Source organism: Xyrauchen texanus, chromosome 37 (genome assembly GCF_025860055.1).
Source record: "Xyrauchen texanus isolate HMW12.3.18 chromosome 37, RBS_HiC_50CHRs, whole genome shotgun sequence".
Taxonomy (NCBI): Eukaryota; Metazoa; Chordata; class Actinopteri; order Cypriniformes; family Catostomidae; genus Xyrauchen; species Xyrauchen texanus.
In genome coordinates, this window is record NC_068312.1 from 19420670 (window position 1) to 19709027 (window position 288358).

The 288358-nt window shown below is 39.3% G+C and overlaps 10 protein-coding genes and 1 pseudogene across 13 annotated transcripts; 2 read left to right on the forward strand and 9 right to left on the reverse strand.

Moving 5' to 3' along the window:
- The first annotated feature begins 7352 nt into the window (after positions 1 to 7352).
- Positions 7353 to 10422, forward strand: LOC127630939 (glutathione S-transferase theta-1-like). The gene is made up of 5 exons (XM_052108831.1): positions 7353 to 7536; positions 7800 to 7887; positions 7982 to 8132; positions 8410 to 8586; positions 10097 to 10422. The coding sequence occupies exons 1-5, from the start codon at positions 7425 to 7427 to the stop codon at positions 10295 to 10297; spliced, it is 729 nt and encodes a 242-aa protein (XP_051964791.1). The 5' UTR covers positions 7353 to 7424; the 3' UTR covers positions 10298 to 10422.
- A 377-nt stretch (positions 10423 to 10799) lies between these two features.
- On the reverse strand, positions 10800 to 11739 carry LOC127630550 (taste receptor type 2 member 40-like; annotated as a pseudogene).
- Positions 11740 to 19793: 8054 nt separating this feature from the next.
- p2rx4b (purinergic receptor P2X, ligand-gated ion channel, 4b) lies at positions 19794 to 34179 on the reverse strand. 2 transcript variants are annotated; one of them, XM_052107896.1, is made up of 13 exons: positions 34039 to 34179; positions 33641 to 33747; positions 22572 to 22719; positions 22332 to 22403; positions 22045 to 22117; positions 21871 to 21967; positions 21667 to 21747; positions 21376 to 21517; positions 21121 to 21257; positions 20944 to 21037; positions 20775 to 20840; positions 20575 to 20685; positions 19794 to 20494 (listed from the first exon to the last, which is right to left on the reverse strand). In XM_052107896.1, the coding sequence occupies exons 2-13, from the start codon at positions 33697 to 33699 to the stop codon at positions 20459 to 20461; spliced, it is 1116 nt and encodes a 371-aa protein (XP_051963856.1). In that variant the 5' UTR covers positions 33700 to 33747; positions 34039 to 34179; the 3' UTR covers positions 19794 to 20458. The 2 variants fall into 2 exon arrangements, with proteins under 2 accessions (XP_051963856.1, XP_051963857.1); XM_052107897.1 differs by having other exon boundaries at positions 33641 to 34161.
- A 751-nt stretch (positions 34180 to 34930) lies between these two features.
- On the forward strand, positions 34931 to 39178 carry LOC127630663 (protein GUCD1-like). Its single transcript, XM_052108301.1, is given in 7 exon segments — positions 34931 to 35249; positions 35645 to 35726; positions 35818 to 35983; positions 37012 to 37103; positions 37255 to 37379; positions 37382 to 37495; positions 37572 to 39178. Coding segments are annotated over 7 exon segments (747 nt in total). The 5' UTR covers positions 34931 to 35173; the 3' UTR covers positions 37664 to 39178.
- A 189-nt stretch (positions 39179 to 39367) lies between these two features.
- On the reverse strand, positions 39368 to 53900 carry LOC127630662 (beta-ureidopropionase-like). Its single transcript, XM_052108300.1, has 10 exons — positions 53481 to 53900; positions 52348 to 52519; positions 52070 to 52157; positions 49972 to 50066; positions 48062 to 48223; positions 45366 to 45535; positions 45199 to 45280; positions 44354 to 44396; positions 39903 to 40057; positions 39368 to 39690 (listed from the first exon to the last, which is right to left on the reverse strand). The coding sequence occupies exons 1-10, from the start codon at positions 53582 to 53584 to the stop codon at positions 39607 to 39609; spliced, it is 1155 nt and encodes a 384-aa protein (XP_051964260.1). The 5' UTR covers positions 53585 to 53900; the 3' UTR covers positions 39368 to 39606.
- A 10016-nt stretch (positions 53901 to 63916) lies between these two features.
- On the reverse strand, positions 63917 to 65918 carry LOC127630551 (uncharacterized protein C22orf15-like). Its single transcript, XM_052108190.1, has 5 exons — positions 65796 to 65918; positions 65463 to 65549; positions 65157 to 65279; positions 64874 to 64945; positions 63917 to 64038 (listed from the first exon to the last, which is right to left on the reverse strand). Exons 1-5 carry the CDS (start codon positions 65818 to 65820, stop codon positions 63917 to 63919), a joined length of 429 nt encoding a protein of 142 aa, XP_051964150.1. The 5' UTR covers positions 65821 to 65918.
- A 1698-nt stretch (positions 65919 to 67616) lies between these two features.
- LOC127630865 (adenosine receptor A2b-like) lies at positions 67617 to 80992 on the reverse strand. Its single transcript, XM_052108704.1, has 3 exons — positions 80825 to 80992; positions 75197 to 76007; positions 67617 to 72347 (listed from the first exon to the last, which is right to left on the reverse strand). Exons 2-3 carry the CDS (start codon positions 75529 to 75531, stop codon positions 71345 to 71347), a joined length of 1338 nt encoding a protein of 445 aa, XP_051964664.1. The 5' UTR covers positions 75532 to 76007; positions 80825 to 80992; the 3' UTR covers positions 67617 to 71344.
- Positions 80993 to 81958: 966 nt separating this feature from the next.
- Positions 81959 to 127723, reverse strand: LOC127631226 (cytospin-A-like). Of its 2 annotated transcripts, XM_052109289.1 has the most exons (18): positions 127523 to 127723; positions 107777 to 107942; positions 107512 to 107665; positions 106627 to 106955; positions 104037 to 105335; positions 103419 to 103626; positions 101397 to 101470; positions 101011 to 101186; positions 100351 to 100514; positions 99886 to 100022; positions 97183 to 97273; positions 94069 to 94158; positions 90431 to 90593; positions 90093 to 90195; positions 89314 to 89352; positions 86853 to 86969; positions 86621 to 86680; positions 81959 to 84129 (listed from the first exon to the last, which is right to left on the reverse strand). In XM_052109289.1, exons 2-18 carry the CDS (start codon positions 107903 to 107905, stop codon positions 84040 to 84042), a joined length of 3423 nt encoding a protein of 1140 aa, XP_051965249.1. In that variant the 5' UTR covers positions 107906 to 107942; positions 127523 to 127723; the 3' UTR covers positions 81959 to 84039. The 2 variants fall into 2 exon arrangements, with proteins under 2 accessions (XP_051965249.1, XP_051965250.1); XM_052109290.1 differs by lacking the exon at positions 89314 to 89352.
- A 1567-nt stretch (positions 127724 to 129290) lies between these two features.
- LOC127630746 (breakpoint cluster region protein-like) lies at positions 129291 to 203489 on the reverse strand. The gene is made up of 23 exons (XM_052108489.1): positions 201580 to 203489; positions 168208 to 168392; positions 163737 to 163841; positions 161882 to 162067; positions 153896 to 154003; positions 153737 to 153797; positions 153487 to 153539; positions 153110 to 153250; positions 148530 to 148651; positions 148211 to 148376; positions 147793 to 147912; positions 145529 to 145604; positions 145252 to 145356; positions 144999 to 145073; positions 142597 to 142694; positions 142292 to 142411; positions 138613 to 138672; positions 138041 to 138150; positions 135708 to 135847; positions 135479 to 135613; positions 134319 to 134424; positions 134059 to 134221; positions 129291 to 133927 (listed from the first exon to the last, which is right to left on the reverse strand). The coding sequence occupies exons 1-23, from the start codon at positions 202970 to 202972 to the stop codon at positions 133838 to 133840; spliced, it is 3918 nt and encodes a 1305-aa protein (XP_051964449.1). The 5' UTR covers positions 202973 to 203489; the 3' UTR covers positions 129291 to 133837.
- Positions 203490 to 226665: 23176 nt separating this feature from the next.
- LOC127630751 (phosphoglucomutase-like protein 5) lies at positions 226666 to 262017 on the reverse strand. 2 transcript variants are annotated; one of them, XM_052108500.1, is made up of 12 exons: positions 261810 to 262017; positions 261172 to 261720; positions 258868 to 259030; positions 257241 to 257387; positions 257012 to 257134; positions 256723 to 256913; positions 252392 to 252546; positions 245590 to 245705; positions 238806 to 238941; positions 238196 to 238379; positions 235232 to 235369; positions 226666 to 228033 (listed from the first exon to the last, which is right to left on the reverse strand). In XM_052108500.1, the coding sequence occupies exons 2-12, from the start codon at positions 261427 to 261429 to the stop codon at positions 227944 to 227946; spliced, it is 1701 nt and encodes a 566-aa protein (XP_051964460.1). In that variant the 5' UTR covers positions 261430 to 261720; positions 261810 to 262017; the 3' UTR covers positions 226666 to 227943. The 2 variants fall into 2 exon arrangements, with proteins under 2 accessions (XP_051964460.1, XP_051964459.1); XM_052108499.1 differs by having other exon boundaries at positions 261172 to 262017.
- A 2388-nt stretch (positions 262018 to 264405) lies between these two features.
- LOC127630752 (forkhead box protein D5-like) lies at positions 264406 to 265633 on the reverse strand. The gene has a single exon (XM_052108501.1). The coding sequence runs from the start codon at positions 265444 to 265446 to the stop codon at positions 264454 to 264456; it is 993 nt and encodes a 330-aa protein (XP_051964461.1). The 5' UTR covers positions 265447 to 265633; the 3' UTR covers positions 264406 to 264453.
- Positions 265634 to 288358: the final 22725 nt, after the last annotated feature.

Genomic DNA, 288358 nt, shown 5'->3' on the forward strand with positions numbered 1-288358 from the left:
TGGGGGTGTCCTGACTCCCCCGACCCCCCGCGATTTCCGCCTATGGGTCTCGCGAACCATCAACTTTGAAAACAAATGTTTATATAGGCTTGAATATGTGGGCCCCACAGCTTATAAAGGGCCCACATATTCAGAAGGGACCTGTGACTATGAGGGTCCCTAGCCCTCTTTTAGGACCCTTTTGCCTTCATGTTTCTAATTCAATTTCTGAGCAACTCTGTAACCCTATAATGCTGTGCGTATCATGTATCATTATCAATGTATCATTTGGAACATGACTTTTTAAATCCCATACATCATCATCATTCTACCTTCATATTGTGATGCACACTCTCTCGAACTGGCACCTCCGGACCGTCATTATCCCCCTCCCGGCTCATTAGCCCGATTCGAGGCCTGGCGAGTGTCCTCACGGCCCTGCTGTCCTCCTCGTCACATGTTTATATTGTTACTGAGATTTCAAAATTATTATTTATTGAATAAAGCAACATGTGCTTGCTTACAGTTTTAAATAGGTTTAAAAAAATAAATAAAAATTCTGACTATTATGTTAGGCTTTATAGGTTTGAGATTTATGTTTTGTTTGAAAACATTTATTACAAAAAAATATCTGGGCTTAGGTAGTTGGGGAAAAGTAGACTCTTTATTTTATTTTGTGTGATATAAAAGCTTAAACTAGATCCATAATATTTGTTGATACAGACTATAATGTTTGATTGGCAAAACCTCTGAAAGTTTAAAATACTTTTAAATGCTTAAAGAAAGAAATGTTTACAGGTGTTACAGTAAGGGAAAGATAGATAGAAAGAAAGAAAGAAAGAAAGTAGAGAGCATCTTACAGCAGATTAAAGGGATTGTAAATTTTGACAGCTGAAGTTTGACTTTTAGCTTATATGAACATTCTGTCAATGTAATGTAGTCTAGGGGATTTTGGCTTAAATGATGACTTCACAGAGGTTTTTGATTGGAGAATAATAATGGTAGCCAAGCTTTAAGGTCGTTCCAAAAGTAATTTACAATAAAATTACCAAATGACCACTATTTTTGAGCCCTACACCTTTCAGCCCTTTGAAGCTCTCACAATGGAGGGTAAAGTCTTTGAAGGAAATAGGGTGTAGGGATGATAACTTCTAAATGGAACACAACATAATTCAGATGAGTTAGAAAATATATGGCAGCGTGAGCCAGAACTGCCTAAACTCTTTGCAGAGTCTATTTGTTAAATTCTTCAATATTTAAAGTGTTTGATGAAGTTAAAACATTTAATAATGTATTGTTGCCCCTTTAAATATTTGCACATGTATACATTTAATACACATTTTGTCACATTCACATTTGTATTTATATTGAGTTTGAATTATGTATAACAAATGTTAAAATGGTACTGTCTCTTTAAGAACAGTTCAGTGAACGTTTCGGTTGATTGGTTTCTTTTCCAAATCATGATGTGTGTTTGAATAAATCTGTTTACAAATAACAGAATAGGTATTTAAAGAGAATTAAATCAATGAAAATTTATTTTGCGTGAATCTGAACTAGGTAATTGGACCATCGGGGCCCTAAAAGGAAATTGGCCCCGGGGCCCTTGCTAGTCACAATCCGCCCTTTTGGTGGTAAATCTGACAAAAATTTGTCCATTTTGGCACCCTACTTGAACTGAGGGCCAAACTTGACCTCCTGTTTTACTTGAAGATAATCTCTTAACCACAAGAAAGAAACTTCTTTTTAAAGATGTGTTTGAAGAAGCATGCAGCTTTGCACATTTTACATCTGGTTTTGGTCTCTGTCTGAAATTACTTACATACCACAAATTATTGTGTTAACGTCTGTGATCAAGAGGCTGCAGCACTGCTAACCACAATACAATCATAAATGGGCTGTTTTATTATCACACAAATATGAGGAATACGTTTAATCAATCTATCAAGTTTGTTACAATTGAATTTCCTTTTTAACTCAGTCTGTGGGTGTAGCACAATTGCTGGTGCAGGAGAGCACAACAAACTAATGAGGCATTACTTACTTAAAAAGCCCCACCATGAGCTTCAGATGTTGTTTTTCCCTCCCCTGGTGAGCCTCATAGCTTTGTCATTGCGTCACCTATAATGTTTATATGACTGCTCCATTGTCATCCTTTACTTAAAAAAAGAAGAAAGCTGTAAAACATATTCACTTACACATACGCACATAATGCAATTGTACACGCACATAGTATCTACAGTGTTGGAAGAGCTTGGTTGTATAGCTTTATGCTGAAAATGTTCACCAGATGGATAGATGAACTCATACTGGAGAATGTACGCAGAATAGTTTTAAAGAGGGATAAAAGGAAACTCAAAAATAACAACTTGATATGCATCACATAACCTCATCTGATCCATTATCTGACCACAAGTTAATGTTAAACCAATGGGATGAGGGGACTGAAGTTTTTACCAATTAGATAATACCATAACCACAGCTGGTTAGCCAAAATATAAACAGTGAATTAGTGAAAAATGTGACTTTCAAGAGATGTATGTTCAGCACAGCTTTATTAACAAATCTAAAGATCTAATAATGTATTGAGCATTTTGGTTTAAGAAGTCAAGGGCTACTTTACTTCTGTTATCATGATTTAACAAGTTATCCATAATGTTAATATAACTTTGTTTCCTAGAAATATACGTTTGTTCTTCCATAGGGCATTGCCCTTTGTTTACACTGCTGGTTTGATTAAAACGTGGTTAACATGTTTTGATACAATCAAATATTATGTGAACAGTAACATACCTTCTCCACTTTCTGTCATCTTCCTTGAGGTCTCTTAGGTGAAGGACATACTTATTTTGTAGCTCTCTGTACTCCGAAAGAGCCATTGCAACAATTACTTTCCTGGAGGCGTCCATCTTTTTTTCCGACTTGTCTTGTTTTGTGTAAATGGAAAGTATCCAACTTGGATTTCTTGTTTTTTTACAGATATGACATCGATCCGAGTTCCGAGCTCCAACTTCCGAGACAAATGGAACGGACAATAATGGTGTGTTCCATTTGTACTCGGAAGTCGGAAATTCCAAGTTCCCAGTGTAAACGTTTAACTGGAACGCCCACTCATGTCAGTGTTCTGACTCGGAAACTCAGAGAAACAGCATCAACCCCATTTCAGAATCCAAAATGGCTGCTCAGCGTATCAACAGTAGTAATATATTGTTTATTAGCACTTCTGTTTGTCTGTGTCTCTCAAAACTCAGTGGTGCTCACAGTACTATCCAACCTCTATCTTTGGACATGATACTCCAGCATTATCTGTGCAAAATACTGCTTTTTTATGTGTTTTTATCGACTGGTATTGCTAACAATGGCTACTTAACCCACCCATTTGTATTCCGAAAGAGCAAGCACAACAAAGGTTTGCCTGGACGAGTCCATCTTGGTTTTTCAACTTGTGTACTGAAAATCTGTCAACTCGGGTGTGATGTCATTCCCAGCTCCGACATCCGAATTCTGAGGTAAATGTAACGCACCATAATCATATCTGTTTCCTATGTGAGCAATGCATAGCGTATACGGCTGTCATGTGAGAAAAGAACGAATGACTAAAGAGCTGAAAGGTGAACTAAATTAATTCTGTTTTAACGTAACAAACAAACGGATGTTGTGCAATGTGCATGCATGGCCAACACAAAATGAACGAATCACTCTCTGAGACTACTCGTTCTTTTGAGTCACATAAAATATTTGTTCAATATGAAGGAATTGTTCATGAACGACCCATCACTAATAGTGTCTGCCTCTCATGCCTTGACCTCACAGCATATCTCTACAGATCTCTATGAATGGGACGAAGTGATGGAAGTGCAGAAGCTATTTGTTCAGAAAACAGCAAACTGACATACAGAAATCTGATATATGGTAATTAACATATATAATATTTATTTTTGGGGGGCATATATGTATACAAATTTGATGATAATAAACTGATTTAAGGAAAATACTGTATACTGCATGTTACATATAGAACAACTCCCATTTTTAGTATTTTGTTATTATGTTGTTACATTTATAAGAAAAATATGTGACTTTTTATATTATATATTTTATATTATAAAGTATATCTACTTTTTCATATCATACCATATGTTGTGATAAATCAGATTTCGGATTTGGATGGTTTTAACCTGAAAACTATTTAAATGTCAACTGGTACTGAAATAGGAATTTATATTGGAATTGTAAAAAAACAAAAACACACATAAACGCTGAGATGCCACTCTGCCTCCTCATTTCAAAAATCCACCACACACCACTGTTAAATACTGTGCCCACATTCAGAATTAGTTATGTGGGTTATTACAACACAGCATGGTTTCCATTAATTCAACAACAAATTTGGACGATTGACCTGATTTTCTCACAAAGTAAATAATTTGGGGTTTGCAAGTAAACTGACAGGATAAGGCAACCGACTGTGCATATTTCATCAAGGAGATCATTATGCAGGTGGAGGCTTGTTTATATTACATGGAATGTCTTTTCTTATATGTCAGAGACCTTTATTGCTAACAAATCTAGCTCAAACAGATCTCTTATCTCAAAGCAATATAATAGAAGTTAACTTATTAATTCAGTCTTCCAATTCATATGAAAGTACATATGAATAAACACAGACCTTTTTTAGTCTTTATCTGAGTATCTGATATAATACGGGACCACATGCCTCTTTAAATTCAAACCAGACTCTGAGTGGAGTCTTGCTTGGAGCCTCTGCAGAAAAAAACCCACTGACCTCACTAGAATCTTTAGATTGGTTTTTCCAACCCCACAACCATTCTTTTTAATATGCTGTTTTGAGTTTTATCAGGTTGTGGTGGATGATCCAACACATGAATGTAACACTTAAATAGAAATACTCACATTTTTCAAAAGGGACTTTTGAAAAACTTTTGGCAGTTGCCAAAATTGATGGTAAATACTTGTCGATGTATAATAATACAGGTATTGAGGACCTGGCAATTGCTGCAGCCTCAAAGAATCACCATCTATAAGCCTGTACTGTGTTACAATTTTGCTAAACGTTTTGCTATAAGATTTATAGAGAATTAAGACTTAATGTTGGTCTGTTTGTCACCCTATACTGATTGTTTTGCATGGATCAAACCACTCGAGTGGATTACTTTTATAGTGCCTTTTTTTTTAACCCCATTGACCTACATTGTATGCACAAAAACACATCATACCTTATAATATCACACTCCATATCCTGTAAAATATCTTAGTTTGTGTTCTGCAGATAAAGGAAAGCAAGTTTGAGACGGCATGAGGGTGAGTACATGATGAGAGAATTCCTTCACTAATCTATTGTAATCTATGCAGTGTGCGTGGTAAAGGCCTAAGGTGTTGTATTGTATCATGTATCAAGGGAGTATGATTGTATGACTGTAATCTGAACGCAATACATAAAACCAAGAAGAACCTACATGTCAAATTCACTCACATGCCAACCCTACTGAGAAGGTGAGCTCTAAACACACTTGTAAGACCTCATCATTTCTGAGAAGCTTACATAATTTAACGTGTGTCAATCCCCTGGTCCCCACATGTGCTCATGGAACATGCGTTTAGGAGCGAAGTTGAGCTGGTGAGATTATCATTACTTTCGGTATTGGTTTCTGTGTAAGTTCTCTGTATGGGAATGATGGGCTTGTTTGCTAAAGCTCTTTGTTGCAGTAACAATTCAAAATGTTTAACAATCATCTGTATTATACATGTTTACATAATTGCATATGTTAGTAACCTTTAGCTTTGCTTGAAAGTACTGATTCTTGATTCCAGAGCTTTCGCCATCAGTCTACAAGACAGAAAAGGTCTTCATGCGCCATCATGTGGTTGAATTAATTATAAATGATTAAACTTTTACCATTTTAGTTGCCTACATTATTCATTACTTTCTGACCTGCAATAGTCTATGCACATGACACTGAGCATTCTAAAACAACTGAGACACTAAACATTTTTTTAAATCATATTCCAAACTGCTCCCAGCTGTTTAGACTATCTAAACACAAATGTGTTTAATATTTCAACATTTAAAATGTACACAGAAAAATGTGTATGTTCTGTGTGTCCTACTGTTGTTGTCAAGATTGATTTCTCCCTCTTTTTTAAGCAAATTTAGATTTTTGAAAAGATGCCTCACACAAAAATCCTCACACACATATTGCAAGAGATCAAATGAATAAGCTTGAAAGAGATATGTGGATTTGGAAAGAGAATTGCATTAAAGGGGAAAAAAGATGCACACAAAAAATTGAAAACACATGGATGCATAACTGAATGCCCTTCAAATAATACAGGCATGTGAAACAAACCTAAAAAAATAAACTTTATCTTTGACAAGAATTGGTTGACAATTCAAAACAAATGGATAACAAATACTGATTGCATAGGCATATTCTCTTTCATGCATTTATGAATACACATGTACTTCAAAAATGGTACTTTAATAAGCCTATATAAATTAACAGCTGTTATTAAAAAACAATGTTACTAAATGTTTAAATATGTTTTTATTTATAATTAATTAAACTGATGAAACTGTGCAGATGTGAGGTGAAGAGAGTACAGACGGGGATAAAGTGGTTCTCTGGACTTTAGCCTATTACCGCAATCTTTGCTGACACACACACACACACACACACACACACACACACACACACACACACACACACACACACACACACATGTTGGTCTACCTATCATTATGAGGACTTTCCATAGACATAATGGTTTTTATACTGTACAAACTATAGATTAAAACCCCTAAACCTAACCTTAACAAAAAACTATCTGCATTTTTACATTATCAAAAAAACATAGTTTAGTATGTTTTTTAAGCTATATGAATTATGGGGATACTAGAAATGTCCTCATACACCACATTTACAGCATAATACCCTTGTATTAACCAGTTTGTAACCTAAAAAAAGTCCTCGAAAACCACACAAAATCTGCCCACAGATACACACACACACACACACACACACACACCCACTCCCCCCAAAAAACTAAAAAAAAGTTAACTTGATTACAGAAGTTAATAATTACATTTTGTTGAAGTGCATTTAGCAAGATTTTTGGCTTTCTCTCCAGTGTATTTAAGCATGTATTCTCTCACTCTTTTGTCTCCTCACTATATCACTATAGGCAAATTCCCTGTGACATGCACACATATGTCAGCTCTTGCCATTTGTCTTTGATCATGACATCAATTGCATTTAATTAGATAAACGAAGCGGACGAAGCCATAACATGGTAACCTAGTTTTAGGTGTCAAGAACATTGTACTATTGACCCCTGGAAGGCGGAGCAATAATGTGAAGCATTTGAAGATGTGAAGTTCTGAGAAGCAGCACTCATCTTGCCCGATCAGACTCTTCCAATCCAAAATGCCACTTGAGCTGTATCTCGACCTACATTCCCAGCCATGTCGTGCCGTCTTCCTATTTGCCAAGATAACAAAAATTCCCTTTGAATACAAAGCCGTGGACCTGTCTGCAGGTAAATAGATTTTTGCATTGATTTTGGTTTTACTATAAGTTTGAAATTGCAATTGTCAACATAATTTTCAATATACGCAATGTTGTAATACAATGTAAAAAGGTGCAATTGTCACCTTAAGGAGTTATTTCTATTTAATATAATCCCAAAAATTTGTTTTGTTGGTAGAAACAAATATATTCGGGTTGTTTCGGTGATGTTCAATAATATGCTTGACTTGGATCAAAGCAGTTCAGAAAACAAGATTTTCTTTGACTTCAAAGGTGAACATTTTGGAGAAGATTTCGGGAAGGTCAGCATTATAAGGAAGGTACCTGTCCTTAAAGATGGAGAGTTTATCCTCACAGAAAGGTATGTTGTTTGCAAGTGCAGTCCAACCCTTTTTGAATTGGGCACATATTTATATGTGCACTTTTAACACTGTGCATTGACATGTGCTGTGCAGCATAGCGATTATGCAGTACTTGGCAGCAAAACATTGCACCCCAGACCACTGGTACCCAGCTGACCTGCAGAAGCGTGCACGAGTAGATGAGTATCTATCCTGGCAGCACACAAACATAAGAGCTAATGGGTCAAAGGTCTTCTGGTTTAGGGTAAGATCTTCTGTTTAAACATTGCAGTAGTAGGTCCAATTTATATGGTGTCTGTGTGTTTGCACTATTCCATTCAAACTATTCTAAGATATACAGCATTTATTCACTCCCCCTTTTTCTTAATCTTTTGGTCTAGAGCCCTGTGTAATGCTAACATGTTGGCTACTGCTATGTACTAGTTACTAATTATGGAACAGTTTCTATCTGTTACATTTACTGTAACAAATTGCATTTCTTTATCAGGTGCTGGCCTGTAACTGATATTTCACAATTGTAGGGAGTGTTGCCTGTGGTCACAGGGGCCCCAGTGCCCAAGGAGAAGATGGATTCTGCTGTGGAGGACCTCAACATGGCTCTAAAGATCTTTGAGGAGAAGTTTCTGCAGGACAGACCCTTTATAATTGGAGCGAAAATATCACTGGCAGATCTAGCAGCCATTGTAGAGATGATGCAGGTAAAAACCCATTCTAGAACTTTGGTGTTCATCAAGTCAAAGTTTTATTTCACATCCATAATGGTGCATACTTTTGGTACAAAGGTTGTAAATGACTTTGCATTTATATATAAGAAAAAATATAAGAGTGGTCTTTGGATGAGGCATTGCATGTGCCAGAGCGATTGTGTGAAAACAGCTTTAACCCTCCTATGGTATTGGAAAATGGCACCTCCCTTTAGTATTTGCGGTCATTTCTGACTATACATTATTTATTTGGGGATTTTATGCTATTTTGATCTTAATTACATGTACATTTCTAAAATGTACCAATATTTACATGAAAATATGAGACTGTAAAATACAGTGGAGGTATATTGCTCCCATGTATGTTATATTGTATATTACTGGTGAACATGTCATGGCTGTAACAACCAGTAGATGCTGTAACCACCTACTGTGTAGTCTGATGGCTTGTTGTAACCTAATTTTATATTTTATCACAAGAAATGCATTTGGAAATTTAAAATTGATTTGAAGTGTCAGTTTTTGCAGTTAATGTAATTGTGCTTGCAATCAAACCTGGCCATGGTGTTACAAAGAGGAGACACAGAATAAGCATTTTTTCTACCAATAATTTATTTCAAACATTAAAGGTGCTATATGTAATATTGTTTCTGTACTAAATCATATAATTACCATAATATGTCAATAGAAAATTAGGAACCATGCTAAGTTGAAATACTGGCTTCTCCGTTAACAATGCTAACGCCAGTATTCTACTTTGACGTTTCCATTCCGGGCCAGAATTTCTGTTTGTGATTTGGCATGTGTGATCCCGCCCACTGCCCACTCACCAATAGTATTTTGAGTAAGTTTGCTGGCAAACAACACTGCGTACTGCAGCCATGGAAGCCAGCAAACAAACTGGATCAGAGATAACATATTCCACCCGAAATAAAAAGCCTTACCATCCATCTAAAAATGATCAAATTACAGTGTAAAGCTCGTCGATTGACATTTTTAGTTTCACTCATTCTTGTTGTGTGTACTCATTCTGGCAACAGGCATGAGCTTCGAATCTGGGGCGGGGCAGACAACTCTCCAATATTTGGACTGCAGTACCCATTTCAAACGCTTGTTGTCAATTTTACATGGGAAAAAAAACTCAATGTAAATGCATACAATGTCAAGAAAATGAACATCAAGAAACCGAAATTAACTGTAAAATTCAGAAAATTAAATTAGAGTATAAAACAGAAGAACCAGAGTAAACATTTTGCAATTTCAAACTTTCTCTAGTAAAATTTTATTTTGCAAACATTTATTTTTTATGACACTTAGACTTATCAAATCAAGATAGCAAATGTATTCTGCTCAGATAAAAGAAACAATTTTTATTAAATGAGAATAGTTGTCTATAGAAACGTTATATCTGATTTCCCAGATCATGTGCTTGTGATATTGACATTATATAACATGAGCTATTGACGTTATTGACATTCTGTTTGTATGTTTGCATGTGCTTAAGCCGGTCGGTACTGGTCTAGATGTGTTTGAAGGCAGACCTGCTCTGAGCGCATGGAGAGACAGAGTGAAGAAGGAGATTGGTGTGGAAGTCTTCGATGAGGCTCATAAGATTATCATGAATGTTGATATACTGCCACAGACATTTGAAAGCAAGGGTATACCAGAGTTTCTCAAACTTAGGATTCAGAAAATGTTTATCTGATTACTTTTAAATTCTAACTTTGATCTTTCATCAAGTTACTGTTCAGTTATGTGATGGACTAGATTTGACATAGATTAGAAACTATCACAATTGTAAAATCACTATATTCAAAATAAACAGAAGATAAAAAGTTCAAGGCTGGAGTTTTCATTGACATTTTATTCTATTCATACATTTTCAAAATTTATTAAAATAAATTAATATGCATCTGATTCAATTAATACATTTCTTACATTAAGGTCATCAAAATTAAAATGACTATTTAATTAATCCTGCAAATTAATTGTATTTACTAATCCAAATAAAAATATTTACATTTGTTATTACTTACATTTTTCTAGTTATACAGTAATTCATAACTATTAAGCAAATCATTGTATACAATCAAGCCATTAGTAAGATACACATTCATCTAAAACCAGAAACAAGTAACATAGTGCTAGTTTTTGATAAATTAAGTGCCCAGTGGTACTTGTTTTCTGTATATCAAATGTCCCCCATCTCAAGCTTGTTCCTTGACCTCCCTACAGTAGAGCAGACTTCAAAGCTTCTCTTTCAGATAACTATTTGAAGCTATCAGAAGGACAGACATCATGCCACTGTAAAATCTGTAGCCAAAGACTAAGATGAGGTAGGTCACAATTACCTCAATTATCCTTAAAATGAAGAACAAAGCAACTATAAATAGACTGGTAAGATAAACCCCCACCAGGGAGATGGTAAGCTTCCACACCAGCAGGTATGAATCTGAACTCTGCACTTGGGTTTTGTTCTTCTGGAGGGTCAGCGTATGAGCGCACAAATGGACAACCATTCTGAGAGTGGTGGGCCACATGATCATCAAAGGGATCGGGCAGAGAAAACCAAAAACCGCAACAATGTACGAAGTTATGTCAACCTCTGCAGCAAAAATGGGCATTGGGCAGGCTGTGTTTGAGATTTTGTTCAGGCTGTAATTTAGAAAGACACGTTGTAGTTGCCTTTCAGTGAATCTACAACTTTGAGTGAGAACATTGTTAAGAACAACAAGGAGAAGCCCAAGCAGCTCAGCAGCACTGCAGGACTGATAACAGTGGAGATGTTCCTTTTCAGTGAACTGAGGCACACGGAAGAGAAACTCACAACTTTCACACAGTAAGAGAGATTTAGCCATGCGATGGTCCAGAAGCTGATGCAGCTTAAATTCAACAATAGACATATAACAGTCCTTATAAATAAAGGATATGGCTTCACACCCCAGATATCAGGATGCAGGAACACAGCCACCGCCACTGAGAAAGCTTTAAGATGATGTTGCTGATGGAGATGATACATATCAGACCCACAGTCTGAATGATTCTGGTCTTCACTTGCTGTTCTATTGTCAAAATTAGGTTAAACATGTTCCCTGGAACAACACCAAATATGATAAAACAATTTCCAGCTTCGGTCACAATGGCCATGATGTGCACACATGGTCAGTCCTTCACAGCTATGAAATCTGTCGAGATGCATGCTGTTTTATACAGAAGTTAACAATGAATTAATCTCTGCATGTAAAAGTGGCTCTGTAATTAATTATTCCTGCTGAAATCAATGGCATATCATGATTAAACCTTAATCTGAAAACAAAAATGAGGTAAAATGATAGAAATGCACCATGCTACAGTTCAGTTTAACAAACAAATGCAAGATCATTTTTGAATTGTACTGGAGTTTGCAGGTGAATACATAGTGCATTCATGTTACTTGTTAAATTTTTGCCTGTTGAAATCTTTGTCCTTCAAATAAGCAAGATTATTATTATCATCATCATCATCATCAGAAGCTATTTTTTTTTTCCTCTAAATTGGCAATTTGATTGACACATCCAGTGTCATATATAAACATTTATAAAAAAAAAAAATCTAAATGTCTGGCAAATAGATTACAACATTACTTGGGTTTGGTTGTACACAAGGATCAATCATATTGCATTCCAAAGAGATCTATTATGGATAATTTGTTTTTAGTAAGAGACATTGTAGATATTTGTAATGGTTTCAATGTGAATGTTGGATTAATTGCCCTGGATCAAGAGAAGGCTTTTGATAGTTTTGATCTCAATTATCTTTTTAATGTATTGAAGGTTTTTGGTTTTGGTGAAACGTTTTTAAATTTGATACAGTTATTATATAATGGTGCATCGTGTATGGTTAATGTAGGGCGCGCTTTGAGTCGGCCAATTCCTATTCTAAGGGGCATTAGGCAAGGCTGTCCACTGTCTGGTCAACTATATAGTTTAGCAATTGAGCCGCTGCTTTTTAAATTTCGAGAAAGATTGTCCGGTTTTAATGTGCCTGATTTTTCTTTAGACTCAAGAATTTCTCTTTCTGTTTATGCTGATGATATCACAGTTTTTGTAAATCACACTGAGGATATTAAGTGTTTATCTGAGGTACTCAATCTTTATGAGAAAGCTTCATCAGCTAAAGTGAACTGAGCTAAAAGTGAAGCTTTTTGGGCAGGTAAAGGGGAGTTTGAGAGTCTCCCAATGTTACCTGGGGACCTTAAGTGGGGTAGAGAGGGACTTAATTGTTGGGAGTTTTTGGGGGTGTCAAATTAATTTCAAAAGCTATATTGGGAGGGTATAGTGGAGATAGTGTGCAGCAAGTTGTCTAAATGGAAATGGTTGCTACCTCAGTTGTCCTATAGCGGAAGGATTTTAGTGACCAATAATTTGGTTGCTTCTACTCTGTGGCACAAATAACTGTGTTACAGCCACCTGTTGGACTTATGGGGTTTCCTTATGTTTTCCCCTCTCTTAATGTAAATATTGCTGTGGGAGAATGGCAAGATGACAAGAAGTGTCTTTTGTCTTTTAAAACCCTTCAGCTTGAAGATTTTGAGGAAGTAGGGAAAAAAGCCCTCTATATTTCTTGTGTGAAGGCATATAATGCTAATCTTTTGAGTGGACTTCCTTCAGCAAAATGGTACATTGATCCTTCTGTAGGGGTGGGTTGTCCCTTTTGTACAGACGTTGAAATGGTTTTTCATTTATTTGTACAGTGTGCTCGTTTAAATGATTTGTTTTCACTTATCTCAATGGTTTACTGAAATTGGTGAAGCTTTCTCTTTTTAAATGTTTATATATGGTCCAAAGTTTACAGGAAAAAGAAAAAGTCAGTTGATTTTATTGACTATTGCTATTTGGAAATCTAGAAAAAATAAGTTGTCAGGACAGTGTTCTCTGGATGTGTTGAAGATCTTCAAAGGCTTGGTGGCGGCTCGGCTTAGAATAGAGCATGCCTATTATGGTTAAATGTGTAGAACTTTTCATGTACATTTGGGGGATAAATGAGGTACTTTGTACAGTAGAAGATGATGATGATGATTTAGTGCTTGCTTTTTAAAATGTTTTCTTGTTTTTACTTATTAATAGTATTTAGACCACAGTGTTTAAATAACTGAAAAGCACTTACACATAAATGAATATACACACATAAACTGAGGGTCACTGCAGTGAACATTAGGGTGACACATGGGGGTAAAACACATAACACATATTCAACCCACTGTCTCTCAGGCTGTGACACGTTAAAACGTATCTTGCAGCCAGTGCTGCTGTGTGTCCCTCTCCAAGTATTATATCATTTTTTTCTTCTTCTGTCCTGGTTATACAGTTGTCTATTCTGTTTATAAATGTATCTATATAGATGTCTCTTGTACCTTGAAATTTAGGTACAGCGCTTTAAAATGTAGCAACTCTGTGGGACTTGATTTTAAATCCATCCAAAATTTTAGAGATAATTTTTGTATGTTAATAATCAATGGGAATCATCCTAATTCTGCCCTGCATGCATTATTGGGTGTTTTCCTTTGTCATTTCAAAATGAGTTTGCAGAATTCTGTGTGTAGAGCTCTCTCTTTATCTATCTATCATATAAATTAAATAAAAACACATTCAGATAATTAAAATGCATTTCATTCTTGTGGCAGAAGAGATCATCATTCATAAGACAATACAAAAAGCGGTTTTAGAATACAATGTATTGTTTACTACCATATTATTGATCATAAGTCAATCACATGCAGTTCACAGCAATCCATTACACAAGTGAATTTGTAAATCAGTTCGAGATTTATTATTATGAGGGCTTGTTTAAGGATCCATCAATGAACAGCTGCGTCAGACATTCTTTTGTAGCATCTTGGATGCATAAACATAAAAATTTTAGGTCACTGTGTCAAGTTAAATATAATTTAATACTTAGAACACATATTGAGATCCCCTAGTTCGGATTTGCGCTCCATCAAGTGTTTTGAACGCAAGAACGTAACGCATGTTTGTGTTTTGCTGCTCAAGGGTGTTTTTCTTCACTATATAAACTGCGCGTTGCCGTGCAGCCGAAGTTTCACTTACTGCCCTCTGGAGCAAACAGGTGGTACTACAAACTTGCATTTCTCAGGAAGATTCCATATTATGTTCAGGGGGCAGTGCGATTAATGGATAAATTCTCTCATCGTTTACTCACCCTCATGCCATCCCAGATGTTTATAACTTTATTTCTTCAGCAGAATACAAATAAAGATGTTTAGAAGAATATCTCCACTCTGTAGGTCCTCAAAATGCTGGTGATCTAAATTCTGAAGCTCCAAAAAGCACAAAAAGATTTATTGAACTCCTGCAAACTTTCAAAATAACTAATAAAATGCTATGAATTCTTTCATATACAGGCCTATATTGTTTCTTTGTACACTTCATCCAGTTAAAGTAAAATGGGAAACATTTTTTTATATGAACATATAAACTAATGGCTAAATTAGATTTTTTACTTTACTATAAATATTGCTTCCAAATAGGTATGCTTCCTTTTTCCTCCTCAGCAATCAGGGCTGGACTCCGCAGTCTGCATAAATAATTCCTTCACCTTGTGTTGGCCAAACCACAATGCTTTGCAGTTTGCTTAATACCTGTGAATTTGACACTCAAAAAATCTAAAGCGTCAAACTTGTTTCCCTGAAATTTGACATTTAACTGAGTTATCTTGATGTTCATTTGGTAAGTGTTGCACTGAGTGTTGCTATTATGACTCCCACATGCATCACTCAACAAGAGCTCATTAATTTACATTCACTACCACTTTAATATTTACACGTGCTGTGCGTTTTAGATGCAATGATGTATGTTTTAATACTTGCAATATGTGTAAACGTTATACTCGTATGAGAGATTTGTCTGTGGTTCTATCCAGGCTGATGCAATGACAGTGTTCCAAGACGATTACATGCTTTGCTGTTCTTTGTTATTGTAAAATGTAATAAAAAATGTTAATTACAAAAAAAACATGTAATAACACTTAAAGCACTATGAAGCAAGATACAAAATTGTGTCCTTGTTTTCATTTATCAGGGTTTTTCGTTGTAACAAATGTCATTGTCACAGCTTGAAATATTTCATAAGAAAAACACATCTCAGACCAATCATATTTCCTAATGATATTAAATACTGATTTGTTTGTTTATTTGAATATAGGTATCCAGTCTATATTTAAGCAATATCACACAAGTGCAATATGGCCCGACATCAGCACTCTGCCATATAGCACGATTGCGAGTGTGATATTGCTTATATACAACAGTTCAATGAACCAAGACATTTTTTAAATTAGGAAAAACTGAGTACGGTCATAAAAACGCATTTGTGCATGGAACTACTTTCTTACTAGATGAATCAGAAAGACGTCAATCCGCACATCTTATCATGTGGCTTGTTAAGCGCGTTACCGCGGAGACCTAGCATGTGTGGTGGCTTCACGCTATTCTCTGCGGCATCCACACACAACTCGCCACGTGCCCCACTGAAAGCGAGAACCACATTATAGCAACCACGAGGAGGTTAACCCAACGTGACTCCCACCATAGCAACCGGTCCAATTGGTTGCTAAGGAGGCCTGGCTGTAAAGAGAGATAGCTCTTAACTCTTCTTCATTGCTCTTACACAGTTTAGAACGGCACGAACACAAGCGGTGTGATACACACACACACACACACAATGGAGCGTCCGAGTGATGATGGTGTGAGACCATCAGTACTCATGGAACATCTCTCGTCCAATCAGATTCGAGGACCAGAACTTACTGTTGTACTGTGTATATTAGCTTACTCAATGATCAGATGTTGAATATCTATTGAAATTATTATGACTCCATCTGATCTCATTTTTGGTGGTAACTCAGAAAACATCCACAACTACTCAATATCTGCTCTTCTTTCTCATTTATACTGTAAATATTTAGTAGCTTAATTGAACTTAGTTCCTGTATTTGCTTCTCAGGAGTTCAAACAGGAGCCTGTGTCAAGTTTGATGTGCTAAGCTAAACATGAATTTTCAGCTTGGTGTCCCATTGAGAACAAGAGAACAATTCCATGAAAGTTGCACAAAAATACATTCCTATACTTGGCTGTATGTATTAAATCTTATCCTATATACTGTTGTTTGTTGAGTAAGATTCAAACTATGACAGCAAAGATATTTGGCAATAGAGGACATCTTCAACTATGCTTCAAAGTAAAACTGTTGACACTGCAGTTCTGAGCTGCCAGTGCTGGTACTGACACAGATTTGTTTTAGGAACTTGCTTAAGGACGTTGCACTTTTTTTGACATTTTTATATACTTGAGATTTTATAAATGGAAAAGTTATCATAACAGAACAGGCTTTTGTTATTTCTGTTTCCTCAGACAAGCTATTTTGGCATCTGCAGAGAAATTCACTGTGATGATTCAGAATAACATCAGATTTCCAGCCTTTAACTACATAAGGTAGTACTTCATTTATGAACTGAACTATATGTATTTACATGTTGTACAGAAGCAAATGCTATTGTAATTAAGTTTTTATATATCGTTTCACAAACATACTTTAACCATATGTGTACCTTTAACAGAATATGAAGTAAATGCTATCCAGAAGGAAGCCTAAGGGACCGTTTGCACCAAATGCAATTTTGTGTTAAAAAGCTAGATGCAGCGCAAAGAATGGAACAGCATTCCAGCAATGGAACGCATTTTTTTAAGTTCTGTTAACTTCTTAAAAATATGCCGCTCATGCATGAGCTGCTGAAATAAAAGCAAGATGTGATGCAACATCAAAGACTTCTGTCCAGGGTATGTTTACATAAAAAAAAACAATTGTAGAAACACTGCACATAAACGCAAAAACACGTTTGGTTTGAACGGTCCCTAAGATTTATTATGTAGCCAATATTCATTATTTACTAACTCCTAATAAAGCTGTTCATTTATGTATTTGATTTAGAAGAAATGTCTTGCCTGAAATGAAGGACACCAACCTTAAAGGTTGCTTTATAGCCATTATACAAATCCATACTGTCCCATTTTCCGATATGGCAGTGGAGGTAAAGCCTGGCTTTCCATCAGTTTCCTCCAAGAAACCATGTCTTCCTGATGATGCACACTGTATCAATACACTTTATAATATACTGCCAGGATTAATGTCATATAGTAATGGCAATGCAGGCTGTTTGGATGAAAAAGAAAGCAACCGGAGCCTGTATCCTGGCCTAAACTTCAAGACTGAAATTCAAGACTTTGGGCCATAAATGGTTAAAATCATTAACATACAGTTGAATCCTAAAGTCTGAGACCACACTGAAAATCTAAATTTAAACTTGGAAATAAACAGAAACTTTAATTAGAAAGTTTTAAACAAAGAAAAATGATGTAAAATGAATAAGATTTAAGATTCTGCTCTATTTGTAGGTCACTTATCCAATAATCAATTTTGTGACATTGACCATGGTAGCTCCCTTTAATTTTTGGACCCTATTGTATTCATGAACTGTAATTATGTTGGCTTGACAAAGCAACTGTCATGTTTAAATGTGTTTTTGTTCATGTTTTGTGTTCATGTCTTTTATTTTGAAAATGTAGTTCCTTGTTCCTGTTTCCTCTTTCTTGTCATGTGATTTCCTCTTCCTGCCATGTTTCATGTCTTTTTTTCTTACTGGTTCCTTGTCATGTGACCCTCTTGTTCCACCATGTTTATTAGTCCTGTTTCTTCATTGGTCTATGTTTATGAGACTTGTTGTCAATTCTGTTTTATCATTGGTTCTTGTTTCATTGCCTTGTTATGTTTATTAGTTTAGTCTAGTCATTGGTTGTCTGTCATGTGGTTACCCTTTTTCATGTATTTAAGCCCTCATGTTTGAGTGATGGTTCAAATAATAATTGGAAAAAAAAAATAAAAAATTCTGAGTTGTGTTTAAGCAATGTAAAGTTTAAAAACATGCAAACTTAGAGTATCAGTTCTGAGTGCAATACACACAACCCTCCCCCTCTCTTCTGAAAACACTGGAAGATTTACTGATTACAGCGGTGTGCTGATTTAGAATTAAAAATGTAAAAGATTGAAAAAAGAGAATGATAAGAATGATCAATAAATTATTAACAATTTACTGACATTGCCTTGTTAATAATATGTATGGTAATCTATAAAAAAGTAATTGTAGTCCAATTATGAGTATTTTAAAATGTGATTGAATCCAATTACAAGTAATTGATTTTGCAATCTGGTTACATAATCCAAATGACATGTAATCCATTACTACCCAGCACTGTTGACAAAAATCTGAGGGTTGTCCCCCCCCTAAAATATAATTAAAATATGTGTATTGTAAATAATATAATGATATATTCTTAAATTAATTTTTTAAGAGATAAAATAATACAAATGCAAACGGGGCAACAACAAAAAAACCCTTGGTGTCCCCTTCAAAAATTGCTCTTGAGAATTGTTATGTTTATTGCCCCCCCCCCATCATTTTGATTACATTTTCGCCGTACTCAGAGAATGGTGTAGAGCAGAGAACGCTATTTAAAATGTATGGTATTAGGTTTAAATGTCATGGTGTTTCGGTAAGGTGAAAACTTTCACATGATTGCTTTACTTTGCATTGGGGCTTTTCTGATACACAGATAAATCTCTGTATTCTTTACAAGCTGTAAAGTTCCGTATTATTCATCCATCTACATTGGATCAACGCTCTCATATTATGCTCTAATACGTAACCGTTACGATCTCACATAGAGATCAAAATAAGACTTTGAAGTAATGAAGTGAGTTTGCCCCTGGGTCTTCTTTAGACAACAATCTTCCTTGAATGGCTTACAAGCACCAGCTGTTACTTCAAAGAGGCCAAACAGAACTAATTCGAGAGGAAGTTTGAGTCAGTGCAAGACAGACAAGAGTTTAACAAACGCTACACATACAGATACACATACCACTTTCATACAGTATATGTACATTGACTAGATGTGCACAGCACTTATATGGGTGAGGCATGTAAACATCTTTTGTATGGCAGCTGTTAAACACTGTCCATGCTTGTTTTATTGACAAAGAGATTGAAAAGAGATCGCTACTAACTAAAATCAATAACACAATAGGCCTATTATGATGGGGGTTTTTTTTACAATTGTAACCCGCAAACCATTTAAAGGATGTACCATATAAAAATAATAAAAAAAAGGAATACAAATAAAAATTATCAGAATAAAAGCAGGATATCAAGTCTGTTTTTTTAACACAGATGCATACGTCTTTGACGCAACTAACAAAAACAGCTAATTAATCTAGACAGGATTCCCACATATTCTGGAAAACCTGGAATTTTGCAATGCAGTTTTCCAGTCATGGAAATTTAAAAATACATAAATGTCCTGGAAAATATTTCAAGTAGAATAAAACTGGGTTTTAAATGTGTTGCTAGCCAGGTTTCCATTATATGTACAAAATGGTCGTGAACGTCTCAAAATGATTCAAAGACTCTCATTTGTCGTCACCTAGTGGCAGCTCCAGAAGGGGTCACTAAACTAGTCAATTTATGAAACTGAACATATTTGTGAAACAAAAGCAAGCCACACCAAAATACCATTTATTTTAGCAGCTAATTCTACACAATTGTGCAGAATTTTTTTTGTAGGCCCTACTTCAATAATTAATATAGCTTTTGTTGTGATTTTAGCTTATTCTTAGAAGATGTCCTGCAGAATACACACTATCTAAAACGATTTTAAACAGCAATTTTTTCTCTTTATTCTTCAATTATCATGCATGCAGTTTCTTGGTTTTAAGTGTGATGAAATTGTCCATTCCGTTGAAACATCCAATTCACAGCATCACTGAGTTCCATATGAGGTTGTCTCAACAGAGCTCTAGAGCATAATAAAAATGTTATATAATTTTGCATAACAAATTAAATGGCTTATAGATATCCTGTGTGAGTTTTACTCACCAATGGAACACCACTATCACTATTTTGATTCAGATGGATAAATTTGTTTTTGGCATAGTAGTCACTGTCCTTCATAAAAGTAAGCATGAACCAGTCACAAATAGCATTTACCTGTGAGAAGATCAGGAACTCTCTGAAAATGCTTGAATCAAAGTAATTACTGTTAAATAAGTGTTTAAAAAAACATAACCAGTACTTACCAAACTTAGAAAGGCGAGAGTGGCCCCAAGATTTACAATAGTGGCCACAATGCTGAATTTACCAGACTATAGAGAAACAAATGACATAAAACCAGAGAAGCTAAATCCTTTAAATTGAATCTTGTGTCTAAACTGAAGCTGATTATGTTCTAGAGATCAGAAGGCAAACCTTGCCGAAAACGATGACCTCGAAGTGGATTCCATAGCCCTTTATCAATGTCCGTGTTTCAATATTTTCACTGTTTTTAAAAATTTTTGCAAATCTATGGGGAAGAACAAAATTGTTAAACTCTAGGAATGATGGATTTAGATACAAAATAAGCAATCCAAAATCAACAGACTTTACCGGAAATTGTAGCCAGGGGCAACATTATTTTCAAGCTTTTTGTTGTCCAGTCTGCTGAAAGAATATTTTGGTACACAAAAGTATGCTGGAAAGTCCAAGTCACAACTCCAGTCAATGAAAATCCCTATAAAACCACCCTTTAACACGAAAACACACTATCAACTAAGAATGAATCCAGTAATATACTCATTTCAATATTAATCAGAATGGTTTCAGCAGAAAATAAAAATATAGAGCATCATGGAAAATACAGACTTTAACAGCCATGACACTGAAGATTTCTCCTGCCTCAGACACAATGTCCCCCAGACGGAAAATAGGACAGTTTGGGTCTGTTTTACGATTAAAGGTGCAGTGTTTTAAGTATGTGGAGTTGATGTGAGGCAGAATGTTTCGCCTAGAAGTAGCACAAAATACATTCACTTCAAAAATCAATATTTCAAATACCAATTTTCTCACACCAGGTGGCCATTGAAGATGATGAAATTTCATACATAGGAGCAAAGAAAAAATACAAAAAGTGAAAGTACAAATGTATTAACTTACTTTCTGAAATAGAACTTGGGATATTGTATGTTATTCTTGATGAGAACTGTTAAGTCCTCTGCAGCACCTAGCAAAGCAGGTCTGAATGATCAGAAATAATCTTTTGTTATTCACAATTTTAAATATTCATAGTGCAATCAAACTTGTGTTGTCTGTTTTGATTTTGTAATGTATGTAATGATTCGAAGAGGTAAATATACCCACTCTGGAATTATGGTGTCATTTTCAAGTGGACACCATGAAAGCACCTCGCACGTTTTGATGCTTTCAGAGTATTTTACACATCGACCAGTCTGAACACCTGCAAGGAGGATAACAGTTTTTTACTTTGTGGCATTGAGTTATGCAAATTTTGTTCTTTTTAATGTGTAAACTTACCATTGCCATGGACTTCATTGAGTCCCTCTTTGCAATCATTGTCAGACTCACAGACAGTGAAGTTGCTTGGGACCTGAAAAAAGGGATCATTTATCATGCAATGAACAAAGGTCTCTGTAGTGAATGACATTTAACTCCTGTTTTTGTTGTTAGCCACTCTGAGCTCTTGATAAAAGTTGAAAGAAGAAGGACTGCATGCTGATGTCCTGCCTTCTTATTGTGTTGTTAATTAATCAACAAGCACATCAGTATCTTCATGTGCAAAAGCAAAAGTGCAAGTGAAGTACCTCAGGACAGCTGCTCTGTGTCTGGTTAGGTGTGAAAATCATATTTGTTAACACAAAGAAAGAGTTTTCACCCTGCCAAAGTAAAAGAAATGTAATGGTGACTGAATCTGGTAGTATTAAAAGAAAGTGTCATCTCTGTCAGATAAAAAGGCAACTACACAAAAAAGAAAAAAAAAAAAACAACATTCAGAGAAACTAGAACTCCAATGGATCTCAGCTCTGGCACAGAAGTTTAGATACCTGGGGTGGGATGACATATTCCGCCACATCCCAAACATGAACCCCATCAATGGATGAATTGGTCAGAATGTTTCCTTTCACCTTCGTGCTCACTGAACTGATCACTGAGTCGGTCTCCTGGTAAGCCTGCTGCACCCAGCAAACGTACCTTCAAGGTGCAAAACACAGATAGACCTTTTTCCACAGACTGTGATGATGCGATTCTGCTTTATTTAGCAGCATAAATCTCACAATTGTTTTACATTATAATTATTTTTTTTTATATTGAGTGTAAATGTTTTATATTTTACAACAGTTATATTGCCCTGGAACTAGTTTTAAAATGAATTACCACAGCTGCGAGGAAAGGTTTTTATTACAGCTGCTGAGAGTGACAGTAGGATTTGGCATTTTTTCCCATCTGACTTGCTTAATCCACCGCTCTCTATTTTTTCTTCTTCTTCTAAGTCATTCAAATGTAATAGTGGATTTTTTCTTTTGATCTTGGAGTAAATGGGTAAGTGTAAATAATATGTGCTGTGATCTCCCATTCACCGCTGTCGAAGTTTACCCTGCAAACTTTTACTTCTGCATTCCAAAACATGGAGTGTGAAAAAGGTCTATTAGCAGTAATCCTTAAGCAAGTGTCAAGATCCCAGCTCTGTAGGTCAAAGGTCCAAATATCACATAAAGGCAACATAAAAGTTATCATATGACTCCATTGGTTTAATCCATATCTTCTGAAGGGATCCAATTGGTTTTGGGTGAGAACAAACCAAAACATAACTCCTTTTTCACTGTGCATCTTTCCATTTCAGTCTTCAATCATGATCATGATTTCAAGCTCCAAAACACTACCTTGCACTAGATGGTACTAAGTGTAATCAAGCTTGAAATCACTACCGCCAAGGAGACTGCTGTCAAGATTTATAGCTAAAAAGTTTTTTGGTCTGTTCTCATCCAGATTCGATTTGATCACTTCAGAAGACATTAATCAAACCACTGGATTTGGATGAATTACTTTATTTTGCCTTTATGTGTTATTTGAACCCTCAGAGTTCTGGTCACCATTCACTTGCATTACCCTAAATGGATCTACAGAGCTGAGATATTCTTCTAAAAATCCTTGTTTGTGTTCTGCAGAAGAAAGAAAGTCATACACATCTGGGATGACATGAGGGTGAGTTAATGATGAAAGAATTTTCTTTTTTTTGGGTGAACTATTCCTTTAAAGGTGCGCTCAGTATTTATTTCTCGTTGTTTAAATTGTTTAATTGTATTACTTCTAATGAAGATCAAGAGCAGTAACATGAGATGAAGACTGAAGACTCAAGTCATATCAGTAACCTTAAAAAAGCTGTTTCAATCTACATGGAGAGGGTCCCCCTCAAAAATGACTGAGTTCATCTTTAAATATGGGTGCTGAAGTTTCTTTATTATAAAAAGGAAAAATAAAAAATAAAAATCTGAAATATTGTAAGTTTAATTTCAGAAAATACTAAACACAACAAACTACTTTTTTTCATATGTTTATGTCCATACTGACTCTTTAAAAATTGATACAACAAAAAATGCAGCAATTTTAAAGCCTTGAGATTTCCTGTATAAAACTATAAAGAGAATTGAATCCTGATTAGCCTTGAACCAGGGAATGTAACATCACTGAATTTACAGTTGTCCCTGTTCATTGTTTCTTTACAAATCCAAAAAACCTCAAGATGGATACACGGAGAATGATGTGGTAAACAACTGTAAAATAATCTAGACATAAGGACCCAAAAGATCTTCAAGCACTAATTATGTATGTGTATATATTATATTACATACAATTATTAAATAGAAATACTTACACAACAACATAAGCGATGATCAATATCTGGATCAATCTGAAGAGGGCTCCCACTCTTTTGCTACTAATAACCAGAGTTACAGGTGTCTCGTAATCAAAAAAACAGTGGAAACAACCACTGGAGCAATCCTTGCCACAACCCATAACTGAAGAAGTGTCCACTGTGGAAACACAGTAGCTGATCGAAGTTCAGTTGGAGCCTTGTTATAGCTCATTACAGCCACTAAAATTCCCAACGGAATTCACATATACTTTGAATATAATTTTCATTTCATTTTATTGTGCAAGAATTGTGAAAGTGTTAAGATATAAACTGATACCATCTGCAGTTATATGGTTAAAGACCTGTTCGTTTCTTAGAAGTATTTGCAATCTACACACTTACAAGCCATTACATTTACATTTACATTTACATTTATTCATTTGGCAGATGCTTTTATCCAAAGCGACTTACAAAAGAGGAAGAACATCAGCGAATCATCTTAGGGAGACAGTGGTACAAAAAGTGCCATATTACAAAGTTTCACTATCATCATAATAGTATACAAAACAGATTTAAGTGCAACAAGAAATGTAAATATATATAATTTATTTATTTATTTATTTTTTATTTTTTTTATTGACCGGTTAAGTGCTTTTGGAAAAGCACTTAACCGTTAACCATTATCTCTTAACTGTGGCAATACATGTAAACCTAGTGGCTAACCCCACAGTCAAGTTTTTGTCCACCTTACAATTAAATATAACTAAAGATTCATATAAAATAATATGTCTTCTATGGTGGCTGAGGGGTGCACAACACAGTCAAATTAGCAAGTGAATAAAAGCTGAAAACACAATGAAATTGAGCCACAATGCATCAAAATTAACAGGAAAAAAACTATTTAAGTCACGTGTCAGTCTAATGCAAATCATGAAGCAGCTTAGAAGAGAACTACTCGTGCCACTGAAAGTCACTCAAAGCGAAGTTCCATGGTCAACAAGTAATGGGTTTCCATCATCGAAATCTAAACTGAAGAGACATTGAAGATGTCAGCTAATGTGTTGAATATAAATTATTTTGACACCTCTGGAAGTTCCTGGTATGCATTGTCCAAAACACACCTAACAGACAAATAAATACATAATTTTTATAAATATTTATTTTCTGATATTCTTGTTGTGCAGTAGCTTTTCTGATGTTTAGAGATTTTATTTGCTTTGCAAATTTTATTGTGCTGTGCAGCCCTGGGTCCCTGTATTCTTCATTTTTATTGAAATGAAAAGTGCCTCCGTGCAGGAAAGATCATATAGTATGACTGATCTCCACTGACACTGATGTGCCCCTCACCCCCCAAAAGAGACAAACAAAATAATTGAAAAATAGCAAAATCATCCATTTATTGAACAAGCATGAAACAAACATAATGAAATCCAAATCCAACCAAAATCCTGGTAAAATAATAATAATAAAAAATTACAGTATACTTTTTTTATATAAAAGAAAGTAATGAATATACAACAAGCGCCTCTTCTGGAACACATTCCCTCGTCCTGGTCCGCCACGCCCCTGACCTCTGGCAGCCACTGCAGAAAGATCCACAACAACTTTAGTGTGATCACAGTTTCACTATCACCTTTATAGCAGAAATCAAAAAAATCACAAATACCACACTCATGATCTTGAAAATATCCAACAAAATAAAAGTGGACTGTGCCAAGGAGACATTTACCTTGAGCTTTGAGAATTGCTGCTTTTCCTCGACCAGCACCAGCTGCCTGGTTTTTGTTCTTCATACTCTTCAACATTGGTGCATTTTTCAACATGTCTGGCAGGATGAGGAACCTAATCTTACTGCCACAAATATAGGCCTACAACTGCTCCAGCTGAGCTACATGGCCATCTCTGAATGGTACTGAATGTCCCTGATGTTCGTCTAAACTCAACCACGTCACACCAACCATTTTCAAATCATAAAAGTGTTGGTTCCACCCATTTAAAAATATATATATATATTTATTAGTTTATTAGCATATAGAACCAAACATAGATATGTTATACATATATAATTATTACAACAGGGAAATTGAAAATTATGTCATGTGTGACAGTATTAAGCAGAAGTGACATCATTCAGCTTTCTTCAACAACGTGGTGCAGAAACAGGTAAGAAACATCATAATTTTTAGGCCTATTCATATTTATAAGTGTATTATAATCAGGTATGTGTATCGTGAAGCTTAATTCAACACCATGAAATTAAGATATTAGACAATCAAAATTCAATTTTAATCCATATGTGTGTATATATATACATTTAAAAAAAATTGTCCAATCAATGCTCTCCATGATGACTAGCACTGACTAGAAGATTGCTAATCATGGTTCATGACTAAAACATAAAATAAAGTCTATTGGCTATTATTATTATTTAAAAAAAGAAAGAAAAGGGACAAGAGGAAAGTTCTCACCCCATCTCACTTTTTCAATGGGAACTATATGACAGAAAAGAAAACGACTCGGTTACTAACGTAACCTCGGTTCCCTGAGAGGAGGGAACGAGTATTGCGTAAGTAGCTTACGCTATGGGAAAACTCGAGAAATATTGAAGTCTTTATGTAAAACGCATTGCAGCTGCACAGCAGACAGCAATGAGCGAGGCAGCTCGGTCATTGGCTGTGCTGCAGCAACTTGCTCGAACCAATGACGGGGCGACTCTGAACGCGCGACCAATGGGTGCGCGCTTCGCGCTCGCGCGCTCAGAGCCCGCCAAGATGGGCGTGGCTTAGGGCTATATATTAGGCGCCCCATCATGAGAGTTCTTTAGGTTCAATCGACTGAAGCGAACTGACCAAGCACTAGCACGGCAGCTTACGCAATACTCGTTCCCTCCTCTCAGGGAACCGAGGTTACGTTAGTAACCGAGTCGTTCCCTATCGAGAGGTCTCTCCTATTGCGTAAGTAGCTTACGCTATGGGAACACCATGCAAATGCCGTGCGTGCTGACTTCGCTCTATAAAGCCAGAGGCAGATGCCTGAGCCTTAAAGCAAAGTGATTATTCCACGAGACGGCCAACGGCGAGCTACATAACGGGATAGTATAGAGCGCCTTCCAAGGTGGTCCATGGTGGGGCGCTCATAGTACAAACACAAGCACATATCTTATGTACTGAGTTTTCTATGTACTGATATGCATAAAAAATCCTTTAAGTCAGTCAGAGATGGACCTATAAGGGAGGAGATAATGCTCAGCATATACATACTCCAGTCCATTCTATAGTCAGGCTGATAGAATGTTGGAATGCAATGAGGGGACCTGTAGGTTATAAAACCTGATACATGTCGAAGGTGAGGCCCAGCCTGCCGCCGCACAAATATCTTCAATGGGTATCCCACTCGACCACGCCCACGAGGAGGCCATGCTCCTCGTAGAGTGAGCTCTGACGCCTAAGGGGCATTGAAGGCCCTTGGCTTCATAAGCCAGCGCTATAGCATCCACTATCCAGCACGATATTCTTTGCTTTGAAACTGCGAGACCTTTAGTGCGGCCGCCAAAGCATACGAATAATTGTTCCGTCTGTCTGAACAGGGCAGAACATTCCAAATATACTCTGAGTGCCCTGCCCGGGCAGAGTAAATTAGCGTCACTTTCGTCTGCTGGGGACGATAGCGCTGCCAGAGATATCACCTGTACTCTGAAGGGTGTGGAGAGCACTTTAGGAATATACCCGTGCTTTGGCCTAAGGACAACTCTGCAGTCGTTAGGTCCAAATTCCAGGCAAGCAGCGCTTGATGACAGCGCGTGCAGGTCGCCCACTCTCTTGACTGAGGCGAGCGCCAGCAAGAGCGCAGTTTTGAGCGAGAGCTGTTTAAGGTGCACGGTTCGGAGAGGTTCGAACGGGGCACTCTTGAGTGCGTCCAGGACCGTGGCCAGGTCCCAGATCGGCACCGAGGGGGGGCGAGGAGGGTTCATCCTCCTAGCGCCTCTTAGGAAACGAATGATTAGGTCGTTTTTCCCTAATGAACGTCCTTTATCAGGATTGTGTGACGCCGCTATGGCAGCCACATAGACTTTGAGCGTGGAGGGTGTGCGGCCCGCCTCCAGCAGCTCTTGCAAAAAGGCGAGTACACTTGGTATCTCGCACGATTTGGGGTTCAAGCTCTTGGTATCACACCAGTCACTGAACACTTTCCACTTTTGGGCATATAAGCGCCTCGTAGAGGGCGCTCACGCCTCAGTGATGGTTCTCAAAACTCCACTGGGGAGGTTCTTGGGAACCCGTTGAGGGGCCATGCATGGAGGGCCCACAGATCAGGGCGGGGATGAAGAATCATCCCGTTGGCCTGCCTGAGGAGGTCTAGCCTCAACGGAATTGGCCATGGGGCAGATTGCATCATCTGCATCAGTTCTGGAAACCACGTCTGGTTTTTCCAGAGTGGGGCTACCAGGAGCACTGCACATTTCACTTCCCTGATCTGACTGATGACCTGAGGTAGCATCGCGATCGGGGGAAAAGCATACAAGGGGCGGCTCGGCCAGACTTGGGCGAGCGCGTCCATGCTCTTTGAGAAGAAAAGGGGGCAGTGCGCATTTTCCCTGGAGGCGAAGAGGTCGACCTCTGCCTCGCCAAAGGTTTGCCATAACCACTGAACCGTCAGGGGGTGGAGAGACCATTCTCCAGGGAGAACCTTGTCTCTGGACAGCATGTCCGCTCCCTGGTTCAGGGCGCCTGGCACATGCACTGCTCTCAGCGAGCGCAGGTGGTGCTGTGACCATAAGATGAGCTCCCTGGCCATAGAGTGCAGGGAGCTCGACCTGAGTCCACCTTGGCGATTTATATACGAAACTACCGTCATGTTGTCCGTTCGGACCAGGACGTGTTCGTTTTTCAGGTACGGAAGCAGGGCTCTGAGAGCAAAGGCGACCGCTTTCATTTCCAGACAGTTTATATGTAGGCGCTTTTCCGGGTTTGACCAAAAGCCGGAGACAGGCCTGCCCTCGTAAAGTGCCACCCATCCTATTTTGGAGGCATCTGTCGTGATCATTTTTCTCTGCGTATTTACGCCCAGACTCACGCCGGTTTGATACCAGTTGACGGCTTTCCAGGGCGTCAGGGCTTTTATACAGCCGTGATTCGCTCTGATCAAAAAGTGGCCCGAGCGCCACGCGTGAGTGGGGACACGGCTCTTGAGCCAGCACTGGAGAGGACGCATGTGCAACAATCCTAGCTGGAGTACAGCTGATGCCGAGGCCATGAGACCGAGCATTCTTTGAAATCGTTTGACGGGGCAAGCGCGCCCGTTCTGAATGATGTTGCAAGGCGTTGAATATAGAGCGTGCGCTCTGATGAGAGGCGCGCTGTCATCTGCACTGAGTCTAGCACTATTCCCAGAAAAGAGGTATTCTGGCTGGGGGATAGCACGCTCTTTGCAAAATTGATTCTCAGACCCAGGCATTCTAGATGGCTGATAATCCAAGATCTGTGCGTCGTTAACTGACCCTCTGATTGTGCTATGATTAGCCAATCATCGAGGTAATTCAGTATTCGCACTCCCCGCTGTCTCAGGGGGGAAAGTGCCACGTCCATACATTTCGTGAATGTACGGGGGGCCAATGATAGGCCAAATGGTAGTACTGTGTACTGGTATGACTGTCCCTCGAAAGCGAATCTCAGAAAAGGCCTGTGATGAGGCGCTATCGGAATGTGAAAGTAAGCGTCTTTCAAATCCACTGATAGAAACCAATCCCCGGGGCGAACTTGCGCGAGGATATGTTTGGTTGTTAACATTCTGAATGTTAGAGCGAATCATTAAAGCTTTGTTCAGATGTCTGAGATCTAGGATGGGACGGAGGCCACCGTCCTTTTTCGGGACGAGAAAATAGCGGCTGTAAAAACCCGCCTCGCTCATAGAGGGAGGAACAGTTTCTATAGCGCCCTTCTCTATCAGTTTGAGCACCTCAGTGCGTAGAACATGTGACACATCTTTCCTCACTTTCGTCTCGACCACCGCTGAAAAGCGGGGTGGTCTGCGAGCGAATTGAAGTGAGTAACCGTGTTTTATTATGTTCAAAACCCATTTCAGCATGTCGGGGATTTTTTCCCAGGCTTTTGCTCGCACAGATATGGGCTGAATGCTGGCTGGGGGCGTGTCGCAGTGACGTATGGGCCCCAGCGGCAAATTGCCTTGTGCTAACACTGAGTTTACAGCTCTCAGAGGCGCAGGTGCGCGCTGAGCAGCCGTGTTGAGTGCCGAGTGCAGGGGTGCGTGTCAGAGTACAGGCACGCGCGCTATCTCCGAAATGCTTGCAGCATGAGTCGGAGAAATGCTTGAAACTGTATGGACAGAGTTTTCGGGTGGGGGTGCATACATCGTAATAGGCACGCGCGCCACATTCATAAAGCTTCCCGCTCTTAGCGGGGAGTCTCTTGGCTCGCGCATCACATCTGTGATGTTTGCGGCATGAGACAGAGAACTGTTTGAAACTGTATGGGCAGCGCTTATGGGTGGGGGTGCATATGTAAGGAATAATTGACGACGGGCCGTTGAATTATTAGTAATTATTTGTAATGCGGTCACGACGCGAAGCGGAGTGTTCAGATGATGTGATTCTAGACGTTTGTCAAGTTTTTGTCATTAAAACGCTCTTGTATGTAGGACTAATTTCTTACGCATCTAATCCCATGCCTCCGTTGCTAATTCCAAAACGTCATTTTAGAGTTAGTAACGGAGGTTTGAGCCACTGACAGCAGACTAATGCAGTTATTAGTGTAGTTATTAGAGAGACAGAGGTTGCAATAATGAGACAGAAAATCATGTGCGTCATATTATTTAATTTATTTATTAATTCATACGTTATAATTCATTCGTTAATTCGAAGAAATTTATTTATTAAAATTAAACTGCACGTTTCCATTGATGGTGAAGTCAGACATCGAAAATGGCAGATCAAGCGCATTGGGCTGACAGAATTCAAATCATCCAACGACGTATTGGGCTGCTGTGTCTGGTGACAAATCCTCTTGAAGTTGAAGTGGATTTGTCGCTGTCACTTCTTGTTATGAATTGTATCCTATTTTCCGTTATTACAGTTGACTACGCGAAGTGATATGGAACAGTAATGCGGTCAAGACCTGCCTGGAACTACTTTAGCCGTGCGTTTCCCTGAAAATAATTGCACACCTTAGAACGTTCTCAACCAATCAGAATCAAGCATTCAACAGCCCTGTAGTATAAACTGTAGTAGGCGGGGGTTTTTTTGGCTATGCATACAGTGTTTGTGTGTAGGGGTTCATGCATGGCAGCAGGCACGCGCGCTACTTTTATAGTATTTCCCGCTTTTACTGGGGAAGTGTTTATAACTGTGGGAACAGTGCTTGTGTGTAGTGGTGCATACATGACAATAGGCACACGATCTACATTTATGGAGCGTCCAGCTGAGCTGGGGAAGTATTCGGCACTGTTTGGACAGTATTGATATGTGGGAATGCACACTTTAGTGTGGACACGTGACCCCTTAGTGACACAGGCAGAAAATGTGCTAACACTGAGCTTACAGCTCTCAGAGGCGCGCGCGCTGAGCAGCTGTGTTGAGTGCCGAGTGCAGCGGTGCGTGTGAAATCACAGGCACGCGTGCTATCTCCGTAATGCTCGCAGCATGAGTTGGAGAAATGTTTGAAAACTATATAGACAGTGTTTACGGGTGGGGGTGCATACACTGTAATAGGCACGCGCGCCACTTTCATAAAGCTTCCCGCTCTTAGCAGGGAGTTTCTTGGCTCGCGCGTCGCATCTGTGATGCTCGTGGCATGAGCTAGAGAACTGTCTGGAACTGTATGGGCAGTGCTTATGGGTGGGGGTGCATATACTGTAGTAGGCATGCGCGCCACTTTCATAAAGCCTCCCGCACGCGGCGGGGTTTTTGGCCATGCATACAGTGTTTGTGTGTAGGGGTGCATGCATCACAGCAGGCACGCTCGCTACCTTTATAGTATTTCCCGCTTTTACTGGGGAAGTGTGTATAACTGTGGGAACAGTGCTTGTGTGTAGTGGTGCATACATGACAATAGGCACACGATCTACATTTATGGAGCGTCCAGCTGAGCTGGGGAAGTATTCGGCACTGTTTGGACAGTATTGATATGTGGGAATGCGCACTTTAGTGTGGACACGTGACCCCTTAGTGACACAGGCAGAAAATGTGATTTCTGTGTGTTGCCGTTAAAACGGCGTTTGATTGCAGGTGAGCGAGTTCTGTGACTGGCCCATTGACTGATGTACAGACATTTCCAGCAAAGCGAGCGCGCAGCTCGGTGAGGCCCAGGGAGTCACATTCGGGGCATGCGCCTCGAGTGAGAGCAGCTTCTGCGTGGTCAGGTCCCTGGCAGCGAGTGCAAATGATGTGACGATCCCCGTCAGGAAGAGTGCCTCTGCACGAGGCGCAGGCTGAAGGCATTTGCAACAACGCCTTGAAAAATTACTCTTTTACTCAATCAAAAAGCGTCGCAGAGGCGAGCGCTTGCAGTAAAAGGATATAGCGATGCGCGCCGGATGGCGTAGCAGAAGGCTTCGAAGGCGGCTGAAGGCACCGGCGTCCTCTTAGCGGTCCTGCTGTAGGCTTTTCGACGGCGGGCGAAAGACTCCAACAATCCGGAGGATCAAGCGAAGAGAAGGTCTTTGCTGAAGGAGATTAAATCTAAAGAACTATCATGACGGGGCGCCTAATATATAGCCCTAAGCCATGCCCATCTTGGCGGGCTCTGAGCGCGCGAGCGCGAAGCGCGCGCCCATTGGTCGCGCATTCAGAGTCGCCCCGTCATTGGTTCGAGCAAGTTGCTGCAGCACAGCCAATGACCGAGCTGCCTCGCTCATTGCTGTCTGCTGTGCAGCTGCAATGGGTTTTACATAAAGACTTCAATATTTCTCGAGAAACTGAGTTTTCCCATAGCGTAAGCTACTTACGCAATAGGAGAGACCTCTCGATAGGGAACTACTCATCCAGCCATTTCATGGGTTCTTCAAATAGTATAAGTAATGTGAATTATGGTATAAAAAAAAAAGACCAATGATAAATTGGTTTCAGTTTCAATTAAGTATATATATATATAATTTTTATTTTTTTAAACAACATTTGTTTAATTGTCTGAATACACCTCAACATTAGGCGCATATAACACCTCCAGCAAATAATATTTTCCATAGAAATTAAATCCATAGAGAGCACAGACTTCTTTTTAGGTATAATTAATACAAAATAATTACCTCAAACGTCCATTTGGCTGTGTCTCGTTTGTCCTCCGGAGGTCGCGTTTGTAAGTCATCGAGGCTGTCTCGATTCAGAAAGGCGAGTAGGACACTCCTAATGCGATCTACTTTAACGGGAAAAATATTACGCCAATTTGCCCGTAAATATGATGTTCAAACGCAAGTAATGTTAATTCCCAAGTTGAAGTACCTCAGTAGATTGGTGCAGAGTTTATAATATGTATAATTATTGCAACAACAAAAAAATATATGTATAATTATATTAATATATATAATTAAAATAAAGTATTATACTAAAAGAACACCCTGTAAAAATATATTTTATTTTCTCTTTACATAACTATAACTCTTCTAAATTTTACCTCATACATTCCTTTCTAAATGGACTTTGTTACCTTCTCACTCGCTCGCGCACATTAGAGAGTGGCGTGCTGTCATAGCAACCATGTTACGTTCCGTTTCGTTCGTCCTACGAATGCCGTTTTGTTTATAGGACACTCGGTATACTGCAGCCTTCAAAGGACACGACCTTCGGAGGACGCATCCTTCCAGTTAAGACACAGCCTTGTGTTTCCGGAAATGTTATGGTACGTGAGACGTGTGCTGCCACTTGCCGGACTGGGTGTTTCAAAAAGAGGGGAGAAAACACATTTTTGTACAATCTACAAGAGCATATTAAACATGTTCAAATACAGTACAATACAAAAAAAAAAAAAAAAAAAAAAACAACAACAACAAAAAACAAAACAAAAAATCCGTCATATAAAGTTATATAAATTAAACTTTTTAACTAATATTTGTGCTTTACTATTTTTACATAAATTTACCATCTTGCGACAAAATTGCAACTCAAGAAATAAAGTAAAATTTGGTTTATTGTTCTACTATTTCATCTTATGGCTAAAACAAATCTTCAAAACATATATAAGATTTAATATATATATATATATATATATATATATATATATATATATATATATATATATATATATATATATATATATATATATATATATATGATCGTATATATGATCGTATATATTTATATATACAAGAAAGGACATTTTTGAAAAAATACGTAATACATTGTTTTCTTGAAGGGACAGCGTCTAAATATTAATTGAGAGACATAATCCGTAAAACGACTTTAATTTAAACGATTTTAAATTTTGCCGATTTTATTTATTTATTTCTCAAGTGAATCAACAAGGTGTGTGAAACTGGTGTAATCCTCTTGTCTTTCCAGCAGAGAGCGCAGTTCTGCTTTTCCTCAGTTCGGAGCGCTCGGGTAGGTTTGTTCTCCTCTCGCTGACGAAGAGGAAGTAGAATATTCATCCTAGGGAATGACCAAAAGTCGTGGGCAAATCAAGACCAGTTTGTTTGTTTGTTTGAGTTGTTTCTCCACTTTTCGTCTTCAGCTCCTCGGCAGCTTTCAGAGAACTGAAGATGAACCGATTTTATAGTGTCTGATTTCGAGGACTGGAGGACATCCGCTGTCCGGCTAATCCTGCTAGCAGGCAGACAGTCTTAATGAATCAAGCCTTGATATTAAACATCATTGAAAGTTCATCAGAGAGATACACATACACCAACTGCATCATGACCGGTGAGTTTGTGTTATATTATGACATTCAAATGCATCTTAAATGGCTGGTTATTATTAGCCTAACTAGCAATATGATCAATCATGACCATTCTCTAACTTGACGACTGGACAATGTAGACAGCCCGGATCGATTCCTCGTAAATGGTCATTCCATGCATTTGTAATGGAACTGATTGTCTCTAACCCTTCTAGGTTGACATTTACATTATTATACATTAATAAGAGTGCTAATTGTGGTAGACTGGTTTGAATAAATTCTGCTGTTGTTGTGTGTTCTCAGTATTAAAACCTATTGATCAAACCCCCTTGTGATAATGGGAGGGAAAGCAAGAATGAATCATGATGCAGTTGTTTAGTTAAAACCAACCTGCTCATTGTGACTTTGTTTTTGGCAGATGATGTGATGTTAAATGTTCCAGTCATCCGGCAGCAATATCACTGGGACTGTGGGTTGGCATGTTCGAGAATGGTACTAGAGTAAGTTTGAAATGTAAAAAATGGTGTACTCCAAACTGTAATCTGCAATAGTTACTCCAATTATGAACATACACATTCTTGTTGTGGACAGATATTTACATCCAGTAAGTGAGGAGGAATTCCAGAGAGCATGTTTGGACTTGGAGTTCACAGAGAGCGTGTGGACTATTGACCTGGCTTATCTCATGTGTAAGATGGGAGTCAGGCATTGCTTCTGCACACAGACACTAGGTGTGGACAAGGGCTTCAGGAACCAGGTAAATTCATTTCCAACTCTTCTGCTGATCTTTTTTTTTTTTTTTTTTAAACATTTAGTATGATGCGTTGCTCATGGTCATGATTAGTGCTGTCTGCAAATTACTGTGATTAATTACAAGTGAAGTTTCACATGCTGCACAGGAAGTGTTGGGTGGCTTGCTCATTTTTCTGGAGAAATAAAGGAATATTTCACCCAAAAAATGATATTTTTCTCATCATTACTCACTGTCATGCAATCCCAGATGTGTATGACTTTGTTTCTTCTGCTGAACACAAATAAAGATTTTGAGAAGAATATCTCTACTCTCTACAATGCAAGTTAATGGTGACCAGAACTTTAAAGCTCCAAAAAGCACATAAAGACAGTATAAAAGTACTCCATATGCCTCCAGAGGTTAAGTCCCTGTCTTTAGAAGCGATAAGACAAGTGTGGGTGAGAACCCGATGAACATTTAAGTCCTTTTTAATACTATAAATTCTCCTCCCTGCCCAATAGGTGGCGATATGCACGAAGAATGTGAATCCCAAAAACAAAAGAATATCTCTTTAGAGAGAAGAGCAACATAGAGGGCTGTCTGAAAGTGGAAATTAATAGTAAAAAAAGGACTTCAATATTGATTTGTTTCTCAACCACACCTATCATATATCTTCTGAAGACATGGATTAAACTGCTGGAGTCGTATGGAATACTTTTATGCTGCCTTTATGTGCTTTTTGAGCTTCAGAGTTTTGATCACCATTCACTTGCATTGCTTGAACCTACATAGCTGAAATATTCTTCTAAAACTCTTAATTTGTGTTCTACAGAAGAAAGTCGTACACATCTGTGATGGCATGAGGTTGAGTAAATTATGAAATATTTTTTTTATTTTTGGTGTTGTTTTTTTATTGTTAAATGTGTTTAAAAAAAAAAAATCATTGATGAGCTGCAGTTTTAGTTTTTTGTTTCAAAGTATCATCCCTGACTCAAATTGTATGACTGACCACTTCGGCATCTGATTAATTTTTTCCTCTCCCCCTTCCTTAGTCCTTTTACAAAAAGCATTTTGACACGGAGGAGGACAGAGTGAATGAACTCTTTCTGAAGGCTGAAAGGAAAGGAGTCGTTGTGGAAAAAAGGTGAGGGCTTTTCCACATTTGTCACAAATTCTGTTCTGTGGAATATGCAGACACATTTTTAATTTCCAATTCCAGCATTTCCGACCTTTCATTACAAGGTTGTACCAAATCAAAAACCAGCAAGAAATGTGATCAGATGCCTCTCTTGTAGCTCTGTTACTGTTCAGGAGATCCAGAGCCACCTGGAGCAGGGTAATGTGGCCATCGTGCTTGTCAATGCAGTGGTGTTGGTGTGCGAGCTGTGCTCCACGCCTGTCAAATACTGCTGTTTCCTCCCGTGGGTCAGAAGTGTTTCTGCAGGAAGCCAGATTACCAGGGCCACTTCGTGGTGGTGTGTGGATTTAACCGCAAGACCGGCAGCATCTTCTACAACAATCCGGCTTACTCAGATCGTATGTATTTTGACGTTGACATATGGCAGTAACATTATAGCTATTTGTCTCACGTTGTCGTCTCTTTGATTGATAGGTGTGTGCTGCACAAGCTTTAGTAATTTTGAAGAGGCAAGACAGAGCTATGGAACGGATGAGGACATTTTATTCATCTACAAAGATGGCTGAGGCTTTCACAATGACTTCTTCTGAACAAACATAAATTCGAAACGCACCCCTTGTATCCACTGTGGTTGGCTGGGTAGCATTCGCCAGCAGGTACAAGCACTGCTGGTCAATAGCAGGTAGTATGTGTCAACTCTGCTATGGTCCTCATCAGAGCTATAGCATCGCACAAAACATTACTATGGTGCTAAATCGGTCACAGAATGATAGGTTATGAAATGTTAACACAGAAAGGAAAGGGAGATGAAATAATTATTTAGCTAAGCTAAGTATATGTAACTAAATGTGGACATATATTTTTTAGCTACACCTTGTATGATTTATGTAGTATCAGCTACTGTCACACAGTTAGAGGTAAAGGAATGTATAAAATGTTGATGTAACGACTTTCTCAAATGTTTGTCTAGGGTAGCAGTAAAAATGAATGGGATTATATATATTTTTTGTATGTAATTTGCCTCTAGTAAGACAGAGTCTTACTAGAGTAACTGTGTTACTGTGTAAGAATAGTTCACCTTACTCACCTCATGCCATCCATGATGTGTATTTCTTCTGCAGAACAGAAATTAAGATTTTAGAATATACATATATATATTTTAGCTCTGTAGGTCCATACAATGTAAGTGAATGGTGAACAAAACTTTGAAACTCCTAAAAGCACATAAAGGCAGCATAAAAGTAATCAATGCCTTCTGAAGCCATCCAGTCTGTTTTGGGTGAGAACCAGACCAAAATAAGACCAAAATACACTTCCTAATGCTTGATGTCTTATTGATTACTTTTTCTTTTTCTTCCTTTGTGGTTTTTGGAGCTTCAAAGTTCAGACCACTGTTCACTTGCCTTGTATGGACCTGCAGAGTTGAGATATTCTTCTAAAAATATTTATGTTGGCAGAAGAAAGTCAGTCATACACATTTAGGATGGCATAAAATGTTTGGGTGAACTATCCATTTAAGGGTGTGTAATTAAACATGAATGATTTAAATTATTGTGAAAGAGAGAAACAATTTTAAAAACTCAGGTAACATGTTAAATTCAGAATGCTAAATTGTGTCCCACTATTGGGAAAGAAACATTTCATAGGTGCAATACATTGTCTTGATTCACTTCTCCGGGGATTTCCTCAAGAACAAAATCACCTGGATGCCACTCATAACCTCATGTAATGTAGCAAGTGTGAATGTGGCTGCTTAGTGTTTGACTCTGGCTGAATTGTAAACCTTGATCATAAAGTACACATAAAGCTTGCACAACTATCTTAAACTCGCACCATTATACGACTGAGAAATTCTCTGTGTAAAATTACATTATTACGTTTTAAAATTCTAGTAATTATACTGTGTTGGTGTAATTCATAGTAGCCACACTATATGTTAATGCCGCCAGAAGAGAAAAGGAACACCTCATTCTGCTTAATCTCAAGAGATATACTGTCCAGTGTTTTGTAGAATAGAGTTGTGTGCCATTTGATATAGTCAGTGGTGTGAAGGCTTTGCTGTTTGCTATCTTGTAAACACAATATGACCACTTAGTGGTCTTTGATGATGGTTAGTTGAAAATGTCTGATGAATAAAAAACTTGCTCTATAGTGCTCGAACAGCCATAATTATGTATTATTTAATCTTTGATCATTCAGGTTAAAATTTTTAAGGTATTCCATCAGCGTGTGCTTTTTTTTTTTAAATAACAAGGAATGTTGATATGGCAAACTTTATTTTTTATGAAATACATAGTTGCGTTTATGAAAATAAAATAAAAGTCGGATTTGTATTTTAATCATAAATGCCTACTTTCATTATTGACCTGAGAATAAAATTATAAAATACATAAATCATGCAGTTATTTTGCTAAATTCAAGTACAGAGACAAGATCATCCACTGGTCTTATCCCTTGTGAAGATGTGTGGATCTCCAGCTTCCAGACTGGACTTTCAGGAGAAAGTTTGTCACTCCTTAATAATGCTGGGTTTGAAGTCATGCCGGACAGCTTTGGTCAGCTCCTCTGCATACATTTCATACCTTCCTGTCATCTATGGAGAGATCCATGTTTCATATATGAGAATTGCACACAGACACTACAAAGAGACAGTCAAGATCCAGTATTCATAGGACATGGACAGCTGTGCCAAGACTCTTGTATTGAGAGTCAAGAGATTCAACGGAAATGGAAGGGAGAAAACCTCCCTCTGCTTGATCAATGATAGATCTCTCAGATATGAATTATGAAGTGCTTGCATCCCACCTTGAAGGACCATTTGTCTGCGATCTGGCGATTTAGGTTCAAGTCCATCTCTGTCACCAACAGACCATCACGGGTTCGGGACAGTCCTGGGGATCTGCTGCCGTCGGGTGCAGCTACATAGCTGGAGCCATAAAAGTGACCAAAGTCATGATGCGCTACAGACAGGGTACAATGGAAACCAAAGACAAAATATACCACTGATGTTATTGGTCACTGGCAAAAACTGTAGAGATTGACAAATATCATGTTTTTACTTACAATACCGATACTGATTATTTTAACGTTTGTGTCTGATAACTGATATGCAGGATACATTTTGATTTGATTGATCTGCTATTTGACACAAAATAATTATTAGACTACAGCAATAAAAGCATAATAGACTTTATGAATGCATCAATAATATTAACAGCACCATTTACCTTTAGATCCAAAATGAGAGAACCAATAACTAATTTAAAGGGGTCATAACATGCCATTTTTTTTATTTTAATATGTTCCTTGAGGTTCACTCATAATATTAATGTGCACAAAAAAGTAATATATTTGTAAAACATGACCATTTTCCATCCTCATTCTGACTCTCTGTCAGAAACGCTGATGTGGAGGAAATAGAAAAGTCATTTTGGCAACTTGGTTTCAACAAATGCTCTTTTTGCAGTGAGGAGGAAGTTTTTAGTTCTGAAACTTACAGTATGTTTCATTAGTTCAATTACCTCTTAAATGTTAAAAGATCAAGGATTGTTTTTCCTCATGTTTTGACCCCTTTTAAGAAGAAATGTGTGAATATCGATGTAAAATATCAGTCAAACCCATCAGTCTTTCTCCAGACTGTGACAGGGTGGAGGGTGGGTCCGTGTCGTCGTTCTACACACCCGGTCCCTTATCAGGCTAATTAAGCCTCTGAGAGGGATAAAGGCTGACTGCGGATGGTGATGCGACAGAGAGAGAGATCATTTACGGGCAGCTGTCTGTCATATGTATGTGTTTGTGTCCTTTTGGTTTAAGTTCTTAAATATAATTTATATTGTCAAGCCAGTTCTCGCCGCCTCCTTCCCATTAAATCCTTTACACTGGTGCCGAAACTCTGGAAGGAGGAGGAATATGCCGTAGTGGAGTTCTCGCCGCTAACATCCACCCCAACGGAGCAGCCGTGGCCATCTGCTGGGGGGACGGAGGAGCCCGGCCGCCTGGAAGCGGAGGAACGGCCGCCGACCGCGAGGGGAGAAGGGGCTCCTAGCCGACCGCCTGGAGCCTGCATAAATGACACTGCAATGTGTTGGATCACATACACTACCCACCAGGCCTCAACTCCAACATACTTTGCGACAGAAAAATAGGCTTTTAGTTTAAACTCCAATGAATGTGGAAAAACATTTCCCAAAATGTTGTTTTAAATATATGAAATCTGTGGAGCGGCAAGTACATTAACGACGAGCACGTACTGTAGCTCCCCTCTTATTCTCATTTTGACGACTCTACAAACAGTATATGTTTGTGGCTTGCATCTGTGTGAACCAGATAATGTTACAGACTGGTTGCACATGTAAAACAGGAGAGGTGGGAGCGTTGTGTTCAGGTTGAAGGCTAATGCAACAGTAATAAGGGCTGAAAGGTAGAACTGAGCCCTGACAGTCCTGAGCTTTAGGAACACGACACCTCCGAACATGGTCCCGTCTTCACCCTGTCAATGATACACATGGTAGATTGACAGAGAGATACTGCAATCCTTATATATGCTGACACAAGGATACACTAAGCTCTGGGAAAGAGCCAGGGAAATTAACGTATGTATACATGAGGGAATTAAGTCTAGGTTTTGTCTTAAGGTCAAGAGTGGCATCTATGAGTGACTCGAGTGAAATGCATATAAGCTGATATGCTTATTACATGGCCCTCTTAAATACTAGATTCACTAATCTGTATATTGTAAATTCCTACATGGCTACCTACCTAGTATTATGCATTTTGTATCACTTTCTTCGTACATAATACATTTGATTCAAATGAATAGTTCATGCCCATTTACTTAGTTATTTGATAAGTAGCCATGTAATAAGAGATATGTATAAATAATATAAATATAAATATATATATATTCAGTTGAAGTCAAAAGTTTACATACACTTGGGTTGAAGTCATTAAAACTAATTATTTTGACTCCACAGATTTAATATTAGCAAACTATAGTTTTGGCAAGTAATTTAAGTTTAATTTAGGCAAGTAATGTAGTAATTTTTTAACTACTTTGTGCATGACATGAGTAATTTTTCCAACGATTGTTTACAAACAGATTGTTTCACTTTTAATTGACTACTGTATATCACAATTCCAGTGGATCAGTAGTTTACAGAAATGATGTCAAGCTTTTAGCAAATTAGCTTCTGAAAGGTGGTGTACTGAATTGGAGGTGTACCTGTGGATGTATTTTAAGGCCTATCTTCAAACTCTGTGACTCTTAGCTTGACATCATGAGAAAATCAAAAGACCAATACCTCAGAAAACAAATTGTGGTCCTCCACAAGTCTGGTTCATCTGTACAAACAATAGTACACAAGTATCAACACCATGGGACCATGCATCCATGATACCGCTCAGGAAGGAGACACATTCTGTCTACAAGAGATGAACGTAGTTTGGTGCGGAAAGTGCAAATCAATCCCAGAACAACAGCAAAGGACCTTGTGAAGATGCTGGAGGAAACAGGTACACAAGTATCTATACCCACAGTAAAACGAGTCATATATCGACATAACCTGAAAAGCTGCTCAGGAAGGAAGAAGCCACTGCTCCAAAACTGCCATTAAAAAAGCCAGACTACAGTTTGCAAGATCTTACTTTTTGGAGAAATGTCCGCTGGCCTAATTACTTTTTTTTAATTTATTTTTTACTGTTTGGCCATAATGACCATCGCTATGTTTGGAGGAAAAAGGATGAGGATTGCAAGCCGAAGATCACCATCCCTACCGTGAAGCATGGGGGTGGCAGCATCATGTTGTGGGGGTGCTTTGCTGCAGGAGGGACAGGTGTACTTCACAAATCATATGGCATCATGAGAAAGGTAAATTATGTGAATATATTGAAGCAAGACATCAGCCAGGACAACAAAATCAAGGTACTGGAGTGGCCATCACAAAGCAATGACCTCAATTCAATAGAAAATTTGTGGGCAGAACTGAAAAAGCGTGTGCGAGCAATGACGCCTACAAACCTGACTCCAGTTACACCAGTTCTGTCTGGAGGAATGGGACAAAATTTCAGCAACTTATTGTGAGAAGCTTGTGGAAGGCTACCCACAAAGATTGACCCAAGGTAAACTATTTAAAGGCACCAAATACTTACAAAGTGTATGTACATTTCTGACCCACTGGGAATGTGATGAAAGAAATAAAAGCTGAAATAAATAATTATCTCTACAATTATGCTGACAGTGACAGCATAATTGTAGAGATAATTATTTATTTCAGCTTTCAGGGTGCAAGGCCGGTGCTGAATCAGCTGATCAGCGGGAGAGCGAGACAAAGGGGAGCCAGAGATGCCAGTTCAAGAGAGAGAGAGAGAGAGAGAGAGAGAGAGAGTGAGAGAGATGCACGCAGCCGCTCTGCATGTGTGTCTGTCCTTGTTTTATGCTGTTTTAAGTTCATTTATATCATTAAAGTTTGTTGACAGTTCAGCCGGTTCCCGCCTGCTGCTTGCCCACGTTTACCTGTTACACTGACATTTCACATTCTTAAAATAAAGTAGTGATCCTAACTGACAGTAAATGTTTTCTATGAATAAATGTCAGGAATTATGAAAAACTGAGTTTAAATGTAAACTTTTGACTTCAGCTGATATGTATTTATATATATATATATATTTATTTATTTTATTTTTTTTGCACAAGTCTTAGGTGCATTATATTTTTCACAAAAACCTTTGTCTTAAAACTGTTATTTTATATATTCTGCCTTAAGTGTATCAGTAGGATATAACAATTTTAAATTTCAACATTCCCTTTGCTAATAGAATTGAATAGAAAATCAAGCCCGGATCTCTACATCGAGTCAGTCTGTGATTACATCAAGTGACAGAAGCAACTGAGACAGAATAAATATATAGAAGAACTGTGGCAAATTCTTCTAGAAGCTTGGAACATCCTATCTGCCAACAACCAAGAACAACTGTGTCCAGGAGTACCTAGGAGAATTGGGGCTTTTTTAAAGGCAAAGGTGTTCACACTGAATATTGATTTAGCTTTTTTAAGTTTACTGGACTTTGTATGACATTAATTGATAAAGAAAAACTATTTATAAGACTATCTTGGAAGACATCCTCACTATGCAACATTATTCACAAGTGCCTAAAACTTTTGCACAGTACTTGAGTGTGTGTACGTATGTATGAACATATACACATACATATTAGATAACAAATACCTACACACATGTTCAAAATAGGTTAATAATTACCTTTCTTTCCATCCCCAGATGTGAACTCATTCTTGTAATACTCCTGGAAAAGACAAATCAATATCAGGAACTAAATGAAACCACACTTGCCCAGAGAAACACCAGTAGAGGGCAGCATAAAACACAGATCTGGACCTCTGACAATTTCCCATGTGAGGTATGTGAAAACTGTATGATTATAGAAATAAAGTTCCCTTTAAACCAATTTAAAGATAATTGGTTTACTGTGTCTACTTTTGAAAGTCATTGAGAAGTCATTCTTCTAAGATACTAAAGAGCACTAACAGAGTCCAGACTCAACTGAGCCAGGAAAAAGCAGGGCACTTGTGTGATCAACTTGTTGTTTCATCTGCTTAACATTATTTGCAGCTTGGCATTTAATCCTTTTGGAATTATTTTCATGTGCGTCTCTAATCATATTAGTTGATTTATCTTATATATACAGTTTACTTAAGTTGTGGTTGTGATGTTATCGAAGTATAAACACTGCACATTTGGGGCCAATGGGACATTTTCTAGGAAATTCTGTGCAAGTTTTAGTAAGTATGAAATGCAGTCGTTTATGTAAGTTCTTAGTGGAATCTTAAACACTCACCTCATTTTCATGATTTTATACACAATTATTCTGCCTTGCAAAGGCAAAATGCAGTAACTACACATTTTTGTCAAAACTGATGTATAATCAAAATTGAGTCTCTGACAAATGGGGTGGAATTAACTATGCACAGATTTAGAGAAAACAGATTGAGACTATTTTATTATCACATTTAACTAGACTTTCAGTGGTGGTGTAATTAATGTGTTTTGTCTTTATAGGGCAGTATTAGACAATGCATTGCACGTACCGTGCCCACGCGGTTGATGGCACAGGTGAAGCAGTGGTTTGCGATAGCAGCGTTTCTGGCCTCAATTGGCCACATTGGTTCACTGTAATGCAAAACCAGCATCAGTATGAGGGAATACAGGCCCAGTGTTATTCCTGTGAAAAGAGTTCAACGGAACAACCTTATACCTGAGCGCTCCAACTGTGGCTGCTGGGTTAAAGATGATCTCGGCCCCATGCATGCTGTACATTAACCAGTTGAGAGGGTGGTGCCGGCCGTAGCAGATATTAATGGCAATCTTTCCAAACTGTGTCTGGAAGACCGGGTGACCCGTGTTGCCTTCCATGTAATATGTCGACTAATCAGAGAAATTAAAACAAGGTCAGTTTAACAGACACTTTATGTAAACATAGCATCATAATAATGCAAGAAAGCAACACTTAAAACATGCAGACTTTTGCAGGGTTTTTCCTGCATAGAGAATTATGAGGCGACCGCCTCTAACAAAATTTGTGCCGCCTCCGAATGTCGAGCGAAATTCAGGCAGGCAGTCAAGTGCACAGATAGACCCCAAGTGGTGCTCAATCACCTGCCCTATTTCACTAGATAAGTCATTTCTTTTTTAAATATATATATATTTAAGTTTTTATTTAAAATTGGCCCTTGGCATCAATTCTCAATTAAACGTGTGCCCGACATCTGCATTTAAGTTGTAATTCTGCGAATATAAAAAATGTCCATAGAGTCAGCAGAACTTAGGCAATAGCCCTCTATTAAGCTTAACAACTAGCAAGCTAATCAGGCATTGGCTCTAAATAGTGTCGTGCAGGGTTGGAAATGCCCCCAAAACTCAATATTTGAATTGCTTCTGTTTGAATAGTTTTTTAATATTGATAACATAGTTAATCCTCTGTGGTCACCGGAGGCGCCGGCACGATCACCTGACTTTTTCCCTGATAACAGCAGAAAGTAATACTTCGTAATTTTTGGTCATACAGATAAGACATCATTCGAAACAATAAATGGTTTACTTTAGTTTGTGTACACTCACAATAACATCAAAACGTTGTGGTTTTGTAAAATAAAGAAATCATACAGGATGTGCTTTCTGCCGTCTCGGTCTCTGTGAACTTCTGTCTGGAGCGCGTCACAAAAATGAACCGAAACTCAGCGTATACTTGCCTTGCAGACATGAGAAATATGTCTGTAGAAAGCTTGTACTGTCTACTTTTAAATGAACCAATTTAAATCGAAAACAAATATTCTCTGATTGTGTAATCTGTATGAAACCAACAAGAGGTACAATCTTTCCCGTTTGAGCTCATTATGGTTTTTGGAAGAAGACACGCTGTGAATTTACCTCAGAAGAAGAGAGTGATTCAATACGGCCTTTCTAAAACAAAAAGTGTCTCACAAAAGTAAATTTTGTGAGCAAAAATTTGAGTCTACAAAATCTATTATGTGTTTCATGGCCTTATTTCAGTGACTTAAAAATGACTAACCATGCATAATCTTGATTTTCTCAAAAATGCAAACATGAACATCTCGTGTTTGGAGGCTCTTATGTTACAACACTGCTGAGAAAGTGATGCAGTTTATTTATTAAATTTGTTTCTTATTCATGCTTGACACGATGACTAAAATCATGTCAACTGTATCTGGGCAAAATGTTGTATTGTTATCTCAAAGCAAGTTATGGCATTTGGAACAAAGGTAGCCTTTTTTTATCAAAAGTCCAAAAAACTCTCTTAAATAGTTTTTTACTATAAATTCTCCTCCCTGTTTAGTAGGTGGTGATATGCACAAAGAATGTGAATCACCAAAAACTAAATAAGAACTCTTAGGAAACTCTTTGGTTTGAAAGTGGAAATTCATAGTAAAAAGTACTTAAGTATTGCTTTTCTCACACACACCTATCATATAACTTCTGAAGGCATGGATTTAACCATTGGAGTCTTATGGATTACCTTTATGCTGCCTTTATGTGCTTTTTGGGGTTTCAAATTTTGGTCACATTCACTTGGACCTACAGAGCTGAAATATTCTTTTAAAAATCTTTGTTTGTGTTCAGCAGAAGAAAGATAGTCACACATCTGGGATGGCATGAGGGTGAGTAAATGATAAGAGAATTTTCATTTTTGGGTGAACTGTCCATCCCTTTATCTAACTAAGCCAGAAAGTCTATTCGGGTTGACCAGCTGGACCAGCACCAAGTCAACACTTGTGTAAACCAGCTATAATAATCTTAAAATGGTCCTTTCATTAAGGCTCCAATGGTATTCTTTAGAAATAGCACCTTTTCATAATCTTTTGATATTGATCAACATAGATGCGATCAAAATGTTCTGTTATTTTCCTGAAAGCAACTCAATAAAACTGTTTCTTTGATCTGACTCTTATGGGCACATTTCCTTTATTATAGGTTATTGGGAAGAACATTGTCACAGTGTGGAATGGATTGAAGGAACAATTTGTTACTGGGAAAACTGCCCAGCAGGGGAGCAATCAAGGACTCTCAACCACTGTGACCATGAAGGGCAGATACATACAAAGACACAAATACAAGCACAAACTTGTTTTACCTGGAGGTGGGCAAAAACACCCAACATGCTAGAAAAAATCTCTGAAATGAAGACTTTCTGAGTCAGACATACTGAACAGGAACTATACCAACTTTTCGCTGGTGCAAGTATCAAATAAGATTTAGACATTCACATGTGAAGTCCTACAAACACAACAAATGGCAGTGCAAAATACAGATAAATTCAACTTAGGTTTAATAAAATTAGGAAAATGTGATATATACTGTAATCAGAGATGGAACTTTAGCTGTGTTTTGTCACACAGAGTGTTGTTTGACTGTTAATCAGAGTGTGAAACTGACCTCGTTGAAGTCTCCCACACGGGGAATGTGATTCTTCCGTGATTTGCCCAGAATATTGCCATTATTGGACACCACTACTGCAGTGTTCCACACCGTTCCACCATGGATCTCATCACGCTCCAGGATGGGAGACACCACCACCATGTTGTATTTTTTGGCCAGCTACAAAATTAAAATTAAGCACAAATGTTTGGGCTATACCAGTAATGGCTGCTGTAAGAAGAAAAAGGCAGTAAGCTGTATATCATGGAGTATTTATGAATTTAAAACAAAAATGACCAACTAATAGGTGATTTTTTTTATTTGAATCAAACCTGTTAATTTAGATGTTAGCACAAAAAGCAAATTTTTACAGCATTTGTGGCATAATATTGATTACCACAAAAAATCTTTTCAAATCATCCCTCCTTTTCTTTAAAAAATTTTTTTTAAATCGAGGTTATAGTGAGACACTTACAATGGGAGTGAATGGGGCCAATTTTTTCATTTTATAAAAGCACTTACATTAATTCTTCTGTTACAACTCATGTATTATTTGAGCTGTAAAGTTTTAAAATGGTCTTTTTTTTTACATTAGTTTTAGGGGTTGTTGATATTACATCGTCATGGCAACGAAGTTGTAAAATGTAACTTTATATAGAACTTTACGCAGAAAAAGGTTAGTAAGCAGTTTTATCACACTTACGTCATGTTAACATGCATATTGTCAATGTCTTGTGGCTATACTTTTGAGTGTATTTTAATGTTAAAAAATTGGCCCCCATTCACTGTAAGTGCCTCACTGGAACACAGATTCTGCTTTTTGTAAAGGACGGGCAAGTCAAAAATTATATTTGGTGGTAGTCAACATTATGCCACAAACACTGTCAATTGAGCTTAACTTTTATTGACCCAGGAATATTCCTTAAGTTATTTTATTATTTTTTTGTGCAGGGCAAAACATTTTTTTATTTATTTTTATTTTTAACGTCTGATATAGTTGTTATTGTTCATGTCTATGCCAATGTATACATAATATTGCATAAAATATGAAGTATGTAATTATTTAGATTGAGAATTTATTTGAATTACAAAAATGCCCTTAAATCAATTTCAGGGGGAAAATATTAATGGAATATGAATGAAAAAGTTCATTTTTGATACTGGGAAAGACCAAAACAAAACTTGTATTAGAACTATAATATAAAACAAATATAATATTGGCATTATAATATTATTACTAATTTAGTGTTAGAAATTGCATCTGAGGGCATTTTTGTGAAAAGATAGACAAAGTCTCTCTGTAAATAGACAGAGAACATCTAATTCCTCAGAGTTCAATGTCAGAAGATTCCACAGTTACGTGCTGCAGAGCTCATCGGTCTGTGGCTCTTGCTGTGGTCAGTATGTCCCATTCCCCTCTCTGGGCTTAACCTCCTGCTACTTCCATAAACAAATCACCAGCCTCAAAGCAGCTGCACAGCACTACACCAGTTACGACAAACATGTACGATTTCAAAATTAACTCCCTTAACAATTGCACAATGGAATAAAACAATCCAATCCATGCTAATGGGAAAAACTTCCTCTACTTGAATTTGTGGGGTGAAGACATACATAAATTAATTAATTATCTGGGGACAAAGGTATTTTTTTTTTTTTACTATATATCCAAAAGTCACAACAACAGACTAAGCAATAAGCTACAAGAGACTGTCTTACGTTCAGTGATTATACCATGGCTAAGGGGCGTTCATAATGTCAGTTGTTTTATACACAACCTTACAACATTTTTGATATTTCATTTCAAAGGGCAATTGTCTTTTAACTAGATACTCTACCAGATGTTGATCTGTTGCTTATTGTCATATAAATGTTAGAGAAAGACAAATGACATGATCACTTTTGACACCCACCTATTCAAACCCTACCTGAACACAAAAGCGTGTGGTGAGTCCATCTTCAGCCGATTCGGCAAACTCTGTCCAGGGCTGCTTCTCTCTTGTACAGAGAGCAAAAGGCATCGCTATGGGTGGAGGACACAGAGGAAATGATCAGTGTTGGATAATCCACTACAAATGACTAATTACCTCTGTAAATTGTAATCAGATTACTTTACTGATTACTTAATGGAAAAAGTAGCTACATTATTATTTCATATACTTTTGAGTTACTTTCTAAAACACTTAATTGAAAGCATTTGTTTTTCTGCTCAATTAATTTGAAATAATGTCTTTATTTCCTACTTTGTTATTGTTGTTTATCCCTTCGCCTGTCACAGAAACACAGACGTACATATGAACATAATACATGTTTTAGATCTATTCTAAATAATAAGCTATTATTTTAGAAACGTGTAACCCAAGTAATGTACTTAAAGGGATGTTCTAAGCTAAATCGACAGCATTTGTGACAATGTTGAGTACCACAAAAATTTAAAATGTATACATTGAAAGTGAATGTGGCCAATTTTTGGGGGGTTAAAACCGAAATGTGAAGTTTATAATTTTATAAAAGCACTTGCATTAATTCTTCTGTTAAAACTCATGTATTGTTTGAGCTGTAAAGTTGTTTAAATCGTAATTTTTACAGCTATTTTCTCATCCAACACAGGAAATGATACTCAGTGTTTTCCCCAATAGATGTCATTATTACGAGCTCAAAGTTTTATTTATTAGTACAAGTTCAATCTCTCTAAATGGACTCTCTGGGTGTCCAATAAAACTTTGTTTGTTTGCTAAGAGAGAGGATAAGGAGTACCGTGGATACATTTATGGTCTTATCTTTCATTAACATTTGTTTTGTTTAGAGCAGGGCAAAATTATTATTGTTTACATGGCATGAAAAAATTACTATCAAAGCAAACACACATCATAGACTTGCATGGAAACACAGGAAACCAGTGGACAAAAGGGTGTGCTGACATTCCAAGGGGTCAGGGGTTTACGAGAGGTGGTGGTTAAGGGGGTTCAAGCTTGGGCAACGGGACCCAATGGGACCCAGTGGGCCTCGACTGACATTTGAGATGCCTAGAGAGATTATAATTGGAGTATGTGATTCCCATTCCTCCGCATGCATCCCCACAGCACGTCACAGCCAACACAAACAGAGGTTCTGCGACCCAGCTTAAAACTTCGTCACTACAGTCATGCTGCACTCCGCTGATGTAAACCAGATTCTGCTGATGTCTTCGTGGGCATGTAACATCACTGAAGGCCAAGAGGTCTTCTGATCATATATGCACTGCTCATAAATAAGCAGAGTAATTAGATTGTAGACAACAGAAACAGTTTACAGATAGATGTGGAGTAAAAAATTAAATGCTTGACTTGAATGTGGGTAAATGGTTAAGTGTTGAGCAATGGCAGCAATGTACTGGAGTGTGACATGCTATATTAATCTAAATCTAATTAGAACAACATTTCATTTAGAATTATTTATGGGTTCGTATTAATTGAGATACTACATGGAATATTAATACTTTTTTAATTATTTTGTCGTACCAAAGTTATACAAGTCCCCTTGAAGTTCAAAATGTGGGGGCAAAAAATGCCCCAGTTTCTGATTTTTTTTATACCATATGATAAAGTTCTTAAAAATCTACTCTAAGAGTAGCAATTTAAATTTGAATAACATAATGACAGTACATTTTTATATGTTCAGAAACAAATGCCATCACCAACATAAAAAATGACCACTTTTTGTAAAAGTTCATCTGTCGCAAGCCCATTTATTATTTTTATTTTTTTTATAAATTGTTTTATAATGTGAAATATTTGCTGTGTGCTTATATTGCACAATGTGTAGTTTGGCTGACCAATTAAAGACAACAAACTGCAACCACAATTTCAACAACTATTAATGTTGCATTTAACACAAGAAGATTGTATACACTTCATATTACACCTGAGAGCTACTGTATAAACTCCAGATGTATCTTTGAGACAGTCCTGATTTCAGTAGAAAGAGAGCCTTTTGGTCATGTGTGTATGTGTGTGTGTGTGTGTGTGTGTGTGTGTGTGTGCTCACTCCAGGCTTCTTGGAAGCACACTATGTTGACCCCACACATAGCCGCCACTTCTACCATCTCACCCACTCGCTTGTGCAGAGCTGTGATCTATAAAGGCAAAATAGGAATATGAAGCCAAGAGAGAGAATAGTGTGATAGCTTCAAACCAGTCAAACACAACACATTTGTTTTATCAGTTTATAATGTTACCTGGCCATTATGAGTAGCTTTTGTGTATGCCAAGATCTCCACCGAAATAATGTTGAGACTACTCCTGCGTGTTATGTCTTTGTCTCACCTGTTCAAGCACAGGGGCATCGGTGGGTAGCACTATCTTGTTCTGAATTAGTCCCACACGGACACTCCTGGGTGGTCTGAGCTGCTCTGGCGCTGCTTCAAACACATAACCCTTCAGATCGAAATCTTGCTCTGCTGCAGCATCTATTGCCCTCTTGGGAAGGCTCAGCATCCTGAAATTTATTTACAAAAGGTAACAAGACATTTCCCATGGTAAATTATTTTGAGACAGAAGTTGATTAATTGTAATCAATCATAATAAAAATGTAAACAAATAAATAAAGTGAATTTGTTGAATTATTTTCTTGAACTTCAAGTTGTTGTTATGAACAACATTCCATTGTTTGATCAACATTAAGCAATAACAGCTTCCTGGACTTCAAAAATTATGCTTTACTTAAAAATGTAAGAATTATGAAAATTAAAACCATGGAACAGGTTATAAAATACTGGGAGCTATATTGTCGAATAAAATTAATGAATGTTAATTACGTAAATTGTGATAAAATGTCAACCCAGTGAACCCGTTAGTTGAAGAGAGTGACGTCATTGATATGCCCAGAGACCCCTTATGGTCAAAGTCCACCATAAATCGTTTACTTAAATTAAACATTTACAATTTACGGTTACAATTGTTACGAACGACACAAGGGGTCTGGAAAAATAGAATTCCAGGAAAATAAAATAGCTTCGATCCTCACTGTACCGTTTGTAAACAGACTGAAATGTCAAGGGCCGTTCAACACCGAACGCATTTTGTGTCAGTCAACGTTGTTTTAAAATAGTTTTCCCATGTAAACATATACTTAGCCCGCGTCTCGCTTTTTTTCTTCTTCTTCGTCAGCGTCTCGTTTTTTAGACGCCGTGTCATGTAAAGTGCATCTCTAGCACCTGCAATCTGACTTCTTTATTTGCGTTGCACTGCATCTAGCATTTTTAGCGCAAGAACGTGTTCGGTATGAACGGCCCCATAATCCTGTTAGTCTCTAAAATTTTGAAAAGTTTAGCTTGTTTTGCTTTAGTGTTAATAAGAGTACATCAAGTTCAGCTGTCGCATACAACTGTACCAAGCGTTATTATTGACCTCTGGGATTTGTAGTTTTTGACTATCTTTGGAGTCTGTCTCTGACTTACTTCAACTCTTGTCCGAACAACAGTCTCCTGACCTCTTTGAGCTCTACTTCTGGTAGATGTGCTTCCAGTATCTTCTCCATGGATTCAAACTCATTTGCAGACATTTTGAACAGAAGTGCTCTCTCTTGCGCTCAATTTGCAGAAAGAGTGAATCCTGTTATGATTCAGATGCACCTCCTCTCAAATTACTGTTTAACCATTGCATTTTTCAGCTCTTTCGCAATCTGACCATGACAGAGTGTCCAAGTGGTACCTGCACGTGGGTACTATTCACAAGTCAATTTTTCTGTAGACATTGTGGACATTACCGTTTTAGTTTCAAGTATACCTTACTAGGTAACAGGAAAAACAGGCTTCTCTTCAGAAAACAAAACATTTTACAGCACAGTAGCCCATAAACCATTTCACCAATGTAAACAAAACAAAGGAATTAGAACGGTCCTGTGGCCTGTCACAGAGCAGGATTATTTACTTTCATCCAAAGCGAAATACAAAATAGGAAAACACATCTTAAGACAATGGCACAAAAAGTGCTATATTACAATGTTTCACTAGCATCAGAAAAGTAGTATTCAAAACAGATTAAAGAATATTTTTTTTTGTGTGACTGGTTAAGTGCTCATGGAAAAGATGTGTTTTTATCCGGTTTTTAAGGGAGAAAGTGAGTCAGCTTCACGGATGGAGTTGCGAAGTTCATTCCACCAACGTGGTATGTTGAAGCCGAAAGTGCGCAAAATTATTTTGGTGCCTTTTTGTGTTGTACAACAAGGCGATGTTCCTTAGCCGACCGCACTCTTGAAGGGGCATCGGTCCTATAACTGTCCTATAACTGTTTAACTCCTATAACTGATCATAATTTTCATAAACATCTTCAGCAGAAAAGTACATCTCGCGAGATGTGACTAGAGCTGTCTCGCACGCGATTGGCTGTTCGCTTCATTCACGTGAAAGCGCACGTGAACTAATCATAACCTCGGGATCAAACTCTCGGGCGCCTTGATACCACTTAACCCTAATGCGTTCTGAGTGGATTTGAAAAATCCCAATTTTACTAAAACCTACATTTTGTAAAACATGGCACAGACATATTTCCGGATCCTTTCAACAATGTCTCTTTTTTTCAAGGTACAGAGCAGAGCTGTTTGGCTTTTTGTGCCAGGAGTAGCATAAAGTCACCCAACAGCAAAGTGAAATACTGGTGGAGAGTATGTCAAAATGCATGAAAGCTGTGATTGAAAATCAGGGTAATTCCACCAAATATTGATTTCTGAAATCTTCCTAAGTTAAATGTTGTACTGTGTTGTTTAAAAATTAATAAGATCTTGTTTTTATATATATAAAACTTGTTTTTATATAGAACTTGTTTTTATTTATACAATTTTCTGCAAATAAATGCTGTAGATGACAATATTTCTATTTGGAATTTGGGAGAAATGTTGTCAGTAAATAAAACAAAAATGTTCATTTTGTACAAACACATACCTATAAATAATAAACCCAGAGAAACTGATAATTTTCCAGAGCTGTATATTTACAACGTGCATGATCATTTTTTACTTCGTAACTGCTCAATCTGTAGAAGTAGCAGTCGTTCAGAATAAAGCTTAGGACAAAAACCGTCAGTGTTTCTCACTTTGTGTTCATAACGACTCGGTTACTAACGTAACCTCGGTTCCCTGAGAGAGGGAACGACTATTGCGTAAGTAGCTTACGCTATGGGAAAACTCCGTTTCTCGAGAAATATTGAAGTCTTTATGTAAAACGCATTGCAGCTGCACAGCAGACAGTGATGAGCCGAAGCAGCTTGGTCATTGGCTGTGCTGCGCAACTGCTCGAACCAATGACGGGCGATTTAGAACAGCGCCACCAATGGGGGCGCCCGCTTCAGCGCTCATAGCCTGCTGAAATTAGCATATGAAGGCTATATAATGAGCATCCCGTCATTCCGGTTCTTTAGGTTCAATCGACTGAAGCGACTGACCAAGCACAGGCACGGCAGCTTACGCAATAGTCGTTCCCTCTCTCAGGGAACCGAGGTTACGTTAGTAACCGAGTCGTTCCCTTATCGAGAGGTCTCTCCTATTGCGTAAGTAGCTTACCCCATGTAAAACGCCGTGCGTGCTGACTTCGCTGTATAAAGCCAGAGGCAGGTGCCTGAGCCTTAAAGCAAAGTGATGTTCCACGAGCCGGCCAGAGGCGAGCTATTTAGTGGGGTATGACAGGGCGCCCTTACTTACAAGGTGGGGTGCTCCTTGTACAAACACATATCTTATGTACTGAGTTTTTTGTGTACTGGTACGCATAATAAACCCTCTAAGCCGGTCAGAGACGGACCTTATAAGGGAGGAGATAATGCCCAGCATGTACATACTCCAGTTCATTCCACAGTCAGACTGATAGAATGTTGGAATATAGTGAGGGGACCTGTAGGTTATAAAACCTGATAAATTGTGAAGGCGAGGCCCAGCCTGCCGCCGCACAAATATCTTCAATGGGTATCCCACTCGACCATGCCCACGAGGAGGCCATGCTCCTCGTAGAGTGAGCTCTGACGCCTAAGGGGCATTGAAGGCCCTTGGCTTCATAAGCTAGCGCTATAGCATCCACTATCCAGCGTGATATTCCTTGCTTTGAGACAGCGAGACCCTTATTTCGGCCGCCAAAGCATACGAATAATTGTTCCGTCTGTCTGAACAGGGCAGAACGTTCCAAATATACTCTGAGCGCCCTGACCGGGCAGAGTAAATTTGCGTCGCCTTCGTCTGCTGAAGACGATAGCGCTGCCAGAGATATCACCTGTGCTCTGAAGGGTGTAGAGAGCACCTTAGGAATGTATCCGTGCTTTGGCCTAAGGACAACTCTGCAGTCGTTAGGTCCAAATTCCAGGCAAGCAGCGCTTGATGACAGCACGTGCAGGTCGCCCACTCTTTTAACTGAAGCGAGTGCCAGCAAGAGCGTGGTTTTGAGCGAGAGCTGCTTGAGGTGCACGGTTCGGAGAGGTTCGAACGGGGCACCTTTGAGTGCGTCCAGGACCGTGGCCAGGTCCCAGATCGGCACCGAAGGTGGGCGAGGAGGGTTCATCCTCCTAGCGCCTCTTAGGAAACGAACGATCAGATCGTTTTTTCCTAATGAATGTCCTTTAAGGCTGAATGTCCTGAATGTCCTCAGGATTGTGTGACGGCGCTATGGCAGCCACATAGACTTTGAGCGTGGAGGGTGTGCGGCCCGCCTCCAGCAGCTCCTGCAAAAAAGTGAGTACACTCGGTATCTCACACGTTTTGGGGTTCAAGCTCTTGGTATCACACCAGTCACTGAACACTTTCCACTTTTGGGCATACAAAGCCTCGTGAGGGGCTCGTGCCTCAGCAATGGTTTTCAGAACTCCACTGGGGAGGTTCTCGGGAACCCATTGAGGGGCCATGCATGGAGGGCCCACAGATCGGGGCGGGGATGAAGAATCATCCCGCTGGCCTGTCCGAGGAGGTCTTGCCTCAGCGGAATCGGCCATGGGGCAGATTGTATCATCTGTACCAGCTCTGGAAACCATGTCTGGTTTTTCCAGAGTGGGGCTACCAGGAGCAATGCACATTTCACCTCCCTGATCCGACTGATGACCTGAGGCAGCATCGTGATCGGGGGAAAAGCATACAAGGGGCGGCTCGGCCAGATTTGGGCGAGCGTCCGTGCTTTTGAGAAGAAGAGAGGGCAGTGCTGGCGTTTTCCTTGGAGGCGAAGAGGTCGACCTCTGCCTCGCCAAAGGTTCGCCATAACCACTGAACCGTCCGAGGGTGGAGAGACAATTCTCCTGGGAGAACTTTGTCTCTGGATAGCATGTCCGCTCCTTGGTTCAGGACGCCTGGCACGTGCGCTGCTCTTAGCGAGCGCAGGTGGTGTTGTGACCATAGGATGAGCTCCCTGGCCATAGAGTGCAGGGAGCTCGACCTGAGTCCACCTTGGCGATTTATATACGAAACTACCATCATGTTGTCCGTTCGGACCAGGATGTGTTCGTTTTGCAGGTACGGAAGCAGGGCTCTGAGAGCCAAGGTGACCGCTTTCATTTCCAGACAGTTTATGTGTAGGTGCTTTTCCGGGTTTGACCAAAAACCGGAAACAGGCCTGCCCTCGTAAAGGGCCCCCCATCCTATTTTGGAGGCATCTGTCGTGATCATTTTTCTCCGCGTATTCACGCCCAGACTCACTCCGGTTTGATACCATTTTATGGCTTTCCAGGGCGTCAGGGCTTTTATACAGCCGTGATTCGCTCTGATCAAAAAGTGGCCTGAGCGCCACCGTGAGTGGGGACACGGCTCTTGAGCCAGCGCTGGAGAGGACGCATGTGCAACAATCCTAGCTGGAGTACAGCTGATGCCGAGGCCATGAGGCCGAGCATTCTCTGAAATCGTTTGACGGGGGCGTGCGCGCCCGTTCTGAACGATGTTGCAAGGTGTCGAATAGCGAGCGTGCGCTCTGATGAGAGGCGCGCTGTCATCTGCACTGAGTCTAGCACTATTCCCAGAAAAGAAATATTCTGGCTGGGGGGATAGCACGCTCTTTGCAAAATTTATTCTCAGACCTAGGCATTGTAAATGGCTGATAGTCCAAGATCTGTGTGTCATTAACTGAACCTCTGATTGTGCTATGATTAGCCAATCGTCGAGGTAATTCAGTATCCGCACTCCCCGCTGTCTCAGGGGGGGAAAGTGCTGCATCCATACATTTCGTGAATGTACGGGGGGGGCCAATGATAGGCCGAATGGTAGTACTGTGTACTGGTATGACTGTCCCTCGAAAGCGAATCTCAGAAAAGGCCTGTGATGAGGCGCTATCGGGATGTGAAAGTAAGCGTCTTTCAAATCCACTGATAGAAACCAATCCCCGGGGCGAACTTGCGCGAGGATATGTTTGGTTGTTAACATTCAGAACGAGCGGATCATTAATGCTTTGTTCAGATGTCTGAGATCCAGGATGGGGCGAAGGCCTCCGTCCTTTTTCGGGACGAGAAAATAGCGGCTGTAGAAACCCGCCTCGCTCAAAGAGGGAGGAACAGTTTCTATAGAGCCCTTCTCTATCAGTTTGAGCACCTCGGTGCGTAGAACATGTGACACATCTTTCCTCACTTTCGTCTCGACCACCGCTGAAAAGCGGGGTGGTCTGCGAGCGAATTGAAGTGAGTATCCATGTTTTATTATGTTCAAAACCCATTTCGGCATGTCGGGGATTTTTTTTTCTGCTCGCACAGATATGGGCTGAATGCCGGCTGGGGGTGTGTCGCAGTGACGTATGGGCCTCGCCGGCAAATCGCTTTGTGCTAACACAGAATCTACGGCTCTCAGAGGCGCAGGTGCGCGCTGAGCAGCTGTATTGAATGCCGAGTGCAGAGGTGCTTGTGAGAGTACAGGCACATGCGCTATTTCCGAAATGCTGACAGCATGAGTGCTTGAAACTGTATGAACAGTGTTTTGAAGTGGGGGTGCATTCATCATTATGGGCACGTGCGCCACGTTCATAAAGCTTTCCGCATTTAGCGGGGAGTTTCTTAGCTCGCGCATTACATCTGTGATGTTTGCAGCATAGCTGTTTGAAACTGTGTGGGTAGCTGTGTGTAGGGGTGCGTGCAATACAGCAGGCACACGCGCTACACTTATAGCACTTCCCGTTTTCACTGGGGAAGTGTTTATAACTGTGGGAACAGTGCTTGTGTGTAGCGGTGCATACATGACAATAGGCACACGATCTACATGTTTGAGACATCCAGCCTGAGCTGGGGAGGTGTTTGGCACTGTTTGGACAGTATTGATATGTGGGAATGCGCACTTTAGTGTGGACATGTGAACCCTTAGTGACACAGGCAGAAAATGACTCTTTTGGTGATTTCTGTGTGTCGCCGTAAAAACGGCATTTGATTGCAGGTGAGCGAGTTTTATGACTGGCCCATTGACTGCTGTATAGACATTTCCAGCCGCCTGTAAGGGGACTGGGTAATGTTTTGAATGTTTGAGAGGAAGCAGTCCGGCATCTGCGAGACACGTACTTCCTCTTTTTCTTCCTGCTGCTAGGAAGACTTACGAGGCTCCGTATTCAGGGTGATTCTGGGTCGAGGGCCTCGTTGCTCCTGCGGCTTTCTTCGGCCAGCGGAACGCGAGCGGCGTTGAGCGTCTGCTCTTCGGCTGGGAGACGGGTGGCTCTGCCCTGGCTCGCTGCTGCTGCTGGGGCGGTTTTTGAGATGAGCTGGAGCGCTTAGGCAGGAAGTGATGCATAGCTTGCGAATCTTTCCGTGCCGCAGTGAAGCGCTCCGTGAAATCTCTCACCGTAGGTCCGAACAGGCCGCTCGGAGTGACAGGTGCGTCAAGGGTGCTTTATCTGCGTCCTTCATCTCCGTTAGCGTTAGCCACAGATGGCGCTCAAGGACGATCAAGTTAGCCATGGCCCGGCCAATGGATTGGGCGGTGGCCTTTGTGGCTCGCAGAGCTACGTCCGTAGCACTGCGCAGGTCCTTAAAAGCATCAGGTTCAGGTCCAGACTCGTCCATAGAGCGGAGAAGTTTGGCTTGAAACACTTGTAGAACCGCCATCGAATGCAGCGTTGACGCAGCTTGACCGGCGGCGGCGGCGTATGCGCGACCGGTGAGAGCTGATGTGGTTCTGCATGGCTTCGATGGGTGAGAAGCTCTGGCCTTCCATCCAGCTGTGGACGGTGGGCATAAATGATTGGCCACAGTCTCTTCTAGGGGCGGAGTTGCCTCATAGCCTCTTTCTCTCGCGCCGTCCACTGAGGAGAGCGAAGAAGAGAAAGAAGGCTTTAGGCGAGCCGAGTGCGGGGCTTTCCACGACCTTGTGAGCTCATTGTGCACCTCAGGGAAGAAAGGAGAGGGTCTCTGTCGGGGGGCCTGCCGGCGCCCCTGCAGGAACCACTCATCCAGCCGGCTGCGGGCGGGTTCTTCCGGAGAAGACCAGTCGAGCCCGAGGTCTTCCACGGCCTTAGACAGGATCACGGACGATCTCGAGTCCATACTGGTGCTGGCCTTCGTGTCCGCTGTTGTAGATTGCGCGGGGTCAAACGAGCCTGGCCAGTCGTCAGATGCAGCGTCAAGAGAGAGGCTGTCATCCTTTCCATCGTCGTTCCCCTGATCGCCCGAGCGGGACCGAGACCCACCGCCGTTGGAGGGGTGCAGGTCCTCTCGTGAAATGGACCGACTGCGGGGAGAGGTCTGGTAGCGGCGATGCACGGGGACTGAGCCGGCGTGACATCACCGGTCGGGTGCTCTGGCAGCCTCTGTGAGCGGCGCTTTTCTTGCTGCGGCTCGAACAGAGGTGGCAGCACGGGGCAGCCGGCTGCGCTTGCGGTGAAAGCGGCAAAGCGAAGCGCCTTCGGCGAGGCCCAAGGAGTCGCATTCAGGGCATCCGCCCTGAATGAGTGCAGCTTCTGCATGGTCCAGACCCAGGCAGCGAGTGCAGAGGACGTGCCGATCTCCGTCGTGAAGAGGGCCTCTGCATGAGGCGCAGGCTGAAGGCATTTGAAACAACGCCTTGGAAAATTACTCTTTTAATTCTAAAAAGCGTCGCGGGGGCAAACGTTTGCAGAAGAAAAAGGATATGCGATGCGCGCCGGATGGTGTAGCAGAAGGCTTCGAAGGCAGCTGAAGGTGCCGGCGTCCTCTCAGCAGTCCCGCTGTAAGCGTGTCAACGGCGGCGAAAGACTCCAACAATCCGGAGGATCCAGCGAAGAGAAGGTCTTCGCTGAAGGAGATTAAATCTAAAGAACCGGAATGACGGGATGCTCATTATATAGCCCTCATATGCTAATTTCAGCAGGCTATGGCGCTGCGAAGCGGCGCCCCATTGGCGGCGCGTTCTAAATCGCCCCGTCATTGGTTCGAGCAGTTGCCGCAGCACAGCCAATGACCGAGCTGCTTCGCTCATCACTGTCTGCTGTGCAGCTGCAATGCGTTTTACATAAAGACTTCAATATTTCTCGAGAAACGGAGTTTTCCCATAGCGTAAGCTACTTACGCAATAGGAGAGACCTCTCGATAAGGGAACATTCAGTCGGCCGGTCACATGTAGTCGTCAACAAATATTTCAACCTATCCGAAGCTCAAATCAAATGAGAAATTCCACCTCTGAAGATGGTCAGAACTCGACACAGCTGCTGTGCAACACCTCTGCTCTGTCATATGTCATTTGTCGATGCAATCGAAAGGTGGCATCAGTCGAGTAAGACGAAAGAAAATGATCAGCAAAAATTTTATGAGTACTCTTCAATTTTAATTAAAATTGTAAGGAGTAAAAAGTAATATTTTTTTCTTTGGAAATGCAATTAAGTAAAAGTATTCTGTTTAAATCACACTCGAGTAAAGTACAAATCCCCAAAAATAATACATAAGTATTTTTACTTAATTACTTTACTCCTCTGGTTGGGCATTCATTACAATGACATGTCACGCATTCAAGTGGGAAACAAAATACAGAAGAAGCCAAACTTAATAAATTAAAAAACTAAATTAGTTGACTGTCATATAAAACAAATTAATATTAAAATAAATTACAGAAGTTTAAATAATTATGAAAATCATTACTTCCTATCATCTTTCATGTTGACACATCCCTTCCAACATCCCAACTCGGAAACAAGTGTATCATCTAGAATTCAGAGTTTCCCACTCGTTAATACAGCTTTGCGGGGTCATTCATGTGCTCGGAACTTGTAATTATGATATTTCCAACTTCACTTGGAGGGCACAACATCTCTTAATTCAGTCCTCCCCTGACTGCACCCACCTCTCACCTACTTTCTAGGCGAGGCATTTGGCATCTCAAGCCTTTTATCTTTGGAGAGCGGGGTTTTGGAATGAGGAGCCGTGGCTGATTCAATGGCTCAGACACGTGAAAGCTTCAGAATGCTAAAATCGTTTACAGCACCTTTAAATAAGACTCGTAGTCAACTAATTCTCTTAAAGATCATAAAACGTTTACCTGAAGTGACTGATCCAGATGTGTTGTTGATACTGAGCACATTTATGTGAGAGGTGATGAAAGTGAATTGCAGTTTAGATGCTCACGATTATTTAATCAGTGGAAAGGTCTGGAATATTGTATCACTCTTATTATGATCAATGAAGCTGCAAGCATGTGATTTGCAGACAAGGGTTTTTCTTTTAATTATAAAAAAATGATCCTTGTGTGTCTCGTCTGTGGTAGCTTTTACTCTACTCTTAGAACAGCAGTTCAAAACTGCAGACATTGTTGACTTTTGTGTGACCAATTGCTTATAATCTTGCTCTTTGTACTTCTCTTTGTATAAAAGCAACTGCTAAATTACTAAATATAAATGACTTGCGCAGCTTTATTATTATAATGGGAGGGATTTCAAGGACTATTCATCAGTTTAAGGAAGTGACATCTTTGTTCCTTGAACATTTCATGCTAGTTGTCAAACTAATTAAAAACAATAGGAGGCACTTCATTCATATTGACTTTAACATGATTAAGGTTACTAATGTTAAAATGGTTTTCATGAAATGCTTTTTTTTCCCTCCCCAATTTGGAATACCCAATCCCCAGTGCATCATTGTGGTGGCGTAGTGACACACCTCAATCCAGGTGGCAAAGGACGAATCTCAGTTGCCTCCGCGTCCGAGAACATCAACCCACGCATCTCATCACGTAGCTGGTTGACCGCATTACCGCAGAGAAAAGTGTGAAGCCTCCACATGCGCTGTGTCCGCAGTAATGCACTCAACAAGCTAGGTGATAAGATGTGTGGGTTGACGGTCTCAGAGGCAACTGAGATTCGCTACGTTCCCCACCGAGAGCGAGAACCACATTATAGCCACCAATTTGGTTGCTTAGGTGACCTGACTGGAGTCACTCAGCATGCCCTGGATTCTGACTCGTGACTCCAGGGGTGGTAGTGTAGTGCAGCGTCTTTACTTGCTGAGCTACCCAGGCCTAAATCTCTGAAGAACATGTTTTAGAAAAATTATTTTGGTATGAACTATATGTGGAGCTACGATAAAATTGCTGTTTTATTAGAGAACACACAGAACATTTTGTGACAGGTAGGTGTCAGTTTACTGCTCCCCCATTCACTTGTATGGTATCCACAAATGGTGACTTCTTACTGTTGTAACACAGTAGTTGACCGTTACGCTCTCTCCAATCTTAAAAAATATAGAGGTTGTTATCTCAGTATAGAAGATCATAGAAAAACACCGGAAAAAGAGTGCAGATGGAAAACAAAAATACATTTGGTGTGAAGGGCCCTTCATGATAAAGTTTCTAAATTAAAACCTATCATTTATATTTTAGTCTTGTGGTGTAGCCTTAATTGTAAATGACCACATTAACAAAGGAATCATAAAACACATTTTATAAATCAAATGTTTATAATGTTTAAAACAATACAGTTTAAATAGAATTTATGTTTTTATATTTTTAGCTCCGAGGTATCTTCTTGACAGCAGCTTTGATACGGTTTTGACTAACTCCGCCTTTTTTTGATGTGCCGCCCTTTTTGTCTCTGTCCTTTGAGTGATTTGTCAACTTTCTTAGGACCTCTAAAATGAAAAGAAACAAAGATTGTATCTCAGAGTAAGATCAACTAAAAATAAAAGGCATTTTGCGAAATATCTCTAACGTAAATGTAACATGGTAACCACAGTTTGAAACTCTTTGAAACTTTTGTCTGTAATCAAAAATAAAGTAGGCTAAAGTAGCTATATAAAGTAATATAGAATTGTGGCATGGGGGGCGTGGTCATGTGATGGCGGAGGGAGATTTAAGAGCCATGCCACAGCATCAGTGGGAGAGAGAGAGACCTGAGAGCACAGCAGCCAGAGTGTGCTACATTTTTTATTTAAACTGTTTGATAACGACAGTTACCTTCGTTGCTGAGGAAAATAAATTAATAATAAAAGAACTGACCTTGTTCGTTGTCTCCTGACTCCTCCATATCTCAGGTTTCAGCACCGCTGTAACAAAGTCTTTAGTTCGGGCAATGGAGGAGTCAGGAGACAACGAAGCAAGTTCCCAGGTGACAAGCCTTACCACTCTCTCTCTCTCTCTCTCTCTCTCTCTCTCTCTCTCTCTCTCTCTCTCCTATCTCTGAGACCGACACATGATCACACCCCCCATGCCACTAGAATAAATCATACAAAACGACAGAAAGATTTTGAAAGATTCTTACACTGTCTGAATGAGTTTCCATATTAAGTTATGATTTTATAGCAGTAACAATGGCATGAGCAACAATGGTATTTTGGTGGAATCAATGGTTACTGTGATAATTTTTGTATAATATCTGCTTACTGACATTTCAATAATGGGAACATCCTTCAAAGAACAACTCAAAAGAGGAATGATGCCCTTTATTATAAATGATAGATGCATTACCTGCTAGCTCAGGGTAACTTGTCCCAAAACCACTAACTGCTGAATATTTAGGACCTTCAGTGCCTTCACCTCCTGCAAAAATAAATAATTAAATAAATATATAATGTGTAAAATAAATCTGTATAAACTGTGTGTGTGTGTGTGTGTATCTATATATATATATATATATATATATATATATATATATATATATATATATATTATACAGTATTATTTTGACTTGCAGTCCTTGACTTGTGGTAGCTGATGTGGGCTTATTGAACAGGGGTGAGGGCAAACTTACGTGACACACGTACTGGAATATAGCTCGCTCTCTCCTTCAGCAAACTGCTGATGAGGTCAGTGCTCTGTGCTTTCTCATTCAAGTTCATCAGCTCTCCCATCCTGTCCATCAAGTCCACATCATCTGCAGAATACAGTTTTCGTAATCTACACTGTGTCTTTTTGGCTCACAGTTAACATTTAGTAACTTCAGGAGTGTTTTAAGATCTCCATTTATCTTAAGTAATTTAATTAATAAAGAAATAATTAAGATCAACCTTCCACAACAATCCATATTTAAACTTAAAGTGTGATAGCTATGGTTTACCTTGGACACCCAGATTGCATTTCTCTTTTATGCAGTGGATGAAGTTTATAATCTTGCAGTTTATGTTCAATAGCTCCTCTCTTCCTTCTGATAGCAAAGTGTATGTTAAAAAAAAAATCCAAACATGCAACCAAAGGAACTTTTGGAATGTGAATCTTAAAAATAACTTTTTTTACTACATTTACAATGTTTCAAATGAATAACAATACTTAAAGTAAAAAACAAACATATAAAAACATGTTAACCTTTAAAGTGTTTTCAACATAGACATTTTTATAAAACTTATACTGAACTACACTAAACTGCAAAATGAGAAAATTGTCTTGTACTTACCACCAAATATCACAGTAACAAACATCTTAGTCCTGAATAAGATGTGAAGAACATTTACCTCTTCCGATTAAATTACGATTAAATCACTCTGTTCTCTCAGCAGCTTTCAGTAATGAGCAAGGGCTGTTCACACAATACCAAAATAAAAGGCAGTTAAATGTTGTTGACTACAGCCATACCTAGAGACAAAGGCCTGGTTTATGAGGAATGCTGAAGAGTTTCACAGTAGTGAATGTAATTGGCGGACTATTGAGAGACTCCATTTTATGCCATTTTATCCTCTTGTGCTACCACTGAACTATGGATGAACTCCCCTCCTGCCTTAGAATTTGTATTTCATAAACATCACCGTCTTGCCTGGGCAGATTTTTCACTCTCTTCTCAATCTCTTTTTTGTCTCTCTTTCTGTCACCCCCCTTAAACGAAGAGGTGAGAAGGCTCTTTTTTTATGAAGCAGACAAGTCTTATTTGTCTCCATGGATTCAGTACACAGACAGACAGCTTCTTTGATTTGAACAGGTTCTGGTATACCTCTTCTTGAGCAGGGAGTAAATCTATGGTCTTTTTACCTTTAACACATATACCTGTAACAGAACCGTATAAGCCTTTTCCACTATAGGGGTTGTACTAACTTGGGGAACAATGTCTGTTGTCACAGGAAACTGAAAAGCTTAATAAACCCCAATTAATTGTATTGTCTATTACAATTTATCCTTTAAACTACACAAAACATTCCTACTGTTGGATGTGAGATGACCCATAAAACAAGCTCAGCTGAATGGCTTCTATTCTTGACTTGTTCTCAATTATCTCTGCTGAAAGAAGTACAAGTGCAGTACTGTTTGTCTCAAACAAAATGGCATGGACTAATAGGCAGATAGTGGTCTTGATTCATATCCAAACATGGGATCGGTCCCCTGTTGATGATATAGTTACTTCATGTCCAAACAAAGGAACAGAGTTCAGACAAGGTAATGAATTATGAGGGAATGAGGAATTTTGAGTTAAAGCATTCCCATAGACTGTATATATAAATGGTTTTAGGACTGAATTTTTAAATAATGCTATGCGTGACTGACATTATTCTTTTTGACAGATGTGCTCCTAAAAATATAATTGTTTCTATTGACTTAGAGCAGAGAAGGTACTTTGAAGCCTCCTCTAAAACTAAGACCTACACATATCTTACCTATTGTCTACAGCCATACCTACACTGTAGGCTACACAAACATTAAATGTTAAAGATTCAGTATTTAAAATCAGACAACTTGTTGTTTCATAACAACAATCTGTATCTTTTGTGATCTGATGAACTGAGTTTGCAATAGCATATTCCTTTGTATGTCAGTTTTATGGCATTATTGCTGCTACACAATCCCGTAAATCTGGAGAGAGTATAGCCCTTAAAAAGCCACCAACAACACCATGACAACACAGGCTTGGTCAGCCATAAGATTCTGATTTCAGCTATCAGTTTATATGCTGTCCTCAGAACCCAACGCTACTTTAGTGCCTTTCTAGCGGTGTGTAAACATCATCAGCTTCATCAACAGATATTTTCCCCAACTTTAGATGTGATATGAAGCCCTCTCTGACCTTTATGTCAAAGATTAGGACAATCAGCTTGTTTACTTTCTTTTTCACCCTCAATAAAAGCTAAATGTGGGGCGTAACATGTTTTAAAATGTACAGTATATATCCCATTCACCATGAAACAAACGTCACTCACGCAGAATCATCATGGTTAGTTATAGAGCAGGTATTCATTCATTCATTCATTAAAAAAACAAAACACAATTAATTTCATCAGTTCAATAAGTTCAATATTTTTTATTTATTTATAAAGCACTTTCCAACTACACTTGTAGACCAAAGTGCTGAACAATCAGCATAAAATAACATAACACAATAAAACAAAACAAAATACACTTTAAACACCACCACACCCTGCTACTTAAAAGCTTTAGAAATCGTCATTTTGAATTAAGCTTTAAAATAGTGATAGTGGTGGTTCATTGGGAAGATGGGTGTGAATACTGCATTATCAGAGAAGCAACATTGGGTAGTAATTTAACTTTCTTTTGTGTTTGAACAAAATGAGCTTTAGCTATCTCAGGAGTGACAGCACTATTTAAAGGGATAGTTCATCCAAAAATGAATTGAAGTTGAAATGAAGAAATGAAATGAAATTAAGTTGATTTGGTGTGGGTCTTGCTGGCCTTGCTATAAAGGGATAGTTCATCCAAAATTTAAATTCTCTTATCATTTACTCACCCTCATGCCATCCCAAATATGTATGTCTTTCTTCTGCTGAACACAAAGATTCTTAGAAGGATTTTTCAGCTCTGTAGGTCCATTCAATGAAGATGAATGTGTACAAAAATGTTGAAGCACCCAAAAGCACATAAAGGTGCATGAAAGTACTCCTGATAACTCCAGTGGTTTAATCCATGTCTTCAGAAGCGATATGAAAGATGTGGGTGAGAAAAGGATCCATTTTCAAGTCCTTTTTTACTATAAATTCTCCTCCCTGCCCAGTAGGTGGTGATATGCATGATGAAAGTCACCAAAACACAAGAAGAATGTGGAAGTGAAAATGAAGATTTATATTAAAAAGGGACTTAAATATCCCTTTAGAGGAATGGTTAATAAAAAAAATAAAATAAAAAAAATCTTGTCATAATTTACTCAACCTCATGAGGTTTCATACCCATTTCATTGACTTCTGTAGAACACAAAAAGAGATGTTAGGCAGTATGTTATACTCCGTGACCATTCACGTTCTTTGCATCTTTTTTTCCCCACATGACAATGAATGGTGACTAAAACTAACACACAGCATGACATCTATTTTTGTGTTCCACTGAAAGAAAAAAGACAGTCATATTGGTTTGGAACAACACAAGTGTGAGTAAATGTTGACAGCATTTTCAATTGTGGGTGAACTGTCCCTTCAAGGTTGTAACGAACAGTGCAAAATATATTTTAATTTAAAATCCAAATAAAATCAAAGACAAAATTATTTAAAGACATGGCATAATATGAAACAATGTTTAATTTCACCTTTAAAAATGTAATACCAAGCCTGAATAATATTAACTGATCAAATGTGTTTAAAACCACCTTTAAATCTATACAAATATTTTAGTCTGCTTTTAGTTTGTCACACTGGTATCTACATATACTGTACAGTATATACTATCTCTATATGCTGAGCTCAGTTCAGAAGAATGCTCATCTAAAATGCTAAAAAAATCTCAAAAGATCTCTTGAGAAACACTAGTGCACCCTTTTTAACCTGGAATCATTTGGGATTTAGGAAAAAGGCTGGGAAAAATACAATGTTAGGATTCATAAGTGCCTTCAGCATGTGATAGAGCCCAAGAGGAACATTCTCTCTCGGGAAGGACACTTCATGTCTGCAAGTCTCCATCTTTGGAAGAAAAGTCGTAATCATTTTGCAGCCATTCTTTTTACAGTAGTCATTCTTTAAGCTATATCTCACTTGTTACAATATGAATCCGTCAAATGCTGGCCATGTTTTTCTTCTAAGCAGTGCAGTACAGGTTTAGCAATTTTTACACTAAATGTTGTGTTCAGTTTAAAGATGAATGCTTTATGTATTTTTCTCTCCCAGAAATGTAATCTCATTTAAAACACTGACGTTTCATTTCCTTTTGCTGTAGTGAAGAGTTATCATTTACATAAGTTCTGTCCAAGCACGAATAGGGGAGGCTGAGTTTAGTTGTCACATGTTTTATATTTTATGATATATTTAGCATATTTTTCTCAGTCTACTTCTCAGTGACGAAAACGAACATACAAAACCACTGCTAGAGAAAACATCTATTTGTATTTGGACTATTGTTACTATCCAGTGTTGTGTAAATTACTCAAAAGAAGTAATCCACTACAAATTACTAATTGCTTCTCTAAAATTGTAATCAGATTACTTTTCAATGAACATGTTTTGTTTTTCCACTCAACGATTTCAAAATGTCCATATGTTCTCCTTCTTCATTGTCACATGCAAGTCATATACTCAGCCCTACACGTTTACATTAATATGTAAGTGACTTTTCTGCTGTCACAGAAACACAAACAGAAGCAATATATTGTACATAAATACTATTATTCATTGAAATTCTAATTGTAATCACTTTGACTAAAAGTAATTAGATTACAGTAATTCATTTGTAATCAGATTCCCTCCAACAGTGTTACTGAGGAATCGCATTTCTGACAACCTCCCCATGTGACTACTAGCCCCGATCTCTACCTGTCTGTTTGCTCCTGAGACCCAGTAGATACTCCCACATGACTATACTTAAAATAACTGACTAGGCCATAATCGGATGTTACAGAATCTTTTCTAACATTTAGACCACAAACTCTGTTATCTCCAAATACTTATCATAATCAGAGATGTGTGTGTTCACTCATGTTATTTGAGCAGCTGATTAATTGTCATTTATTCATGTGTTAGAGGAAAATGTGTTCACATTGCTGTTTCTGTGCTCCAGTACTGGATGACCTGATCTCTTGTAAAGACAGAATTAGCACAAAATACAAGCAGTAGATTTAAAAAGAAAACTCATGATTCATCAGCATTGTCAGGGTAGAACAATATCTGACTTGTGCAACATAAGGACATTCACATGAGATAATATTTGAAACTTCCATTGAAAACAACAGAGAAAAAGAGCAACACTGCTTAAAACTCATCAAAGAGTTTTCATAACACTTCTAGCCATACCACATGTACTGCGAAGGGTTGCAATGCTTCTGCCAACCCTATGGAATACAGTTTTGCACCATACTGAACACTAAACAGATTAAACCAGATTACTTGTACCACCAGTACTGGTTTCCACCAGCTAACTCACACAAGCTGTTGATAACACCAATGAAAACTGTTTTAACTGTCCTGTGATCATATGTATTGGTACAGTGGTGGTTTAATACTCTCCCAATTCCTATTAGCCACCTAGCAGTGCTCTATGGGCATTGGTTCATATGCATATTATTTCATAACAATATTGGTACACACAATTTTGTGCTCATGTTTATGTTTTATTACTGATGTTCCAGTAAATGCAATAGTTTGTTCATGTACACTGGATGTAAAGTTGGGCTAGATTTCTTTCTGAATCAACCACCACTAGACTGACCAAAATAAACAAGACCAAATAAAACAGAATTTTGGAGATAGAGAGTAGAAATTAATCAGTGTCAGAAATGAACATCTTTATTAAGGGGCCATTCTTGCCCTTGATGGATTTTAGGGGCATTTTTGTGTAATTTATGTCAAATCAATTAATTTAAATAAATTCTCAATCTACACAAACTGTTACCTATTAAATCAAATCAACATTTGATTAAACGCGTAATACACTATGAGGAAATTCTGACCCAATATCGGGAGTACTTTCATCACTTTTGGTAGCATTAACAAGCTCTGTACACTGTGTTACAGTGTATGGCAAGTCCTAAAGAAGCAAATAATAAATAAGACCGAGCAGAATCCATCATTCAGAGAGTACCAGCTATCAAGAAACCTCTGTGAGCTCAGAGCAGTGATCTGTTTGCTGGCACAGGAATGATTTAATGTGAAGAGGCGAGGACAGATCCTTTCCATTCTTAATTTCAAACACAGCATGCTCCCTGCAGGTATTTACTTGATCATTCCATGTGAGCGGTGACTCTGGAAGCCTTAGAGTGGAGTCTGATCGATGCCTGTGAGAACTAGTGAGTTCTACAGGCTTGTTGTCTAATATTGAGTTTTCTGTAGCAATATTCCTATGTGTGTGCCCAGGCTCTGCACTTTCACAGCTGCTGGTGGTGCTACTCTGTTCAGTGTAGGGGTCACGAATTAGGCCGTTGACTTTAATTCTAAGTGAGTCTGCCATGCTTGCTCGAGCAGAAGTATGGGTGCTCCCATTGCTAGATAGCAGCTCCCGTCTACCCAAGATATGATAGCGCACGATTTTTCGAAATGTATATCTGAATTCGCGAATACGGTAGGCGTAGATTAAAGGGTTCACGACCGAGTTGGCATGGGAGAGGATTATAGCCAGATACATGATGATAACTGGCGGTCGTTGACACTCCGGACAAAACAGAGTGAAACAGTTGATGATGTGCAACGGCAGCCAGCACACCGCAAACAATCCGACGATGATGGCCAGCGACTTTGCTGCCTGGACCTCTTTCTGCAGGATAGAGCGGGACTTTAGCTCACACGGCATGGCCTTGGATTCTATGCATTTGAGTTGGTGGCGTGTAGCCATGAAGATTCGCAAGTATATGGCCAGCATGATAAGCAAAGGCAATAGAACACAGGCAAAGAAGTTGAAGTAAACCATGTAGTCCATGACGACAACCTCCTCGAACAAACACTTCATCATGCCAGGTGGGCAGGTGCTATTTAGGGGCTCCCCAGAGCGGGCATTGTGCCAGCCTAGCATGGGCGTGAGACCAATGATCACCGATAGAACCCAGCAGAATGCAATGACGCCTTTTGCACGCTGCCCTGTAACTAGGCTGTTATATCTGAAAGAGAGAGAAAATTATGTTTTTCACATTCCCCAACCATAAATCTTTGTTGCATTTGGTCTAGATTGTACTGTAGATCTAACAGTTCCAAAGTACTTTCAAGACAAAGCTAATGGCAGCATGGCTGTAAACCTGAAAACCTCTTATACGTAGTGTTCACGTAATTTCAGATTTACCATAATTATGAGTTTCTGATAAAGAAAAATAGTAAAAACCATTCACGTCTTTGTCGAACTCGTAATTACAAGTTGGAAGATCTGAATTTTATTTGTGACATCATGTAAAAAAAACAAAAAAAACTATATTGAAGGTACAAATGTATCTAATATACTGTACATACAGTGCCCCCCCGAAAAACACTTAAGCCACATCCACACTAATAATACATTTTAGTCTGAAAACTCTGTTATCTGTTTCCTAACATAATCGTTTTCCAAATAATGCTGTAATGGAGAGTTTTTTTTAAATGTAGGAGGAAACACAGTTAGTGTGGATGAGAGGCATATACTTAGCAAAATCATTGTATTTCCAAATGAAAACTTATTAGTGTAGATGTGGCCTTTTAAGCCACAAAATCTTTGCATTATATACAGTAATGAAATATCAAACCAAGTGGCATTTAAGCTAAACACTTTTAAAAAATGTGTTTGTTAGGCTTCAAATACTAAAACACTAGATGTTCAATATTAAGAAAAGATTAAGGCCTTTGGCTGACAAAATTAAGTATTTGGACACCTGTGTGAAAAGGGTTAAAAGGGTCAAATGATTATTAAAAATTAATTTTTACACCAGCTGTTTAAAAGAAATTGCAGAAATGACTCTGAAAATTAAAGTTAGTTTTGAAAAGAGGCCTAGCATGATTTGTTTGACATGTCAGTTTGTATTAAAGGAAATTACATTTACACATTTCACAAGTATGACCAAAGCGTCCAAATACTTTTTGTGGAAACTGTATTTCTTTCATTTTATTAAAGCGAATGTTACTTGGTGCACTTTCTTTGTTCTTCAAGATTTTGCATGAGAATAATGAGGAAAATAAGATAGTTATTAAGGTAGTTATTACCATCAACTGGTAATTTCTGAATCAGTGAATATGAAAAGCTCAGTGTAAAATCTCAGAATTGTCACATAAATAACTACAGTAATTCCGACATGACGTGAACACAGCATTAGAACAACCCTGTCACAACCACAGTGCCAAAGATCTTTGCATTCAAACACGCTCACTGGGGCAATTTAGAAGAAAGAATTTGCTCTGAAATGTCACAGTTTGGAACAGAAGTCTAGTTTCAGAGTGTCTCTTTGGCCAGTGTGGGAGAACAGCTGAGTTCGTTGGCCTCTATCAGTCTTATTCTCCAGATGTGAAAGTTCTATGAGCAACATAGTGAAAACAACCCCAAATCCCTCCCAATTAACCTAAAAAAAAACCTGCCTCAGGGACAGACCGGCAGGACGTGAATGCACACACAGTCTTCTGACTTTCACACATTCCTTTAAAACCAGTAGAACTGACTGATCCAAAGTAGAATGAAATAATATTATACCAACATTATCTCAAACTCCATTAACATGCAAGCTGCTCCTCATGAATAGGTCTAATTGGGTATTTATGGGGTGCAGAGTGCTGAAGTGTTTATAAAAAAAACTGGCATGTGATAAATGACTTGCAGTATAATTGAAAAAAAAAAACAGAAGAGGATAGTTGCTGGAGATATCTTGTGGTCTGGAAAATGATATTAGCAAAAACATTCTGGTGATTTATGAGAGGTTATAGTCAAACACAGAATCAAAATCAGAGTTCGGATCTGGCTAGAATGTTGGTACTAAAATCATATTCAGCCTAGAATAGCATTTATTGGAAAGGCACACTGTCTCCCATGGCTAGGATCCGGTTCTACTCATGTTATAGTAAGCTGGCTGTGTTTCAGGATGGCTTTCCCTGACAAATGGGAAAATTTGATTTCAAATTGAAGAAATGGTGGAAAAGTAGTCAAAAGTAGTGTGTCATTTCTGTGCCTTTTGTGGCACCAAATGGAATTGCAAAAAAAAACCAAATGGTTGTTTTCAAACAGGTTTCCAGAAAACTCCCTTGTCTTCCATTGGTTGAGCCAATGTTGCACTTTCAGACTGGTTGGATGCTCAAACAAACAGAGCAATATTTTGATAGAGTCCCACGTTTCGAGGGAATCAACCTCTGAATGTCTGACCTATAGTTGTCTCTGCATATTAAACTGGGATAGGAGATGGTAATTTAACCTGGAAAAAAATACTCACTTTAGAAAAGGACTGTTTTCTCTTAAAGGCCAAAACAATTTCACAGAGGTGATATGAAACATATGGTCGATAAAATCTAATAATAACAAACAGATTCAACAGACATGGTCCCATTAGCGATCATCAGAGAAACTACAACCTCCCTGATATATGACAAATGTGCAAAGATTCTGACAGCACACTCCCATAACCCTCAGTTCCACTCAAAGCGACAGTTCACCCAAAATTGAGAATGCTATCATCAATCAGTCACCCTCATGTTGTTCCAAACCTATATGGATTTCTTTATTCAATGAAACATTAAAGAGGATGTTAAAAAAAGTACAATGTTAGGGACTGACAGCCTTTGTCACCATTTACTTAAATTGCATCTTTTTTTCCATTCAATTAAGTTAATGGTGATTGAGACTAACATACTGACATCTCCTATTGTGCTCCACAGAAGAAAGAAAGTCATACAGGTTTTGAACAACATGAGTATGCGTAAATGATGATGGAATTTTCAGTTTTGGTGAACTATCCCTTTAACGCTTTTCCCCACCATCCCCCAGTAATAAACACACTTCACTCACCTCAGTGGGATCTTTATGGCAATGTAGCGGTCAATGGCAATGGCTAAAAGGCTAAATATGGAGCTTTGAGTCAGCACTAACACAAAGCAGGCGATGAAGAGACAACCGTAGAAATTGGCGCAGAAACCAGTGCTGATCACGATGGAGAAAGGGATGGCCAGTACACCCACTGCAATATCTGCCACAGCCAGTGAAACAACAAAGAAGTTGGTGATGGTCCGGAGGTTGCTGTTGAGGCCCACTGCCCAGCAGACCAGCACATTGCCCAGGACAGAGAACAGGGCAATCAGCAGCTCCAGAATCATGTACACCACATCGAAGGCATTGCTCAGCATGGTGAGGTTGCTGGGAATAAGGGATGATGCCTCGCCTTAATGTCCATAGCTGCAACTCGAGGCAACAGCCAGAGTCAGCCTTAGTAGAAGACTTAAATTCCTTTGGTTCAATAACCAAGTCTCATTTTGTAACTTTTAAACTATTGAAGAGACTCCAGATTGTTGTGTTGTTATTAAAATAAGTAATAACAAAGATTACATCTCTTGAGAGACACTGCCACTCATTATAAAGTATCCATATTGGGAAAAGCTTTCAAAAATGATCATGAAAAAAAACAAACAGTTTTTTTTAGATATAGGAAGTTCTCCTCAAATGACTTTTGAAATGATTTGGTATCCACTAAATCACCAGTCACAAAAAATATTTTTCTTAAAAAAATCCATGATCACATGTGATGGTGTTAGAACTGATGGTCCATTATTCCATGTATTGTTTGTCCTTCTTCATATCACGATTTAGTATTTAGCTGTGTTCCCTGGAAAATGGAGACAGGAAATTATGATATCAACCGGAAAACAGACGTTTGCAGAGAAAGATAAAACACTTTAAGACTTGAGTGTCATTACAATCATGTTTTTGAAGGCTTTATGTTAAATAACATATTAATAATTGTGATGCATTACAATTACATGATTGATGAAAATAAGGCTGAAAGCAGATTTGGAAAGAGTAGATTACTTAAATTGGACATATGGGTCTACAAGCAGACAACATAGAATTGAAAGAACTTGAACACATATTATGCATATGCAGTGTATATTCCACAATATCAGAGTAAGACTGATGAACCAAGATATACAAAAAAACCCTGAAATTTCACCACTGTCATTTTTACTCAGTCCTTCCATGTTCATATTACTCAAAAAACTAACTGTTACAAGTGGAACATAAATTAACTAAATTGATTCAACAAAAAAGGTCTTGTCAGCTTTACGTTTGCATTGGGACAACATGAATATTTTTTGTTAAGGTAACTGAAACAAGGCAGATGATTTCTATTTCCCAGCATGCTTTACATGGGACTCGACAGGGAGAGTAAAATTAAGTGTTATTTTAGTCTTTGTGCAAGATAAATATAAAACTTGTTAGTTTATAATGTTTTATGTTGAAATTTAGAAGAATTTCTGTTATGTTTTAGTTTTGGGGGTTACCATGGCTAAGAGTGGAGTTTGAGCCTAGGTTGAGGACTAATTAATGATGGGCGGATCAATACTGATGTGATATCAAGAATCCTCTCATAAAAGTATAGATTCTGAAGTTTTTTTTTTATTTTAACAAGTGATCATATCATTTAAATCACATGAATATTAATGCGTCTCATAAGCTTCGAAGTGTAAAAAGTATTATAGGAGCTAATTGTTGTATGGCACCGGAACTATTTATTCTTCCTAAAAATACTAAAATACACCAGCAGACAGAGCACACCCTTTCAGTCATCGTGCTCTTCACACTAAGTAATGACAAACCTAGATGTGACATGTATTTTAATGGGCTTGTGTGACAATTTGTACAGGTTTATTTAAATTCAGAGTTGTTAAAACATTGATAATGATCTTTAATCCTTGTTAATAAATGATACCCTTATGAAAAATGTACCATTTACTGTAGTAATATTGTATTAACCATGACTGTAGTAATCATGTTTTTTCTTTCTTTCTTTTTGGCAGTAACCAAGGTTTTGATAAAATGAACCATGGTTTTACTGCAGCATTACTGTAGTATCCATATGGTAACTTAGTTTTATTAACAGTAGCCATATAATAATATCTATGGTTAATTTTGTGGTTTTATTTGTTGCTTATACCAACTAATTATTGAAAGGTAAACAAAGCAGCCTAATAATTTTCTGTTTAGGCCAATAAATATATATATAATTTTTTTTTATTAATAATAAAGTTACTCATTTTATCCAAAGAATTCGTAAATATTCAGTTTAATAGAGATATCAGCATCAATATCATATGATATTGGTATAGATATCAGTGATATTGGCCTAAAAGTACTTGGTATCAGATGGTATTGCCCATCCCTAGGACTAATACATTTTGGGTATTCTATCTAGTGCTTTGTCCATTAGGCAATTGCTGTGCCTACCATAGCGTTGTTACCAAGCTGCACTCAGAAGTGTTTCCCACCAGAAAGTATTTAGCATGCAAACATTTCCTGTAACTAGCAATTTACTAAAAAACTTTCATGTGAATTATTTTGGCATGCTACATTTTAGCTAGGTTTGCTCTACAAGGTCATTTAAATGTTTGAAAACTACTTTCAAACACGTTGAACCACTGTCCATGATTGAATCAAGTTATTATTTTGAGTGTTGAAATAAAGTGATTACTATCTCCTATCTAACATTGAAATTTTGATTCTTCTATCATGATTCATCTCTGTAATAGGGAATGGCCGAAATATGCTTCCTTGCAGACACATGTGGCAAACATATATATATATATATCATCCTTTATTGAAACCAATTTATCATTGGTCTTTTTTATTTCACAATTCACATTACTTATGCTATTTAAAGACCCCATAAAATGACTTGATGAGTAGTTTTCTTTTCTGTCATATATTTCCCATTGAAAAAGTAAGTTGGGGTGAGAACTTTCGTCTTGTTTCTTTTCTTTCATTTAAAAAAAAATAAAAATAATAATAATAATAATAATAGCCAAAAGACTTTAGTTTATGTCTTAGTCATGAACCATGATTAGCTAATTGCTAGTCAGTGCAAGTCATCCTGGAGAGCATTTGATTGGACAAAAAAAATTGTATTTGCATAAAAGATTAGTTATTCAGATTTTTGGTCCTCCTCTGAAACAAATGCTGTACATTTTACCTATGTTTATCAACTGACAATTAATTTGGACAACTTTTACATGGACTAAAAGCCACAAAACTCCAGTTTTCAAGGGTCAACCAGCAAAAAGACTCAACCACAGCTGATTTCTTAAAGCAAGATTCTGCCTGCAAAGGTGTTAAGACAAGACCATGAATCTTAGAAACTGGCACTAAAGTGACAGAATCTGACTGAAAGACAAATTAGGAAACAGGAACTAAATAAGAAATGTTAAGAATGTGAATAGGTGAGTGCCATTGACAAGAATTGAAAGTGGGGGGAGATCCTTGTAGAAAATCCTTGTAGTATGAGTTGAAAAACATAATAAACAATCAAAGCTTGAAGCCTCAGAGCCGTTGATATGGATCTGTGAAAGGTTAAGAGCTGACAATAGGACAACAAATAGCCTAAACGGATCTCTACAACACTTGGTTTAGCCCTTTGATCAATGGCCTTTTTGACCCTATTCTGGTTTCAGTGCTTTGTGTTTACAGAAAGAGAAGGTTTATGGCAATAAACAGGCTTTAGGGCTACATCTGTGCCAACCACAGACTCAACAGTGGATACTTGTGGAAGGATGATGGAAAAGAGCATCTGTATCAGCTGGACTATTTTTGTAATTGTATGATAATTCATCATGTACCACAGTCACCACAAACTACTACATCCGCTCAGAATCAGATCATTACTTTTCTGCACCTTTTACTCCCCACACCGCTGACATCCTTAGGAAAATCAACCCCCAAAATATTAAGGTTTGATACCAAACCCATTACAAATGCTGCAGGTGAAATAGCAGGCTCTATAAACAAACAGATGTAGCTCAGCTGTGTGTGAGTGATGGGTTTACAGTTGTTTAACTCTCAGCTGATGGATAGGATTATAAAATAAGAAATGGCCACATTCTAAGTTGAAAATCAGCTACTTTAATTCTTACATTTAATAATTGATTTACTTGAACAGACATAATGTGGGTTAAGCGCTCTCTCTCTCTCATCTATCTATATATATAAAATACACACACTACCGGTCAAAAGTTTTGAAACACTTGACTGAAATATTTCTCATGATCTTAAAAATCTTTTGATCTGAAGGTGTATGCTTAAATGTTTGAAATGAGTTTTGTTGACAAAAAATATTATTGTGTCACCATATTAATTTATTTAATTACAAAACTAAAATTTCATTAAAAAATTTTTTTTAATTGATGACATGGACCAAATAATAAACAAAAGCAGCCAATAAGTGCCAAACATAGATGGGAACTCCTTCAATACTGTTTAAAAAGCATCCCAGGGTGATACCTCAAGAAGATGGTTGAGAAAATGTCTGCAAATTCTAGGCAACGGGTGACTACTTTGAAGATGCTAAAATATAACACACGTTTGATTTATTTTGGATTTTGTTTAGTCACAACAAAATTCACATAGTTCCATTTATGTTATTCCATAGATTTGATGACTTTACTATTATTCTAAAATGTGAAAAAAAAAACCATATAAAGAATGAGAAAGTGTGTGTGTGTGTGTGTGTATATATATATATATATATATAAGATTGTAACTATACCTAGCCATTACCATTCTATGTATGACCTGTCACATATGTCTCATCATAACAGTAACCTTTAATATCTTAAAAGCTACATATTTTTTTCCACTCCAGTTCTCCAGAAAAAGAATGAATAGTAAACCACTTAAGGCATATCAGGAGAGGCAAAAGTTAATCTAGACCAATGATAACCCAGTGAGCTAAATTATGAAGCATACTATTCTTTACTAAGTCACAGTGCTGTTTCATATAGCCTTTATTTTGTTTACGCTGTAAACGTAAAGAGGATTTCTTAAATATAATAATTTTTTTTAGTCGGACAGTGGTTGTAAACAGAGTAAAAACTTTTTTCTTTTATTTATTTATTTAATTCATTTTTACTTGGCCTACAGAGCTCTTTGGATTGTCCGTGTGGCTCAATTATGCACATGCTCATAAAATTTGACTTCACGTTCTCATCTTAAGACGTGACTGAACCTGAAAGACAAACGCAGGAGGCAAACACAGCATATGCGTTATGATGACAGATAATAACAGTGCACAAAACACAACAACTAGGCTTATTAGATCAAATTTCTCTAACGTGACTCACATAAATATATAAAAAAATGCTTGAAATATTTTTTTTTAAATATCCAAGATACAGATAAAAAAATATATTTAATTAATGTTCGACTTGCACGGTCGATGTCTATTTAATTTCAGTTGATCTGTTGAAACAACGTTGTTCAACGCGTTTAAACGTATATGCCACTGTGTAGGTTCCTATTTGTTAGGGGGCGTTCAAAGCAAGACACATCACATCAAATAGAACAGAACGCAAGTGTTAAAAGGCGCAACGGCCAATGACGTCCAAAAACAATTCAAAAACAGCGCAGACGAACAATTTGTTAAATTAAACTTACCTTGATATTCGATAACTCCAGAAACCACAGAAGACAGAGAAATAATAATAAATAATAAATAAACTGAGAATAAAGCGTAAAGGTTATTTCCTCATAAAGACAAAGAAAGTCACTGAGTGATCCTCGCTCAAAAAATGCTTTTTACATGTCAGCTGTTAGATCCGGAGCGCATCAGTCCTCACATCATCACTGAGATGACAAACTCTAGGGCCCCTTTAAGAGTCTGTGCTTGACCAATCCAGAGCCAGGATTTACGCTCGAGACCGTTTCTTCCTGTGCTCATGTATCAGCGAAACAACTGTGCTACGTTTGCCAGTTGTTTTTTGAGTGATTAAACTGAAAGCAGTGATTTTAAGATGGTCTGTTGTTAGTGATTTCTGTTAGTCATTAATGACGGGAAAACATGAATCATTTTGATATGTCTTACAAGGACACTTATAGCCTCTAAGTTTCCCAATATAAAGATTTCATCAAGACTTTGTGGACAACTTGCTGCTAAATTCTATTGACTACACCAGACTCAAAATACAGTCTTTGACACAGGAAAGTTTAGTTGATAATCCATATTTTTCCCAATCACTTGAATTAAATGTAATATTAACTATGACAAATTAAGTTACAGATGTTAATTCTCATTTCAATCAGTTTCATTTCCATGACCTGTTTTCGGGACAATTGTTGAAAGCTTGTCCAAAGTTAGCCCACATATATTCAGGTTAATCTGGGTTCATTCACACTTGCAACAGTGCAAAATAAATCGGGGACACAGACAATAGGGCTCTGTACAGTGAAGCATGCTAATTAATTGGTCTCATACAGTATAAAATGCAACTTTTCTTTCCCTTCTAATGACTGACGTCATGTCCAACACCTAACCAACAATACAGAGCTAGAGCCAAATTCACAAATAACCTTCATCTCCTTTCCCCAGCCAGTTTTAAATGACCAGTTCAATGTGTTTAAGACAAAGATTAGACAAGCCTTGCAGCCAGTTGGGAGGGTAACCAGGATGTATTACAATGTTACTTGAATTTCCATTCTGGATGTGAAACTTAAAGGGCTGGGAATTAATTAACGAAAAATAAAATCATTTTTAGTAACAAATCATGTGACCGTTCAATAGGAACACAATATTGATTGCACTTTATTTATAAAAAAAATTAATACATTTACTTTTTTTGTATTAACATAGTGCTCTCACAATACAAATAAAATAAGGAAATGATAAGACAAATTGGTAGCAAATGAAAGAATATATCTGGCATAACGTAACAATAACAATAGACAACAGACCCGAAGATGCCTTCTGCTGTATTACATTCATATTTATGTGATGAAAGCTGGACAAAGCACATTGAAAAGATGCTAATTTAATACAGGTCTAACTTCACTCATTTCTTTTTACAAAACCGAGCTGAATTAGATATGAGGTTCAAACTGAAAAAAAAAAACTAAAAAAATGTGGCTGGACACTGCATTTTGGGACAAATATAAAGAAAATATCTTTCATTGCTGTTTAATGAATACATGATGCGGGTAAGTAAGGACACCCGAGGAACGGTCAAACTCAAGGAGCTCGGAACATTTACAGGACAGTATTTCAGAAAAATATAACGCAATAATAATAATAATATAACTCTAGAGCTAAAAATGGCTGCTTAGTTATATACCATGGAATCCAAGTAGGACTTATTTCATACAATGTGAAACAATCCTGAGGAATTAAAAAATGTATATTCTGTTAAAAGAATCAAAGCATTAAGGGTCAAATATCCAGCACATTAAAAAAATTATATTTTATCATTTTTATTTGGACTTTCTCCTTGTTGCATCCATTCAGAACTTTGAGCAACTTTTAATGTTATTTGCAGATGGTTGGAGTGGAGTGTGCTCTTTCATATGTGTGAATTCAGCACAGCTGCACCGCAGGGTATAAGCGATAGCTTTTCAATTTCTTGTGATATCTCTCTCAAACAAACAAGCAGAAACCAATCTCCATCTATAATTCCTGTTTATACTGTACATACTCATGCGCTGGAATGTAGTTTCATTTACAGCTTGAATTAGTGCATTTGAATGTTTCAAATAGTTCAAAGATTAATATTGTGCTTTGCAAAACATAAAACTGTGAGGGGACTTGGTAGAGCTCTGCAGTATCCATATCACTGCACATAGCATATTATGAATCATAATTATTCATCTGTATAAATATTGATACGATTTTCTTATCCCAAGATAGAACAAACCATTTGATAAGTTTAAGTACAGAAGAAAGAGTAGCTTAACTGAGTCACAAACAAAAAGGGATCTTGAAAGCTTTCATTTTTGGTGTACTATATCAGGCATTGGTTTACAGAGCTAAATTCTGTGAAAACACAGGACAATTACATGAGGATGGGCTGCATATCTGAATATAGTGTTAACTACAGTATCTTATGGTTTAATGGTGAGCAGCAATAATGTCATATGAATTGGCTCAACAAGTTACATAAGCTTATTGCTGATCTCTCTATTTAATATGTAGTATTTCAAGCCAAGATCCGTCACAGTCATACATAAAGGTGCCCCCAATAAGCTTTTAAAACAATCCTCTATAAAGGTAGACTACTGAATGTGTGCTATAGTGACTGAACAATTCATATTACCGTACAATTCTTCTCTGAAGTGCTTCTCCAACAAAGTGTTTCACTGAGCAATCCACACATCTTGGTTTTTTAAAACAAGTCCTTTTTTTACAATGGTGAATTAAGAGGAAGAACATGCTCCAAACACGTCATCACACAGGAAGCAAGTACTCAGGGTGGCGAAAGGCACAAGTTGCAAACAGGTCCCCAGAGGTTCCTTAAAAGTGAACTGATTTAAAATACACAGGCACAGGCAGCAGTACAGTTCGGATGATCCACACCAGGAATTAGTGGTAGTGACTACATAGTCTACAGTGTTCATCTCCCAGCACACAATAGAACTGTCAAGGCATACTACTGATGCTGCATTAGCATCTGTATCCCACTTTAGAGGATTTCAATGGTGCTGTAGATCAATATATCCTACGTCATATCAACGTATCCTAACGGAGCTGTTCTTTGCTATCTGTTTAACTTGATTTGACATGCTTTGTGCTAGGGTTAGGCCTGGGTGATGTGGTTGGAGGTTGCATTTGGGTTAGTTAATGATTTGTTGTGCTGAGGCGTGACACTTAATTTAGATATATGTGCTCAGGTTTCAAAATACTTGTAGATAGCTGTGACATAAGTCATAACACTCTGCCAGTCTGGCCTTTCTGTATGGACCATTTCATTGATGTCCTGAAAGAGAGAGAGAGATCCTTGTTATTGTTATTGTTATTTTTATAGTCCTCCCTTAAATCTTTCTTTGTAAATGACAGCACACTTTGTCTTCTATTTCTTTATCAATTCATCTATGGGTGTTTTTTCAACTTCAGGCACTTTTAACACAGTGTAAAGTCGTGTTAAACCATTTCTCACTAATAATTTGTCTACTAACAATGTCCAGCACTGTATGTACATGCAGCACACGAGATTTCTCTCATGAAAATGTCCACTATCACAGCGTCATTTCCACCACATACCAAATTTTGTATTGTGTTTAAAGAGATCATGAAATTGCTTTATTTATTATTTTAATATGTTCTTTGAGGTTCATTTATAATATTAGTAAAAACATTTAGCAAAAAAAAACAAAAAACATATTTTAGTAAAACATGATAATTTAACTGTCAGAAACTGTCAGTTTTGATGGTGCTTCCCCTTTAAGAGTTGACAGTAAATGGCCACTGTTATGATTGGCTCTCTGCTCGTGACTGACATGTTCTCTACTTGCCATCTCACTGCTTGCCTCTACTGGGCGTGGTTACAGAGATGAAAATGTAAAGTAGATATTGATGTGTTGTTGTGAAAGTGGTCAGATGCAAATGTTTTTCAAAGTGTGTAATCACAATGTGGAGGAAGTAGAGAACAAGTTGTTTTCTCACCTTGGTTTCAACAAATGCTCTTTTTGCTGAGAAGAGGAAGCGTTGAGTTCTGAAACTTACAGTGTGTTTTTAGCTTAGTAGGGGGTTGTTAAGGATTGAAGGGTTACCTGGTTTATGCACCATATACCACTGTTTTTTAGAGTACAATTAACTCTTACATGTGAAAAGATCATGTCATAACCACTTCAATGGAATATTCCGGGTTAAAAACAAGTTAAGCTCAATCGACAACATGTGTGGCATAATATTGATTAACATAAAAATGAATTTCCACTCGTCCCTGCTTTTCTTAAAAAAGCAAAAATCGATGTTTCAGTGAGACACTTACAATGGGAGTGAATTGGGCCAATTTTTGGAGAGTTTAAAAAAAGGCAGAAATATGAAGCTTTTAATTTTATAAAAGCACTTGCATTAATTCTTCTCTTAAAAATCATGTATTATTTGAGCTGTAAAGTTGTTTAAATGGAAATTTTTTACAGTCATTTTAGGGTTTGTTGACATTACATCGTCATGGCAACAAAGTTGTAAAATTGGCTATAACTTTACACAGAAAAGGTTAGTAAGTGATTTCATCACACTAAAATTGTTTAAGTCTTGTGGCTATACTTTAGAAAAAGTGTTGAAAGTGTCTCACTGTAATCTAGATTTGTACTTTTTGTAAAGAAAAGGAGTGGCAAGTCAAAATAAATGTATGCAGTAATCAACATTATGCAAAAAATGCTGTCGATTGAGCTTAACTTGTATTGAACCTGGAATATTCCTTTAATAGAATTCCATGTTGGAAATTAATTTTTTTATGCTTTTGAAACAAAATGGCCACCTCCTTTGTCTTGCTTAGGGTAATTTCATGAATAACATTTTACGCATCCTAAATACACTGAATTCAATAATATATTCACTATCTTTGCATAATTTGGCAAAATTACAGCTTGATTTTAAATGAAGCCCAATAAAAATACTCTGCTCACAAGTGATATTTACCTGGATTGTTTTGTTTTCTTGTTTAGATTATTATAGCTTTAAACAATAATAATTTGTAATAAAGTGTATTTTTTTATGTATTTTCATAATTCTATATTAAAAGTGTGGGACAAGGCATAAACAATAAAATCCAAAAATAAGAAAAGTTCCAAAAATAAATGTGATCTTCATGTTACAAAAAGAATTTGAATTAGATTTGAATAAAAATCAACCCGTGACATAAAATTGCCGAAGTTGAAGAAACACCAGTTTGTTGGTTTGCACTATATTCTTTATGTGCAGTTGTACTGTAAATGCTTCGGCAATTCAAATATTTATCATGCCAATAAAGCACCTTAAAACTGAAAAAACAATTCTGAAAGAAAGTGTGTGTATATCCACAGAAGCAAGCACTAGAGACAGCAAAATGCTCATGAAAAAACCCAATCAACATTTTCTGTCCCCAGCTTCAGGTTCAAAGGTGCTTTTAGTACTGTGCACAAGAAACATATTGTTTAAGTAGATAAAAATACGGAAACAATTCTATACTGTGTTCTATAAATCAACAGTGCTGGCTGATAATAAAGGGTTTCCAGCTTTTCACCTGTTCTCAGCATACAGGGTGGGAGTGGAGGACAAATATTCCACCCTAATGATTAATATTGCCCCACTGTGTGCCTTATATCTCCATTAGGCATCCTTAGTGCATGTCACTGTTGTGTAACCCTTTGGCCACTGGACATGTTAATTTATGTGCAACCTACTGTACAGACATAATTCATCAACTGTCCTGTATGAGCATTTGTGATCCAGCTAATGCAAGCTAGCAAGTCACAGTCTCTTACCAGAGTGGATTTAATGCCCACGCTTTCTGCTGCTTGGAAGGCCAGGGTGAAATTTCGTCTCTGAAAGCACAAATAAAACTTCAGTTAACCACATAACAAAAACCAAGATTAAACTCTGTTAAAGAGCCCTTTTCTGGTAGGGCTTCATCATATTTTTCCTTCTCCTGAATGCATCCACATTTGAATTCTCCAGTTAGAGTCGTATATGGCATGGACACTATGTAGTACTTGCCTTGTCCTGACTGTTGAGCTCCTGATAGGGAATATGAGCTGGCAGGTACGTGTGCAGGACAGCACAGAATGCCATCCCATCATTCCAGCTACTGCTGAAGTTGGTTATGTCGATGTTCTGCAGAACAAACAAACATGAAGGAACATATTCAGCTTGCTATCTTCCTACTGATAGTTAGCTATATTTCCATCTAGCTAACTATCACTAAAAAAATCAGTTGCGACCACTGCTCATAGTTTCACATGTGGATACAGAGGTCACTTTGCATGTCCTGCACAGAGTAGAAACTCATGTTTACTTTAAGCCTCTGAAATATGTGGATCCAAGCGAAATAACAGTAACAAACCTCCATTTGTTTATGATGCATTGATTTGTTTTCAAACTTTTCATGAGGATTAAAAAGCGACTAACAATAATGTAATTTCAAAGCTAAAAATGTAAAACATCTATTCAAACCTCTATTCACTATTCACCCAAAAACAAAAATTATCTCATAATTTTCTCACGCTCATGTCATCCCAGATGTGTATGACTTTCTTTCTTTGCAGAACACAAGCAAGGATGTTTAGAATAATATCTCCGCTCTGTTGGTCCTCACAAAGCAAGTGAATGGTGACCAGAACTCTCAAGGTCTAAGCAGCCCACAAAGGCAGTTCAAGTAATCCATATGACCCCAGTGGTTAATCCATGTCTTCAGAAGCGATATGATGGGTGTGGGTGAGAAACAGATCTTATTTAATACATAAATAATTAATACAAAAAATACATAAATATTGATCTGTTTCTCACCCACACCAATCATATCACTTCTCAATACGTGGAATTAACCACTAAAGTCACATTAATTACTTTATTTAATTAATTTATGCTGCCTTCTGGAGTTCTGGTCACCATTAATTTGCATTGTGAGGACCTACAGAACTCAGATATTCTTTTTTCTTTTTTGGTAACACTTTACAATAAGGTTCATTAACATTAGTTAATGCATTAGCTGTCATGAACTAACAACGAACAATATTTTACAGCTTTTCTCAATCTTAGTTAATGTTAGTTACTAAAAAAAGTTAGTTCATAGTGCAGTTTTTTTATTATTATTAAATAGGTTTTTATTAGTTTTCACATTTACAACAAATAAAACAAGGATCCACCATGAAATACATTTAAGAAAACAAATCAACATACCAACACACTACAAACAAATAAACCAAAAACAACACTGACTCAGTTACGTACATACAACCAAAAGTTATACAGATAATGGGAAATCAGCTCTCTCAGGGAATCCCTGTAGCAAGATGGCAGAAACATCAGGCTCCAGATAATTCAAATAAGGCTCCCAAACTTTGAAAAATTGATTTGACTTTGAATGTAACATGCATGTCAAGTACTCCAGTGGTACTAACCCAAACAGCACTCTATGCCAACCTTTAATCCACTGCAGTAAAATGTTCTTCCTTGCAGCATATGTGAGAATACAGTACAATCTCTTATTTGCCGACAGTACATATCTGGCTGGGAGGCCTAGAATGAGAGACATTGGGTCCATCTGCAGCTTCAAGCCTAGTATCTTTTCCATTTCTGCTAAATATTAAGCTAGTATCTTTGTAGTTTGTGGCAAGACCAAAGACAATGAGATAAAGTGCCAACCTCTATTTTACATTTAAGGCACATGGGTGAAAGAGTAGTGTTGAAATAATGTCTGTGGTTTGGGGATATATGCATTCTGTGTATAATCTTAAATTGTATTGCTTTGGCACGATTGCAAACTGAACTTAAGTTAGTATATCTCCATATATCTTCCCATTCATTATCACTGATAGTAACATAAAGGTCCCTCTCCCATTTATCTCTAAGCACTTGCAAAGCCCGAGGTGGCTCAGCACACATAGCTACATAGAACAGGCTGACAGACCTTTTCCCAACTGTTTGAAACAGGCATTTTTCAAGAGGGGATACTTCAAGATTACCAATTAAGGTTGTGCTATGCAATATATAATGCCTAATCTGTAAATATCGGAAGAAGTCTTGTCTGGGGATACCATATTTCTCAACCATTTGTTGAAATGACAGTAACATATTATCAGCAAATAAATCTTTCAATGTGTTTATGCCATTATTACCCCATTGTCTAAAGCCAGCATCAATTAACCCCGGCTGGAAGTCAGGATTGTTACCAATAGGAGTGAAAACAGATGTTAATTTAGACCTCCTTTCAAGTCTATGCATTAGCCGCCATGACTTAATTGTATTAAGTGTAACAGGGTTGCCACAGCTCAACCTGATCTTTTAAAATGTCTTAATAAACAGCAGGTCCCTCAATGGATATCCTGAAAGTGAAGTTTCAATATCCAGCCAAACCGAAGTTGACTTATTTGAGACCCAAACATAAATATATTTCATATAGAGCTCAGATATTCTTATAAAATGTTTTATAAAATTGTTGTCAATGTAATTTACTCACCCTCATGTTGTTCAAAACCCTTATGACTTTCTTTCTTATCTGGAACACAAAAGGATAAATGGTATTGAATATTCAGTCTTTTCAATACAAAGGTAACTGATAAGAGACTCACCTTAAAGCTTGAAATGACTCAAATGTATCTTTCTGAAGGCTTAAGATATATTTTGGTAAGAAACATGGTTGATACTATGATACTTTTGGGGTCATTTTTAAGCTTTGAAGCGGGCACTATCTACTGCCTTTGTAACGAATAGACAGACTGGGATATTCATTAAAACATCTCCTCTTGTGTTCTGCAAAAGGAAGAAAGCATACAGGTTTGAAACGACATAAGGGGATGTAAATTATGACAGATTTTTAAATTTTAGGTGAACTATTCCTTTAATTATTTATTTATTTTGTATGTTGCTGGTCCAAAAATGCAAAAGACAATATCAGTATTTCTTCTGACATTTACTTTTTAGTCACTTATAGTCATGTAGTCCTCATAACCACAGACGTGAGAGCGACAGGTAGTCAATGACACACTTTATGCTTTGACACTAATATTATTAAACAAGAGAGGTTGTTCTCAGAAGTGATGGTCATGAGCCTTTTGGGTCAGGTGCCATATAGAATGACACAGAAATCAGAAAGACGTGAATGACATGAAAAGATAGGATGTGAAATGTAATAGTAGGACCATAGGTAGGCGGGGGACAGCGAATGAGCTAATAGCTGAACAGAAATATAGCAAGCATTTTGTGAGTCTGTTTTAATATACCATTCAGGACACCCACCTGATAACCCTCAGTTTTCTTTTGACACCACCTCAGTAGTGCATTTCTCTTTGAACCGCCATACTCACGAGCCAAAGCCGACAGAGGGTCTTTTCGCTCCTCTCTACATGGATAAACAGAACAGAAATGACTCTTTTTGTCTTTTTAAACCATCTCTGAAGAAACATAGCTGCATAACACATTCATGTCACCGATTTATTTGGAATAAGGAAACGTGATATTCACTGAGGAATGTTACAAACATGTGCATGATAAGCAAAACTGAAGTATACATTTTAATTAAAACACAGCACATGGCAGTTAAAATAAGTCAGAGTAAGACTATAATGGGTGCGTACCGTAGCCGACTGCGTGCAGTGGGGTTCACAGAGGCTGTGGGGGAGGAGGAAGAGGACAGCGAAAGAGGAGGTGCAGCAGAGCCCATGGTTATCAGAGAGGAAGCTGGAACTCCATCAGGAACACTGATATCCCTCTTTGCCTCCTCACTGCTTCTCCGTGGGACTAAGATAAACCAGCATTGGAGAGAGACCGAAATGCGATAAACATTTCATACAGAAGTCCCTGTACTTTTAGTGTAGGGGGTTGTTTTAGTGTAAGGCTGTCCGAAGTGATAAAAAGGAGAAATCTTTTTTTTTATTTTGTTTAAATGGGTCAAGTTTGTACAAATTTAATCTTAGTGTCCATGTTGGTTTCATATATTTTTGAAAATTAAGTATCAATAAGTTTTCTAAAGGTTACTCCATTTGACTTGAACAAATTTGCTAATTCATAAAAATGTAAATCATTTCAGATTTGTTTTTTGTTTTTTTACTTCACACATAGTTATTATGAGGGTCTAAGGGGTAATAATACATTTATTTTCGTCAGGGTACACGGTTATGCTGCATTCCATTCAAGTTGGATGTGGGATATTCCTACTTGATATCTCCGACCGTAAATGTATTCCATTCCCCGATATTCGGAAGATGATGTTTAAGGAAACAAAACTGCAATCTGTTCGCTTAGCAGGGGTTTTACTCTCATTAGTGATGTCTCCTAGTAACCCAACTGATAAACAATGATGCAGTGCTAGCATTTGTGCTTCAGGTGTATGATTATCAAAAGAGATTATAATATTTTATATACCCGTTTCTGCACGCATTTGTTAAACAAGCTTTAATATCATGTATTCGTGTGGAAACTAACAAATTTATCGATATTTCTAAATAAAGTGAATGTTATCACTTACTTTTTATATCTCCCTGAGTGTCGACATGTTTGTGTGACATCATGCACCTGCATCTCGGCAAAATCGGACTTGAGAAAGTTGTAATTCTGACTTAAAGATGCATTCCATTGCACTTTTCCAAGTAGGAAGTTGTAAAATCTGACTAATTTACACTTCAAAAACTCCTGATGTTGCTATTACAATGCAAAAACCACTGATCAATTACTTGAAGTGAAAATCAGAACTCCTTTCTGTTTAATAAATGAAGCAATCACACGGTCATTCAGAACATCTCCTGTTTTTAAATACATAAGGATCTCTTTCTCAGTAGTGATGACAGCCGACTCCTCAGACAGCTTGATCTTATGCTTTTCGCTCTTGAATTATTTACATCACTTAAAGCGTGATTGTGTCACTCAAGGCCAGCTAAAAGGCCTCGAACGGGGCATATCCTAAAGATCACACCCACCAAGAACAAATAAATGAATCTGATTAGTTGATGAATCTGACAACCTGACTTTAGTTGCCCATTCATTTGCACTGTTGAGGGATTCTGAAGAAATTCTGAAGGCCTGACAGGGTGGAGCTCAGACTCACGCGCTGCTTCTGGCATGTGATTTGTGAAACAGTTGACACTTTGCTTATAAGCATCAATAAATAAATTCTGACTGGATAAACTTTTAGTTTTTCTCTATTTGTTTGTAGTTTAATTAAGAGTGGAAAGCGATTAAAAATACATAAGCAAAAAGGTGATTGGAGAATGAAAGGATGAAAAATGTTTATTTATTTGGCATGTTAGGCCAGCAGAGAAGGCTTTCCTGGCCCTGAGAAATCGCCACTGGTGATAACGCATGATGTGGCCAAGTGTAAAAAGGCCCTGATAGAAAGGAAGAAGTGTTTGGTTGGTCATATGATCTCAACATGGTGGCTCCCTTGAGGAAACCTGCTCCATGTAAAATAAAACAGCTTTTATTATGCCACTGATATGACTATGATTCTTAATCTCATGCGAGTGGGTATCATTTTAAACATTTTTAAAAAAGGTATTCTTTATTTTTTATGCATTCAAATTTTTAATTAGAAAAAATAAATAAAAAATAAAACATGTGCACCTTTAAGTATGGTGTATGGCATCTCTATACAGTGCATCCGGAAAGTATTCACAGAGCTTCACTTTTTCCACATTTTGTTACATTACAGCCTTATTCCAAAATGCATTAAATTCATTATTTTCCTCAAAATTCTACAAACAATACCCCATAATGACAACCTGAAAGAAGTTTGTTTGAAATCTTTGCAAATATATTAAAAAATGAAAAACATTTATAAATCACAATTAGGCCCAACATAAGTATTCACATACTTTGCTCAATACTTTGTTGAAGCACCTTTGGCACCAATTACAGCCTCAAGTCTTTTGTGTAGGATGCTACAAGCTTGGCACACCTATTTTTTGGCAGTTTCTCCCATTCTTCTTTGCAGGACCTCTCAAGCTCCATCAGGTTGGATGGGGAGCGTTGGTGCACAGACATTTTCAGATCTCTCCAGAGATGTTCAATCGGGTTCAAATCTGGGCTCTGGCTGGGCCACACAAGAACATTCACAGAGTTGTCCCGTAGCCACTCCTTTGTTATCTTGGCTGTGTGCTTAGGGTCGTTGTCCTGTAGGAAGATGAACCTTTGCCCCAGTCTGAGGTCCAGAGCACTCTGGGGCAGGTTTTCATCAAGGATGTCTCTGTACAGTGCTGCATTCATCTTTCCCTCGATCCTGACTAGTCTCCCAGTTCCTGCTGCTGAAAAACATCCCCACAGCATGATGCTGCCACCACCATGCTTCACTGTAGTGATGGTATTGGCCAGTTGATGAGAGGTGCCTGGTTTCCTCCAGACATGATGCTTGCCATTCAGGCCAAATATTTCAATCTTTGTTTCATCAGACCAGAGAATTTTGTTTCTCATGGTCTGAGAGTCCTTCAGGTGCCTTTTGGCAAACACCAGGCGGGAGGTCATGTGCCTTTTACTGAGGAGTGGCTTCCGTCTGGCCACTCTACCATACAGGCCTGATTGGTGGAGTGCTACAGAGATGGTTGTTCTTCTGGAAGGTTCTCCTCTCTCCACAGAGAAATGCTGGAGCTCTGTCAGAGTGACCATCGGGTTCTTGGTCACCTCCATGACTAAGGCCTTTCTCCCCGATTTCTCAGTTTGGATGGGCGGCCAGATCTAGGAAGAGTCCTGGTGGTTACAAACTTCTTCCATTTATGGATGATAGAGGCCACTGTGCTCATTGGGACCTTCAATGCTGCAGAACATTTTCTGTACCCTTCCCCAGATCTGTGCCTTGATACAATACTGTCTCAGAGGTCTACAGCCAATTCCTTGGACTTCATGGCTTGGTTTGTGCTCTGACATGCACTGTTAACTGTGGGATCTTATATAGACAGGTGTGTGCCTTTCCAAATCATGTCCAATCAACTGAATTTACCACAGGTGGACTCCAATCAAGTTGTAGAAACATCTCAAGGATGATCAATGGAAACAGGTTGGACCTGAACTCAATTTTGAGTGTCATGGCAAAGACGGTGAATACTTATTCAGTATTTTTTATTTTTAATAAATTTGCAAAGATTTCAAACAAACTTCTTTCACATTGTCATTATGGGGTATTGTTTGTAGAATTTTGGAATAAGGCTGTAAATGTGGAAAAAGTGAAGCTCTGTGAATATATTCCGGATGCACTGTATATCAGATTTTGAATAAGCCTGAGCTTTACCTGTGATGGCCTTTGATGCTTCCATGTTAGAGACTCTTTGGAGAGCTGAAGCAGGACGACTGCCATTGGCCGCTCTGAGTAGATGCTCTGCTGCGGAGACACAGAGCGATATATGATGCAATAATCTGGATTTAAGTATTTCTCTGCATTAAATATGACTCAAGCAAGCTCATTTAAAAACAAAAACAAAGAAAAGAATGAATGGTTCAATCAGTCCACAATTACGCAATACACAATGTGAACTTAAAACATAATGAATCAGAATGAGCTTTATTGCCAAGTATTAACACGCACAAAAAAGTAATTTGTTTGGTGATAGGAGAAACAAGTGCACACAGAACATGACAGTGAGACACACAAATATAGGACATATAACACAATGGCGTATGTACATGTGCAAGTGGTAATGTATGTGCAAGGTAGAGGTATGTACAGTTATTGAATTAAATACGTGAATTTACTTATGTACATGATATATGTATTTACATTATTGGACTATGGGGGAGTCCTGAGGCAGTTTAACTGTTCATGTGAAAAATGATCTGAGGATAAAAACTGTTCTTTCTCCTGAATTCCACTATCATCTCCACTGTTTTGAGTATGTTCAGCTCAAGGTTTTTGTGACTGCACCAGCCAGCCAGCTGTTCAGCCTCCCATCTGTATGCAGACTCGTCACCATCCTGGATGAGGCAGATGACCATGGCACTATCTGCAAACTTCAGGAGCTTGACAGTGGGATCTTTTGCAGTGCAGTCATTTGTGTACAGGGAGAAGAGCAGTGGAGAGAGTAAGCATCCCTGAGGAGCACCAGTGTTAACAGTGAGGATACCAGATGTGAGTTCACCCAGTCTTACTAGCTGCTGCCTATCTGTCAGAAGTTTCCAGGAGTTTATGTTGTGAATTGGCACTTTTCTACTGCACGTTATGGTTTGACTCACCTCAACTCTCCTCGCTTTACTTTTCAGAGCGTGCATTTCCATTGCAGTTTAGTGCCACCTCAACGTGGGTGGGATTATAGGCTGATCGTCATAGTTGCGCCACCTCTACTGCTGTGACAGCATTTAAACATGACACAAACTGACGAAAACAATAACACAACCGCTAGCTGTTAGCTACTAGCTCATTGTGCTGGATAAAGCAGTTGTTGCATGGTGATTTTACACAAGTGTAACAGTTAAATTGGCCTGGTTGTTTTAGAAGCAAGCTTCCAGTAGCTGGTAAACTAAATAAAGTGAAGCTTTCAAGCAGAATATAGAGTTAACATAAAAAACATACCATCCTCCATTGTGGATCAATGCCAGTCCAGGGCACTCTCCCTCCCATTGCTTGCCGATCTAGATAGAGTACATTTGGTAGAACCACTTCCACTTTTCCTTGATGGTTCTGTAGTCACTTTTACGTTTTTTTTTTACTTTTCCCTACACTGTTGGTAGGTCCGGTGGTAGCAGTGTGCAACCAACAGCTGATACACTTCCTGAGAGACATTATCGTTTCGCTCATCGCTAACGAGTGGACCGTCTGTACCTCGTTTATTGACCACGGCGTGGTTTTGCACACAGCCATTTCTTTTTACACAATTTGAAAGTTGCGTGAACAAATTATACTGTTATCGCTGTTGCTAACTTTAAAACTAGCGGGTTGATGTCGCGTGTCGGAAATCCAGTGACGCTGGTAGTGACGATTCTCTCTGTCCAATCGGTGATCTGCAGGATTTTGACATCACATTTAGTATCGGCTCGGCTCGCTTGGAACCTCGATTGAGGTGGTACTAAAAAAGTATCTGGTACCAGGAACAATCCACATTGGAAAACCCCCAAAAAGCAAGCAGAGTCGAGTTGAATCGAGTTGTACCATGCAGTGGAAATCTCCATATGTGAAGATCAGAGTGGGTGAGGGGTATGAAACTGGGCATTTCAAACCTGCAGTAAAACACATTCACTTCATCAGCCATTAGTTGACTCTCTACAGAGTGAGGGGGAGGTGTCTTGTACTTGCTGATGCAATGGCAATACATTTGTTATTGCAAGTTCCATGAAATCTATCTCTGAAAATGAAATAAACATTAGTGAAAATAAAAGGTATTATAATGTTGACAGCCAATGAGTCTCAATAGCTGTAAGGGTTGTGCAGGGCAGCCAATCATCCACACTAAACTCATCCAGCCAATCATAACACTGTGATTTTAATGGAAGTTGATAAGAGTTCCAGTAAGGCAGTCAATCAGCTCAAAAACAAGCGTGACAGAGGGGTACGATGACCTTTCTCGCACATTCACACAGAGCACCTCCCCCTTGTTTCATAATAATTACCGGCAACAATGGGTAATAGAAGAGGGAATGGAGTATTTGTTCATACTGTTATGAGTTATCACAACTAAGGTCACCATAAGTTCATGGGATGGGATGGGATGGGATGGGATGGGATGGGATGGGGGGGGGTCAGTCATGGGGATTTCATGGACTTCCTGTGTCTGGAAAGTGGCTGCCTCATCATCATAATGAAACAACCTCCTGTAGCTCTCTCATCATGCCATTTACCCCTTTATTATAACTCATTATCTATGTGATTTACAAACTACGTAGGAAATTATTTTTATTTTTCATTCGACATAAACCAGACAAGCAGGCATAAATAGTTTATAAATCCATATTTACACCCATTCATTAAAAAGCCCTGTTGCGCACGGTCGTAGTGCGTAGCACTGCACTTTGCACACTCATTAAAATAGAGCCCAAAAGGGAATTCAATGGTTTTACTGTTCATAACACACACACATTTCTTCTTCTCATATTTTATTAATAAGCCCCAATGAGCTTAAACATTTAAAGTGGCTTTTTATGAAAAGGTCGCTCTTGGTTTTCTTAAAAAAAATAGAAAAAAGCTAGCATAACATAAAAAAAGAAAAAGAAAAAAAGATAAATTACAAATAATAAGGTACTAAATCAATACATCAACCAGTGTTTTGAAAGAAGTTAATATAAACTACAAAACATTATCAGTAAGAAGCATTTGTAAGGACAGAAGGACATATCTTTTCTGCACATGGTCCATTAATGTAACTGACAACAATGTATGTGCAGTGTAAAAGAATGTGTATTAAGCAATGTCAGTTACCTGGCATGCTGATATCCGTGTAGCTGGATCTTTTGTCTGTAAGTGAGGAGAGGGGCTTGGCGGCAGCCATAGAGCCAGTGACTGAGTGTCTCTGAAGGTAATTAACACAAACACAATATTGGAAAAAGGTAATATCTCAATAACACAAGTATTTTTTATCAACGGATCTGAATTAGTGTTTCTGTAGCTCAACTGGCAAAGCATGAAGCAAACAACACCAAGGTCATGGTATTGCTTACCAGGGAAGATGTATACTGATAAAATGTAAGCTATACCTTGAATACTCCTTGTGTAACACTGTCTGCCGCATTTAAAAAAAAGTACAAAATACATCTAAAGTAGTCTGATATGAAATAACGAAATAAAAAATAAAAAAAAGAAATAAAAAAAAAAAAGAGTATGACTGTCTCAGAGTCTACCACATGCAGAGTTAAATCAGGTGAGATGGGATTATAAAATGAAGTCATAAAAAGAAATGTATCACATATCATCTACATTACAACAGAGATGGGTTCATTTTTGCAGTTAAGAGCTCCACTCCACATGCTTTTTTCTGTCCCTGAAGAAACTGGAAGTTGTAATAACTAGTCAAAGCCCCAGCGGTTATTCATATTTATTTGTATGATGTATTCATGTATTGTTGCGAGGCTCTAGTTAAAGCCCTTTGCTCTTTCGCCCTGGAACGCTATAATATTTCTACATCAATCAAAAGTAGCTGCAGACTGCACCTAACCTCTCAGGAGAATAGAACTTGAGATCTTTTTCCCTCTCCCATCATCTCACCTCCTCAACAATACACTGTTACATAAACTCACTGCTGACTATTTTTAAGGTCAGGCTTCACTTCTATACAGAGTCAGTTTCAAATACCGTTTGAGTCCACTAAACATTACTTTGAGATAGGCACAGATGTCTGAGTCGAGATAATTACATCCATGTCTCTGCTTGTTAAACACAAGAAATAGAAGAATATTGTTTATTTTATCTGCTGTGACATAAACAATACAGCTGATTTTATTTATTTTATTTTATGTTATGGTTTCCATGTCTGATAACCAATATACAGAATTGATTTTTACTAATCGTTTTATTTCTGTTAATGAAACTTTTAAAAACATTAAATAATAGTTTCTTAATTGTTTTATTTATGCTTAGTAGACTAAATAAATGTAATAATGTAAATAAAGTATACGTAATATGCATTATGCATGTTTAATTTTTTGTGACGAAACCCATTTTTTTATGTTTTCTGTGACTTATAACCAATATGCAGAATCAATTTGTAATAATTGTTTAGTTTCTGCTCATTAAACAAATAAATCCATAAAAATTAAAAAAAATCTATTTTTAATTGTTGTATTTATGCTTAGTAGACAAAAAAAAGAATAATTAAAATGTCAATAAAAATATAATATTTGCATGTTTTATTTTTTGGTGACAGAAACCGGTACAGATGATTTTTGTTTCTGTGTCCAACAACCAATGTCAATAAAAATATAAAAATAAAATATATAATATATAATATAAATATAATATGCACAAGTAATAAATAGAGTAACTAGTGAGGATTATTATTATTACTATTAAATATGCCATTACATTTATTCAAAGTTTTATTTTAATTTTTGTCTTGGTCTAATTGTTAAGCTCAAAATACCACGCGTTCCTTGAATGGCTGTAAAAAGTAATTATGTAATTATACAAACTATGCATTTAATAAGTAAGTTACACCACTGTTTCCTGTTGTACGCACAGTGGTTTAATCCCGTTGTTGGGCGCTATCCCCTTTTCTCCTCAATTTGGAATGCCCAATTCCCACTACTTAGTAGGTCCTTGTGGTGGCACGGTTACTCACCTCAATCTGGGTGCCGAAGGACCAGTCTCAATTGCCTCCGCTTCTGAGACAGTCAATCCGCACATCTGATCACATGACTCATTGTGCATGACACCGCAGAGACTCCCAGCATGTGGAGGCTCATGCTACTCTCCGAGATCCATGCACAACTTGCCACGTGCCCCACTGAGAACCACTAATTGCGACCATGAGGAGGTTACCCCATGTGACTCTACCCTCCCTAGCAACCGGGCCAATTTGGTGGCTTAGGAGACCTGGCTGGAGTCTCTCAAAACACCCGAACTCACAACTCCAGGGGTGGTAGACAGCATCAATACTCACCGAGATACCCAGGCCTATGTTGGGCGCTATCATTAAGAGACACAGTAAATGTTGCCATCTATTGGTAGACGTAATATTAAAGAACTGATAATGTAGAAAAGTGTGAAGATCTTTAAAACATTTTCTTAGTCAAAGCTATTATTTGTCTATGTCTATGCATGGTTTCCAACATGAGCTTTGGTTGCTTTGACAGTGTAGTGACCGGAACCAAAGAACTCTGTTTCACATCCAAACTTGATCAGAAGTTACAGCCGTTAAAAAAAACAAACAAACAAAAAAAAACATGTGAAGGAAAGAAAACTAGCCCACAATCAAAACCACCTAGTTCCCATGAATGAACTGGTGCTGTGAGAACTGTCAAAAGTGCCAGAGGACAATGGGGAAGAGAAAGTGTTGCTATCTTAAAGGTTAACAAGCAGGAAAAGAGGCAGAATGCTACTATTTGCGCTTCAAAGTGATAATAACTCTCTCTTCAGCTGTGCATAGCTGCGGAATCCATCCAATGACATTGTGTAAATGTGAGATACCTGTATTGGCGAGACAGCGGCAGCAGGTGGAGTCTTCATCGGACTGGGGCTAAAAGGTGTGCGGGGTAAGGTGGTGGTTGTGGCTGTGCTCACGGCGACAGTTGGTGTGCCAACAGCAGTAGCATTAGCTCCAGGACCTGTGACCAGAACAAACTAAATTAACCTTTTGAGAACATTAAATATAGTTTCAGAGCTCATAGGAATAGATTCAATTCAGTCTAGTCAGGACAGAATTAGACCTTCAACCGAAACAAGAGTTTATTAAGTCAGAAGCTTAGAAATGTGTTGCTACTTTCAGGCTTCCCACCCTTTTTGATCAGTGAATATCCATTACTATTCTATAACCTTTCCAGCTATTTGAAACCATGAAATTTCTAGATTTTCACTGACAGTGTGAAACCTGTATTGTTGTATTTGAGCTACATGAAAGACTTGCTGATGTGAAGTGGATGTGGTGTGCAGTACCCTGTGAGGCACTGTCAAAGCTTTTGATGAGGGTTTTGACGGTAGGTGATGGCTCGGAGGATGTGGAGGGGCGTCGACTCAGTCCCATCCCCTGCCTGAGAGCAGCCAGGTCCCTCTCCACTGCATTCATGTAGTTATACACACGGCCACGCTCCTCATCCTGCCTTTGATACAGCACAGTCACACAAGTTAACATGCTCACTCTGTCTCAATATAGAAAGGAAACTCTTTATTACATTTAAATTAGGTTTTCTCATATGGTCCATTAATAACGTATAAGCCTAAGAATAATTATACTCATATACATGCACTTACAGATAATTCCAGTCAAGATGCCTTCATGTTGCATATGTTCAGGATGAATACATAAACTTAATTCCATCAGAGCACTATTTCACTAATTTGTGTGTGCACTATGAATCTTTTGGGCTTAACTGCATCATTAGCTTAGCAATATATGCTTGTGCCAGACTACTGGAATTAACAATGTGCATTGGGTCTCTCAGTCACCTCACGTAAGGTGCGCTATTTTTGTTGCGCACAGAGTTGCAGCTTATGTAAAGTGTTTTAATTCAGTTAGGACAGTATCGGAGCTCACTAGGTTTTGGAACAAAGCCATAGTTTATAATAGACAGCTATTTCTTTGCTTTTAGCACTTACTTGCGGTTTTTAACTTCATCTAGTTCTTTGCCCAGCTTCTCGTTCTTCTCCTGGGCTTCATGTAGGCGCCTCCGCAGGTCACCAATCTCCTCCTGAGCTTCTGACTTGATGTCATTTGCAATGACCACAGCAGTCTGCAGATCCGCCTGGAACTGACGCCACTCTGCTGACTCTTCCTGAACATACACAATCATTAATGTGAATCATAAAAGTCAAACATTAAGTGGTACATAAGTATGGCATGTTTATATGTAAATCCTTCAATAAGAAAGAAATTACTGTGCAGTGACAAACCAAATATGAAACTAAAAGTGTAAGGACACCCTTTAGAAGGATGGCTGTCTGAAATGACCCCCTCATGAACTACTGCCCCTGGCCTCACCCACCCTGAGTCTGCGGTGGAGGATCTTTATCTCTCGCTCCATGTCATGCTTCTGATCCTGAAGCTTTTTCATGGAATCTGACAAGAAACAAAAAGAATGAGTGAGTCAATGAACGTAGGTTATGCAGGGTTCAAATTTGGGGGTGGAGGGTGGGAGAAACAGGAAGAGAAATATTCTGTTCCGACAGTGATTGTGTAAGAAAAACATACTGCATGTCATTGAATTTCAAAAGTAACCTCATTATGAAAGTCAGGACTACATAGTATTAGCACGTAGGATGACTATCAATACTAAAGATAAAAGGCCTGAGACTGCCTAACATAATATGGAGCGAATTATCTTTCCTTACCATTTCCACTGTCATGTGTGATCTTATATGCAGCAGTCAAGTGTTTTTAAAAAAGCATTATTGAGAGTACTGCTTACACAATAAGTAAGCCATGTTGTTAAATGACTGGCTCCACCGTGTGGTAAGATGAGGAAAATACACTAATCACAAGGCCTCTCCAAATTTAGTCTCTTATAGTTTCAGATGTTCATCTTAGCTTCAATCAAATTCCTGGACTGCAATGCAACTTCCGAGAATCCACCTGGAAACAAAATCATGCTTAAAAAGTAGCAATCGTGTTTTAGTAGCAAGCAAAATAAATATTAACAAGCAGAACTGTATATTCTGCTTTGTTGTCTGCCAGTAAAATAAGCAGTACTTGTTACTTTTGGATAGACAGAAATTCTAATCACACAGTCTACACATTTCTACTAATTACTTATGTGTTTTGAATAAATGAATGAAATACATATCTATAGCATTTTTCTGACGCTACACTCAAAGTGCTTTACATTGTGACCAGGGGACTCTCCTAAACCACCACCAGTGCGCAGCATCCATCTGGATGATGCGATGGTAGCCATTTTGCGCCAGTATGCTCACAAAACACCAGCTGTTGGTGGAGAGGAGAGAGTGGTGTGATAGAGCCAATTGAAGGATGGGGACTATTAGGAGAATATGATTGAGAAGGGCCAATGGGGGGAATTTGGCCAGGACACTGGGCTTATACCCCTATTCTTCACGGGAAGTGCCCTGGGATTTTTAATGACCACAGAGTGTCAGGACCTCAGTTTAATGTCTCAACTGAAAGACGGTGCTTCTTTATAGTAAAGTTCTTTATAGCTTCTTTATAGTGTCCCCCGTCACTATGCAGGGGCATTAGGACCCACATTGATCACAGGGTGAACAACCCCTGCTGGCCTCACTAACACCTCTTCCCTTAGCTTAGCTTCCACCAGGGAACAGGTCTCCCATCCATGTAATGACCATGCTCAACCCTGCTTAGCAACCAGTCTAAAGCTGCAGGGTGATATGGCTGCGGACAGCTGACCATTTCTGTTTTCTGTACAATAGATCAGAGACTAGCACACCATAGTTCGAATGCATTTTTTGTACACTGGTCTATTCCAGATTTACCTGCCCCTAAACAGGACATATGAAAAACCCTGTGGTTGGCCACTTCACATGTCAGTCAGACAGTCTCTTCTGGCCTAAGTGGGTGGTTAGAATAGAACAGACCTTCTTCAAAGCAGCGCCATCATTTATTTTTGATTTGAATGAAAGAAAAGAAAGAAACTTAGTGTCTCTTCAGTGGCATGCACCTAGATCACATCTAATTTTACATAGGTCATGTCTTCTGGATTTTGTTTTTGTGTACTAAAATTTTGTAAAATGTTTTTTTTTTCTATATATTTCATCAGCAGAACAATCCAAAACACTATATACAACAATACAAACCATTGAAGATACCTTAAGTCTATCTCTAACAGCCTTGTTGTCATTCCAGTAAAAATTAAAGATGGCACTGCTGTTTATGAGATCAATAAGCTGCAAAGTGTACCAGATCTTATGCCACATGTCAAAAGCCTGGTAACATGAGACTTTGTTGAACAGTTCTGTATGAGATACATTTTCCCTAATGTATCAGGTCTTACAGCATTATATTATATTATATTTTTTTCAATTCTTTGACTCACTTTCTAGGTCGCTGATGATGAGGTTGTCGTGAAGTTTGACGGCTCTGTGTTGCTCTACTTCGTCCTCCAGCTCAAAGATGGTCTCCTTCATGTCTCCGATCTCAGTCTCTTTCTCCTGCATATCCTCACGCTGCTTCTCTAGCGCCCTCTTCTGCTCAGCTAACTCCTTCTGAACCTCACTCTGGAAGTCCCTGTACTCAGCATCCAGCTACACCAACAGAAGGAGAGAAGGAACAAGCTTTTAATTTAAAGGTGAAGTGTGTCATTTCTGTGCCACTTGTGGCATCAAGTGGAGTTAAAAAAAATAATAGCTGTTTGGAGAAAGGTTTCTCCGTATACTCCTCTCATCTTCCATCAGTCAGAAAACAGGTAGGCCTGCCACATACTAGAGCAATTTGTTGAGCCAATGTTGATGTGTTGACTGGCTTGGATTCTCAAACAAACAGAGCAATGTTTGATGGCATCACATGGCCACAATGTTTACACCTTTTTGGGGAATCAACCTTTAAATGGCTTACTTATATTTATCTCTGCATATTAAACTGAGAAAGTATAATGTATTAAAACAATGAAAAAATTACAGGCTTCATCTTTAAATGAACCAGTGCTTGTGCTCACCTTATTGAGGGTATCTTGCAGACATGCCACCTCAGTGCGAGCATGCCCCAGATCATCCTGTAGTTTGGCGGCCTTGGCCTCAGCTTCCTCCTTGTCCAGCCTAACCCCCTCTAGGAGCTGGTGGATATCGCTCTTGTCTCCAGCATTGTGAATGGAGTAGAGCTCTGCTACCTTTTGCCTCTCCTGCTCCAGAAAGGCCCGACAGCGGCTCAGCTCAACCTGATCGTTGCTCACAGCAGATTTACACTCCTCCAGCACTGCGGCCATGCCGACTCGCTCCTGCCTTTCCACCTCTAACAGACGCTCCATGTGATGGTTGCGCTCCTTTAGAGCTGCGATCACACTTTGAGCTTCAGCATTGTCCTGCTCTGCCATCTTCAGAGTATTGCTCAGATGTTGCTGCACACCCAAGAGCTGCTCACGCTCAAATCGAGCGTTTTCCGCAAGCTCAACGTAACGCTGCTCTAGCTCCAAGTATCGGCCACTCTTGATGTCTTCATCCACTGAATACACCACGTCGTGCTCATCCAAAAGTGACCGGAAGTATTCGATCTGACGGCCACAGTGCTCCAGTTTGTCACTCTGTTGGCAAAGAGAGTCCATAAGCAGTACTTTCTCTTCTCCAAGCCGTTCATTCTCACCATTTAGCTCCTGCGATATCTGCTGCAAGTCTGCCAGTTCTTGCAGAGTGGCCTGGAGCTCCTCGGCTGTGCTGTGTTGATTCTCCTCCATCTGGTGTATGCGCTCTGTCAGGCACGCCACAGAGACCTCACTGGTGTTGCTACTGCTTCCCTTACGAGAAGAACTGCGACATGCCGGAGCTCCACCTTCAGACTCGGAGGAGGACAAGGAACCACAGCCTGAGGGAGCATCCAAGGCATCATCGCTGGAGGTGACAGCCTGGTAGACCTCACTGGACTCGCTGTCCAGGTTATCTGTTGAGCCACTTTGCTGGCCCCCAGTAAGGAGGTCCTCCATGGAGCCTAGTGCTGATCCCTCTGCAGAGGAGGCCACAGTTGCACAGTCTCCATGACCTCCAATGCCCGCAGAGGAGGAAGGGTCAGGACTGATAGGGGGATAGCTGAAGGTTTTCTCAGCCCCATCCAGTCTCTGTTCCAGGGAGAAGCCCAGGGCATTGAGACGGTCCTTCAGCATGCGGTTTTCATTCTTAAGCAGGTTGAGCTCACCACGGATGGCCTGGTTCTGCTCCTGTAGGAGAAGCAATGTTGACTCCACATCTGCAGCGGAGATCACTGCCGCGACCTCCCGCTCTGGTGGCATCTCTTCTTCCTCTTCTTCCTAGGAGTATCATAACGTCAATAATGAGGATTTTTTGCATCAACTCACAAACTAAATTTTTTAGTCAGTTTTACACAACTAAACATGACTATACTTTCATTTCAATCTGTCATTATGTTACAATTGATTCATAAAGGCACCAAGTGGTGATTTTTGTGCGTCACGTACAGTCTGTCAGAAACATGTTACATTTAATTACAGATGCACCAACACCAATACTGGTACTTGTATCACCATGTAAATACCTATTACCCACTATTTACATGCTAATTTAATTATTATATAGCTGAGCAAAGACTTGCCATATTTGTTAAAAATAAAAAGTTTTATTCAGCAAGCCCTATGCATCCAATTGCTTCATTAAATAATGAATATGGCCATTCCTCTGACCTGTGCAGTAAGATATGTGCCTGTTATTAGAGCAATTCAAGCTTTATGTACCACCTTGCTGCAGTAGGGTGCTCCAGCTGTACAGGCAACACACCTCATCAAACCATATCTGCTTCTGTGAGAGTGCAGATGTCAGCTTCTTCTTTCCTCACCACAGGTGATAAAGCGGCACAAATAGCAGGATGATTATCTAAAAAATCTATCAAGCATCTTGTATGCGCTGTTCCATCTGTTTGCTCTGAGAGTAGAAGTCTCCCATGCTTAACATTTCTCTAATGCCATCAGGTGTGCGCACTCTTCCCGATGAGCGAGAGACTGGCAATGTGCAACAGCAAATTAAAAACCGCAAGAGAAGTAAAAGACATTGAGAAACCTCAGACAAAAATAATTTGAAAATAAAAACATCACCCATGTCTCCCGAACCGCTGTTTCATCATTATTTTCAGGTGGGTTTTTTCCCCTCGTTGTGCAAATTAGTACAATAATGGTCACAAGCTAGTATTTCATATTCTTTGTTGACATGTCATCAAGAAATCAACTCTCCTGTTGCCATGTGCATGGGTTTGTGAATTAATTTCAGGATCATAGTTTCATTAGGAGAAAAATGGTGTGTGGTTGATAAATCCAGTCTGCGATCAGTTTTGAAGGATGCGCTTGGCTTTAGGATATGCGCGTGTTTCTAAAATCTGTCTCAGGTGTGCGCATAAGCGCCACTGTGCTGCCGCATTCTCAGAATTGATTCAGAGTAAAGATTTTTTCTTTCACACCTACTTCAACTAGGTCACTCACACCGGTGTACCTAAATATTTTTTCAGTCACACACAGTAATTTTCAGTCACATTTGGCGATGTAGAGCCCTGTATTGGTGTATACAATATCGTAATGAGCATGTGAATCTAACCTCAGGCAGTCCCAGCTGAACTCTCATGTCCCTTAGCTCACTACGTAGCTGCAGGATTTCCACGTCTTTGCTCTTGGCCAGACCTAACAGATCTTTCACTTTGGTCTCCAGGACCACTTTATCACTCAGCTGTCCTTCAGACTTTGATTTGTTCATACGTCTCTCCGAGTTTGATGCTTGAGCCTGTCCACGGGAATGCCTGGGCTGGGCTCTATCAGAGCCAGTGGATGACTGCTTCTTACTGCTTGAGTTTCTGGAGTTCCTTAAATGCTCTCTTGATGAGTTTGACTCCTTGGCGGCCGTGGATGATGTTCGTTTGCCAGATGGGCCTTTAAAGATGACAAAAGTACTTAACAAAACTACATCTCACAATGCTGAAACTTAGAACCAAATGTCTAGTTAACATATAGGGAACACTTGTTTATTTATGCCTATACCTATGCTTATATTGAAAATGAAACCGCATTAGTAAACCTTCACCGAATGTGATGCATTTCTGAGTGAAACAGGAAACACTGACACAAAAAAAAAAAAGGGGGGCGGTACTTAAATATATCCATTGTGAACTGACTGAATCATGAAAAGTGGGCATTCCAGGGACATGGAGGCTAAATGTGTTCTTATGGTAGTGCTTCATTTTCAAAACGATTGGTATCGTTTTGAAATATCTATAACTGTATAAACAAGCTCCAATATCTATAACTGTATAAACAATGCCTAATTATATAGTTGGTTAGATTAATGAAAATAAATCTGAGAAAAGCATTTAAATACAGTATAAGAATGAATATCTATGTGTATAATGGAAATTCAAATAAAAAAAATCTGTATTGGCCATTTAAAAAAACAAGAGGGGGCGGGGCGTTCAAGGGCTACTGCTGGTACCTGAGCTGGTCTTGGTCTTGTTCTCAGTGTTATTAGTGTTTGTAGCAGAGGATATTGAGTAAGCAGAGGTTGACTTCTTGCCCTTGGCAATACTGCTGTTTGTCCCTGCACTGCTCCCAGCCATAGCAGCTAAAAGATCATCATTGCTTTTGATCTGTTGATCAAAGATTAACAAATAAAAAAATCTTACAGTTCAATTAATATGTTAACCAGTGATGTGATGTTAGATTAGTTGGTGATCTGAGAGAAAGTGCAGAGATGTTACCTTGGAGAGTGGAGCTGTGGTAGGGCTCTTAACAGCAGTTTTGCCAGCAGAGCTTCCAGCTGCCACTGTGTCACCTTTACCTCCTCCACTTGCTGCCTTATTCCCCACTGGCCTGCCTGCTTTCTTCATACTGCACTCGCTCCTGGTGATACATCTACCCCTCAGTCTGTGCAGAGAGAGAAAGCAAGTTACAGTTTATTTTGGTCACTTCTGTTGCTCATTTAGTAAAGTTGTCAAGGTGGTGTAATTATCCTGAAATCATAAAGAAAAAGCTATTATTAAAAGACAGTAAAGCATTTTTTCCTCCAAATCAATTTCCTTAAAGTGCTAGTTCACCCAAAAATGAAAACATTCTCATCATTCACTTACCCTGATGCCATTCCAGATGTGTCTTTCTTCAGCAGAACACACATTAAGATTTTTGGAAAAATGTTGAAGCTCTGTAGGCGCTTCAACAATGAAAGTAACGGGTGCCATCAGGCTGCTGGCTATTTGATGGTCCAAAAGGAATATTTAGGCAACATAATTAATCCACACGACTCTATCGATTTTCTTCAGAAGATATTAATTGATCAACTAGAATTGTGTGAATTACTTGTATGTTGCCTAAATATGCCTTTTGGACTGTCAAATAACCAGCAGCCTGATGGTACCCGTTTACTTACATTATAAGGACCTATAGAGCTTCAACAGTTTTCTAAAAATCTTAATATGTGTTCTGCTCAGTCAAACACATCTTGAATGTTATCAGGGTAAGTGAATAATGAGAGAACTATTCCTTTAAAAGTCTGTGTGGTATAACCATGCAGGAAGCCATTGATTTATAAAACAGGAAATTAGAAGACGCATGTAGTCTGTGAGTCTATTAAAAATATCAGATCATGTCAGATGTGTGTATACTGAATATTAATTTTACTTAACAGTTGCACAACATGATGTACATTTCTAAAAATATATATCTATTGTTTATCAATAAAACAATTGATACAACTTCTTTCGGCTGATCCCTTTAGGGGTCACCACAACAGACCATCCGTGATCCTCATATTTGACTTGGCACAGGTTTTACGCTGGATGCCCTTCCAGATGCAACACCCAGTGGCTGGGGTACTCACTAAAAAATTTGATACAACTATGAATACAAAAATAAATAAATAAATAAAGATGACTTATTTTAAAGTCATTTTGAAACTATATATTTCATGTTGAAAATACTTTTTTGTCATTGACCAATAACTGCATCACAAAACATAATCCCAGAGGCCTAAATGGATTTTACACAGTATAGTTTATAAGTTATCTAGTTTAGATCAGGGGTAGGACAGTAAACATTATTAAGTGACACAGGGGACGAGGACTCTATTTCTGTGGATGCAGTGCAATGCAATGCAATGCATTACAATACAATACGATACAATACAATATAATAAATATTCAGGTTGGTTGGCTTCCAAAAATAACAGTGTAAATGTAAAATGGACCAAGAATAATTTGCAAATATTTTGATATTTAAAATATTAGTATTCATGTCATTATGTTTTTAAAGCCTAAAAAGGACATCATTATCATACATCCTTATTTTATTAAATAATTAAATATAAATATGTTAAACAAGTTAAATATGACTAAATTACTTGAGGTGTATAAAGCAAACATACACCTTAAGAAGTATGCCAATTATCGTCATAACATTGAAAGCCCTAAAACAGACAATTCATCATCATAATCACAATTATTTGTTTGACAAATATCATAATTGTTGCAGAACTTAGCAGGGCTTTTCAAACACAGGGCCACAAGGGGGTGCTAGGTGGGTCTGTGGAAAATTTCAGAGAATAATAAAAAAAAAAAAAAGAACAAAAAGATTTGAATTGAAATGAAAATTGTTGGTTTATACCTGTAACATTACTCTAATTGTGGGTAGAAAAAATATAAGTGGTCAACGTAATACAAAGTAAATATTTTCAAGATACTATTTTATTCAATTCTTTTAGCATTAGTACAAGGGCAATATAAAATCCAATTATTTGTTTTAAAATTTTATATTAAATGTAATTATTTATTTTATAAATATTATAGAGTGTTGTGAAAAAGTATTAGCCCGCTTCTTGATTTCTTTTATTTTTGTGTATTTTTCATACTAAATTGTTTTAGATCTTCAAACGAGATATAACAAAACAAAAGCAACCTGAGAAAACACAAAATACAGTTTTCAAATATATATATGTATTTTTTTTATTGAAGCATAAAAGTTACCCAACACCTATTTCAACCATATGAAAAACTAACTGCCCCCTTAAACTTAATAGCTTGGTGTGCCTCTTTAGCAGCAACCAAATGCTTCCGATAACCAGAGACCAGTCATTCACAATGCTGTGGTGGAATTTTGGCCCATTATTCTTTTTTTTTTTTTTTTTTTTTTTATGTCTGCAACTTTGTTATTTGTGCTGCTGCCTGTCTTGGCCAGGACACTCTTGGAAAAGAGATTTTTAATCTCAACGAGTTTTCTTCTGGTTAAATAAAGGTATATATAGAACTGCTTTAGTTCAGCCACATTGGAGGGTTTTCGAGCAAGAACTGCCCATTTAAGGTCCTGCCACTGCATCTTAATCGGTTTCAAATCAGGACTTTGACTAGGCCACTGCAAAACCTTTGCTTGTTTTGAGCCATTCAGAGGTTGACTTACTCCAATGCTTTGGATCATTGTCTTGCTGCATAATCCAGTTGCGCTTGAGCTTCAACTCACGGACTGTTGACCGGACGTTCTCCTATGATGTTCTTTTTGTGGAATTCTGTGTTTGATTTACGCTAGATGTAACGGGACCCCTTTTAAACAGTTCCACTTCTGACTCATCAGTCCACAGACCATTCTCCCAAAAGGTTTGAGGATTATCAAGGTGTGTTTTGTCAAAATTCAGACAAGCCTTAATGTTCTTCTGGGTTTGCAGTGGTTTTTGCTTCGCCACTCTTCCATTGATGGCATTTTTGACCAGTATCTTTCTGATAGTGGAGTCATGAACAGTGACCTTTATTGACACAAGAGAGACCTGCAGTTCCTTGGATGTTGTCCTTGGCTTTTTTGTAAATTCCTCGATGAGTTGTCGCCATGCTCTTGGAGGAATTCTGAAAGGTCGGTCACTTCTGGGAAGGTTCACTACTGTGTTTCTCCATTTTGAGATAACAGCTCTCAGTGTGGTTCTTTGGAGTCCCAGAGACACTTTGTAATCCTTCCCAGACTGATGTATTTCAATCACCTTTTTCCTCATCATTTTTGGAATTTCTTACCATGGCATAGTGTACTACTGGGTGAGACCTTTTAGCCCACTTCATCCTGGGCTGGGTGCTATATTGACTTTTTAAGGTATATCCATATATTTTCAAAGGAGATATAGGATAAGACAATACCGTTTATATCAATATAGTTTGATGTTGCATTATATAACCCATTTCTTCCATTAAGCCGTGCCATGTTTGCATCTCTCCTCTCTCACACTATCCATGCAACCCTGCCCCCCACTCTCTCACAAGTTCCCCTGCAACATGGAGGGAGACACAGCGCCAGTTCACACTGCTGAAGAAGACCTGGTTAGTAAAAAGAAAAACAATGGTTAAAATATTTTGAGATGGTTTGGATTTAAAAGATCAGATGAGCTGCGTGCTGTTTGATTGAGATGCGGCTTGTGTGTGTGCAGCGCACATCACATGCACGTGTGCTCCGAAAACTCCTGCACCTAATCGGTCAAATTCTTTTCAAAATTCCACCAAAATGCCCGTCTTTGTGAGGTGTTCATGTAAACACAGAGAGTTATGTCACTGCTCTTGGCTGGATAACTTTACTCGTCCAACTCTAGTAAAAGTATTAAAATATTATTCATACAGGGAAGACCAGTTGTAGTTTTATGTCTAGTTCATTCTAAATGCTTAATTGAATACTTGATACTGTTAATGTCTTTTACATTTTTAAAGCTGTTAAACATCTTTTTCTTTTCTATAGTGTTTATATTTTGTTTTCTATTCATTGCTTTTGTTATTTTTTACTGACTGTTTACTACTCTGGAATAATAACTTGAGAACTTTTATAATAACAAATTAGATTTAGGCTATTTGTTGTGGTAGTGAAGCTGGTATCAGAAATCATCACATTTCACTAAAGAATACAGACATTTTGGTATTGTGATAAATGTAAATATTGTGTATGGTAGATCTTGCTGCAATATCATGATGGAAAATGTGATCTTATTCCATAGAAGTGTGAGCACCCCTGCTGTAAATTACGGTGATGGTGGCTGTCCTTGACTGTGTGTACATGTAACATAAACCTTTGCCCAGAGCAATTTACATTTCTGTCCCAGAGGCTCTAGTTGATTGCATAGGTATAATACTATTAGGTTAGCCATGTTGTAATTTTAGAAAACATACAACAGAAACTTGAGCATGTATCCAATACATGCCCTTTTTTCTCTCTGGTAGGGTTGCTCTGATACCAAACTTTTGGCTTCAGTTTGATACCAGCCCTGGTAAATCGGTATTAATCAATACTAACTCGATACTCGAAAAAAAAACTACGATTTTTGTATTAAATTAGAACAGAAAATTACTTGTCTAAAAGAACTGCAAAAAGTCTTATAGATACAAATTATGTTAAATGATTTAATTAAAATGCTACGATCAAATTGTGTTTAATCAAATACATACTGTACAGCTTTAATCAAATGAAAATATAATACTTTTCAACTATAACTATATAATATAATATAATATATATATATATATATATATATATATATATATATATATATATATATATATATATATATATATATATATATATATATATATATAAGGGCTGTCAATTTAACGCGTTAATTCAGTGCGATTAATTTTATTAAAAATAACGTGTTAAAAAATGTACGCAATTAATCGCAATGACCCCGGATTGTAATCAAGAGGCTCTGGAAATGTTCTTCCAGATTTTATATTGACTGCTGTAATTAAACGAAACACATGAACACCATGATTTCTTTAAGTGTTTGTGTCAGTGTCCGTTAGACTTAAAGGCCAGTTTAAAGAGATGAGATTTCAACGATTCAAAATAAAATCTAGATGCCTGAAATTGAATTAATAATTTATCAAAATATCACAAGCAAGACATCTATTGAATAAATGTTTGGCAAAAAAATGTTTATAAAAAAGGAATGACATTAGTTTTATGTTCACTTGTTCAAAGTTTTAATAATTTATTGATTAGACACCATATTGATGATGAAATTAAATTAAACTTTTAAAAAAATGTCTGGAAATTTCTGGAAAATAATAACAATTATTAAATTCATTTAAAATAACTAAACTGGTGTGTTCAATAGCAGATTATCATATTAGCATATTTTTGCTGTGGTATCGAAATTGGAATCGAGAACCATGAAATTTAACTGACTACTGTCAGTATATCAATACCGACTACTGAAATGTTGGCACCGTGACAACACCACTACACCATACGGCATCAAAGACCTGTACAATTGTGCAGCTAAAAACCTACATATTGGATGACTGGGGGAAATTCCACTTTCTAAACTTAACAAACTTGTGTCTTCAGGTGCCCAAATGGTGATGTTTCACATTGGTAAACACTCGACTGTCCCAACTTTTTTGGAGTGTGTTGCAATCGTCTAATTTTAAATTACTGTAAAAACAATTAAATGCACAAGGAAAAACAAAAAAATGTGTAGTTGTAGCGTTTTAAATTTAGCAACGGGTTTTGGAATTGGGGTTGTAGCCTATTACTGGCTTGATAATGATTACTTATGTTTCAAGTGCTTAACTACATACTTTTTTGTTCTAAACGTGAATGAAATGAAAATCAGTGTTAATAATCAGTCTGTTCAGTTCATTATTTGTCCAGCTGGAGTCACCAATTCACACACACCAGTAAAAGAGTGTGTTCGCACTGTCAAGAGTGACCGGATGGTGCACACATATTTACGGCAAGTTTATTTTTTATAAATAAACTTTGTGGGAAATTGCTTACACACATTTCAATGCCCATTTTGTGCATATGCAATGTTTATACATCAGGCCCCAGGTCTACAAAGCAAGAGTCAATGCCTGTTCACTTCCAGCATGGGGCAGAAATCACTAAGACAGAACCCAAGTTTATGAGAAACAGCCTTCTGGCAAACTACATATGATGCTGACTGCTGCTGAAATCCTCATTGGCTCTAATGACAAGGATCCTGAACACATGTGCTCTTAGTGTAGCAAGCCATTAACAATCTAGGCTTGTCATCATCTGGGCTTGAGGCTTTATCTTGAGTTAACAGAAGAGACTGATGTCTGTCTACTGTGGAGTTGCTTTCTATATGCTGCACAATATCGAGCCTTAAAAGGCAAAATCCTGGATGTGCTCAGGATAGGATTGCCATAACAATACAAGAGCTATCCATCAACACAAATGGAAAACCCACCTTTTCTTTTCACACTTTTACAGTATGTTTATAGAAAAACTCAAACTTAAAGTGAAAGCATAATTTCAGAATAATGCATTTCACAGAAATTGAACACACAATATGCTTATTATCCTGGGTTTTGCATTTGCTTTACACAATAACAATGCCTGAAGATGTAAACAGTGCTGTTTAAATTATATCGTGGAAGGAGAGAACATCTGAAGAACATTAATGCAGTCTCTTTACACCATTCCTCAGCTTTAAAGCAAACCATGCCAAACATAAACTGCTCAAACGGGTCAGAGCAAAACAAAGGGCACAAAATTAGCAATAATTTAGACAAATCAGGTGCAAATTACCCAAAATCTTTGACATTATGACAGAGACCACTGAAAAGCAAAAATTGCTTTGCAACTTGGACTGTAGTTTCTTTGCTCAGCAAATGGCAAGGTGTTTTGGAAAGACTGCATGGATTTTCCAACCCCAATAAGACTCTCCTATGCACTTGTTTTTGGACTATGCTGATCTTTCCAGATCTTTCATTTAATGACTCCCCGTTGTCCTCTCTATTTAGATCATAGCGAGGCAGAGAGCCAATTTCTCCTCTCAATGCGATGGAAAATAAGGTCTAATATCTTACAGCTGTTGCAAGGCAGGGGGTGGGTATGTGAGAGTGCATTTGCTCATTTCAAATGTACAGACCCCCCTGAAAAAGGCTGCAGTACACATTCCCTTAAAGGGAAATGCTTTGGAACAGAACATTACATGATTATTTTTAAAATCTGTCTCAGGAGTCATTATTTCAGTCTTCTAGAAATTAAAAATGAACCACCCCACAAAATAAATCACTTATTTAAATAATGTATCTAGTAAATAGACTATACATTTAAAAATCTAATTATGAGTAGTTCAATGTTTATTGATATATTCCATTTATTTATTATTACTTTTTAGTAGCGGTCGACCGATAGTGGATAATGCCGATACCGGTAACTAGTGAAAAAGGCTGATAACCAATGAATCGGCTGATATTTAAAATACAAATAAAAAAGTCAATTTAAAAGATGGTATTAACATGATGGGCACAGACAAAGAGGCTACGAAAGTTTATTATTAGGATTCAATTTATTGTTCAACCAAAATATAAATAAGTAATTCACATTAATGTTAATATCCATAGGTAAAAATAAGTAAAATAGTAGAGAAAATTAAGATTTGGTGCATAATGTGAGACATTTAACTTTAAACAAGCCCAAAACACACAAAGGACTTTTATTTTAAAATGACAGGGCCTTGGCTACATTACAGTGATCTATATGCACTGTTAACTGTGGGACCTTATATAGACAGGTGAGTGCCTTTCCGAATCATGTCCAATCAACTGAATTTACCACAGGTGAACTCCAATCAAGTTGTAGAAACATCTCAAGGATGATCAGTAGAAACAGGATGCACCTGAGCTCAATTTTGTGTGTCATGGCAAAGGCTGTGAATACTTATATACATGTGATTTTTTTTTGAATTTCAAACAAACTTCTTTCATGTTGTCATTATGGGGTATTGTTTGTAGAATTTTGAGGAAAATAATGAATTTAATAAATTTTGGAATACGGCTGTAACATAACAAAATGTGGAAAAAGTGAAGCGCTGTGAATATATTCCGGATGCACTGTATATAAATATTATACATACATAACCTCACAAAAGTGAGTACACCCCTCACATTTTTGTAAATATTTGATTATATTTTTTCATGTGACGACACTGAAGAAATGACACTTTTCTACAATGTAAAGTAGTGAGTGTGCAGCTTATATAACAGTGTCACACAGCCATTCATGTCTAAACCGCTAGCAACAAAAGTGAGTACACCCCTAAGTGAAAATGTCCAAATTGGGCCCAAAGTGTCAATATTTTGTGTGGCCACCATTATTTTCCAGCACTGCTTTAACCCTCTTGGGCATGGAGTTCACAAGAGCTTCACAGGTTGCCACTGGAGTCCTCTTCCACTCCTCCATGACAACATCACAGAACTGGTGGATGTTAGAGACCTTGTGCTCCTCCACCTTCCATTTGAGGATGCCCCACAGATGCTCAATAGGGTTTAGGTCTGGAGACATGCTTGGCCAGTCCATCACCTTCACCCTCAGCTTCTTTAGCAAGGCAGTGACATCTTGGAGGTGTGTTTGGGGTCGTTATCATGCTGGAATACTGCCCTGCGGCCCAGTCTCCGAAGGGAGGGGATCATGCTCTGCTTCAATATGTCACAGTACATGCTGGCATTCATGGTTCCCTCAATGAACTGTAGCTCCCCAGTGCCGGCAGCACTCTTGCAGCCCCAGACCATGACACTCCCACCACCATGCTTGACTGTAGGCAAGACACACTTTGTCTTTGTACTCCTCACCTGGTTTCTGCCACACACGCTTGACACCATCTGAACCAAATAAGTTTATCTTGGTCTCATCAGACCACAGGACATGGTTCCCGTAATCCATGTCCTTAGTCTGCTTGTCGTCAGCAAACTGTTTGCGGGCTTTCTTGTGCATCATCTTTAGAAGAGGCTTCCTTCTGGGACGACAGCCATGCAGACCAATTTAATGCAGTGTGCGGCGTATGGTCTGAGCACTGACAGGCTGACCCCCCACCCCTTCAACCTCTGCAGCAATGCTGGCAGCACTCATACGTCTATTTCCCAAAGACAACATCTGGATATGACACTGAGCATGTGCACTCAACTTCTTTGGTCGACCATGGTGAGGCCTGTTCTGAGTGGAGCCTGTCCTGTTAAACCGCTGTATGGTCTTGGCCACCATGCTGCAGCTCAGTGTCAGGGTCTTGGTAATCTTCTTATAGCCTATGCCATCTTTATGTAGAGCAACAATTATTTTTTTTCAGATCCTTAGAGAGTTCTTTGCCATGACGTGCCATGTTGAACTTCCGGTGACCAGTATGAGGGAGTGTGAGAGCGATGATACCAAATTTAACACACCTGCTCCCCATTCACACCAGATACCTTGTAACACTAACGAGTCACAAGACTCGGAGGGAAAATGGCTAATTGGACCCAATTTGGACATTTTCACTTAGGGGTGTACTCGCTTTTGTTGCCAGTGGTTTAGACATTAATGGCTGTGTGTTGAGTTATTTTGAGGGGACAGCAAATTTACACTGTTATATAAGCTGTACACTCACTACATTACATTGTAGCAAAGTGGCATTTCTTCAGTGTTGTCACATGAAAAGATATAATCAAATATTTACAAAAATGTGAGGGGTGTACTCACTTTTGTGAGATACTGTATATACAGTTGAAGTCAGAAGTTACATACACCTTAGCCAAATTCCTGACATTTAATCATAGAAAGCATTCCCTGTTTAGGTCAGTTGGGATCACTACTTTATTTTAATAATGTGAAATGTCACAATAATAGTAGAGAAAATGATTTATTTCAGCTTTTATTTCTCAGTGGGTCAGAAGTTTGTTAGTATTTGGTAGCATTGCCTTTAAATTGTTTAATTTGGGTCAAACCTTTTGGGAAGCCTTCCACAAGCTTCTCACAATAAGTTGCTGGAATTTTGGCCCATTCCTCCAGACAGAACTGGTGAAACTGAGTCAGGTTTGTAGGCCTCCTTGCTTGCACATGCGTTTTCAGTTCTGCCCACAAATTTCGGATTCAAATAATTGGATTAAGGACAGGGCTTCGTGATAGTCACTCCAATACCTGAATTTTTGTCCTTACGCCATTTTGCCACAAATTTGGAGGTATGCTTGTGATCATTGTCCATTTGGAAGACCAATTTGCGACTGAGCTGAGATGTTGCTTCAATATAATTTTCATTCCACATGATTCCATCTATTCTGTGAAGTGCACCAGTCCCTCCTGCAGAAAAGTACCCATACAACATGATGCTGCCACCCCCATGCTTCACAGTTGGGATGCTGTTCTTCGGCTTGCAAGCCTCACCCTTTTTCCTCCAAACATAACAATGATCATTATGACCAAACAGTTCACTTTTTGTTTCATTAGACCAGAGGACATTCCATGTGCACTTGCAAATGGTATTCTGGCTTTTTTTTATGGCGGATTTGAAGCAGTGGTTTCTTCCTTGCTGAGCAGCCTTTCATTTTATGCTGATATATGACAAATTTTACTGTGGATACAGATACTTGTCTACCTGTTTCCTCCAGCATATTCACAAGGTCCTTTACTGTTGTTTTGGGATTGATTTGCACTTTTCGCACCAAACCACGTTCATCTCTATTTGACAGAATGCATCTCCTTCCTGAATGGTATGATGTATGTGTGGTCCCATGGTGTTTATACTTGCATACTATTGTTTATACAGATGGTACATTCAGGCATTTGGGAAAAGCTCCCAATGATGAACCAGACTTGTGGAGGTCCACAATTGTTTTCTGAGGTCTTCGCTGATTTCTTTTGATTTTCCCATGATGTCAAGCAAAGAGGCACAGAGTTTGAAGGTAGGCCTTAAAATAAAACTATAGTTTGCCAATATGAAATCTGTGGAGTGGTTAAAAAAAATTAGGTTTAATGACTTCAACCTAAGTGTATGTAAACTTCTGACTTCAAATGTGTGTGTGTGTGTGTGTGTGTGTGTGTGTGTGTGTGTGTGTGTGTGTGTGTGTGTGTGTGAGAAATACATATATATATTTCACCAAGCTATAAAGTTGGGAGACATGATGTACACTATGTGCTGAACAAGCACGTTTCTATATAGTTGTTCCATATTCCTTTTCTATGAATGCCCCTGCTTCAATTTAGAATCTTGATGATCTAATTTAAATAATCCATACTATGCATTGAAGTGAGGATACAAATATTTATGAATATTGACAATGATGAAAGATTTAGATAGTGATGATTGTTTTTATTTTACACCTAGAGGCCACTGTTATACTGTAGAAACAAGCCATTCTAATGGTATAAACCTCCACAGGATTCTACCAGATAAAATGAAAAAATATTGGAAACTATCGACCTAGATTTTTGCTGATAACCGATAGTTATATCGGTCTACTTCTACTTTTTAGCCATTTCCCATATTCAAAGAAAACACTGATCTTGAATCAGGTTTCATTCCCAGTCATTTACTAATTTCTCCCAGAGACCAGCAAATGTGTTCCAAAGGGCATAATGATGCAGTGTCATTCCAAACAGAATTTCTAATAACAGTGACTTAAAAAGTACATTTTGAGTGACCATTATTTTTGAGCACCACAACTTTCAGTCCTCCGAAGTCTATGGAGAGAATAAGGCATAGGAATGATCACTTCTGAATGGAATGCACCCCAGGTCTACAAACTATGTCACTGCAAACCTCTTTTTCACCCCATCAAATCACCCCTGCTCATCTCCAATTCACATGATCTCCTCCCCATCATCATCATCATTATTATCATCACCACCACCACCATCATCAATGCCTCTTTAACTTCTGTTAATGTCCCATTAGAATACATGACAGCAATCACACCTTCTGAATAAACAATAATGTCCAATAATCTACTCATAGATTAATCTACTCAGAAGTCCAATATTACAGACTAGGGGAACTTTTCTCAATTCCAGTATAGTTCAGATGGAACCAGGGTCAGAAATCAACTTTTCCATTAAGGAGCCATATTTGCCCCTGGAATTGATTTTAAGGGGCATATTTTACCGTTACAAGGGCAAGTTATTTCCAAACATTATAAAATGAATCTGTCATCCTTTTATGTAAAATACTTAAATAGAAACAATTAATTGAATTATATTAATAATTACAAAATTGCATGATCTCTACATTGCATAATGTGTAATATTACTGAAGCAAAATTGTATTCTCATTCATATATTTCCAAATATTTTGGCTATTAAATTAACATAGCCAACAAAACAAATGCACTGATACAGAGGAGGAGATGACAGCATGAAAAAACAATACAAACATTTACATTTCACAACGAACATTAGCCAGAGATATGATTCAAACACTTACGTGGTTAATGTTCTGTAAAATAATTATTGTATCATTTATAACATCAAGGCTTTTTAACACATCCATATATATATATATTTATTTTATATTATTATTAACTACATTATAGCACATGGTTACATTTTAATTTGTGATTTCTCAGACCAAATTAGCTTACTTAAAAACTTCCACCCCAAATGCAATTTTGTGAATGTTGGGTTCCTGATGGGACACAAGCAAAAAAACAGGCAACGGATCATTTATAAATATATATTTTTATGCATTTATTAAATTAATTATAAATTACCTACATGTACATATGCTATATTTATTTCAATATAAGTATTTCTGAAGTATTCTGAAGCATTTCATTTGTGTTCCACGGAGGAAAGAAAGTCATGCGAGTTTAGAACAATATGAGGGTGAATGAGTGATGACAACATTTTCATTTTTGGGTGAAATAACCCTTTAAAGTGTGTCATTAAGGAAGTACAGTAGCTTCCGGAGTTGATCTCAGTCTGACCAGTGCTATAGAGTGAGCTTTAAAAGGTGCTGACAGGGACTCAATAATAAGACACAACCCAGCAAGCCCTCAAATATGTGTCACGGGAGAAACGTTCACAAATGTACAGAAAAACAGATGCACAGTTTAACTCTTTTTCACTCCCACATACTCCCCTGCAGTATACTGATAACAAAACCCATCTATTACATAGTAAGGAAAGGTTCAGGACCTGAGCAGAATAAAAGGAAGCATATGTGAGGCTAGAGTTTGTGAAGCTCATCTGTTTTTTCCCTATGCTTTCTTTCCCCCTGACCATGAAATCATTTGCTGTCAGGATTGTATAGGATGAGGTCACATTATGAGTGCACTACATATGTAACATTAACACATGATTTATAACTACAATGAGGTCATCATAAGACTGTGGACCCTGCCTATTAAAAAGACACGTGACATAAGCCGAGACAACTCTGTGGTGTAGTGCTATGAAAAGTGGGGTTTTAACCTACAGACCTTGTGTAATTTAAGCAGCATTGAATCTTTCCTTCCAAACTTGTGTGCTGTTGTTTATTCCACTGAACACAAAAGGAGAATTTTGAAGAATTTTCACACAGGTCTTTTGATGACATACATATTGACTAAGTCTGTTATGGTCCAAAAAGAACAAAAACACCACAAAATACCATAAAAGTACTCCATATGACTTATAATGGCCAACCTGCACCAAAGATGTCACATTTGATTTAAGAGTTACAGCGCAGGAGAAGATTATCAGTGAATATTGACTTCAATTACAGTCTGTTCATCACACAAAGCTATTGTATTGCTTCAGAACTCGTGGATATACAGCACACAAGTAATATGACACAACCCTCTATATTGCAGGTAAATCAATTGCATATGCACCAAATTTCATGTTAGTTAACTAAAAATGTCTGTCTAGCCACAGGCTTATTAATTTACAGATTTCACTTGCCAGTGATTCATTCAGTTGTAACTAGGGATGTTAATGCTTAATCGATATTGCATTAATTGTCGTTATCAATTTGATCGATTAAGCTTATTGATCATTGATTAATTAATTTCAGAACAAATGCTTTTAGTAATCATGGCAGAAGATGATGATAAGGCGTAAAGGCTATACAGTCATCAACCTCTAGAGGGCGCTTCCACACTTCATGTCTTGATTTGTCCACATCAAAGAATACTTTTTTAACTTAATTTCAAATAAAAAAATAAGCCCAAATGTCTGAAATATCCCAAGAGACACAACCTTAAGTTTTGATGAGCTCAAATATGTATCTTCTAAACAAGTTATTATTAATAGTAATCGTTAACAATTTACAAATTTGTACTAAACAGTCCAAAGCCCTATTTAGACAGGATCAGTTTTCTATGGGGACGTTGCGAAATGTAATAATTACCAGAGCATTTCAGTAATTTTGATCCCGGAGAAGTATTACGGAGAAGTATTCCTGCGTCGGTAAAAGTTACCCAGTTACTAAAAAAAGTTACCTTCTATAAAACACTGTAATAATAACCCCTGGTAATAATTATCCTGTGTGAATTTAAATATTGGTAAAAAACAGGTAAATCTGACTTTGATGTTGGTAAAGTGGAGACTCCACAACTTCAGATGATTGCACTTGACTGAACATGTTTTACTCAAGCATTTTATTTTACTCAAGAATGTTTATTTACTCATGTACAAGAGAAATAAATGAGCATGTTTTCTTTTGGTTAGAATAATTTGAAAGGCAACCAAGTATGTGTTTTTTTTTTTTATGATTTGAGCAGAGTGAGTGCGGGAAATTGTCTCAAGCCCCACTTCTTGGAACATCTATTCTGAAGGGACAAATAAAATAATGTTAAGGGACTGCCTATATTTTTAATACAAGAGGGTATATGCTTACAAGCTTGTTAATGTTTCAAGTTCTGTTGTATTTAGCCAGATATTCCAATACATTTCTTCTAATAATAACAGATATATGATCATGTTGAATATTTGTTGAATAATATAGTTGAATAATAGTTGAATATAGTGTTGAATATTTCATGCATAATTTATCAGCACAGTATACATTTGTAATAGGTCAGTTATATATAACAGCATTTTGTAAATGCACTCTGTTTTTTATAGAGTTGATATATGTCCTAAATAACACTGAACTGAGAATATATTTAGAGGAAAATGCCAATACATGCATTTCTTAACATTACGCTACATGCACATATTATGCAGAGTTCTCAAACTACATTTTGCGGTATTAATGTTAATGAATAATAGATTGATTGTTAATTTCCACGACAATGATTGTGAAAATATGAATGCAAATTTACATTTATAGATGTAATGTGCCAAAGAAGGCTAGCACCAAGAAATTTTGATTAAAATGATGAAATGCTAAAAAAAAAAAACACTTAATAACATACTGTATACAGCCTATATTGTGTAAAGCCATAACTGAATGGCTGCAAGAGTAATTAAGAAAGGTACATTTTGCTTAATATCTTTATCAGTTTTTAGTTACATGTCATATCAAAAGTCTGGCAGGTAAAAAAATAAATAATAATTTAGCCAATTGCGATTCTTTCTCCAATATATACAGAAGGGTTGTATCATGGATTCCCTTTATCCTTTTTGTAGGTTGAGAGACATGGTCACTAACTGACTCATTGTATGGATAACAGCTGTGTGAAGATTCTTCAAAATTCTCATTTTGTGTTCCACAGTATCCAAGTTTGGAAGGAAGTACAGAGGATTAATAAAATAATGACTGACAAAAATTGCTCATAAAACTATTTTTTTCAACTTTTCAGTAACAAAGCTAAAAAAACTAAAATAATAAAAGGCCTCATTGCGCTTTGAATTGACTCCTGTGTCTATCTTTTTTGGATTTTTGTTCCTTCTATTTGGTAGTGTGTGTCTCAGTGGAGTTAGTGACGGGAGCACTGGGATTGAAGTATTTGTTCAGTCCTCTTCATCAGAGCGTGATGGGGGTCTTGGAGTTCTGCCCAGTGTAGTCGGCTGTTTGAGTAGCCTTGTGGATAGAGAGAGGTGCATTGTGGTGCTGCTTACTGTGGTGAAGATTTGAAATAATAAACAATATTTGTTTCTGTGTGTCAGTAAGGCTACCTTAGAGTAGAACCCAGCACAACCACTTTTCAAATTTTAAAAGAAATTGTTCGAAAAATTAGCAGCAGGCAGGGGCATCACCAGCCTGTCTTAAGCATGTTGAGTATCCCATCTCATTCTACAGTGCCCCCCAAAATGAAGAGCAATCACAATGGTAAAATGCAGCTCCTAAAATCACTTTGTTTTGCACTTCGTATGTTCTCTAAAATGCAACTCAAACTCATAAAACCTTCAAACACTTCAAAACAGCATCTTGCGCCATCAAAACAACATCTGTTGCCAATCTCCAAACTCAATAAAATTAGGCTAGTTTGGCTTTGTCTTAGCATCCTCCTTGCAATCACACCACATCTTTCCAAAAATCATCAAAAATATTCACTTCGTTCATTCTACAACATAAAGATATTTTTTAAAGGTGCTGGATATATCTTTGGGGAAAAGTTAGTCAATTTCTTTGCAACTAAGATTGCGTTCAGGCTGAACACGTTCCTGTGTTAAAAACTTGTTGCAACTCACTTAACAGAATGCTAGGTGTCTCGAGACATGTTTTTAAAAGTTCATTTTAAGCAGCCTAGTCTCATGAAATTTACGTGAACGTGACATAATTTTGCAATTCAAAATTGACATGGTGTATATCAGGTTTGGCGGCAGGTTTCAAGTGAAATGTCCAGCTGGGAGAACCAAAAGCACGTAAAATTGTGTCCTATTCAGACACGGTTTAAAGGTTAATTTTTGATTTTTTTTTTTTTTTTAAATACACCTCCCTAAAATAAAACTTTTGCCTGAACCTAACCATTAATATTTTAAAATATAAATGAGACACTTAAAATACATCCTTACCAAACTAATGCCTAAATTTAACCATTAGTTTTTTTAAATATATGTGAAGTTAAAAAAGACATCCTTACCTTGTCAATGCTTAAACCTAACCATTAGTGTTTTAAATGCAGAAGCGAAATGAAAAAGCAAATTTTCTGAAGCAATCACCACATTTCGTGCTGCTTTTATGACTGTCTCCGTTAAACAAGTGCGCGCATCCGCGTCAATCCAACCGATTGCAATGGAGACATGGAGTGCCATAATTTTGATTAAACTGTGCAACATCATACCGCGCTTTCAGTTTCAATGTAATCAATTGTGCAGCTTTCATAGATGTCTCAATGATGTCTCAGAAGTCAAAGTATGCTGGTTTTTAAAGTATTTTAGATGGTTTCACCTCATCATGTAAGCGCATGTAATATGAGCACAAGGATGAGACTTTTCAGCACGAGAGTGAATCTTTACTGCTTTTTCTGATGATTTAACTATATTAAAATGTATATAATTATGGAAATAATGTATAATAATGCTAAGGTTCCGGATATTTGATAGTCCTCCTGATGATAATGCCAAATGTATGATTTCACTAGTACATTTATGCTATGGCAAACATTAATTTACTGAATAAGTGTACACATATTTTTTTAAAGAATAGTTTATAACATCTAATTAGTGACAATACTATTTTTTAACTTACTGCATATGTATCTAACATAGTTATGTATTTTTCAGCTGGGCAAAATTATTAATATTTATATTCTGGTTTTACCATTGCCCCCTGCTGGGCTGATTTTTAGTCTCACTCCATCCCCAATGGATCATTTGACTCTTTAATGAACAGTAATTTATGTAAAAGTTTACAAGTAAACACAATGAACTGTTTTGCATATATCATGAAATTAATAATAATTAAAACTTAACTTTTCATGATTCAGGCTTTGTATTAAGTTTTGTATTTAAGTTTGATGCAGGGATTTATTTATTTTTTTATCCAATTAAAGATATAAAGATTAACCGATTATAAAAATAAGCGTTAGTTGCAGCCCTAGTTAGAATGCATATTTGGAAAGAGGCATATCCCCCAGGTGGGTGAGCAGAGCCATTTTTTATGAGTGAAGAAATCAGAGGCCCAAATAATTTGAATTTCATTATTAGGCACTTAGCTGATATAAGTTTGTGTTTTTATATTTTTTTAGATGTTTGCCTTCATGGATTTCAGTTATTCCGTTTTAGTGTTCAATAAAACTCCTAAATATTTGCTTGGAGATGTTTTTAGAGGTTTTTAGACACTTTGAGTAAAGAAGGGACAAAAGCTGTAACTTTTGCTTCCTTTGTAGGATCAACACAAAAACTTTGCCAGGTACTCTCGACATATTGGAGACAACAACAAAAAAGGTTTTTCTGACCTTCTTTTTTGCATCCTAAAACATGTTAAAGAAAATAATAAAAAACCTACTCGGACCTTGGCTGGATTGGTAATCTGGCATACCGGGCATTTTCCCGGTGGGCCGACATACTTTGGGGCCGATCAGGGGCGGAATGGCCATCAGGAGAACCGGGACTAAGCTGAAATGAGCCACAGTGTTACGCAGAATGGGCCACAAAATGGGACAGCGATATGCAGAAGGGGGCAAAGATATGCAGAAAAGGACAGCGTATTTCCATGTATGATTGATTACAATACTCAAGCAGCATCATCACAACATCCCTTCTCGTATGCATTCTAATAGCAAGGTTATTCCTTTTATAGTGATGTACAGCTTCTGAATATTGAATATGTTGAGATGAGTTTGAAGTGAATTTTATGTCGATGCATGTAACGTATCTAGCAATTGGAGATATTATTTTTTAATTTTTTTTTAAGTTAAGGACCCTGACAAAAATTAACCATGGTTTTACTATAGTAAAATTGTAGTAACCATGACTGTGGTCACCATGGTTTTCGGAGCAGAAATCATGGTTTTGGTACAATTAACCATGGTTTAATAACAGTAATACTGTAGTTTATATATATTGTAACAATGACAGTAACCACAAAAGTGTTTTCTATAAAATGAATTCATGCAATTAACCAAACTTGTTTTTTTCTTCCAAAGTTAAGAGCATTTATTCTGTTTAGCTTTTAGAAGGTAATTAAGTAAATAAACAACACACCTGTCTAAAAGCACTGCAGGAGACTTTAAAAAAAAGAGCAAGACCCAACACAACCGAAAAGCCTGTTAAGCGTATGTTTACATAGGAAAACAACTGAAAAACATCGAAGGACGTTTTGAACGGTCCTTTATCACACACTGCAAAAAAAAAAAAAAAAAAAAAAAAAGACACAATAATTTGTTAATAGTTTAAGCTTAAGACTTGGCAGTGTGCATGGCCTAGGCAGGCAGCGTTTTGGGCATCATACAGTACAGTGAAGCCCAACAAGTGCTGTCTATGTAGACAGCTCACTAGGTTTTGAAACACAGTCCGTGTATGTTTATCAGGTAAATTGAATGAGTACGTTATAGCTGTCTTAATTCAGACTGAAAACTGCCAACGGTAATGTGTTTCTCAGATCATTCTAATAGATCAAATATACCGATTAAAAACAATTTCACGAACATGATTCAGCAGGGGTTGACTGACTAGTTTTGTTTCTTAGCTAGCAAACATCTACTCTTGCAAATGTGACAGGTCTCTCACAGTCGTCTGAACAGTTTACTATTTAGCCAAACACAAAAGAAATGTACACTTCTTATATTCGTGGCATGCCCTATCAACAATGTTGTCCAGTCTTTTTCACAGCATGGGTGTAAGTTTACAGGCTAACCGCTAATGCTAACAGGATGGATGGGAGGTATAATAAACGTCTTATTAATTACCTCGGCTCCCTCCTTTGGGTCTGTATAAGCGTCTGTCAGGACAGATGGTCTTTTTGGTAGCGTTCAATGGTCGAAAACAGCGGGTATTCCGGAATTCAGGCATATGTTGCATCGTTTCTAAGGTGCAGATGGCCGTCTCATGCTACACGGATGGTTGGCCACTACAAACGCAGAGCGTCTGACAGACCACAGACATGCACACATTAGATCAGACCCCCTCACTCACTAACTAATTCAGCCCGCCTACCAGATGTTTCTTCTGTATTTTCCAACCCCTTATTTCGGTTTGAACATTACAACATGACATATTAATTGTGAAGCTTTGAACACACTGCCAACATGTAACTTAAATTTAGGGCTGCGCCGATGTAGAATTTTTTGCAGATACCGATAACTGACACAATCCACACATTTGTCCTGATCAACCTCTGGGCGGCGCCATGATGATTCTAATTGCCTGTTCTCTGTTTCTGATCTCGAAACACAATGTAAAAACCTACCGATGTGTTTATTTGGACTAAAAATGAATTTCAGGCTCAACTTGTGCAGAGTCATATCAACTCAAAGTAGCTAGTCAATGTTACTAACCTTAGACCATATTATTACTTTTCAATAATTACATTAATGATTTTATATTGAGTTAAAAACACATTTTTAAAAGTGTCAATTATATCAGCCTATCATTAACTACTGTATTTAATTCTGAAGCAATTCATTGTAAAATGAGTTATTTACACATAAACACAGATAAGCCATGCTTTAAAACCACCAACCTAATATTGTGTAGGGTCCCCTTGTGCGGGCAAAACAGTGCTAACTCACATCTCAGAATAGCATTCTGAGATTATATTCTTCTCACCACAATTGTACAGAGCGGTTATCTGATTTACCGTAAACTTGGTCAGTTTGAACCAATCTGGCCATTCTCTGTTGACCTCTCTCATTTCCGTCCACAGAACTGCCATTCACTGGATTTATTTTTTATTTTTGTGTGTGTGTGTGTGTGTGTGTGTGTGTGTTTTTGGCACCATTCGGAGTAAATTGTAGAGACTGTTGTGTATGAAAATCCCAGGAGATCAGCAGTTACAGAAATACTCAAACCAGCCCATCTGGCGCCAACAATCATCCATGCGAATATCTAATCAGCCAATTGTGTGGCAGAAGTGCAATGCATGAAATCATGCAGATGTGGGTCAGGAGCTTCTGTTAATGTTCACATCAACCATCAGAATGGGTAAAAATGTGATCCACTTGAATGACATCATTAACAACTACCGGTAAACATAGGCCTATTGTAAGGCAAAAAAACACTCTTTTTTAAAACACACTCTCTTAAAAATATCTTATAAGACAAATGACCAGTACTAATAGTATAGTAATTATAAGTGGTGAAAGTGAACCAAATCATAGAAAACTACTCTTCAAATAATCTAAATAGTAAAGACACAGTTAAATATTGGCCCACAAGTCAGAATGTCAACTAACTTCAACTTTATTAATCTACTTTGTACAGAATCATATTATTGCCATAATTGATGTAGCATGTCTACCATACAAGTTTAAGATTGTGCAGTATCAATATTGTCCAGTAAAAGTAATAAATTAAGATTATTATGTCAGCAATTGTGCTCCTATGAGGGGAAAGACAGCTGAACACAAACCATTGTGTCATAATGTCTTCTGGGGAATAATGCCTTCTTTTTGAGGCAAGTTGAATGTACGGCTTTGGGTCATATAAACAGACAGAACACTCAGTGGCTCTATGGAAACAAATGTTATTTATTGTGATCCATCTCCTTAACCCACACTGTGCAATACAGAATTTTTCCTCATCATGGAGGCTCATTTTTTAAATTGCAGCCAGGACTATTATCATCTGTACAGCAAGTAACAGACCAATCAAAAGAGAGAAAAACAGAGAAATGGCTCTATAGTAGCTGAGACACATTGATAGAAAGGAATAGCAGTTTCCAGAACATATTAAAATATCTGCATTTGAATTTACTGCATCTGCAAGTTTTTGAAAACAATTACTTTGAAGGGATAGTTCAACCATTCTGTCTAGCATCTCCTTTTGTTATCCACAGAATAAAGAAAGTCATATGGGGTTGGAATGAATGAGTAAGGTGAGTAAATGATGACAGAGGTTTCATTTTTGGGTGAACTAACCCTTTAAAAGGCAATAATCAACAAAATAAAAGGTTTGTTTCAGTTTCCTAACTGTAAAAGAAATACACAACCTTAAAGAATCAGTGATACAATGTGAACTTTTAGACAGTAACAAAAGAGATCTCTGAGAAAAATCTAAAAGAAAAATAACAAGTCATAAATCAACATGCCTGCATGTTACTTGACATATAATGATATACAACTTCTCATATGTTCTGAACATAAAACTGATAGCTGTACACACACACACACACACTTGGAATAATGTACAGATTTTGCTCTTATATGGAAAGAAATTGTTACTTTTATTCACTTGGCATTCAAGTGATCACAATATATAGTCAGGACATTGATAATGAAATTGATAAAAAAATTCAGAACTTAAACTACTAAAAAGATTTCTCATCAAAATTCCTCCACATACAGCAATTACATCTTTGCAGATCCTTGCCATTCTAGCTGTCAGTTTGTCCAGATACTCAGGTGACATTTCACCCCACACTTCCTGTAGCACTTGCCATAGATGTGGCTATCATGTCGGGCACTTCTCATGCACCTTACAGTCTAGCTGATCCCACAAAAGTTCAATGGGGTTAAGATCCATAAAACTCTTTTCCAATTATCTGTTGTCCAATGTCTGTGTTTCTTTGCCCACTCTAACATTTTTGTTTCTCCGTTTCAAAAGTGGCCTTTTCTTTGCGGTTCTTCCCGTAAGGCCTGCACCCCTGAGTCTTCTCTTTACTGTTGTACATGAAACTGGTGTTGAGCAGGTATAATTCAATGAAGCTGACAGTTGAGGACATGTGAGGCATCTATTTCTCAAACTAGAGACTCTGATGTACTTATCCTCTTGTTTAGTTTTACGTCTGGCCTTCCACATCTCTTTCTGCCCTTGTTAGAAACAGTTTTCTTTGTCTTTTAAGACTGTAGTGTACACCTTAGTGAACGAAATCTTCAGTTTTTTGGCAATTTCAAGCATTGTAAAGCCTTCATTCCTCAAAACAATTATTAACTGACGAGTCTCTAGAGAAAGATGTTTCTTTTTTGCCATTTAAGACCTAATATTGCCATAAGACATGCCAGTCTATTGCATACTGTGGCAACTCAAAAACTAAAGACAAAGACAATGTTAAGCTTCATTTAAAGAAACAAATAGCTTTCAGCAGTGTTTGATATAATGGCAAGTGATTTTCTAGGACCAAATTAGCAATTTAGAATGTAGTATAAGGTTTTGGAGTGATGGCTTTTGGAAATGGGGCCTGTCTAGATTTGATCAAAAATTACCTTTTTCAAATAGTGATGGTGCTGTTTTTTACATCACCATCACTCATTTTACATGACTATACTTTGTGATCAGTTGAATGCCACTTTGGTGAATTAAAACCCCAATTCCCTCCGAAACAGCAAAATCTGTACATTATTCCAAACTTTTGGCCGCCTGTGTTTGATATATATATATATATATATATATATATATATATATATATATCCCTCAAACAAATACGTTATTTTTTTCTCTCACTCACTCACTCACTCACACTCTCTCTCTCTCTCTCTCTCTCTCTCTCTCACACACACACACACACACACACACTCGAAGTCAGAAATTTACATACACTTACATACTGAGGTCATTAAAAAAATTTTTTAACCACTCTACAGATTTCATTTTAGCAAACTATATCTACTTTGTGCAGGATACAAGTTATTTTTCCAACAATTGTTTACAGACAGATTGTTTTGTTTTTAATCGACTATATCACAATTCCAGTGGGACAGAAGTTTACATACACTAAGTTTACTGTGCCTTTAAGCAGCTTGGAAAACTCTTTGCTTGACATCATGGGAAAATCAAAAGAAATCAGTCAAGACCTCCACAAGTCTGGTTCATTCTTGGGAGCAATTTCCACATGCCTGAATGTACCACGTTCATCTGTACAAACAATAGTATGCAACTATAAGCACCATGGGACCACGCAGCCATCATACCGCTCAGGATGGAGACGCAGTCTGTCTCGTAGAGATGCACGTAGATTGGTGTGAAAAGTGAAAATCAATCCTAAAACAACAGCAAAGGACCTTGAGAAGATGCTGGATAAAACAAGTAGTCAAGTATCTATATCCTCAGTAAAAATGAGTCCTATATCGACATAACATGAAAGGCTGCCCAGCAAGGAAGACACTGCTCCAAACCATTGACTTGAACTGTTTGGTCATAATGATCATTGTTATGTTTGGAGGAAAAATGGTGAGGCTTGTAAGCCGAAGAACACCATCCCAACCGTGAAGCATGGGGGTGGCAGCATCATGTTGTGGGGTTGCTTTGCAGCAGGAGGGACAGGTGCACTTCATAAAATAGATGGCATCATGAGGAAGGAAATGTATGTGGATATATTGAAGCAACATCTCAAGACATCAGCCAAGAAGTTGAAGCTCGGTCGCAAATTGGTCTTCCAAATGGACAATGACCCCAAGCATACCTCCAAAGTTGTGGCAAAATGGCTTAAGGACAACAAAGTCAAGGTATTGGAGCAGGCATCACAAAGCCCTGACATCAATCCGATAGAAAATTTGTGGGCATAACTGAAAAAGTGTGTGCAAGCAAGGAGGCCTACAAACCTGACTCAGTTTCACCAGTTCTGTCTGGAGGAATGGGCCAAAATTCCAGCAACTTATTGTGAGAAGCTTGTGGAAGGCTACCCAAAACATTTAACCCAAGTTAAACAATTTAAAGGTAATGCTACCAATTACTAACAAATTGTACATAAACTTCTTACCCACTGGGAATGGGATGAAAGAAATAAAAGCTGAAATAAATAATTCTCTCAACGAATAGAAGTAGTGATCCTAACTGACTTAGACAGGGAATGTTTTCTAAGGGGCATATAAACTTCTGACTTCAACTGTGTATATATTTCAGGGTCTAAAATAGATACTTTAACATCACAAATTGGTTGAATTATTAAGTTGCTTTTTTTCTCAATAAGTCGGTGTATACTGAGCACAGTCAAAGAGAGCACATACATTTTTGTAGCATTGCCATATGGCACAAACCTATGTAACATCTTGCTTGAACAGTACATAGTTTAGCAGAAATATTACTCTGATGGAGAACTCCTATGTCCATTTTAATATATTATTCTTTAATATATTATGATAGAGAACTCTTCAATTTAATATATTAAGTCCAACAGTTACAGTCAAGCATGTACAGATAATCAGTGACACCTTCATAGGCAAATTGTATAAAGGTGTTAAAACTATGACTATTTTTATGGTATGTGAATTTTAAACAAGTTTTCAAATTTGGAACGTTCTGAAAATAATGTGTTATTGTCCTATAATATCATGCGATGTAACCCTCAAAAATACACTGTATAATTTTGTAGCTTGTTTTAATATAGGCTGATTGATCCAAAATAAATTGGATTTATGTGGCATAAAACCATGAGGAACGGTAGAACTGTAATTGTGCTGTATATATTCTCTGTTTGTTTATAACACACTGCTAGCTACATGCATGGGTCTCTTTGATAAATTACTGGCATTGAACATCATTACAATATTGGTTAAAGAATCTCACATTTGAATTCTCTGCATTGTGTTTTTTATTCATCAGAGAAGGTTGTTTAAATTTTGTCCTCCTTGCCATTTGTGTGTGTCAGATGTTCCGTAGCCCTCACCAAAGGAAGACATAAATCATAGGTGAGGAAAATGTCAGATCAAATAAAATGGTCATGGAAACCTGGAATGTGGAATTCTTTATAAATCCACAGAGCATGAAAGGAACAAGATATATATAAAAAAAATGCAAGGGTAACATTCACTAGATACAGTGAAAATAAACCATATCAACTGCACATTGACTGTAACTTTTAAGTGCTTGAAACAGAGAGTCCATGAGAAGATATCTGGCTTGTCATCCTCCATTATCTATTACTCCACCTTAATCATATCAATTAAACGGAAAGCTACAAACTCAATTGGGAATTCGCTGGGAACAGTTCTGAGATAAGAAAGGTGCGCTTGAAATATCTCAGTAAGTTGTTGGCGCTCTCTACTGGTCACATGATGAATCACTTCGGTCCCAGGCCATTCAAAATCCTAATGCACCGGAGCAGACCACTCACAAATAATGCCCTTCCCTTACACCTCAGTAGAGAAGAGCATACTCTGCCGTTTACTGTCTGGAGTAGGGATTGCCTCCAACTGAAGGAAATACAGTAATACCTGGACCTACAGGAATGGAGAAAAACAAACTGACTAGCAGAAACACATTCTGATAGCATTTCAGATCCAACACAGTAACTCTAGAATCGTAACTCTGGTATTCTAGAACTATAATTTATTTGCTTCATGGGCTTTACCTGAGACATAACCTCAAGAGACCAGCTGTCACTCATAGAAATGGGCTGTGTGGGATTGGCTGGGATTTTACTGTCCTTCTCAGAGGGTCGAAGGAGGGTGGGACCAAACACTGTGGCGAGATTGTGGAAGGACATTTTGTTGACGATCTCATTCTCAGCCACCCTGAGGCGGAACAAGGAAGAGCATTCCAGTCAATGTGAAGGTGGAACAAAGTCTATTTGACTCTTAGAAAGTTATTAAAAGAATAGAAGTAAAACACCTCTTCAGATGGTCCAGCAAAAACAGGAAAGTCAGCAGGTTGGGTTCAGGAAGTGAGAGCAGCAAGTTGAGCATACAGCTTTCCTTTGCCACACTGTCAGACAAAGCTGGAGAGAAGAAAAAAAGGAGCTGATTAGTGTGAGCTTAAAAGGAATAGAAAAATGAAAATTATGTCATAGTTTACACACACACACACACACACACACACACACACACACACACACACACACACACACACACACACACGTTTGGTTTCCATGTTTTATGGGGACTTTCCATAGACATAATGGTTTTTATACTGTACAAACTTTATATTCTATCCCCTAAACCTAACCCTACCCCTAAACCTAAACCTCACAGAAAATTTTCTGCATTTTTACATTTTCAAAAAACATAATTTAGTATGATTTATAAGCTGTTTTCCTCATGGGGACCGACAAAATGTCCCCACAAGGTCAAACATTTCGGGTTTTACTATCCTTATGGGGACATTTGGTCCCCACAAAGTGATAAATACACGCTCACACATACACACACACACACATTATTTCAAACTGTTATGACTTTCTTTTTTTCTTATGTGGAGTGAATATCTGTCTTTTCAATACAACGGCAGAGTAAAGTGCCTCACTTTAAAGCTTAAAAAAGGACACTAAATTGTAAAAGTAGTTCACGCAACTCATGTCATATTTCAAGTCTTATGAAGGCATACGATGGGTTTTAGTGATAAATGATGCGAAATGGAAGTCATTTTCCAGTGAAAATCTTGACGTGCATTGTACTAAACAACCACTGCGAATGAGTTTCTCTTATAGCGTTCGTAAACACATCAAGATTTTTCACAACAAAAATAACTTTTGATTTTGACTGAATTGTGAAAACCTATTGCATGCATTTAGATGATAAGGCATGCAATAACATTTAGCAATATGAATCGTATGGTCTACATTTATGATACTTTGCAGTCCTTTTTAAGTTTTAAATTGAGGCAATATTCACTGCCATTGTATTGAATAAACGGACCGTATTCCACGTAAGAAAGTCATACAGGTTCGGAACGGCATGGGGTTGAATAAATGATGACAGAATTTTCATATTTAGGTTTATTCATCAACTTGTGAAAAAAACAACAACATGATTGCTGAAAAACACTCAACAGACCGATGCCTTCAGAGAAATTTGCGTAGAGTTCATCTGTAAAAAGGGGCTCAGGAAGCTCTCTGAAGTAGAGCTTTAGTGTTCCAGCAATGGCATTCACGTCCATTTCGCTCATCATAACTGATACATCTTTGTTATCTGTGGATCACAAAAAAAGAATACCAATTTCTAGCCATATCTCTACAAATTATGGACTGGTTACAGTCCATAGGTAGTGTGTTGGAATACTCACTGGCATCAAAGGCAGCTTTCAGGGCCTGGATGTCAGTGGCAACCCCAGAGACTCGATAGATGCCAACTTCCTCCATCCCTCTGCGCTCAATCTCCTCTACACACTGTCTCACAATAAGAGGCACTTTAGAGTGCTCCCGTCTAAAAGTAACAAACACACAGAAAAAGACGAGTGAACAACCAGTGTCTGGAAAATAAACTTTTCTGTATTAAAAATTACAATTCTGTCATCATTCACTCACTCTCATGTTGTTGCAAACCCATATGTCTTTCTTCAACGGGAAACAAAAGATGTTTGGCATAATGTTGGTCTCAGTCACCATTCACTTTCAATGCATTTTTTCCCCATACAATGATAGTGAATGATGACTGAGCCTGAACATTCTTCCTAATATTTCCTTTTGTGTTCTATTAAAGTCACATAATTTATTCAGATTTGCAACAACATAAGGGTGAGTAAATAATGAAAGAATTTTCATTTGAGCGTGAAATATCCCTTTAAAGCTGTAAATTCTATTACCACTGAACATTATAGGAAATTTTGTATAACCACATTGTGAATTCAGAAGCTTTTTTAAAATGCATTTCCAATAATAATAATAATAATAATAACAATAACACAAATCTAATTGATGCCTACTATTATTTAAAGAAATCTTTTTTGGAAAACTTTGGAAAAAAAAACCATTCTTACAACCAATATTTAAACCTACATCTGCATTATCCCGACACAGCATTCTAATATCCAAATATAAACATTATAAATGATACCACCTGAGAAAAAGAACATTCTGTCGAGCTTAACACCCTCCCAAAAACCAGCTGCGAAGTTTAAATCAAACATTACAAGTGGGAAATATTTCACCCATATGTATTGCTGTTATAATATAAAAAATGCATATCTGAGAGTTAAATTCCAAAATCCACACTCCTGATTTAAACGCATACGAGGGAATCTCTTAGCAAATCTTGCCCTTAATAAACATTTTTTTTCTCTTTCCTCAGAAAGTCCATGATGGAGTTAGTTTCTGCTTTGCTTTCTGCTTTATGACATGTGAAAGCCTTCTGGAGTAGGGCCCTTTTCCTTCCCATTGTGGGCCTATAAAAACACTCTCAAAGAAGGGTCCCTGTGTCCTGTGAGTTATGAGAAATATGGCTGACATGTGACTGCTGTAGCTCTTGGAGTGATAGATGTGTTGCATGACTGATTTCCAGATGATATATTGAATCACACCTGACTTTTTGACAGCAAGCACAATTAAAATGGGCATTGACCAAAGAGAAGAGATAAAAAAATGGAAGGCATATGCTCATGAAACATTTAACAATGTCCCTGTGGTGAAGAATTTGTCTGTCCTATCAACAGTGCAGTAAGTTCATTCTTAAGGGGAAATTTAGTTTTGGGCATGATACATAAAATATAACAAGAATGAAATATACAAAATAAAACCTGGAATAAAAATCAGACCATGGCTTGACAACTTTACAACAAGTACATTTTGTGTGTGGTGGTAATGTCTTTAGATGGGACTTTCAAACACAAATTACATTCCTTATTATATGGCTCTCTGGAAATACTAGATTCTGATAGGTCAATGGTGCCATACAGTGGTCAAATATTGCTCTGTACCAACCTAACATCTGGGGATTTATAGGTATCGGACCGCACATCTGGTTCTGCCATATCTCCTGCTTCTTTGCTCACTGTGTGATCTCTACAAGTAAGCTAATAAAATAATTTAAACTCAAATCAATGTTTCATGTGCATTTATTCATTTATTTATTTGTCAAATAATCTCAGTCATAAATCAGAAGTCATTTTTACAAAGTAAACACCTACAGAACTCAAACAGATGCAAACCTGAGGTTGATTTCAGCTGTTCAGAGATTTGTTTTCTTCTCAAATTACAATTTAAACACAAATCAATGTTTTATGTCCATGTATTCATTTATTTGGTTAGTAGCCATGTAATAAGCAGGATAATGTGCAGTCAGTCGGTTGTTATCACAAAATAAACCCATGCAGGTTGATACAAGTCCTGATAACCCTGTTGGAGATTATTGTGCCATAACAACCAGCTGACAGTTCATTATCCCTTACTTAATTTAATGTGGATCATTTAGTAATCAGACCTAATAAACAAACTCTATGATGATGACATAAAAAGTGGCTTAAAAATTTGTCAAAAGAAATTAAGGAGAAACTATTCAAATACATCCTTTGAAATTAGGAGTGATTAAATAAAATCTTTAAAATCATCCTAGAGGACAGAACAGTTCCCCTAATTGAAGATTCACCCATATATAGATAGACTGATCTATAGTTTGACTCACTTTGTGACTGCCCCGATTTTAACCCCAAACACCCCGGACTGCTTCCTGGAGGGCATTCTCTTCAGACTGAACTCTCTGCTTGTAAACCGCATAGACAGCTTGACCTCAGTCTGGACAGAGTGAAGAAGTTTCATCTTACTAAAACATCTCACTGATATGAACAAAACATAAAATAATCAAGAATGAAATCACTGTTTGCCATCAGCTTAATATTAAGCCACATGACTCTGATAATCCATTATTGTTTTTAACTTTGGTAAATCATGATGGCAGGCAAATTATTGCCATCAGAAATATTGATTAGAGGATGTTGGTGGATTTAATCTATAATGTTTTTCTATTCATGACATACAGTGTATTGTATGTGCTTTGCATGCGGCTTTGTCAATATAGCATATCTTACAATGTTCTGAAAAGACAAAGCATCATTAGTTCTTATCCATATCCTAGAGATGAATACAAATCGAAATCCATTTTCCTGCCCTATTCAAATGCAGATGACTTTATGAACACATAAAACTGTTTCTTTATTAGTAATGTTATTATAATATTTAAGGATGAGCCACACTGACCCCATTCATGCTGATTACTGTCTTCTGCCAGTCTTTACCCTGCAGCGATTGAGGATCCAGCTGTGAAAATAGAAACAAATGTCAATCAAGAGGATAATCCTTATCTGACCATGACCTAAACTCACCGTCACCTGCTAAAAATGGAAACTCTATGAAAACAGCACTGGAAAGCATTACATTTCCAAAATAATTAACAAATGAGCGGTTCCAGGTCTAATGAAGATAGATGCCCAGACAAAAAGTACATGGATAATACTGATGCATGAATAAATTCTTAACTGTGATGCAGAGGAAATGCTCACTTTTATAAATATCAAAACGTCTACAGAATCCAAAAACTGTAAGATTGAATCCTGTCCATCTTCCAGTCTTATGCTCAGTTTTACATAATGTCCATATGGTAAGTTGTTTGTTCCAGTCCAATGACAGAATCTATTTAAATCATCTTGTTAATACCAGGCTGTCAGTGTGTATTATTGTGGTCAGCTATGAGTGTTGTGACAACATAATTTTTAAGCTTGCAGCCAAATCAAAGTCCTGTATTGTTTTGGCTTTCCATTCAAAATGTATAAAATGCTTATAAATTGGACTTATTCTACAATATTTTAATAAAAAAAGATGTTGACCACTACACCAGCATTTGGTGAAAAGACAGTTTGTGAATTTTCTGGGAATCAAACAGCAGTTGTACCATAGTAAACTCCACACATAGTAAATTCAAAAAGTGTTGTTTAGCATAAAACATGTTGAAGTTCAGTGGACAGGTGGTCAATTTATTAAGTGATGAGCTGTATCCTCAAACAGCAGTTTATTCACATCCAAGTCTCCTCCATAGACATCCATTAAAAAAACAAAAGGCCTCGTGTCCTCGCCAATGTACCGCCCACATTTATTGGTTTAAATCTAGCCGATGATCAGAGGCAATTATTTCATGTCAAAAGAGGAAAATGCATCTGACAATTAGCCTAAAAGATGTGCGGTGTGTGAAAGAAAATGTTTCGTGTGAAATTACTTTGAAGTGGGTGACAATGATGAAAGAAATGCAGTTTGTAAGCTTTGGACTACTAGAATTTAATGAGGTAGAACTAATTTGATAACTCACCTTACAGGTCAATCTTTACCATTTTAAAGGAATATTGTAGGATCAATACAAGTTAAGCTCAATTGACAGCATTTGTGACACTGTTGATTACCACAAACATGTATTCCAACTTGTCCCTCCTTTTCTTTAAAAAAATAAAAAACAACAATTGAGTTTACAGTGAGACACTTTCAATGGAAGTGAATGGGGCCAATTTTTGGAGGGTTTAACAAGGCAGAAATTTGAAGCTTATAATTTTATAAAAGTACTTACATTAATTCTTCTGTTAAAACGCATGTATTATTAACTCGATAAGTTTACATTTTCATTTTTACAGTCATTTTCGGGTTTGTTGACATTACATCATCATGGCAACAAAGTTGTAAAATTGGCTATAACTTCACACAGAAAAGGTTAGTGCGTGATTTCATCACACTAAAATTATATTTACACACATACTGTTTATGTATTGTGGCTATACTTTTGAAACAGTGACTATTTTAACGTTTAGAAATGGTCTCTCCTTCACTTCCATTGTAAGTGCCTAACTGGAACCCAGATTTCTGCTTTTTGTAAAGAAAAGGAGGCGCAAGTCAAAATAAATCTTTGTGGTAATCAACATTATGCCATAAATGCTATCGATTGAGCTTAACTTGTATTGAACCCGCAATATTCCTTTAAAGTGAGCCTAACAAGAGTCTGTTCAGAATTCATTCAAGGTGACTTAAGCTTGTTAATGTGACTGATTTGTTTACAACTGAGACCAGTTACTCTGAAATATGGGAAAACATGTTGAGACAGAGAGAATACAGTTATTATTTACATTTCTTTCGAAGCGGTTTAATTAATTATCAGTGTTTTGATTATTAATCCAAAAATAAATGCCAAACTATTGGTATCGACATGTTATTCTAAATAATGAGATATTATATCAGCACACACATTTTGTATTGATGCATTGCTAATGCATATGTGAGTATTGACCAATCATACAATTAACCATATGCATCCTACAATGTCAATCAAACCACAATCTTCAGATCAAAGAAACTGATTCTTGAAGTACTGTGATGGGTGTAAACACATCACCATAACATCTAAATCCCTCCCTGGCTACTTAATGTTAATCTCAAATAAAATTTTCCCGTTAAGATTCACCTTCTGTCTTAGGAGAGTATTGCGAACTCTACCCCAGAGTCGAGCCCCAGTGCTGGCACGCCTCCCTGTGTCCACCTCCTCTTCATCTTCCTCCTGCTTGTCTTCCTCTTCCACTGCACAGCTGCCACTGAACTCTTCCTTCATCAGTTTATTGCTCACAGCCTTATTCACTGCACTATAGCGGTGATCACAATTCTGATTTTGGATCAAGTCTTTATTGCCTGTCTCGGTCATGATCTTCAGAAGGTGGTCAACTGCCACTCTCACACTTATTGGATGCAAAGCAGGAACAGCACAGGTATAGTAAACCCTCTCTTCTCACAGAACCACAGTCAAATTCAGATCTTCAAGCACAATGGTCAGCTGACTTTCCATGTTATTTTGAAAGTGTCGGTATCTGCTGGTACATCCGTGCTCACGTTTGTCCTCTCTTGCTCAGATGGTTTGGTTAAAACCTTGTTGTATCTACCACCTTCCCTGATCTATTCTTGAGCACACAAACACACACACACACACACACACACACACACACAGATCCCTTGACAGCGCTTTCCCACAGATGGGAGCTCTGGGATTAACTCCTGAGAATCTCCACCCACCTGATTACAGTGCAGTGTGGCAGCAGAACTACTGAAAATGTATTGAAGACAAAGAGTTTTGCTTGTATTTTTCCTTGAAATCTTCACTGAAGGGCAAAGGTGATGGTGGCACTTCCAAAGTTTAGAACAAATTATGTTGTTCTAATCATCATCATTTGCGTCATGTTGACTTTGAAATAGCCAGCTGAATAGTTGAAGCTTGTTCACTCTGTAAACACTTGTTTAATTTGGCCCTTTGCCATGTTTTGCATTTATTAACAGCTCCTGAATTGATCCTCTATACAACCTGTTGCCAACGCAGAATTGTGCATGGTTGCCATGGCAACACAGGGTCATGTGACCATGAGAAAAGCTTTTGCATGCTCATCCAAACTCTCACTCCTCCCCTCTGCAGAATCACACCTGCCCCTCTGAGACTCTGTCAGCATGTCATGTCCCACTTTCAATCATTTGGAGCTCTTCCAAGCCGTCCACAACTCTGATGACAATCCTTATAGTACAGTCCCTGTAATCCCTCTCAACAACAAACTCCTTGGCTGACCCACCATTTTATTTCTCTGGGGACACCACATATGGTTTAAGCAACATGATAGCTTTGACCTGTTCATTGCATTTGACTTTGAAGAATTTAAATGTTGCTTGGTTTATCCTATGTTCTGTTAGTAACCACTGGTGAAATTCTGCAAGCTGTTTACCCTCTCAAAGCTCTTTGGCAATTTTGAATATCATATAGTTAAGATACACCTGCATTTCCAGGGAAGGTACTTGGCCTTCATACCAAAGGAAGAGAAGCTGATGATCATAATGATGGGTGGATTCATGACTAAATGAGAAGTCATACCTGGATCTGTCCCTTGGCCATGAGGCGATCCATGTTCTCCCCATCATCCCTGTTCTGTTTGAGCTTACTGTAGCACAGGAGCCTGAGGGTCTGAGAGCCCTCCAGCTCAATTTCAAACTCCTGTGAAGAGACACAATTCACACTTGCATAATAACCTCTTTCCATACTTACAGCTGCAGTATGTTTTGGAACCAATTTCATTTGCATGCATGTATTATGTAATACTACATCTGCCTGAATAAATGTGTTAAAATTAAGGTTCTTCTGCAGGCAACTATGTGCTGAGGATTGGCTGCAGTTCTAACCTCATTCCAATTCGGCTCTGTGGTGTCTCTGTACACACGAGTCTTGGCTTTGTTCACAAAGTAGCCGAAAGAATCAACTTCTAAGGTACAATACAGATCTGAGGAGAGAAAGAACAGACAGTGTATTGGTTTCATAGGAAGCCATTATTGATATTCATCAAGTCAGTTTAACATCATGTGTGGCATCATGATTACAAGAAGTCATACATGGAGTTATACTCCATACATGGAATAAGTTTCTGGAGGATAGTAGTTACATATCAAATAAGGCAGGTTTTAGCCAGAAAGCTTTTTAAACTTCTGCATTTCAAATCAAATCAAATCACTTTATTGTCACACTACCATGTACACAAGTGCAACAGTAGGTGAAAGTCTTGTGTGCAGTTCTGAGCAACATAGCGGTCATGACAGTGACGAGACATATACCAATTTCAATAAACAACATATTTACACAACACAATTTACATATCAAATGTACACATACTTGCACAACACAATAATAATATACAATGTACAGTAAACAATACACACAAAATAGAATACACATACAATAAAAAAATAAGAGTATATAAAAATATATATATTTACAGTAGTTATATTGTGGAGAATATATTTGACAGTCCAGGGTGAGATAATAAAATTAATAAAGTGCAGTGCTGATTATTGATCGTGAGAGATCAAGTAGTAGTCTGATTGCTTGGGGGAAGAAGCTGTCATGTAGTCGGCTGGTGTGGGTCCATTTAAAGGATAGTTCATTCAAAATTAAACTTTATATCATTTGCCACCACCATGAAGTTGTTCTTAACATGCATTACTTCTCTCTTAATTGAACGCAAAAAGATATGTAAGGCAGACTTTTTGGGAGTTACAACCTCAAGATCCATTCACACTGCCAGCGACAGAGTGACAAAGAGACACATTCCCATTCATTTTCATTAAAAGCAGAGTGACTTCCAGTGATATGACAAAACTGAGAAAAGTTTAACTTTATACAAATGACGAGCGACGTTCTGGAGCGACAGCTAATGAGAGAGAAGGCAGTGGAGCTCACGTCACCCATCTGCAGGGAGTATGAGATACTGGAGGCAAATGCAGGCAAGACAGAGGAGAGGTTAAAAGTTGCTGTGAGCGATTTCAATGTTCTATATAATATGTCAGTGACCACATACATGGATATGGGCTCGTAAAAATTATGCGTGGAAAACTGTGTCGCCATTCTGAATGATTTTGTTCATAAAATGATGCATTGAGCACTGCTGCAGGTTATATTAAATGGTCTCCCCTGCAGAATGTTCATTTTTAGAGGCAAGAGAACAGATACATTTTGCCAATAGTATCACCTCTAATCAGCATTTCAAAAGCTACTATGGCCAGATGTGCAGTCCTCCATTAACTTAAGAGCATTAACCTAATCACACTGCAATGTTATGATATCGAAACACTTTTACTCTAATTCATCATTTGACAAACAATATATTTTAATGCTTGTATTACAGACTCGCCTACATTTACACAATTATTCCAGCATGATTATCTTGTGCGGTAGCTCGCCTAAAAAGTGTTGGACTTGAACTTCGTAAGACCGTGGTTTGAGCCCAGCCAAGCACAAAAGCTGATGTGTGTGACAAAAGTGTCATAAGAGCGACTCAAAATTATGTGTTGCTTCAGAAAATGTGCTTTTCATATAAAATTTCTTTTTAGGACACTATCTGTTAGGTTTAGGTTAAATATGTCCATGTTGTTTACCTCTTATTTGCTTTAAGGGCACTTTTGGTTGGGTTTAGGTTAAAGTTTCAGAAGGGTATATTAAAGGTCAGGAAGGTATATTTTACACTTCAAAACTGGCATCTTACAATTACATATAAACCCTCTTCTGATTATAACACCATTTCACCATTTTTTTAGCACTCCCAGCTGGACATTTCACTGGCAATTTGCAGCAAAATGTGTAATTTCGTTTTGCAAAAATGTTGCCACAGTAACATAATTTTCAAAGATAAGGCTGGTCCCTAACATTCAGCCATATATCCTAATTTCATTTTTGGGTGAACTATTTTTACAAGAAAGTTTGTATTGGAGAAAGGGGGTGCTAGAGGATGAAAAAGATAGACAGAATGAGTGAGAATAATGGGAGAGTTCAGAAAGAAGGTACACAGTGTTTTCAGTTAATCCAAGCCATCCTACAGCTGCTCACAGACAGAGAGAACTCCTGCTGTCTGTCTGCCCAACAACAGCAGTGAGCAGGTCAGGAGTTTTTATGCATGAGTGCACATATTAGGGAGGCATTCAATAATTTAATGATTACTGTGAGCCGGATTTCATCCCATCTAATTGCAACTGGTGAAAAACACTGTGCTACATTTTCATTAACTAGGTGATATGTCCTGTGCCAGACAACTTACTCAAGCTTTGTTTCAGGCCTGATCCAGAATGAACAATCACATTCAGAAAGCCGTAAAGCCCTGTGGATTCATCATCTATAAAGAAAGTAAACAATATCCAAATTGAGAGACAAAAACCACAAATTTCAGATACAGCAGACAGAAGTAAATGCAAAATAGAACACAAATCACAGCAGAACAATGAGTAAAGAAAATGAACATGTTCTGACATATTTATTTGGTCATAAAGTATCAAAGTATCATGTGCACTTACCTTCTTTATTGATTGTCAGTGGAATAGAATGAACTGTCTGGAGCTTCACGCAGGAGTTGGTGAGCATTTGCAACTCCAATGAAGTCAAAGAGAAACTCTTGTAACCTGGAAGAGTAAATCCATCAACTGAGTGAAAAGAACATGATCTTCTAGAAACTCATATAAACTGAGAACATCAAACATCTGTTTTCGCACTAAAGGAAAAGAGTGGTTTACGGAGTCAGTTTTTTTTTTTTCGTGGAATGGTCGAAGGTTTTAGTGAGGAATAGTGGTTTACACTTTTTCTGCTGCTCCCGAAAGGTCTCCCTCCATTCTTCTCGCTCATAATCGGATGAGATCAGGAATGTGTAGCCCTGAACAAACATAAGAAATAAGAATGTTTGCCAAAAGTTTTGTTTTTTCTCAAATTCATCATTTTCAAAATATGTGCATCAAAACAAGGAGGGCACTGTATGCTTTCATTGTATGGAAAAGAGCAGCTCATAGATTCTTCAAAGCTTCTCCTTGTGTGTTCCACAGAGGAAAGAAAGTCATATGGGTTTGGAACATCAGGAGGGTTAATAAATTACATTAACTCATGATTTTTAATTTGGGTGAATTTTCATTGTTCAGAACATTAACACATTTATAATCATCTTTGCAATGGTATCAGTGTCATAATAAATTACAATAACAGTGTAACTGGCTCATATTATGGCCGTGTGTAGCATGTTAGTGCATTAGCATCATGAATTCATAATGCAAACAATAAAAATTACACATTTCTACTGCATTTATATTACTTTAAATCATCATCAAATTGTTAAAACATCTTCTTTTACTGACCTCATATGAATTCTACTCAGAATGATGCATAGTCATTCTGAGTAGGTTTTACATGTAGCATCCTCATATTTAAATGTACTTCTAAAAGGCTTCCACATTGGTGTGGTGGCTGTCTGAATATTCGGAAACAGTATACCATTGTTCGGCTGTTTAGAACTTCTTTTTAAGTCTGAACGAAGGATGAAGAACTTCTACAGAAGTATATAGAGGCCTTAAAGTGTCCTCCACCAATTTTGTTTACATTTTCATTGATTTTCCAAGCTGTTTGAATATTGGTACATCTTTAGCCTAAAGAATTATTTCACCACAGAACTGTTAAGCACAAACTGTCTGACATGGAATGAGTATCCATATTTAGGAATGAAAATAACTGAATACAGAACAGGTAACACAAAACTCTCATGGGGGAGAGAAAAAGAAAAAAGAATCATTACTAAGACCGACCGGGAACAAGACAGGAACAGACTGAATAGTCACAAAACAATCTGACAAATACAAGAGGGAACAATATATAGGCAAGGCACATGAGGAACAGGTGAAGGCTATTAACATAATGATTAAACAAGGGAGAGTGACAAGGGTAACGAGTAGGCGGGGACAGGATAGCACACGGCTAACAGAAATGCAGACATTGCCAATTACACATACACACGACAAACAAACAGAAAACAGAGGCTGAAGGGCAGACAGAACAGGATCATGACACATGAACAGGAACAGTTCCCCCCCTCCTAACGGATGCCTCTTGTCTGCCGCTGGACAGGGATCTGACTGGATGTGGATGGCCACGAGATAGGGTTCAGACTGGAAGAGGGTGGCCGATGGACTGGGTTCAGACAGGGCGGCCACAGGCAAAGGGTCAAGCTGGGCGGCAGCTGCAGTGGCCTTCTCCGCCTCCTGGTGGTCATCCGCTGCCAGTGAGGAAGTACCGTTGACCTCGGGCTGGGATGAAGGAAGGTAGTCTCCCAAGGCACAGGCTGAGATAAACTCATCCGATTTCAAGGCAAACTTAATTGTAGCAGCAAGACTTCCCTCTTCACTCCTCTGAGACACGAGACCTGATGGGCTCATTTAGACCAGCCCTAAACAATCTCATAAAGCTGGCCCGATCGTGACCCGAGGACAGCACCAAAAACTCCAACGCATTCCCCCTCATGACTTGTCCTCCTGTCGGAGTCGGATGAGTTTCCTGGCCTGCTTGGCACTGTGTCATGTGGGAAGTAGTGAACAAAAAGAATAACTGATTCCTGCTGGGTCCATGTTGGTCAGATCGTTATGTCATGGAATGTCATGGAGTCAGGAACGAGGACCCAAATGCAGGAATGAGTGAAAATACAAATAATTTTATTAAAACTAGAAAAACTATAGTAAAACTATAAACAAGAAAAAGTACAATAACTAAGACCGACCGGGAACAAGACAGGACAGACTTACTAGTAAAAAAAACCTCAAAATGATCTGACAAATACCAGAGTGAAGACAGCACAATATATAGGTAAGGCACATGAGGAACAGGTGAAGTTAATTAACATAACAAGGACTAAAGGAGGGAGAGTGACATGGGTAACGAGGAGGCAGGGACAGGGAAGCACACACAAACAGAAACACAGACACAGCCAAGTAAACATACACATGACACAAACAGAAAACAGACAGAGACCAAAGAGGAATGCAATTATGCAGCTTTAGGAGATTTTTTTTCTTGTATTGATTCACCTTGCCGTTCCTGTTATTGACTCTAAAGGCCATACATGGAGACATGAGGAGCAGCAGCGATTCTTGTTCACACAGTTTCTTCCTGAGACGATCGAAGACTTTACCACCTTTACACACTCTCTGAGCACACAAGGGGGAAGGGGCGAAAGAGAGATGCATGGAATATCAACATATGGGACATTCTGGAAACAGATAATTAATACAAAAGTTTTAGGGGATATTTAGAGTCTTTGTATTTTTTGTAAAGATCTAGAGTACAGAGTTCCCACACTTTCCCCACAAATTAATATGAACTATGGAGGGGAGTTGTTTACTTTCCCTGACTTTTCCAGTTCTGGAAAACACAATTTACCCAAACCCTGACAGTAATTATTCATGTAGAAGAAGAGCATATTGTAGAATCATTCATCTGATCTACCTTTTCTCTCTGAATCTCATTCTTGATCTGGGAGATCTTGACTTTCATGGCGTCTATCTCTTCTTCTGGTATCTGGGGGACTGGTGAGGACTCCGATTCATCAATGGTTTGAAAGGTGATGTCAGCTAGTGGGATATACCACTTACAGTCATACTGCTGGCCCTTCCTGAACAGACACAGAAACCATGGGTCACATGCAGAACACGGCAGTGAAGATGAGGATTGCTTAGGACTTAATATAAATAAATTAATAATGAAACACTTTGAACTTAGAATATTTCTAGGGAGAAAATAAAAAGGTTATGAGAAATTGACTTACCCTCCAGTTTGTTTCTTCAATTTGGCACAAAGCAGCAGGTCAGTAAAGAGGAAGACATGACGCAGTTTTCGTGTCCCTTCCACTAACTCCACCATAAACTGGTCTCTGAGAAGCTGTCGATTCTTTAAAGACATTAAAGTTGACTTTAAATAACAGTTAACATTCAACATTTCAATGACAATCACTTATCAAATATGCTAGTCTCTTCTGTTCGAAAGCCCAATTTTCTTGCGCCTATTTAAGCACACAAGATGCCTGTTTGGAAAATTCTAAAATCATGCTAGATGACATAGATCATCAGATTTTGTACAAACTTGTGGAGCCCATGCCAGCTCGAGCATATGGTCATTAAAGTAAAAGGAGGACATACTATATACACCAAGACATTCTGATATTAACTTCAGTTTTCAACCAAACCTTTCACTTATGATGGTCTTATATTTTTTTAATGAAGAGAGTAATTTTTTAAAGAGAACTCTTGAACTCTACGGTGTCTACAGTGTATTAATAAGGATTTTGGACTGGAAACCAAAAATTACTTTGACACGCTTGGTTTCAAATATATTCCAATAGGGGGCGCTGATGTATTGTTTACAGCTCCATTAATCACTCACAGTACCTACTTTGCCTGAGGCACAATGTAATTTAAAGTAGGTGAGGAAGTAAGTAAAGCAGCCAATGACAGGCTCAGATTCATTCACTCAGATAGAGGCACAACACACTTAAGAAATCGGCTACTGTGGGTGAGTCACTGGCGCTATTTTCATGATAATGATGGCACCCTCAGGGGGTTTCATCCTCAGACAAGCATGGCTAGATGGAATAAAAAGTGTACAAGATGATTCACAAAAAGCAGCTATGATGGTAATTATCTACTGTGAGTCAAATTATAAAATATAAAGCACCTCATTTTTATTAAACAAACTCACTCAAAATAACAGAGCAATATTGAACTGAAAATGTTGCATGTAGAGAAGCTCTGACTTGTTTCTTTGTTAAAGGGATAGTTCACCCAAAAAGGAAAACTCTGTTATCATTTACTCATCCTCATGTATGACTTACATTATTTGATCATTATGTTATGATTTTTTATTATGCATGACACCCTCTGGTCCCCATCTACTTTTCTTGCATGGAAGAGAGTAGCACAGACATTTTGATAAATTCTCCTTTCTGAGTTCCACGGAAGAAAAAAAGCCCAGGTTTTGAACAACATGTGGGTGAGTAAATTCTGACATGAATTGCATTTTTCATAACTGAATTATGTATGAAAAAAAAAACTAAATTAATTTTTGGATGAACTTTTATTCAAAATGCAAATGGCCCATTAAACCGTAATTGAAAATGCAAATGTATCCAAGGACTATCTCAGGTCATCCTTTACAACTGGTTGTACATTTGAGCCCAAGTGACCAGTTCCTCCCTAATTGAAAGGCGTGTGACATATATGAAGACATCTGCTTTTTTTTATTTATATATTTTTTTTTGCCAGAATTGTCTATGTGTGTGTATATAAGTTGGCATGCACACATTCAAAACATTCACTCTGAACTATGATCCTGGTTTCATTGAGTCTGTGTTTATCCCTTCCATTTTAATTTGTATTTTCCCCTGAAAGCATAGATGTGTAGGCCAAGCCTCTGCCCACATTATATACGGGTGCAGTATTGACTTTGGCCACATTCAGCGTGCATTAAGAGACATCTTCTAAAACAGCCTGAGATGAGAAGCAACACAAGGTCATGAACTAGACATCCATCATCTTTCTGTAAGAATAATTACACAGGACATAGACTAAGGCGACCTGACATAAAGACATTGTAATTCTGGAAAAAAAGCTATTATCTTTCTGTATTGACATTAGCATTCATAAATGGATTGGTTCTGTCAATTCAAGTCATTTAGTTGTTTATTGTGTAAATAGAGTAAGATTCTTTTCTGACTTTTTAATTTTTTATATGTTTATGTATTATTGACATGTTTTCCTAAAAATTTTAATTCTGTCATCATTAGCCTCATGTTGTTCCAAACCTGTATAAACGTTCTTCCATGGCATACAAAAGGAGATTATAGACAGGAGCTTAGGTCTCAGTCACCATTCACTTTCATTCTTTTTTCCATCCAAAAATATGTGAATGGTGACTGAGGCTGTCAGTCCATAACATTGTGCTTAAGCCTAACATCTACGTTTGTGGTCCATGAAATAAAAAAGTCACACAGGTTTGGAACAGGAGTTGTTGCATAAATTATGACAGAATTAATATTTCTGGTAAACTGTCACTTTACGGAACACAAAAGGAGAAGTTAATGTTTTATTATTAAATCAATTATCACATAGAGATAAGAAATGTTTCATTCAAGAACAAATAAACAAAGTACATGTAAACTTGTCTGGAAGGATATGAGTAATTAAGTTACCGGTATATTATTCGTCAGCTTACATGTCTGACATTCTTTTATAATTCAAATAATAAATAAATCTCTTTATTTTCTCTAAAAAATATCCCAGGTATGTCCAGAAGCCTCCAGCCAGAGAGGCTCTTCCCACACCGTTTTCCAGTAATCTCTGAGGAAGTCTAGGACCAGGTCAACTGACTTACAGCTCAGAGGGGTAGCAAGAGTGGCAAGTATGTGTTTACTGTTAAGCAGGGAAGTGTGTTGGGACACTTCTTGTGGCTGATTCACAAAAATCACCCGTGATAGAGAAGAAAGGGGGAAGGGGAAGGTGGGCGGCGATTGTGTTGCATTGAGTGATCCCTTGTAAAATTACGCAACACGAGTGTACTAGTGGTCATTTGTTCACTTGTCTTTTTAAAACATTACAGAGAAATACAGTATTCACACCTTTTTAACATGCCAAGTAAGATTGTTGACTTTAGGTAAACATGAAATCAAAACTGATGCAATTTACTGACTCAATACATGTTCAGAGTATTATTGTGAATGATTTATCATTTTAACAATTGCATGTTATTCCAAAGAATAAAAAGTTTGTCTTTGTAATCTTTCATAAAAACATAATAACTTGAACCACCTCGGAATCAATGGCTAAAATCCCTGCCCTACATTTATTCCCTCATTGGAAATACATCATATCTGCCAAATGCATAAATGTAATAAAAGTAAAATGGGTTGCAAATGGCATTTCATGTTGACGTAAGAGCAAACACACAAAATAAACAGAGGGGTACTTGGAGCATAGAAGCTGTCATTTAAGCAAAAAAAGACACTATGGGCTCTATTTTCGTGAGTGCGCAAAGCGCAGTGCTACACGTAAAAAGTGTGCCCTACATCTTATCCAGTTTCTGTGAGAGCCCTAATACTAAGTGCAATGTTTGTGCCAATGCAAAGACCAAGTGGGTGTGGGTGGGAGTGTTTGCTCTATCAGTGGGTGTATTTGCACAAACTGGGTGTATTGTAGGTTAATGTAGTGGCACAAAACGCAATTCGCTATTTTCCTGAGAAATAGGTCAATGCGATTAGATGTTTCAGCACCAAGTCTGTTTTCAACGCAAAGCCTAAAATCAGTTCTTATATTTGCGGTTTATTACCAGCAGGTGGTAATAAAGTTCATGTCCAACCTCTGAAAATATAGTGGAACATCAAATTATTTCACTGACAATCACAGTTGTAGCCTTTTAATTAAACAAAAATGTATGATATTTGTGTAAACTATCTATAGGTCATGGTTTATTTTTCAGTTATTATTATTTTGTTTATATTTACAATTGCATTTATAATATATTTGTATTTTTTCCAACTGTTGTCACTGCAAAAGGGGACAGTGGAAGCTGGAGCAGGTAAAATGTTTGGATTTAGTATTTTTTTTAACCAATTTGTTATTTTAAGTATATTTTGTTCTGTTTGGAGTGTAATTAAAATGTAGAAATATTTTTGGTTGAATTTTTTTGTATTTCATTAAATGAATTAAAATGTTAAATCAAAACCAACCGTGTAATGCGTTCCGAAACAATCACTCTTAAAACTAGCCACAATGTGGTGTCAGTAGATGAAAATTATTAATAATACTTACATTCTATATAATTTAACAGAGCGTACATCCAAACCCTGATGAGAATCACATTTTCCATGTGTATGAAAGCAGCGTGTCACTAGACATTCAGCAAGAATGCAGTTAATTCAAAAAATAATGTAAGTCTATATTTCGATTCTTCTAATTCACTGCATACAGTCCATTTACACTACCAACTTCTTATGAATGTATTGTTTTTATATCACTGGTGCTTGACAGGCAATAAACTATATAATAGGATGCCGATATATATGCTGATATAGGAAAAGAACCTCAGAATTAAATTGCATTGGACCCAGCTCATTAGCAATTTGCATCCGCAATTATGCCAACTTGCGCCTAGACTTAGAGCATGCTTGCACAAAAATACCAAAACTTCATGGCCATGCCCACTGACTTTGCACTTTGCTCTTAAAATATGGCCCTATGAAAAAAATAACAATGTTTACAGCATATTTGTTGCCAAAAATTAAGGTTTTTAGCAGAAAAAAATCTATTTAGAAGTAAGAGCAATTGAGCTGGAGCATTACACATTTGGGGGACTGACCTCTCCTTTCTTCACTGTCATAGACTGACGGCGGGGTGTGATCTCCTCATTAATGCTGGACAAGAAGTTCTGAGAGATACGGAGGGCGTCCTGCAGCAGAGGGTGATCTGGGTGACTGGATGGGGTGTGTTTCAACAGGTCCTACATTAAATGAATCACATTTAACTTTTAGAGATGTTCAGTAAAGCACAAAAGAAACCCCTGTTGCAAAGTTATAATTAGAGTGTTCAAATCAATATATCCCATGGCCATCCAAAAGAACCACGTGGACTGTTGTGGAACTAATCTATAAACATTCTCCCCATAACACATGGGAAAAAACCTTCATGATTAAAACAATGAACAAACATGGCCTTTCACTGCACTGTTTCACTCACATGGAGGACTAGAGTACTGCGAGTGACTCGATCCACTGGTTTATACAGTAAGGCTGAGAATCAGAGAGACAAAATATCAGTGACAAGAACATAAAAACATGAAAGATATATAATCTTCAGTCATACAGTATTCAAAATGCAATAATGCACAATTTCATTCAAAACCCCTATTTATAAACCTCATATTTATAATTTATGTAGTGCATAATTGCAAGAATATTTGAAAAACTGGGAAAACATGATCACTTACTTTCCAAAGAGTTCTTGGCATTTTGATCTTTAACCTCCTTAGTGCTCTTGACTTTCAGATTCTGATGGTGAAATGGAAAATAAATAAATCAATGTACAAAAGCCAATGATACCACATCCCTGTTTTGACAGTATAATAAGTAAGTGCCTTAAAACTGACCTCTGAAATCTCTGCAAACTGTGAATTCGCCTGACAACACTTTTCCGCCATTTCCACAGCAACCTTATAGTTGTCTACAAAAGCCCTATACACCCCGAGCTGGCTGGCCTGTGTAGGAAGAGAGAGAGAGAGAGGGGGGTTTTGATGAAGACTGTTTCAAGATAAAAGACAGTCCTGAAGGCAGATTACTCATGCATACTACATTGGCTTAAATCTGCTTACTAAGGTAGAGCAAGCAGGTTTTCATGGGCTATTTTACCATTGCTGACATGGTTCTGATATTCAAAGACAAGCAAATAGCAGCCTGACCCAGTGTAAGGACAACAGCACTCAAACTGATTAGAACAACAGACAAGGTTGTAATTGGTTGCCATCTTTCTGAAAAGTCTCTGTGTCATCAACAGGCATGTCCAAAAAACATTAACTCTTTCTTCCATTTCACTCTTAAGCAGGGTCCTATTATATATATATATATATATATATATATATATATATATATATATATATATATATATATATATATATATATATATATATATATATTTATTTATTTATTTATTTGCCACACCTGCCATTGGAGGGTGAATTGAGAACATATTTCTTACCATCTCCAAAACATCCGTTTTGGGTCTGTTCTCACCCAAAACCATTGATTAAACCACTTAATATGGATTTCCTTTATGCTGACTTTCAGTAGTGGTTTTAACCACCATGTGTGGGGCCCCGGACGTCTGCTCAAAAAAAGCACAAACAAATGCTTGTGGGTGACATGATGTTCTGGGTACATGCGCAAATACGCTATTGTCAGCGCTCTTCAAATTAGAAGCCGCCAGGGTCGGGACAGATGAGATTTTAAGTAGGGTTCGGGTTTGTAACTTACTTAAATAAATAAATAAATAAATAAATCTAAATAAATCTAAATAAATATATATATATATATATATATAGGCCATCCAAACTTGTTTCGCGCACGTACTTTCACTCCCAGATACGTGCAAACGAATGAGTTTTTGTGAGTTTTTGCCTGCGTCTGCTCTGTTCCATTGTTTTATTAAGTTAAAAATTGCACCTGCTGCATCTATGTCCTTTTTGGCAATTGGAACTGTTGGTCTGAATTGATTTGCACTGCATGGACATCACACTTCAAATCTCCATTAAAATGTTTGTGTTCTGCAGAAGAAAATCATACAAGTTTGAGACAGCATAATGGTGAGTATATGATGATAGAATTATTATTTTTGAGTGAACTATTCCTTTAATTTGAATCACACATGACATTAATATCAATGATGGTCAGACTATCTGAAAATAATACTTAAGCCATGCATAGCCCTGTTGCGATTATTAAATTAAACTGTCTGGTCTCAGTTATTTGATCTAAATGTGGTTACTTGATCTAACCAAGATTATTGTAAACTTTAAATTCCAATCACATTTTAATTCCCAAATAATAATGGTAATTTTACCAAGTCTGTGTACACGATGGAAGGAAATCTGGTCAGCAGTTTCTTTTTGAAGTTTAAGCTTCGATGTCATAAAGTTTCTGATCAGAGCTGCTGGGTTGTCTGCATAGGAGTTTTTGGGGATTCCTGAAAAAAAATCTGATTGTCGCGCATACTTCTGATTTGTATATCGAGTAAAGTTTAATTGAATCTTTTGTTTTCGGAGGAGAGTGTCAACTTGTTTATTTTCTGTTTGAAGATGCTCTATTTGGTCATTTTAATGTATTATTTCTTTTTTTTTTTCTCTGAATATAATAACTTGAGAAAGTCAAATTTTTTATTGTTCAGAATCAGTAGAATCAGAATGAGCTTTATTGCCAAGTATGCTTCCATATACAAGAAATGTGTCTTGGTGACAGAAGCTTCCATTGCACAAACAATACAACAAGACAGAGAAAATAATAAACAACAGAATAAAAATAAAAAGTAAATAGAAATATAAGTATATACAGAAATACACAATAATACAAAAATATATACACTCACCTAAAGGATTATTAGGAACACCATACTAATACTGTGTTTGACCCCCTTTCGCCTTCAGAACTGCCTTAATTCTACATGGCATTGATTCAACAAGGTGCTGAAAGCATTCTTTAGAAATGTTGGCCCATATTGATAGGATAGCATCTTGCAGTTGATGGAGATTTGTGGGATGCACATCCAGGGCACAAAGCTCCCGTTCCACCACATCCCAAAGATGCTCTATTGGGTTGAGATCTGGTGACTGTGGGGGCCATTTTAGTACAGTGAACTCATTGTCATGTTCAAGAAACCAATTTGAAATGATTCGAGCTTTGTGACATGGTGCATTATCCTGCTGGAATTAGCCATCAGAGGAGGGGTACATGGTGGCCATAAAGGGATGGACATGGTCAGAAACAATGCTCAGGTAGGCCGTGGCATTTAAACGATGCCCAATTGGCACTAAGGGGCCTAAAGTGTGCCAAGAAAACATCCCCCACACCATTACACCACCACCACCAGCCTGCACAGTGGTAACAAGGCATGATGGATCCATGTTCTCATTCTGTTTACACCAAATTCTGACTCTACCATCTGAATGTCTCAACAGAAATCGAGACTCATCAGACCAGGCAACATTTTTCCAGTCTTCAACTGTCCAATTTTGGTGAGCTCTTGCAAATTGTAGCCTCTTTTTCCTATTTGTAGTGGAGATGAGTGGTACCCGGTGGGGTCTTCTGCTGTTGTAGCCCATCCGCCTCAAGGTTGTGCGTGTTGTGGCTTCACAAATGCTTTGCTGCATACCTCGGTTGTAACAAGTGGTTATTTCAGGCAAAGTTGCTCTTCTATCAGCTTGAATCAGTCGGCCCATTCTCCTCTGACCTCTAGCATCAACAAGGCATTTTCGCCCACAGCACTGCGGTATACTGGATGTTTTTCCCTTTTCACACCATTCTTTGTAAACCCTAGAAATGGTTGTGCGTGAAAATCCCAGTAACTGAGCAGATTGTGAAATACTCAGACCGGCCCGTCTGGCACCAACAACCATGCCACGCTCAAAATGGCTTAAATCACCTTTCTTTCCCATTCTGACATTCAGTTTGGAGTTCAGGAGACTGTCTTGACCAGGACCACACCCCTAAATGCATTGAAGCAACTGCCATGTGATTGGTTGATTAGATAATTGCATTAATGAGAAATTGAACAGGTGTTCCTAATAATCCTTTAGGTGAGTGTATATGGTACAGTCTGTACAAATACAAATCTGTTATATACAGTGCAAGGGGGTGTAATGCAGAAGAGGAAGGATATGTTAAATAATATAATTGACTAGGCTGTGTATTGGACTTAATTATAGTACAGTTTTTAACTGTTCATGAGATGGATAACCTGAGGGGAAATTGTTTTTTTTGCCTGACGGTTCTGGTGCTCAGAAATCTGTAGCGTCGGCCAGAAGGCAACAGTTAAAAACGGTAGTTCTTATATCAATATAATCCACTTTGAGTGTTTTTTTATATCAATATAATCCACTTTGAGTGTTTTTTTTATATAAAGTATGAAAGCAGAGATAATCCAAAGTATCTTGAATTGTTTAACTGTATAAAGATAGTTTTGTTTGTTCTACCTAGTAGACGCGGCATTGCCATGATTAGTCTTGCCTCTGTGGCCCGTATCGCGATTGTTATGTCATCACCTACAGTTCCCAGTATTTTCTTAATGGCCCATCTATAATCTATTTTTTTTTTTTTACCAAATCATCCATTTTATTTATTGATTTATATATTTGAAGTTAAATATGAAAAAATTACTTGGTGTATGAAGCACACATACTGTACCCCTGACAATTTGTATGCCAATTAATTGTGAAAGCCCTAAAAGAGACAAATTCACAATTAGTCATAATAGTCATAATCCCAATCATTTGTAAAATTAATCGCCAACCAAATTTCATAATCGTGACAACCCTAGCCATGCAATGCTGCTGTTCTTAGCAAAGTTACCAGCCAACTGGGGAGTAACTCGTGATGTGAGGAACTTGGACCAGATTCTCAACCTTATAGAAAAGTAAAGCAATTCCCCTCCCCACACAACACTTTTTCCCAAAGAGCTTCTAAAAAGGCTGTATTAAGAGGATGAATGCAGGCGGAGAAATGAATTAAATTGGGGTAAGCGAAGCCAAAACGCCACTGTGAATGAACTTTTGTGTCAAGAAAAAATATCATTGAAAAGACAGCAACTGTGAAATGGCCGCAGATAACAAGCATTTTCCATGGCAACATCTCGAGAGCTGCCAACACTGGGGTAAATAAGAGAATGAATTGTGATGGCGCTTGTCATGAGACAGAGAGGTTAAGCACTTCCTTTAACACTGCCATTATACTGCAACTGGGGAAATGTGTGAGCATTCCAGAATATGAACATTATTACCCAAAGACACTGTCAAAAAAGATGGATTAAATTGTTCCTTTACCCCAAACTCTGTTATGTGCACTAACTTATTAAAGTTGAATAATCATTAAAGGAGTGAAAATAACACATTTCTGAAGACCTCTACTGAAGTGTGGAGGGCATACAGAGAATTCAATTCAATAATGATGATGATGAAGAAATCTGGAAAACAAATTGAGAATTTTTTTATTTTGTGGCTTTTCTTTGTCAGCTATTGTGGAGAGTGAAACTAAATTATTGTTAGCTAGAGAAGGGGAAAGGGATTGGGAAACGTTGCAGGCTGGACTCAAACCAGTGTCTCCCATATGAATGCCACAGCTCAACACGTTTGGGGCATGTAAATGTGAATGCTAATCACAAGTGGCTTCAATCCAATACACAGTCAACCCTGCAGAGATTCATCAAGGTCATATTAATATTCCTGATCAACAAAACTGCTCAGATGAGCATTCAGTCAAATAATCTGAAAGACAGGTTAGTATGCAAACAACAACAAGTCAATTTCTGGACTCCTATGTATCCTAGGAGTCAAGGTGAGTAGTAGAGGTCGACCGATAGTGGATTATGTTGATACCGATAACAAAGGTGTTGGAAAAAAAGATAACCATTTAATCGGTCGATATTTTTTATCTATATAATAATAAAGAAATCACATTCTTTCCTTACTATAAAGGGCGCAGACATTGAGGCTGTAAAATAAAAATAAAAAATAAAAAATCCCAAAAGCAGTTTATTGTGCAACCCAAATCCTAATAATAACCCGAGAAATTAAGATTTGGTGCATAACACAGGACTTTGTACTTTAAACAACCCCCGAATACATCCGGGACAATTATTTTGAAATTACAGATATTTGGCTCCGTTACAGAGCTCTATATGTCAGTATTTACCAGCTGAAGCCTTTTATAGCTTATAGATTCACCAGATGAAGAGTTTTTTGTGAATATATTTCACCAGATTTAGTGAAAAGGAATAAAAAAATTAAAATGTATAAAATATAAATAAATAAGAAAATAAAACATTTCAGATAACCAATAGTTCCAAAAAGCAACTATTGGTACCAATTAATCGGTAAAACCGATATATTGTCTACCTCTATTGAGTAGATCCATGTCGTGAGAGCTGGCACAAAAACAGAAAGAGAGGAAGCAAGGGATTGCCCAGCAATGAGTGGATTTCCAGGGCAGACACATGCACCCCTGCATGACATCATGTTTTCTGGGAAACAGAGGAGACACTGGTCTCTCTGTCCACTGAAAACTCTGTGCAACCATGCCTTCCTTGTGGGATTTCCTGTTTATTTACCCCACTGTGTGTAAAACACGCACACCCTGGAAGATAACTATGCTGCTGCAAATGCACACACGCACACATCGGGATAGAATTATGCTACTGTGAACACTTAGACACATAAAGACTAGAAGTATACACTTACCAAGCACTTTATTATACAGAAAGACCTGTGCAGCTACTTATTCATGCGATTATCTAATTAGCCTATCAAGAGGCAGCAGTGCAATGCATAAAATCATGCAGAAACGGGTCAGGAGCTTCAGTTAATGTTTACATCAGAATGGGGAAAAAATGTGATCTCAGCGATTTCGACCGTGGCATGATTTTTGGCGCCAAACAGGTTGGTTTGAGTATTTCTGTAATGGCTGATCTCCTGGGATTTTCATGCACAACAGTCTCAAGAATTTACTCAGAATGGTGCCAAAAACAAAAAACATTCAATGAGCAGCAGTTCTGTGAATGGAAATGCCTTGTTGATGAGAGAGGTCAACAGAGAATGGCCAGACAGGTTCAAGCCTGCAGAATGGCTACGGTAACTCAGATAACCACTCTGTACAATTGTAGTGAGCAGAATAGCATCTTAGAATGCACAACACATTGAACTTTGAGGCGGATGTGTTACAACAGTAGAAGACCACATTGGGCACTTTACTAGGACCATGGTGTACCAAATAATTTGCTCGGTGAGTGTAGTTTACCTCATAACATCGGTATTCTAAGGGCAAGATCAATGTTTATACTTATTAATATTTTTGGGGAAAAAAAAGAGATTGACCACCACTCAGGCTAAGTGATGGGCCTATACTCTATGGCTGCTTCTATGACTCCATGATGAATAAAAAAGGAGTCCCGAAGTCCAATGAAGATGGAATACACAAAACAAAGAATCACAATCATATCGCTATTCGCAATCCTGATATCAGTTAAATACTGCTGTATCACTAGGTCCCTTCTGATTCCCACCCCAAATAAAGATTCCCTGGGTAATAAACAAGCAGGGCAAATTCCCTTTAAAGTTTTTTGCTTCATGTTCACAAATACATCTTCATACAAACACATGCAAATGCACGTGGACAAAGAAAAGGAACAAGCAACAAAATGCTTAACGTCACTAATGCCTCAAATAATAACCAAAGGTATTTTCAGCTAACAATGTAATCCCTGTGGGATTAACAATGCAAATAAGCCTAGAATTGACACAGCCTCTAGTCACACTAACTCAACTCAAGAACACATTAATGGCTAGTGGCCTCTTAATTTCACAGCAACAACAATAGACATAGGGGGATGCAATATGTCTGTATCAAAACCTGGTGAGCTGCCAGTGTATCAAATGCCTACATAGAAAGCTGCATTCTAATATCTTGTTTGTAGTCATCCTAAATTGAAATGAGATCTATGTCAAAAGCCACAACACCCTAATACCTTCAACCCCAGCATTTTTGACTAAAACCCCACTAATATACGAGCAAGACCCCCTTACTGCTTTTCTTGCAGTCATGGGGCTGTGAAAAGCTTTCATCTTTGCAAGCGGCAGGTCCTGTGGGCGTCTTTAAAGACAGGGGTAAAGTTTCAGTTTCCACACTAATTGTGATGAATGGAATGATGTGGCTGTTGCTGGTACAGCTCACTAAACCAGTTATCAAAGGAAAATGTCCTTAGGGAGCTGGAGAGAAAGGATTTGATGATGACTACTTTAACAGACTGTCTCAAAAACATGTCACTCGGGAGGTCTGACAGAAACATCATGTATGGATTACCCAAATTGGACATGGGCATGTGGCATCGAGTGACTGTTCAATAAGTCATTATGATAAGTAATAGTTACAATGGTATGTTATTAGATTCACGTTTATAATGAAGCAGCAAAATCAATTCAAGAGCATGAGGGTGGGTGGTATGACCATGACTGTAATGCAATATGTCATGATGATATGCCTATTTTTGCCTAAAATACAAATGTTAATATTTTGTGCAGTAATTAACCATGTGGTGGTATTGATAATTGTTGGATAATCCAGTGTATTTAAGACTTTACAAATGATTTGATTATTTTTCTCTTTTGTGCCCTGAATTTTGACATTACTCCATATTTCTTCATCATTCTTACTTTTAAATATAATAAGGCGATCCTGCCTAATGGTAGCCACACGAATATATCTACCGCAATATTAACGCATATAAAATCTCTACGCATTTCTAATTTCATGGGATTTATATAGTCATATCGCCCAGTCGTAATAGATAATAAACTGGTGTATATCAAAGCGCTGCTCACCAGTTTCTGGAAGAGGTCGCCCACACATTGACGGTGGCTCCACTGTTGCACCCTAGGTAACAGGCCATCATAAAAGTCTTTGTGGATCTCATGGAGCTCAGGCACTTTGAAGAAAATGGTCTCTATCTGCTGCAGGGTTAACACAGGCTGGGAGGTGGTTGCAGCAGCTTTCAGGGGCTTCATAGGCTGTGATAAATAACAGTGGGTTAAAAGAAGTCAGTGTACACTCATTTGTAGGCTGCTTGGTGCACTGTAACGTGCAAAGCTCAGTACCTCTGTAAATGGCAAACTTTCCTCCTCTTAAGTGAGAGTGTGTGTGATAGTACAGACACAGCCAGGGTCAGAAAGTAATCAGGGCTCAGGATAAAATGCCACTTAAAGTGACATAAATGCCCCAGATATATATATATATATATATATATATATATATATATATATATATATATATAAAAAATTATTTCCATATTTGTAACGTGATATATTTCTGTATATTTTATCACATAAAATATGTGTTTATGTTAATTTGATTTTGTTGGAAACAGCCTAATTGTTCATATTAACAATGTATTTTAATGTATAAAAAACTTTTTGGAGAAATGTCCTCTGGTCTAATGAACTGTTAAATTTTATAAACTGAAGTATTTGACATAAAATGGAAGACACACTGTGGGGCAGATTCACCAAGAATTAATTGCAGCCGATAAAAGTGGCATTTGTTCGCATGTGCTCTCTGCGCTGGTTTAGCGGCCCATTCATTAATGAAATTATGCAGATAAGGCAACAGTGTAAACCAACCACAAAATCGCTGCTGAGTACAATTTGCACGTGCAATTCTGATCTTTCGATCTGATTCTGAGAGCTCTATAGTGGAGGATGCTGAGGACCACTGTATTTGACACACCCTGCCTGGACTGTACAGCATCATTTTGATCCAGACATCTGGATCATCTCTTAAACATGCATAACGTGTGCTTGATGACACAGCACATCTGGATATATGCCCATTTATAACACTCTTCTCCATCTTTTGATGATTATTTGATTAATTACTGCTGATATAATCAATTGAAAATGTTCACAAACACCTCTTTTAAATAAAAAGTAGTACTTTCATTTGGTGGCAACAACACATCTAAATTGCACCAGGTAATTTTTGTGAATGAAGAGCAATCTCCAATGAGTCTAATTTACATAGAAAGGAGGCGTGTTTGCATAGAAAAGAATGACATTGACTGAATATTTCAGTGCTGATGGTGATTGCTAAAATAGATTGCTTGAGGTGCGGGAATAAAATGCAGGTTTTTGCGCTAAAATACCACACGCAATAGTGCTGCAACTGTTTAGTGAATCTGTCCCTGTGTTTTATATGGTTAAAAAACTAAATATGTCCTCATAAAATCAACACCAGGGCAAAAATATTGCCCCTTAATGCTTTAAAGGTGCACTCAGTAATTTTTTGAAGAGAATCAAAGAACATTACATTGGCTTACAGTGACACCTAGTGGCCTGGAAGCTGCATAATTTAAACAAAGTAGTTTTCAGTTACCGATGCCATTGTATATGTTCACTATGCACAGTAAACCAGGATTAATTTAATCCATGAAAGAAAGTGTCTAATAACAGGGCAGTTACTGAGATTAAGTTAGTATTCAGCTGGTCATGTGATCCTAACATGGCTGCCCCCGTGAGGGCACCCCTGCCCCATGTAGAATAAAAGAGCTTTTATAAGGTTACTGATATTTTACAAAAACTTTTTAAATGAAGAAAAATATTTTTATGAGTGCACCTTTAATAAATCTATTATAAAAAATAACTTAATTTCTAACACTGCACTGGATCAGAATATATTACTCACTAGTAAGAGCGCCTCCAAGTGGCTGAGATAGGTCTCCTCACAGGCAAGGATCCCTGATAGAACCCATTTCCTCATCTCCAGCCCTTTCTTTACTTCCAGCTCCATCTGGGAATGTCCAAAGGGATGAGTAGGGAGGATGAAGAAAGTCAACGTTACACAGACATATTTAGGCCAGAAACATATTTTATGCAATCACACGAATGTAGACACGACTGAACACAGTCCGTTTGTCCACACTTAAAGGAATAGTTCACACAAAAATGAAAATGTTCTGATAATTTACTTACCCTCAGTCCATCCCAGATGTATCCAAGTTTCCTTCTTCATCAAAACAGAATTTAAGATTTTTAGGATTTAATTTAAGGCCTTTAAACAATTCACATGAATGTCCTCCATTTTTTTGATGGTCCAAAATGCATATTTAGGGTGCATAAAAATAATCCACATTATAGTTATAAAGTTCTTCTGAACCCAAATGATTGATTACTTCTAGAAACAAAACAATACTTATATACTTTTTAACTACAAATGTTCACTTCCATACATCTCTGTGATGCACGCTCATGAGAGGGATGGTAAGCTCATTGGTAAGGTCACGCGTCACGTGGAGGAGGAGGCAGGAAGCGCGTTATTGTTTACAAGAGAATGAGCACGGTACAAAAGTTTAATTGTCTTTGCTGTAGATTTGTATTTGTAGAAGTGTATTGTTCAAAATGGTCATTGGTGTGTGTATCCTGGATGCTTCAACCTTCAGAAACCCCAAAGAAAAATATTAACTTTTGATAATTTGCCTACACATAATAAATACATTGATCAATTGTCACACATTATACATACAGGTGCTGGTCATATAATTAGAATATCATCAAAAAGTTGATTTATTTCAGTAATTCCATTCAAAAAGTGAAACTTGGATAATGTATACATTAATTCCACACAGACTGATATATTTCAAGTATTCATTCCTTTTAATTGATGATTATAACCCCAAAATCAGTATCTCAGAAAATTTGAATATTGTGAAAAGGTTCAATATTGAAGACACAGAGTGCCACACTCTAATCAGCTAATTAACTAAAAACACCTGCAAAGGCCTTTAAATGGTCTCTCAGTCTAGTTCTGTAGGCTACACAATCATGGGGAAGACTGCTGACTTGACAGCTGTCCAAAAGACGACCATTGACACCTTGCACAAGGAGGGCAAGACACAAAAGGTCATTGCTAAAGAGGCTGGCTGTTCACAGAGCTCTGTGTCCAAGCACATAAATAGAGAGGCGAAGGGAAGGAAAAAATGTGGTAGAAAAAAAGTGTACAAGCAATAGGGATAACCGCACCCTGGAGAGGATTGTGAAACAAAACCCATTAAAAAAATGTTGGGGAGATTCACAAAGAGTGGACTTCAGCTGTCGCATTCCTTGTGTCAAGCCACTCAGAGTCAGAACACAAAAAGGACTGGACTGCTGTTGAGTGGTCCAAAGTTATGTTCTCTGATGAAAGTAAATTTTGCATTTCCTTTGGAAATCAAGGTCCCAGAGTCTGGAGGAAGAGAGGAGAGGCACAGAATCCATGTTGCTTGAAGTCCAGTGTAAAGTTTCCACAGTCAGTGATGGTTTGGGGTACCATGTCATCTGCTGGTGTTGGTCCACTGTGTTTTCTGAGGTCAAAGGTCAACGCAGCCATCTACCAGGAAGTTTTAGAACACTTCATGCTTCCTGCTGCTGACCAACTTTATGGAGATGCAGATTTCATTTTCCAACAGGACTTGGCACCTGCACACAGTGCCAAAGCTACCAGTACCTGGTTTAAGGACCATGGTATCCCTGTTCTTAATTGGCCAGCAAACTCGCCTGACCTTAACCCTATAGAAAATCTATGGGGTATTGTGAAGAGGAAGATGCGATACGCCAGACCCAACAATGCAGAAGAGCTGAAGGCCACTATCAGAGCAACCTGGGCTCTCATAACACCCAAGCAGTGCCACAGACTGATCGACTCCATGCCACGCCGCATTGCTGCATTTATTCAGGCAAAAGGAGCCCCAACTAAGTATTGAGTGCTGTACATGGTCATACTTTTCATGTTCATACTTTTCAGTTGGCCAACATTTCTAAAAATCCTTTTTTTGGTCTTAAGTAATATTCTAACTTTCGGAGATACTGAATTTGGGATTTTCATTAGTTGTCAGTTTTAATCATCACAATTTAATGAAATAAACATTTGAAATATATCAGCCTGTGTGTAAAGAATGAATATAATATCCAAGTTTCACTTTTTGTATGGAATTACTGAAATAAATCAACATTTTGATGATATTCTAATTATATGACCAGCACCTGTACATTTCTGCATATACATGGTGAAATGTTTTTATTTTTCACATATCATTATGATCATGAGTGATTGAAGCTCTGGCTTATCGCGCTGAACCTGGATATCAGTACACCCCTACATTCTCTCAAATATTGGAGGGAGTGCAGTGAACAATTTTCCCCTGAGGATTTCAGACCATCGAAAGAAACAAAGGGTCGATATCTGAATTCATTCGCTGTGCCCGTGCTGTTTTGCAAACTCAGGTTTGTGTGAAAACGTTGTCATTGTCACGCCTCCTTCAGGCTCTGCACCTCTCTCAGCGCTCGCTCCTCATTACCCAATTTCTAATTCATCGCACCTCTACTCAATTCTCTCACTCATCACTGCCTGCATAAATACGTTTGTGAAGCTTCTCTTCTGTGTGATATCACCTGTACCATTGATCTCACTTGTGTAAACCCTGTAAATCCTGTGAATCTCAGTAAAAGCTCTCGTACTTGGCTTCTCTAACTACAGCTTGTGTGGTTTGAATTCCTGACAGTCATATAGCCTGTATATTTCTGCAACAAAAAAAAAGCACAAGTAGAATACGCAATGGCATTGCTCCGAAATAAAGGATGGTTATTACAGCAGTAATGTTTTTTTATTATTATTTGGAAATTATTATTATTTTTCTTTCTATTATTTAAAAAAAATAGTTTTGGACCGTTTTTGTTTGTGAACGTCACTCGGTCTGTGCAAGTTTCTCCTGTAAACAATGACGCGCTTCCTGCCTCCTCCTCCATGACGTGACCTTACAAACAAGCTTACATCATCCCTCTCATAAGCGTGTGTCACAGCGCATCACGGAAGCAAACATTTGTAGTTAAAAAGTATATAAGTATTGTTTTGTTTCTAGAAATAATCAATCGTTTGGGTTCAGAAGAACTTTATTTGTCATGTGGATTATTTTGATGCACCCTAAATATGCATTTTGATCCGTCAAAAAATGGAGGACATTCACTTGCATTGTTTAAAGGATGAGGCCTGAAATGAAATCCTAAAAATCCTAAATTCTGTTTTGATGAAAAAGAAACTCAGATACATCTTGGATGGCCTGAGGGTGAGAAAATTATAAGCAAATTGACATTTTTGGGTGAACAATTCTTTTAACGTGTGTTCTTGTTCTTGCATTACTGTGGCAGTAACAAGCCTCAGTACTCATGAGGGCTATAGAGTTTCCTTCAAAAGTCTGTGCCATTAAACAGGGTATTATTATTTTCAGATAAATTGCTATGAATCCTGTACATTAGCTTTAACTTCATTACTCAGCAATATTCTCTTTAAACTGTTGTTCTGCCAGTACAGTAGTTGACTTGAAAGAAAAAACTAATTGAAGATGTCGACAGTTTACACCAGTCTCGGCTATAGCTCCCCTTGTGGTAACGTTGATACTGCAACGTGTACTTGTGCAGTGTTATGATTTGCGGTTTGAAACATTTCAGAACGCAAAAATGCATGAAATTAAGTTTACATAGCTAGAAGCATATGCGTTCTGTACTGTATTTGTGTAGAATATTTTATGGGCCTTGCAGTTCAGCCAAAACCATACATTCCAGTCTACAGGCCATATAAATTCTTCTGTGGGGTAATCCACATAAAAATAATCCCAAAGCCATACAGATTTACAGAGGTGAACTAAAGGTCAGATAATCCCATATACTGATATGGAGGTCAAAAGTTCAGAGAATACAAAAATTTGAATTAGCATGAATATTACCGGTAGATGATTTTGAGGATGATATTATGAAATACATTGATGCTAAACATAACATGAATAAAAAGCAGCCATAATTTTAAACCAATCAGCTACATTGGTTTGAAATTTACATTTTTACATTTTCTGAAGCAATCATGGTGCTTGATTGGTGCAAACCACGGGGACATGATGGTGGGTGTTATGGGTGTTTGCTAGGTGGTTGCTTACTGGTCAAAAAAGCATAGATATGGCTCGGGTTCCTCTATTAATATAAGTGCATGGAAATTTTTCGCCCCCTTTTTCATCCACTAAAGTCGAATCACTTCAAAAGTAATAGCACACATGATTTGATGTATCATTCATGTCTGTAGCACACATAACAACAAGATTAAAGCTAGGCCTTTATGTCTGAATGTCCCTTACTAATTTATTGGACTCCAGGGATCCTGAGGAGGGGGTCTGTCTAATGCTCCGACCCTTCGGGTGAAGGCGCGGGGAGGAGAGGGAGTCATCTGTGTGGGACGCAAGGTCAGTTTGCGCACGCTGGTCCTCCCCTCGGTCACCATCAAAAGTGTATACTGGAGGTGGGGTTCCACCAAATGGGATGTCTGCAAATGGAAACAGCAGAGAGGTCAGGTCAAAAGTAACAATAAAGGATTTCATTTAATTTTAAAGATACCTGACATCAAAAGGAGTTTTGTGATGTTTAGTTAATGTATATGTACTTTGAAGCCATTTATATGTACTCCTAAAAGTTGACAAAAATACCTATATGCAGATATTTATGTTAACACAGGAAACAAAACTGCACTTGTCAAGTGATTTCATTGGATCTTTAAATCATTAAATAAATAAAGCAAAATGCATTTAATATAGACCATCAATATAATATCAGTATAATACAATTTCCATTAACAATACAGTGTCAAACACCCACCGATGGGTTCTCAATTCAATCTTTTCATCCTAATTTGGAGTGCTTGATATAATCAATACGTCCTTCAGCAGAGAAATATCTCATACATCTCTAATCTCTTAATCTAATCCACAGAGAGGACTGCAACCCTTGACAAATGAGCATTTATTACCGCCAGAGATTCGCCCTATTCAGCATTAAGACCTTGACATATAATTGAAAGCAACAGATAAAGTCTGACTAGCGAAGACAACTAAAGCCATTCGGAATGTATCGCCTATTTTAAATTTTTTATTGAAAACATTATATGCCATCTCTCTAAATCACAGCCTCAATTAAACCTCCTGTTCATCATTAATACATGACACAGCAACTAAATTATTATAAATGTTTGTTGTAAAACACAATGAATGAATTGTATTTTTTTTCCTTGGATAAATGAAGATAGATTTGGAGGAATATTGTGTAGAACTGTTTTGTAAAACATAATAAAACACAAAGTAAAACCAGAACACAAAATGCAGCATTTGTTGAGGACAGTGCAAACAAAACATAAGAGGCATTTCTAATGCAATTTTTTTTGCTAAACTTGAGCCAACATTTTCGGTTGTTGTTGTGTGACACAGATTTGTTACAGAATTCCAGGGAATACCGATGATACTTACCAAGAAAAATCGAGTCAAGTCAGTTCTTTATAATTCCTCAAGCCTCACACAACAAATGAACAATGAAAGACTAGAGGAGTCCAACTCATGCCTCCGTCCTGACTGAGACACACTTTTACTGGCAGTGAAAGGACAATATGAAACATAGAACCACGACAGCCCATTGGCGGAAATATGAAACCAAAGTCAAAGCACTTCATTTAGGAGAAGACTGGCAAGGCCATATTGAGCGGAAACTAAAACCTCTTAATCACTATGATAGTAATGAATAATTCAACACCATTGTTCTTGTTTTAATTACCATTGATGAGGATTAAGGGCTGCATGGATGAAAAGCTGCATTAGTAATGCCATTTTAATACTGGCATGCTCAGATTTTAAAATTGAGGAACAGCTGCTAAGCTACAGCCAAATAAATGAACTTCAAATAAATTAAATATTCAACACAACTGTGCTTAAAGGAATAATTCACCAAAAATAAAACATTAAATCTCTCATCGCTGCTCTTTTCCATCCAAAAGCTTTTAATGACCAAGTGCTGTGAAACTTCAAAAAGGACAAATAAGCAACGTGAATATTGCAAAAGTAGTCCATACGACATTTGCTACATTCCAAGTCTTCTAAAGACATAGGATAGTTTTGTGTGAGGAACACAGCTAAATGTAAGCTGTTATTCAATGAACATCTTGCTCTCTTAGCTCTCATTCGCACTTCTGCATATTGAAACAGCATGTTGCAATCAGTTTTGAGACACAGAAGAACAAGTGACATTTGGCATCCACGTTTGAATATGCACAAGCGCAGATGAGATTTGGTCACAACGTGTTTTCGTTTCGGAAAAGAGTAACATGAAAATGTGAAATGTCTCCTTTTGTCTTCCACAGAAGAGAGGAAGTCAAATGGTTTGCAATGACAAGAGGATATACAGTATTATAATATGTAATGATTCTGAAATATTACCTTTGATCAAGGCAGGCACTGTAAAAGTGAACAAAGTGGATAAAACTCATTAACATTTTAGGAAGACAGATTTGATGTGCCCATAAATGTACTATAAATTAAGACTATCCTTCACATCAAGTGTGATTCATTGCAGCACTGGCTAGGGAAATTATGAATCCCCAAAGACTAAGTTGTGAGCAACAGTGACATTCGTGAGTTATTCCTCTGTCTGTTTTTGTAGAGTAACTTGTCTACAAACAGTCATTCATTTCCCCCAGTCTGAACAGCTCAGCACTGGCAAGACATCCAGACGTAAGCATATCAACTAGGTGTCTTTCTTATCTGGTGTCCTGATCAGCTCAGTCAACACTGGAAGTCTGATGCTACTGTCTAGATATTTTTCATCCAATTTTTGATTTGCTGCGGTATATTTTACCTTTGAGGGCATATTTCCCTGAATCACATAAATAAAAATTGTGTCGTCCATTTGACAAATACTGAAAAATACGTTCTCAGTCTGAACAATTATGGCTTGACCTATAAAATCAAATCAAATGCAAAAGCAGCTGCAATTAAAGCACAGGATATAATAAACAAACACACTTATACAGGTTATGCAGCTCTCTAATGTCGGTCATAGGAGATTTTTGATGCATTTACAGTTCTGTTTCAAATTTTGGAGTGGTTAAGAAATGTCAGGGTTTTTTTCCCCACATCAAAAATACATTTTTATTAGCCACACATCCAACAACATTCACTTCTGCGACAATATGTACAGATATTTGATCGCCACGTCACTTGTCTGCAGAAGCACTAAACTCATTACTAGATATAGAATAGAAATCATGAATTATATCAAAGGCTAGATAAAAATTGGAATTGGAACATTAATTAACCACAAGGGGCATTTTTGTCACTTACAGTGGCATTTTTGCCCCAAGCACTGATCATTTTGAAACTCTGATTTAAGCACTATCCGGTTTTGTATACACACACCCACACTCAGCCAGTCAGTCAGGGTCATCAATGGTGAAACCCACACTTATTGATCACTAACAGCTCTTGCTTTACAGACAATGCAAAGTGTGAACTTTACACTTGTTTTTAAGATAATAAACTATCACGTTCCTCTACACATTTATGGCTATGTTCACAAGGGCAGAAAAAATACGATTGATTATACCAAGCCTGCTCGAAACCACTTTGGTTAGTGGTTTGGAATCCGATAAAAAACATTTTGTTAATGTGTCTTAGTCAGAACAGTCAGATCGGATTCATGCAGGTTTTTTGTCATTCGTTGTGTGTGATGGTTTGTTTTGTCAGGTGATGTGACAAGGAGACATAGGGTTTGTTCCAAAACCTAGTAAGCGTCCTCCGGAGGCAGCATTTTAAGACATCATAGGCACACTCCCGATGTGAAGGCTGTTCCAAAAGGTAGGTATCTTAATCATACTGCCTCTTAGGGGGGCCTGGGTAGCTCAGTGAGTAAAGACACTGACTACCACCCCTGGAGTCGTGAGTTCGAATGTGCTGAGTGACTCCAGCCAGGTCTCCTAAGCAATCAAATTGGCCTGATTGCTAGTTAGGGTAGAGTCAAATGGGGTAACCACCTTGTGGTTGCTATAATGTGGTTCTCGCTCTCGGTGAGGCACGTGGTGAGTTGTGCTGGAAGCTGCGGAGAATAGCGTGAAGCCTCCACACGAACTATGTATCTGGGGTAACGTGCTCAACAAGCTACATGTTAATATGCGAGGATTGACGTCTCAGACGTGGAGGCAACTGAGATTCATCCTCCGCCACCCGGATTGAGGTAAGTCACTATGCCACCACAAGGACATAGAGCGCATTGGGAATTGGGCATTCCAAACTGGGGAGAAAAATGGGAGAACATAAAAAAAAAAATCAGGCTGCCTCTTAAGATATCTCATTTTAGCCAATTTCTAAGGTAGGATGTATCCTTCCCCGAGCAGGCGATCCCAGAATGCACCATAATGAGATTGGCGGACAAATAAAGCCAATAAGGCGAATGAAGCAAGAGAAATTAAGATTATAAATATACTGATAAACCAATTGTGGCAGCGGGGGCGTGGTCAAGCGCCCGTCCGGGAGAGAAAAGCGGTAAGGGCGCTCACACCTGAGCCAAATTATGTCTAACACCTGTCTCTAATTGCAGTAGAGCGAGGAGAGCGGATAAAAGGCCAGCAGCCACAGAGCATGGAGAGAGAGACCGACAGCAAACCCAGCGTTTGAGTCCTCATTGTATTGTGTGTGTGTGTATGTTACTACTGCTGTCACCAAAAGGGAATTAAAAGGCTTACCGTGTGCTGAAGACCTGTTTCCTGTCCTCCATCCTTTAACTGTTCTACACCAATCAATACTGAAAAGTAAATAACAGTTTAATATGACACAAAACTGAATCTTTTAGTCACAATGTGTGATGTGCGTATTTAGACTTATTAGAGGATCGCGTCGTATCTCTTGCATGACCTGAATTTAAATCAGTTGCAAATCGGGTGCCCCGTGGACTGCACGTGATTTGCACATATTAGAATGTTGCGAGGAGCTGCCACCTATATGTAGAGATTTCTGAATCCCTCTCTTATTATTAGGCATAATTTCAGTAAGGATGCAGCCATAGAAGACAGCTACCTATGTAGGCAGAAAACAGCGGGGCAGCTCACTAAGTTTTGGAACATATACTGTGTTCAGTATGGCATAAATGATGGCACTTCAAAAGGGAAAAACAATAATGACAGGATTGTTCCAAGCAGGGGTGTAGATTCCAGGGGGTGGGGGAGGTATAATCAAAATGATCAAAACAAGCAAGTACTACTCCTCCATTATTTATACCATGATCAATGGAAACATGTAAATGCTTCACACTGCAACCCCCCCAATTTTCAAGCCAAATCTACGCCCTTGGTTCCAAGAGAATTTTAAATAATAAATTACTTAAAAAGTGAGTTCAGTATGAACATTTTATTACGCCCACCAACAGTAGAACCATGTATGCTTTTTTTAAGGGAACAGGGAATAGGGATGATCACTTCTGAATGTTATGCAGCCATATGTCATGCGTATTTTGGCAGCCAAAGCAGTGCAAACCTCTTTTACATTAATACAGACGTTGTCTTTACCTACCCAAAGAGATGCCGCCCCAACACAATAAGGTATTGAATGTCCCATGTGAAGTTGTCCCGTATGGGACTTTGTAATTTCAGTGAATATATGGGACTTCCCGGCTACAACGAGACAGTTGTAAACCCTAGCAACAACAAACATTTCATATGCAACATCTCCTGTTTTTTAAGCCGTTGTCTGCGATGAATGTGGTAATATTTAGATAGCGACTTGCAATGTGATAAGATCATGTGACAATGATATTTCATTCTTTTTTTAAAGTTTATTGTGGAATAATTTCAGTTACTCTTTAAAAAATATTTAACTTTTTATATATTTACACTTGCAGTCAATTATATAAAGTCAAGAATTTTATCATGTATTGCCATTGCTGATTTTGGCTTTCTGTGATATTTTTGTTCTCACGAACCATGTTTAATAAATGGATGACTCCTCAAACCATTAGCAATCAGTGTTTGTTCAAAGACTGAAGCATGACTGTCACCTACTGAAAATGTCTCTCCTGCACTCTCTTGTTGTTTTCTGGTCAGAGATCTACAGCAACAAGTGTTTTGCAACAGACTCAAATCATTCAGCAGTCTACAGGCTAAAGAGTAAATTAAGATGTTTAGAGTGGTCAATGATGGGAGGAACTGGGAATTAAATCACCTCACAGAGAAACAGGAAAGAGAGGACTCCGGAAACACGGAGGCAGACCTGTTGAGTGGCCTGTTAAAAAGAGAGAATAATAGACAAGAGCCTGAACAAATAGAGATCAGGTCAAAAAGAGAGAAAGCAAAAGAAAATTACACAGATAAAGAGAGGTCTATGTTTGAGAGGAATGCTGTTTGAATGTAGAAGGAAGAGCCATGCCAAAGGGCAGTATGTGTTCTTTTGTGATTAGCCACTAGCATTGGGATTATGAGAAAAACAATTCCTGTCCCCAATATCCCCAAGGCTTTCTGCAAAAAAGTCGTACAACAAAGTTTCTAAAAAACCATACAAAAATACAAATACAGCAAAAATGTATGTATTTATTACATAGCTCTCTGAAACACGTTTTCAATTTTATTTTGGTCAATTACGGCATTGCACGTTAAAATATAAAAAATGTGTATGATGACCAGTCATTTTTTTCTTTTTTCTTTCTTTGGTAAGTAGCCATCATGTATTAAGTAAAACAACGACAAGCTTTAGATAGAAATAGCTGGTGTGGAACAGAGCCACTGGTCACCGTGACCATGAATCAGCCACTGAGGAAGTGTGTGGGGATGTGTGACCAAGACACTCAACTTTCCACAGGAAACACACATGCATGTGGGCAAGGTCATCTTTCTAACAAAAACACATATTTACATATAAACCCACAACTCACACACTCATACATATGCTCCCACACACTTTTAGCCAGTTAAGAGGTCTGTGAAACAATCATAAAAAGGCCAATACAGGTAGTACCATATGTGTAATATGTTCTCAGATGAAGTTACAGAATCCGAGCCAGAACCCTTTGATAAAAATGAATAGGCTAATTGAAGATCTGCTACTTTCAGTGTTCTATGGAATTGCTAATTTCTCCTCTGTCCTGTTGAGCCACTATCCCTATAACTGAAAAACATCTAAATTCATTAGCCTTAATCTTCTTTCAACATTTAAGAGCCACAGATCACCAGTATAATGCTAAACAAGACAAGAATTCCTTTAGGCAATTTCATGTCTGCACTTGTCCAACCAAAGAATCTCTCATGCAGCTCTGTCATACAATTTCACAGATGTAAACAAGTTTTAAAAAGGCTTCAGAAGAAACAAAGCAGTACAAATGTCCTCCGTTTCCCTGATACATTCATTATTAAGAAATTGTGTCTGAAATGCAACAATAGTATATAATAATATAAAGCTAGTATGCTATATATGCCTCAGAGACCAGCCATAACAAAACTGCATTAATTGCTTATAGCAATTAAACAATACAGAATAAAGTTTTTTTTTTCTTTCTAAATCTGGGTTAAAACTACAGCAGCTCACGCTCTGAAATAAATCAAAGCAACAAGGTACAACAAGCACAATTCTCCACACGCCCCATGGAGAGTGAGAACCACACATTATAGAGACCATGAGGAGGTTACCCCATGTGACTCTACCCTACCTAGCAACTGGGCCAATTTGGTTGCTTAGGAGACCTGGCTGGAGTCACTCAGCATGGATACGAACTCGCGGCTCCAATGGTGGTAGTCAGCGTCTTTACTTGCTGAGCTACCTAGGCCAGCCTGACTTGCAGTATCTTATCTTAATTGCCAACATGTTTAGTTACAGAATTTATTTTATATTAAAAATATATACCGTATAAACTTGGGTAAATACTTGGGTGGGCTTTAGTGGTGAAAAGTCTTGAATTATTTCACACAAAAGGGCCAATTCAGTACATAAAAGATAAACAATAAACTACATACAAATGTAGACATTCAACGCTGTCTAATAAAACTTTACAGATGGTTATAGACTGCTCCGAGATGAACATATCCACATTTTAGCTTCCTAGCTTGCTGTAGAAAATCCAAGCATTTGTTCCTGCATGCCTAAAAATTAACATTTTAATTATTATAACAGTATAATTGTGCAACCTTTAAAAATGCACACAAATATCGAATTTTACATAATTTCTCCAAAATGCACTATCAAGAGAAAGTATGCAAACTCATCACATAGCTCAACAAGAGGCAGGATTCACAGTCATGATGCAATAGTAACATTTCTATCCTGTGAAAAAAATAAAAATTAAAGACAATCTTCAGCACTGCTCCTGAAAGTCACCAAATAATCCAGCAATTAAAAATTATGACACATCTCCATGTTGTTAAGTTTATAAAATTCTTTATTAAGATAATTAGGATGTCAGAATAACTGAGCAAAAAGACCACTGTATACAGGTCTAAATGGGGTCTAAATGTTTTGTGATTGGATCACAAAAACCACATACAGAGGTAGTCAAAAATTGTCAACGCTTATCTTTCTGTATGCGTCCCAGACAGCATCGAAGCACCATCCCTCACCTGTCAACAGGTTTGGTGAGTAACAAAATACATGTAACGGGTTATTGTTTTCCTGTAATAATATCTAAAAATCCTTAAAACAAGATCAGTTTGATTGATCTTGTTTTAGAAACAACACTGCATAAGATATTTAGGTTTTTCAGAGAATGTATTTTTAACATGTGTATTTTGTCTTACTGCACTGACAGATTTTATAGCCAAAACAAGTGAAAAACTCTGAAGAAGTGCTGAAGAAGTAATCCAAAGTATTTACAATACATTACTGACATTGAGTAATCTAACAGAATACATTACAAATTACATTTTACAGCATGAATTCTGTAATCTGTAGTGGAAAACATTTCCAAAGTAACCTTCCCAACCCTGCCTGTCAATCAACCTCAGCTCTAAAACAAGAGTTTAAACTTTGCCGGTCGTGAGTGGTTTAAAAGGAAATAACAGTCTGACCATAAAAATTGGAAAAAAACTAACACATGCACAACCACAAGAACTTCACAGATCTTCTTCTGTGTATCTGATATCAAAATTCAAGTGACAGATGGGAAGAACACACATCTGAAGCTCATGTTAACGCAGGTCCTCCACTGAAACAACTGATCATTTTGCTCTAAGTGTTGTGTTTGTGCTTAGATTGAATTTCAAATGCACCTGGGAGAAAAAGCATGCCGAATGTATTCATGCTTTCCTTGTCTTTTCTGAATTTTTGCTGTTTATTATCATGCAGTAACATACTGACATAGTTTTTGATGTATGTCGTCATGAAATCAGAGACCCTCCTCTCAAAAATCTGAATGCAAGTGGTCACAGGAGACGCATTTAATTGACCAGGTGTAAACAGCAATGTGTCTCACCTGACCACATGTGATCGGATCAAAACTTTAGCAAGCGGTCAAAAGCTCTAAACTCATACATAAAGGCCTCTAAGGCAAAATAAGATCAACAGGACATACATGACTGTGAAAATATAATTGTGGCACTCTATTATGGTTGTTTTAGCTGTAACATGTGGTTATTGTCTCTCAAATTACCGTAACACCTCAAAGACCAACCGGTGGACATTTTTTTCCCTGCAGAAGGGGGATGATGTAAATATAACAGGCAGGAAAAATGCTCTTCAGTGGACTTAAAGCCATTCAACTGTTACTATTTTGGATTAAGCAACTTCCTGTTCATGACACACCGTCTACAACCTATTAACAATACTGAAGCAACATCACAAAAAGATAGCACATAAACTCAAATCTAGTGTTGTGTGATGGCTATTCATTCCTTTTATTTAAATCCCTTAAGTCAATAAAACATGCTGACATCCTATCTCTCCCAACAGCATTCAAGCAGTTGATTCAATTATCATTTTTAAAAAGCTTAATTATATTCTTTCCTTGCTAATTAAAAAAAAATTTCCCCAATTATTTTATTTTTATTTATGTATCTTCATTTGTCATGTTTCTGTGTATTTTATTTCTGCTCTATCAATATTATATTCTTGCATCTCTTTGCATATGTGTGTAATGTATTTGTCTTTCTGTAAAGCAGAAAAGTGTAAAAACATTGTTCTATAAGGTGCTATTTCCTTGTTTACTGTAAAAGTAACAATAGAAAAGGAACAAGCATATATACACAGAGGAAACAGGTCAAGTATCACTGTCATGTCTGTATGTTACTTATCTTCATGCCTTTTCAAATATTTAAACGAGTCACACAATTCCAAAATCTGAATTGTGAAGTTCCCCTAAAAACATAAATAATTATCAATGAGCTATGATTAAATTTATACTTGCTTGTTTTTATTATATTGATTATACCTCGCCCCCACCCCAGAATCTATGCCCCTGCTTGGAATGATCCTTGGGGACCTCTAGTTGAGTTTACACAGAATTGCCCACTGAAATTTCAAAGTATTTTTCAAGCCTTTTTAAGATTTTACAAACTTCAATTACTTTTCCAGGCCTGAAAATCCTAATTTTAATTTCTAGTTTATCCATGAACAAGGGAACCTTGACTTTATAAATCAAACAAACAAAATCACAAGTAAGCACTGATGAAACTTCACCATTAACATATCTAGTCCTTGATTCTTAAGCTCAATTTTTCTCAACAGCCTGAACTCATAATATGAAACCATTACATCTCATCTTCACATTTATAGCCAGCCTAATCTTTCCAAACACAAACTGGGTATTAAAATAAACACATATGTGGTCTCTGCTTCCCACTTGAATAATCACTTTGGCCTTTGTCAGGCAAAGATAAAGTAATTGTGACACCTAAATTCAGAGGTACAGCACCCGATCGGGACCCGTTAATGACAGGGCTCTTGCCATGCACTCCACATGCATCGATTTCAGCAGATGCGTCTGAGAGTAAGGAGAAAAGTGGTTTGGTGTTAAAAGGATTTGCTCCTTTAGTAAATCAATTGAGCTCTCGTCAGCATGGTCACCTGGGAGGCTTGTGGTCACACGGGTGAGAGTGGAAATGGATTTTACCAGAAAATCATGCAGACATGTCTATCCTTTGCTTGGCTACAAGAGGCAACTAAAAAATAGCCTCCATCAATGGCAATTCACTTAGGACAGCCAATTGAGATGTCAAGACAAGATTTGTTTAGATGTATTCTGAGGGAAAAGAGCAGCTACTCAATAGATGGTATACTTAACATACTTTATATCGTTCCTATATAAAACTATGACCAATGCTGTCTAAAGACTATATTTTCATAGCATAAAATGGTATTAGTAATTCTGTGACAGCCTAATGTCTTGCTTGAGCCAATTTAGGAAGTGGAAAAGCATAGCTGAGCCTAATACTCACAAAAGGCATGAAAATAGCAATGTTTTTTCAGGAGTTTTAATATGCTTTATCTCACGGTGGAAAAGAAAATCACATGGTCCTTGTGTAGCATTGTGTAGCTTTCATTCCACAAAACAATGATTAACTGAAAAGTTTCTAGAGAAAGATGTTTCTTTTTTGCCATTTTTTACCTATTATTGACCTTAAGACATGCCAGTCTATTGCATACTGTGGCAACTCAAAAACAAACACAAATACAATATTAAGTTTCATTTAATGAACCAGATAGCTTTCAGCGGTGTTTGATGTAATGGCAAGTGATTTTCTAGCATGATTAATCAAGGATAAGGTGTTGGAGTGATGGCTGCTGGAAATGGGGCCTGTCTAGATTTAATAAACAATTACTTTTTTCAAATAGTGATGGTGCTATTTTTTACATCAGTAATGTCCTGACTATACTTTGTGATCAGTTGAATGCAACTTTGTTGAATTAAAGTACCAATCTCCTTCCAAAAGAGCTAAATCTTTTCATTAATCCAAAAATGTGGCCACCAGTTTATATATATATATATATATTATATATTTTAGTGGTGGATCGATATGTTTTTTTTTGCCGATATCAAGAGAGCAGTGTGGCCACACAATTTAATAATAGTAAATAAACATAAAATTGCTAAATAATAATAATAATAATAAACTCTTATTTATCACTATATTTACTCAATTTCACACAAAACTAAAACATAATATTGGATTTTAAATGTTAGATAGGAGTTTCTTCATATATATGCACATTAAAAAAACTTTATATATTAGGAAGGAAATAACAGTACACACCATAGTCCAGCAACCATGGATGGCATGTTCAAATTAGCAATTGCATTTTCTCAAAAAATAATCAAACCAATTGTACATACAGTGCACAGTGAATAAGACATTTACTTATAGCACAAGTGATGTACATTTACCTTGGGCTGCATCTGAAAATGTAGGCAGCTGACTTGCTACATTGCGGTCTAATCAGTTAATGGCTTAACTGACATCTGTTTTGAATGAATGGCACTCTTAAGGAAAAGAAAAGAAAAGCTCCTTATTTTCATCATACCTCTGTATACAGCCTCCGGAGGCAGCATTTTCCTGGTTTCAGACGCAGCCTTGAAGTTGCACTCACGTGGATCTAGCCCAAGCCTCAATTTCCTGATAATTTAAATGGCCTGGATAACCAGCTTGGATTGTTATGGAGTGACCATCATGATTTGTGAATCAGAGGAACTTTTGATCCTGAAGTTTCTGGCTGATAGAATTCGAGCTTCAGAGGAAGATATTAGATGAGTGCTCAACGAGAAGATAATGCTGGATTTTCGTGAGGTTTGTGAATGATATCTGTATATTTGCAAATGGTATATAATACAAGTTTTATTGATATTTGCCTTTTATCATTAGAAAAGTTACAGGGAACTGCTGAGGAGAGCCTGATAGAATACGTGCTTTAGAGGTAAATAAATGAGCACTCCACAGGATTCTTGATCTGTTCAAGTTGTGTGAGGTTGGTTTATTATTTATATTCTGTTTAAATGAGATATGCGCATATTTGCAGATGGTATATGAAATTAGTTTTATCGATATTTGTATTTTTATCATTAGACAAGTCAGTTAAATGTTACAGGGAACTGTTGAGGAGAGAGAGGGAGAATGAAACAGTTGAGCACTTTAACATTATGAGCTCAAATGCATCTGCCGTGGGTCTGACATGTGGACCGTTTAACTGAGACTTTGTTGCACACTAGACTATTATTGTAGTAACATGATGGCACGTAACAACAAAACGAATCGTGACTGGTCATTTACATGTCTCAGTTGCTTCACATGCAAGTAGGTGGTTTTCTGCACCCTCAGGAAAATATCTGCCAAATGGGAAAATGTATCGCTGGATGCGGATAATTTAAAAAAGTCAGAATATCGGGATCGGTGATATATCGTTGACCACTAATACATATAATATATATATATTATATGTATTAGTGGTCAACGAAGCCACTGCTCTAAAACTACCATAAAAAAGCCAGACTACAGTTTGCAAGTATACATAGGGACAAAGATCATACTTTTTGGTCTGATGAAACAAAATTTTAATTGTTTGGCCATAATGATCATTGTTATGTTTGGAGGAAAAAGGGTGAGGCTTGCAAGCTGAAGAACACCATCCCAACTGTGAAGCATGGGGGTGGCAACATCATGTTGTGGGGGTGCTTTGCTGCAGGAGGGACTGGTGCACTTCACTAACTGACTCTGTTATACCAGTGTTGTCTGGAGGAATAGGCCAAACCAACCATCTAAGCAATTAAGCATTGGCAAGATAATAAAACCAGCGGTCGACATGGCAACAAAAAACCTGTGGGATTTAAAAGCTTAAACCTTCAATAAATCTGCAGTGTGAAATGTTTCTGCTTATTTTGCATTTTGAAAAGGAATAGTGTACTGGCCAAATATCCTCAATTGTTTGGAGTTTCCAAACAGACTTTACAAGCAGACCCCATCTACATACTGAAAAAAATAAAACCTCTGGGCCTGGGAAAGTGTTGCACTGCTGCTGGATCTGAGGAGTTCAACCACACACCGCCTGCTGGTTTGGCTGATGGCCAGATCCCTCATGCTCCATCTAAACACATCCATCGTCCACTGTCTGGTTTCATTATGAAGGGGATGCATCAAGGGTGGACCATAACAGTCATTAAATCTCTTGATGATCAGGCAGGTCAAGGAGAGCTAATGAGAATTGAAGGTGTGGCAACCAAACATACTCATTAAACAAAGATAAAATAGCTTTAAGTGGGCACAGGGGAGAAATATCAAAGCTTATAAATACCCAAGTCTGTTGTACAGTGTAGGACTGTTGTAAAGTCTTAAGTAATATTTGTTGTAATATACTTTTATTTTCTCATCTGATTCTTTTGAAGTGCCATTGCCTCCCTTGCCTCCATGGAAAAAAACACTCCTGATACACACAGTGGATCACATGATGTGCATTAACTTTAGGAACTTTATCAACACCAGTTCCACTCAGACATATCCTAAATCTTACAAGAGACATACAGTATCTGACTTATAGGCTACTCTAAACCAACCACTTTACACACACGACTGCACACCAGCCCTTGAAGCTCAGCACCTAGGCTCGTAGGCCACTTTACATTTCATTAGCCATGTATTTACCACACTTCTCAAGCAGCTAAGACATTCCATAAACACTTTAGGGAACGAGCACAGAAGGCACTTTCAGTCCCACCAGGGAAGCACTGTAATCCCTAGAGGGGGATCAGGGCACACAGTAGACGAACAGTAGAAAAAGCTTTGGAACTTTGTTTCTATACAGTCTCATTTGCTTGACATTATGAGGTACAAGAGGACTGCAAGACATATCTGATAGATCAAGGGCGATGTGTTAAGTTGAAGGGTGCCGTAATAGGCCGAGGGGGCCACAATATACAGAAGGGGACAGTGGAAACACAATTCCCCTCCCACCCCGTTTGTCACTTGCTCAACTTTTTTTCAACAGAGTCGATTTTAGTTCCCAGTCCACTCCTGGATATACTATTAAAAAGTATTTGGACACTTGACTGGTTGTCAAACTTAGTTGAATATGTCCATTGTTAATATGGACATTGTGAATAACAAAGGTTAGAATACCTCTGTGAACTTGAGGGTCACTGACTTCACACAATCATTAAAAGTGTAATAGTTTTGTTAATTTTATAGGCACTGTCAGGTTAAAAAAGTATAAAAGTGCATCTCAAAGACACCTGTGCTCTGTTATATCCATTGCGTCAAGTCAACACTGTAGGTTTCTTTACCACAAGAACGTACTCGGTCTAAATGGCTCCAAAGAAAAGTAAAGTTAATTCTCAGTAAAGGTCTAAAATCAGTTTGCAGATGCCATTAGGTTTGATATTTTGTTGTCTAATGCAATGACATCATGCATTTCGAAGTGTGACTTGGCATCTGTATAAGAACCTGCACGTGTGTCTGTGAGATAAAATGAATGGGTACGGCTGAGATTGGTGAAATATATCAACAAATCTGAAGAGAGGCAAAAGGACAAGACAGTTGTGGAAAATGGGTAGCATGTGTTATGATGTTACAATGAATTACTAGGGATCAAAGCCTTGTAGACAGCAAAAAAATTAGGTTGGATAGGTTTCCCTGCAAGGGGGTAATTTAGGGGAGGGGGTGGTATTGTTGCAGGCAAAGGGGTTGGTGCAGAATAAGGACAGGGGGGTGACACGGGTGAGTAAATCTAAGGAGAAGCACAGAGTGCACGTACAATAACAAGACTGCACTGTACTGAAGACCTTAGGGAAATGCATGACATTGTCACTTTTTATTCACTGAATGAAGAAAAGAAAACAGTGGAAGCTGAAATGGAAAATCATCAAGAAAACTGAAATCGCTTGCAAGCAGTTTACATTCATGTGTTGACAGATTTCATATCGAAATGATAAGTTTGACCAAAACATATCTATTGGCTATTTTAATATAGCCAATAGGCTTTAGTTAAATTACAGCTATGAACCATGATTTGCTACTTGCTAGTTGGTTGCAGGATGCTTAAAGGGGGAGGGACATTCTCATTCTAGAGAGCATTTGATTCAACAAAAATGTGTGTAGTTCAAGATTTTTAGTCATCAAACATCAATATTTTGGTCATTTTCCTAGAAGAAAAATGTAAAATTAAATAAATATAAAAAGGTTAAAAAAAAATTACATTCATAAATGTGTTAAACATTAATTTGGTGAACTTTTTAGGAGCATATAGATGGCTTAAATCTAAAAATAGACAAAAAAAAATGCACTAAAAGCTACCAATCTCAAATCTGTATTTCATGGGGACATTAAAAGGGGGTTATTTTTGTGAATCAGATCACTGCAGAAAAATGTATTTAAAACCCATTAAAAACATCAACAGATGTCATAGGAAGCAATAAAAACGAATCGGTTACCTAACGTAACCTCGGTTCTCTCTAGACGAGGGAACGAGTATTGCGTAAGCTAGCTTACGCTACGGGAAAGATTAATCTTTTCTGAGATATTGAAGCCAAAAAATTATCCTTAATTTTGTATCATTTGTCAACGCAGTGCAGCAACTGCAGACCTTGAGCGGGCTAGCTAGCGAGCTCATTGGTTGCTCTGCGGCAACTGCTGCAGCCTATAGACGAACTTGGGCTGAACTCGCGTCCAATGAGAGGCGTCCGGCGCTTACTGCATCAAAGCCCGCCAAAATGGGCGTGGCTAGAGTGCATATAAGCGTATTTCGTAGGCTGGAACCCTGGTTTTCATTGAATGAAGCGAAAGTCGCTCGTGGCGTGAGCACGGCCGGCTACGCAATACTCGTTCCCTCGTCTAGAGAGAATCGAGGTTACGTTAGGTAACCGATTCGTTCTCTTACGAGAGATTCTCTCGTATTGCGTAAGCTAGCTTACGCTACGGGAACCCATTGTCAATGCTGTGCGGGCCAAGCATCCACTGCATGAGCCCCGGGGGTGGGGGGACCCGGGGGAGCCCTTGTGAGTGGGGAAATAATATTTGGCCGGCAAGAGTGCGGGCCAGTGTGTGTGTGTGTAATACATAAGCACATTGTGGGAAGGGAACGACACAGCGGCAGTGCCGGTCTGTGTGGAATGAGTCCCATCAGTGCAGCTCACCAGGGGAGCTGTAGCGTATTAAACCGCTAGTAGTTTTGCCTGCAGGGTGGGCACTTCCAGATTGTAAAATCTGACAAAGGTGGAGGGGGAAGCCCAGCCCGCTGCCACACATATGTCGTGAATGGAAATCCCACTGGACCATGCTCACGATGAGGCCATGCCTCTAGTGGAGTGAGCCCTAATGCCCAACGGGCATGGCAGGTCTTTTGACGCGTATGCGGCAGCAATAGCATCCACTATCCATCTAGACAGTGTCTGTTTCGAGGCGGCGAGACCTTTGGTGCGCCCTCCGAATGAAACGAAAAGCTGCTCAGAGCGTCTGAAAGAGGCGGAGCGCACAGTATACAATCTCAGTGCTCTGACTGGGCAAAGGAGATTGGCGTCGCGTTTGCTATCGGATGCTGGCAGCGCCGATAGGGAAATGACCTGTGCTCTGAAAGGAGTACCGATCACCTTGGGAACATAGCCGTGTCTAGGCTTTAAAATTACCTTGGAGTCACTTGGTCCAAACTCAAGACACGCAGCGCTAGAAGGATCACCCACGCGTGCAGCGCCCAGCACTCTGGGTGGGGATGCCAGATCGTGCCGCAAGCTTGAGAGAGGAGATCTGCTCTCACTGGGATGGGCCACGGCGCTGTCAGTGACAGCTGCGTAAGCTCCGGGAACCATGTCTGATTCTCCCAACGCGGGGCTATGAGGAGCACCGAGTGACGCTGCTTCCTGATCCTCTGCATTACCTGTGGCAATAGCGAGATGGGAGGGAAGGCGAAAGCGGGCGGTTGGGCCAGTCCTGGGCCAGCTGCCCTCGCTCGAGAAAAATATTGGGCAGTGAGAGTTCTCTTCTGATGCAAAGAGGTCTATCTCTGCTCTGCCGAATATGCGCCATAACTTCTGGACTGTTTGAGCGTGCAGGGACCATTCCCCTGGGGAATATTGTCTCTGGACAGTCTGTCTGGGCCGTCGCTCAGGTGGCCTGGCACGTGCGTCGCCCTCAGCGAGCGCAGGTGGCACTGGGACCAACTCAGTATGCATTTCGTCAGATGGAAGAGGTTCCTGGATCTGACACCGCCCTGACAGTTTAGGTAGGATACCACAGATCTGTTGTCCGATCGGACCAGGACGTGGTGACCCTGAATGACCGGGAGAAAGCGCACAAGCGCGTACTCGACCGCTATCATTTCCAGACAATTTATGTGAAGGAGCTTTTCCTGAACTGACCATAGGCCAAAAAAAACGGAGAGCCCTCAGAGACCACGCCCCAACCCGTGTTGGACTTTTTGGCGAGATACAGCTCCCATCGTCACTCCCCGCTGATACCATTCGGCCACTGTCCAGGGCTGCAGAGCTGAAATACAGGTCTGAGTCACCTTGATCGGCTGGCGGCCTGTGGCCCAAGCCCGGCGAGACGCGCGGGTGTTTAGCCAATGCTGAAGCGGGCGCATGCGCAGTAAACCCAGCTGAAGTACTGCTGCGGCTGAGGCCATGTAACCTAGCACTCTCTGAAATTTTTTCAGAGGCGTGAGGCTGTTCATCTGAAAGGACACGGCTAGTCGCTGAACACGGCGCCGCTGTGTAGATAAGTGAGCCGCCATTGCCACGGAGTCTAGTTCTATTCCAAGGAAGGAAATTGCCTGACTGGGCTGTAGTGAGCTCTTGGTCCAATTGACTGCAAGACCCAAACTGTTCAGATGGCTGAGGAGAACTGTTCTGTGAGACAGAAGCTCCGTATGTGACTGTGCCATAATCAGCCAGTCATCCAAATAGTTCAGAATTCGCAAGCCCTGACTCCGCGAGGCGTGCGAGCGCCGCATCCATGCACTTCGTGAAAGTACGGGTGCTAAAGACAGGCCGAACGGAAGGACGGTGTATTGATAAACCTGGCCGTCGAGGCGAATCTCAAGAATGGCCTGTGATGGGATTTATCTGAATCTGAAAATAGGCATCTTTCAGATCGAGAGAGATAAACCAGTCCCCCTGGCGCGTATGTGCAAGGAGTTTCCTGATTGTAAGCATTTTGAACGGTCTTTTTGCAAGAACCTTGTTCAAAACCCTGAGATCTAATATTGGTCTGAGGCCGCCGTCTTTCTTGGGAACAAGAAAATAACGGCTGTAAAACCCCGACTCGCACAGCGAAGGCGGCACTTTCTCTATGGCCCTTTTGCACAGAAGGTTTGCTATTTCTGAACGAAGCATGCAGGCTGCTTCCGTGTTCACAACAGTTTCGAGCTGGGCTCTGAAGCAGGGAGGGCGGCGATCGAACTGTAGCAAATAGCCCTGTTTTATTGTGCTTAACACCCATTTGGATATCCTGGGATAGCTTCCCACGCTTTGAAGCGTAACGCTAGAGGGTGAATGGGCAAATTGCCCTGATTGCCGCACACAGCAGCTGAACAGAATGTGTGAGCCGCTTACTGTGCTTATGCATGACTGCTCGCAGACAGCAGGGACAGGCTGTTCTGTGAGTGACTTCCGATTGAGGTGAATGGGGAAAGAGTCACATCTGTTAAGTGATGCGCGAGCATAGTCACAGGCACGGGACTTACATACAGAGAAGTGTTTGCTGGCCGTGTGACAGTGCGGGCAGAGAATGGGCACGCCGCACGTATTCGTGAGCGCGCTTATTGACTCTAACACTCGAGCGGGCTGTGTCCGCTTTATGTGAGTGGGCTCTGATCGGACACGGAAGTGTAATGCTTGTGTGTAGAGGTGAACACTGGATTGTGGGCACATTTTCTACACAAGGCTGGTCGTGTGACAGAGCGGCCAGAGAAGGGGCGCGCGACGGATTCGCGGGCGCGTTTATTGACTCTAACACTCGAGCGGGCTGTGTCCGCTTTATGTGAGTGGGCTCTGATAGGAACACGGGAAGTGTAATGCTTGTGTGTAGGGGTGAACACTGGATTGTGGGCACATTTTCTACACATAAGGCATGTTTGCTCATTACAAGATTTCTTTGGGTCGCCGTGAAAACGCAAGTGAGTGCAGGCAAGCGGGCAGTATCACCGGCTTGTTGGCTGCTGAATCCACCACTGCAGTAGCCTGAGAGAAGGGGACTGACAGAGGGCGAAGCTTTGACGGCTGTCCGGCTGCGGCGGGACTGAGCCGCCGCTTTCTCAACAAAGCTAGGAGGACTTCGGTTGCTCAGGTTTCAACGCAATCTTAGGCCGAGGCCCGCGGGGCGGCGGTCTCGCGGCGGCTGTCTGAGCGCGACCTAGGGCGGCCGCCCTGTCGACGCTGAAAAGTCTGGCTTTGCTGAGCTGGGTGCTGTGAAGAGGCTCGTGCAGGAGGCTGGTCACATGGGCGGCCTGCAGAGGAGCTAGCGCGACGAGGCAGGAAGAGATTCATGGCTTGGGTGGCTTTCTGGACTTCCGTGAAACGGTCAACAATGCCACTCACCGCGGAACCGAAGAGACCGGACGGAGAGAGCGGCGCGTTGTCCGTCGCGCTCCTTAGATCTGAAACAGCCTCTGGGTGTCCGCCTTTCTCATCCCATTCTCGAAGGAGGTCCGCTTGGAGGATCTGTAAGACGGCCATGGAATGCAGAGCAGATGCGGCTTGTCCGGCGGCGGCATAGGCGCAGCCAACACAGGCGGAAGTAGTTCTGCAGGCCTAGATGGGAGCACCGGTTTAGACCGCCATCTCGCGGAGGGCGGGCAAAGGTGTGCTGCTACCGAATCCTCTGGATTCTTGGGCCGAGGAGGAGGCTTGGGAGCCTGACCACTCCTCGCTGTCCGAAGCCATGATGGAACAGCAACCCTTATCCTCCGCCTCGTCATCCCAGATGGCAGCAGTGCGGCCGCTCGGCGGCAACTGCGTGTCCCGGGGGCGGGAGGGTGAAAGCGAGACTCGAGGGAGAGGCTCCGGCGAGGCAGTCGCTTCTAACACCGGTTCCGCAGCCTTTGGGAGCGGCGCTTCTTATTGCGTGGCGAACGAAGCGGCGCTGGGCGGCTTCGGTTTTGCATGCTTCGAGTCGAGCCCGCAGGGTCGACATCGAAGCTCCTCGCAGAGGTCGCATCCGCCGTCAGCGAGGGCGAGCTCTGCATGTTCCCGCCCCAGGCAGAGAGCACAGATGAGGTGGCGGTCTCCGGTGCTGAGAGGAGCGCGGCATGAGCCGCAGGAAGTGCGAGGCATCTTTAAAAAGACGCTCGATGCTCTTTTGTGAAGTTCGCTGAGGAACTTAGCTTGCTCTAAAAAGGATACGTCGCCGGATGGCGAGCTTCGCAGGATGGCTGAAGGTGGCGAAGACGGCCGGCTTCTTCGAGCGCTGTCCAAGCTTGCTAGATGCCCCTCGAAGGGCGACGCGGCTTCCAGTTCAGAGATGCGAAGAGCTTCGCTGAAGAGATGAAAATCAGGGTTCCAGCCTACGAAATACGCTTATATGCACTCTAGCCACGCCCATTTTGGCGGGCTTTGATGCAGTAAGCGCGCGGACGCCTCTCATTGGACGCGAGTTCGCCCAAGTTCGTCTGTAGGCTGCAGCAGTTGCCGCAGAGAAACCAATGAGCTCGCTAGCTAGCCCGCTCAAGGTCTGCAGTTGCTGCACTGCGTTGACAAATGATACAAAATTAAGGATAATTTTTTGGCTTCAATATCTCAGAAAAGATGAATCTTTCCCGTAGCGTAAGCTAGCTTACGCAATACGAGAGAACCTCTCGTAAGAGAACACTATGATTGCAAACACCAGAAAAGCCAGTTTTTAAGTGTACATTTGAAGTGACAAAACCACCAGAATTTTTGCATGATGCCATTGTTCACTTTCCATCATTTGACATTCTCCTCTGTAATTACAGTAAGAGACCTTTCTATCTTTGTGATAAAATGTTTGCAAACACAGTGAAGAGGACAGGCTTTTTCTGGTAGCTTATTACTACATCCACTTGTGAAAATGTTTCTATTTATCTTTTTTCTAATTTAATTTAATTATTTTCATTATAAATGATATTATCAGCATAACAGTTTGAGAGAAATATTTGTGCAAAACCCGATGATTATGATATAATTATGATCCTGCATGTGAAGTTTCACAGAGCATCTTGTGAAAGCGCTTTAATGAAAGAAAACCTGTCCTTTTGTACAAAGTGAGTTAACAGTTACTGTCACAAATTTGCTTATTTGATTACTGATCACGACATTGTGTGGAATCTTAAATATTTCTTAAATTGTGTAATTGTAATAATGTAATCACTAGCACGCAAGCAACAGCGAGAGTCTTTCGCACCTGCGTTCCAATCTACATCTTGTAATCCTTCCTCATAATCGCGTAGCATGTTTTCATCAGCAGAATGGAGAGACTAAACACGTTTAAAGTGTGACGAGACTCACGCTGCATGTTCAAGCCACAATCTGTTTACTATTTGGCCACTATTTAGCCCTTTTCAGTGAATTACACCTGTAAAATCCTAAAACTTTATTTCCAGGTTTAATTTATATTTTGAATAAACTCAGATTTTTTAATGACACGATGTGGGTTTTATGTTTTCTCTTTTAATCACTTATTTGTAATTTTGAGTGTGACCATGGTTTAAGGAGGGTGTACCTGTATTCTGGTTTGGAAACCTCAAGGAAAAATAGTGGCGTTTTCCTTAATACATCCAAGGGTTTAACCAGGAAATTACTTTTGGGTGGGCCTCAATAAAAATGGATGGGCCAAATGTTTGCCACAATTTTTTTTCCTCTCCAAAATGTCCTTAACAATTAAAACATTGCATTAAAACAATACTATCACACTTTCAGAAATCTGAATTTATCCTGTGATGTGCAAATGGTTTGCATGCACTGGATGAGTCTGTTGGGTATACTGCAGTCTCATCACATTTGAACTTTTTGCTTAGCTTCCCATTCAGCTCATGAAAATGCACTGCGTGATCATGAGGAAGGATTGCATCAAGATGTAGATTGGAATGCAGGTGCTGAATTTATATAAATAAAATAGTCTACTTCTCTCTCGCCATTGCTGGTGTGCAAGTGATTATTACCCCTATAGGTTCCAGACCCTGTTCTAAACAGTGCAAAACAAAGTAATTTTACCAAAGTGGAAAAAAATCATGAAATGGCAAAGGCTGAATGATGTTAAGGGATAGTTCACCCAAAAATGGAAATTCTGACATTATTTACTTAAAGTCATATCGTTCCAACCCTGTAAGACTTTCTTTATTTCATAGAAAAACAAATAAGAAGTTAAGCAAAATGGACAAACTGCTCTTTTCCATATAATGAAAATAAATGGGGGCCAGACGCTATCAAGCTAAAAGTAACCCACGCAACCTGTGCACTATACTGCAATGCTTCTAATGTCATATGATAGCTTTGTCTAAAGAACAGAATTACATTTATTTCATCATTCAACGAAAATCTTGCTTGACAACCGTGGTCAGCATTCACAACATTCACTAGTGTATGGAAAAGAGCACCTTTGACATTCTGCTACAAATAACTCCATTTGAGTTCCACAAAATATAAAGTCATTTTTTGGTTTCAAAAGACATATGGGTGAGCAAATGATGAGTGAATTTTAAATTTGGGTGAACTATCCCTTTAAAACTTGGTCTTAAAAACTACCAATTCAGGGGGACCTGGGTAGCTCAGCAAGTAAAGATGCTGACTACCACCCATGGAGTTCAGGAGTTAGAATCCCAGGGAGTGACTCCAGCCAGGTCTCCTAAGAAAACAAATTGGCCTGGTTGCTAGGGAGGGTAGTGTCACATGGGGTAAACTCCTCGTGGTCGCTATAACGTGGTTCGCTCTCGTGGGGTGCGTGGCGAGTTGTGCGTGGATGCCGCGGTGGATGGTACTAAGCCTCCACACGCGATATGTCTCCGCAGTAATGTGCACAACAAGCTATGTGAGAAGATGCATGTGTTGACGGTCTCAGACACGGAGGCCAATGAGATTCATCCTCCGCCACCCAGATTGAGGTGAGTCACTTTGCCACCACGTGGACTTAGACTGCATTGGGAATTGGGCATTCCAAATTGGAGAGAAAACAAAAACACAAATATCCTAAAAACCTAACTGTGTTGCATGGACAGTAACTAAAAGCTTATTTTCCTATTTATTTCTTTACATGTGTGCTAGCAGACTGCAGTATAAAATAACACATGATTGTGTTTATGTGACTCAAATTGAGAAGCTCCTCCCATTAAGATATGCTCTTTCTCTTCAGCTGCTGATGGTGCTGCTGGGCTCTCCAGCATGCCACCCTGCCCTCGTCACGGCATCATTTACACAGTCTGACCCCAAGGATAACAGGTGACTCAAACACTCATAGATTCAAAAAGGGGTAGTTGGCATGTCTTTAGGCATCTGTAGTGTGAAATTACAGCTCAACAGACCACATAAGTCGACTGTTTGAAAAAAGAAAATTACATGCAGTGGTTTGCTGCTGTTGTCAGGCTTTATGTGCACGTGTTGTCCGTTTGATGTTGTATGAGTGGTATTTCTGATGTCTAAGTTTTCATTGGTTTTATGTGCTCTGGCAGATGATAAAAAGGAAAAACAACAAGAAGGATGAGTGCCAGCAAATACCTCTCTCCATTCCCAACGCCTTAGTGAACTCCACAGATTCTGGCAAAGCGTCAGAATACTAAAGATACTATATTTGAATGCAATAATATATAATGGAAATCAATGATATGGTAGGACCAAAAACTACCAATGAAACTCAACTACCACCTATACAACTCAAAAGGACTTCCAAGCAGAACCCACAAGTGCAGTAACCTAAATGTTGCATTCTCTAGCAAAACTTGCATGCCAACATGAATAGTGTAATTTAAAGGTGAAGTATGTAATTTCAAGATTGATGTCACAGTGAATTCGACAACCGCAGTTTGAAATTTCTGCTGCTTAAATGTATCTGTGTTTACCGTAATTCAAATCACTGCCCTAAGTGGCCGAATCTAGAAATGTGGTTAAAGGTATATATGTATATATGTGCATATGTTGTTAACTCTACTCCCAACTCTAAATGGAATCTCTGAATCGTGCTCGTCAATTAATATGCGAATGCAATTACTTTTGGTTTCAACATGGGAGGTGAACCCAGGTCTCCCACGCTGCTGACGCAATGTACTTCCAGTAGGGATGTGCACGAGTAATAGAGTACTTGTTCTGCACCAGCAACTCAAGTATTGAAAACACTACTTGAATATCCCAAGTTCATTTTCCTTTCCGCATTTGCATGCCGTGAGCAGCGCTGAATTATACTACTTTCTGAATCTCCCTGAATCTCTGATCAAATCTCGCAGTTACAATTGAGTCCACTGGGGGTGCTGTGGCTACGTGTTGTGGAGGTGTTGGGTGAGAGAAGAAGATAGGGAAGAAGTCATCTCTGCAGCCAAGTTATATTACAAGGCAATCTTTGTAATATTTTGGTTCTTATTGAATTCTACTCTATTTGTATTAGGTTTTTATTGGAGTCAAGCATTGCAAGCCAACAAGGATCTGCTTTTATGTTTGAAAAAATGTGACGCAAACTCAGAAGCTGATCAGACCAGTATGTGTGTATGAGCATCAAATCTCTTAACACAGGCAAAAGCATATTTTATAAAAAGCAAACTTTCAACACTTCACCACTTATAATGTGAAATTATAAAAATGTTATAGCCTTTATGTAGACTTTTTGTTTTCCATTTTTATAAAAGCATATTGGTTATTTACCATTTTTCCCAAAAGAAAAACATAGTTTGTTGAAGTCAGTGGTGGACAGTAACGAAGTAAATGTAATTCGTTACTGTACTTAAGTAGCTTTTTTGCATATCTGTACTTTACTGAAGTATTTAAATTTGAGGAGACTTTTACTTTAACTCCACTACATTTCAAAGTCAAATATCTTACTTTTTACTCTACTACATTTTCAAAATCAGTCGTTCCTTTTTATTTATGAGTGGATAAAAACGTAACTGGTCAAAGGAGCCACCAATCACAGTACAGCGCGCACGCTTTGTTTTGAACTTGCCTTGGCGGCATCTACTAAGCACGAACCAGGGGTGCGTTTCCCAAAAGCATCGTTCAACGAGTCGGTGTTTCCCGAAACCATCGTTCCAACGAACATTCGCAAACAGCATTGCAGAGTTGTGTGGTTGGAACGACAGCTCTCGACCTGTGGTTAGAAGCAGAGTTTCTTGTTATTATAACATGTGGGCTTAATAAATTATTATCTTTTATTTAGAAGACATACAAATGTCCTTTATGTCTTTTAGTTTGTCAGTAGATTTAAAGCACCATTTTTGAATGCGCATGTGTGAACGTGCTCTAGTGCGTAAGAACGAGCCTATGATTGAATCTGGAAATAAAGCAAATAACTGAGAAAAATATGAGATAGTCCTCAGATGATATGTCCGTAATTTATAGCAAAACATCTAGCATTAATTCGATCGCAAACAGATTAATTAAAGGGTAACTAAACCCTAAACCAACTTTTTTTAGTTAATGATCTGTAAGCATGGGGCTTTATTAGTACTGGTCATTGATTCAAGTAATTTTTTTGACATTTGTGTATAAAGTGTTTTAATTCTACAATATATGGTGTAAAAACGTCTGAGTGCTGCCCTCTTCAGGTTGAACGGTGGCTACTGCAGTTGAATTTTCCTATTGGATGTTGCGGTACTTCGTGACGTAAGCGGTGACAGCTGACGTAAGCAGGTTCCAGCTCACCACGCCAGATTCATGTACATGTCGTCTTGCGACCGTGTGAGGAATAATAATAACATAGAGTCTGACAGCAGCTGTCAATTAATCCGTCACTACGAGTCTCAGGTGCCCCCCCCGCTCTCGGTTCGTTCCCTCTATCTCCGCCGGGGTCTGCCCACTTTTCCAGCATTTTCAAATATTTCTAGTGGGTGGAGTCAGACTCTGAGCAGGTGTTTAGTTACCCTTTAAAAGTAGTTTTTACTCCACCACATGTGTGACATCATTAACCGACGTGGTTGAACAACCAATTTGCGACAATACGGTTTCGGGAAACAGTCGTGACTAGCAAGTTGATTTCTTCAACACTGCATCGTACTACGGTAGTGGAGCAGCAAGTTACGTCGTTGTACAGGAAACGCACCCCAGAGCCGTTAAATATGAGCGTTGCGAACATAGACGGTTGCGACAGTGATCTCGCCACCGCAAGGTCACGTGATTCGTGTAGCTCTCAATAGTTCTAAACAAATCGCGTTGCCAATGATTTTAAGCGGGGCAGAGAGCAGCAGCTATTATTGCAGCAATTATCGGTAAATATTGACGCATAATGTACATTGCTTATTATGTTGACACTAAAATGACTTGCATATAATAGCATTTTCTTTTCTGGGGAGTAGCAGAAACACTGCATTAATACGTTTTTGTGTTTAATTTTGGAGGGAAATTGGCTGCTCCCATAACATAGAATATATATATATATATATATATATATTTATATATATTCTATGTATGTGTGTGCGCGCGTGTGTGTGTGTGTGTGTATATATATATATATATATATATATATATATATATATATATATATATATATATATATATATATATATGTGAATGTATCATAACATTAGGATGTTAATAATTATGACCATAGACACTCGAGAAAAATATATACAGTAAATACTGTAAATGTATTATACCTTATGGGAACAGTCCACTTCCCTCCAAAATTAAACACACAAAAAATGTATTCAATTCAAATATATATATATATATATATATATATATATATATATATATATATATATATATACACACTCACCTAAAGGATTATTAGGAACACCTGTTCAATTTCTCATTAATGCAATTATCTAATCAACCAATCACATGGCAGTTGCTTCAATGCATTTAGGGGTGTGGTCCTGGTCAAGACAATCTCCTGAACTCCAAACTGAATGTCAGAATGGGAAAGAAAGGTGATTTAAGCAATTTTGAGTGTGGCATGGTTGTTGGTGCCAGACGGGCCGGTCTGAGTATTTCACAATCTGCTCAGTTACTGGGATTTTCACGTACAACCATTTCTAGGGTTTACAAAGAATGGTGTGAAAAGGGAAAAACATCCAGTGTGCGGCAGTCCTGTGGGCGAAAATGCCTTGTTGATGCTAGAGGTCAGAGGAGAATGGGCCGACTGATTCAAGCTGATAGAAGAGCAACTTTGCCTGAAATAACCGCTCTTTACAACCGAGGTATGCAGCAAAGCATTTGTGAAGCCACAACACGCACAAACTTGAGGTGGATGGGCTACAACAGCAGAAGACCCCACCGGGTACCACTCATCTCCACTACAAATAGGAAAAAGAGGCTACAATTTGCAAGAGCTCACCAAAATTGGACAGTTGAAGACTGGAAAAATGTTGCCTGGTCTGATGAGTCTCGATTTCTGTTGAGACATTTAGATGCTAGAGTCAGAATTTGGCGTAAACAGAATGAGAACATGGATCCATCATGACTTGTTACCACTGTGCAGGCTGGTGGTGGTGGTGTAATGGTGTGGGGGATGTTTTCTTGGCACACTTTAGGCCCCTTAGTGCCAATTGGGCATCGTTTAAATGCCACGGCCTACCTTAGCATTGTTTCTGACCATGTCCATCCCTTTATGGCCACCATGTACCCATCCTCTGATGGCTACTTCCAGCAGGATAATGCACCATGTCACAAAGCTTGAATCATTTCAAATTGGTTTCGTGAACATGACAATGAGTTCACTGTACTAAAATGGCCCCCACAGTCACCAGATCTCAACCCAATAGAGCATCTTTGGGATGTGGTGGAACGGGAGCTTCGTGCCCTGGATGTGCATCCCACAAATCTCCATCAATTGCAAGATGCTATCCTATCAATATGGGCCAACATTTCTAAAGAATGCTTTCAGCACCTTGTTGAATCAATGCCACGTAGAATTAAGGCAGTTCTGAAGGCGAAAGGGGTCAAACACAGTATTAGTATGGTGTTCCTAATAATCCTTTAGGTGAGTGTATATATATATATATATATATATATAAAATCTGACTAATTAATGTCATTTTATTAATAGATTGGTGTGCCAAGAGTGACATTAGTCTTCATGTAGACTGAGTTAAGCAAGAGTCTTGTGACAAATTATAATAGGACATTATGGCCATAAAAAATCATAGTACTTGGATACTTAAGTACATTTGAAGGCAAATACTTTTGTACTTTTACTCAAGTGAATGTTTAAAGGCAGCACTTCTACTTTTACTTGAGTATCTTTACTTTAACTCAAGTACATGGTATGTGTACTTCGTCCACCACTGGTTGAAGTTATCTTTGAAACCATTCTTGGTAACGTTTGTGAATAAAACTGAATATAAAATTCATGTATGTGTTCAAAAAAAAAAAAAAAAAAAAACTGTATTATGGCTGACCCTGCACTCTGACCCCAGCTTAGCTGGGATATGTGAAAACTAATCAATCTCGCTGCATACATGCAAAAAACTGTGTGTATAATGTGTGACCAAAATAAAGGATTCTATTCTACTTCTTATTTTTTATGTGTTTTAAACATTTTGTGTAATCGTGTACTCATTCTTTGTGGGTTAGATTGCTCGACTACAAAATTACACGAAAATTCCCATCCCCATCTTCCAGTCGCGCCACTGGAGAAGGTAAACACACTTGAACCGATAAAAATATGACTGATGGGAGATGCCGCTTGTCATCAACTCAAGCCAATGTCAGGGTACTGGAACATTAAAAAAAACATTGTGACTTTTCGTGTGATCATGTATGCTTGGGATGCAACAGATCAATGTTTAGATAAAGTCACAGTGTTTACACTTTTGGTGGATCAATCTACGAATGGCTTACTTACAGTTGTTATTGCATATTAAGCTTGCACAGAAGCAAGTATTTTAACATACATTTTTATTTTTTTTTAACAATATCAGGATCACCATGAATTTGAAAACACGTATGCATTTCCACATAGAACACACAAGAGCCTGTTAAAGTGCCATGAATTTGAATTTGCATCCTCCAAGCAAAACTTTAAATTGCTGGCAATCTTGGGCCAGCAGGTATGGTGGAATTTAAGAGTATGTAGAAACTGTAACAAAGGTCTGTTTATTCCAATAATACAGGCAGGATTAGCATGTTCATGGAAGGAAAACCCTATAAAGAAAAATATCACACAGTAAAACTGTAAATATCACCTGGTCTCCTTCACTGGCCATTTTTGTCAACATTATGCCCACAAAGTCAAACTAAACACATTCAGAGTCCAGCAAGCACAACACCTTTGAATGCTCATGACAGTATTAGCATTCTCTCTCTTTAGCAAGTACTTTTTGTAAAACAAGGCAGATTCCTAAACATGTGCAAATAGTTACTTTTTAACCACAGAAGTGGTCTGATGAAACATTTTTATTGTGGGTGTTACTACTAGGGGTAAAAGCACATGGCATGAATCTGTCACTTTGGTGACTGCAACTAAATTAACAATAAAAATGTATACAGTGTAATACTATTTGGACACTTAAGTTACAATTAAAAGTGTCTGAATATCATTGCATTTTGAGACCTTTTCTCACAACTAAACTGACATATCTGAGGCATTTTTGTGACTACCTTTTTTATTTATTTTTCTATCCCCATTTCTCCCCTATCTGGAATTCCAAATTCCCACTACTTAGTAGGTCCTTGTGGTGGCGCAGTTACTCACCTCAATCTGGGTGGCGGAGGACATGTCTCAGTTGCTTTCACTTCTGAGACAGTCAATCCACGCATCTTATCATGTGGTTTGTTGTGCATGACACCGCAGAGATTCCCAGCATGTGGAGGTTCATGCTACTCTCCGCGATCCACACACCCCATTAAGAGCGAGAACCACTAATCGCGACCACGAGGAGGTTACCCCATGTGACTCTACCTTCTCTAGCTTAGGAGACGTGACTGGTATAGTTCATCACATTAACTATGGACATTTTCCACCAAGTTTGACAACCAGTGTCACTATTATATTTGTACTTAATTTGGAACAATATATCTTTTGTTTTATCATTTGAAACCCAACAGACTTATACTTTGTGAAATGTTGTGCTTTAAAATTGTGTTGTAAAAAATAAATAAAAAATTGGTTAGATATTTTGTAATATAATGCATAAGCATTCAAGCATTTTTAATTGTGGCTTAAGTGTCTAAATACTTTTTAAGGCCATCATATTTAGTGAGCTTACATATTTTCTCAGCACACTCATCATAAAAGGCTGCCTTGAGTAAAATTCTGAATGAATATATATTTTCAAAAATGTCAGGGCAGTTACCACAGACTGTAGCACGGTATGTCCTTGTTTGACAAACACACATGGCTGCACAGACGTTTACATAAGGGAGGGGCACTAGGTGAGCATGACTGAGATTTTAGAGGACTAAAATCTGTGCATCACGCTCTCACTGTGCATCAGTGTAACGGAAACGATGCAGCCTTTTTAAACTAATCTGCAAGACTCGACTGTGCTTGTTTGAGAGCACCTTCAGGGCATTAGATTCCAAAGAAAACTTAGAGCTTAAAGCTTAGAGACAGCCTGAGGTTTGTTCTACGTCTATACTCCAGGCAGAGTTCCCACTGGTGTAAATCACAATCCATCAACACACTGTCACTGAAATACTGCTCTCCGCTCTTTATACTGATCATCCACAATTTGTTTGTGGCGTGCTGACTTTGCAGCACCATGCTTTCTGACTGCTTACATAACTAAAGCTTGGAATGAGATGATGTCGAGTGAATTGCTGCTCTTTTCTGCTTAAGAGGAGCGAGATCTGATTTTGTCTCTTGATTTCTCTGGTTTAAGTAAAATTGGTCAAATTACACTTGTGCAACTGAAAAGGTAACTTGAAGAGCAAATCACAACTACAGAATATAACAAGACATTTAGGCAGTTTCTAATAGTATGTTATAAAGAAAAGTGGGGGAAGTGAAAGACAAGACTTAAGCATGACAATGTAGCAATAATGTCGGTGTAATCTGCTTAATAAGGAAACAATGGATATATCGTTACCGTGGAATTGCTTAAGTCAGGGGTTCCAAACCTTTTTGTCAGCCGAAGCCCAATAACCTCAATTACGCTGCAAAAAATGTTATCCGATAGTTGTGATAATTTTTTTTATTTATAAGCTTTTGTCTTTATTCTTCCATGTTCCTCTGTGGCTGTGAGGTAAGAAAAAATAAAACTATGCTAATGAGGTAAGAAAAATAAACTTGTTTTCCCTTTTAATTAAGTTCATTTTTCTTACCCCACTGTCTAATAGCTGATTCTGTTTTATTTTGTTCGATTTCTCAGAAAACAAGCCATAATATATCATTACATTTTGCTTTGAAAAAGTACATTTATGTAGTTTTAAGAATGTTTAGATACATTTATATTTAAACAAGACCAAAATTAAGAAAGATTATTTTTTGTAGAGTATCTGTATTTTCTTGAAGCACTCCCAAAGGTTTTAGAAATGTTAACCTATGAATGAATATAATTAATTTCACATGTTGGTATTTGGAAATAATTAATACAATATATTTATTTAATCATTTTGAAAAGATCATGCAATTGTACTATTTTGATGGTTTTCATTTTATGCATTTAATTGTTTTTTTAAATTATCATTTAATTTGGCAACTGGCATTCTGCATTTCTATCACAATCTCATATGAAACCATTGCAGTTCTTTTACAATCCTTTGAAACCCTGTCATTTGTCTTTCACCCCACCCCCAACAAAAAAAGCCCTGCTAAATTAATTATCTTAGATGACCCCTTTAGGTTAATTAGCCCTCGGCAGGACAACAACACTGATGTGAACTAATGCATAAACACTCTGGGTGGACAGAGAGCGAGTGACTGCGCTGCCTAAAGCCATTCTGGGCCTCGAACGCAGCAGATCAAACTAGTTTCATCATCAGACTTAGACTAAAGAAAGGGGAAGAAACCGCACTGACAACTTTGCACAAAGAGGAAAGATAGTAGACGGGTGGTACTGTTGTTAGAAATCTAAATTGACTTAGGAATGTCAATCTCAATCAATCAGTTTGATGTTTGAAGTGTTGCACAACTGCAAAGAACTAAACCACAAAAATAGTAAATAATAATAATAAAAATAAGTGTCAAGAAATTTCTTTAGAATTGATCTTTGTTACTGGTTCTTGGCTTTTGTTTCCCACTGTCCAGAGTAAGAAATTAAGGAGATCTCAAGAAATCAATGTCACAGAAATTCAAAAAGTGGGTGTAAACATTTTTATATTTGATATCCTTAAATTATATTCTACGTTTAGTATTTTCATGAATTTATTTGATTAAATTATTTTATATAAAAATTATGACAGTGTGATTTTATGTTTTTAAAAAACATTTAAAAAAAAAACATTTCGCTTCTTAAAATTAACACTAAATATTGCCCCATTAAGTGATAATTCACCCAAAAATGAAGAAAGAAAGTCATACAGGTTTGGGAAAACATGATGGTGAGTAAATGATCACAGAATTTTCATTTCTATGTAAACTATCCCTTTTTTAAAGGTTAATTTCAGAAACTGTCACCGTCATCTGTTTTCCTGTGGAAGGAAGTGTGAAATCTGACCTAATGGAAGGCCCAAACAGACACTGTTGTACAAAAGTAAACACTGAAAGAATGTTGTCTTACCCAGATCTCCATGGAAACTGTTGTTGAAGTTGTTGGAGCTTCCATCAGAAGGCCAGATCTTGCGGACACCAACAACATTGCCCTCAGAGAGCACTAGTTGTTGCCTGAGACGTTTCTGGGAGTGTGGTGTAGGAGGACTGCCACTCTCAAACGACTGCTGAGAGTGCTGGGATGGGGAGCGACTCTTCTCTCGGTACATATGGTAGGCGGTGGGGCTTGGGGACACGTGGCTGGACTGACCTGAGGAAAAGTCCTCTTCGCTGGAGGTCAGATTTTCATTGGAGCTGCAATCGGGTGTGTAGCCATCCTCAAAACTCCCAGGTGAGTATGATCGCCTGGGCCAAGTCAGATGCAAATCCTCCCCGTCTCCCATAATGCCCCCCACATAAACGGTTGTATAGGGCTGACAGTCAGACTGTTGCCAGTTCGGTTGAGGAGCTCTGTGAGACTCAGTCTTCCCTCCGTTGAGTCGTATAGAACCATCTTTGAGTAACTGAGGATTCAGATCTGCATCTTCAAACTCACAGTTGTCATGGTGTGTAGATCTCTCTGGTTTACAGACATCCCCAAAAGCAGTGGAGAGATTACCCGGTACAGAGTGTAAGGACCTTTTCCGCTCCATCTCCATAGCCTGACTACCCAAACTACTTATCTTTTCAGAGACTTCTCTATTATTGACTCTAACAAGGCCTTTGTCATGGTGGTATTCCATATTCACATAGTAAGGCCTCTCACTCTTGCCCTCCCCTGATGTTTGAGAATTGGCACGCCTAATACGTTCAAAGTTTGACCTAAGAGCTGCAACTCCCAACCCCATGCTTGCTTTCTCCTTTGGTGGAGACTCAGGAACACCATCCACCTCATGGTGTCCAGAACCACGGCCAGCAATGGGCCGTTGGGGAGTGTCAACACTCCTTTTTTTGGACGGAGACATGCCATCCGTTTCTCCATCTCTGTTTTTCTGTCTGTCCCGGTCTGAGATATCCCCTTCCTCCACCTCAACAGACAGCTGAGACTCACGGTTCTCCTCTGGGGACAAACCTGTGGTTGTTGTGTGCCTCGGTTTAGCAGGAAGACACCTGCTGCCATCCACTTTCCCAGGCAGCTGATGTTGGGAGTTTGTGGATGCTGGTTGGTTCCGGTCACCTTGCGAGACCTTACTGAAGCCCCATCTTTGAGAATCGTGGCTTCTTCTCTCCTTGGCCAGAAATGTTTGCAGGTAGATCATTCGAAAGCGCTCTTTGTTCACTTCCATCTCCAGTCTCCTGATAGAGTTTCTGCATTTCTCCAGCTCCTGCTCAATGTCTCCCACAGAGTTCAAAGCCATTTCAGGAGGATCTGAATCAGGAAACTGAGCTTTCCATGCTTCCACAAAACCAACCGGTTCTACCATGGTTGTTTAATGCTGGATCACTTATTTAGTTAGAAAATAATGAACGTACTCGACATATTGCTTTTAGTTCACACACAACGCAAACGGTGATCACGTCACATCTTAACATTTCATTTGAAATTGTTCTGCATGCATCTTCACTTTCATGTCTGACAAATATTTGATAGTTGATGTTGGACAGATGCTTACCTCTCTCATTTAACGATAACAAGCAGAGCAGAAAAATCCATGTGCACTTTAAATATTTACATCCGCTTTTCGTCCCATTTAAATGGCAGATTTGCAATTGAGAATCGCTCCTTGCAGACTCTGGTTCGCTCACGACATGCACTTTTCATTCATGTTATCAGCGCAAGATAATGAAATCTGTTTATTCTGCTCATTTGAATGGTGTATCCACAGAAGTATCCAGAAGATAATCGCGTTAGTCTCTCAAATGTCCATATTTCGTAAAACGGTCTGTACTCTTTGAGTAAGATGCAACATTGCACTGTTGACATCGCCGCTGTCCGTATGATCGTACTCTCTCTCTCTCTCTCTCTCTCTCTCTCTCTCTCTCTCTCTCTCTCTCTCTCTCTCTCTCTCTCTCTCTCGTATTGCTGCAGGAAGAGGTGGGACCACACCGAGTACACAATACTGACTACGCAGACAATCTCAGTTTAAAGATACAGGGTCGATTGAGAAATTGAGATTGACATGTTATTTTTTGTTATTTTTATTAAAGAGTGATTAACCACACTATAATAATCAGATACATTTAAAAAATTTAATTTTTTAAAGGGATAGTTCAAAAGGGATATTTTCTCACCCTCATCCATACAATGCAAGTGAATGGTGGCCAGAACTCAGGAGATCCAAAAAGGACATAAAGGCTGCATACAAGTAATCCATATGACTCCAGTGGTTATATCTTCTGAAGCAATATGATCGGTGTGGGTGAGATACAGATACAAATATAAGTCCTTTTTTTTCCTATAAATATACTTTCACACAGCCTTCCTTTTATACTGCCTATATGTGCCTTTTTGGACCTTTAAAGTTCTGGCCACTATTTGTTTGCATTGAATGGACCTATAGAGCCAAAAATATTCTTCCAAAAATATTTTTGTATTTTACGCAGAAGAAAGAAAGTGATGAGAGAATTTTCATTTCTTGGTGAGCAATCCCTTTAAGTTGACATCCTTGAACACCTGACAGTGTAACCAACTTGCAAAGTGCAGCGGCACTTCTCATCACCTTATAGTCTGCCAAATGAACATGTCTCCATCTAGCGTTACTAAATGGAACAGCAGTTCGACCATTCAAGAGATAGTTCACACAACAATGAAAATTCTGTGATCATTCACTCACCCTCATATTGTTCCAAGCCTGCATGATTTTTTTTCTTCCATGTAACACAAAAGGCAAAACTTTAGGGAATGTCAACCACAATCGCCATTTACTTTCATTGTATTTATTTCCCATGTACAGTGTTGACTTTGGCTAATGTTATGCCTTACATCTCCTTTTGTGTTCCATGGAAGAAAGAAAGTCAAATGGTTTTAAAGCAACATGAGGCTGACTTATTGATGACAGAATTTTCCTTTTTCAGTAGACACTACCTTTAAATATTATTGCTAATAAAATTTTCTATGGTATTTCCTCCGAATCAAAACATTTTAGAAAAGAAAGATTTCGGTGGCAGACAGTATTATTTTTGCTGTACCCACATACTTAATTATTTTGATATTTCCTTTTGGTCTCATTCCTGTTACCCTCACCTTAGAAAAGCTTATAGATAAACCAACACATTCATTTGTATCATATACAGGGGCGTAGCAACCAATATAACTTTTAGAAATAACTAAATTTGCCATGTGTGTTGCAACAATAAACATATCTAAAATATGCTATTGTCCTTTGACTTCTCCATGTTTTTTTGTTTGGTGATGTTTGTGGCATATCTATTTTAGAATAAATAAATAAATAAATAAAGATAAGTGACCAGTTCAACATTGTAGACAGAGAAGTGACACAAGCTTCTGAAATTGTTCAGGTAAGATTGTCACTGACATTAAGGAATATTTTTAAGCTTTGAATCTTTGGTTGTGGTTGACTGGACCAATGTTTGAAATGTTTGACAGCAGTCATTAAATTACATGATAATTCTTTAGCTTAATATTAAAATGTTCATTCATACCTGTTGACTATATTTTAGTTCTAATTATTAAAGTTATATCAAATATATATATATATATATATATATATATATATATATATATATATATATATATATATATATATATATATATATATATATATATGTATATATATATATATATATCTATGATATAACTTTAATATATATATACATACACGACAGTTAGTTCCGGTCCTCGAATCTGATTGGACGAGAGCCGTTCCATGAGTACTGATGGTCTGACAGCATCAGTACTTGGACGCTTCACTGGTGTGTGTATCAATCCACGTGCTGTTCTAAACTAAAGTGTAAGAGTTGTGCATATGTGTTAAGAGTACAGGTGAACACATGCTCCATCTCTCTCTCTCTCTCTCTCTCTCGCTCTCTCTCTCTCTCTCGTGTGTGTGTATGCATGTGTTGAGTGAGTGTGGATGCAGAGTGTTTGACTGCAGCATATAAGGTACGAGTGTTTGAAATCTTTTTTTCTTCCTTTTTCTATCTCTATTTATTGTGTTTAGTAGTCGTTTTGTTTTGTTTTGTTTTGTTTTTTGGTAGTATCAGTAAGTGAAGAGTGGTTGTTTAAGGGAGGGTTGTTTTTAACTCCCAGTCTGTGTACTGGGAGTATGACTGCTCCAGGTGCGGAGAGTTTAGAGTTTCTGAGAAGACACCATGGGGTGTGTTTTAGCGGTAAGTGCAGTTGTTGGACACAAACATTTTCTGTCAGCGTCGCAGATTATTAGCGCTAATGATTAGCGCTGTTTGTCAAGACGATTGCTTTAGTGAATTTGTTAGTTGAGAGTGGTGTTGAGATTGGTGGTATTTTTACATCAGTACTCCCTCTTTCCACTCCTTCCAAAAGAGTAACATTGTTCAATGTGCCGCCGTTTATTAAGAATGATGTTCTTGTCGGAATGCTCGCTAGGTATGGGAAAATGGTCTCTTCAATAAATATTATTCCAATAGAAAGAAAGTCATCTTTATTAAAACATATGGTGTCTTTCAGACGATTTGTATATATGGTCTTGAAAGAAAATGTAGACGAACTTGATCTGACCCTTAATTTCAGTCAAGAAGGTTTCAATTACCGTAATTTCCGGACTATTGAGCGCACCTGAATATAAGCCGCACCCACTGAATTTTAAAAAAATTATTATTTTGAACATAAATAAGCCGCTCCTGTCTATAAGCCGCAGGTGCCTACCGGTACATTGAAACAAATGTACTTTACACAGGCTTTAACGAAACACGGCTTGTAACAAAAATAAATAGGCTTTAACGAAACACGGTGTGGCAGCGGGGGAGTGGTCAAGCGCCCGTCCGGGAGAGAAAAGCGGTAAGGGCACTTACATCAAGTGCTGAAAACAGTGTGACAGTTTTCCCAAGAAGGACACATGAAGCAGGGCACTTGATGTTCCAGGTAAGGCTTTTAATGGGCACAGCAATGTTTACAATCAATTTTATTAAGTTTCTCAATTCTTGGACTTCTATGCGCCAACACTAGACTGACGTGTGTCTGTCACTCACTCACTCACTCACTCTTTATGCCGCTCTCCCACGCTTACTGAAATTAGACACAGGTGTTAGACATTAGCTCAGGTGTAAGCGCCCTTACCGCTTTTCTCTCCGGGACGGGCGCTTGACCACGCCCCCGCTGCCACACACGGCTTGTAACAAAAAATAAAAAATTAGCAGTAAACAGTAGCCGAGCAAGAAAGTCATTGGTCACTATCTTCCTCCTCTTGTGCACATGAAACCACTGAAGTCATCTCCTTCGGTGTCGGAGTTGAATAGCCTCAGCTTTAGTTGTCTTTTTGCACTGAGTCAATTCATCACGCTGCTGTTTCCAACGTCTCCCGTGCAGCAGCTCTATTTCCTTTTCCAACAGCCAGATCAATCGCCTTCAACTTGAAAGCTGCATCATATGCGTTTCTCCGTGTCTTGAGGGTGACAAAATTACTACCGTAATCAGAATGATGGGAAGTTTGAGCGCGCTCGATTTAATCTAAACGGTAAACAAAAAAGTTGTTGACCTTAACCCGTTCGGCAATTTCATTGGTCTAATGAAAGCTTCATGCCGCCAAAAAACTGAGCACGTCACAGAATGTTGTTTTTTTTTTTTTAAATAAAATTTGAAAGCGGGAAAAATCCATATATTAGCCGTGTCATTGTTTAAGCCGCGAGGTTCAAAGCGTGGGAAAAAAGTTGCGGCTTATAGTCCAGAAATTACGGTATGTGATCTACGCTACAACAAACACAATGAAAAGTTTTGGTTGTGGTGAAAATGGACATTTTGTTTGTGCTTGTCCAATAAGTGCAAACAATCAAAATGAAACTGCAATAAATGTAACTTCTAAAAATGTAGCTGAAGTGTGGAATGACATTGCCGCAAATGATGAAGCGATTCCAGGCCCAAGCAGGGCGCCAGTTGTTTCAAAAAATGTGTTGTGGCGTTGAGAATATATTAAAGATTAATGGTGACTTATGCTCTCTGTTTAGGGTGTATAGGGGTGTAAGACAAAGCTGTGCACTCTCAGGCATATTGTATATCTTCGCCATAGAACCCATGTTAAACAAACTAAGAGCTAATGTGCATGGACTGTTGTGGCAGATCGGAGGGCGGGGCCAGGTCGTGATCCTATGCACCCGGTCCCGTATTAGGCTAATCAAGCCTCCGAGGTATAAAGGTCGACTGCAGGGTGTCGTGCAGGAGAGAGAGAGATTGTTAGCGGACATGTCCGTCATGTGTGTGTTTATCCTTTCCATTGAATACCTTTACACTGGTGCCGAAACCCGGGAAGGAGGAGGGATACGCCGTAGTAGAGTTCTCGCCACTACCGTCCACCCCAACGGAGCAGCCGCGGCCATCTGCCGGGGGACGAGGAGCCCAGCCGCCTGAACGAGGACGATGGCCGCCGACCGCGAAGGGGCTCCTAGCCGACCGCCTGGAGAGGTCAGGTCCGCTGCCAGGGGCGCAGGAGTCACCTACCAGCTGCTGAAACGGGGCGGGGTTTAAGACCGCCGACCGCGAGCGGGGAGGGGCTCACTGGCGACCGCCTGGAGCAAGAGGACCGCTTCTCGCCTCCTCCTTTCCATTGAATACCTTTACAACTGTGTATGCCAAATTGTAATAATACATTTAAAATATCATCTTATACTGATAATGTTATTGTTTTGATCAGTGAATCTGTTTTTTTAAGTGATGAAAATCAGCCCTCACTGGAGAAGAAACAGAACTGTTGGATCAATACTCAAAGGGGTCTATTTATCCCTATTGCAAAGACGCTTTTCCGAAGTCCCAGTTTAGGTGAGTGCAGTAGCATGTTGTTAGATTGTAAAGATTTAATAAATGTGGGTCCAAACTTTGCACTTGGTAAAGATATATATAAGTGTTGTGTAAAAGCATTTAACAAAAAATCTTTGAATAACAAGTGTGATACACCATGGCGAAATGTACTTGACCTTGATGTAAATTAAAAATCTGAATGGAGAGCGTTATATAAATCAATATTAGTCAAAAAAACTGGAGATTTACAGTGGATAGTGTTGCATGGTGCCATTGCAGTCAATTCTGACATTACTAAAGGTTGTCCATTTTGTTCACAAAAAGAGACTATTTTTCATACGTTTATGCATTGTGATAGGTTAAAAACTTTATTTAATATCTTGAATACGTTTTTTTATTTCTTTCGATGTAATTTTTTCAATGAAAGTGTTTATTTGGGGTTTTAAATATGTTAAAAAAAACATTGTCAGAAGTCTATTTTGTTGAACTTCCTGTTAGGTCAAGCAAAAATGGCAATATATACCACAAGGAAAGAGAAAATTGAACAAAATGTTTTTTGTAGTATAGAAGTTGTTTTTGTAAAATTAGTAAAATCTAGAATTTTGCATGTCCTTTTATCATTTGAAGCAATTTGGTGCTTAAATTTCTTCACCAAGATTCTTGGTGCTTGAATCTGAAGTTCATTGTTAATTTACTGTGAAGCTGACGTTTTAAGAAGCTGGTGTATTGTTGCGCCCCAATCAAGCCAAGCATTATAATAAAAGCCTACTCACCTGAGTGAAGGAACCTGATTCCCCATGTCCTCCTTTAAGTATCTCCACACTGGTCCTGAAACCTGGGACCTCTATGTACCTATGATGCAAGGAAGTCACCCCTGTATAGGTGGTGCCCATATTACTCCCAACATCGACCTCTAAATTACTCGCCAAGTGGCAAGGACCCTTTGAGGTCACATGACGAGTGGGGGATCTCGATTATGAGGTTAAACGAACCAATAGAGTGGGCAGATGTCAAATATACCACCTCAACCTCCTGAAATTGTTGAGGGAGGAGGTCCCTGTGACGTTGGCTATGGTAGTTCTGGAGAGGGCAGAGCTCTCGCAAGTGGTGGACGGGGAGGAGCACCTGGTGCTGTACATCAGCCGCAAGCTCTCATTAAGGGAAACTAAGTACAGCACCATATTGCACCAATTGGCATCAATTGCTTGAAATAAGAGAGGGGGACATTTATAGGTAGAGACAGGTAATGTACCAGGTAATTCATTTTTGGAATACAATTCATTTTAATAACATTGACCTTCCCAATCATAGATAAATGTAATGAAACCCACCTACCCACATCGCTCAAAAACATTTTTATTAAGGAGTCAAAATTAATTCTAACTAAATCAGACAAATTTGCTGGGAATAAAATGCCCAAATACTTAATGCCCTGTTTGGGCCACTGGAAGGCACCTGGCTGGAAAGCCATTACTGGGCAGTATGCTGTCAGAGCCAAAGTTTCAGATTTAGACCAATTGACTCTGTATTGAGAATTTAGAAAATTATTTAATAATTATATTGAGGCAATGCATAGATCTAATGGGGTCAGAGATGAATAATAAAATATCATCTGCAAAAAAAAGCAAAAGTTTATGCGCCACACCTCCCGCCACCACCCTTTCCCTTCTTATCGCGGCTACCAATGGTTCCAGGACAAGAACAATAAAGGGGAAAGAGGGCATCACTGCCTGGTGCCCCTATCCAGGGCGGCGGGTTGATAAACACACACATGACGGTCAGCTGCGGTAAACGTTCTCTCTCTCTGCCGCATTACCATTTGCAGTTGGCCTTTATCCCTCTCGGAGACTTAATTAGCCTGATAAGGGACCGGGTGTTATAGAATAAATCTTATGGACTGATGAAAAAAAATTATAGTCCCTACCAGATGGGTTCAAAAGTCTACAAATATCTGTAAGACCAAGGTTTTTAAACATCCTGTGAGGCATTAATGTTGCTCTAGGGGGAAAACACACTATTGCTTCACTATGATCAAGGACTGAGTCCATCAAAAGATTAGACTTCTTCCAATATCCTATCATTCCTTCAAGATCTATATAAAAATCCCTGATCATCAGCGTTAAGTGCGTAAATATTAGCCAGAATCAACCTTTTCCCCTGAATTCTGTTAAAACAATAATGATTCTTCCTAATTTATCTTTAATCTGTTTGAGACATTTAAATTGTATATGTTTACTTATCAATGTAATGACTCCCGTGATCTTACGTGAACCAGCACTAAAGTAAACATGTCCACCCCATATCTTTCTAAATTTTGCAGCTTCCTGCAGGGAAAGATGCATTTCTTGAAGAAACACTATATCATATTTCTTATGTTTAAGAAAATAAATAACCTTCCTTCTATTTATGGGGTGCTTCAACCCATTCGCATTTCAAGTGGAGAGAGACAATCCACACATATTAACATTTGACATTTTGACATATTAGAAAACATAGATTGTGTGTCAAAAACGAAATTATTAAGACCACATTCCAACATTAGAACAACAAACAAACCCCGAACTTCCCCAGAACATAAAAAATGTGCGTATTAACCAACTGCTGTCCATCCGTCTAAACTCAAACAGTCCATGTACGCTTACAAGACCATTCAGTTTCCTTGGGAAGTCATTCGGCCATTACATGAGTGGAACAGATGCCCTTATCACTCTAATGATTTGCAAGAAATATTCCACAAAACAAACTCCATCCAAGAGGAGGCATAAGCACAAAGAACATGCATGTTCATCCACAAACTGGTACCAACTGGCTAGGCGGTACCAACACAAAAAGAAACAAAGAAGGTGCTCAGTTTCCTCAGACGATCAAGTGAATGTTCAATGAGTCAGGTCCACTCGGCTGCATCGAGAGCATCAGACAATGACTTACTCATTCCATTGACTTTATGAAGGACATCGCTTACTGTGGGCATGTAAATATTTTGCGGCCATCCTTAGTATATTTTCTCAATTTGGCTGGGAAAAACAGTGCAAAAGTGACCTTTCATTGACATAAGAGATTCTTGCATTTCTTGAATCGATCACGTTTCTCTCTTGTTGAATTCACAATGTCTGGGAACAAGAAAATGCTGTGGTTCTTCCAAGAAAACCTTCTATTACTCCTCATGTAACACAAGAACTTTATCGTTTGATCTCAGAAATTTGTCCAAAATTGATCGGGCATGTCTCCCTCAGTGGATCTCCAAGCCAGAACCCTGTGAGCTTGCTCGATTTCCTGCTTATGGCCTGTTATGTTGAGCAGACTCTGGAAGAGCTCATCTAGGAATTTCACCATATCTCTGCCTTCTTTGTTCTCAGAAATTTCAACAATTCTGACCTTTTTTTGGCTCTTATGATTCTCAAGCTCTTCCAACTTTTCCCAAATGCATTCCAATTCCACCTTGGTCGCTAGCGGAAACTAGTTGCCTCTGCGATGACTCCAGATAATCGATAAATCTTTCGACGTCCCCCACTCTTGTAACCAACTCGTCTCCATGGCAGTGATCAAGCGACGTATTACAGCAAGATCCTACAAGTCAGCAACGACCTTCGCCATAATTGCCGACATGCTCGATAGTTGACGCTGAGTCTTTCCCACTGTACCATCCAAACTGAGTACCCAGTCTGCGGCCCTGTCAGCGGTATCAGCTTGAGCACGTAAGTGTCTTTTAATGTCTCCAGAGCCTGAGGATTTTTAATTCTTTGACGTATTGTCTTCATAGAATAGTTATGAAACATATTGTATTGAACCTCACCAGTTTATGACACAAAAAGTATTAAAAACGTATCGGTTACCTAACGTAACCTCGGTTCTCTCTAGATGAGGGAACGAGTATTGCGTAAGCTAGCTTACACTACGGGAAAGATTCATCTTTTCTGAGATATTGAAGCCAAAAAATTATCCTTAATTTTTGTATCCATTGTCAACGCAGTGCGGCAGCTGCAGACCTTGAGCGGGCTATCTAGCGAGCTCATAGGTTGCTCTGCGGCAACTGCTGCAGCCTATAGACGAGCTTGGGCGAACTCGCATCCAATGAGAGGCGTCCACGCGCTCACTGCATCAAAGCCCGCCAAAATTGGCGTGACTAGAGTGCATATAAGCGTAGTTCGTAGGCTGGAACCCTGGTTTTCATTGACTGAAGCGAAAAGTCGCTCGTGGCGCGAGCACGGCCGGCTACGCAATACTCGTTCCCTCATCTAGAGAGAACCGAGGTTACGTTAGGTAACCGACACGTTCTCTTACGAGAGGTTCTCTCGTATTACGTAAGCTAGCTTACGCTACGGGAACCCATTGTCAACGCCATGCACGCCAAGCATCCACTGTATGAGCCCCAGGGAATTAAGGGGGACCCGGGAAGCCCTTATGAGTGGGGAAATAATATTTGGCCGGCAAGAATGCGGGTCATTGATTGTGTAATACATAAGCACATAGTGGGAAGGGAACGACAGAGCGGCGGTGCCGGTCTGTGTGGAATGTGACCCATCAGTGCAGCTCACCAGGGGAGCTGTAGCGTATTAAACCGCTAGTAGTTTTGCCTGCAGAGCGGGCACTTCCATATTGTAAAATCTGACAAAGTTGGAGGGGGAAGTCCATCCCGCTGCCACACATATGTCATGAATGGAAATCCCGCTGGACCATGCCCACGAGGATGCCATGCCTCTAGTGGAGTGAGCCCTAATGCCCAATGGGCATGGCAGTTCTTTTGACGCGTATGCAGCAGCAATAGCGTCCACTATCCATCTAGATAGTGTCTGTTTCGAGGCGGCGAGACCTTTGGTGCGCCCTCCAAACGAAACAAAAGCTGCTCAGAGCGTCTGAAAGCGGCGGAGCGCGCAGTATACAATCTCAGTGCTCTGACCGGGCAAAGGAGATTGGCGTTGCGTTCACTATCGGGTGCTGGCAGCGCCGATAGGGAAATGACCTGTGCTCTGAAAGGAGTACCGATCACCTTGGGAACATAGCCGTGTCTAGGCTTTAAAATGACCTTGGAGTCACTTGGTCCAAACTCAAGACACACAGCGCTGACAGACAGCGCGTGAAGGTCTCCCACACGTTTGACTGATGACAGGGCAGTCAGAAAAACGGTTTTGAGTGAAAGGTATTTCAAATCCACGGATTGAAGTGGTTCGAAAGGGGGGCTTTCATAGTATAGGAAGCGGATGACCAGCTCGTTTTTACCCCATGAATGACCGTGCAGGGGTTCAGCGAACGCGGCAACGGCCGCCACATACACTTTGAGCGTGGATGGGGATCTGCCCTTATCCAGCAGCTCTTGTAGGAATACGAGCAGCGACGACACCCCACATGTCCGCGGGTCCAGGTCTCTGTCGGTGCACCATTTTGAGAACACAGACCATTTTGACGCATAGAGTCTTCTCGTGGAAGGGGCTCTAGCGTGTATGATGGTGTTTATTACTCCTTCTGGCAGAGCGACGGGTAGTCGTTGATCACCCACGCATGCAGCGCCCAGCGCTCTGGGTGGGGATGCCAGATTGTGCCGCGAGCTTGAGAGAGGAGATCTGCTCTCACTGGGTTGGGCCACGGCACTGTCAGTGACAGCTGCGTAAGCTCCGGGAACCATGTCTGATTCTCCCAACGCGGGGCTATGAGGAGCACCGAGTGACGCGTTTCCTGATCCTCTGCATTACCTGTGGCAATAGCGAGACGGGAGGGAAGGCGTAAGCGGGCGTCTGGGCCAGTCCTGGGCCAGCGCGTCCTCGCTTTCGAGAAAAATATTGGGCAGTGAGAGTTCTCTTTGGACGCTAAAGAGGTCTATCTCTGCTCTGCCGAATAGGTGCCATAACGTCTGGACTGTTTGAGCGTGCAGGGACCATTCCCTGGGGGAATATTGTCTCTGGACAGTCTGTCCGGGCCGTCGTTCAGGTGGCCTGGCACGTGCGTCGCCCTCAGCGAGCGCAGGTGGCACTGGGACCAACTCAGTATGCGTTTCGTCAGATGGAAGAGGTTCCTGGATCTGACACCGCCCTGACGGTTTAGGTAGGATACCACAGATCTGTTGTCCGAACGGACCAGGACGTGGTGACCCTGAATGACCGGGAGAAAGCACACGAGCGTGCATCGACCGCTATCATTTCCAGACAATTTATGTGAAGGAGCTTTTCCTGAACTGACCATAGGCCGAAAACCGGAGAGCCCTCGCGAGACCGCGCCCCAACCCGTGTTGGACGCGTCTGTCGAGATGACTTTTCGGCGAGATACAGCTCCCATTGTCACTCCCTGCTGATACCATTCGGCCACTGTCCAGGGCTGCAGAGCTGATATACAGGTCTGAGTCACCTTGATGGGCTGGCGGCCTGTGGCCCAAGCCCGGCGAGACGCTGGGTGTTTTAGCCAATGCTGAAGCGGGCGATGTGCAGTAAACCCAGCTGAAGTACTGCTGCGGCTGAGGCCATGTAACCTAGCACTCTCTGGAATTTCTTCAGAGGCGTGAGGCTGTTCATCTGAAAAAATGCGGCTAGTCGCTGAACACGGCGCGCTGTGTAGATAAGCGAGCCGTCATTGCCACGGAGTCTAGTTCTATTCCAAGGAAGGAAATGGTCTGACTGGGCTGTAGTGAGCTCTTGGTCCAATTGACTGCAAGGCCCAAACTGTTCAGATGACTGAGGAGAACTGCTCTGTGAGACAGAAGCTCCATATGTGACTGTGCCATAATCAGCCAGTCGTCCAAATAGTTCAAAATTCGCAAACCCTGACTCCGCAGGGGTGCGAGCGCCGCATCCATGCACTTCGTGAAAGTACGGGGTGCTAAGGACAGGCCGAACAGGAGGACGGTGTATTGATAAACCTGGCCGTCGAAGGCGAATCTCAAGAATGGCCTGTGACGGGGATTTATCTGAATCTGAAAGTATGCATCTTTCAGATCGAGAGAAATAAACCAGTCCCCCTGGCGCACATGCGCGAGGAGTTTCCTGATTGTAAGCATTTTGAACGGTCTTTTTGCAAGCACCTTGTTAAAAAACCCTGAGATCTAATGTGGGTCTGAGGCCGCCGTCTTTCTTGGGAACAAGAAAATAACGGCTGTAAAGCCCCGACTCGCTCAGAGAGGGTGGCACTTTCTCTATGGCCCTTTTGCACAGAAGGCTTGCTATTTCTGAACGAAGCATGCACGCTGCTTCCATGTTCACAGTGGTTTCGAGCCGCGCTCTGAAGCGAGGAGGACGGCGATCGAACTGTAGCAAATAGCCCTGTTGTATTGTGCTTAACACCCACTTGGATATCCCTGGAATAGCTTCCCACGCTTTGAAGCGTAACGCTAGAGGGTGAATGGCCAATTCGCTCTGATTGCCGCACACAGAGCACTGAACAAAATGTGTGAGCGCGTTTAGTGTGTTTATGCATGATTGCTCGCAGACAGCATGAACAGGCTGTTTTGTGAGTGACTTCCGATTGGAATGAATGGGGAAAGAGTCACATCTGTTACGTGATGCGTAAGCATAGTCATGGGCACGGGACTTACACACAGAGGAATGTTTGCTGGCCGTGTAACAGAGCGGGCAGAGAATGGGCGCCGCGACGTATTCGTGGGCGCATTTATTGACTCTAGCGCTCGAGCGGTTCGTAACCGCTTTATGTGAGCGTGCTCTGGTGGGGACACGAGACATGCAGTGCTTGTGTGTAGAGGTGAACACTGGATTGTGGGCACATTTTCTACACATAGGGCTGGTCGTGTGACAGAGCGGCCAGAGAATGGGCGCGCGCACGCATTTGTGGGCGCCTTCATTGACTCTGACGCTCGAGCGGTTCGTAACGCTCGAGCGGTTCGAGCGTGCTCTGATAGGGGCACGGGATGTGTTATGCTTGTGTGTAGGGGCGAACACTGGGTTGTGGGCACATTTTCTACACATAAGACATGTTTGCTCTTTACAAGATTTATTTGGGTCGCCGTGAAAACGGCGTTTGAGTGCAGGCAAGCGGGCAGTGTCACCGGCATGTTGGCTGCTAAATTCACCACTGTAGTAGCCTGAGAGAAGGGGACTGACAGAGGGCAAAGCTTTGACGGTGGTCCGGCCGCGGCGGGACTGAGCCGTCGTTTGTTCAACAAAGTTAGGAAGACTTCGGCTGCTCGGGTTTCAGCGTTACCTGAAATCGAGGCCCGCGGGGGGCGGCGGTCTGCGGCGGCTGTCTGAGCGCGATCGAGGGCGGCCACCCTGTCGACGCTGAGAAGTCTGAGATCGTTGAGCTGGGCGCTGTGAAGAGGCTCGTGCAGGAGGCTGATCACGTGAGCGGCCTGCAGAGGAGCTAGCGCGATGAGGCAGAAAGAGATTCATGGCTTGTGTGGCTTTTTGGACCTCTGAAAACCGGTCAATGATACCACTCACCGCGGAGCCGAAGAGACCGGATGGAGAGAGCGGTGCGTTGAGGAACGTAGAGCGCTCTGCTTCTCCCATGTCGGCTAGCATTAACCACAGATGTCTCTCGGTCACAGTCAGCGCGGCCATGCACTTCCTTATAGGTTGGGCTGCAGCTTTGGTAGCGCGGAGGGCGAGGTCCGTAGCACTCCGTATGTCTGCAACCGCCTCTGGATGCCTACTTTCCTCATCCCACTCCCGCAGAAGGTCCGCTTGGAGGATCTGTAGGACGGCCATAGAGTGCAGAGCAGATGCAACTTGGCCGGCGGCGGAATAGGCACGGCCAACACAGGCGGAAGTTGTTCTGCAGGCCTTAGACGGGAGCACTGGATTAGACCGCCATCTCGCGGAGGGCGGGCAAAAGGTGTGCTGCTACCGCATCCTCGACCGGAGGGATGGAAGCGTAGCCCTTCTCAGTGGCGCCGTCCACCGAGCAAGAGAGGTGGAGACGTGGGATCGGACCCTGGCCGAGAAAGGCGCGTTCCATAATTTGGAAAGCTCGTCGTGGAGTTCCGGCAGGAAGGGAGCGGCCCGGGTAGCGGGTGCTGCGCTGCGGCGGCTCTGTAGAAAGCAGCCGTCAAGTCTGTTGGGTGCCTGCTCAAGGGCGGTGACCACTCGAGCCCGAGGCGGTCGACGGCCTGTGTGAGGAGGCGTGTTAATTCCCGTCGACTCGGCGCGGGTCCTGCTGGATTCCTGGGCCGAGGAGGAGGCGTGTGAGCCTGACCACTCCTCGCTGTCCGAAGCCATGATGGAACAGCCCTTATCCTCCGCTACTTCGTCCGAGATGGCAGCAGAGCAGCCGCTCGGCGGCAACTGCGTGTCCCGGGTGGGCGGGGAGGGTGAAGGCGATGCTCGAGGGATGGGCTCTGGCGAGGCAATCGCTTCTACCATTGTTTCCGGCAGCCTTTGAGAGCGGCGCTTTTTACTGCACGGCTGAACGGAAGGCGCGTGGCGGCTTCGGTCCTGAGCGCTTCGAGTCGAGCCCGCAGGGTGGACATCGGCAGCTCCTCGCAGAAATCGCATCCGCCTTCGGCGAGGGCGAGCTCTGCATGCCCCAGTCCCAGGCAGAGGGCGCAGATGATGTGGCAGTCTCCGGTGCTGAGAGGAGCGCGGCATGAGGCGCAAGTGGAGCGAGGCATCTTAAAAAAGACGCTCGTACTCTTTTGTGAAGTTCTTAAGAACTAGCTTGCTTTTAAAAAGGATACGTCGCCGGATGGCGTAGCTCGCAGGACAGCTGAAGGTGGCGAAGACGGCCGGCTTCTTCGAGCGCTGTCCACGCTTGCTTGATGCCCCTCTAACGGCGACGCGGCTTCCAGTTCAGTGATGCGAAGAGCTTCGCTGAAGAGATGAAAATCAGGGTTCCAGCCTACGAACTACGCTTATATGCACTCTAGTCACGCCCATTTTGGCGGGCTTTGATGCAGTGAGCGTGCGGACGCCTCTCATTGGATGCGAGTTCGCCCAAGCTCGTCTATAGGCTGCAGCAGTTGCCGCAGAGCAACCTATGAGCTCGCTAGATAGCCCGCTCAAGGTCTGCAGCTGCCGCACTGCGTTGACAATGGATACAAAAATTAAGGATAATTTTTTGGCTTCAATATCTCAGAAAAGATGAATCTTTCCCGTAGCGTAAGCTAGCTTACGCAATACGAGAGAACCTCTCGTAAGAGAACTAAGTGTTCAGAGCTGGCCATTCACACTCCCAACCCTCACATGGTGCCATGAGACTCTCCTTATCACATATTTTTTTAAATGATTTAAAACTGTCATATTGTGAAGAGGCTGATGAGATTTAGAATGTGTCCTCCCACTTTTCAGAATGTTCCTGCCCCTGATCATATATGTATTTATTTACGTATTTTTCTATTTTTAATCAACTGTTCAAAGGCTCATGACAGTTCTCTAAAATATACCTCAGTCTGACAATGTTATTGAATCCAGGTCGTAAAGTTCAGCTGCACTTTCCCCCCACCAAACATTTGAAAAGTAGAAGTAACATTTCTAGGTTGTTGGTTAATAAAGGTGGCAGAAGTCAAATCTTCAGTTGCGCTCTGCCTCCCTCTTATCCATGTGTGTTTACAGAGGATCTCTGTACAAAAAACAAACAAACGGTGCTGCTGCATCACTGCAGTAGATTGTAAATTTATGGGTCAATACTCTGTTCTGGCTGCCATAAATCGTATCATTACTCATTTTAGGTGAGTATGCATGAAATCCTTAGAAAGATAGGTAAGCATGTGTGCCCTAGACTACACTACTGTATCTTACTAAATTATAGCTACAGTAGTAATGTGATCACTTTAATATGTGTGATGAATATTTAATTGTTTCAGCAGGTATGTAGGCCTATAAATGGTGTGATTTCTTATATTAAAAGATGAAGTGTACTTATCTGTGTGTTATGGAGGGAAATTTTTGAAATTGTAACATTTAATTCTTGTTTATCTAGAACTAAAGTAAGCGCTTTTCATCACAAATATTTCCACTCAACCCAGAAAAACATTACACCAACACATTATTTATGTAGGCTGGCTACATGTTGAATCCAAAACAAACTGAAAACTGTGTTCCTGAATTTCTTTATTTCTGTTTTACACATAAGTAAATCAACAGACATATCTTTGATTGGTTATAAAACTGCTGGAGAAAAAAGAAAAAGAAACAATTCATTTTAATTGCTGTAAATATTTATAATATTGTAATTACTGTAACAAATGATAAAAAGCAGATAACTTGGTGTTTCTGACCTTGAATTGATTAGACAAACACATTTAATGATCTGCATTCAAAACAACCTGGAGCTGAACACCCTCAAAACGGTGGAGCTGATTGTGGACTTTAGGAGGAACACCCCAACATTGACCCGCTCACCATTCTAAACAGCACTGTGGCAGCAGTAGAGTCATTCAGGTTCCTGGGCACTACCATCTCACAGGACCTGAAGTGGGAGATACACATTGACTCCATTGTGAAAAAGGCCCAGCAGAGGTTGTACTTCCTTCGCCAGCTGAGGAAGTTCAACCTGCCACAGGTGCTGCTGATACAGTTCTACTCAGCAGTCATTGAGTCTGTCCTCTGCACTTCAATAACTGTCTGGTTTGGTGCAGCTAGAAAATCAGACATCAGAAGACTACAAAGGACAGTTTGGTCTGCTGAGAAGATTATTGGTTGCCCCCTGCCCCCCCTTCAAGAACTATACACTTCCAGAGTGAGGAAAAAGGCTGGTAAAATCACTCTGGACACCACTCACCCTGCCCACTACCTTTTTGAACTGTTACCTTCTGGCCGGCGCTTCAGAGCTCTGAACACCAGAACTGTCAGACACAGGAACAGTTTTTTCCCTCAGGCCATCCATCTAATGAACAATTAAATTGCCCCATTGACCAATAATGAGCACAGTTTAATTTTTAATTTTAATTTATATTATCCAACATATCCACTTCTGCCATTACTTACATTGCTCTGTACATAATATACTGTTTTTTGTTCTTTATATAACAGATTGTATTAGATTTGCACTACGTGTGTGTATGTGGGTATGTATGAAGGTGAGTGTATGTACGTATATGTATAATTATTTATATTGTATTCTTTTTTGTTTTTTAATTTCATTTATTAAATTATAATTTACCTATGTCTTGCTGCTGTTTTTGGTATTGTTTGTATTGTTGTACACTGGAAGCTTCTGTCACAAGATAAATTCCTTGTATGTGTAAGCATACTTGGCAATAAAGTTGATTCTGATTCTGATTCTGATTAAACTGTGCAAACACAATGATATAATTTTACAAATGCCATCAACTTTAACAATGCTCATTCTCCCTTATCACATCCAGTCACATCCACATGCACTGTATATTGTGCTTTGTCAGTGTGACGGACTCGAAAATATTACAGGTTTGTAAAATGTTTTGTATGGATCAATATCGATCAGTAGTGATACTTGAGACATTCATAAATGCTTTTAGACTCTGTTTGTTCAGTTTTACTGATTGTAAGTGTTCAGATGATTATTTTATGTGTGATTCCATCGATGCAATCTCCAGCTGAGTAAACAGTCCAAATTCACGATGCTCGTAGAAAATGTGATGTGCAAGTGAGAGAATTGAAGCAATTATTCAACAACAACTCTATTTCCTGTGTAATCTTGATAGATTTTCCAGGTTGAGCTGTATAATGTGCTATATTGAGTTAGTCACACCATTTTGTTTATGTGGAAAAGTGAAATTCAAAATGATGTTTTTCTTTAAAAGCGAACACTAGTAAGTGAAGAAAACATATTTACATCAAGTGAGACTGTTAATCATTATTGATTGGTTATTCCATCGAAGTCATTCTGTTTGTTTCATAGAATGTATCCTGATTTCTCTTTGTTCAGAACTTCAATATATCTATAAAATAGATAAAGCAAAACTTGAAAGTGTTGAGTGGAAACACAGTGTGATGGTACAAGACAAAAAAAACATGTAAAGTTGTATCCAGATGTTATTGAAGTTGCGTAAAAGTATAATATAGAATAGAAATGGTCAAATATATTACATTAGCTGACTTGATTGACACATTTAAATGCTGTGAGTTGAATTATGTATGCATGACCTGTTTTGAATGAGTTATACTAACCTGTTACCTGAAAAGGTTAAAAAAAAGGGCAAAGTCATTAAAAGAAAGCGCCAGAACGCTGCAGACACTAATGTGTGTTTCTCATAATTTTCTACAGTTACTACATCTCATCCTTCCCTGTTTGAGACCGGTAACATTTGCAGAGAAAAGGAACTATTTTATACCTAATTTTCATGCAAAACATGCAATTTGTTTTTTTTAATAATCAGTTCCAAACAATAGATGATGAGTAGAGCTTCTCATATTTTTGAGTTTTTTTATGTTTTTTTTGGGAGGAGTTTCTTCAAACCACCCAAATAATAATAAAAATAACAACTGACTCAATTGATTGAGTAAACTTGTTCTCTCAATTAAATTAATTTATGTCGTCTTCAAAACTTGTGGAAGTAAATTCACTTAACTTGGTGTTCCAGTAATGTTTCCAGTAAAATGTAATTAAGAAAACTTGATTTTTCCAGAAATACCATTAATCGTAAGTGTAAAAGCAGATGTGTTTTCCACCCTGATCATTCATAAACTTTCGTCAAGGGCCATTCAACTTATCCAGCAATAAAATCAGGAAGAGTGCAGTCTACATAATGTGCATGTCTGGTACTTTTGCATTATATAGGACAGAGAAATACAGACATTCTTATATAATCTGGTGTATTTCAACCAAAGAGTAAGAGTGTTTTTAATCTAACACATTGTGCATTTCCATCAGTCTATTAAATTCAGTGTCTCGCATGGAGAATAACATATAGTACATTAAGTATGTTGAGTTTTTTTTTTTACTTACAACATATTCCTAGTATTTTCAAATGTTCATGAAACACTCTCAAAATGATCACTGCTTGAAAGTGACAATTGTCAGTTCATTATGCAATCTTCAGCAAATGGTAAAGAAAGTAATGTGTGTAATCTTGACACCCTTCAGAATAAATCCTTTTACAGCTACTGTAAAATAAATGTGCTGTATGTGTGTCTCCAAGTATGATCTGAACATCTCTTATTACCCATTCAAAATTCATTGAAGCCAATAAAACTGCTTATATGGGACAACGATGAGAGTTATGGGACAAAGTTTCAGTTCCTTTTGATTTATATTATACTTTGTTGTTGAACAGACATGCAATCGCTTGTGTTTTCCCCAGTACTTTTTAAATGCATTTATGTGTCAGCGCTGAATTTGAAAGATTTTTGTTCATGAAGCATTGCATGCTTCATTTTCATTTATAATTGACAATACAAATGATGGTAAAATATGTGTGAGCTGTTTTTGTTTTGCTTTGGAAATTGAATAATGATAAAAGGGAGGGAGCAATTGAGACAAGCAAAATGTTGCATAACATGATGGGACTACATAAAATTGTTGTTGGTATGTATATGACTAGTTATCTTTGAAACAATGTGCGTATTGCTCTAGCACAGAGTTGAGGAAGAGTTTACCAAACAACACCATCACCTTTTAACACAAAGCTAATCATAATAAAAATCTAAACCCAAGGAAGTTTCAATATACTTATATTGCTTAATTCATCACTATCCTAAACTGATGGGCTTGCAATCATGATTTTGTTAATGTGCAACACACCGTGTCCATTTCCCGCCCTCATATAAAGTGTCACACACTAAATGTCAAGTTTAGATGTTAATTACTGTTGCGATCAGTCAAGAGTTCATGAGCTACAGTGTGCAATAGATTAACAAAGATTTTGCTGGACCCATAGATTCTCCTCAACTATATTGTGAGCAAAATGAACAAAAACAAACAACTGTGGTCTGTTATCCGGCTGAGTCTGCCTTTGGCTGGGATTTTTTTTATCTGTGGAGGCGTGTACATCAGCTCCATCCAAGGTTGTATTTACACTTTGAGGGTCTTCTTTGCATATTTCTTCATTACCTTGGGATTCCTTTCCCTCTTAACTGGAATCACCTGGACCATTTGTCATGGAATGAAGTGCAGAATGTATACAGAACAGAGGAGACAACAAGACAATAGGGTCCTTGTTTCTACTGTGGACAGGTAAGAATGATTTGCATCTACAAAAAACTTATGTGTTGGATTTACTTAAAATATATATGTAGTGTTTTTACATCACGCTTTTTAAGTAAATTCAACTTATAGCCATTTTATGTCAGCAGGGCTTGAAAACCCTTTGTAGAAATACACAACTTTATCGGTTCATTCATCTTCATTTACTTTAGATTTTAGACATTCTAACTTCCACGAGACAGATCCGTTGAATTAACCACGCTCCCTCTTTCCAAAACCCTGCACATAAAAGAGAGTGTTGAGACTGACACCAAGCAGAGCAGCAGCATAAGCGCGTGTTCCCACGGTTGTCAAACACAACAGTAGAAAAACAGCGTCCTCATCTGAATGCCATTATAAATCTGAATATGACATTGAACCTCAGAAATGATCCTCTTCATCATAAACAGTTCTTTTTGATCAAACAAATATGCTTAAATTATTCAAGCACAAAGGCTTATGGGAATTCCCCACAACCTCAGTTCCGCACTTGATTGTTTAAGTTAGTAGTTTATGGATTCTTTTCAATGAACTCTTTGAACAAATGTTAATTTACTTTATATATCACTCTAAATTTACCTTAAAATTGATATGTTGTGTTGTAAAAATATAATGCATGTATATTTCTGAATGGAAGCTATTTATTTTCATACCTTCAAATGAGACTTCATGCCATGGAATATGTACTTTTGTACTTTTAATTCATTAATTCATTTGTCCAAGGTAGTACCAGTTAGAATGAACAAGCAAAGTCAAAAAAGTTATTTTTTTCAAAAGTTCAGAAGGTAATGGAGGATCCAGTATGTATAAATTACCCAAACATAGAATCGGTAATATTTATTTGAGGATAATTTTTGCAGCCAATCCTTTTAGATAAGATTCAGAGGGCATGTGAGCAATCAGCAGAGAACAAAATATTTGCAAACCACAGAAATACACGCCTGCTGTAATTATATGACCCTCAAAATGTAATTTTCCCCTCAGGCCAGACTTCTACCCTCCCTCTTATGAGGAATCGCAGTGCACAAGTGATGCTCACATTGAAACCTCACATGCATGTGAGGTCCAGCTATGTGCAGCACCACCGCTGTATACACAGAGCAGCTCTGACACAGTGAATGTGGACTTCAGCCATGAAGAGCCTCCAACCTACCAGCAAGCAGTCCTTTAGAGTCCACAAGTGCCCTTGTCAGATTTCTCTGGATTAGAATGAGACAGTGGTGTAGTCCTACCAAAAATAAATAAATAAATATATATATAACCCAGTCCGTGTTCCTCTGACTGGCGGGGTTGGGGGGGTTTGGTCTGTTATACGCTGCAGTATGTGAACGTCACATATGCCAGTATGATTCTGGTCAAGACATGGGGTTGAGGATCAGACATGTGCAGTCCACACCCGTCCCCATTTTAGGGGAGGTAAGCACTTCCTGTCTTTGTTTAGAGAAAAAGCAGAAACCAATGTGATGTGGCCAGCAGTAATAGACATCAGAGGTGTAGCTTGAACAATGAATGGGAAGTTTTTCAAGGAACTGTGAGAAACAGTTCAGCTTGAATTGTCATAGTCACCTTAAACCAATAACTGTTGTGAAGGAGCGATATTGAGGTGTTAGGTGGGATTTTGGACATGAGCTTGTGCCACATTGGTGGAAGATTTGAAACATGTAGTACTTAAGCATCATAAAATGACTAAAAGACTAGAAATCAGAGAGGTAGTGTGTGATATCTGAGATGGTACAGTATAGGTAGAAAGTGGTGATGACGTTATTTATGGTGCAGATATATATCCTGTATATTTAGCAGGTTTCTAATCTTGTGTTATCTAAATTTCAAATGCAAAGATTGAACATATGCATCTAAGATACTGTTTTGCATGACTTATTATATATGATAAAATGACAGATTTTATATCGTTACTTGCTAATATCAAATGCCATTTACAAAAATAAAGTTTTTGAAAATGTTGGCCTATTTATTGACTGAAATATATAAAGTCCCTTTCAAGGCAAGTCAGTCTACTCGGCAGACATCTTTGGAATGCAGCTAAGCAGCTATTGTGTATGGATACAACCGGCATAAAAGTGCAGCTCCTATCTACTTGAATGGGAAAAGACTGACATCTCCAAAGAAGTTAGTCATGATTACGATCAAAGAACATATTTCAAATCAGCAGTAGGCTAAATTCTGACAACAATGGTACCATAAATTGTGCCTCTTTGGCTCAGTTTATACACACACACACACACACACACACACACACACACACACACACACACACACACACACACACACACACACACACACACACACACATGTTGTGTTTCCATGTTTTATGGGGACTTTCCATAGACATAATGGTTTTTATACTGTACAAACTTTATATTCTATCCCTTAAACCTAACCCTACCCCTAAACCTAACCCTCACAGAAAACTTTCTGCATTTTTACATTTACAAAAAACATAATTTAGTATGATTTATAAGCTGTTTTCCTCATGGGGACCGACAAAATGTCCCCACAAGGTCAAACATTTGGGGTTTTACTATCCTTATGGGGACATTTGGTCCCCACAAAGTGATAAATACACGCTCACACACACACACACACACACACACTTTTATTCAGGCTGGTCCAGCTAATGCGCATGTGTGTTCTTGAATTGACTGACAGGCGATGTCTGTATCTAAAAGGTGATTTTACTTATAAGGCAGCCAGGACTTCATTTTCTACATTCAGCATATTGGCCATTCCCATTTCTCTAATTCATTTTAATACAAGTGGTCCTTATTAGGCTAAACAGTCTTTCATATAATACAGAAGTGAATGCCATATATGGTATCCATTGATATCCATATGTGGGCACTCAAAATACAGAAATGCAATAAAACCATAAGAAGTAGCCTAATTCTTAAGACTAACAGGCAGAATAAAGCAATTAGGGTACTTGTGTTTATATGAATAGATTTAAATCTATAACAAGTAATGATAGTAGTTTTGTATTTTGCTTAAAGCCAGTATAATTATAATGTTATATCTAATAAATGGTTAATGAATAAATGGTTGATTTATACTGACTGAATTATTTGATCTAAAATAAGTAGGATGATAAATTGACAGCAATAACAAATATGGGTGTCTGACCTCATATGGAATTAAAAAAAAAAAAAACAAGCCAGGACACACAAATGAAAAAGTTTATTTATGCAAGATTTAGGATACAAAATTAATTACAGCTGAGGCAAAAAATAAGTTTTTTAACTTTCTTTTTATCTAAGTAGTAGTTTTTTTTCACCTTTGAGTCCTTAGAATCAGTACAGGGTGATTGTGCAGATCAAAATGGATCAATTTTAGAAGGCAAACCTCGTATTTTAAGGATCTGCAAAATAAAAATAAAACTTTGTTAAATGTTAAATGCACTCAAACACTTGTAATACATTAAACGCTGACAATAAATACTTAATGTATTTATGCAATACAGTAGACACAAGTGTCATATGATTATTACTATAATAATAATAGTGTACTTTAAACTAAACAGTCAAAACTGATCTCTCATCTCAATGGAATGCACATAATCCAATTTATACGCAAACAATTGATTCATGCAGGATTGTAAAATTACACCAAACATTGTATTAAATAATCATTACTTGTAAAGAATCATTACTGTTAAATGAATCTAATTGGGAATCTTACTCTTTATGTTATCCTAAATGTAAATGTTCAAGCTTACTTAAAAGTATCGCTACATGCCAGAGAAGTCCCAAAAGTGAAAATATTTTATGTACTCATTTTGAATGACGTCACAAATTCGTTTGGAGAATGGTTCAGGACTTCACATTTCAGAAAGTGGCCAGAAGATTGCAAATCAAACCCAGAGTTAACAGATTAAAAGCAACAAAACCAAGACCATGTTCATAAATATTATATGAGTGTTGTGGGTTACTGTTGTCTATAATCTATAGCAGTCACATCATATGGATTATTATTTGTGTTTCTAAAGTGAAATCCAGAAAAGTAAATACTGAACAGCATTGCTCCCTCATTTCATTGATTGTCATACATTTCTTTGTAACAGCTTACTGTAAACAAAAGCACACATGTTACACCAAATCCACATTTGAATTTAAACCACAGCTGATTCAAATCAACATATTGAAAACAATAGTTGATCAACACATGCTCTGTTACTAACCTCTTTGCCAAAAAGGACCTTTTGTGTGAGCACAGAATTTGTTTTTTACTCCCATTCAATTTTTTTTTATAGTGGTTTACACAAGTGCATAAATGTGCAAAATAAGTGATAACTTAACGAGGGCCCTTGAACAGACAAAATAACATAAAATAGGAAAAATAGAGAAGAACTGATAACGGAAATATATTGGTAAATTTATTTGTGGTGTTGCAGTAACAGGAAAGCATGGAGATGAAGTCTCATGATTTTGGCCCCTGGTGTGCAATGCTGGATTGGTCTTAGGTGATGACATTGGGGCCTCTGCATCCAGTTCGTTCGTGGATGTTTGAGATCTTTAGAGCAATGGCAATCAGTGGACCCAGCACAACCTAAAACAATCAGAGGAAAAAGTGAGCAATTCCCCCAAATTAGCCTTTACCTAACTCCTCCCCCCTTGGTCACTGTTGCTGGCTCAGACAACCTTTACAGAACGTCCCATAGAAATCAGAATGAGCTTTATTGCTAAGTGTGCTTACACATACAAGGAATTTATCTTGGTGTCAGAAGCTGGATGTTCCCAAGAAGAGTGCGATTTTCAGTCAAATGTCCTTATAAAGTGGTACAAATCGAATGGATAATATTTGAATGAGGCCTGGAATGAAGCATGACATTGCAAAGCATTTTTATCAGCCATTTTAATTTTTCTTTAAAACAAATTTAATAAAAAATTGAGACAGACCTGTGGTGAATGCTTATCATAAACAAATAAAAACTGATTTTGATAGTGAATACATCTAGTAACATGTGATATCTGTTCCTCATACACATACTCATTTAGGTTCTGTGGCCTGAATCAATATATAAATAAACTAACATTAATTTACAATGAAAGAATGGCAACTTGCAATTGTTCAATATATTTCTACTTAATCTAACCCATAAAAATCACATTCGTTGATGTAACCTAATTTGTCAGGTAAATTTAGTCGGTTTAAAACAACATTTTCATATTTAATAGAACCAGTTCATTTAGAAATTCACAAATTTTTTAGGTTACCACAAAGCATTTTTATAGTGTACCTTGGAGCATATGTGCCTGTTTTGATGTTCATTTAGGAATGGCGGCTGACATACAGTTTAATCCACAGCATGCACTTCTCAAGATTTATTTAAAGGTGCACTCAGGTATTTTAAAAGTTTTACTTCTAAAGAAATGAATAGTAATATTGAAACATATGTATGAAATCATGACTACACATGAAGAGATGAAGAGTTCAGTCATATCAGTAACCTTATAAAAGCTCTTTTAATCGACATGGGGCAGGGGTGCCCTCATGGGGGCAGCCATATTTGGATCACATGACCAGCTGAATACTAAGATAATCTCAGTAACCACCCTGTTATTGGACACTTTCATTCATGGATTAATTTAATCATGACTTACTGTAAATAGTGAATTTCTACAATGGCATTACTGAAACTACTGTGTTTGAATGATGCAGCTTCTCGGCCACTAAGTGTCACTCTAAGCCAATGTAAGCCACTTCGACATACTTTAAATCTTACTTAGCGCACCTTTAAAGACTTGGAAAAGGGGTAAAAATACACACTGAAAGAAATTTACTTCAACATATAAATGAACTGCTTTTGTTCAAATAAAAAATATTAAACATGACTGAATCAACCTGAATACATTATGTTACACCAACAAAACTATTTTAAGGGTTAGATCAGGTGAAAATACATCCATATGTAAAAAAATTGCAGGTTACCACTTTTTACAGTTCAGCATGTGTTCTTTTTGGGTTCCTTGTTTCGCTATTATAAATGCCCCACAACAATGTTTTTACATATTTTTGGATGCTTTCTTTAAAATTCTGAAGGATTTTATTAACTAAGAAAAGAGCTAAGTCTGATAATATAGCAGATACAACAGTTGCTAAAATGGGATTTGTCAGTATCATTTTGTGTGTCAAACTGCACCTATTATGATAGTATGATGTATACCTTGTTTAGTGCTAAACAGCTAAAGGCATGGATTACCTATTAGTGCTGTAATTCCCAATGCCTGCCAAACAGGCTGCCAGTATCATGAGAGTGGACTATGATTGAGTATTGTTGCTCGCATTAGACCTTTGGAAAATATCTAGCTCAAAATCAGATAGCAGCAGGAACTTATTGTTTTAAGAGAATTGTGAACTCTGTCACTATTCATCTGCATCAGTCTCCAGATCTTACATTTGAGTGTTGATCAAGTGTTTAGAATTTAAAAATTAATGAAGAATGTATGGCGAATTACATTAACATGAATGATACATATCACGTATCGACATGGCCTTGACATATTTGTTTGAGAGTGGCAGGATATAATACAGAAGCTGGAGACAAGCCAAGAGTGGAGATGAATATTACTACTAATAAATTCATAAATAAATGTTTCCACCTTTCACAGAATAAAATGTAACTATGTGTCAAAACATATAAATAACACATTTTGTTTATGGTGCTATTGTGACAGGTAATATGAGTTACACTATAGCCACAACAAAGCAGCATAGTTACCTATTACTGATTAATAAATATGACTACATACATTATGTGTTATTTTTTATACTTACAAATTAAGACAGTAACTACAACAAGTGGTGTTCAATTAAAGGTTTCATCGTCATTAAATCGCTAAACTGTAACTAAGCAGATATATTTCTTGCAAAGCACATGGGCAGTGCAGTCATTAATAATGTAACGAACTCCAGTTCCCAAGTCCACTCCGCCCCTTCCAGCTCTCACACTCGTTCCCAATCACCCGAATATTAGTTTCACCTGCACTGTTTATTTTCTCTATTTATACCCTGCCCTTTCTCCTTACCGTTGTTGGTTATTGTTTTGTCACCTCGCTGCTTTGCCAACTCTAGTGTTTCGCTTGTCTTCCCCAGTTTGTTCGTTCTCATGTTTTGTTTATTTGATCTGATCTCCTGGCTTCGACTTCACGCTCTCCTATTACTACGCTCCTTCGGATTTGCCCCTTTGTACTTTTGCTTGTCTGCAAATAAAGCTTTGATGCAGTGCAGTTTTTACTTGAAATATCACCCCCATTTGCACTCCGACAGTGAGAGGGTTCACTTTTTGATTTCGCTACTTACCGGCAGAGCACGACAATGGGCCACCGCATTGTGGACAGCAAATAGCTCCCTTCTAGCTTCCTATGATCAATTTTGTCACCAGATAGCGGTTGTATTTGATCATCCTGCAGCTGGAAGAGATGTGGGCAGCCGCCTCGTATTCCTGAAGCAGGGGTCACGCACTGCAGCCGATTATGCCCTTGATTTCCGCACCCTTGTCGCGGGTAGCGGGTGGAGCGACCCCGCTCTTCTGACTGTCTATCGTCTGGGTTTGAGTCCTCAATTGCAGATGGAGCTGGCCTGCCGGGGAGAATCATTGTCTTTGGAGGATTATATCCAACTCTCCATTACAGTGGATAATCTCCTACGAGATCGCGCTTTCAGAAGTTCTTCCGTTAACCAGGAACGTACTGTGGTTTCCGACTTATCAAACCCCCCACCCCTCGAAAGCTCCCCCAGTCCTGAACCCATGCAGCTTGATCGCGCTCCGTTAACCCCTGCAGAGCGAGCCAGATGTTTGACACAGCGTCTCTGTCTATACTGTGGCAAGCCGGGTCACCGCATCGCTTCATGCCCAGTCTGTCCTCAGCCTTCCTCCTCCAGAAGCCAGGTTAGAACATCAGTCATTCTTAGCATTACCCAGAAACAAGTCTGCCTCCCTGTGGTTTTGACCCGTAATGATATCTCCTTTTCTGCCCCAGCCCTAGTTGATTCCGGGGCAGCAGGGAATTTCTTGGACGATAGCTTGGCCCAAAGACTTGGGATCCCTCTTAGTCCGGTTGAACCGCCCCTCAAGGTCAATTCTTTGGATGGAGCACCTCTCGGCTCTGGATTTATTACCCACAGAACTGTGCCGTTGTCCCTTCAAGTAGGCTTGATCCACAAGGAAATCATTCAGTTTTTCGTTGTTCGTTCACCCAGAGACCCAGTAGTTTTGGGTCACCCCTGGCTATCTCTTCATGACCCCCATATTTCCTGGCACACGGGGGAGCTGTTGTGCTGGAATAATCACTGTCTGTCTCATTGTATTCACCTACCTGTATTCTTAACCTCTGTAGAGAGCCCCAAAATGAAGTCTTCTGTCTCCATTTCCTCCGAGTATATTGCTTATGCTGATGTGTTTGAAAAGACCAAGGTTAACCTCCCTCCACACCGCAGTGTGGATTGCACCATCGATCTTCTTCCGGGGTCCCCGCTCCCCAAGAGCAGAGTATACCCCTTAATGCTGCCTGAAACTAAGGCCATGGAAGACTACATCGACGAGGCGCTCAACCTTGGCATAATCCGACCATCTGTCTCCCCAGTAGCGTCGGGCTTCTTCTTCATGGACAAGAAAGATGGCGGACTTCGTCCTTGTATCGATTACCGTGCCTTGAATAATGTAACTGTCAAGTTCGCCTATGCCTTGCCTCTTATCCAGCCAGCCCTTGAACAAGTCAGCAAAGCCCAAATATTTACCAAACTTGACCTCAGGAGTGCATACAACCTTGTGCGCATTAGAAAGGGAGACGAGTGGAAGACTGCGTTCATCACCACTAGGGGGCACTACGAATACTTGGTTATGCCTTACGGCCTCGCTAACTCTCCTTCAGTGTTCCAGTCCTTCATGAACGAGATCTTTCGAGACATGTTAGACCAATTCCTCATCATTTACATTGATGATTTGCTGATCTACTCCTCTACACTTTCTAAACACACAGACCACGTCTCCAGGGTGTTATAGAGACTCAGAGAACACGATTTGTTCGTGAAAGCAGAGAAGTGTGCCTTTCATCGATCCTTTGTCTCCTTTTTGGGGTATGTCTTGTCCGCAGGAACGATAAGGATGGAAACCAACAAGGTAGCTGCAGTCCAGTCCTGGCCAGAACCTAAGACGTTGAAGGAGCTCCAGCGGTTTCTAGGTTTCGCCAACTACTACAGGCGCTTCATTCGAAACTTCGGGAGGATTGCTGCACCTCTCACTGCTCTGACACGAGGCAAACCCAAGTCCCTAGCATGGAACACTCCTATTCAACAAGCCTTCCAAGCTCTGAAGGACACCTTTACCAGTTCCCCAGTTCTCAAACAGCCCGATCCTACCCTCCCTTTCGTCATGGAAGTGGACGCCTCTGAGGTAGGCGTGGAAGCGGTACTCTCACAGCGGCACGGGGCTCCCGCTAAACTGTACCCTTGTGCCTTCTACTCCCATAAACTGTCCTCCCCTAAGTAAAACTATGATGTCGGGAACAGAGAGTTGCTAGCTATTAAACTAGCCTTGGAGGAATGGTGTCACTGGTTGGAGGGTTCGAAGTTTCATTTCCTTGTCTTCACCGACCACAAGAACCTTGAGTACATTCGTTCAGCCAAGCGGTTAAACCCCAGACAAGCCAGATGGGCTATGTTCTTCACTCGTTTTAACTTTTCAGTAACCTTTCGCCCAGGCTCTAAGAACACCAAGGCTGACGCTCTCTCAAGACTCTTCAGCTATGGGTCTAAACCTTCGGAGCCAGATACTATTCTCCCTGCTTCGTGCCTAGTAGCCCCCGTGAGGTGGGAATTGACAGAGGCTATCTTACGGGCTCAAGGTAATGAACCCGCGCCTCCTCAAACGCCCCCCAACAGGATGTATGTGCCTACCGTAATTCGCCCTCAGCTTATGCAGTGGGTACATACTTCCCTTTGTTCCGGCCATCCTGGTATCACCCGTTCTACAGAGCTGCTCTTGAAGAAGTTTTGGTGGCCCTCCCTGAAGGACGACATCCACGACTATGTCCTTTCCTGTCCCGTCTGTGCGCAGTCCAAAACTCCTCGTAACCTTCCCGCTGGACTCCTCCAACCGTTGCCCATACCCGATCGGCCGTGGTCCCATATCGCCATGGACTTCATAACCGACTTATCTCCTTCAGATGGTCGGACGGAAATCCTGGTGGTCATAGACAGGTTCTCCAAGATGTGCCACTTGATCTCCCTGCCTGGACTACCCAATGCTACCCAGCTTGCCGACCTCATGATCAGTCACGTGTTCCGTAATTTTGGCATCCCCAAGGAGATTACATCTGACAGAGGGACCCAATTTACGTCTCGATTCTGGCGAGCCTTTAGTGACAGACTAAGCATTCAGCTAAACTTCTCCTCTGGATACCACCCCCAAACGAATGGTCAGACTGAGCGCCCCAAACAGGAGATAGTTAAATATCTGAGCGCCTACTGTGCTCAGAACCAGGGTAACTGGCACACCTAACTTCCCTGGGCCGAATACGCCCAAAATAGCCTGGTCAGCTCTTCGACCCATCTCACCCCATTCCAATGCATCCTGGGTTATCAGCCGCCCCTTTTCCCTTGGGAGGCAACTACTAGTGATGTTCCTGCGGTGGACACCTGGGCCCAGAAGTGCACCCAAGTCTGGACAGCCACCCATGACCGTCTACAACACTCTACTCAGACCCAGAAATCTAAGGCAGACTGCCGACGGAGACCCACACCTACACTCCATCCAGGCCAGCGAGTGTGGTTAGCGACCCGGGATATCCGTCTTCGTCTCCCGTCCAGAAAGCTGAGCCCCAGGTACATCGGACCTTTTAAGATTTTAAAGAGAATTAACCCTGCCACTTATAAGTTGTTACTGCCACCCCGCTACAAAATCTGCCGTTTTTCATGTCTCCCGACTTAAGACAGTCTTCTACAGCCCCATGTTTCCACCCACTGCCTCTCAGACACCCCCTCCACCACTCGACGTTGGGGGTCAGGCCGCGTATGCGGTCCGGGCCTTGTTGGACTCCAGACGTCGTGGTGGTCATTTGCAGTACCTGGTAGACTGGGAGGGCTACGGACTAGAGGAGCAGTCGTGGGTACCTTCGAAGGATGTCTTGGACCAAGCACTCAAAACGGATTACCATCTCCAGCATCCTGATCGTCCCGCGCCACTTCCCAGAGGTCGCGCTCCTCGTGACCGAGCGCGGCCGTCCGGAGCCGTCCGCAGTAGAGGGGGAAGTACTGTAACGAACCCCAGTTCCCAAGTCCACTCCGCCCCTTCCAGCTCTCACACTCGTTCCCAATCACCTGAATATTAGTTTCACCTGCACTGTTTATTTTCTCTATTTATACCCTGCCCTTTCTCCTTACCGTTGTTGGTTATTGTTTTGTCACCTCGCTGCTTTGCCAACTCTAGTGTTTCGCTTGTCTTCCCCAGTTTGTTCGTTCTCGTGTTTTGTTTATTTGATCTGATCTCCTGGCTTCGACTTCACGCTCTCCTATTACTATGCTCCTTTGGATTTGCCCCTTTGTACTTTTGCTTGTCTGCAAATAAAGCTGTTTCCTGCATTTGAATCCATCTCGTTTCAGTATTCGTCACAAATAAACACATATTTGCTCCAATGATCCTGCAACAAATCGTTATGCTGTTGTTGGCAAAACCAGTTAAAATAGATTATTGTAATATTTTTTGTGGCATTTGTTCTGAAAGAGGAGATCAGAGAGAAGACTGTACCTGTGGTTCTCTGCTATGTCTCTCGGGGTCTCTCTCGTAGCTCTCGGCATAGATGCGGACGGTGGCCCCGGCACCAGACCCAGAACCACTGAGCCGGAAGATGATCCGGGAAGAGTCAGTGAAAATTATTCTCAGGCCCTGCATGGCAAAAGCAGAAATGGAAATTCAGTTAATGTCAGCACTTACAATACCAGTTAACTAACTTCTAATTTGTCATTTAGCAGATGCTTTTATCCACAGCAATTTACAGAGCCACAGGGGGAATCAGACTATAAATGGCTTACTTTGAAAATTAAACTGGGGTTGGAGAAAATATATAAACACACTAAAATAACACACTTCATCTTTAATATTACTCCTTTTAAAAGGGATAGTTTAGCCAAAATGTAAATTTGCTCACCATTAACTCACACTCATGCTATCCCAGATGTGTATGACTTTACTTCTTCATAAAAACACAGAGCTGATATATTCTTCTGAAAATCTTCATTTGAGCAGAAGAAAGTCATACATATCTGTGATGGCATGAGGGTAAATAAACGATGAGAGAATTTTCATTTTTGGGTGAACTATTCCTTTAAGTTATTTCCTCTTTGCTTTAACTTGTTAATTGCTACTTTTTTAGTTTAATCTCCACTGTTGTTTTATGTAATCTCCTTTAATTTGTTTTATTTTCCACCACTGATGTTTTATTTCATTTCTTAATATTAATATTACTTACATTCGCTATTGTTATAGAATATACTATTTTGAACAATTTCTTATTGTATATATCTATGTTGAAAACATAATACATAGATTTATAGACAGACACAGACAGGGCAAATATGCAAATTCAGGCCAGGTAAAGCATCTATTGGAGCTTCTTTCCCCTCCAACTACTCCCATTACTATTAACCACATGCATCCAATTCCCATTGAGTAACCTGAAGTTAAGTGTTTGCTCAAGGCCACGTTCTTGCAGAACCTTGTTTGAACCTACAGCCTTTGAGTTATCTGCCCAGATCATTAACTACTAACCTATACCACAATGATTTATCATTTCACAAATGAGAGATGTGAACAACCAATAAAACTGGGTCTACATCAAACACAGTAGTATTTTGTGAAACCATGGCTTTACCTACATTCTCATCATCATTGTAGTTAATAACAATCTCCACAAGATGTCAACAAAGACCCTGTGCCAACTCAAACATGAGCAAAAATATCTATCAACAGTTAAGAATTAAAATAATTATTGCACAGAGTCAGCAAGAGTGATCAAGAGACTGAGGACATCATCACAGGTAAAGATTAATCATAAATTAAGCAAAACATTTTTTTCATTTTTTGTTTTGTTTTTAATTCTAAAAATGCAAACTATTTTCTTTTGCAACAGGGTTAGGATTTGGGTTAAGGTTGGTCTGTAGCATTCCATACAGAATTCTGATATATTGCAGTACATGCAAAACACATATACTATGTATACTTATGTATGGTTTTCAAAACAGACACCATAGACCGCTTTTTCATTTGTTATAATAAGCTTTATATAAAAACAGCAGAAGTCTACCGTATGCCCTTATTTATATAACTAGGTAAACGTGTGTGTGTGTGTGTGTGTGTGTGTGTGTGTGTGTGTATATTTGTATATGTGTATTTGTGGGTGTGTGTATGTGTCATCGACTCCGACAGCTGAGTGTCTCTTCAGTGGCCCCCTACAGACCTGCAGAGAGGAGGACCAGGACAGCTGACACAATCTGGCGCTGTGTGGAATGTCTATTGTAATAATACACAGTCAGCTGTGGAGACGCCAGCCAGATGACTGGAGTGACTGTGCCGCCACGATCAGCAGGGTGACCACTGAGGGTCTGACTGAACAACAGGCCAAGACCTGATGTCGGCAGTCACTCTGTCACAGTGTGATATCACACCAAATGATGAGGGCAGGTTATATGTGTCAGTCATTAAGAGAGAGATGACTCTCATTTAGAGAGAATAATGAAGGTTATTATAAAGCAGACATAACTGAATTGAGAAAGATATAAATTAGAAGTATGTATGTGTACCAATTTCAAAGGCAGTGTATATACATAATTGTTTGATTTTCAGGTAAAAGAGCCAATCACTTTTTAAATACAGTCATCACCTGTCAGTTAAAGCTAGACCAGCCTGATAAATATCACTTTTAAGAAGCACAGTTTATGATCCCATTGTTGTCAGATTTTGCTGTTGATTTTTAAATATTCTTGACCAACTGTTTTGGAGATTTTGGTTTTTCCCCATTTAAGATGATACAAGCTGAACTTTTATGCTGCTTGAAAATGGTCTCCACTTATATAGCACCTTTTGTTAACCTTAAAGGTTACCTAAGCGCCCCATTCACCCATTCACACACACACACACATTCACATTCACAATCATACACCAGTGGCGGCAGAGCTGCCATGCAAGGCGCTAGCCTGCCATTGGGAGCAACTTGGGGTTCAGTGTCTTGCCCAAGGACACTTTGTGTGTGGGTCGTGTGGGCCGGGAATCAAACCGCTAACCATGCAATTTGCGGCCGATCCGCTCTACCACCTGAGCCACAGCCGCCCATCTTGTGTCCATAGAAAAAGCAGCCTGACAGCCCAAAGAGAGCGCCACAGTTGCAAAATCTGACATTTCCCCATTTTCTCAAATGAATAATGTGCACTATGGGACCAATGTGCATATCTGGTTTCTCCTAAAAATCAAAACCATTTACAGTGGATCATTTAATGCACATGCTGCAGATATACATTTTACTGTTCTTCACATAGTTTGAAGCTTGAGAGTTGCAGTTTGGATCTTGCAGTGCGGTTTGACTCTTATTTCCATAATACAAGATATTATCAATGCATGTGATATAGCTGCTTGAGTATTTAGTTAATATAGGTAAGGATATGTTAAAGACTGCAACAACAGCTCATACAGTATTTGTTCATACTGCATTAAACTTACCTGTTTCCTGGAAACACTGCCATCCACTGGGTCGATGTATTCAAAATTATCGGCTTTCTCCACACTGTAGACACTGTTGCCCACTGCAAACTTCTGACTTGTGAAGGCTTTATCAGTGATCACAGCCTCCAAATCTCGCATAAGGTAATATGCTGCCCTGCCATCCACACCTTCATAATCAAACCTGAGAGGTACAAACTAAATAAATCCAAAAACACTACAGTGCATCACATTACAAGAATAAATACAAAAATAAACTGATAAAACTGTATGACTAATTGTTTTTCTTGAAAATTTGTAGAGCTCTCTGGAGGAAATGCACAGGAAGTCTACAAGTACAGCTAAATATGGTAAATGTGGGAAACATGTATGGGAATAGGGAAACAATCCACACAAACATTAAAGGAATACTGCCTACTTTGTCTCAAGGGGATACGCCACATACAAATTAGGCAGGGTAAAATCTATGAGACTGTGGGTACACAAAGAGATACCCTGAACTGTCCTGAGAGACCTGAAGATTAATAGATACTTCAAATGAGGCTTGGGAAGGATTTGTCAGTTGGCAGGCACTAAAAGCCTTTATTTTATGTTGAAGAGGTGCTCTCACCTGCAAATGTAGTTGCGTCCCATTTTGGCCCAGTGATCTCTTACTATTTCCTCCACCCCCAGCTTTCGCACAGCCATGATGGACAACCATACCAGAACTGACCACAGGCCATCTTTATCCCGAATGTGGTCTGAGCCTGAGAGAGAGAGAGAGAGAGAGAGAGAGAGAGAGAGAGAGGAGAGAGAGAGAGAGAGAGAGATTGAATCAACTTTATTTAAAACATATAGGTAAACCCAGTCTGTGTTACCACTGAAGATCTACATTCCACAATCTCAAATACAAAGGGAAAAATAATCAAATAAAAATAACAACAAAAAAACAACAATATAACTTAAAAAGTCGACAGTAAATCATAATTTTCATTAACTGTACATAACACCCCATTTATGGCCCAAGTATTCACAAACATTGGTAAGCACCCTACCAGTTTGTTATATGCATATTCTATCCTAAACCTTGATGCTACCAAACCCATGACAAACAATAAAGGATCTTAAGTATCTTTACCAAGTATCTTATTTTTCCTTGTTTTCTAAATGGCGAGTTTGGCAGTTCCAAACACAAAATTTTATAAAACCAAACATTCTTACGACTAACAGAATATTTTGGCCCAAAAATTAACAATTGATGAGATAAATCTTCACCTAAAGATGATACCCATTGAAGTAAAAAAGAAAACAAATTACCCAAACGTACACATTGCACAAAAAGATGATTTCATTTTGTTTCATTTTCAGAACAAAAAGGGCAACCCACCCCTACATTTGGATTTAGGTGCGCCAGATGTCTGTTTGTAGCTAGTACAGTGACCGCCAGCTACTTGGGGGAGATGTTCACTTCAAATTCAGTCCACCTAGATGACATTACTCCAGATAAAAGATGTGCATTGCTCACTTTCACACAAGTCACATACAGAGCTTTTTTCCAGCAGTCTCAAAACTATCCAGCTGAGGGGTTTTAAAAGACAATATAAGACTTTCCTCCTTATGCCATTCCCTTACTTCAGCAGTTATCTTCAAGGATAGAAAATATAGTCACACCCAGCTATCCATTCTTTAATATGGTTAGAGTTGTTGATAAAGAGTCATTGATCAAAATGCAGCTCTCCAACCACTTCATCAGTAAGCTGTTTCAAAAATAAAATAGATTTGATCCCAGTTCTCTCTCCCAGGGTATCAAAACTGATACTTAAAATGTGGTTTTACACATCCAGCAGCTATCAGCCGTAATGACAAATTGGAAGAGCATAAGCGTCTAGAAGGTAAAAAAGGGTTCTGGAACAATGGCTCTTCCATCAGCCAAAAACCTGCATGTATTCCAGCAGGTCTTGAGACAGAAAAAACTTTCCAGGCTTCCATCACAGATCTATAGAAGGAAGTCAAGTCTGTTAAAATTGTTTCATTCAAGTTCATTAAAAATAAGTGTTTATCAAGTCCCATGTTGCCTGTCTTTCTCAGGAGTGCAACTGCAATATTAGACCAAGCAATATCATTGTTATACAGCAGTCTCTGAGCAGCTTGTAGATGAAAAGTCATAAGTCTAGATCTGATATCTACCAGACCTTGTCCCCCTTCTTGCACTGGCAAAAAAAGGACAGCTGATCGGACCCAGTGCTGTCCTGACCAAAAAAGTTCACCAACATCCTTTGAATGTCTTGAACTAATCCAGTGTAAGGCTGTAACACAATAAATTTATGTCACAGAGCAGAAGCGACCAAATTGTTTGCAACTAAAACTCTCCCCCTGTAGGATAACTGGGGTAGAAACCAGTTCCATCTAGACAATCGGGTGCACACTCTCTTCAAAACTCCCTCCCAATTTTTATTTTGAAACTCCTTGTCTAATGCCCCTTGAAACCAGAATAGGCCGACTTTACGAACCGTGCAAGGAAAAAATACATAGAAAAATTTGTATTATGGCAAGGTGAATTCACATAGCTCAGATCTCACCCCACTCCCAGCAAACAACACAGAGGGAGTGTGGGGTCCACTTGTAAAATTTGACTATTTAAATTGGGAAACACATCCGATTGAAACTCTGCATCTGAAATTTTGTAAAAGAATCATATATGTCCAAAGAAAAGCCCCAAATAATGGATGCAGGGCAGAATTGGGCCAATCCCCTCTCTTTTTGAACATTCAAAAAAGAGCCATTAAGTTCTGGAAGCACTTAAAAACAAGTGACCCCAACACGTACCATTATAAAGCCATTAAGTACCAAGAGCTGAGCTCAGTGAAGAGTCCCCTATGCCAGCTTGTCCTGAGACTGACTGAGGTCACACCTGAGGAGATCGGCCAGTCTCAGGATAACTGCACACTCACAAACATTCGGCCTAACCAAATTATACACAAAGAAAAAGAAAAATACCTAGCGCATTGGACAAACACCATTAATCAGCACTAAATCGGAGTACACGGTGGCAAACTATCTGACCACAGTGACTGACAGAAAATTAAGAAAAGCACTGATGACGTAGAGACTCAGCAAGCACAGTCTGGCTATAGAGACGGGCCGCCGCAGACAGACCTGGCTGCCCCGCGAGGACAGACTGTGCTCCCAATGCCACCTGGGATTGATTGAGACAGAACTGCACTTCCTCACAGAATGCCCAATATACCAACCAATTATAAACAATTATTACCACAAAATTAACAGCATATGCCCAGATTTCAATGAATGTACCCCGACACAATTTTTTTTTTATTCTGGGTGAAAAGAAGAATGTGCAAACATAGCTGCAAGATTTGTAGTATCCTGTAGAAACCTGAGGGACAACCAGAACTAAAATAAATAACAATACATGATGTATTGTTGACCCCTGACCTCGATCCCCTACCTCTGTTTCCAACCCTATATAATGTTGCATTAATGCTGAATATAATTTCTTTATAGTTATATTGTTCTCATGTCATAGTTCAGTTCCTGTTCTGTTTTTCTATGTAATTGCTTTGGCAATACAAAATGTCTTTTTCATGCCAATAAAGCTCATTGAATTGAATTGAGAGAGAGGGAGAGAGAGAGAGAGAGAGAGAGAGAGAGAGAGAGAGAGAGAGATTGCCTTACACAGAGATGGAAACTCAAATCTAAGACTTGAATTCAAGTCGCAAAATAAATAAATAAATAAACGTAAATTTAACTTTATATCTTTGGGTCAACAAGGTGAACTATTTTCTCAGAATATCACAACACAAAAGAGTCTTGTGTGCATTCACTGTTGCATTTTTTCTCCCCTGTGGAAATGTGCACTCAGTTACTCACTTTTTCAAAGAAATCCTTAGAAATATTACCATATATATATATATATATATATATATATATATATATATATATATATATATATGAATTTGTTGTATTTTTTAAACACTTTGTTTGGCAGTTTAACATTGCTGAGGACAGATTAAGTTACATGTACTTCCAAGTATAGAGCATGCATTTAAAACATTATAATGTAATCATTAAAAATATATATAAGTAATAAATGCCCTGATTATACACATTTATATTAGCTTGAACATTTCCAGTATTTAAATTTTTATGAATTTCTTAATTTTTTAAATAAAGATAACTTTTGTAATACATGTTTTATCCCTTAAAGCTATTTGGGCTGAAAGTGAAATCATGATGCACGTTGAACTCGGCATTAGAGAATTACACTCTTCGTTAAAATACTTATGTTTCTTGAACACAGTTCAAAAGTTGTAAGCAGAAACATCTATGCAACTTTGACATAGAGACAGTGTTTTTACCACCAGTGGAAACACTCCTATTTCAGTGTGCCACAAGACTGAACCTTTTATTGTAAGGTTCTATGGGCTGCCGATGGGAGGAATAATATGAATACTAACAGATACAATACGTGCCTATGCACCACCTAATTAATTGTCCTGCAACAGAATTTATTAAACTAACATACAGCATGTTATAACCAAAAGGCATTTTAAGACCCTGCACACAAACTAAAAGACTCAGATGGCCCAGATGATTAATCTTTCAAGATGACGGATCTAAATCAAGAGATTAAAGCAAAATGAAACCCGAATTTCTCTGGTCTAGCATTCATCTGCTTGATCATATCTATGTTCAATGTCTCTTTGACTTATTCTTTGATCTGGTTCATTTCATGCAATCATATCCGGAGAGACAGATAATTCATTCAGACAGCTGGTCTCAATGCTGAAACATGCACAGACCTACCGCATATCATATTATTGGCCAAACACTATTCTAAGCCAACATAATAATGCAGTTTTATTGTTTATGTGCATAATAGTTGCTATGGTTCAATTAAAAAAGCAGTGACAGAACACTGCATTTTGCATTTTTGCTCTGAAATTACATTGTTAGTCCACTGATGGTTAGATTTAGGATTGGGGTTTGGGTTAGGGAGAATGGTTGATATGCATTCCTGTTGACTGTAGCATTTACAACAAAAAATACTTCCTTCTTCGGCCACCTTGGGGGCAGTGACTAAAATTTTGGTTAGTACAGACCGATGGCAGTCTGGATAGCATAACGCGACAGAGACATTACTACATATGCTGTATCGGAAACAGCTTACTCGTTCTCTATTTGCTACACTGTGAATGTCACATAGTTCATTAAATGAGAATAGAGTAAACGATAATTTGTGCATTTGGACAGAGCTCCAGACAATATCACTGATAATTGATGTTACATTCACATCGGATCCACTGTCCCTACAACTACTTTGAACTGCTTTAACTGCAAACCATATCTATCTGCTTGTTTGTAAATGACGATTAGCTTAACATCTGTTGTGGAAGGGTTGAACATTCCCTCAGCTCAAAAAACATCAAGCATGACGCAGAAGTGTCTTGGTTCACAGCCAAAAAGGAAACAATCTTAACTCCATAAACAAGATCAACACTCCATAAACGTAACATATTAACATAATCAATCTGTTACAGATACTCAATTTAACAGATAACACCATGTGATGATTGCAATTATGTTTACCAAGGAATGGGATTTATCAAGTCACAAAAGGGTGGTTAGCGCAGTAACCTTTAGTAATGAAAATTACACAGACAAAAAAGGTAAAGAAAACACTATAGACCAAAGATCTGTAACAACTCTATAATCCTGCAGCAAAGTCAGGACATGGTGAATAATGACTGGACTCTTCTTTTGACACCTAAAGAATGCCTCGCGTCTCCCTCAAGGTCTTAGTGAAGGTGTGAAATCCCAGAGGCTTTACAGAGAGTCAAGCGTGTGTCTACCCAGCAACATCATTCAGCGCCAGCTGGCTATTCCACATTCAGCTGCCAACCACAACACAACCATTCAACTGCAGAGAGGGGTCACACGCAACATATGTAGCAGAAACATGCCTAATTACGCATGCATTCACTGTAAAGTGGGGGCCACAAGTCTGAGACCACAAGTGAAAATGCTTCTATTTAGCATTTTTATAATTTAATAGCATTTCTCAAGAGCAGAGAGCCAATCATAACAGTGGGCATTTACTTTAAGTCTTAAAGGAGAGGCAGCACCAAAAAAAGCATTTCTGACAGAAAGTCAGAATGAGAGTGGAAAATGATCATGTTTTACAAATATATGACTTTTTTGGTGCAAAAATTTTCTAATATAATAAGCAAACTTCAAGGAACATATTAAAATAATAATAAAAGGCATTACCCCTTTAAAGTGATGATGGTTCTCCCATAAATTAATATTATGGCATCATTTAGACTCACTCTAGTTGTTCCAGACCTGTATGACTTTCTATCTTCTCTGGATCCCAAAACTAGGTGTTAGGCAGAATGTTAGGGGATCATTCACTTTCAAAACACAAGAAAAAAGAAGCAATGAAAGTGAATGGTGACTGAGACTAACATTTTGTCTAACATCTTAATTGTGCTCCATAAAAGAAAGTCATAGGTGTTTAGGACATAAGGATGAATAAAGGCTAAAATAATTTTCATTCTTGAACGTTCACTGTATCATATGGTATAAAGGATGACATAAGCTTATGATCCATGCACACAAGGTGACCATTATAATAATCAGAGTAACTTGTAAATAAATAGAAGTAACTAGTAACTTGCTACTTGAGTATTTTCATTGGATACTATCTCTTACTTAAGTAATTATTAAAATCATTACGTTTGCTTCTACTTGAGTATTTTTTTAAGTATTAGTACTTTTACTTGAGTACAGTTTTTGGCTACTCTACCCACCTCTGGTCACCATTCACTGTCATTGCATATTTTTAACTAACATACTTAGGCTAACATACTGCCTAACATTTCAACTTTTGTATTCCATAGAAAAAAGAAAGCCATTTGGATTTAAAACAACAAGAAGTTAAGTAAATAATGAAAGAACTTAAATTTTTGGGTGAACCATCCCCCACCCTGTGTGCTTTTGTGACTCATTAGAAAAGAAGAGGAGTGGTAGTTTGCTTTTGCCAGTAGAAATCACTCTCACTTTTTCCATGTTTCAGATGATTCACCAGACTGTCTTCCTTTTATAGCAAAAGAGTGGTCAAGATTTACAGTTCATCGGAGACTGAAAAGTCATGCATGACAGAAAGACCCAACTAGGGTACTGATAAATGAGCTAATGATTGTGCAGCAGTCAATATTAGGACAAATCCGATTTCACAATTAATGCAATGCTACATGGAATCAGTTTCAATTTAGATTACATGCTCTTAAATTCAATTAATTACAAATCTATCTGCCTAGATCCATAGGCTATTTTACTGAATTGTAAACTCTAAAATGCTTGAGTACAAGTGCTAGGACTCTGATGGCACCAACCTGTTCCAAAGCTCTCCTCTCCACAGAATGAACACCTCCCGGAGTCCATCAGGTTGCCAAAGAATCTCCAGCCGGTGGGAGTTTCGTAAAGAGCTACTTTCATAGCCTTAGCAACCCTGTAAACAAACAGGAAGCATGAGTACTCCAATTTAATCCCACTTTTATTAGCACAAGATTAAATCTGAAAGAAAGTCTTGCGATATCTCATCACTATCACATTGGCTATCAATGTTTATACATTGCATAAAGTGAAATCGGGCAGTTGGACCTGATTTGACCTGATCAGCTTGATTCAGTCATACCTGAGTAAAACCACCTTTACAATAAAATATTGAATAAAACCCACAGACTTTTAAAAAAAGGTACATGGTACAGTGATGTATTAGATGGTAATTCCATGGTACTTTGATTTATGCCATGAGTGATTACCAAATATCATGTACCTCTGGAGGTATTTCAAAGAATAGCATGGTACTAAAAAATATGGAAATACCATGGTACTTTTAGGAACTTTTTTGCTTGTGATTAAAGCAGATGGGGAAAAAAGAGGTAGGACAACAACCATGGAGAAGCAGATCATGGACATCCTGTTACTTTCTGCAGTAGAAAATAAATGTCTAATCCATGTTAATCTCGCAATGCAAGACTGCAATAAATGTTAGAACACCATGAAATAAGATGGATCTGGTGATAATGATCATTTAATCTGCTCTGACCAAGAAATGATTCTTCTACTTTCTAAAATGTGTTTGGTAGTACATCTAGTATTTCTCCTTTGGACTAATACATTAATCAAACTACATATTTTGTCTTCCTGACACAGTGTCTTTATAAGGCAAATTGCAGAACCAAACAATGCTGACATTTTGGCTGACATTTGCTTTCAGATGAAGCCATGTGCCTGGAGGAGCAAAGAGCACTTTAATCTTCTGTGTGTAGTCTACACCTGTTTAACTACCTCATACTGTCAAATCCCTGTGAGCTCAAACAGATTAGGAAAATATATGGCTAGTTGACATTAAATAATTTTAGGAAGTTGACATGTCTCACCCTCATTCCATCCCAGATGTGTACGACTTTCTTCTACTGAACACAACAGAAGAAAGAATATTTAAGATCTGTAGGTTCATACAATGAAAGTAAATGGGTGCCAACATTTTGAAGCTCCAAAATCCACATAAGGGCAAAATAAAAGTATTCCAGATGACTCTGGTGGTTAAATCGATTTGATATATGTGGGTGAGAAACAGATCAATCTTTTTACTATAAGTTCTCCTCCCTGTCAAGTCAAGTCATTTTATTTGTATAGCGCCTTTCACAACACACATTGTTTCAAAGCAGCTTAACAGAAGACCAGGTATTAACAGAAGATTCAACTGTAATATCTATAATGTCTATGAGTCATCATTGTGTAGTTTGATTAAATAAAATTGTGAATTGTGTTTCACATCCTTGCTTCACATTCTTTTTGTATATCGCCCCCTAATGGACTGGGAGGAGAATTTGTGACAAAAAATGACTTAATTATTTTTCTGTTTCTCACCCACACATATCAAATCATGTCTGAACACACTGGAGTCGTCTGGATTACTTTTATGCTCCCTTTACATGGATTTTGGAATTTCAAACATTTGGCACCCATTCACTTGCATTGTGAGGACCTACAGAGCTGAAATATTATTCTAAATATCTTAATTTGTGATCTTCAGAAAAAAGAATGTCAAACACATGTGGGATGGCATGAGGGTGAATAAATACATTTTCATTTTTGGGTGAATTATCCCTTTAAAGTAAGGCACTATTCACTGCCACTTTATTGAAAAGACAGACAGAGATATTCAGTAAAACATTAAGCATAAGAAGGAAGGTCAAATGCTTATAGAACAACTTGTGGGTAAGTAAATTATGACATAATTTTACTTTTTGTGTGAACTATTCCTTAAAGTGTAAAGAATTGTGTCCAGTTGTGGCTATGAAAATGAAAGACATTGGTGTCAAAGTGAAAAGAATTTAGAAAACAAGTGAAAGAAAGCAATTACACGTCTCCTCTGTGTGTTGATTTTGGATACTTAAGCAAAACTATTTTCAGAGAATGCCATTTGGTATTATGGGTAATGAGCTACTAAGATCACATAAGATGAAGGGACAGATGAGAGGGAACCAAAGTAAACGAGGAAAGCTGGGATGCAGCTGTTTACTTATGGGTGGAATTACTAAATATGGGTAAACAAGTGTTATTTACTCAAGGGAAACAGATTAGAATGGAAGGCCTGGCACAGGGACAGAAAACTGACCCCTTAACTTGTTTTCAGTGATTTATTCACATATGTGTGGCCAACAAAAACAGTACTAGGCCTAACCTAGCATCTGAAATATGAAGTGTGTACATAGTACATGCATTCACGTGTTTGCGATGCCATTTTAACTAACAATTCTGTCTGTTTCTAACATAAAGCTTTTGGAAAATGATGCAACTTTATGGATTTTAAAGGAGACACCAACTGTTCTTACCCACAACTGGCAATTGAACCCAATTATCAGCTGGCAGCATGTTGGAGTTGACAGGTTTGGTATACTACCCAAATTGCACTCATATGGTTTCCATTTACATTCCACCACTGATTTAAAATGTTTTTTAAAGTGAACCTTTGAATACAGAGCTTGAAATTGCTTAATTACAATATAAATAAACAATTTAAGTACATGACTACCCTAAAGTCTAAACTAGAGAGTAGCATTACACACAGATGAGTCTCACCAAAATTAACAGGCCTAGATTTTAACAACCAGAAGAACAAAATAGTAACTTTAAGAATTAAACAAACAAGCCACACTTGTCCCTTTCAGTTCTAAGATGCATTTATTGTAATATGTGAAAACTATCATTAAATTATAGAAAAGCTCTCGAGAACACTGATTGGGCAATGATCACTAAACCAATATCCTACACGGTGCTAGCTTTGTGGTCTCTTTCTTCTCACAAAATAAAATAATTACAACTAAAATCAATATTTAATGTCCATTTAATCATTTATTTTAGGAAGTAGCCACAATAAATAGGATAATGTACAATCAGTCGGTCATTATACATTTGCAAAATAAATTCCTTATCACCCTGTTAGGGTTTATTTTGTGATTATTACTGGTTGACTGTATATTATCCGTTAGTAAGAAACATTACATGGGAAACCATGTAGCTCCAGAGTGTTAGTGTACCCTAAACTTGACCACATTTTGCATTTCCAATTAGACAATTTTTTAGGTTAGGTTTAGGACTGGGGTTTGGTTAGGGGGTAGGTTTACTAAATATGTATTTCCATTGACTTTATTACATCATGCACAACTAAAAATAAAATGTACTTTTGGCGCCACTCTGTGGACATTTTACCTGGAAACTGGTCAACAACACTTCCAGCTTCAGCCACTGGGGGCAGAGGTTTGAGTATCGGGAAACACAGATCGATTTCAAACTACTGTTGCCAAATTCACAGTGTGATCCGTCTGTTGTTTAATAGGTTTAACAGTTACAAATGTGTTTCTACACAGACTGAATTGTCTTGCCAATATTTCAGCAGTTCAACTTCAGTATATTGTCACATTGATGGCACAAACTCTATTTCCCTTCCTACGTGTAGAGTGTAAAGCAGATGTTTCCTCTATCTTTCCATTCTTACATCCCTAAACACCCTCACACATTTAAAGTCACAGCACCTCTCCATGAAAACAAAGCTTAACATAGACACACAGTATCAGACCTACAGCACACACATGCTCCAACAGGTTTATCTCCAGCTCTGCTACTTAACAAACACACACATCTGAGAGGCCCATAGTATAAACACAGCCACAATCAAGAGCTCGGTCATCGCCTAAAAAGGTTTACAGCAGAGACGCCTTGCTCCAAAAACTCAAAACCCAGACGCATTCACGCTTCAGGAAAACATGAGTTTAGTTTGACATGAGACAGATTCATGAATAAGTGCCACTCATGAACAAATGGATACATTTCTATCCGACACACTGTAAAAATTGGTAACCTACATTTGTTACTAACTATTTGTTAAGTTTATAGATGTAACCTAATATATTCAGGTTGATTCATTGAATAAAACCAGTTAATTAAGATGTTTCCACATGAAGCAAATTTTTTGTTAACATTTTCTTTCTTTTTTTTTTTTTTTGCAGCTAAAGCAATTTTCAAGTTGATATATAAGGACATATCTTACCAAGTGCCCATGGAAATGATCAACTAGAAGACAATAGCTCAAAGTCGAAATAGGAGGTAAATTCAGAGTAGTGGTGTAGGTTTCATTTCAACGGCATTAGCCAAGTAACATTTTTGTTAAACTGAGTTTATATTGTTGCTACAACATCTTAGTGCTTTGATTTTGTGTGTAATAACAAAATGTTAATCGCATTAACAATGACATTTGCTTGCAACATAATTTACAGAGTGTTATGTTAATGCAATGCATATTTGGGTAATGACTCTGGTGCAGCTTCTTTCCTGTCAAACAAGGTGCATGGAGAGAGGAAAGTACAAATGGAAAAGATAAATTCAGCAACAGGTGTTAAAGGGAGAAATGTGTTTAATTTAATTTAATTTACTTTAATTGGATTAATAAAGCCAGGCACAATATGCTGAAAGCAATTGAAATGTGTCTAGGCTGGGAGGGCCATGGTCACCTTTACTTCTCTCTCATTAACACAATGGAAAACAGGAGACTGTGCTTAGCTATGACATCATATATACATTATAAGGCCCAACTCCAGTCCAGCCCCAATCTATCTCAGAGTCAATCTCTGTCTGTTTATCTTAGCCCCACTAGTAGTTTAGGTCTTGTTAGTAGTGTGTTTCTGACATTACATTATCCTTGCAAAACTTCAGGAAGCTAAATAATTCATCTTCAAACAAAAAACAACATTGATGGGAGGAAAACAGGTTATATAATTGAGTTAACAATATTCTGGCAGTTTTTAATGATTATCATTACCTCCCATTTGACTGCCAGCATTAAAAAAGTGTATTTCAGGGCAGTCAATCAATAGTCTATGGAGGCACCAAACTTAAGAACACATTAGAAAAGTGGGTCAGTGGATTTACTTGGCAGTTACAATAGGAACAGATTAAGCTGTCAGTGTATAATGTGCCTTGTGCCAAAATGTGCAATGTTGTACAATTCTCAAGAGCAATTTCAAGTTTTTTGTTGTTGCCCCGTTTGCATTTGTATTATTTTATACAAATGCAAACCCCCCCCACCCCCGCGATTTCCGCCTATGTCCACAAACTGCAAATATTAACTTTTTTCTACAGGCAAAGTTAAACCTATTTTTTTTTTTTAAGTTTAAAGGGATAGTTCATCCAGAAATGAAGATCTATCATCATTTACTCAACTTCAAGTTGTTCCCAACCCATTTGGCCCATAAGGGTGAACAATACCATTAATTTTGTTAGTAGAAAAACAAATCTATTTTCACAGTTTTTCTGCATAAATTGATCTTAAAAATCATCCCGTGGTATGAAAACACCATTAATCTCTTACAGCACAAGATGATGTCTCACACCAGGCAGACCTTTACTATCATGCATCCTGCAGGTTATTTTTAGTGGGGTGAATGCTGTGTACAAGAGTGCTGGGTTAAGCTAACACTGTTATTCTTAGGGAGTGAGTCTCTTCTCTGTAACCTCTGGCCCCGACGTTAATGCTTTTACAGCTTAGTGTCTTGCACCGGACAGAACGAGGGGCAGGAAACTGACTGAGATAATGGAACTGTTCTGAGGAATGATTTCCTCCCTGATCATCAGCTTATCAATTTTGTTGAGAGTCGACACAGGTCACTTTAAAAAGCTCTGGAGTCTTGCAGAAAGAGCATGCCCATAGACACAGGAACTTCTTCATGCAACAAATAAACAGTCTTGTTAATACAGCAATACTATTTTACTGTAAAATTCAGGATTGAATACAACTATGCTCTATTAACAGCATCTGTGCTATCAAATACTGTAATTACAACTTGTCCAGTTTGTTAAAAGAATGGAAAGCATGTTCACAGTACTGCACTTAAAATGGAAGTCTACTGTATGGGACGATTGTACAGTACCAGAATCAATATAAAAAAAAGGATTTATCACATAAATGAAAAACTCTTTAACACTTAAAAAATACATGTTGATATGAGACGTGAATGATAGAAATTCCTACCATCCTCTGAGCAAAGTTATATATACAATTTTCAACTCCTATCATGACCATGTAAACTCGGTAAAGACGGTGTGATGAACTTTGGGCATGCAACAAAAGAGGTTTAACAACATTACTTATCAAATCATGTTTTTTCTTTTAATAATTCATGTAGCCTAAATGCCATACCAAAACTATAAGCTTCACATTTCTACTTTTAAAGCCACATATACCCCATGGACTTCATGTTAAGTGCATAACTGTGCATTTTCTTTGTTTTTACAAACTGTGGTGAAATGAGTCAAAATTATTTTCTGTGGTAATTCTGTGGTAACAGGCCATAAATGCTGTCGGTCAATCACAACTTGTATTTAAGCCTGAAAAAGTCTTTAAAAATCAATCAAATAGTTAGTGCTCAAAATGTGGTAATTCTGGGGGAGGTTTGGTTGCTCATTCTTATCAGTCTTTTAGTGATGTTTTGATACATTTCAGCAGGGTCTTCATTCATTTCAACAGAGTCCTATCAATAAAGTTAAACTCCTTTAATTACAATTAATTTTATTTTGACAAAATCATCAAGTTTCTTTTTCCAATGCCATTAATTAGAATAGATTTCTTACCTGTCAATGGCTGTGCTGGTTGGCATACTGCGGGCAAAGCCTCGGATTCCACTTTGACTAAAGTAAGGAATGGTGGAGAGGTTTGCAGCCATCACTGCCAGTGAATCTGACGGATTCACAAAGAATCCATTCTGACCCATAATCATATAACGATCCTGTGATCATATAAAGACACATTTTGCCAATATTATTTCGGTTATATACAGTAGACTGTTTAACTATGGAAGCATGGCATGAAATAAGTTCATTCTAACCATATACATTTCAAATATACATATACAGTGCCTTGCAGTATTCGGCCCCCTTGAACTTTTCGACCTTTTGCCACATTTCAGGCTTCAAACATAAAGATATAAAACTGTAATTTTTTGTGAAGAATCAACAACAAGTGGGACACAATCATGAAGTGGAATGAAATTTATTGGATATTTCAAACTTTTTTAACAAATAAAAAACTTAAACATTGGGCGTGCAAAATTATTCAGCCCCTTTACTTTCAGTGCAGCAAACTCTCTCCAGAAGTTCAGTGAGGATCTCTGAATGATCTAATGTTGACCTAAATGACTAATGATGATAAATAGAATCCACCTGTGTGTAATCAAGTCTCCGTATAAATGCACCTGCTCTGTGATAGTCTCAGAGGTCCGTTTAAAGCACAGAGAGCATCATGAAGAACAAGGAACACACTAGGCAGGTCCGAGATACTGTTGTGGAGAAGTTTAAAGCCGGATTTGGATACAGAAAGATTTCCCAAGCTTTAAACATCCCAAGGAGCATTGTGCAAGCGATAATATTGAAATGGAAGGAGTATCAGACCACTGCAAATCTACCAAGACCCGGCCGTCCCTCTAAACTTTCAGCTCATACAAGGAGAAGACTGATCAGTGATGCAGCCAAGAGGCCCATGATCACTCTGGATGAACTGCAGAGATCTACAGCTGAGGTGGGAGACTCTGTCCATAGGACAACAATCAGTCGTATACTGCACAAATCTGGCCTTTATGGAAGAGTGGCAAGAAGAAAGCCATTTCTTAAAGATATCCATAAAAAGTGTCGTTTAAAGTTTGCCACAAGCCACCTGGGAGACACACCAAACATGTGGAAGAAGGTGCTCTGGTCAGATGAAACCAAAATTGAACTTTTTGGCAACAATGCAAAACGTTATGTTTGGCGTAAAGCAACACAGCTCATCACCCTGAACACACCATCCCCACTGTCAAACATGGTGGTGGCAGCATCATGGTTTGGGCCTGCTTTTCTTCAGCAGGGACAGGGAAGATTGTTAAAATTGATGGGAAGATGGATGGAGCCAAATACAGGACCATTCTGGAAGAAAACCTGATGGAGTCTGCAAAAGACCTGAGACTGGGACGGAGATTTGTCTTCCAACAAGACAATGATCCAAAACATAAAGCAAAATCTACAATGGAATGGTTCACAAATAAACATATCCAGGTGTTAGAATGGCCAAGTCAAAGTCCAGACCTGAATCCAATCGAGAATCTGTGGAAAGAACTGAAAACTGCTGTTTTCACAAACGCTCTCCATCCAACCTCACTGAGCTCGAGCTGTTTTGCAAGGAGGAATGGGCAAAAATTTCAGTCTCTCGATGTGCAAAACTGATAGAGACATACCCCAAGCGACTTACAGCTGTAATCGCAGCAAAAGGTGGCGCTACAAAGTATTAACTTAAGGGGGCTGAATAATTTTGCACGCCCAATTTTTCATTTTTTATTTGTTAAAAAAGTTTGTAATATCCAATACATTTCGTTCCACTTCATGATTGTGTCCCACTTGTTGTTGATTCTTCACAAAAAATTACAGTTTTATATCTTTATGTTTGAAGCCTGAAATGTGGCAAAAGGTCAAAAAGTTCAAGGGGGCTGAATACTTTCGCAAGGTACTGTACAGTACATTCATAAAGTTCACATCTGGTTATGTATCAGCCTTGTGATAAAATGCTTTAAATTATTATTATTATTATTTTCGACATTAATCTACACTCTATACCCCATAATGACAAAGCAAAAAACTGATTTTTGATAACTTTGCAAATGTATTAAAAAGAAAAAACTGAAATATCACACTGACATAAGTATTCAGACCTTTTGCTATGAAACTTGACATTTAGCTCAGTTGCATCCCATTTCTCTGGATCATCTACGAGATGTTTCTACACTTTGATTGGAGTCCATCTGTGGCAAATTCAATTGATTGGACATTATTTGGAAAACACAAACCTGTCTATTTTCACCTGTCTCACAGCTAAAAATGCAAATCAGAGCAAAAACCAAGCCATGACGTCAAAGGAACTACCTGCAGAGCTTATTGTGTTGAGACAGGATTGTGTTGAAGCACAGATCTGGGGAAGGCTATAAATCTTTTTTGGCTGCACTGAAGGTTCCCAAGAGCACAGTGGCCAGTTTGGAACAACCAAAGTTTCCTTGAGCTTGCCGCCCGGCTAAACTGAGCAATCGGAGTAGAAGGGCCTTGGTAAGAGAGTTGAGCAAGAACTCGATGGTCACTCTGGTTGAGTTCCAGAAATTATGTGTGGAGATGGGAGAAACTTGCAGAAGGACAACCATCACTGCAACACTTCACCAATCTGGGCTACGGTAGAGTGGCCAGATGGAAGCCTCTCCTCAGTGCAAGACACATGAAAGCCTTCTTAGAATTTGCAAAAAAGCACCTAAAGGACTCTCAGACTATGAAAAACAAGATTCTCTGGTCTGATGAAAAGAAGATGGAACTGTATGGCCTCAATTTCAAGTTCCTCCATGTCTGGAGGAAACCAGGCACTGCTCATCACCTGCACAATACCATCCCAACGGTGAAGCATGGTGGTGATAGCATCAAGCTGTGGGGGTGTTATACAGTGGCAGGGACTGGGGAACTGGTCAGGGTTGCCTCTGTGATAGAGTGCTCAGGACCTCAGACAGGGCCAAAGGTTCACCTTCCAACAGGACAATGACCCTAAGCACACAGCCAAGACAATGCAAGAGTGGCTTAGGGACAACTCTATGAATGTAGCCCAGCCAGATTTGAACCCAATCGAACTTTATGAATGCACTGTATATATATATATATATATATATATGAGAGAGAGAGAGAGAGAGAGAGAGAGAGAGAGAGAGAGAGAGAGAGAGAGAGAGAGAGAGAGAGAGAGACTGTATATATTTGATAAAGTTCAGATTGTGATATATGTGATTAAAGTAACAGATTATATACAGCATATTACCAATTCTACTGATTTGTTGTAAGTATACATACATTGACAGTTAATATAGGTATTATTTGGCATACGAAGAAGTTGTTTACTTTTAGAATGATGGATGTCATTTATTAAGAAGTAATATGAAAATTACTTCTAAAGAGCAGATATTAAATCTTGGCCCAGTGTCCTCACCACAGTATGAACAGTATTTACTGTTTTTTTATTTCCACTTGTATGAAATATTAAAGAACAGAGAGATAACAGAAAAATTATGTGAAAGCTTCATAATCAAAACAACACTCAGACCAAGTCAGCGCTGGCACTGATCCATATTAATTTGGTTAAACGCCCTTGGCTAAGCTTCTTATGCTCTCTTGTACGAAATATAAAATCGTAAAAAGTGTACACCGATCAGCCAAAAAATTGAAACATTAAAACTGCTTAATATTGTGTAGGTCCCCCTCGTGCCGCTAAAACAGCGGCAACCTACATTTCTGAAAATCCCAGGAGATCAGCAGTTACAGAAATACTCAAACCAGCCCATCTGGCACCAACAATCATCCATGCGATTATCTAATCAGCCAATCATGTGGCAGCAGTGCAGTGCATAAAATAATGCAGATATAGGACAGGAGCTTCAGTTAATGTTCACATCAACCATCAGAATGTGGGAAACAAATTTATCTCAAAAATAAATTTGGCAAATCTCTTGCCAAATGGGCTGGTTTGAGTATTTCTGTAACTGCTGATCTCCTGGGATTTTCACACACAGCATTCTCTACAATTTTCTCAGAATGGTGCCAAAAACAAAAAACATCCAGTGAGCGGCAGTTCTGTGGACGGAAATGCCTTGTTGATGAGAGAGATTGACAGAGAATGGCCAGACTGGTTCGAACTGACAAAGTCAACGGTAACTCAGATATCCGCTTTGTACAAATGTGGTGAGAAGAATATAATCTCAGAATGCTATTCTAAGATGCGGGTTGGTGCTTTTTGGTGGCACTAGGGCGACCTACACAATATTAGGCAGGTGGTTTTAATGTTGTGGCTGATAGGTGTATGTGTGTCATTACAGAGTGATTTTTTATATGAAAATAAGATGATAAGAGATAAGCACCCCATCAGCATCAAAAGCAGCCCCAAAGCCAAACTCTCCCCCCTTCATAGAATCCACCAGTGATGCAGCAAACGCAGGGTTAGGGTTGGGGTGTTGGCCTCCAAAGTCCTCCAGTGGGACACAGTTAACAGCAGAGTTGGCTGGGGCCCCGAGCTCATCACACAGGATTCTTCTGACATAAGGTCCCATAACTGAAACAGAAGATATGAAGATAAGACTGAATGCTAAATCTACTTAAAGAAAGTTGCAATGGTCTACAATGGAAAATTATGGTGGAACAGAGATTTACCTCCATTTATGGCATCTACTCTGATCTTCAACTGTTGTCCTGTCAGTAAGCTCTTAATGGCACCAAAGTCAAAAATACCCCGCAGCATGTTCAGATAGATCTCAACAGAATCTACAATCTCAACTGGAGGAAGAACATTTCATGCCCAGGTGAACCAGAGTTAATGTATGGTAGAAGCACAGGATCAAACTAGAGTAAATTGTGCACTGAATAAGTTCATACTGAACACCTCTGAAGGGCTTGAACTTGTTCTCCAAATCAAAGTCATGTCGGCCGAGGCAGGACAGGTCGATGTGTAGGTCAGGGCAAATAGCGTATTCCTCTAGTGTGCGACTCACCTGATGGATCCTCTCCATCACTGTGTCTGGAGACGGGCCTGCAAACAGAGCAAACATTGAGCAATTTCAACAAAATCTCAAAGGCTTTTATCTAAAAAAATTGGTAGTGACATGTTGGCAGGTAATGAAAAAATATAGCCAATATGTTCACCTTCTATGTTCTAAATAAATTTTCCAGGTTCAACACAAGTTAAACTTAATCAACAGCATTTGAGGTATAATGTTGATTACCAAAAACTCGTCCCACCTTTTCAACTCATCCCACATAAATCTGGGTTACAATGATGCACTTACAGTGAGTATTTTAACACCATTCACATCTATTGTTTCAAAAGTATAGCCACAAGATGTAAACAATATGTGTGTTAACATAATTTAAGTGTGAGGGTCGAGTCTGAAATAATTTTTTTGTGGTAATCAATATTAAGTCACAAAAACTGTAAATTGAGCTTAACTTGTATTGAACCTAGAATATTCCTTTAATATCAAGTAATTTACATCGAAGATAGCTCACGCACATTACCATGACCTCTAAGTGATGTGCGTGTTTTTATCTGGAAGACAACTTTTTTATATTGATGAGTGTTTGTTCATCTGCAATACATCAATAAGACGTTTCCTCACAAATGTCAAAAAGACATTAAGCATATGTCTTTGAGAGGTTTATGGTTAAGTATGTACTGTATGTAAACCTGGTCTTTTTGAGAAGTTTATCAGATTCTTGTACATAAAAAATGTAATTTGATCATTTCCAGATCTTCAACAGACACCATGGAGATGTGCATGTTCTTTCTGGGATTTTAAACACAATATAGGCAGTTATTTTGATTATTTTTGCACCACCAATTAAAATAGTACAAAACAGTTTTAAAAAACAGTAAAAACTTGTATTGCTGTTATATATGCTGTATATCTGTACTCTTGGAACTCTGTCAGTCCAAAAAAATTAAAGCAGCAACCCAGCCAGCAAGCCAGTATACATATACCAGGGGTGGCTGTGGCTAAGGTGGTAGAGCTGGTTGTCCACTAATCACAGGTTTGGTGGTTCGATTCCCGGGCCCACTTGGCTCCGCATGCCGAAGTGTCCTTGGGCAAGATGCTGAACCCCAAGTTGCTCCCAACGGCAGGCTAGCAGCACCTTGCATGGCAGTTCAGCTGTCATTGTTGTGTGAATGGGTGAATGAGACGCAGAGTAAAGCGCTTTGAATCCCGCTAATGTTAAAAAGGTGCTATATAAGACCATTTATACCGCACAGTATATAAAGGCCTATATGTCTTAAACACATCAAAAACAAGATCCTGTTACAGGATGTGCAACATGGCTGCACCTGGGGCTTCATTGTGTATTTTATCCTCTGTAAACAGTTCTTTATGAAGGTGACACTACGCTAAGAGGTCATGTGTTCATTGGTATGACTGTTCGCTTAAAGGCTGATGTGATTGATTGCATTATCATTCTGAAGGGGATTGCCGTGGGTGCATGCAGGGTGTTTGAGTGCTTTGTAACAAAGTTCTCACCTCCATTAGCGACATTGAATTTGATCCCAAAGTCTCCTCCTGGACCTCCTGGACTGTGGCTTGCAGTGAGGATTATCCCACCTATGGCTTTTATCTTCCTGATGATGCACGACACAGCTGGTGTGGACAGGATCCCATTGTGTCCTATGACCAGCCGTCCGATCTGAAATGAATGTTTTATGCACTTCATGTGTTGATTACGAATCAGAAGAATCCATTTGATTTCCATTTAAAAAAAAAAATAAAAAATTTAAATGGAGGCTAGTGTGTTCCAAGTCATATTCAATACTTTGGCTCACTGTTACTTACAGATGTTAACAATTTATGTAATTATGAGGCTAAATCTCTTGGAAATTAATACCTGAATCACAAACTGAACATAAAATGAAAATTTGAGCAACCAGACCATGTGGCACAGTTGATAATATTATTAAGCATAACCTGAAATTAAAATGACGTCATTATTTACTCACCCTTATGTCACTGCAAACCTGCGTGAATTTGAGGAACTAATTGAATACTTGGAGCTTGACAGCCCCTAGTCACTTTCTGAGGGCATATAATGGAAAAGAGCAGCTTAGAAATTCTGCAAAATATCTCCTTTTGTGTTCCATGGAAGAAAGTGATATGTTTTTGAATGACTTAAGGGTGAATAAATTATGGTGTGTGGAGTATTCCTTTAAATTCAAAAGACAAAAGGCAATGTACTAAATCACTGCTTTAAAATTAAGACAAAAAACATTTCAGTTATAGCATTAGCAGCAATAAAAGTGTCCATTTATAATCCAGATTCAGATTTTAGTTTGCAGACTTTGGCCTGTCATGCCAGGGTTATCACAGCACTGTTGCACCTAAGGTGGGCTTTAGACCCGCAACCTTCAGAGGCACCAATCACAACTACTGCCACATACTAGATCAACTACATCTGCCTGCTTAGTCATTCTGTCAAAAGTGACAAGCTGACTCACTCAAGAATAAAAAAATTAAAAACAGACTAGTACAGGTTATTCACTTGGAGCCTGATCTATCAAGGGTTACAGTTCAGCGTCAAACTGACATCCCATTTTACATATGTTGGAAGCCTCTATTTCCAAGTGTATCTAATTGTTGATCATTTCAAGATTTCAAATTATAGACAGATGCTACTTGTTCTTGCATTTTGGCTCACTCTGAGCACAGCAGTCTGGCCATCTCAGCAACTTTGTGACTCATTAAGCTTTACAAGTACAGCCACTTTCTAATAATAGTGAGTTATTTGGCATCTCTCACTCAAGCATTTATAATGATGACCAAGTGCACTATCCCTCAAGGTGTTTGCCATCACTGTTATGTTAGACTAATTCTCTAATTAACGATTAAATAGCTTGTTCAATTGATGCATTGCTTAGTTTGCAGCTTGCAGCCCCTATGTCTTAACTTGCATTTCTCAGACGAAGCCCAATGAGTCTGAACTGTATTTCCAGCAAACTTTGAGCAGCTTATCCATATAAGGTGCTGGTTTTGGATCCACACACAGCTGTGGAGATCACAGCCTCAGTATATCATGACTCTGTAGGCTACTGAGTTTGTATGGAAGAGTGTGTCACAGATAATGAAAGAGAGAATGAGAGAAAGAGAAGACATTGTTGAGGAATAATGTGGCTGTAAAGTACTAAAATTCTTACAACCAAGGAATTTACAATGAATTAAGGCTGAAAACTCAATATACTAAGGTTATATGTGTATCCTTATTTAAAGATCAATAAAACATGATATAAAGGTTGATGAGAGACAGTTTTGATGAACGGTAGCTGGCTTATGGCCAATTGCCCTGGGATTCCCCATGGTCTGTCATGAACAGGAGAGGTCAAAAAAAGTGAAACATAGGCTATGCAGGAAGAGGATGGAATGGAGGTATGACACAACAGATAAGATATGATACATTTGGTTGGACTGGGAAAGAAATTTAGTTAACTTCGTCTGATTATGCATTCAGCTTGAAGCTTGCCAGGTTTTCCAACAATAAATAAATTATAAATAATTTGTGTTTCAATCTTCACCAACCCTGTAATTAAATGCTTAACACTGAGCTATAAACCCATGTACTATTATACTGAGCCTGAACAAACTCTACCAGACATTCAGCAAATTATGGCATAGGGTTGTGGCTAATATTTACACACATCATTTTAGTGTCTACCTATTGCATTTGTTTGTTACTAATAGTAATAATAACAATTATAATTATAATAATATGCTATATTATTATTAATTATTATAATTAATATTAATAATACAAATTAGTATTACACCATAAACCCTTACCCCATTGGCAGCTGCCATTTGTACGATAACTTCTGTTGCTGCCCAGCTGAAGTATCTTCCATCGCTGCCCACTACCATCGTGCATCCCTGACGGTCCCTCAAGTCGATGGAGGACAAGACACTTTGGATGTAATTTTGAAGATAATTCTTTTTACTTTCAAAAACAGCTGTCTTCTTTCTCAGGCCGTTTGTCCCTGGTCTTTGGTCATCGAAAGGGGATGTTTGGATGGTCAATATGGGTATAGGGTTAGTCTCCATTGTCTCCTTGAACGCTCCGGGACGCGCCTTGTTTTAATTATGTAAATAATTAAAATATCACCTCTTGTCGGAACAAAGAATAAGATGCTATTCAATGTGTTCAAAATATCTTCAAAAACAACTCAGCGTTGGAGTCTCCAACTTTTAACAGTGGAACAGAGGCAGCAGCGACGAGGGTGCGCCACGGCGCGGTGTGCTTCTGTCCAAGAGTGTATTATTTGAGACGCGTCCAGTGACGCTTCTTTGGAAAACGAGTGTGCGACAGCTGTCTTATCATCCCACCGGTACAGACTGTGTTATACAAACACAAAATATAAAATATAAAAAACTAAAAGTCTGATGAAGACCAATAATTATTTCAAGATGAGTGTTATGCTCACCAACACCCTTTTCCCGAGCTGTCATCCACACAGTTGCTTGCCAAAAAGACAGGGAGGGAACACAACTTTAAATAATCAGCTAACGCTGTGGCCAAAAATAGCCCATGATTTTGGGGAGCGAGTAGCGCCAGTGAGCGGAGGAGTAATCGGAAGCATCTACTGTCAGTGGCGCACTGCTCTCCATGTTGCGCAAAAGTGCACGAGGGTGCAGCTACTCTCACCTGGTAACCATTGGATACATTCTCTCACAGCTAATGTAGCTGTTTTTGTGTCTATAAGAAACAGCATCAAACATGTGGGATGGCCCAAGGGTGACATAAATGGAAAAATGGTAGCCTTTTAACTCCAGCATGATGCAATATTTCACATAATAGCCTACACATTTATGTTCCAAAAATACAATACTGTACTGATATTATAACCCTATAAATTGATACGGTGACTATATTTTAAGTGGGCTAAAACATGATTATGCATCGCAGACCAACATGTGACACTGATTTCACGAGCACTAGTCGCCCTCTTGTGGACATACAGTAAAGAAAATAGAAGATGTCTGATACAAGCAGTGGGTAAGTTCAAAATATTTAAGACAGAAATCTTCTTTTGCGCCTCTTATACATCGCGCTTATTTATGCGCGCGCAACAGGGTTTTGCTCGAGTATTGAAATACAATTGGACAAGAAATGTCGCATTCAACTTCTAAAATGTCATTAGGAAATTCTAATAATAACCTTTCAAATCTGTTTCCTTTAAATATAATATGTATAAATAAATAAAAAACCTGCACAACACCGTGTTTAAATCAGACTTCAAGTTCAAATTCATTCAAAGCACAGGCTTTAATGGATTAGATATGGTAAATGTATACATTCAAAATTATGCAAAATAAGTACATTGCAATAGTCTTAGGCACATTAGGGGGTCAGGACCATGACAATACACATATTTTAATGATATTTTAGGGGGACCTCCCCCATCTGAGGGTTGTCCCCCCCTAAAATATCAATAAAAAATGTGTATTGTAAATAATATAATGATATGTTCTTAAAATAATTGTTTAAGAAACACAGTAATACAAATGCAAACGGGGCAACAACAAAAAAACGTTTTAAACATTTTGAGTCCCCCCTCCCTTGCCTCACAGTGCTCTGGTCCACTGCCTGCCAAGTTTTTGGGTAGTTGTGGAACTCCAGTAAGTCAATGTTATTTTATTCACTTTAAACATCGGATGAAGTGATTATTTTCTCTTTAATATAGATGATGCTGAGTCATTAATAAATCATGTCAAAAAACAAATATATGATTGTGTACTTGTGTACCAATGTAGGCCTACTTTTGTCACTGATGCAGTCTGCTATGTTAGCGATTATAACGTTTAACGTTACCTTGCAAGTACAATTTTGCCTGTATTATTGGTGTCCCCTTCAAAAATTGCTCTTGAGAATTGCTGTTTATTATCCCCCAACATTTTGATGAAATTTTTCACCCCTGGGCACATAATATGTTTCACAAAATAATTTGTCTTAAGATGGTTATTTTTATCTTCAGTTTTAGATTGTCAATGGGACATTCCTTTTGCAAATGGATTAGAATATCATAGAAGAACAGGGAACTCTGCAACAGCCCACATAGAGCCCACCACTGAACTTCCAGTCATCTGGGATTATATGAAGAGACAGAAGCAACTGAGACAGCCTAAATAGATTGAAGAACAGTGGCATATTGTCCAAAGAAGCTTGGAACATCCCATCTGCCAAAAAAAACAAAACAAGAAACACTGTGTCCAGGTGTACCTAGGAGAATTGGTGCTATGTTGAATGCAAAGGTGGTCAAACCTAATATTAATTTAGCTTTTTTTTTTTTTTTTTTTTTTACTGGACATTGTATACCATTAATTGATCAATGAAAGCTATTTATGTCATTATTTTTGAAGAAATCCTCACTATGCAACATTTTTCACAAATTCCTAAAACGTTTGCACAGTACTTTATACAAATGGTTCAATAAGATTTGGGCTTCATAACTTTGCTATAAAAATAGTTCAATAAAAGTCAAAATAATTCTTTGCCATTTACCAACTGTAGACATAATGTTAAACATTTAAGAATGTTGTTTTAAAAGTTCATACTGCTCATTATTCTTAATTAAACACTTAATTCAGCATTCACAACATGCTGACCATTTAAAGCAGCCCTTTAAAGATCGCTCAGTTCATGTTGATGGAAATTCGTCATGCAACTTAAATGTATAAATCTTAAAAACAAGCTGAAATGTTTGTATTTTGCCTGTATAAATTGCACACATTTCAATAATTAACAGGCCAACTTGGAGAACCTTGACTATACACGAAATTAACCTAAATTATTAAGATATTAATTCTAAGAGCAAAGAACGAAAAGACATCATTACAACTTGACAATGATACTTTATTTCAAACAGACATTTTAAACAGACATTCATTTCAGAAGATGGTTTCAGACAGCTTCTTGGACAAATATATTATCATTTATTTATTTACACTAGTCTACAACTATAAGAGCAATTTGCAATGACTGAAACGTTTTGTTCAAAATACAATGTGATATGTTATAAAGCTACTTGACACAAGAACTGCGTTTTAAATTTTTTTCCAGACAGCAGTTCAACAATGAGGATACACCATTCGTAGTGTGTCAGTGAAAGGAACCGTATTTAGTAATGCAGTCCACGGCACTGGTAACAAACTTGGAGCAACACAAGATGTTGGCTTTGGAAATACATAATTGTAGTCACTTGTGGTGAGTTGAGGGGGAGAGTTTTTGTTTGGAGAGACTGTTGATTTGGACATGATACTGTCGATGCTGAAAGAACATCTCTGGGTCTTAGGCTGGGACATTTGCGGAATGTCTGCATGTTCGTGGGCCTTGATATTGAGAGTCTGATATTGAAAATATGGAGGCGGCACCATTATGCCATCCGGCATTGGCAAATATCCAACAGGATTAGCCTGCGCTGGCACCGGCCCAGGAACGCAGTAAGGTCTTCCATATGGTCCATAACTTAACGTTGGGTGGTAAAGCACCAGGCCATCTTTGGTGAACTCCGGCTGGTTCCTTTTGAATCTTTTTCTCCTGCGCAGAAAACTGCCGTTGTCAAACATGTCCTCGGATGCGGGGTCCAGGGACCAGTAGTTCCCTTTCCCCGGGTTACCGGGCTGTCTCGGGATCTTGATGAAACAGTCGTTCAGTGACAAGTTGTGTCTGATGGAGTTCTGCCAAGCGGGGAACTTCTCCTTGTAGTACGGAAACTTGTTACTGATGAAGTCGCAGATGCCGCTCAGGGTCAATTTCTTCGTGGGGCTCTGCAGGATGGCCATGGTTATGAGAGCGATGTAGGAATACGGGGGTTTGATCGCAGAGTTTTGCTTTGGGCCAGATGCTGTGGAGGCCTCCGCGCAAAAGCTGCTCTCGCTCTCTCCAGAAGACTCGGACTCTGAATGGTCCATGTCCGATGAGACCACCTCCGCTGTGTCACTGCAAGGCATAAAATATTCTCTGTCACTTTCACTGTGGTCCTCTCCGACGATGTCTATTTCATCTTCCTCCGAAGAGACGGGGACTTGTTGCACTCCTTCGTAATCCTTGGAAAGGGTCATGTCTGTGGACCCCAAACGTGGAAGTTGGTAGGCTGTAGTTGCAGGACTAATGGAAATGAGGGCTATTTATGAGGGGCCACGCACTCTGTGTTGGGTCGGACCAATAGGAATGAAGTGTCACCACAGGGATTCGGGACAGTCAGGCAGGTGGGGGGCTTTGACCTGCTTTAAACGATATGAGATGCACTCGAGCATCGCATACTGTACTGTGTTGATATGCCAAAGATGGCGTTAATTGAACAATTGTGATACTTGGCAAAGTTAAGCATATTCTTTAACTAATTAACTTAAATTGTTTTCTGTACCCACCCCCCAAAAAAAAAAAAGCTTGTGGTGCAATAAAAACTATATTATTAAATTCAAATAAATGTTATTTTATTTTAATTGTTAGGCTATTATAAATTATTACTGAATAAGTATACAAATTGAGACATTAATACGTTTACTTTGGGTAGCCTGTATAACATTAGCATACAAAAACAAAACAACAACGTAAAAACTCATTGTATAATTATTTTAATAATGTAACAGGCCTAATAACCTAATTCAAATACAATTCTGCAATTATTATCACAACCTTGGTGGTAGATAGTAGACTATAATAGCCAAAATAGCATACATCTTAACACACACACACACACACACACACACACACACACACACACACACACACACACACACACACACACACACACACACACACACACACACACACACACACACACACACACATATACTATCTTTTATCAATGATAGATTTAAATTGTGACAAGCCATAACGTGGAAGTTGAATTGACCTCTTTTACAGACCTTCTTCAGAGTAGCGCCATGCTTAATGTTTGACGTGAATGAAAACGAGGCTGTGTGGTTTTTAAAGACGTTTTTCCATTATTTCACCAGCAGGACGATCAACACTCATTTCAGCGACTGGTAACCCCTTTGAAAATCCTCGTTTTCATTCACGTTAAAAAAAATAAATATGGTGCTACTTATTGGCATTTAGCCTGGTTTTTTTTATTTTTAATTTTTATTTTTATATTTTTTTACATCATCTAGTGTTGTGTGAACAAGGAACATTAGGCAAGATATTAAAAAAATTTTTTTTAAAAATATATAATTTTACAAAATTAGCCTATATTAAACATAAATATTAGATTCAATGTAGGCTATTGCCAACAAAAAGACAGTACATCAGTATGCTACTTTAAATCCACGCATCATAATGGAATACATTACTAAATGTATAGGTTATTCTTTTAAGATAGGATTAATTTAAAGTAAACTAGAGAATCATGTTGGATTACTCGCTAATTCAGAAGCAGGTTAGCGCAGTGGGAGCTGGGATGTGCTACGGTGAATTTTCACACCACGCCTAACTGCCGGTTTAAAAGAGTGATTTACCCCCTATACCCCCTGGGTTTCGTTTGGTTTGTCACCTCAAGATACCCGCAGGTGTTGTGACCATGAAAATGGCCATGGCCCGGCTCCCCGCGTGGAATGAAGAATGACGGTAAACGAGCCTATCAACATCAGAATCAAATAGGAAACGGCGCGGCTTTAGGCTTCAGGCCAGGAGCGAGTTTTATTGGAGGGCATGAATGAGCACAGCGATCCTCAAAGCAAACCTTCTTGTGCGCGGATATGTGTTAAAACTCTTCACAGTCATCTCAATTGCAAATGAAAGGGTCGGAGCCCACCGTCCACTTCCTCAGCTATGGATAGTGTGGAAGTCCATGCATGTAAATGTATGAGAGTAGTTAAAGTTGTGTAAACTAACAGAACAATCGGGATACATCTCTACAGCAGTCGTCTTTGTCAGTTTAAAGAAATGCCAAAAAAAAGCGGATTTTATATTGTTAACCTCAATACGCAGTATTAATGATTCTTCACAATAGATGCCTTGAAATAATTGTTCAGTAAATAATCATTTTCACTGCTGTGATACATTGTTTTAAAATGTAAATTGGTTTTATTTCCTGAAATATAGAAGAGACCTGGGTTGGGGTTAAACAATATTTATATTTAGTGTTGCATTAATGAAATTCAGTAAAGATCTAATTTTGTGCTTTATTTTATTTTTGCTTCAACTACAGTAAGTTATTCTAACATAAGTTTACATTTTCTCTTAGCAGGGTTATATTAATGTAGGCTATATATTAATCCATAGGCCTATTCAACAAAAAAATGTTAACTTTGCTAATCAAACCTAGTCCCACTTAATCCTCAAAACAGTTTGTTTATTTATTTATTCATTTTTATTTAACTGTGTATGTTAAATTGCTGCATTTTCACAGAAATGTGATTCTCACATTGCATAGAAGACCAAATTTAACATATTAGAAAAGCAGAATAATAACTTGAATTATTTAAAATGTATTTGACTAGTTACTGGTAATTCACACTTTATAGTGTGAAATCAGTGCATTTTGTCCTACTGATTAAATAAATGATTGATAATTGTAAGCCCAAACAAAGTCTATAAATAATTAAATAATATTAAAATAAAGATTATGGTATTCATAAAATATGAAACTGTATAGAAAAATATTGGGAGAAAAATTACAGCTAATTTGGCCTAACAAGTGGAAATGTGGAAAAAGACAATTCGTGCTTGAGAAATGTTGGCAAATTTCAGTTTTACTGATTCAAACTGAGGTTTAAAGATTTCAGGAAGGGTTCAATGGGGCTAAAGGCACCCCTTAAGGAAATTTGGCTTTTTTCTGGTCACAAAATGTATCAAGAAAAATGTATTTATTTGTATGAAATATTGATGGAGCAACATCATTTGTGTAAAAATAAATAATAACGGAAGGTTGTTTAGACTGAAATTCAGTTTTTTTAAAAAAGGTGGTGAGGGAGACTTTCACCCCACACCTGGGGTAAAAGGCTCCCTCACTTGGGGTAAAAGGCTCCCTCACTTGGGGTAAAAGGCCCCTAGGGGGTTTAAAGTGATATCATGTAGATATAGTACTTGGTCAATTGTTATAGGGCACAATTTGTCAACTAATGCAGATCATTTTGAGACACCAAAATAATATTTTGAGTGACAAATTAAGATGATGTTGACTCAAAATAACTAATTCTGAAAAAGTAAACAATTTCTTGTTCATTTCAAACACATTTGGCAATTTATTACATCTTGTAACCCGGACACACACACACAAGATGAGACAGTCACAATGTAAGTCAAAAAACTGCTTTTATTGTAACAATAAAAGCAGGCAAAAGTACAAACGGGCAAATCCAGTGAAGAGTTGTCGAGGGAAGCATAGGGTCAAAAGCCGGGGAATCAAAGAGAGTAAAGGGGGCAAATCCGGGAGAGTAGTCGAGGGGTTGCGAGGAAGTGGTGCTGGACGAACCCAACAAACAAAAAACCCTGAACAGACAACCCACAAAACACACAAACAAAATTGAGGGCAGTCCAAGGGGCACAGAGGGAAATGAGACAGGGTCAGGGGGTCTGGAAGGCGACTGGAGGACAGGGACTGGGTCCGGGGGTCTGGAAGGTGACCACCGGACAGGAATAGGGTCCGGAGGCCAGGGAAGAGGCCACAGGACAGGGAGAGGGTCAGGAAGTCCGGGCTGAGCCGTGAAAGGCGGTGCCGTCAGAGGCGGCACTGTAGGCGGCTCTGGAGGTGGGGTTCTGGAAGGCTCTGGAGGTGGAGCCGAAGGAGGCTTTAGGGGCGAAGGCCTGAAAGGCTCTGGAGGTGGAGCCGAAGGAGGCTTTAGGGGGGAAGGCCTGGAAGGCTCAGGAGGTGGAGCCAATGGAGGTGGCGCCGTGGGAGGTCCCCGAGGCGATGACCTGGCAGGCTCTGTAGTCTCGGGGGGTAGAGCCATAGGAGGCCCGAGAGGCGGAGCCATAGAAAGCTCTGGAGTCTTTGGGAGCAGAGCCGTGAGGGGCTCGGGAGGTGGAGCCGTGGAGGCTCTGGAGGGGGAGCCGTAGGAGGCTCGGGAGGTGGAGCCGTAGGAGGCTCGGGAGGCAGAGCCGTAGGAGGCTCGAGGGGCCCTGAGAGGCTCGAGGGGAGGAGGAGCCCTGAAAGACTCGAAAGGAGAAGCCCTGAGAGGCTTGGAAGGAGGTGGAGCCCTGAAAGACTCGAGAGGAGAAGCCCTGAGAGGCTTGAGGGGAGGAGGAGCCCTGAGAGACTCGAAAGGGGAAGCCCTGAGAGGCTTGAGAGGGGGAGGAGCCCTGAGAGACTCGAGAGGCGAAGCCGTGAGAGGCTTGAGGGATGGAGCCATGAAAGACTCGAGAGGAGAAGCCCTGAGAGGCTTGGGAGGGGGAGCCCTGAAAGACTCGAGAGGAGAAGCCCTGAGAGGCTCGAGAGGAGGAGCCCTGGGAGGCTTGGGAGGAGGAGCCCTGGGAGGCTTGGGAGGAGGAGCCTTGGAAGGCTCGAGAAGAGGAGCCCTGGGAGGCTTGGGAGGAGGAGCCTTGAAAGACTCGGGAGGAGAAGCCCTGAGAGGCGGCGCTCTGGGAGGCTCGAGAGACTTGAAAGGCAGAACCCTGGGGGGCTTGGGAGGTAGAGCTCTGGGAGGCTCGAGAGGAGGAGCCTTAGGAGGCTCGAGAGGAAGAGCCCTGGGAGGCTTGAGAGGAAGAGCCCTGGGAGGCTTGGGAGAAGGAGCCTTGGGAGACTCGAGAGGCGGAGGCCGCGAGGGCTCTGAGGGGCGAGCAGAGGCTGGCAGAGCCGTGGAAGACTCTGAGAGTGGAGCAGGGGCTGGCAGAGCCGTGGAAGACTCTGAGAGCGGAGCAGAACCCGGCAGAGCCGTGGCAGACTCTGAGGGCAGAGCAGAACCCGGCAGAGCCGTGGAAGACTCTGGGGCGGAGCAGAACCCGGCAGAGCCGTGGAAGACTCTGGGGGCGGAGCAGAACCCGGCAGAGCCGTGGAAGACTCTGGGGGCGGAGCAGAACCCGGCAGAGCCGTGGAAGACTCTGGGGGCGGAGCAGAACCCGGCAGAGCCGTGGAAGACTCTGGGGCGGAGCAGAACCCGGCAGAGCCGTGGAAGACTCTGGGGCGGAGCAGAACCCGGCAGAGCCGTGGAAGACTCTGGGGCGGAGCAGAACCCGGCAGAGCCGTGGAAGACTCTGGGGCGGAGCAGAACCCGGCAGAGCCGTGGAAGACCCAGGGGGCGGAGCAGAACCCGGCAGAGCCGTGGAAGACCCTGGGGGCGGAGCAGAACCCGGCAGAGCCGTGGAAGACCCTGGGGAGCAGAACCCGGCAGAGCCGTGGAAGACCCTGGGGGCGGAGCATAACCCGGCAGAGCCGTGGAAGACTCTGGGGGCGGAGCAGAACCCGGCAGAGCCGTGGAAGACTCTGGGGGCGGAGCAGAACCCGGCAGAGCCGTGGAAGACTCTGGGGGTGGAGCAGAGGTCGGTAGAGCTGTGGAAGACTCTGAGGGAACCTCTGCGGTCTTGAGCACAAGACGAGACTGGGGAGAAGGGGCCCTCTTCCTTCTCTTGCGTCCTCGGCCAACAGGGGACGTGGCCATGGGGACAGTCGAGGCTACAGGCGCTGGCTCGCCGACCGTGGCGGGCATGGGCGCTGGCTCGTTGGCCGTGGCGGGCATGGGCGCTGGCTCGTTGGCCGTGGCGGGCATGGGTGCTGGCTCTTTGGCCGTGGCGGGCATGGGCGCTGGCTCGTTGGCCGTGGCGGGCATGGGCGCTGACTCTCTGGCCGTGGCAGGCATGGGCGTTGACTCGCTGGCCGTGCCAGGCTTCGAGACTGGGGCCATGACAGGCTTCGGGACTGGGGCCGTGACAGGCCTCGGGACTGGGGCCGTGTCAGGCTTCGGGGCTAGGGCCGTGTCAGGCTTTGGGACTGGGGCCGTGACAGGCCTCGGGACTGGGGCCGTGTCAGGCTTCAGGATTAGGGCCGTGACAGGCGTCGGAACTGGGGCCGTGACATGCCTCGGGACTGGGGCCGTGTCAGGCTTCAGGGCTAGGGCCGTGTAAGGCTTCGGGGCTAGGGCCGTGTAAGGCTTCGGGACTAGGGCCGTGGTAGGCTTCAAGACGGGGGCCGTGGTATGGAATGCTGGTTCAGTTTCTGCCTCCCCCACAGTAAACGAGGAACCAGCGTACAGTAGGGCGAGGTCAATAAACTGAGCCAGGGTGAGAGAGCAGCGACCACCTGGCATGAATGATGAGGTTGGCTCATTCAGTCCACATTGAAAAATGTTGTAGCACCGTTCTGGTGAAGGAGGACAGGAAACAGGTCTTCCTCTCAAGGTAAGTCTTTTTAATTATATTTTTCTCACACTATTTGCACACACAATACAAATGACAAACACTGGGTCTGCTTGTGGTCTCTCTCTCCGTCTGGAGGCTCTGTGTCTGTTTTTATGCCGCTCTCCTCGTGCTCACTGGAATTAGAGACAGGTGTTTAGGCATAATTTAGCTCAGGTGTAAGCACCCTTACCGCTTTCCTCTCCCGGACGGGCGCTTGACCACGCCCCCGCTGCCACATACTCCCACCGCCCGACTCAGGCCGGGGCACCATCTGGCCTGTCTACCACTCCCCCCCCATTCCTGGAGAGAAAGTCGGCGACAGCCATCTGCACCCCCGGTCTGTGGACCACCTTGAATTTAAAGGGCTGGAGAGCCAGATACCAACGGGTGATCCGGGCGTTAGTATCCTTCATGCGGTGGAGCCACTGGAGTGGGGCGTGATCCGAGCAGAGGGTGAAGGCCCGCCCCAGCAGGTAATACCAGAGGGTGAGGACCGCCCACTTGATGGCCAAACACTCCTTCTCCACAGTGCTGTACTTAGTCTCCCTTAAGGAGAGCTTACGGCTAATGTACAGCACCGGGCTCCTCCCCTCCACCACCTGCGTGAGTACGGCCCCCAGCCCTCTGTCTGAAGCGTCCGTCTGCAAAATAAAAGGGAGAGAGAAGTCAGGTGCATGAAGAAGCGGCCCCCCACAAAGTGCGGCTTTAACCTGCATAAATGCCTGTTGACACTGCTCCGACCATTGAACCGGATCTGGAGCCCCCTTTTTAGTAAGGTCAGTCAGCGGGCTGGTGACGTCCGAATAATTAGGCACAAACCTTCTATAATAGCCAGCCAGCCCCAGGAACTGCCTCACCCCCTTTTTGGTCTTCGGTCTAGGGCAAGTCGCAATCGCCGCGGTCTTATCAATTTGGGGCCGCACCTGGCCATGACCCAAGTGGAACCCCAGATACCGTACCTCCACACGCCCAATCGCGCTTTTCTTAGGGTTTGCCGTGAGCCCGCCGCCGCAGCGATCTCAGGACGGCCCTCAGATGTTGCATGTGCCGCTGCCAATCATTGCTATAAATGATAATATCATCTAAATAGGCAGCGGCGTGCGTGGTGTGCGGTCTGAGGATCCGATCCATGAGTCGCTGAAACGTGGCTGGTGCCCCAAACAAACCGAAAGGAAGCGTCACAAATTGGTGTAACCCAAGCGGCGTAGTGAAGGCTGTTTTCTCACGGGACATTGGTGTCAAGGGGATCTGCCAATAACCCTTTGTTAAATCCAAGGTCGAATAAAATCGAGCAGTGCCTAACCGATCGAGCAGTTCATCAACCCGGGGCATTGGGTACGCGTCAAATTTAGACACCGCGTTGACTTTTCTGTAATCCACACAGAATCGAACAGACCCATCACTCTTGGGAACAAGAACAACCGGGCTGGACCAATCACTGTGGGATTCCTCTATTACGCCCATATCAAGCATCGCATCTAATTCTTCCCGTACTATTTTCTTTTTATGTTCGGGTAAGCGATAGGGGCGGCAACGCACCACCACGCCCGGCTCGGTCTCGATGTGGTGCTGTATGATGTTTGTACGGCCCGGTAGAGGGGAAAACACATCGCAAATTCCTTTTGTAATTCAGAAACCTCTGTGAGCTGCCGCGGTGAGAGTTGGTCTCCACAAGTAACCGGAGTGTTGAGATTGTAGTTTTTGTTTACCTCCGGCCCGAGCTCCGCCCTCTCCGGAACTACCGTGGCCAACGTCACAGAGGCCGCCTCCTCCCTCCATAATTTCAGGAGGTTGAGGTGATAAATTTGACGTGCGCCCCCTCTATTGGTACGTTTAACTTCATAATCGAGATCCCCAACTCGTCGTGTGACCTCAAAGGGTCCTTGCCACTTGGCGAGTAATTTAGAGCTCGATGTTGGGAGTAATACAAGTACCTTATCTCCCGGTGCAAATTCCCGTAGCCGAGCACCCCTGTCATACAGCCGGCGTTGGCGTTCTTGAGCTTGGAGCAAATTCTCCTGTGTTAATCGCCCCAGTGTGTGGAGTTTTGCTCTAAGATCGAGAACAAACTGAATTTCATTTTTACTATTAGAAGGTCCCTCCTCCCACCCTTCGCGGATGACGTCAAGGACACCGCGCGGGCGTCGCCCGTACAGCAGCTCAAACGGGGAGAACCCGGTGGAGGCTTGTGGGACCTCTCGTACTGCAAACAACAGGGGGTCTAGCCACTTATCCCAATTTCTAGCGTCCTCGTGTATGCAATTTACTGAATCATGTTCTTGAGCGTTTTATTAAATCGTTCCACTAGGCCATCTGTCTGCGGGTGGTAAACGCTAGTGCTGAATCGATTTGATGCCCAAGAGCTCGTAAAGTTTGCGAAGTGTTCGTGACATAAAAGTCGTGCCTTGATCGGGTGAGAATTTCTTTCGGAATCCCCACCGGAGATTATCTTGAAGAGTGCCCCTGCAACACTACGTGCGGAGATGTTGCTCAGAGGCACTGCTTCCGGATATCGCGTCGCGTAATCCACTAGGACTAACACGGCGATGTCCGGCGTGCTGACCGTTCTAATGGCCCGAAGAGGTCCATCCCAATTCTCTCGAAGGGGACCTCGATTAATGGTAGAGGGCGCAATGGCGCTTTTGGGGTGGCCGGTGGGTTTACCAGCTGACATTCACGGCACGCCGCACACCACCTGCGGACGTCACCGCCAATGCCCGGCCAATAGAAAGGGCTATTAGACGGAGAAGTGTTTTCCGTTCCCCTAGGTGACCGGCCATAGGATTGTAGTGAGCCGCCTGGAAAACCATTTCCCGGCGGCTTCGTGGAATCAATAATTGTGTCACTTCCTCCTTTGTTTGAGCATCCTACGTCACTCTATATAACCGATCTTTAATCAAAGCAAAGTATGGGTATGCAATGGCGATGCCCGGCCGGAGCTGTTGACCATCAATCACTCTCACTTGGTCAAGAGCATGTTTAAGAGTTTCGTCCCGCGACTGCTCTAGAGGAAAGTCCCTTCAGGGAATTCCCTGAGAGGAGGGGCGGCCACCTCGCCCCTTTCCTCGTCATTCCGAGCAGCCGAGGGCGGTCCGGCTCCGCCTCCCTGCCAAAGCATCGCACACCGCACACCTCTTTATGCAGGACCCATCCGCACAAATACCCTCTAATATATCTTTAAAATTCGGCCAATCAGTACCCAAGATTAGCGGATGGGTGAGGCGGGAACTAACCGCTGCCTCCACACTGTTTTTTTCCCCTAAATATAATCGCCAACGTCACCATGGGATATTTGTGAACATCCCCATGCACACACCTCACCCTCACCAGTTTAGATAAACCCAAAGCCCCGGGTTGAACCAAGCGTTGGTGGATGGTGGTCTGATTGCAGCCGGTATCCAGCAAAGCTTGGTAAATACCCCCGATCCTTACCGAATCCGGTATGCTCCAGCCCGATAGGGGGCAGCCTGCGGGACGTCGGAGACCAGCACCACCGTCCCCGCCTCCATCAGCGGACACTGATCCCGGAAGTGGCCCGGTCTCCGCACCTCCAACAGGCCGGCCCAGGCATTGCGGCCGCACTTGTGCTGGCGGGCGCCCCCACCTGAGGAGGAGAGCGGCTGAAAGACGGGGAATGGGAGGGCGCATTCTCCCACGGCCGGGGAGCAGGTCTCTGGAACCCTCCACGCCTGCGCGGGGCAGTAACGGGCCCTGGGGAAAGAACAGAAGGAGAAAACACAGGGGAGGGGGCGAGGGCATGGGCAGATACAAGGGAAGGGGAGAGAGAGAGAGAAGAAGAGGGCTCGTCCGCCCTCGGGATCGCCGCCAAGTGGTCCTCCGCTAGCCGGACAGCTTCCTCCAGCGACGCCGGGCGATGGCACTGGACCCACCCTGCCGTCTTCCGAGGCAGCCGTTGAACGAACTGTTCCAGTACCACCTGGTCGATTACTCCCTCGACGTCGTGGTCCCCCGCGAGCAGCCAGCGCCGACAGGCGTCCCGGAGCCGTTGGGCAAACGCGAACGGGCGATCGGACTTCTCCAACTTCATGCCCCGGAAGAGCTGGCGATTCTCTTCCGGGCTCCGACCGACCCATTGCAGAATGGCCCTCTTCAGGTCAGTGTAAGCCAGGAGATTTGTCGCCGGCAGTTGTTGTGCCGCGAGTTGAGCTTCCCCGGACAGGAGAGGAATTAGACGGGCTGCCCACTGTTCGGGCGGCCAGCCCCAGATATTGGCCGTCCGCTCAAACAAGTCGAGGAAGGCCTCAGGATCATCTGCTGCCCCCATCTTCTGTAACGTGGGCAGGGGTAGCATAGCGCGGCTGTCCGGGGTCGCGGCTGTGGCCGGCTCCGTCTCCTGGCTGAGGAGGCTCCGGATGGCGAGCCGGTCCTCTGCCTGAGCCCGCATGATCTCAAAAAACCGGCGATCTTGGTCCTGCCGGAGCTCAAGCAGGGATTGCTGGTGGCCTTGATGCAGCGTCGCGAGGGATTGGAGGACTTCTGCCAGCTGGGAGGACTCTATGGGGCGACTTTGCTCCATAATTTCCCGGGTTTCGGCACCAGTGTAGCACCGTTCTGGTGAAGGAGGACAGGAAACAGGTCTTCCTCTCAAGGTAAGTCTTTTTAATTATATTTTTCTCACACTATTTGCACACACAATACAAATGACAAACACTGGGTCTGCTTGTGGTCTCTCTCTCCGTCTGGAGGCTCTGTGTCTGTTTTTATGCCGCTCTCCTCGTGCTCACTGGAATTAGAGACAGGTGTTTAGGCATAATTTAGCTCAGGTGTAAGCGCCCTTACCGCTTTCCTCTCCCGGACGGGCGCTTGACCACGCCCCCGCTGCCACAAATGTCTTTCAGAGCCACATCATCAAAATTCACCTGGTACGCCAGGGTACAAAAATCCATAACAAAAACCTCCAAGGGTTGACTCCCCTGACGCAACCCCAAGAGTCGGGCCGCTGGCTCCTTAATGTCGAGGGCGGGGTTATGAGTTACACAACCGCTGCCTCGCATAAAAACCCCTTGGTCAGCGTCCGAAGAGCCAAAAACCTCTCCGGGGTGGAGAGTTCACGGCGCTCAAATATGCATGGGAAGCATAAACGGGCTCAGGGGCAGACACAGGTGAAGCAGGGTGACAAAAATCAAAAATCGCACGTACCTGCTGGCCCTGGGCTGTGAGCGCACGATCATGACTCCCACCGGTAGATCCTGGGGCAGAGTGCGCTGAAAACATCCGCTCTAGTGAGCTGCGCGAATTCTCCGCGTGATGCATTGTGACTGTCTTCGGTGAGGTTGGTTATTCTGTAACCCGGACACACACACACAAGATGACACAGTCACAATGTAAGTCAAAAAACTGCTTTTATTGTAACAATAAAAGCAGGCAAAAGTACAAACGGGCAAATCCAGTGAAGAGTTGTCGAGGGAAGCGTAGGGTCAAAAGCCGGGGAATCAAAGAGAGTAAAGGGGGCAAATCCGGGAGAGTAGTCAAGGGGAGCGAGGGTCAAAGCCGGGGTAAACAGGATCGAGAGGCGGGTAAACTAACAAAGGGAGTAGACAGGGGTACTAGGGGAACGAGGAGCTGGCAAGCTAAGGGGGTAATCAAGAGGAGTTCAAGAGGGGATCAAAACTAGACGAGACTAGCGGGAGCAAAGACACGGAAAACTAAATACAATAACCAACACCCGTGAAACGGATGTGCTGTGGTATTTATAGGGGAAGGTGCAGGTGTAAACAATGAAAGGTGATGAGACGAGTGCAGGTGAAACGAATAAAGGGGTGATAGAGACGAGTGCAGGTGGTCATAATGTTCTGGCCATTGGGAGCGGGCATGTGAGCCCGAGGAGGGAGACCTGCTACGAGCATGAGAGCTCGTAGGAGCAAAACGAGCGTGGAAGCTCGAGGGAGCAAAACGAGCGTGCGAGCTCGAGGGGGCGGAACGAGCGTGGAAGCTCGAGGGGGCGGAACGAGCGTGGAAGCTCGAGGGGGCGGAGCGAGGGAGCGGGGTTCGTGACACATCTCAAGTATTCTATAAATAAACAAATCTCTATTATGATTGGACGAGTCAATATGAGCTCACTTTAAAAAACAATGTGTTTAATGAGGGTCTTTAGCCCCAAAGACTATCCTTTCACTTATTGGACAGTTACTGAAAAATGTTTGATTTAACGACCTAAACAAACTGAAAATGATAAATAAGTATTTTGTCTCAAAAGAAAAGTTTTAATTTCAGGGATTTTCATTAGCTACATAAATTTGCAACATTTAAAAACAATTTAGACACCACATGCAAAGATCTCATGGAACAGGAACATTTTGTTGTGCAGAGTGACAAACGGGTGTTTAGCAGTCTTGTGGTAGTCTACGTTGATTTTTAGTGTTTTGGGAGAAAATAAAATAAATTGAGACTTCTACCCTGTGGAGCCTTTAGCCCAGTTGTCCCCTATATGTTCTTCCCATTTAAAAGAAGGATGTGTCCGTTTTTTAACACTATTACATTCACCTGCAGTGTGGTACCAATTTACCTTCTTCTGTTTCTGCTGGACAGAGAAGAAATGTCTTCACACATAGTAGTTCTACAGGGGAAAAACGTGGTATTCCATTTCACTACAATTCATTCAGAAGTAATTCATTTGCAGGTTACTTTGCAAGCATACTATTCTGGGCACAAATCTGTACCTGAATAAATATATTTAGTTGCTCTTCCAAAACACTGCCAGATACTTCAAATGTTAGTCATGTTAGTCAGCATACTCTAAAATAAAACAAATACTTTTGTAACTTGTCAGACCAAGGGACATTATAAATGTACAACATAATTCCTAAATGTAAGTATGTGGCTCAAATGTGTTATCAAGTAGATTTTATGTCAAGAATCAGTAGCAAGAATTTATAATGTAATAATGATGTAATAGTTTCTGCTTGTACAAAAGTACTAAACATGTATCTAACTTCAAAAGTGTCAGGATGAGTGTAAAGTTTCCCTTAGTCCTAATTTAGCTCTCATTGTTTTGTACTGTAGGTGTTACGTTGGCTCTTCACAGATATTTAAACCATTGTTTGCCTGTGTTAAACTTACACACTTCCTTTTTACTTTTGGAATAACAACAGAAAAACAGGGCACTAATTTACATGAAAAGAGCAGTGAGGACGGGCTCTGCAGGGGGAGGGGTGGGACAGACTGGGTGGATGCGGGAAAGTGACCCATCTACTGATAAAAATTCCTATGGAGACTTTGGTTCTAAGATATGAAGAATTTGACCAAATTTAACATTGCATGATAATCCTGGCTTGGAAAAACCCTTATTGGCTCCCACTTTGAGACCTTGCAGAAACAGAAGGTGGATAGCATTTGGTTCTACATCACGTTTGTAAATGTTTCAAAGTGCTCAGGACAGAGAAAGGCAACAGCGCGGAAAGATTATTCAAACTGTGAATAACAACCCTTGCTCTGTATAACAGGTTAACATAGTGTTTCTCAACTGGTTTTTGCATCAGGTCCCAGATTTTACATGGGACATCTACTGGTGACATTGCTGATTTAATGGGTCATATTTTCTTTTACCATGTATAGCTTTGTTCATGGTTCTCTAGGAAGAGTGCATGCCATGCTCTGATGACAAAAAGTCTGTCATCATTTACTCCCCCTCATGTTGTTCTAAACCTGTATGACTTTCTTTCTTATGCGGAACACATAGATGTTTTTGGCACTAAACAACACAAGTTCCACTGTGAACATGCAAGTTGCTGTGAATTATCTTCGCTTTAAATGTTAAAGGGATAGTTCACCCAAAATTTTTTATTCTCTCATCATTTACTCTGTGTATGATTTTCTTTCTTCTGCTGAACTCAAATTAATATTTTTAGAAGAATTTCTCAGCTCTTTTGGTCCACAACCCTTGAATGCAAGTGAATGGGTGCCAAAATATTGAAGCTCCAAAAATCACATAAATCAGCATAAAAGTAATCCATAAGACTCCAGTGGTTAAATCAAAATCTTCAGTTGTGATATGATAGTTGCAGGTGAGAAACTTTAAAAATTTTCTTCTTGTGTTTTTGGTGATTCACTTTCTACATATCACCCACTACTGTGCAGGGAAAATAATTTCAAGCAAAAAAAGGACTTTGACATTGGACATTGTTTCTCACCCACACCTCTATCACTTCTGAAAATATGGATTTAAACACTGGAGTCATATGGATTACTTTTATGATGCCTTTATGTGCTTTTTGGAGTGTCAAAATGTTGGCACCCATTCACTTGCATTGTATGGACCTACAGAGCTCAAATATTTGTTCTGCAGAAGAAAGAAAGTCATACACATCTGGGATGGCATGAGGGTGAGTAAATGATGAGGGAATTTGTATTGTTGGGTGAACTATCCCTTTAATGAATGTGCAACAAATGGCAAGCTTGTAATTTAATGTTGTGTTATTTCTCACCAAAACATCTCACATGTTTTCAGATGACTGGGAATATGACGTATGCGCCTCATTGTATAAATGTATGATACATTTGGGTCCTTTTTTAACCAGCAAATTGAGGCACTATCCTATTGTTTTACTGAATTTATTAATGCTATTGTATTGAAAAGACAGACAGAGATATTCATTCATCTCCTTTAGGTTTCAGCATGAGATAGAAAGTCATAGGTTTTGAAACGACATGAGGGTGAATAAATTGTGAATTTTCATTTTTGGGTAAAATATTCCTTTAAGGTAAATTGCCAAAGAGAAACACACTGTTACACAGGACCATTTTCAGTTATGAAATTATTACAAGATACATCTTTTTAAGATGCCTTGGGATTTACCTACATTCCACAAGTATTCAAAAGGCAATACACTAAATCTTAATCTCATAAAACAATGTCTTCACCTTGTCTAGATGTGGTTGGCTTGTTCTCACAAGCTGCAGCTTTTCAGCTAACCTGCACAACCCAAACCAAACCAGATTTCAGGAACATTTAAATGTAAATGTGAAAAGTATTGATTGATGTCAAATTCCCTCAATAAACAACAGTCTTACACAGCCAAATGCATCAGACAGATGAAGTCTTAGCGAAAACCTTTCAAAATGTTTGACTACACTGACAACCTAATCCTATGCTGATGTGATGCAGAAGAGCTTTTGGGTCTATTACCAGTAAAACTGAGCTAAATACAGCAAGACAGAAGAAGAAAGAGTTTGAGGGAGCGGGAGAGAGGGCTCTGACCCCTCAGGGAGGGCAAACGTAGCTCTGTGGATTATTCTCTGGGCTGCGAGCACCACACAGCAGACCAGAGGGGGGTCATCCCAGACAAGCAGCCTGTGCTCAGGGGGGCAAATGGGCCACAGTCAGGGCTGAAAGGCAGTCTGTGTGGAAGTGTATGTAAAGAGTTGTCCCCTCTGAACTGCAGACACCACTATAATCCTCCGCAGCTGGGCCGAGTCATTCACATGTACTGTGTCTCACTGTAATTACTCTTAAAAAGGGTGTTGCAGTTTTTGTTTTTGTGCAAGTCATCAAAATTAGCATGAGATAATGGAGTGTTTGATTCTGATCGGATACACATACTCTTCTGGACAAAATACTCTGAACAGAATATAACAGTCCTGAAAACATCACTACATAATTCAGATTAGTCCCTCCATACTATGTTTTAGAAACAAGTAATGTAATTCTTGAAAGTACTCTTAAAAAACCCACTTGCCTTATGCCGTCTTTAGTGTTAAAAGAATGCAAATCTAATACTTGAGACAGATCAACCCTACAGGGGAGGACAGTATACTTAAAAACAGAGGCATAGCTAATGATTCAGCATTCAAATATAACTATATTTAAATCACTAAGATACTCAGTCTGTCTTCAATGTTCTTCATTGACATGACAAATTCAGTCTTAACAGTAATGTTCTGTAGAGACTGACTTTACTGTCTTTAAGTCTGGGGTCCCAGAAAGCACAATGTGTAAAAAAAAAAATAGTACTTTTGATATTAGCAGACAGTACTAAAGCTTTAATCTTCAGCTGTATCAAGTAGGCACAGACTTTTCAGAATTGAGACGGTACAATACAGCAACATTGTTTCTTTTCAGGGTCAATTTGACCCCAGAAAAAAAGACACTGTAGAAGATTACAATAAATTAAAACAGACAAAGTCAGGAGTTTAGCTCTACAGTGTGTACACCAATCAAGAATCTTAGCATATGAAAATTGACTGCATTTATTCATGTTTATATCTGGGGTCTCATGAGACACCAAGCAGAAGTATTTTTTATGAATCAGTTCTAATAATATTAGGAAAAGTCATGAAATATAAATCTGATACTCCTGTGTTAAGTATGTTTATTTTTTATTTTTATATTTGCCTCTGGGTCTTTCAGACCTCAAACAGAACTTAAGAGTTAAGTCATAGTAGGATCACAAATACTCAAATGATCAAAAACACAGTTACTTTTAAATGTTTTCCTCAATACACTTTAAAATTTTACTTATGAAACGGACTGATGAAATCAGATTGCAAGTGACATTCAAGATCTAATTGCTAATTTTTGTCTCTGAAGGCATTTGGTGCATGCAGGGTTAACCTTAATGGCAGAAGGACTTTATTTAAAAGCAGGTCTGAAATTTGTTGTAATTAGGATACGAAATGCAGAGTCGGTTTTAATCATGGATTAGAATGAATATGTATGAGCTCTGTATTTGTTGTTTTTACATAGCATTGGCCAATCTCACCTGGATTTTTGCATCTCCATAATTTTTACGAGCCCATTTATTCACCTATAATAGGCAGGATAGAGCACATTTTTATAATCACAAATATAGTCAGACATCTATCGGATGGATGGATTTAAAATGAACCAGTGAAGGCAAAAAGTTGATTAAAATTGTGATAAACTTCAAACAAATTGTGACCAATCACAGCACCTAAAATATACATTTCCCATATGCATTCATATATGGTACATTTAAGCCTAAATACCCGATGTTGATAAAAAAAGCTCATGAACATTTTACGTGTCTTGTATATGTATTTATGTATCTATTGAACATACAATTCAAAAATATAGACAGTTCTCACCTCACCACATCTCTGAGCTACCCTTGTTCAGTCTCATTCACCAGATCAGTCTTATGGGGCTTTTCCACTGCACTGTACAACTCGACTCAGCTCGGTTTTTTGGGGTTTTTCACGGTGGATAGTACCTGGTACCTGATACTTTTTTTAGTACCACCTCGGTCGAGGTTCCAAGCGAGCCGAGTCGATATTAAATGTGAAGTCAAAATCCTGCAGATCACTGATTGGTCAGAGAGAATCGTCACTACCAGCGTTACTGGATTTCCGCCACGTGACATCTACCTGCTAGTTTTAAAGTTAGCAACAGCGATAACAGTATAATTTGTTCACGCAACTTTAGAATTGTGTAAAAAGTAATGGCTGTGTGCAAAACCACGCCGTGGTCAATAAACGAGGTGCAGACGGTCCACTCGTTAGCGATGAGCGACACAAAAAAGTCTCTCAGGAAGTGTCTCAGCTACCAACAGTGTAGGGAAAAGTAAAAAAAAAAACTTAAAAGTGACTACAGAACCATCAAGGAAAAGTGGAAGTGGTTCTACCAAATGGACTCTTATCTAAACCGGCGAGCAATGGGAGGGAGAGTGCCCTGGACTGCCCTGGACGATGGAGGATGGTACGTTTTGTTACGTTAACTCTATACTCTGTTTGAAAGCTTCACTTTATTTAGTTTACCAGCTACTGGAAGTTTGCTTCTAAAACAACCAGGCCAATTTAACTGTTACAACAACTGCTTTATGCAACACAATGAGCTAGTAGCTAACAGCTAGCGGTTGTGTTATTATTTTAGTCAGCTTGTGTCATGTTTAAGATGATGTCACGGCAGTAGAGGCGGCACAACTATGACGATCAGCCTATAATCCCACCCGTGATGAGGGGCATGAAACTGCAGTGGAAATGCAAGCTCAGAAAAGTAAAGCGAGTAGAGTTGAGGCGAGTCGAACCGTAACGTGCAGTGGAAAAGTGCCATTATTGATTATGGTCAGATCAGCAAGATCTGTCTAAAAAAAGAAAGCAAAGAGACCAGCATTCAGCACCATTCACCATAACCTGCCCACCTCTACTAAATGTGTTTCTAGGACAATAGCCTGCGACACCTCAGAACGTTGCATATGGATTATTCGTCATAAAAAACAAATCACTTCTACATGCACCCACTGTTGCATTTATCTTGCTGTATGCAAGTATGTGTGATAAAAACCGCACAATACATCAATAGAACAATACAGTACGAGAACAACTCATCCTATTCTCTCTCTCTTTTGTCAATGTCTTTATAGCTTGGTGTTCAATGTCTCACTCTCCCTTTGTATCTAAATGCATGTGTGTGAGTATGTGAGTGTGTAAACACTCTTTGTTGTATTCTGTCCATCCCCCTGCCTGTTGTCGTGTTGTGTGGAATGGTTCATGGCACACTCAAAAGGCGCCACCCTTTTGCATGGTAGGAAAACATAAACAGAGAGCAGAGGCCGATTTTACAGCCTCTGACACTTGTGAGCATTCCAACATGCCTCCAAACCCCAACAAAAACAATCCGGCCGCAGCAGGTGAGGTGCAGGGAGCTGGGCTGGAATCTGATATGTTTTTGCACAAACATTAGAGCCAAAAGAAGGCAGCTGTAATGGTTAATAGAGATAACAGTCACAAACAGTATTTCGAGAGACCACACACGAAGCGCTCATAAAAATACATCAAGCAGGGACCAAAAAATGAGGACACATTGAAAATCTGAGATTGAAAATCTAGTTTTAAACAGACCATAAATAGAAAGTTTTAGGATTTTGAAGAAATGTAAAACAAAGAAACCTTATGATATAAAATGCTAACGAATATTCAAGATTCTGCACTATTTCTAAGTCAAGTAAGCACATTTGTTACATTAACCATGTTAACTATTGTACAATTTTGTAGATTTTCTTGTTTCCATTAAAGAAAACAAGGTGCTCTTTGGAACATTCTTTAATCATGCTGGGATAACATGATCATCAGGGTGTGCATGGTTTTGCATGGATCATCTGGAGTTCATACCAGCTTGAGAGCATGTTGTTATATAGGCAAAAGGGAGACATGCAAAGCATTAAGAAATTCTGAAATTTATATTAGTTTTTCAGTTCAACTTTTCTCACAAATTCTTATGCTGATAATATACTTTGTAATAAACATGTATTAAATAATACTAAAAACAAAGAAAAATAAAATAATTTTCATCATATCTGTATTTATGTTTGTGATAAACAGGGATTAAAAATGTGACTTGGTACCAAAAATATACCTTCCCTTTTATTTTAACATAATTCTTGATGTTAATGCTCATGGAAATGTTCCACGTTAGCAACCCATTTATGTTTATGAACAAACATGAATATATTCAAAATAAAGACATGTTGACAATATATGCAAATAATATACTTTATATAACGAATGTGTATAAAATTAGAATAATGCAAAATAGATGCGTTTTCATTATATCTCTATGCTTGTGGGCAAAACAAAGTGACTACAGGATTCTTGTAGGGCTGCTTGATGAACAATTGACAATAATTCTTTTATTCACTTGTTGGTTACATAAAATTCCTGTAACAGCGTCAATATGCACTAATGAATCAATACAGTTTTTCCCTTGCAGCCTTATTAATAAGACCCTCTGGCATCTCCTCTGTTAGATGCTCCAAGAAAAATAGGAAATGACTGAATAATTACATGACACTCATATACACTGGCAGCCAAAAGTTTGGAATAATGTACAGATTTGTCTGTTTCGGAAGGAAATTGGTACTTTAATTCACCAAAGTGTCATTCAACTGATCACAAAGTAAAGTCAGAACATTACTGATTTAAAAAAAACAGCACCATCACAATTTGAAAAAAGTCATTTTTGATCAAATCTAGACAGGCCCCATTTCCAGCAGCCATCACCCCAAAACTTTATCCTTGAGTAATCATGCTAAATGTATAATTTGGTACTTGCCATTATATCAAACACAGTTGAAAGCTATTTGGTTCGTTAAATGAAGCTTAACATTGTATTTGTGTGTGGATGCTATCTAGACCGGCGAGCAATGGGCTGGTGTTGATCCACAATGGAGGATGGTATGTTTTTTATGTTAACTCTATATTCTGCTTGAAAGCTTCACTTTATTTAGTTGACCAGCTTCTGGAAGCTTGCTTCTAAAACAACCAGGCCAATTTAACTGTTACACTTGTGTAAAATCACCATGCAACAACTGCTTTATGCAACACAATGAGCTAGTAGCTAACAGCTAGCAGTTGTGTTATTGTTTTGGTCAGTTTGTGCTGTGTTTAAGACGATGTCACGGCAGTAGAGGTGGCGCAAATATGACGATCAGCCTATAATCCCACCCACGTTGAGATGGAACTAAACTGCATTAATAATTAGCCAATATTTTTGAAGGTATGCATATATCAGCTTCAAATGTGGTTCATCCATACATATTTCTCCCATGAGAGTCAATAAAGTAACCTTAACCTTAATTTAGAGAGTGACCAATTTTATAATATCTAATACAATGAGCAATTTACATCACATAAGGTTCTGTTTATTTCCACAAAAAGGCAGTTCTCTGTTCTGTCAAGCTTTCGTTTGGACAATATCAGTCTTTAACATGACTGCATATCAGCAAACTGACAACTTAACAATTACAAGATGTAAACTCACTAAAAGAAATTCAATTTATAGGATATGATAACTTCTGAACAGTTTGCTTATTGAAAAGATAATCCAATTTATTTTATTTTATTTGTTGTCAGTAGCTGACATTGTCTCATTGTCTGTGCTCAATATGTAATAACATCGAGCTTTGGGAGCAGGGACAAGCCTCATCATCTGTCTACACAAATTTCAAACTATGGCGCTTGTCAGACTGACTGGCAGAGATCAAGGACCCCGTGGGCACCCAATAGACATGTCTTCACAAGTCAAACCCAGAGAGGACACACCTCACCTGAGCCCCCCACCCCCGAAGTATCTCTTGTAGGGATGAATATATCGGGCGACAATGAAAGAGAGGGATAAAGGGTGACAGGCCAATCAGAGTGATTTGCCTTGATATCCATTATTTCTTTAGTTTCTATCAAGCTCTCCCCTTTCTTCACCTCAACAGGCGTTCACAGAGCCCCGGAGGGCCACAGTACGGAGAGGTGCGAAGTCTGCAATAAAAGGGCTGACTTGCCAAGACTGACACTGGCTAAATTGCAACCTATTATCCAGGTGTCAGAACCACTGTCCTGCTCCCAGGCTGAGGTGTCAGGGGGAATGGGATGGGGGAGACATTTCAGTGGAATATGTAACTTGGAAACAAAGAGTAATTAAATAATAATTTTTAGTGGAATAGTAATTTTAGATGTAAACTTAATCCCTTCATTTGACAAGGACCATATAAAGTAAAGGGAGAGAACAAAAAATACAGTATATTTTATATTAGAAATGTTGCAATTATTACTTTTAATTAAAAGGGATAGTTCACCCCAAATATAAAATGATGTCATCATTTACTCACCCTCATGTTGTTCCAACCCTGTATTAATTATTTGTTCTTTTGTGGATCCCAAAACGAGATGCTACGCAGGATGACAGCTTCAGTAACTATTAATTTACATCATTATAAATATATTTTTTAAGTACAATAAAAGTGAATGTTGACTAAGTCTAACATACTGCCTAGAATCTCCTTTTGTATTCCACGAAAGAACAAACAAAAAGTAATCAGAGCAACTAATCAGAGCCGAATGTGATGACACACAGATTGTGATAGTTTTCTTTGATGAGGACCTCTCCCTGTATGCCGAGTCGGAATGGCAAATTACCACACTACTCTTCCTATATACTCTTAGTGGTAAGAGTAGTATGGGTAGTATATTATTCCAAACTCAGCATTAGTCTTTATCAACACCCGATTGTACCACCTAGTGGTGAAGCCTAGTAGCAGCAAATGAAGATGGCTATTCCTGCAATGCCAGGATGTCCAAGGTTGTATTTCCAACCAAATTTTAATAATTAAAATTTAAGAGGTGAATTTGCAAAGCTAAATACACTACCTGGCCGTTTGCCTATGGATGCTGTGTTATGACCTGGGGTTTATGGAGCTCTCATGAGCATGGAATCAAGCACTTACAGATAAGCTCCAAGGCTGCAAACTTTTAAAGAAACGGATGTCATCAGAGGAATACTGTGACTTAAGGTTCAACATTTAACAAGTGTCTTGTTAAATGTTAACTGCTGAAATTGACCTAGAGTGTGATCATTAGCTTTATAGCTAACCTGGCTGACTGTATGAGTCTGCTATTTTAATTTTAAACAAGAGTTTAAACTGAAACTCCTAGCTACATAATGAAAAATGAATGTGTCATCAAAACCTTAACTCTTAATGTTACATGGCAGAACCAAACAGATACACTACTAGACACTACATAAGATCAGTAGTACAGACAGTTCTAAAACATGAATCTTATTAGATGATCTTAGGAGCACAAACCATAGATGAATATCCTATATTACAGCGTACAAGATCTGCTATCCCAATAATTTGGCTTCACATTATGTTAATGCATATAAAAAAAGTTTTAGTTTTTTTAATTGAAGAAATATTTCAAAGGATTTATATTTTTAGCACTTAGGAT

Excerpts from the sequence above, each read along its gene's own strand:
- LOC127630939 (XM_052108831.1), top strand. The coding sequence starts at position 7,425 with ATGCCACTTGAGCTGTATCTCGACCTACATTCCCAGCCATGTCGTGCC. Across the intron at positions 7,537-7,799 it reads AGCCGTGGACCTGTCTGCAG|GTGAACATTTTGGAGAAGAT; the intron begins GTAAATAGATTT and ends TTGACTTCAAAG. Across the intron at positions 8,587-10,096 it reads CCATTGTAGAGATGATGCAG|CCGGTCGGTACTGGTCTAGA; the intron begins GTAAAAACCCAT and ends CATGTGCTTAAG.
- p2rx4b (XM_052107896.1), bottom strand. The coding sequence starts at position 33,699 with ATGACTTACAAACGCGACCTCCGGAGGACAAACGAGACACAGCCAAAT. Across the intron at positions 22,404-22,571 it reads AATATGTCATCCCACCCCAG|GGTGAAAACTCTTTCTTTGT; the intron begins GTATCTAAACTT and ends TTACTTTGGCAG. Across the intron at positions 20,495-20,574 it reads GTGATAGTGGTGTTCCATTG|AGCTCTGTTGAGACAACCTC; the intron begins GTGAGTAAAACT and ends ATTATGCTCTAG.
- LOC127630662 (XM_052108300.1), bottom strand. The coding sequence starts at position 53,584 with ATGTCTGCAAATGAGTTTGAATCCATGGAGAAGATACTGGAAGCACAT. Across the intron at positions 52,520-53,480 it reads TTGTTCGGACAAGAGTTGAA|GATGCTGAGCCTTCCCAAGA; the intron begins GTAAGTCAGAGA and ends AATAAATTTCAG. Across the intron at positions 52,158-52,347 it reads ATGCCCCTGTGCTTGAACAG|ATCACAGCTCTGCACAAGCG; the intron begins GTGAGACAAAGA and ends TTGCCTTTATAG.
- LOC127630551 (XM_052108190.1), bottom strand. The coding sequence starts at position 65,820 with ATGTTTGTTACTGTGATATTTGGTG. Across the intron at positions 65,280-65,462 it reads ATGCAATCTGGGTGTCCAAG|ATGATGTGGACTTGATGGAC; the intron begins GTAAACCATAGC and ends TGTATTCTGCAG. Across the intron at positions 64,039-64,873 it reads AAGTTACCCTGAGCTAGCAG|AGGTCCTAAGAAAGTTGACA; the intron begins GTAATGCATCTA and ends TTTTCATTTTAG.
- LOC127630865 (XM_052108704.1), bottom strand. The coding sequence starts at position 75,531 with ATGCTGAGCAATGCCTTCGATGTGGTGTACATGATTCTGGAGCTGCTG. Across the intron at positions 72,348-75,196 it reads GCCATAAAGATCCCACTGAG|ATATAACAGCCTAGTTACAG; the intron begins GTGAGTGAAGTG and ends TCTCTCTTTCAG.
- LOC127631226 (XM_052109289.1), bottom strand. The coding sequence starts at position 107,905 with ATGAAGAAAGCAGGCAGGCCAGTGGGGAATAAGGCAGCAAGTGGAGGA. Across the intron at positions 97,274-99,885 it reads CCGCTGTCTCGCCAATACAG|AGACACTCAGTCACTGGCTC; the intron begins GTATCTCACATT and ends AATTACCTTCAG. Across the intron at positions 86,970-89,313 it reads GGGTTTTGAACAACATGAGG|AACATCGACATAACCAACTT; the intron begins GTGAGTAAATTA and ends TTTGTTCTGCAG.
- LOC127630746 (XM_052108489.1), bottom strand. The coding sequence starts at position 202,972 with ATGGTAGAACCGGTTGGTTTTGTGGAAGCATGGAAAGCTCAGTTTCCT. Across the intron at positions 147,913-148,210 it reads ATGAGATTCAGAGAGAAAAG|AGAGTGTGTAAAGGTGGTAA; the intron begins GTAGATCAGATG and ends TTGTGTGCTCAG. Across the intron at positions 142,695-144,998 it reads AGGCCTGAAACAAAGCTTGA|ATCTGTATTGTACCTTAGAA; the intron begins GTAAGTTGTCTG and ends TTCTCTCCTCAG.
- LOC127630751 (XM_052108500.1), bottom strand. The coding sequence starts at position 261,429 with ATGGAGACTAACCCTATACCCATATTGACCATCCAAACATCCCCTTTC. Across the intron at positions 238,380-238,805 it reads GGACGCAACTACATTTGCAG|GTTTGATTATGAAGGTGTGG; the intron begins GTGAGAGCACCT and ends TGTACCTCTCAG. Across the intron at positions 228,034-235,231 it reads GACATAGCAGAGAACCACAG|GTTGTGCTGGGTCCACTGAT; the intron begins GTACAGTCTTCT and ends TGATTGTTTTAG.
- LOC127630752 (XM_052108501.1), bottom strand. The coding sequence starts at position 265,446 with ATGACCCTTTCCAAGGATTACGAAGGAGTGCAACAAGTCCCCGTCTCT.